The 287155-nt window shown below is 47.0% G+C and overlaps 4 protein-coding genes across 12 annotated transcripts in view; 3 read left to right on the top strand and 1 right to left on the bottom strand.

Moving 5' to 3' along the window:
* Positions 1–15105, top strand: part of WNT3 (Wnt family member 3) — a 40251-nt gene extending 25146 nt beyond the window's left edge. Inside the window, exons 2-4 of the mRNA XM_035135385.3 lie at positions 3311–3552; positions 9149–9414; positions 14618–15105. Coding sequence (XP_034991276.1) covers positions 3311–3552; positions 9149–9414; positions 14618–15097 — 988 coding nt within the window. The 3' untranslated portion in view covers positions 15098–15105. The remainder of the gene's footprint in view (positions 1–3310; positions 3553–9148; positions 9415–14617) is intronic.
* A 7829-nt stretch (positions 15106–22934) lies between these two features.
* NSF (N-ethylmaleimide sensitive factor, vesicle fusing ATPase) lies at positions 22935–125887 on the bottom strand. Of its 7 annotated transcripts, XR_009558435.2 has the most exons (22): positions 125763–125887; positions 104442–104527; positions 101131–101230; positions 97466–97505; positions 93002–93168; positions 90929–91036; positions 89205–89280; positions 79334–79489; positions 65949–66148; positions 62821–62986; positions 59530–59604; positions 58311–58498; positions 54699–54794; positions 54414–54570; positions 52996–53129; positions 51075–51141; positions 49393–49472; positions 33015–33149; positions 31329–31442; positions 26956–27011; positions 26194–26414; positions 22935–25287 (listed from the first exon to the last, which is right to left on the bottom strand). XR_009558435.2 is itself a non-coding variant. In XM_060281087.2 (21 exons), the coding sequence occupies exons 1-20, from the start codon at positions 125772–125774 to the stop codon at positions 26952–26954; spliced, it is 2217 nt and encodes a 738-aa protein (XP_060137070.1). In that variant the 5' UTR covers positions 125775–125887; the 3' UTR covers positions 22935–25287; positions 26927–26951. The 7 variants fall into 7 exon arrangements, 6 of the variants coding, with proteins under 6 accessions (XP_060137070.1, XP_060137071.1, XP_088511119.1 ...); XM_060281087.2 differs by lacking the exon at positions 26194–26414 and having other exon boundaries at positions 26927–27011; XM_060281088.2 differs by lacking the exon at positions 26194–26414 and having other exon boundaries at positions 26946–27011.
* Positions 125888–133509: 7622 nt separating this feature from the next.
* Positions 133510–154328, top strand: PSMD11 (proteasome 26S subunit, non-ATPase 11). The gene is made up of 14 exons (XM_035135717.3): positions 133510–133623; positions 137261–137362; positions 138157–138281; positions 138685–138756; positions 139725–139782; positions 143500–143694; positions 145046–145190; positions 145728–145788; positions 146210–146272; positions 147565–147690; positions 149167–149202; positions 150731–150782; positions 151930–152072; positions 152180–154328. Exons 1-13 carry the CDS (start codon positions 133533–133535, stop codon positions 152070–152072), a joined length of 1269 nt encoding a protein of 422 aa, XP_034991608.1. The 5' UTR covers positions 133510–133532; the 3' UTR covers positions 152180–154328.
* A 7069-nt stretch (positions 154329–161397) lies between these two features.
* On the top strand, positions 161398–286502 carry FMNL1 (formin like 1). Of its 3 annotated transcripts, XM_088654992.1 has the most exons (27): positions 161398–162171; positions 205640–205723; positions 218683–218766; positions 219668–219741; positions 225040–225123; positions 227778–227915; positions 231552–231680; positions 232851–232959; positions 234081–234157; positions 235347–235440; positions 247245–247319; positions 250310–250420; positions 252933–253082; positions 253777–253902; positions 256060–256294; positions 258671–258988; positions 261655–261779; positions 261876–262081; positions 263462–263696; positions 271617–271685; positions 272974–273054; positions 273899–274028; positions 274251–274414; positions 275570–275671; positions 277842–277940; positions 280730–280853; positions 283886–286499. In XM_088654992.1, the coding sequence occupies exons 1-27, from the start codon at positions 162016–162018 to the stop codon at positions 283987–283989; spliced, it is 3483 nt and encodes a 1160-aa protein (XP_088511118.1). In that variant the 5' UTR covers positions 161398–162015; the 3' UTR covers positions 283990–286499. The 3 variants fall into 3 exon arrangements, with proteins under 3 accessions (XP_088511118.1, XP_034991394.3, XP_088511117.1); XM_035135503.3 differs by lacking the exon at positions 231552–231680 and having other exon boundaries at positions 283886–286502; XM_088654991.1 differs by lacking the exons at positions 227778–227915; positions 231552–231680 and having other exon boundaries at positions 283886–286502.
* The last annotated feature ends 653 nt before the right edge of the window (positions 286503–287155 follow it).

Here is a 287155-nt window from a genome sequence, read left to right as displayed (position 1 = left end):
CGACTTATTCTAGTACATAACAGTTCATTCAGCAATGCAGGCTGGTACAGAACACACAAGTATGCAGTGATCCCTGCCCCAGTGATCTTACAGTTGGTAAGTGTGCTGGAAGAAGCAAAGATCACCCGTGTTGAAGCAATGGTTCTTCAACATCAACTTCATGTTGTTCGGATGCCTGATTATTGTCTTGCAAAGCAACTGCTCTATTCCGACTTAAAAATGGAAAGTGCAGTGCTGGTGGTCAACAAAAGAGGTTTAAAGACTCTCTCAAGGCAAATCTTAAAAAATGTACTATGAACACAGACAACTGGGAAACACTGGCCTGTGAGCGCTTCAATTGGAGGACAGCCTTTACCAAAGGTGTCATGCGCTTTGAAGACGCTCAAACTCAGGACGAAAGGGAGAAAGGTGCTAAGAGGAAGGCATGTTTGGCAAACCCTCACCATGATCAACTCCCACCCAGAAACCTATGCCCCCACTGTGGAAGGACATGTGGATTCAGAATTGGCCTCCACAGACACTTACGGATTCATTGTTAAAACTGTGTTCATGGAAGACAATCTTACTCGGCTACGAGTGATCGCCAGAGAAGACAGTATGTAGCAAGAACAGAAGGACTGCCTAATTATTATACAGTGCCATCGGCATGCATGACACTTTATGGGCTAAATGGAAGCAAGGGAGAGTCAGGTCCCCGACGACCCCAAGGGATTGTACTCTAGATCCATGGTAGGGAACCTTTCTCAACCCAAGGACCACAATGGCTTTGACTCCAAGAAGACTTGCTCCCTGCCTTGCTGGTCTTTTCCACCTGGCCTGGGAGGGTGGGACCTGGACTGACTCCAGCTACAAAAGATTAAGCTGCTTGGGCTGTGGTGTTGTTTAGTGGGTGTTGTTGGTTTTTTTTGCTGCTATTCTTAATATCGTTTTTGCTGAGATTAGAGTCTATGTACAAGGCTGGTTCTACCGATGAAGTTGCCTTTTGAAGGTTACTTGCAACTGCACTTGGACCAGATGCAGTGGCTGGATTCCCATCCTAACTAGAACTAGCCATCGTACACCTGTCCTCAAAGAATGTACTGTTACCAATGGGTTCCTGGGCATAATTCAAGAGGCTGTGGTCATAACAGTGCCTTTTAAGTCTGTGCACTGAAGAGTTTGGATTTGATATCCCGCTTTATCACTACCCGAAGGAGTCCCAAAGCGGCTAACATTCTCCTTTCCCTTCCTCCCCCACAACAAACACTCTGTGAGGTGAGTGAGGCTGAGAGACTTCAGAGAAGTGTGACTAGCCCAAGGTCACCCAGCAGCTGCATGTGGAGGAGCGGATGCAAACCCGGTTCCCCAGATTACAGGTCTACTGCTCTTAACCACTACACCACACTGGCTCTCTCACCATACTGCTTAGCTGAAGCAAAGTCTCCTTCAAAATAATAATAATAATAATAATAATAATAATAATAATAATAATAATATTTATATCCTGCCCAACTGGCTAGATTGCCCCAGCCACTCCGGGCAGCTTCCAACAAAATATTAAAAGCACAGCAAAACATCGACCGTTAAAAACTTTTATTATTATTGTGTCCTGCCCTTTATCCGTAGATCTCAGGGCAGTTCACAACTCAGGCCCAGCCTTGGACATAGACTCTAATCTCGGCATTGGACCTTCCTAGAAAATCCAAACAGGGTGCTAACACCACACGCTCCATCATCTCCACGCAATGCCTCTCCGGGGGGATAAACCTGGGCTCCCCCCAAGGTTACAGCTGCCGCTTCCTGGAAAGCAGCCGGCTTCCACCGCGGCAAAGGAAAACGGTTCTGCTGCCAAGTTAGCAAAAACGTCCATGCTGAGAACAGTCGGAAGGCATTCGGTGTAAAAGATTCTGAACGACAAGGCTTGAGCACCCTGAAAACAAGGGCTTTGATCTTTGCACCGCAGCTTAATACGGCGCTGGTAACAAGATAATGAGGTGATATAATTGCCTGTGTGCTTTCATGGCATGCAGCACTTCCCCAGTCGTAATGGGTGGTTGAGGCAGTGCGGTTCAGCAGAGCATCAGGCCTAGGTTCGAATCCTACCCAAGCCGTGAATGTGCAGGGTCAATTCAGGGACAAACTGCAGGTTCAGTCTGAGTTCTCCCAAATCTTTAAAATGGAAATATCATGACCCATTCATTCCCCGCCCCCCACTAGGTTGTCTTGGGTGTATTAAGGAATCGTTTATCCTGGGATTCAGGAGGGGATGGTGCTGTGATCGCTCTCTGTGTACCACAATTGTAAACATGGGAAAGGACTTGGGAGAGTTCTGTGCAAATTGATAAAGGGTAGAAGATAAACCATATGTTTTATGTTGGAATCATGACTTCACTATGGTGGGATGTCTCTCCCACAGCAATTCTATTTCTTCCTTTCTTCCCTCCAAGGACTTTGGACTAATCTCTTAATCTTTGTTCCCAGTTGTACAAAGTTTAAGTGCCTGTAGATGCAATTGCTCATATCCATCCCTTGCTACCCTTTCCTTCCTTCCTTCCTTCCTTCTCTCTCTCCCTCCCCCCCCTCCCTCATTGTTAATTTTAGACTGCAATATCTTTAGGGGCAGAGACAGTTCTCAGTTAGATTTAGGAACGTTGATAAAGTGCCATGCACAATGAATGACAGTAAGAAAGACCAAATGAACCAGACATATTTACCCCCGAGAAAACAAATGCTAAAGGGAGACAGGATGGGTACACAGATTGTTTTCAAACACTTGAAAGATTTTCAGAAAACAGAGTGGAGTCGGGTGGACTTTTGGTTCAGGACATTTCACATAGAGAGAAGAGTTAGCTCTCTTGGGAGCAGGTTCAATAGGCAAATGTCAAGATTGTTTTCAATACATGATATCCTGGCAGTCAAAGGGCAGCCCTTCGACTAGTTATGACTTTAAATATCCCAAGGCGACCCTGGTCTCCCAAAACCAGAAGAGGCATGAAAAGGGCAGAGGAGAGGTTGGCCTCAGGCATAGTCTCAGATTGCTTGGGGAAAACCCTGGAGAGGAGGGGGCTTAGGAAGCCGTGGGGAGGTCCCAGCAACCTCTTCTTAAGGGCAAGACCTGCCGGAGAAGAGTTGCTGTGCTAATTAGGCCTGACAGATCCTCCTGTGCAGATCCTGATTTTGCAAATGAAGAGTTAACTCTCCTTTGCAGGGTGTGACTTGCAGGGGGCTGGCTCGCTCCGGACAGTCTGCCACTTGGTGGAGGAGTAAGTTCGCGCATGCAAAGTGCCCGGTGCCCTTTCAGCAAGGGGTTGTATATGTTCTCCCTTTGCAGGTCCCTCGCGTTAGGCCAGCAATATACCTCGTTGGGCTCCCAGCCGATCCTGTGCGGTTCCATTCCTGGCTTAGTGCCCAAGCAGCTCCGGTTCTGCCGCAACTACATCGAGATCATGCCCAGCGTGGCCGAGGGCGTGAAGCTAGGAATCCAGGAATGCCAGCACCAGTTCCGGGGGCGCCGTTGGAACTGCACCACCATCGACGACAGCTTGGCCATTTTCGGGCCTGTTCTCGATAAAGGTACAGCATAATAATAATAGTAATTTATTATTTATACCCCGCCCGTCTGGCTGGGTTTCCCCAGCCACTCTGGGCGGCTTCCAACAAAACATTAAAATACAATAATCTATTAAACATTAAAAGCTTCCCTAAACAGGGCTGCCTGCTGATGTCTTCTAAAAGTCTGGTAGTTTTTTTCCTCTTTGACATCTGGTGGGAGGGCGTTCCACAGGGTGGGTGCCACTACCGAGAAGGCTCTCTGCCTGGTTTCCTGTAACTTGGCTTCTCGCAATGAGGGAACCGCCAGAAGGCCCTTGGCACTGAACCTCAGTGTCCGGGCTGAATGATGGGGGTGGAGACACTCCTTCAGGTATACTGGACTGAGGCCGTTTAGGGCTTTAAAGGTCAGCACCAACACTTTGAATTGTGCTTGGAAACGTACCGGTTAGAAGAGGGGCCAGGTTAGAGGAGGGGCAGCCATAGCTTGCCAGTTGTGGAACACATTTTATTCATTATTATGCATTGCTCCCCCTTTTTTCTCCTCTAAGGAGCTCAAGGTTCTCCCAATCCTCATTTATTCCCCACAAGAGCCCTGTGAGTTGGGTTAGGCTGAGAGGCATTGACCCAGTGAGCCGAAAGCAGAAGGCAGCTTCATAATATCATATGGAACATGCCAATAACTGGCACCCAGGTTGTGCAAAGCGTGACTTTAAAAGGTTTCAATTTTAAAAAATTACAGCTCATTTTTTTAATGGTATCAGTTTAAAGGCATTAATGTGGAGCGTTGAATTGCAAGATAATGTGTGTCTGTCACTCTCCTTAAAAAATAATAATAATACGGTACATCTGATTTCAACACCAAATTATATGTTACTAGGAATGTTTGTTTTTACAGCTGTTTATATATATTTACAGCTTTGTTGCAAACAATAGAGGGAGGCTGCATAGGTTGTCCTAATAATAATAATAATAATAATAATAATAATAATAATAATAATAATTTATTATTTATACCCTGGTCATCTGCTTGGGTTTCCCCAGCCACTCTGGGCGGCTTCCAACAGAAATATTAAAATACACTAATTCCTTAAAGATTAAAATCTTCCCTAAACAGGGCTGCCTTCAGATGTCCTCTAAAGGTCTGGTAATTATTTTTCTTTTTGACATCTGGTGGGAGGGCGTTCCACAGGGTGGGTGCCACTACCGAGAAGGCCCTCTGCCTGGTTCCCTGTAGCTTCACTTCTCGCAGCAAGGGAACCACCAGAAGGCCCTCGGCGCTGGATCTCAGTGTCCGGGCAGAACAATGGAGGTGGAGACGCTCCTTGAGGTATACTGGACCGAGTATAATCATACAGGGAGGGGGGAAAGGAAAAAAGGCATTGCTCAGTAAGTCATATCTAAGATCTCACATACAGGTGTGCTTTATATCCTCTCTGTCTAAAGGCAAGTACAGATTAACAAATTACTGAGCCTTTACACACATACAGACACCCCCAACAGCCCACAGGAGAATGATATAGGCCAGGGGTCAGCAACCTTTTTCAGCTGTGGGCCGGTCCACTGTCCCTCAGACCATGTGGTGGGCCGGATTATATTTGGGGTTTTTTTTGGGGGGGGGAGGGAATGAACGAATTCCTATGCCCCACAAATAACCCAGAGATGCATTTTAAATAAAAGCACACATTCTACTCATGTAAAAACACCAGGCAGGCCCCACAAATAACCCAGAGATGCATTTAAAATAAAAGCACACATTCTACTCAGGTAAAAACACGCTGATTCCTGGACCGCCTGTGGGCCGGATTGAGAAGGCGATTGGGCCGCATCCAGCCCATGGGCCTTAGGTTGCCTACCCCCCAATATAGGCCTTGTGGAACAAAACACACCATCCAGCAATAAGATCTCCTGTGGAAACACCAGGCCATTGCAGAGTTCTCAGCCTTCCCAGTGGATCATGCTCAAGGCCTGCTGGGATTTACATGTATCCAATTTAATAATTTGTACATTTTATTCTCCGAGGGAGGGAGACAGGTGACAACTTGCGGTTGTAAAAAAAACCACACCATTTTTTAAATGGTTATTTAATTCTCCCGGGGAGCTGTTTATTTGATTCCCGTTTTCTCTTATTGCCCCCACCCATCTCATTAAATTTCAGGCCAGCAGTTTATCGAGAGGCAACTTGGAATAATGGGCAAAGTGAAGAGAATTTCACTCCACATCTGAATAATCAAAAATCTGGGGAAGTGGTAAAATTCCCCCTACCTAGACGTGATTAATGTATCAGCCAGTGGTGATTTATTAGGCAGCCAGCCCTAACAACATGATTGATGTAACCCCACGATTGGTAAATTTGGAAAGAAGGAACCAGGGCGGATATGAATTCCATATGCATGCAAGCCCAAGCTACTTAACTTTAATAAATAAAACCAAGGTGGAGCAGACTCTGAAATCTGAGCCGAATTTAGTGCCACGCCTAAAACGGGCCGTATGAACTGTACTGTGTTTTCATGTTAAAGGAAGACCAAGGAAGTGGAAGAACAGTCCCTTTTCCTGGTCTCTGCTTCAACCCTTTTAGGCTGCGGAGGGTAGGACTGGACACATGATCAAATGCTCCCCCAGGCAGACATTTTCCTTGACATAGAAAACTAGCATTTCAGCGAAAAGGCATGGGGACAGTCCATCTCCTGAATATCTCATTGCCCAAAGCCATGGTTCCCAATGTGGGGCACACGCTCTACAGGGAGGCCAATTTGATTTTTTTTGGGGGGGGGGCAATTTGAGAATGAGTTAGACCAAGTTAATGGCCTTTTAGGCTTCCTCCACGTGAATAGGAGTTCACCTTTTGAATAATAAGATTTATATGTCGCAGGATAGAGGCATCAGGACTTTAGAGAAGCTTAGGTAGGGCATGACCAAAAAAAGTGGCCTAAAGTGAAACGTGTTGTGTTTTGTTTTGTTTTTTAACATGGAGGAGTCTGACAGCTATCACCCACAGCCTGAAGTACCACAGCCCAGACACAGGTTTTTAACCCCCCTCAAGGCCTAAAAATAAATAAATAAAGGTTTCTAAAAGGCTGAGGAGGGGTGGGGGAAATGGTTAAAGGTGGGTCTCATGGTGCAGGACAAGGTTAAAGGTGGGTTCCCCGCAGGTCTGAAAAGGCTACCTCCTCAGGGAGCCGTAGCAAATGACTCTCTGTGTAAGAGAGGCTGACTGCGTTTCCCTGGAACAAATGTGGCGAACAAAACCCGCATCTCCAGGGCCTCGGCTGAGGAAATCGGAGGCAGCGAAATGGCCCTCGCAGCATTGTGATAACCCAGCAGTGTTCCTCAGCTGTGACACAGATGACAAATTTGCATTTAAAGAGGGGGAACTGGATCTGAACGCAGGAGATTTAAAGGCAGCGGCGGGTGGTGGGGAGGGAGAGAAAATGAGCTTATATCCAGGAGAAAAGAGCTAAGCTCCCATCCCCACTGCGCACCAGGGCAGGGGGATATCGTTCCAGACCTTGAACTGTTTCACAACCCCGCGCCATTCACACGCCCTTTCGCCACCCGGAGCCCGGGAGGGGAGGCCCGCCGGCACCAGAGGTCTCAATAGAGATTTCATAGCCTGACTGGTGGGCTCGCGGGGGGGAATGGCAGCAGGGCAGGGCGGCCGCGGGCCCCGTTGCCAAGGGGTGGCCGCGGGGAATGCCAGCATGGGTACTGCCGGGCCTGGCAGAAACATTCCACATTATGTGGGTAATACAGTGTGACACTCCGCAGACAATGGCAAATTGAGTGTCCCAGCAGGTAACGGGGTCTGGATAGGAGACCGTTACAGTGGAGCTCTGTCAAGAGCCCCTAATCCACCCAGGCTCTGCCCCCCAACCCGGCCCCCTCAGCGCTTCTGGGAACTTTCCATTTTACCACTGGGAAATCTCTCTCAGGCAACCCCAACCCCCCCCCCATGCTTCATGGGGTGGGGTGGAGAGTTGGGCTTTTTTCCAGGCTGCCCTTTTCCCGAATCTTCGGTTTCGAGGTAGCAACTTTCCCCTCAGAGTTTTTATCTTCACACTCCAAATCTTAGTTTATTCTTCGAAGGCAACCTCCCTGAGGGAAGTTACTTTTTTCTAGCCGTGTTGGTCTGAGTCGAAGCAAAATAGAAAAAAATTCCTTCAGTAGCACCTTAAAGACCAACTAAGTTTTTATTTTGGTATGAGCTTTCGTGTGCATGCACACTTCTTATTGGTATCTGAAGAAGTGTGCATGCACACGAAAGCTCATGCCAAAATAAAAACTTAGTTGGTCTTTAAGGTGCTACTGAAGGAATTTTTTTTCTATTTTCCCTGAGGGCAGCTACTTTGGTTCGAGTCGGTTCCAAAACATCCAAGGCCAGAGGCACTCTTGTTTTGCAGATTTAAAATCGAAGGTGCACTCTTTTTACAGTTGAAAAGCGTTTCTTTTTGGAGTTTAAAATTATAGAGTAAAGTCATCACAAAGAAAAGAACACAGCATTAAGTTTATGGCATCATTTTACATGGTCTTAAAACGTGGGCAGTCCATATAGCTTCTCCACCGACAGGTTTGGGAGGTGGATGGAAGAACTTTTATTTTATTTTCCCCTTATGTATGAAAAAAGGGGAGGCCAGGTTTCATCAAAGATGTTCTCCTTTATAATAAACCCATTTGCAATTCTTCTAAGCCCGGTCAATCATTCTGAACTAGCTATAACCCAAATTTTGTTGAACCCAGTCTCAAGAGGCAGCTCCACCGGGGATTTCCAGTGAGACTAGGTGTGCAGCTACCAACAGAAAAGGAATTAAATCTTCATGCCGGAGTTTGTGAACGACTGTAGAAATTGGAGTTCTTGGTGAAGTGCAGAAATAAACAGTTGATTGCAAGAACTCGGGCCAGGAGGAAGATGAATTTCAAGTAAGTCTTCAAAAGGTTTTATTTATGTAATGATGAATTCAAATAGGAATCAATTCCAGTATGATAGTGAGGCAAATAAAAATTAATTCCAGTGGAAAAATCCCAGGACAAGGCCCTGTTTTGACAATTCTTCATCAGCAATGTTTTAATGGTCAGAGTGTACCAAGTATGTTTGCCTTCAAACATACCTTTATTTGCCTCACTATCATACTGGAATTGATTCCTATTTGAATTCATCATTACATAAATAAAACCTTTTGAAGACTTACTTGAAATTCATCTTCCTCCTGGCCCAAGTTCTTGCATTTTACTGTTTATTTCTGGAGTTTGTGAATGGACGACACGTTTTCCAAAGAGCCCAACCCCTACATTTCTGCCCTAGTCCCTGTTCTGAGCGTAGCTCGGCTATGGATTATTCCTCACTGTTGGACGCAAACTCTCAAAGCAGCTCTCTGTGATATTTCATACAAAATAAAAGATAGCACATAATCTCATTTTTAAATAAAAAAAATACTTAAAGGGCAGATAGCAGGAGGCAGAACTTGGAAGAAATCTAATTCTGTTAAAAGAGAACAAAGAGAGGATTTTATGATTGCGGACCTGAACTTTCAAATCCAAAAGCCATAGCTGCTTCATAGGGAAGGCAAATGATAAGTTCACAGCTTGGAAAATAACCGGGTCTTTTTCTGCCTCTTGTTCGCAGCCACGCGAGAATCTGCCTTTGTCCACGCCATCGCCTCAGCCGGCGTGGCCTTTGCCGTCACTCGCTCCTGTGCTGAAGGCACATCCACCATCTGCGGCTGTGACTCGCATCACAAGGGGCCACCAGGCGAAGGCTGGAAATGGGGAGGATGCAGCGAGGACGCCGACTTTGGCGTGCTGGTTTCGCGGGAGTTTGCCGACGCCCGAGAAAATCGCCCAGATGCCCGCTCTGCCATGAACAGGCACAATAATGAAGCTGGAAGAACAGTGAGTGTGTCCCTTCACCTCTTTGTCCTTCTCTCGAGACAGCACCGGGGAAAAGATGTTCTGCCCCGTTTCGCCTAGCTTGCTCGCTGGAAAGCATAGCTGCCAAGTCTCCCGTATTCTCCGGGAAATCCCCATTTTTCCAGCTGTTCTTAGCTGAAAAAAACTGATTTTTTTGTTTTTTCCCGGTTTATTCTGGCGCAGCAGCCATTTTGGAACTGGGCGGAGCATGCTCAGAAGCGACTTTTGATGCTGCTCTGCCCAGTTCCAAAATGGCTGCAGTGCGACTTCTGGCGCGGCGGCCATTTTGGAACTGGGCAAAGCAGCATCAAAAGTCACTTCTGAGCATGCTCCGCCCAGTTCCAAAATGGCGGCAGCGCTACTTCCGGACTGCTACGTCCGGCCCGGTCCCTTATTTCTTGGACAGCAACTTGGCAGGTATGCTGGAAAGGCCTCCGGTGTAAAAACAGAGAAATCCAAAATGTCACTAAACCCAGACCTAAGGAGGCCATCTTGTCTAACCATGTAGAAAACACAGAGCCTTCCCTGTTAGATGGCTGTCCAGCCTCAGCTTGGAAACCTCCAGCAATAGGGAGCCCACCACCCTTTATGTCATTGGCCCCATTGGCCCAAGTGGTGTCACCGCCGAGAAGTTTCTCGTAACATTCAAATCTGCTCTCCTGTAACTTCAGCCCAATGGATCTAGTCCCGCCCTCTGGGGCAGCAGGACACAAATGTTTATTCCAAGCACCCAAGCGGCCGTGTTCTGGTCCAGGACTGGAACCCATGGGGAAAGCAGCAAGGATAGGAGCACGGCTGGAGACAGGCTGCTCAAAGATGGCAGGACCACAGGCAATTCCGAGGGAGCAATTTGCTCTGACAAAGGTCAGGAGCAGAGTGAAGCCCCGTAGACATCTGGCTACCTTAAAAAAGTTATTTGAGGGAACTTCAGAACAGTCTAGTCCTCTTCCTGAAGGCAGGTCCTCCCCCTTCATTCCCTAGCCTTCCTTTCTTTAAAAATAATAATAATTTTTTACTTGGTTTTACAAATATAGAATTATAACAATACAATATACATATCCATATTTAGAGATTTCTCCGAATCTCTGGACTTCCCACCTTCCCCTCCATGGGTCCTATTGTCAACCTTTTCAACTGCATATTATTTCATAATCCATATTATCTATCCATTTTGTCTATCATATTTGCTACAAGTGTTACTGCATCCTGCTAATGTTTTCATCTGCTTACAGAGTGGTCTCTTAGTTAACTTATAATTTTTTCCCCATTCTTTATTGAAGTTTTGGTCTTCTTGGTTCCTGATCCTTCAGGTCAGTTTTGCCATTTTGGCATAATCCAACACCTTAGTTTGCCATTTCTCTCTGGTAGGGAATTTGGTCTTCGTTCCATCTCTGAGCTAGTAACATCTGTGTGGCTGTCGTCACATACATAAAAAGTATTTTCTGCTCCTTTGAAATATCAATACCTACCATCCCTAATAAAAAAGCCTCTGGGTTTATTCACAAACGTTATTTTAAACTTTTTTTTCAATTCATTATATATCATTTCCCAGAATGCTTTTATTACCTTACACGTCCACCACATATGGTAAAAGGTGCCTTCTTTTTCTTTACATTTCCAGCAGATATTTGCACTTGTTCCATAGCCTTCCTGGTGTGCTCTTGGCAGGGGCGGATGGGCGATTTGCAGTGGGATGCTTCCGGTTCTTTTGGGCTCAGGGGAAGGTTCCTGTGAGGGTCCAGGCTTTGGCCCTCCTGGTCTGGAAGGTTCTCTTAGTGTTTTTAAGTGTCAGGTGTAACTTCAGCCTGAACACAGCAGAGTTTGCGCAGGTTTTTCCGGAAGCTTCTGGCGGTAACTTAAATGACTAGACGTCTGGACGCAGAGTAAAACTATATACAGGATTTATTAAAATAAAGAAAATCCAGAGTTTCTGTGTACAGCTTTAGAACTCAAAACAAAGTAAAATAAATCCTTTCCTCTCTGTCTCTCTCTCAACCGATACAGCACCTCTCCTCCTACACTGACAACACTCACCACACCACGTACTGGGTTAGCTTTCTCTGATAACAGGTCACAGTGCTGATCCCAACCAATGAGAGCGCAGTTACTAAGGCAGAAGTAGACCTTGGCTTTCTGCCCAGTGTTAATTGCTTGCCCTGGAGTTGATTGTGTGAAGAAGCAATCTGATGGTTTCTCACGCTACTAATTTAGCAAAGCCCGAGTTCTGAGAGTTCTTGTCCAACCACCTCTGGAGCCATGGTTTCTCTATCTTCCACAGCCCACTTTGATCCCTGACCTAGTTCCTTTTCCGGTGCCCCTGTGTTACCAAGAAATAGCAACATTGGTGCATTCAGTGAAGAGGAAGAATGTCTGCTTGATGGCTTGACTAGAAGACCAGAAAGGCAAACCAGGTTTAGGGTTATTAAAATTCCAGAGACACCTGCCTAGTACCTTGACAAGAAACACCTGCCAATATTTGTGGAGGAAGTGCAATGCTGCATGTTTCTAATTCATTTTAAAAAGAAACAGCAAAGAACTAAATGCTAAAAATCATTTTCAAAATAGGACACTAAACTTCTGTCTCCCTCATCTTCATTATGTCTTGCTTCAGACAAACCAGGAGCTGAAACCATGGTTTATTCTTGGTTTACTTCTTGTGGTTTGTCTGGGGGACACAAGCCAGAGTTTAGACACAATTTGCATAGCTGCCAAGTTTTCACTTTTCTCGCGAGGAAGCCTATTCAGCATAAGGGAAAATCCCTGTAAAAAAGGGATAACTTGGCAGCTATGGACACAATGCTAAGCTAAACAATGGTTTAGCCCCAGGTAGTCTAGCGACCGTGGTACTGGGAGAGGAGTGACTACCATCTTCTCCTCAGAAAGCTGCACATCTGCTCATTCGTGCTAAACCATGGTTCGACATAGCGTAACCTATGACTGATCTTGTAGCCACCCAATAAAAATTCAGAAATATTACCCAGAACTGGGTTAAGTAAATATGACATCCAAGAGTATGGGAGGAATATACAGAAGAGATGGAGGCCTTGGTCAACAGAAAAGAGGTAAAGAAAGCCGCTGAAAGCTGTCTGCATTTACTAGCAAGTAACGTGGGTGGTGCTGTGGTCTAAACCACAGAGCCTAGGCCTTACCGACCGGAAGGTCGGCGGTTCGAATCCCCACGATGGGGTGAGCTCCTGTTGCTCAGTCCCGGCTCCTGCCAACCTAGCAGCTCGAAAGCACGTCAAAGTGCAAGTAGATAAATAGGTACTGCTGTGGCGGGAAGGAAAACGGCGTTTCCGTGTGCTGCTTTGGCTCTGCTCATGACCCGGAAGCTGTACGCTGGCTCCCTCGGCCAGTAAAGCGAGATGAGCGCCGCAACCCCAGAGTCGTCCGTGACTGGACCTAATGGTCAGGGGTCCCTTTACCTTTACCTAAATGTGTATTGGATTGTGCTGAAATGCAGATATGATTTAGCAAGACAGGAATCATATACTGTACAGTGTAACATGGTAGCTAAACGGCTGAGCTGCAAATAATTTGACCTCTGCCATTAGTTTCCTTTAGACAAACTACTCTCATCCTCAGTGCTCACCAGCAATATGGGGGATAACAAAATAAACTTGCCTTTGAAGGGCTGAACAATCTAAAATATAATTTAAAAAGCTTACTATTCTATTATAATTACCGTACCACCCAATTTCCTTATTAAATCAAGGCCTTAAGGTCTGAATGACAATTCATGGAGCAAAGTAGTGGTTGGTAGCATTTTTCCTTAATGAAGAAGTATAATGAGAGAAATTTGCATAGAAGCATTTGAGTGCAGGGTTCGCTTTCAAGAAAAAAATGATACCGCTAAAAAGGAACTGTGCAAAGATGTCTCTTTGTCCCTTTTATTTTTTCTCAATAGCTTTAGAATCTCTGTTATTGTTTAGTCGTTTAGTCGTGTCCGACTCTTCGTGACCCCATGGACCAGAGCACGCCAGGCACTCCTGTCTTCCTGGAATCTCTAACCCTGGCAAAATGTCAAAATATTAACACTGAAGAAGTTGAGGCTGAAACAACTGTACAATTAACCTGTATGCTGATCATGTGATTATATCATTGGGAAATCCCAATCAACCACCACCACCAAACACAAAACTCAAAATTTTCACTACTACATCTAGTTAGTGGAATCTTTGGTTATAAAATCGGAATTTAAAAGAAAAAGGAAAGAGAGAGAAAAAAAAGAAAATGGAAAAGGATAAAAGACTTCCCGTTCTCTCTCTGTCAGGTCAATATAGTATTCACTCAATAACATCCAGCTATTTCATTTTCTATAAGCCAATATTTTTCCAGCCTTCAAATCCATATATTACAAGTCCATTTTCAATTTCCTGCAAGAAACCCGTAAAAAGTTTCCAATTCTTAATCAATGCCAACGATTTTCTCTCTCTGATTAAACACTTTGCCATCTCAGTCCAACCATTCCATAGGAGGACTGTATCCTTCCATCCTTGTGCATGTAACAATCTCACCGCTGTAATCTTATATATACAGTGGAACCTCGGTTCTCGAACGTAATACATTCCAGAAGACGGTTTGAGTTCTGAAACGTTCGGAAACCGAGGCGCAAAGGGCTGCCTGCAAATTCAATTGAGAAAACTGGAAAACATGCTGAAAAAAAGCCATTTAACTTCCGAGGCGCGTTTGGAAACGGAAGCATTGACTTCCGGTTTTTCGGTGTTTGGGTTCCGAAACGTTCATCAAAGGAGACGTTCGAGAACTGGGGTACCACTGTACAGTGGTACCTCTAGTTGTGGACACGATCCGTTCCGGGGTGCCGTTCTCACCCCGAAAAGTCTGCAACTAGAGCGGCACTTCTGCGCAAGCGTAGAGCGCGACAGAGCACTTCTGCACATGTGCAAAGCACGCAGAACGCTTCTGTGCATGCGCAAAGTGCGCATAATGCTTTTGCGTGTGCACATGCGGTGAAACCCAGAAGTATACACTTCCGAGTTTGCCGTGTTCGCAAGCCGAAAAGATGCAACATGAACCTAATGCAACACAAGGTATGACTGTATTAGAATAATCTTGCCTGGTCCATGGCCATAGCCCCAATAGAGACTAGATGGAAGATGCCCTGTGGGTGCTTCTCTGTGCTTCTCTGGACTTGACTGGCATGTTTTGTTTCGTTTTGGGTTAGACGATCTTGGATCACATGCACCTGAAATGTAAGTGCCACGGGCTGTCGGGCAGCTGTGAGGTCAAAACATGCTGGTGGGCCCAGCCGGATTTCCGCGCCATTGGCGACTACTTGAAGGACAAATACGACAGCGCTTCGGAGATGGTGGTGGAGAAACACCGGGAATCTCGCGGGTGGGTGGAGACGCTGCGTGCAAAATACGCCCTCTTCAAGCCGCCGACGGAGCGCGACTTGGTCTACTACGAGAACTCGCCCAACTTCTGCGAGCCCAACCCCGAGACCGGCTCGTTCGGCACCCGAGACAGGATGTGCAACGTGACCTCGCACGGGATCGACGGGTGCGACTTGCTCTGCTGCGGCCGCGGCCACAACACCCGGACGGAGAAGAGGAAGGAGAAGTGCCATTGCATCTTCCACTGGTGCTGCTATGTCAGCTGCCAGGAATGCATCCGAGTTTATGATGTCCACACGTGCAAATAAAAAGGTAGGCAGTTGGAGGATGGATGGTGGCTAACAGATTGAGGTTGAATCCTGGCAAGACAGAAGTACTGTTTTTGGCGGACAGGGGGCGGGCAAGTGTGGGGGGGACTCCCTGGTCCTGAATGGGGTAGCCTGCGAGTCATTCTGGACTCACAGCTGTCCATGGAGGCGCAAGTCAATTCTGTGTCCAGGGCAGCTGTCTACCAGCTCCATCTGGTACGCAGGCTGAGACCCTACCTGCCCACGGACTGTCTCGCCAGAGTGGAGCATGCTCTAGTTTTCTCCCACTTCGACTGCTGCAATGCGCTCTATGTGGGGGTACCTTTGACCCGGAAACTACAATTAATCCAGAATGCGGCAGCTAGACTGGTGACTGGGAGTGGCCACCGAGACCTTATAACACGGGTCCTGAAAGACCTACATTGGCTCCCAGTATGTTTCCGAGCACAATTCAAAGTGTTGGTGCTGACCTTTAAAGCCCTAAATGGCCTTGGCCCAGTATACCTGAAGGAGAGTCTCCACCCCCATCGTTCAGCCTGGACACTGAGGTCCAGCTCCGAGGACCTTCTGGCGGTTCCCTCCCTGCGAGAAGTGAGGTTACAGGGAACCAGGCAGAGGGCCTTCTCAGTGGTGGCGCCCGCCCTGTGGAACGCCCTCCCACCAGATGTCAAGGAAATAAACAACTACCTGACTTTTAGAAGACATCTGGAGGCAGCCGTGTAGAGGGAAACTTTTAATGTCTGATATTTTGCTGTGTTTTTAATATTCTGTTGTAAGTCGCCCGGAGTGGCTAGGGAGGCCCAGCCAGATGGGTGGGGTATAAGTAATATGTTGTTGTTTGTTGTTGTTGTTGTTAGTGTGGGTTGTGTTGATTGCATACTGATTGCAGCACCTGGGGTTGGTAATACCCTGTCCATCTAACTGGGTTGCCTTAGCCACTCCAAGCGGCTTCCAACATAGATAAAAACATCATAAAAACATTACAATTAAAAAACTTCCCTACCCAGGGCTGCCTTCAGATGTCTTCTAAAGGTTATATTGTTACTCATCTCCTTGACCTCTGATGGAAGGGCGTTCCACAGGATGGGTGCCATCACTGAGAAGGCCCTGTGCCTGGTTCCCTGTAGCTTCACGCCTCACAGTGAGGGAACCGCCAGAAGGCCCTCAGTGCTGGACCTCAGTGTCCAGGCAGAACGATGGGGGTGGAGATGCTCCTTCAGATACACAGGGCATCCACCTGTCTGAAGCCTACTCCAGCTGAGGAATCGCACACCCACTCCCAAAGATAGTGAGCCCCACCCGGCCAGCTAGGGAGCTGGGTTGTGGATCCTTGCCTGGGCCTTCTAGAGCACCCTGCCCGCTGCTCCCACACTTCAGCGCCCGTCATGTTGGCGGAGACAGGGGGCCCTCTGGCTCTTGTGATGGGTCCTGCTGCTCTGGTTCCTGTGCACTGACCCCCACCCCCTCACCATCCTCTGTCACCCTGTGAGTACTTCCTGCACCAACCTCTCCTTCCCCATCCCCAGTGTTGTGTCCCAGTTCCAGTGACACATGTCTCCAGGACCTTCTCTTCCTTCTCCCCATTGCCCTACAAGTTCATTACAGATAGGGATGTTAAGGACAGTTTATGTCTTGGGTTACCCCGATTCGACAGCAAAATAGCTTAGGAGACCTCGACACCAATATGAACACCTTTTACGATGAGAGCAAAGATTACGTACAAGGTGCAGAGCAAGTGATAAGGGTGCAGCCTGCCCCATATTATGGCACAGGTGGCAGAACCATACCCCTCTTGCTTAGTCTGCCTCCTGTCTCCTTTAAGGAGATTCTAGGACACGGTTCGTGAACCTGTGGCCTTGTAGAGGTTGCTGAATGATAACTATCTTCCCCGAGCGTTGTCAGTGGTGCTGGGAGTCCAACATCATGTTGAACATCTATATGATGGCACATCTGGCAATAATTCTGCGTGAAACAGTGTGAATCGGTCCCCTGTGCAGACACCATAAATTTAAAGCACTCTTCTATTACTCGCAGTCAGGGCTCTCCTCCCTAAAAAAAAAAAGCTCAACAACTTTGACCAAAAGAGGTAGAACACTGCCAGGGTTTTATTCTGTGAGTAGATCGCAGTCTCTTAGGAGTTGGCCGTCCCTGCTATAAATGTATGGCATAGCTGTAACCAAGACAGTATGGAAGTCCTGATGGCCTCCCTTGTTTGTTTGTTTTAAAACAATTAAAAGCAAGCATGAGGGTCACTCGGTATGGGCTGTTCCCTAGTGTGCCGTTCCCCTGACTGAAACCTTTCCCTGAAGTTGTTTGCTCCTATGGAGCACAGGTGCTTTTTGGAAGCCGTTTTGATCAATCAATGAAGCAGTGACGCTCTTCCCAAGCTGCATAATGTTCCCAATTTGACTCCCCTCCCAACCCTATGGCGGATTTTCACTTAAAATAAAAAATCAAGGCAGGAGAGCCAGCGATGGACAAGGTGACTGCTGGTTAAGATAGAGAAATGTAATGAGAGGGAACTGTGAGACTCAGATTGAGAAACAAAGCCAAATGGCGGGAGGGAGGGAAGTCACAAGCTCGGCAGAGCGAATGGTAACGAGAAGGGTGAATAAATGTTGGAATGTAATTTGTTTTGTTTGTTTGGAAAATTTAATAAAAAATATTTTTTAAAAAAAAGACAGAGAAAAGTAAAAGAAGCCCTAATAATAATAAAACGTTGCTCTGTTTTTCTTTTCTTGCTTTGTCTTCCTGGAAAGAGGCCCTGGATAGAGCAGGATGATAAATGTGAAGAGACTGCCAGGAAACACCAGAGTTGCAGCCCTGACAGCTGAACATGGAGAAGAAAAAATAGGAGCCCTTCTCTCCCTCCTTCCTAGCCAAGGCAGGCAATGGCAGAACCACCCCGTTGGGAATCAACATAACAAGACTTTCCTGGACCTTCTGCCAATCCTGCCAGCATCTCCCTTCTTTCTTGTTAATTTCAAGCCGAAACAGTTTTGGGGTATGGGAGGGGTCTGGGGTTTTTTGTTTGCACATATCAGAATATAATATATTTTTTAAAACCCTAAGGAAAGAGCAAGGCTGTAGCGACAGAGGGGCATTGTTGCAGCTGCTCACTGTAGTTGCCGAGGTGCAGAAAAAGAACGCCAGTGCTCAAGAAAACAAAAAGCAACCCTGTGATGGCCGCCTCACGCCTCGGAGTCATCAAGTGACGACTGCAGTTGTTTTGTGAATCGCGTCACACGTGGGCTTACCTTAAGCACTTGAGCTTCCCTCCGCACTCACACACCACCTGTATGCTCGGCCTGAGTTTTGAGTCACCTACTGTGGAAGCAGCATTGATTTGGTGTTGAGGGGGGGGGAGAGTAAAGAACGTCTCATCATTCTCCTTTCAACGGGGTTTCCCCAAACCCCCTATTTAATGTGTATATACAGTTGTGTTGCTATAACCCGGGCACATTCCAAAAGAACTGGCGTGGTGGCAGGGGCCCCTTGGAAGTAGCTGCAGCCAGCCCCTGCTTCAAAATGTAAGCCTTTGTCAAAACCTTAACAGCATTTCCCAGCAGGTTGAGTTAACAGGAGGGCAACCGATGGGATCTGCAACAACAAAACATTGAGATGGATCCTTACCGCTATTGAGATGGATCCTTACCGCTCCCGTTTGAGGGTTCCAGCCAGCCAACCAGCCTCTTGCATATTATAAGCTATTAGGGGCTCACATAAGCCAACCCCCTCCCCTCTTTTTCCATTTTCGTCCACCCAACAGCTCATGGAGACCAATGGCCATTGCTTTTAAATTTACAAATGTGGATTTCTGCACTCCTAGCGAATTTCCTGTGTAAAAAGTTCTGCTCGTTTTTTGTTTGTTTGTTTCCAAACTGATAAAGGCACTTGGCTGTTTGAATCTGCTATTAGAGGAAACAGGCGGAACTTGCAACAAAACATTGCATTTCTCTGCCCCCTAAGAGAAGCGCGTCTTCCTGTTCATGGCTCCAGACAATGGAATGGGAGCCCAGTAGTGCTGTGAAGGCTCAGGGTTGGTGGGTGTGGAGTTTCAGGAGCAAGGAAGCAATAAAAAACACACCCCTGCTTACCTTTGTTATGCTACAGCATGCTAAAAGGCTGTCACCCCCAAATCTGGGTATTTTATAAGAGGGAGGTCTACAGTTCTGGAGATGGGAGAGGTACCCCCCCCCCCAACTCTTATCCTTCCCTTCCCATTTAGGATACTTACTAAAAGCTGTCAGGGGTTTGAGCAAGTCACTTCTTCTTTCTCATCCCATAATACTTTTCCTTTTGATGGGGAAGGGGGTTTGGCCAACTGTCCTTCCACGTCTCAAAATGCAGACATGATTGGAATACTCCCATCGCCTCCCAGTCTTCCAGTCTCTTTAGACTGTTTTTTCCCTCTGCAGGCTCAGCTGCCACCAATATGCCCACAGGTTCCTGCCAGGCAGGTTTTAGATTTTTTTTTTAAGAAACGCCGTTATCTTTTAATTTGCAAATGCACATATTTCTGCAGGTCGGGAGAGACCACCGTCTTATTTCAAGGCAGCTCCGTTTTGAAAGGGACTCAAGCACTGGAGTTTGCTGTTAGAGCAAGCGAGGTCTGCAACAACACGTTGCAATGTGTCCTGTCTCCCAAAAAGGAATTCAGAGTTCCAAGCAAGGCATTCCAAGGCCCTGCAACATTCATGGTCACTGAAGTTGTGGGGGTTTTTTGTGGATGGGCTGGGTTGTTGCCACACACACACACACAGACCTGCAACTTGGGGTTCCCCAAGCATGCTACCGGTAATACTTTCCTCTTGTTTCTTTTAAAATCTTGTCAATCAGGATCACTTTTATAATGTCTCTTTGTCCAAGATATGTCTCCCTTTTTTCGTGCTCCAGCAGTCTCTACTGTTTCCAAAAGACTGCAACAGCACCACCAAAACAAGCTCCCTTCGGGGCAGGGAACCCATGGCTCTGCAGATGAGGACTCCCAACTGCCATCAACTTTGACCACTAGCCATGCTGGCTGGGGCCAACGGGAGTTGGAGTCCAACAAGATCTGGAGTGCCACAGGTTTCTGCTCCCTGCCTTAGGCTTACTGGATAGCTCCAAGCAGAAGGAGATGGAAAAGAATTATTCATTCTCCACAATTTTTCCTTTTAAAAAACAAACAAACACACACACTGGAAAGATGCAAGAGATTTGTCCCACATTAATATTTTGTTTCCCCTGGTCTGAACTGACACGATTTCTTTCCTCACGGGGATTTTATCTTCTTGATCATTTCCACAGCTCTCCTTTTCATCCTTCCCAGCTTGTCAATGGCCACTTTTGAAGCCTGAGGCCCTGGGACAGGCTGATACTAGAACTTCCAGTTCTTGGAAGCAAGGGTCTTTGTTGGCAACATAAAAGACTGCATTACCCTGGTACAGTGGTAACTTAATTCGTTCCAGAGGTCTATTCTTAACCTGAAACTGTTCTTAACCTGAAGTACCACTTTAGCTAATGGGGCCTCCCGCTGCTGCCACACAATTTCTGTTCTCATCCTGAAGCAAAGTTCTTAACCCAAGGTACTATTTCTGGGTTAGCAGAGTCTGTAACCTGAAGCGTCTGTAACCTGAGGTACCATTGTACTTTGGTTCTTAAATGGCTTAGTTGTCGAACAAATCAGCTCCTGCAGCCAATCGGAAGCCGTGCCTTGGTTTTCAAATGGTTTGGGGAGTTGAACGGACTCCCGGAATGGATTAAGTTTGAGAACCAAGGTACCACTGTATTGACGTTTTGTGAGATGGGACACACTCGGTTTCTCATCTGGTATACCTCCTAAAGCCATCTCCACAATGCTGGTTGAGTAGGCCTTTACCCACAGCCAAAGTGTCTGGGCGTTTATAGCATTAGCCAGAAGCCAGCCAGTGTACATATTTAAGCCCACTGTCTACTCAGCAGCAAAATTTCCACACCAAACAGACCCCTGTGCTGCTGTAGACCTAGCATGGGAGTTCTCTCACTGCAGTTGAGAGCGGCTGGGAGTGGGCGATGGCATTGCAAACTGTGATCCGTAACTGAGGAGGAGGTCAGTATAGTTAGCTACCATTAATGCTGATCAGCGGTCAAAGGTAAGCTTCAGATCCTGGCTAGGAGGATTCCTGGCTAGCATTAATCACACTTAACTTCACGGCTGATTTTTGTGTTTAAAAAGGGAATCTGTTCCAGAGAGGCAGTGTGGTAGCTACAGGGGGGCTAGCCAGGTGGTTTTGTGTTTTTTTTGCCCCGGGTGAAGCCTCCAAAGGGGCGACATTGAGGCTCCCAGCCTGTGTGGTGAAATAAATCTTAGTTTTGTCCCTGCAGTCACTCAGCCTGCCCCCGATCTCTTATCCATTATGCTTGACTAGTAAGGGGCTGGTACAGGCATATGCATACTAATAAACTATATATTCCAGTCATCTTTGGGGGGGACATTAAGTCATCGTCGCCGTCCCCCCGCGCACCTCCCTTCAACCTGCTGTATCCAAAGTTCTTTACAAAGCCGTAGAGGGTTTCCAGCCTTTTTTGAAAGTTATATTCAGAAAATGCTCTTTTTATAATTATTTATTATACAATGTATATATATACCTTTGAGTTAACTAAGATTATATATTATATAAATATATATATTATATATATATTTGAAGAAGAAGAAATATATTTCACCTCTCTTTGGTCCTCTTTAAGTCAATAAAGTTAAAGGCACTTAAAAGCAACCTTAGAATTGTTGGAATGTTTTTTTTGTAGCGTTAGTGTGCAAGGCAGGGGGGTGAGTGGGTGGGTGGGTGTGTCGAAAAGTGTTGGGGAAAGGAGGGAATTGGCTGCCTAGGGTTAATCGAAATTTTTAAAAAATGTTATTACTCGTTCCATACGGGAAAAGAGACACGAGAAAGCTACTGTCAGAACCCATGAGGCACAACGGAGGAGGCAATTTGCACTCGATGACTTTTACAATTCGTGGGTTATTAGCTCCTCATTCTTTTTATCTCGACTTCTAAAGGCATGGAGCACTGATTCTGAAATATTTTAAAGAGAGAATTATTAATGGGAACGAGAGCAGGAGTGGGGGCAGAAGTGGATTTGATTTTTCATTAAGGCGAGGGGGATGGGAAAGCAATCTGGGACTTGTGAGTTTGAAATGGGAATCTCTGAGTCCTAACCTAAAACTTCCTGGTACTGGGTAATATGCTCAGGTGGCAGAACCCTCTTCAGCTATGGAAGGGAACTGGAGCAAGCAGTATAAGGCCTGTGTATAGTCAGGCCTTGTATAAATCCTGTAATCCTGGCCTTATGCTCATCTGGTTGACTGACCAGGATTCTCTGCATCTCTGGCATCAATGGTACCCAACCTTGAGAACATACCCTCCAAGCACTTCTTCCATATACAGTCGTACTTTGGATCTCGAACGCCTTGGTTCCCAAACAAATCGGCTCCCAAACGATTGAAACCCGGAAGTGAGTGTTCCAGTTTCCGAACGATTTTTGGAAGCCAAACGCCCATTGCGGCTTCCGATTGGCTGCAGGTTTTTGAACGAAGTCGAATGGACTTCCGGAACGGATTCCGTTCAACTTCCAAGGTGCGACTGTACACGTACGCTTCTCATACCCTCCCAACTTTTCTCCGATGAAAATAGGGACACTCTCAAGCCACATATCTGCTGAACGAAGCTCTGGCCTTTAAAGCTTCACATTGCCACAAGCTAGTTCAAAAACCTTTCTGTGGCACTGCAGCATCTTTGATTGCGCAGACATTCCAAGGAGAGCCGAACGACTCGCTCATCTGCCACGCCGTTCACAAACCACCCGAACACCTGAGTATCTGTGCCTTTTTATTGCATCAGTTCACCTGCGTTTTAAACATACAATCAATCAATATATACATATATATTTGTATTTTTCTCTCTCTCCGAATATAGCTTTGGACAAAAAAAGAAAAACCCACAATAAAAATGTTTTACATCATTTGGTTCCAAGACGTTACGTTAAATACAACATGTGTGTTTCCCTTTCACTGGAAGATGAAAGAAGGTGGAGAAAGGAGAAGGTTCTTGAGATTTGGGCCGGGGGGGTGGGGGGGTGGAGGCAAAGGTGCAGCTGGAAACAGAGCAATCGCACAGCTGAAGAGGGGATATTACAGCTCCACCAGGGATTCACATAATCCTCAACACTAATAACCGGGGGGGGGGGGGGAGAGAAGGAACTAAAAAAGGGGATAAAGCTGCTAACCCACGTTATAATAAATGCATCCATTGTGATTCAAGTACACTGCAGCAACTTCTAACACAACTGTTTTCCTTTTGCTGCACAGGGCGAAAGGGAGTCAAGTGTTGTTTTCATCTGCCTGATTGTAGCAACTTGGGAGAGGTGGGGAATAAGGACCCCGCCAATGATATATGGGGGGGGGGGGGGTTCAGCAAGACGGCAGATCGGTCCAGCCACTCACTTGTGTTGTGGATAAGGTGGAGGAAGATTATTCAGGGACATTAAACCACCTGTATTTCTACGGAGGAGTGTTAAGAGCCAATTCAGAGGAAGGGGAACCTCCGGAATTAGTTCCTTACCCTCCTGTCCCTATGGGCTTCGCGGAACTCAACACTATGTGCATGTGCACCCCTCTCGTGTAGTTTCCTGACTCCCAAACCGGCTGGGCAATTGCTGCCGATACGACGGGGAAACTTCTCGATGGGACGGGCAGGATCCAGGTGGCAAGTTCTGCAATAAAATGCAGCTGAGCGGTGGAGATAGGTGGAACAGCTCCTCCGGCTCTAATGTAAACAAGCGTGACACTGCTCGGGGCCAGATGCTTGGTGGTTTCCCAAGAGCAAATGGGACTATTGGTTCACTATTGCAGGTGCACAGCAAAGGAAGCCTCTCTGGAAGAAGCGTAACAGCTTCCCGCCTTCGTGATGCCACTACTCTGAAAAGCAAGAAGCCGACAGCAGAGACCAAGGTCTCTGACAGCCACCTGGGAAGATCGCTATGAGCTCATGTAACCGTACATGGGGGAAACTGCACACAGATCCTCCTGCAACAGATCTGCGGGACATCACAAGGGGCCAGACTCCAGCGAGGAAGGGCACTGCAACAGAAAGCTGCAGGCTGTTTTCAAACTTTTGCAGGAATACTAAGCTGTCTGCATCTATGGGTGGGACCACGCTGCCTGTTTTATAGGAAACCATTAGTGAAGGGATAGCCCATGCGGGGGGACTACAACTCCCATCAGCCCCAGCCAGCATGGTCAATGGTCGGGGATGATGGAAGCTGAAGTCCAACAGCATCAGGGTAGCCCTGTGCTGTCTACCCCAGTGCCTTAGTGCACCAAAGTCCGGCTGGGTTCTGCCACGCCCAGTGGGCAATGGCCAGTGGGAATTAGCTAGCCACAGCCACTGCCAATGTTGTCGAGCCTCTGAAGGGTGCAGCCACCACCATTGTCCCTCTTTCCTAAAATCCAAGAAGAAAACTCTCTGGACCCTGGTCTTGTGATGACTACTTCATTCACTGTTTTGCCCTGGGATGAGCCTGAAGCTCCACAGCGCGGTATCGGCCCACAAGGACCAAACCGCTTGCTTTAAGAAGGACCATACACGGGTCTGGAATGAGGAGGACTTCCCCGTGTTTGGGGCCTTAGGGGCTACTGCCCGCTTGTGCATTAACACGGACAGGTCTTCATGGGGTACGTTTATTTTCCTCCCCCTGTGCGCCAAAACCAAGTGAGCAGGTAGCATAATACGAAAGCAGTTACTCTAGATAGAGAGTTTTGATTTGCCACGAGACACCAGGAATATTGAGGACAATAGATAACAAAGGGTGGAGTGTTCGGCTGCATCCGACATGCAAAGAGGAGGGATGAGGGGAGTCTCTGAAGGAGGCCGAATGTTAGGCTCTTGTCCAGACACACCACACGGAAGAGGAGGAGGAGGAGGTGGTTCTGGTGGGGGGCTGGGCTCTTCCTTGGCTTCTTCCCCAGCCCCCAGCTTCTGCCCAAGGCTCCGGGCTTCACTCTTAGTCCAGCGGGCTACTGCAAAGAAAAAGAGGGCAACCGGTTCCACAAAGGGGCGGGCATATCTTGGGGGAGGGATGGTGAGTGGCACACACGGCTGGGCATCCAGAGATGGGAAGCGCATGCGGAGTCACAAAGATGGCCGGGCATCAGGGATTAATCCTCCAAGCTGCAAAAAGAAAGAGGGTCAACGGGCTCTCACTCTGCACTGGAGCAGGCTGAGGGGAAACAGCACAGCCCCCAAGCATATGCTGCCTTTAGCAGAATCTCACCCTGGAGAGGTACAGAATCGGGTCTGAATCTAAACCAGGGGTCCATGGAAACTCCTCCCTCTCCTGGCCCCTTATAGGAGCTCTTCCAGGCATCACCGCTTCCGCTGTGGAAGAGCTAAATCTACAGACTCTCCGGCCCAGAGGCGGGCCGTGCCCTGCGACTAGACGTGCGTGGGGACAACCGGAACAGAAATGGCCCCAGAGCCCAACGCATTCAAAAATATCCACCTGCTACCGCCATCTGGGTGTGCACGTCTTCATAGGGAGGGAACAAGCATGATTGTAAATTCCCCTCCGTCAGATCCTCCCTCCATGTGACGGAGGAAGGGGTCTAGTTTTGCTTCCTCCTTGGTGTGCTGCTTTTCTACATGCAGGGGGTCTGAACACCAACCATCCCCGCCACAAGTGCAATCTGAAACAGAGCAGAGCAAGAGGAACGGTGCTGTGTTCTGTTTTGTTTTGTAACACGCTGCTCAGCTCGCGGCATTTAATCTTGAGTTTCAGCTTGCTGGTGACCCAGATTAGTGGCCAGGGGTTCGGTTATAAGGCAGGGCATCAGCTGCTCTTAGACGCTCATGTTCAGAGTGCTTTCCCTCACAGTGATGTCAAAGCCAAGCCCAAAAACGTATGAAAACAAGGGGCTTTGTGGGGGTCAGAAAGTATGGCTATACAGAAAGGATAAATGACACGGCACTGGCTATCAGCTTCCGGGCCCAATTCAAGGTGCTGGTTTTGACCTACAAAGCCTTAAGCGGCTCAGGACTGCAATACCTCAATGACTGCCTCTCTCCATATGAACCTACCCGGACCCTGAGATCATCTTCTGAGGCCCTCCTTCGTGTGCCTCCTCCTCGAGAAGCCTGGAGGGTGGCAACATGAGAACGGGGCCTTCTATGCAGTGGCTCCCCGTTTGTGGCATGCTCTCCCCAGGCAGGTTTGCCGGGCGCTTTCAATATACACCTTCAGGTGCCAGGCGAAAACGTTCCTCTTCAACCGGGCCTTGGGCTGATTGACATCCAATGCCCTTTTAAAATGTGTTGGAGAGGAGGGGAATTACTGAGTTATTCTTGTTTTTGTTTTTTATTATGTATTGTTTGTTTTTAATACTGTGATTTTATGTTGTGACCACCCTGAGGCCTGCGGGTATAGGGCAGTATACACATTTTAATAATAATAATAATAATAATAATAATAATAATAATAATAATAATAATAAGGTTCCTATGTAAGCTTGAGCCACAAAACTCCCTCCCTTTTTACAGACCATATATATATATATATATATGAATGTAACACATTTTCACACACACTCATGTCGGTGGTGAATAAGCAAAATGTTGAAATAAGAAGACAAAGGCTGATGCAGGAATGGAGTAATTTAAACAGCCACCAAGGACGAAGATGAACCTTTTTTTTTTCCTTTTTGTAAAACCAAGGTTTACAAAAAGAACTCTTGATAAAATTCTGGTCTGGGCCAATGACACATGGCGAGTTATTAAGCATGCACGCAGATCAGGCAAGAATAAGCGGACACACCCATGTCAGATGCTCTTACTGTCACTTACGCTCCTTCTTCTCTTAGAAGTGCCAGGAATTTTCGCACACGGTACTCGGGATCCATCTTCGCAAGTTCAAAGGGAAGAGACAAAGAGAGAGACAAAATCAACCAGTGAACCGCAGCAAGCTCACCTTGTTGAAGGGACAAGGAGCAGGTGAGAGCAGTCAGGGCTAAACCAACTCAAAACTGTCTTATTATTTATTCTTAGGCTTATAACTTCCTTCTTCAATGAGCTCAAGTCTATGGTTGCGCGCGCGCACACACACACACACTTATTTCATCCTCACAACAGCCCTGTGAGGTAGGTAAGATTGGGAGGCAATGATTCAACCCAAAGGCATTCATAGCTGAGTGGTCCATTGAACTTGGGACTCCCCGGTTCTTGGTATAGAGGGTTGTGTAATCTTCGAACAGTGTGTGGCTGCGAGCAGGGCATGGCTGTGACTATTATGAAGGGACCCTGCGCTTAAGTTGTCGCAACATCATTGCATTTTTTTAAGGGTGCCGACCTCGCAAAGCTCTCGTTCCCACCACCCTGAACAAACTTTCTTTGGGGAAAGCCATGTAAAAAAAAAGGTAAAGGTAAAGGACCCCTGGACAGTTAAGTCCAGTCAAAGGCGACTATGGGGTTGCGGCACTCATCTCGCTTTCAGGCTGAGGGAGCCAGCGTTTGTCCACAGATAGCTTTCCAGGTCATGTGGCCAGCAGGACTAAACCGCTTCTGGCGCAACGGGACACCGTGATGGAAACCAGAGCGCACGGAAACGCCATTTATCTTCCCGCCCCCTATTTATCTACTTGCACTGGCGTGCTTTCGAACTGCTAGGTTGGCAGGAGCTGGGACAGAGCAACGGGAGCTCACCCCATCGCAGGGATCCTTTACATTTTACTTTACCCTGGTTCTAGCTGAATACTATAACCGTTACACCGCACTGCCTCTCTTTAAACTCCAGTTTGTATTCTGCGGTTCTTTGCACAAGCCTGGAAATTTGCACAGGGCACAATTTAGCACCCCGAGTTGCTGAAAGGCCTGAGAAGTGTGGAGGCAACGCATGGCAAAACCTTGGAAGACAGAGAAAGGAAAGGCGTGAGGTGAGATTTTTCAATTTCCCCTAAAATATGGAGTCTGCAGGGAATCCCTACTAAACCTGGGTTTTTGTCAGTGGAAAGCAAGCATCCCCTTACAAATAACGCTGAACGTTTTTGAATGAGCCTTTAACACGTCAACATTTCAAAGGGCTGCAGTCTCCTTCGGAAACCCAGTTGATCAGACCCATTTTTTTTAGGTGCCAGTAAGCGACTGGATTTTTGCACCCGTGAGGAGGAGGGAAACTTAGCATGAGGGGTCACCCACCCCCCCATTAACACCCTCAAACTAATCCAAGAGGTTCTTGCAACAGCCTATTTAAAAAGTTTTGAAATTTTTCACTTTGGAAAAATGTATAAGGAATCTAACATCTGTAGGTGATCTTAAAAAAAAAATCAAAAAGTGTTCACATTAAATTCCAATACTTATAGTTCTATAAATTTGGGGTCTAAACTTCTGTCCCATATATGAAATTCAAGACTGACTGTGTGATTATTTAGAAGCTACATTTTAATGCAAGCAAGCAACGTAAGGATGATGGTGAGCAGGCAGGATAGTAGTCACTGGCTTTTTCTGATAAACCGAATTGTAGAAGATATTATGGCCGGCATGCAAAGAGCCACAAAACCAGTTCCACTTGCCCGAGAGGACTTGGGGCTCCCATTTTTAAAAAATTGCAGTGCTCACCCCCATTACCACCAGCCCTTTAAGGCAACATGTTTTTGAAGTTGGGGAGCTTTCAAAAACAGATTGTTCCAGTCCTTGGGAGCCCTTCGGATCCTGCGATTTGAGTTTAAGGATTTTGCTACTCTCGCTTCTGAGAATACCAACCCAAAGTCTGTGGCCAAGGAGGATGAGGTGGGAGAGAAGCTGCTAAACACCCCAAAGCAGTCACTCTTTTTGGGAGATGAACTCACTCTTCACTGGTGGGGAATACCCCGAAATAGGACAATGTTGCCGCCGTCAGGCTCAGTTTATGAAGTTTCCTGGGCCGTCTGGCTGGGCAGGGGCAGAAGAAACAATGGCAAATTGGACGGACCATTGATATCACCTACTAGGTGAGTTATTTTGGCTCCTGCACCACCAGCTGTGGCGCCAAATATAATCAATCAACTTTCCTCCTTCTGGTCAGTGCAGGAAAAAAAAGCATGCTTCTTTCCCTGCCCCCTAAAGCCCCTCAAAAATATCCCAACCGCAGGGGTGCCAACTTAATTTGGTCTTGTTTCAAGTCCAGTTTTGGAAGCGGCACACTCAGGCTTCTGAACATATTCTAGGAGAAGCAGGGAAAGTGAAAGGCCACCTGCCTTCCAGGAACAAACACCTCCACCACTAGGAAATCGCAGTTGCAAGGAACGTGCGATACAATTTGACTCCGGCTCTTGCCTTCATTCAGATCCCTTCTTCTCTCATAATACCACTGTCCCACCTCTGAAGCATTGTGTCTTGGAAACGCAAGGTTTTAAACTGCAAACCCTGCCGCCCACCGCCCCGCTGCCAAAAGAGAAATATTTTTTGGGATGCACGTCCACAATTCTAATCGAACTCTAAAAAGCACCCCGAAAAGGGTGAAATTGGCCGTAACCTTGCAGATCTCTGCCCATTACATACACTTTAATAGGTGTGAGCAATAACTTACTGACTTTTTGCCTGTGGGTATGGAATTAAAGAGTCAAGGGGAAGAGAGAGGGGGGGGGAAGTAATCTAGATAAATGACTCTGTACCCTCGGGTGACATCCAGTCGGAGCAGATCCCCAGCCCTGTGCAAGTTTCAACAGAACCGCAGAGAACGAGTCACACGGGAGGGAAGGGGCGGGGGGCGGGCTTAACACATTGCCGAACTGCTTGCCTCTTGGCTTGCGCCTGGAAGCCTGTCCCAGGAAGGTGCAAGGAAGCACAACTCCCGGGAGTCTGCAAAAGACTCAGACTGGGGATGGTGCTGTAGACGGCGAAAATATAGACATAGGAAGCTACTGGTCCATCACGCCCAGGTCTGTTGGCTCCGGCGAGCTGCAGATCTGCAAGTAGAGATCTTTCCCTGCTGCCAGAGATCCCTTAGCCGGCGAAGCCAATATGTGAACCTGAAATGATGACTTTTTCGTATTGGATCAGATCGTCATTAGGTGTGTGTGACCTTTGCTGCCTATTTAAGCTGTTTCTTCAGCTTGCAAAGCACCTTGTAATATCGAAAGGCAGCACACAAATTAAAAGTGAAATGAAATTGAACGTATGCAAAAGCACAAGCTTTATCACTGAACCCCACACCCCAAGTAAGAACTGCTTGCTAGGCCAGGCCAAAGTTCAGTATTCTGAACTCCAACAGTGGCTAACTAGATGCTTTGCATGAATTTGGCGATGGTGCATAGCCTTTCCCTGTTTGCCTGCAACATCCAGAAGCACACTGCTTCTATATATGAACAATTCCATCCAGCTGTTGTTAAAGTAGCCATCGGTATACCTATCCTCTGCTGATATTTATCAGAGATGGGGAACCCGCAGCCCTACAGATGTTGCTGGAATGCGATTCCCACCACCCAAGAACACTGGTTACATCAGCTGGGGCTGATGGGAGTTGAAATCCAGCAACATTTGGAGAGTCACAGGTTCCCCATCTTACATATATATCTAGTGACAGGGAGGGAAAACAAGTTGTGTTTTATCCAAAGTAGTGCTAAGTAACTTGGTCCATCGGCGCAAGGAGTTTTGCTTGCCCCTGTAAATCTTCTCTAGGGGTTCCCCCCACCTTCCAGAGAAGATTTGAAGCGGGGGGGGGCAGGGGAGAGTCCCACTGTGCAAACACCAATCCTTGCGCCGACAGGGTGCATTAATTTGGATATCGGCCTTTTCACGCAAGTTATTATTTTGCAAAGCAGTCGTCTAGCTGTGGCTCCAGCTGCTTTTGAAATGCTACGACAAGAGAGCTAAAAACCCACTAAGGAAATCTTCCTTTTCCGACGCTACGGAAAAAAACACCAGGGAGTGGAAAATCCGGCCTGTCCTCCGTGGTCAATTTGCCCATCTAATTTGCAGCGAAGAAAAATATGCACAAACTAGATGACAAGTTCTTGGACAGGGTCTGTAGTTTTTAAACTGTTAAATGGTAGCTAGCAAGCAGTACATGATGCTTTTTTTTAATAGCTTAATCATTACTGACATTTTAATGTGCGGGTGTTTAGGTTGTCAAGAGCTTTGAGCCCTTGGGAGTTGAGAAAGGCAAAAACCAAGTGGGTGTCTTATTACCCCCATAGCTCATCCAGGTCCAGACTCTGGCTTGACCAGAGGGCAAGGCACCTTACCTGCATTGACATCTCAATCAACATCAGAAGCTTCTTGATGCCAATCCAGACTTTCCTCCCTTTGACGTTCTGGGCAATGGTGGCACGTTCCTTGTCTTTAAAGCTGCCCAGGAGCTGCGAGGGGACAGAAGAGGGAAGCCGGCTGCGTTAAGGAAAGCCCAGCGCTCAGTAAGCCCAAGCAAGTAAGACAGGTAACATTGGCAAGGTGCTACACACTGCTACAGAACTTGAAATTGATCCTCCATGCACCAAACTCTCCATTGCAGAGCCTCTTACTTCACTGAGTGCCAATTTCGTAAAGGATCTGCCTACTGATCAAGCGCACAGGTATCGGATCACACAGGCCATAAGGACAGGGAAATTGGTCCAGTACAGCATCAGGTGGGAACAGAAGAGGCCACAAGGAAGCTCCTCTCCTGCTCCTAAAGCAGAAGCTTCTTCTGTGCAATCCACATGCCAAAGGTTAACCAGCTTGCCTCTTAATATTTACAACTTCCTCACAGACCAAAGCAGCTCCCAGGAACAGAGCACAGCAAAGCAAATTCGGGGGGACGGGACTGTGTGTTGCAGGAGAATCGGGGCCACTAGCCACCCCCACAGCTACGAGTACAGGAGCTGTGCCTCTGCTCCCCACAATTTTTCTCTCCACAGATTCAGCGGGTGACCTTTGGGGGGGGGGGAAGTTTCCATACTCCCTCCCTAGGTGCTCCCATTAAATAGAACATATTTATTACTGCAGAGTGCCCATCGTGGTATGTAGTCCTTAGAAGACTATCTGGAGGGGCTCCGCATAATCCTGCAAAATGAACAGGGGTGGGTTTTTGAGGAGGAGGGTTGCTTTTTTCTAAAAACAAAACGAAATAGCAAATGATTCCAGATTCCGCAGCTAGGACCCAGAACTTGGAAGTAAACTGTAAAGGACAAGGGCTCTGTTTGCTATATAAGAGACATGCTTCTTATAAGTTTGAGTGTGTCACCCACAGTTTTTGTAACTACTTGTATTTAAAGGTCACATACATTTGAATGCTGGTTTACTAGTTAAGGACACTTTTTAGTCTGCTATCAATTAATTGATTTAAAGTCACAGTCCTAGTACTCATTGTTCTGTTCTTAACAGTTTCATTTCAGGTTATATAAACCTAAGCTTGTCTTTCACATCTCCTTATATTCATATAGCTCAGAGACTGGCATTCCTTTACAAGTAGTTGATTTATCGATTCCTTCCCTGCACCCCCCCCCCCAGGTTCCAGAGCCATGGCGTTATATAGCACAGTTCTCCAATATTTTGCAAAACCGGCTTGGACCTTTTGGGGTGGAGACGGGCTCGAGACTCATGCACAATGGTAGATCACGAAGGAAGAAACAGAAGTGAAAGTCCCGGGGCTGGGAGATTGGGCATTAACAAATCTGACCAAGTAAATGCCCTGAAAACATCTGGCAATGGTTCAGGAGATGGTTTACTCAACCAGACCATGATGGGAGATTAATGGATTGCCAATTGCCCCCTCTTCCCTTCTCCATTCCAGGATGAAATGTTCATGCCACAACTCCACAACAGGCTTTTGGGCCTACTGCAGGCAGTAGCCAGGGACTCAACTCGCCCAGGTCTTCCCATTCCTACAGCCCCAAAGAAATTGAGCTCCTCTCTCAACTCCCTTCCCCAGCCATTCCCAAGGGCCTCCTGACCTCAAGGGCTTCCATGAGATGGTCTCCTGTGGCAATATTGGGAACATGGATAGTTGTGCTGAAAGCATCCAGCATCTCCATCTCCTGCAGGACATCCTTGCGACTGGTGGTCCCAATGATCAAGAGCTTACGACCCTGCACATTTCAAAAGAGCACGAGGAGAGAGAAGGGGGAAAAAATTCATAAGAGGAAGTCATTGTTATTGTATCACCAGATAGACATTTTAGACATTTAGCATTATACATAGTTTAAAGTTTCCTGCTTTTAACTTTCCAACTGTTGCATTTTATCTTGCTAAGTAGCTTTGAGACCTTTTGGTAAACTCCAACCAACAAATGCAATTATTATTATTATTATTATTATTATTATTATTATTATTATTACGTATTATTAAATTTTGTTTTTTGTTATTAGTAATAGTAATAAAACTGTGGGAGGCAGTGGAAGACAGGAGTGCCTGGCATGCTCTGGTCCATGGGGTCACGAAGAGACGGACACGACTAAACAACAAAAATAGTAATAAATGGCCTAGACTTCCATTTCTAATAGGAGCCCACCAGAGACCTACGGAAACTTTGAAGGAGGATGGATATGAAGGCAACAACCACCCAGCCATAGTTTGTGTTTATTTACATTTATTTCCAAGTATTTTGAAACGGCTCTTCACCGAACATTTCCATACAGCCTATGTATGCTTGTAGTGCAGCTTGTATTAACCTTTAATAGTGAGAAAAGTGGCTGCACTCTGTTGCCTATGAGCTTCCCCAACAGCCACAGAAAGACAAAATATTGAGACTGGGACCTAGCACACACAAAGGGCTAAAAATGTTGAAGCTTTGCTCTAAACCAGGCATCCCCAAACTGTGGCCCTCCTGATGTTTTGGCCTACAACTCCCATGATCCCTAGCTAACAGGACCAGGGGTCGGGGAAGATGGGAATTGTAGTCCAAAACATCTGGAGGGCCGAAGTTTGGGGATGCCTGCTCTAAACTCTATCAGTTCCTGATTCTGAAACACATCTAAGTGAGGTTACAGGTAGGTAGCCGTGTTGGTCTGGATCGAAGTAAAATAAAAAAATTCCTTCAGTAGCACCTTAAAGACCAACTAAGTTTTTATTTTGGTATGAGCTTTCGTGTGCATGCACACTTCTTCAGATATTTAGTTGGTCTTTAAGGTGCTACTGAAGGAATTTTTTTATTTTACATCTAAGTGAGACATTTAGAGGACTAAGTTGGAGATCATAGGCCATAACCCAATAGAAGTCCATGCCTCTGCTTGAAAGATCTCAATGGGAACCCAGTAAGTAATAAAAGAAGTGGCACCTTCTCACAAATCAATTTCCTTCCTGTTTCTCAAGAGGAGTCCAACACCTGAGCTACTACTCTGGCAAGTTCTCCTCCCAATTATAAACTCAGAATAATGGGGAAACATCCGAACGAGAAACAGCCTTCCTGAAAAGCAGAAAGCCATAAAAGGAGATCACTGCGACGAGAGATGAAGCCCACCCGTGCAACGATGCAGCGGTGCCAGCTGGAAGGAAGGTCGCAGAGTTTAAACGTGCCCGCTGGTGAGCTGGATTATCAAACGCATGCTGAAAAATGTCGAGAGTGGGTTGTCAGGCACGCCCTTCATCCGAACGGGGAACGTGCTCAGTAAAACATTACATTATTACCGTAGAACTGCTCTGTGGTCCAACTCACACGGGATCGTAAGTCTGTCCTCTTCCCCCATGGAAAAAAATGTGTAATGAAGGAGCCAATCTAAACCCTTGGGGAGCTGGGAACCTCAGCCAGCAGCCTTTGCTGCCAAACAGTAGGTGCAATCTTTGGGAGAGAGGCGAGAGGCAGGTGGAGGGGGCTAAGCAACTTTCAGGTGCATACAAGTTTCATCAAGGCAGGGGAAATAGAGGGACGGGCAGTAGTTACACACCTTCCTTTGCCTGCCTGTTCTTTCCTGTGAATCACAGGAGCCAATTTATGGCCAAAAAAAAAAGTGTGGGGTTCTCAAACCTGTGCTTGCCTCCAGACTCCCCCCGCCCTCTATAAAATTCAACCCTAATGATCAGATTTTAGGTACGGCATAGTTGTCCTAAATCAGGGGTCAGAAAACTTTTTCAGCAGGGGGCCGGTCCACTGTCCCTCAGACATTGTGGGGGGCCGGACTATACTTTTTTTTGGGGGGGAGGGGAAATGAACAAATTCCTACACCTCACAAATAACCCAGAGATGCATTTTAAATAAAAGGGCACATTCTACTCATGTAAAAACACCAGGCAGGCCCCACAAATAACCCAGAGGTGCATTTTAAATAAAAGGGCACATTCTACTCATGTAAAAGCACACTGATTCCCGGACCGGACCGTCCGTGGGCTGGATTTAGAAGGCAATTGGGCCGGAACCGGCCCCCGGGCCTTAGTTTGCCTACCCATGTCCTAAATGCTCTGCTGAGGTTCGCTCTCCGTCCCTTCATAAGCAAGCCACAGCAGTTTATGCAGAAATTGTGACCAGGCTACAGGAGATTTGGGATAAATGCAGGAAAACGTTTTATGTGAGCATATCTCCCATTGCCCTTTACGCGTTGGGGTCTAGATTTCAACCCAAGACACTTGTTTCAAGAGTATTATTCTCAATCATCATTAGCTCAATTTTTACACAGCCCTTCACCCGGAGATCGGACGTAAAAATACAAATACAAAATCACAAAAGAACTCTGTAGAATTCAGTACCACCTTCTGTACGGACTGGATTAAAGAGGGTCAAATTAGTTGGCTCCCCCCACCCGAACCTGCTTCCCCCCCCCCAGCCCCTTTTTAAAGTATCTTCAAATTAGGGAGTTTGCTTTTCAAGTGACTGGGTAGGAAGTGGCCTGGGGCAAGCTGGAACACTTTCTAGTTTGGAATATATACCGATTTAAAAATCCAAGGCAGCATTACCCTAAATAGAACAAATGTAACTGCATGAAAAACAATAACTTTTACAGTTGCATCTACTCTGTGGGGAAACTGTGGGGAAAGTGATAGAGCTATGGGTTATACGGACTGTTCAAGCTTATGTGGAAGGAGAACAGGTGATTCTATTTATTGTTGGTGGTCTTACGAAGAGGCCAAAAAGTACTGGAAATAATTCTGAGGAGCAACGCTTAGTATTACTGTGGCAGCTAAATTACTATAGACTAAGTATTGGTGGAATAAATAAACAGAAATGATATATTAAACAGAGACCTAGGAGCGTTGAGCCAATTAACATGTCCCATCTGGGTTCATCAAAGAGCATGTAGCACAAATAGTTTGGAAACACGAGTGGAAATGCCAGGGGGGGGGAAATACCCTAGTTGAACATCTTTTTCCTTCGTTATAGCATGGTTTAGCTTCATTTTTTGCTTTTGGCATTTCCAATATCGGTTTCTAGATTTCACAGGGGTCTCAACGTGCAGTAAAATTCTGAACAGGATTACAAGTCCGTAGGGCAATGTCTATGCGCTGAATGCTGAGGCCAGCGTTTCAACCGGGAAACAGCTTCTGCAGAACTTCAGATTTCCTGGCAACAGCTTCTTTAAAAACACAGGTCTAGAAAGTGTCGCTTTTTTCAGACGCAGAAGCCCGCAAGTCTCTTGCAAAGGACTGCGGGGTAGCTTTAACTGCAAGGACCGCAGCAGAATTTAAAGTGAGCGGACCCTACAGAAAGGAAGCAGTTAAAGGCCGGACCTAACACAGTTTTTGTTTAGTTTTTCAAAGATACATGCAAATGCAGCTTTGTGGGAGCGGGGGGGGGGGAGAGACGGGGACCGGACGACACCCTTAGCATCTCCAAGGTCCTTAGATGGAGTGTCGCTGCACTAAAACGTTGGACTAACTCAAGGACGCCAATCCCCGTTTCTTCCCTCTGCCTCCCTGTGGAAATCTTGCAGGGGCAAAGCTGGGGAAGAAGTCTTAAGCAGGGAGCACCCCCCAAAAAAGAGTCCGCCGGACTTCTTATAACACTGACCAAATTGTCTGTCCAGCTTAAGTACAGCATTGGGGGTGGGGGGTGGGGAAGGGGGTGGGGAGAGATACCGGCGAGGGGCTTTCACCCTCCGAGCCCAATTGTTAGCTTTTTCAGAGGAACCAGCAGGGAACCACATGTGAAACCTCCATGGGGTTCCCGAGCCTCTCGGTTTGGCGAGGTGTTGCTTCTCCGTTCTCAGAGAAACCTTTTTCTCTCTGGCTTGGCTCCCTGCTGAGGCAACGCTTTTCAGTCCCCTCTCCACATACCCCCCCCCAACCATTCCTCCCCTCAACAATCTCTTCTCCTTGCAAAAAGCCAGGGAAAACCTGACTGAAATAAAAGAGCAGGGAGAAAGAAAGAGTTTTATTTGATTCCCTTTCATTTCATAACAGCTTTGAAACAAAAAACTTTTTTTATATAAAAACAACAACAAATAAACAAACCAAATGGGTCACGTTTTAAATTCTCCTGGAATATATAAATAGACGTGACGTTGTAACGTATGTCCGTATTATCGCCTTATATCGAAACTTTGCAGGTTAGGGGAAGCGGGACAGAATATGGGGTTGCCAGGCTGGGTACTTTGCAAGCTGCAATACAGTGGTACCTCTGGTTACGAACTTAATTCTTTCCGGAGGTCCGTTCTTAACCCGAAACCGTTCTTAACCTGAGGTACCACTTTAGCTAATGGGGCCTCCCACTGCCGCCGCCGCTGTGCGATTTCCGTTCTCATCCTGAGGTAAAGTTCTTAACCCGAGGTGCTACTTCCGGGCTAGCAGAGTCTGCAACCCAAAGTGTTTGTAACCTGAGGTGTTTGCAACTCGAGGTACCACTGTATTCCTTGCGAGTTCTGTGGGAGCAACAAAACGGTTTCTGGGAGGAAAAGAATATGATTTTAGGAAGCTGTAAAGCAGACAGTTTTACAGGAGTGCCTGGCGTGCTATGGTCCATGGGGTCACGAAGAGTCGGACACGACTAAACGACTAAACAACAACAAAGCAGACAGGCTGCATGACTGGCAGGCAATGTGGAATAAAACCCAGCCGCTGCATACAGAACCGCCTCACGTCTCTTGGTTACGTGGATCGTGGAAGCAGCCGTGCCACAAACTGGGCTTTTTAAAATTCAGCTGGTTTCAGCTGCTTATCGAACAAAAATACCGCATGAAAACCTCCACACGGGAGCTTCACCAATGACGTGTGGGGAGGTGCCTGGACAAGTGTGCCACCGTGTGGAATAATATACACTTAATTATCCGTCACACCAGTACCTCAACCCTTCCCTTCAAGGGGCTCAAAGGCCCATGGTCTCAAGAGCAGTAACCCCAGAGCTGAATGGGAAATAGCCTGGTCAAGGTCAAGCAATTAAGGCAAACATGGCCCTTCCTGCTCTGATTGGGTTCCTCTTGCACAAACACCTTTCTGCCTGAAAGATGCAAAGGAGAAGCGGCTGTCTGGTGTCTTTGGTAAGTTTACACACACACACACACACCATGCAGCCTTACGGAATCTAAATTATGTAGGTTTGCTGGCAATGCAGGAGTAATAATAATAATAATAATAATAATAATAATAATAATAATATCAGACTTTGCCCTAGAAACTTTGAGTAGCTTACAATCCATGAAGAAGGGCTGTATTTGCTGCGAGTTGTGGCAAAAAAAAATAAAGCAGAAAGGAGCCCTGGTTGCCTCCGCTAGAGAAGAAAAGAGAGGCACCCTGGTTTCTGTTTCTTGGGGACACTGAAGGCTGAGAGAAACAAGAATTTGACATTCATGCATCTACTTGATATATGCTTCAGCCCTCAGGAGACATAATGCCACCTCCATAATGCACACATATTGTAAGGATCCAATTTGTAGGAGACAGTTTCTATGCTGCCTACAGGGAATTTGCTTCCTGGCACAAACCTCCAGAAAGAAACCTCTAAGTGGAAAGAGAATACAGTCATTACGCCTATGTGAGTAGTCCCCGGCCTGCTCCTGCTCTTAGCAAAAAGATAAACATTGTAAGTTGGCACCAATCTTCTGTTTCTCGTCGCAAGTTTCAATTACAGTGGTACCTCGGTTTATGAACATAATTGGTTCCGAAAGTCTGTTCATAAACTGAAGCGTTCATAAACTGAAGCGAAGTTTCCCACTGAAAGTAATGGAAAGTGAATTAATCCGTTCCAGATGGGTCCGCGGCGTCCGTAAACCGAAAATTTGTAAACCGAGGTGTTCATAAACCGAGGTTCCACTGTATTGGAGATGCATCGCAATGCTAATTGGGGCTTCTGTGTTCTCATTTTCAGAATAAATGAGAATTAAGAGCCATGCCAAAGATGCAGCTTATGTAATTACTGCTTTAAAGGTAAAGGTAAAGGGACCCCTGACTGTTAGGGTCCCAGTCACGGACGACTCTGGGGTTACGGCGCTCATCTCGTTTTACTGGCTGAGGGAGCCGGCGTACAGCTTCCGGGTAAGCCGCTTCTGGCGAACCAGAGCAGCGCACGAAAACGCCGTTTACCTTCCCACCGGAGTGGTACCTATTTATCTATTTGCACTGCATGCTTTTGAACTGCTAGGTTGCCAGGAGCTGGGACAGAGCAACGGGAGCTCACACCGTCGCGGGGATTCGAACCGCCGACCTTCTGATTGGCAAGCCCTAGGCTCTGTGGTTTAACCCACAGCACCACCCACGTCCCCTTTTGTGCAGAATTAAGTTTACTGAAAATTGCTGCCTTCGCTAAAAAGCCCCCAAGGTTCTAGGTTTTATGGTTGTGATGATACGCTTAAAAGGAGGTGGGTTATTACGCCTGCTGAAGCCTCAGAAACCAGATAGATTTCAGTGGCTGAGATAGAGAATTCAGTGCTCTTTTACTTCCATGAGTAACAAAAGCAGAAGAAACTAAGCAGCATTCAGCCTCCTTTTCTTTTTCTGGTCCAGAGAAGAAAGGCAGAATAAATGGATGGATTACGCCGAAACGGCAAAAATGACCGTAAGAATCAGAAATCAGAAAGACCAAAATTTTAATAAGGAATGGGGGAAAGTTATAATTTACCTTAAAAACCATTGTAAACAGTTAAAATCATTAGTAGGATTGGAATGGCACTTGTAGTTCAATGGTGAATTTTGGATATAATGGCATCTCCCATTTTGGATTATTATAAAAGATGCAGGAGGAAATGACTAACAATAGGGTCCACAAAGAGGAGGAGGGGCAAGTCCAGGAGATTCTTTAGAATCTTGTTTTTATATTGTATGTTGGATATGTGATTGTAAAACTTTAATTTGAAAAACCAAATAAATAAATTAAAATTGAAGGCCATATAGCACCTGCTTAGAAAGCTCTAGATGCCACAACCTTCATGTTTGGCCATAATTGCTACACAGAGTTGGCTAAAGAGGGCATTTTGCCCACGCTCTTCAGGGATCCTATAGGACCAGCTACGGCACATTCAAAGACTTCAAGATGGCCCATTGCTGCATCCCTGCTTGGGAGATGTACCAAATCCAAGCTTATCTATACCAACCTTTCCACCCTTTAACCTAAGGGTTCCCGGACAGATCCAGAATACTGCATTCGGAAGCAGTGTCCGGACAGAAATTGCTGCTTTTTTTGGTTGTTGCGAATTTGCCAAAAAGGCCCAACTTCGCAAAAGCTTTTCTGTCCAGATTTTCACTGTTTGAAATATGGCACCCCTAATATATCCCCACACTTTCATTGTATCTTCCACTCTTTTCCATGTGTGCGTATGTGGCTCTTACACCAAACTTATGGGAGCTGCAGGAAGACGACTGAGATCCATGAGGGAAGTCCCACTTCCTGCAGAAGACCTAATAATAATAATAATAATAATAATAATAATAATAATAATAATAATATATTTATACTCTGCCCATCAGAGTAGGTTTCCCCAGCCACTCTGGATGGCTCACAACAGAATATTAAAAGCACAATAAAACATCAAACATTAAAAACTTCCCTAAACAGGGCTGCCTTCAAATGTCTCTTAAAAGTCAGATAGTTGTTTATTGCCTTGACATAACCACTTCCGTGCCTTTGCCGGAGGTGGAGTTGTGGGCAGCCCGACGAGTCCATTGCGTGGGGGCTGCAGTGTCAGCCCCCACGCAATGGAAGTACCCGCCTGCGTCACCCGCGCCCTTGTCCAATAGGGACGAGGGGGCGGGGCCGCGGGGTTTAAACCCCACTGCGCGGCCGGAGCTCGCTCTCTCCCTCTTATTTCGCCAGCGCGAGCAGAAGCATTCATTTTCGGTGGATTTGTTTTATTTTCTAGCTCAGTTTTGCCGGATTGCTTACTCCCCTTTTCTTTCTTCAATTCAGGTCTCGTCTGCGTCTGTGAAGAGGCTGCATCTGAGCCGCGGTGCTTCGCCACCCTTGTTTCAGCCGCCTATCAGCTGTTCCGGTGCCGGGCGCGAGTCGCTTCGTCGCCTGGGGGCCTTCGTCGGAGCTGCGCTGTTTCAGCCTCTCTCCGTACAGCTGCTAACCAGCTCTTCGGGTACCGGCCACAAGCCGGTTCTTCGTTCGGGTCCCACCGCCTGGCTTCCTGGTTCTGGTCCAGCAGCTCTCCTACTGCAGCTGTTACCACACCGAAGCGGCTGGTGCCGATTGGAGCGGAGGATCCCGCTTCTCCGGGTGCAGAGTTGAGGCGGCTGCCTCCTCTCCCTGCTCTCCTGCGAGGAGGACCTTCGCAAAGCCGGGCGACCGTTTCCTGCAGTTTTTCTTGCCGCGGTTTGGGTAGCAGAGTTGAGGCGGTTGCCTCCTCTCCCCTTGCCTGTCGGAGCTTTCTCTTGCAGCGGTCGCGGACTCGGTGAGTGCGTTCCATTCTCCCCCCCTTGATTCTGGGCTTTTCTCCCCCCTGTTGGTATACTCTCCAGGAAGGGATCGCGACCACGTGGGTTGGTGGCCGTAGCGGTTGGGCTCTCTCCCTCAAAGCCCGGTTTTGGCTTGCTTATAAGGAAGCCATTTTGAGTGTGGCCAGGTGGGTCGGCTGGTAGCCGCCATTTTGAGAGGGCCTCCTTGCGGTACAGTGCGGCGGCCATTTTGAGGGTGGCCGCGTGGTTCTGCCGACGGTCGCCATTTTGGGAGGGTCTCTTCTTCATGGTACAGTGATTGCTGGGCTCTGTGCAACCACCGCCATTTTGGGAAGGGCAGGGCTAGCTGTTTTTGTCCTGTGTGGCCAGCGCCATCTTGTGTGTGGCCTTTGTTCTTGCCGGTAGTAGCAGATCACTGTTACTCCCTTGTATTGGTTTTCAGGGGCGCCCTGGTTTTAACTTATCTTAATCTGACTTATCCTGGTGTTTTGAATTAATTCATTGCATATGATTAATTAGTGACATTTCCCATTGCAGTTATTAATTATAGGTAGACCTGGTTTCCTTTGCGCAGCGACTTTTAATTATTGGGCGGTCTTCTCTTTGGTATTTGGCTAGGCGATTAATTATATAGGAAAATACATTGGTATTGTGGAAATTGCTATAATTGCTGCCATCCGGAATTAATTTGGGGTTTTGATTACCATTGGTGGGCATTGGTTCCCGCCTTTTGATTTGTGGATATTTAACGCTAATAATATCGGGAATTGATTCCAGTATACAGAGTTAGCTGTTTGATTATTGTATATTTTATCAGGGCCTCTTTGGAATTCATTTGAATTAGCTAGCAAATAATTAAGAAGTTGCACTAATAATTGTTTTATGATAATAATAAAATTCATATATATAGCCAGTAAATAGATGAATAAGTAATAAGCCGGATAATAAGAGAATCCAGGCTCGTATGTAGATAAATATAGTCAATAATTGTAAATAATAAATAAATTAATAAAAATTAAATAAATAAATAAATAAATTAATTAAATAAATAAATAAAAATTAATAATAATAAAAAATAAAGTAAAACAAAATAATTAAATAAATAAATAATAAATAAATAAAAAATTAAATAAATAAATAAATAAATAATTAAATAAAAAAAATTATATATAAATAAATAAACATTTTATAGATATATATATATAAAGTATTGTAAGGGAGGAAATTATTTCATAGCGTTTGTTAAAAGTCCTTGCGACCATGGCTTCAAAAGGCAAGCAGGGCCAAGCTAAAAACCTGGCAGCTAAGGTCAATTCTAAGGCTTTCGCCCAGGCGGTTAACGCACTGCAATCTATCTGCGGCCAGCTGGGCCCCCTCTGCAGCACGCTGGTCCCACTGGCCGAAAGCCTACAGGATGAGTCCCCTCCTAATTCTCAGGATTGAGTAGCAGATACCCAGTTTGATGACCAGGATGGGCCGTCCACCTCTGCTGCCTTTTTCTCTACCTCCACCTCCGGTGGGGTTAGTGACGGGGCTCAGGGACCGCGCACCCGGTCGCAGAGAGCGCGCTCCAACACTCCCAGCCAGCAATCAGTGGCTTCAGGGTCTCAGGGGCCTGGCTCTCTTAGCGGGGCGGCCCAGTCTGTTTCAGGTCAGCAGGGGACCCAGCCCGCGGCGGCTGCGGCACAGCAGGGGGTGCAAGCGCGCGATTCGACCACGGATGACGAGGCGGCGGGGCGCGCGTCTGGCGGAGTCGCGGAGTCGCGGGACGGAGATGACCGACGCCATGGAGGAAAGGCGAAGAAAAAGTCGGAGAAACGTAAGAGGAGCAGAAGAGACGATTCGGATGACGACACAGGTACGTCCTCGGATTCGGAATGCGAAATCCCTATGGAGGATTATTGGGGTGTGGGGGAAGACCAGATGGGTTTCCCCCTCTGGGTGCATAAAAGGAGGGCCAGCTCCCATCGCAAGTCATTTAGGGGTACACTGGAGTGGCGCGACGGTGCGTTAATTCCCGACGAAAAGTACGCCACGAACTCGGACACAGATATCCTTTTGGGTTCTCATCTGTCAGACAAAAAGAGGGAAAAATTTTTAAATGGGGACTATATCGATGTGTTCACCATTCTTCCTCTGACTCAGATGATGGGGAAAGGGGAGAAGCGCCGGGATTACAGGGGTCGGCGATATAGGACGCCTCGTGCCGACCGCACTTTCGAGAATTGGCTAGAGGGCATACACATTTGGGCGGCCGTGATCTCGGCGGCTTACCCAAAGCGAGCGGTGCACCTGTTTGCATACATGGCCGACGTTAGGTTGGCTCACAAGATGGCAGGGGAGACGGCAGCTTTGAACTACGACGAAGACTTCCGCAGGAATGCTTCAAAAAACCCAAAAACGCGTTGGGACCAACGACACCAACACTACTGGAGTAACCATGTAGTGCCGTATGTGGAGAAGAAACAAACTGACCCCCCGAAAGCAGGCAGGTTTGAGCCCAAAAAAGACCCGCGGCGTAGGGTCTGTTGGGAGTTCAATAAAGGACTATGCCAGAGGCCCAACTGCAAATATACTCACGAGTGTGAGAAGTGCTTGGGTCAGCATCCGGGGGTATCCTGCTTCAAGGGGAAACAGTCCTTTCGGGGGGCCAGGGGCAATTCTCACCAGGGCCCCAGATACCCCCCCGGTGCCTCCCACGGGGCAACCTCAGGTCAGAATAGATTCTAACTGTTCTTTAGTCAAGGCCTACTCCCCAGTTAAATTAAATCCCTTAAAAAAATTGCTAGCCCTATACCCTAACAGATCTGCGGCAGTGTACCTTGAGGAGGGTTTCTTTTTAGGGTTTCGCATCCCTGTCCAGATCCCGCCTTCCACAACTGACCCACCAAATCAAAAGTCAGTTAGGGAGCGACCCGACATAGCCATCAAGAAAATAAATAAAGAACTATCGGCGGGCCGGGTCGCGGGCCCATTTTTAACTCCACCTATAGCTAACCTTCACATTTCCCCGCTGGGCATAGTTCCTAAAAAGGCCCCGGGAGAATTCAGGTTGATTCATAATCTCTCTCACCCTAGGGGTAGCTCAGTTAATGACGGTATCCCGCAAGAGCTTTGTACGGTAAAATACGCCTCCTTTGACCACGCTGTGAAGCTGGTTCGCCAGTTCGGCAAAGGGGCCATGATGGCGAAGTGCGATATCGAATCGGCCTTCCGCCTCCTTCCTGTACACCCCCACGACTACAAATGGTTGGGTTTTAGGTTCGAGGGCGCTTATTTCATCGACAAAGCTATGCCCATGGGATGTTCCGTCGCTTGTTCGGCCTTTGAAACATTTAGCACATTCCTGGACTGGGCCCTTCGTGCTAGGACTGGTCTATCGGGTGTCACACACTACCTGGATGACTTCCTTTTCGTGGGGGGAGCACACAGTACTGATTGCGCAGACCTCATGGAGGCCTTTGCTGCCCTTACAAGTGAACTGGGGGTGCCGCTAGCAGCTGAAAAAACTGAAGGACCTGTGTCTCGTTTGACGTATTTAGGCATTGAATTGGATACGGTAGCCCAAACCTCGCGTTTGCCGGCTGAAAAACTCACAGCCCTTAGGGAATTGATTAGACAGCTTATCCCCCGCAAAAAAGTCACCTTGAGGCAAATTCAATCGCTACTAGGGCACCTTAATTTCGCTTGTAGAGTAATCTCACCTGGACGCCCCTTTTGCCTGAGGGTTGCCAGGCTCACTGTAGGACTAACCCGACCGTTTCATAGGGCTCGCTTACCTAAAGGAGTGAAAGCGGACCTGGTGAACTGGCTATCCTTTTTAGAGCACTACAATGGTGTATCTTTATGGCAGGATAACATTACTCTATATTCGGACTTTCAGATTCATTCTGACGCAGCGGGCGCATTGGGTTTCGGGGTATATTTCAGAGGGAGATGGTGTGCGGAACCTTGGCCTCCCAGTTGGAAAAACACAGACATTACTCGGGATTTAACATTTCTAGAATTCTTTCCCATAGTGGTAGCAGTGCATCTTTGGTCGGACGACTTCAGGAACCGAAGAGTCTGCTTCAACACGGACAATCAAGCGGTAGTCAGTGTGCTTACCAGGCAATCGTCGCGGTCGGAGAGGGTGTCAGCCCTCCTACGTCATTTTGTGCTGCGCAGTCTCGAGTTAAATATGCACTTCTCAGCCAAATTCGTGCCGGGGCAGAATAATAATATCGCAGATGCTTTGTCTCGTTTCCAGATGGACCGCTTCCGCTCATTAGCACCAGATGCGCAGCAGTGTCCAGAGAGGTTCCCGGAACACCTATGGAACCTTGGAAACGGGAGATCCTAAAGGGAGTATTTGCTTCCGTGGCCCCCGCCACCCTCAGCTCCTATAAACGGGCTTGGGCGGACTTCCTCGCCTTCCGGCAGAAGGGCGCTGGTGTGCGCCTCGAGAGTCCACCAACCCCCGAGGAGGTTATGCAATACGTGGTATACCTCAGAGGGCTGGGTCGCGCCGCCAAGACTCTTGGCACCCACACTGCAGCTATCACCTTTTTCTCGAAATCTCTTTATCTCACCGACCCGTGCGACAACTTCCATTTGCGTAGAGCAATGGAAGGCTGGCGTAGGCTGCAGCCCCCCGTTGCCGATTCCAGGCGGCCCATCACATTTGAGATGCTTACCCAAATCCACAGGCAATTGAGAACTCTTTGTTGGTCCAAGTTTGAAGCACGACTGTTTTCCGCAGCCTTTTCGATAGCTTACTTCGGGGCCCTTAGGGTCGGGGAAGTGGTGTGTGAGGACCACCCCGATGGTGTCACCCGGGGTCTATTATTGCAGGATCTATCACTGTCCGAAACCCAAGTTATTGTGCACGTCCGCCACTCAAAGACGGACCAGAGGGGGAGAGGCGCTAGCATTCGCCTCCCGGCAACAGCCGCCTCTGGTCCTTGTCCAGTGAAGGACACTAGACGGTATCTTTATCTCCGTCCGCCGGGTCCTGGCCCGTTACTCATTCACCATGAGGGTGCTCGGCTCACTCGTCAACAGTTTACCAGGGTACTTCGCAAAGCCATTGCGGCTTGCGGGTACAACCCCACCGAATTTTCTGCCCACTCCTTTAGAATTGGCGCTGCCACTTCCGCTATGCACCTAGGCTTGTCATCGGAAAGGATCCAGGAGATAGGGAGATGGAAGTCGAATGCTTACAAAAGGTACATTCGTACGTAGGTTGACTCTGGTGACTCTGCTGGCAGTGCTGATCCGACTTTTCATCTTTATGTTTCAGGTTACCATTTCATCCGGGTTTGGATAGCGGGGCACAGCATAGTGCACTGGGCCCAGAGAAGAGCAATCGAAGTTGGTCTGGGATGCGGGCTCGGCCTCCCAGAAAATGTGGAGGTTTCCTGGATATCCAGAAGGGGTATGCGCTGGATCGAGTTGCTGCCGATCATCCAGGCTCGGGCTGCTTCACTTGGTCCCCCAGATGTCCTGATTGTGCAACTCGGTGAAAACGACCTGGCTTATCGCAACGCGGTCGATTTGAGGAAACATATATTCAAAGATTTTGACGTTATGAGGGAGAGCTTCCCGCGGATGACGTTACTGTGGTCCTCTTTGCTGGAAAGGCGCTGTTGGCGTGATGGCCGGTGCCCCAAAGCCTTGAACAAATCCAGGAGGCTTTTGAACTCAGTCGTGGCCCGCAGAGTGTTATCCTTGAATGGCCGGGTTATACAGCATCCCACCTTAAAACGAAGTGAAGCAGCCCTTTATCGCGATGATGGCGTTCACCTTTCTCCGATCGGGAATGACGCCTGGCTACTGAACGTTATTGCTGCCATTCGAGATGTCCTGGATATTGTAGATCTTAATTAGGCGAATAAGAGAGTAGGGTCACACTTCCCTGATAATAACTGGATTCATCCCCTATAACGAATCAATCGAGTGCTAAACTGTTAACTAGGGTTGTGCTGAAATCAATATCTAGGTGGTCATAACATGTGAGCGGATTGGCGGCGAGCCTGGGGGGGCTCGAGTGGCGGTTAGGCGTTGGAAATTTGCATAACAATAAGATGGAGGAGGGGCAGATTGCGTCATCACCTGCCCAAATTTGGAGAAGTAATTCCGTTAAAGGATTCCGGGGGCGAGGCTTGGTCCAGAGCCTGGAGTCGCCAGGGCCGTAAGGCACGCCCCGTACGGTGGCCACAGAAGGAGTTCCGGTTGATCGGCATCGCCGGGTTCCTTACTGGTGGTTAACTTCTCACGGACTTCAACACACGGGTTGGAGTCGGATTTAGTCTGATAGGTTCCAACGCCTAAGCCAATTCCGCTCAACATGCATATTTAATAAAGTTGTGGCCTGAACCACCCAATTAACCTTTAAATTCTGTGTCACGTGTCATTATTACACTGATCGGAGGGCATTGCTACACAAAACCACTTCCGTGCCTTTGCCGGAGGTGGAGTTGTGGGCAGCCCGACGAGTCCATTGCGTGGGGGCTGCAGTGTCAGCCCCCACGCAATGGAAGTACCCGCCTGCGTCACCCGCGCCCTTGTCCAATAGGGACGAGGGGGCGGGGCCGCGGGGTTTAAACCCCACTGCGCGGCCGGAGCTCGCTCTCTCCCTCTTATTTCGCCAGCGCGAGCAGAAGCACCCGCCCACCCGCCCCTTAAAAAGAGAATAGGGGGCGCTGCTACGGACCTAGTCGGTTGCCTGGTTAGTCAGTGGACCGGGTAGGACTTTTCCCATACTGGGCTAGCCATGATGGGTTTTTCGCCTACCTCGTAGCATGTCGTCACAACTTAGTTTAGGCGGTTAGGCGTTGGAAATTTGCATAACAATAAGATGGAGGAGGGGCAGATTGCGTCATCACCTGCCCAAATTTGGAGAAGTAATTCCGTTAAAGGATTCCGGGGGCGAGGCTTGGTCCAGAGCCTGGAGTCGCCAGGGCCGTAAGGCACGCCCCGTACGGTGGCCACAGAAGGAGTTCCGGTTGATCGGCATCGCCGGGTTCCTTACTGGTGGTTAACTTCTCACGGACTTCAACACACGGGTTGGAGTCGGATTTAGTCTGATAGGTTCCAACGCCTAAGCCAATTCCGCTCAACATGCATATTTAATAAAGTTGTGGCCTGAACCACCCAATTAACCTTTAAATTCTGTGTCACGTGTCATTATTACACTGATCGGAGGGCATTGCTACACAACTGATGGGAGGGTGTTCCACAGGGCGGGCGCCACCACCAAGAAGGCCCTCTGCCTGCTTCCCAGTAACCTCATTTCTCGCAGGGAGGGAACCGCCAGAAGGCCCTCAGAGCTGGACCTCAGTGTCCGGGCTAAACAATGGGGTGGAGATGCTCTTTCAGGTATACTGGGCCAAGGCTGTTTAAGGCTTTAGAGTCAGAAAGACTTGCCCTACCAGCCGGCAAGGTTTCCCTCATACGGCATGGCCCTCCTGTGCAACACCCGGGCCACCTCGACAGAACGTATCAAAACGGATAAGTATTTGTGAATGGGCCCTGCTCAGCTTTCCCATTGAATGAGTTTGCAAACATTCCGCTCTGCTGGGGGAAAGGGAGACTTACATGAGGGGGCGCTTTCTTCAGCAACACCAGAAGAGCCTGCAACACCAGGTTGGAGAACCGTGGGCCGATCGGGACGTAATCTGAAAGAGGAAAGGTGGCAAGGTGACTCGCTGAGCTCCAGCCAAGTTCAATTGCGGCTCTATTTCAAATGTTGGTGTCTGGGTCGGTGCTGCTAAGCGCCTTGCACTCTTTTCAGGTCTGGGTGGGGCCTGCAGGGACGTAAGGCAGGCGTTCAGCTTGTATGCTGTCCCCCAGCTCTGGGTAGGGGCGGTGGAGACAGCAGCAGGGCTGAAAAAATTCCAGTCCTCCTGATGTTGTTGGACATAAGGAGGGCCACAGTTTTCTTTCTGCACGTGCTGTAGAGGGAAGAGAGGGGCAGGTGGGTCGCATCAACCTGGGAAGGCAGCCCAACGAGGAGAAGGAGAACTCTGATCCTAAACCTCTGCTGCCTTCTGTCTTTGGTAGGGCTAAGAAAAGGCTAAGGAATAAACCAGTGCTGCCCAAACTTGGGTCTCCAGCTGTTTTCACACTACAATTCCCATCATCCCTGACCACTGGTCCTTCTAGCTAGGGATGATGGGAGTTGTAGTCCAAAAAAAACAACAGCTGGAGACCCAAGTTTGGGAAACACTGGAGTAAAGGTAAAGGGTAAAGGGACCCCTGACCATTAGGTCCAGTTGTGACCGACTCTGGGGTTGCGTGCTCATCTCGCATTATTGGCCGAGGAAGCCGACGTATAGCTTCCAGGTCATGTGGCCAGCATGAAAAAGCCGCTTCTGGCAAACCAGAGCAGCACATGGAAACGCCGTTTACCTTCCCGCTGTAGCGGTTCCTATTTATCTACTTGCATTTTGACGTGCTTTCGAACTGCTAGGTGGGCAGGAGCTGGGACCAAGCAATGGGAGCTCACCCCGTCACAGGGATTCGAACCGCCGACCTTCTGATCAGCAAGCCCTAGGCTCAGTGGTTTAACCACAGCGCCACCTGGGTCCCAAAGGTAAAGGGACCCCTGACCATTAGGTCCAGTCGTGACCGACTCTGGGGTTTGGGAAGTTTGGGAAACACTGGAGTAAACCCTATACAAATCCAGAGTGGGGGCCCTAAGATGGTTGGGTGGTGCCTTCCAGCAACTCCTGCAGCCAAGCTGGTGCCAAGCTGCTTTCCTTAGGACCACATCGGCGAGGCCGAGAGGGGGCATCTTGTCCTCTGGGCAGCCTGGGATCTCCATACAAACTGCCCAGGCTTAACACCATCACATGGGTGGTGTTAAGGCAACGGTTATTTGACTTTGCCCGTGGAGGCGCACTCCATCGTTTCTCGAGACGGACTGATGCCAACGGCAAAACTCTCCATTAGTGCCAACCAGCATGGCTGCCGGTCACAAACGATGGGAGTGCAGAACTATAGGGAGGGCTACTGGTTCTCTAGCCCTGCTCTAAAGGTTTCTATGTCAGATTTGCCCAAGCAAATAAGAGACTGGCTCTTGTCTATGCACAGAGGGCCTTCAACGTTCTTCCCTGGTCTTTGCTTCAACCTGCCCTCGACAGCCACCTACTTGAGTAACACGCTGCCACCTCTGTTGGGTTCAGGTGCTCCAGTAACAAAAACACTGGGATGGGGGAAAAGGCTACAGAAGGGAAACACCTCACGCAAGACCCCCCAGAGTCATCTCCATCTCTCACCTAGGAGTCTTTCAATGTCATCCACCACCACGCAGCTGAGCTGAGACTTGTAAGCATCCTCAAAGATCTGTTTTTCGGAAAGCAAAAAGTTAAAATTTATACCTCTTAGCTACTAAAGGGGGGGGGACAACGACCCATGAGGGGTAGAAATTAAATCCTTAGTTACGAACACATGATTTATTTATTTGCTTTGAAGGAGCAGACAAAAGCCAAATCCACAGTTGGCGTCCATACAAAACGCAGCCGTATTCTAAGGCTGTGAAAAAAAATTCTTAGAATGCGAGACAAATTCCAGGAGCAACAACTTGGCAATGGTTGCCGTCCCTGAACAGGCACAGTCAAGCCTGAAGAACAGGTGTTTTGAAGTCTTTTTTTCTAAAAACACGGAGATTAATGAAGAAATATCATGCACATTATATATTGCCAGCAATTTTGCTCTCCTCCTCTGGAGAGGTTGTTAGATATTTGGAATTCTTGAAAGGAAATGCCCCCATTTTGGGGGGGAAAACCAAGCTGCCTCTCTACTTGTCCGTATTCAGTTCTTTCGAACTACCTCCCTCCCTCTCCCCCCCCCCCCCAGTGCAGATCCTGGTGAAAAGCAATTAAAAAGCAGCAATTTCCCCACATTTGGAAGGCCATAAAATTAACTGTGGCTCAGATGTCCCTGGGGAATATGCGCTTTCTAGGGATGGAATAATATTTAGGATTCTAAAGTCAATCTTTTCTTTGCCCTATGTATTCATCCCATTAGGGGACTTCTGCTTCATCTTACTCTCTTTCTGTGAGGGTTCCACGTGGCTGCCTTTTATTTCCTTCTTAAGCCAGGAAAATGGAAGGTAGCTTCCTTTTGATTTACTGCATTTTTTTAATTCTTTGTGCGTTCCATTCAACTGAGCATGATCTTGCTCAATATCTATTCCTGATAAAGCCACTTCCGCCTTAGGAGGAGGTGGGGTTGCAGGCACTCACGACCCCTTCACGTGCGCAGGGGTGTGGTCGGCCCTGCGCAATTGGGGGGGGGGATTCCCGGCTGCGTCACTGCCCAGGCAACCAAGCCGATTGGCTCTGGGGGTGTGGCCTGCTTGATTTAAGCAGGACGCGTCGGGGAATCTCACCCCTTTCCGCGCTTCCAGCTGCTCTGGTTTTCCCACCCTCCCGCCCTTTAGGCTATCTCATCTCTTGACCTTGCTATGGACTCCGGTTTGTCACCGTTGAGGGGCCTGGTAGGACTTTCCCCACTTGGCAAATTGGCTCCGTCACTTGGCTTTCGCCTACCTTGTAGTAAATCGTCACAACTTTGTAAGGTTTGGTGGTTAGGCATTGGAATATTGCTGGAGAAGAGAGATGGGGAGGCAGGGCCATCATCTCCCCCACACATTGAAGGGTATTCCGTTAAGGAATTCCGGGGGCGTGGCCCTGTCTGAAGCCTGGGGAGGCTAGGGCCAAAGGGACGACCCCTATCAGTGGCCCCAGAGCCCCAGAGCTCCTAGTTGATGTGCATCAGCAGGACTCCCCCTACTGGTGGTTAACCCTTCACGGACTCCGCACAGATGGGCAGGACTCAGATATAGTTGGTTCGGTCCAATGCCTAAGCCAAAACCGCTCACAATCTGTAACCAATAAAGTTGTGGCCTTTTTTAACCCATTAACCTAAAATACTGATGTCAAGTGTCTTTATTCAACCTCAGGCCTTTTTTAACCCATTAACCTAAAATACTGATGTCAAGTGTCTTTATTCAACCTCGGGGGCAGGGGGGCGGGGGCGGGGGCGGGACCTTGCCACACAACTTTCTATAGTTTGCGGCATCATTTTATAAATTTGAAAGTAGCACATAACATAGACGGAGTAGTAGGGAAACAGACACAATGCCTGTGACATCAAACAAAAAAATGTGGCGTGGAAGGGATTCGCAAAATATACCTTCTTCATCGCGTGGCATTTGGCAGTTTCTGAAAAGCCGATCATCTTATCTGGAGAGCAGATCTTGATAAATGGGAAGTTAGATTCTTCTGAAATCTTTGCAGCCAAGGCCGTCTTTCCGCTGTGTGGGGGACCTGCAAGGATCACAGGACAGGCAGAACTGAGTAAGAGGTCACAGCAAATTCAACAAGGCTCAAGGAAAATTAAAAGTTGCGTGTCCAGGCTGAAACCATCCAATTTCACTTGGGAAAGATGCCCATTCGTTTCCATGGTTTGTTTGTTTTTTACTGTTTTGTCATGGATCTAGAATATTGCATAGCCTGACCTGCAACTCAAATTATTCTGATCAGGTGCCCATTGAGCAGTGTTGCAGTTTTGAATGTGCAGTTCTGAGTGTCCTTGAAGATGGGTACTCACAGCAGAGCAAGGATTCTGCTCTGTGTGCCTCACATCCCATTGGCCAAAGAAACATGGCAATGGTGGTCTGAACTAAGCATGGTTTGCACTAACCATCGTTAAGCAACCAATCTATAGTTTGTGCTCTCAAATGCACAAAAGGCAAATCACGGTTCAGAGCTACACCCGGATTCATGAATTCAAGGTTGTAGGAGTCTGTGGCAGTAGAGCAATGGCTTTATTTGGAGCCATACATCCCACTAAACCATGGTTAGTCCGAATCATGGTTTGCAAAGTCATTTCAAACCATGGTTTCCAATTTTGGTTTGCTGGCTGATTACATAACACATCCTGTTAACTGAAATCACGTCAATCAGCTTCCTTAACATGGTCTGACGTGATGTCTGACTTGAGCCATGGCGAGTTATCAGTGAGGGAATCAGTGACAGAACAGTGCTCACTGATTCCCTGAAAACATGAGTCTTCTTTTCCCAGCAGGGCACCAAACATACTTTTGCTTGATCTCTGACAATTCCAGTACTTTTCCCTTCCAAATTACATGAGTTCTCAAGTGCTAGAAAGTACTTAAGTCAAGCAATGTTGCTGTAATGGCTGTAGGAGTGGACGGCATGTAGCCCATAATGAGCCTCGTCAGACCATTTGGATGACCCACCTTTCACAGGCATGATGAAGCTTCAAGCTGCCCAACACCCTGTGAAACTTTAAGTCAGAACTGGAAGCAAAGAGGACTCAGGAGGAGGGCGGCTTTTCCTTTGCGGGCAAAATACAGCACTTTTTGAATCTGACAACTTTTCCTCTTTCCTTGCATGGCTTAGTTTGGCTTGCAAAGGAACAACTGGGAGCACACTTCAACTGTATTCCCAATTCGTCCTCTGCAGCTAGCCAGGCCTGCAAAGAGAGAATCTTGCCCTGGCTTGAATGTTCAGTTACCTGGCATCATATGACATCAGGTTCTCCAGTCCTAATCTGGCTGAGAAGATAATGTGGAGAGGGAAACCTACCTTCCAAAAGGACGCTGACCAACGGGGTACGGTCACTGTTTTTGGCCTGTTGAACAAGAAGCTCCCCGTCCTCCAGCACCCGAGTGACGGGGTCACCCCATTTCATGATGCCGTTCATGATGTAGCTTGCATAATCCTCCTGATTGGTCCCAAACGCCTGCAGGTTGAAGAAAAAGGAGATGGTGCAAAATCAGGAAGTCATTGCCGGCTCATTCCAACCTGCCTCTGGTCTTCCACCGAGGGGAGCAACACGAGTGTCTGTGGGATTAAAAGGGGCTCGCTCACCGGCTTGATGTCATTCTCCAGAGAAGTCATGAAGTCTACCCTTGTCACCTGCAGGCACTCTGCGTTCTCCATGTCAACTTCCACTTTGGTGGTGGCCTGATCACAAGAGGAGATGGCATGTTAGTGAGACAGCCAGCCGGAATCAGAAGCATTTTTATTAGGGATCATAGGTACCAAGATCCCAAAGGACCAGAAAAGACTATTGATGATGATGATAATAATAATAATAATAATAATAATAATAATAATAATAATAATAATAATTTATTATTTATACCCCGCCCATCTGGCCGGGTCTCCCCAGCCACTCTGGGCGGCTTCCAACAGAAGAATAAAACACAATAATCTACTAAACATTAAAAGCCTCCCTGAACCTTCAGGGTTCAGATGTCTCTTAAAAGTCTGGTAGTTGTTTTCCTTTTTGACATCTGTTGGGAGGGCGTTCCACAAGGCAGGCGCCACCACCGAGAAGGCCCTCTGCCTAGTTCCCTGCAACTTGGCTTCTCGCAACGAGGGAACCGCCAGAAGGCCCTCGGTGCTGGACCTCAGTGTCCGGGCAGAATGATGGAGGTGGAGACGCTCCTTCAGGTATACTGGACCGAGGCCATTTGGGGCTTTAAAGGTCAGCACCAACACTTTGATGTATGCGACAACAGCCGCACGGATGTTACTAGCCCAGAAATGGAAGGAAGAAAGAATTCTGACCAGGAAGAATGGCAAACCAATTTGATGGACTATGCTGAAATGGCAAAATTAACTGGAAAGCTCAGGAACCAAGAGGACAAGAACTTCAAAAAAGAATGGGGAAATTTTATAATTTACTTAGGAGATCATTGTAAGCAGATGGAAACATGAGCAGGATTTTAAACTCACCTGTAAGGTAACAAAGGCTATGGATAACTCGGATGGATAAAATATGTGGATAATGGATTGATACGCAGGTGTAAATGCTGACATTAGGACCCATGGAGGGGATGGGGGGGGGGAGTCCGGAGATTCAGGGGAATTTCTTTAGATGGAGCTATGGATCAAACCTATCCATTCTTAAGGAAATCAGCCCTGAGTGCTCACTAGAAGGACAGATCGTGAAGCTGAGGCTCCAATACTTTGGCCACCTCATGAGAAGAGAAGAATCATTGGAAAAGACCCTGATGTTGGGAAAGATGGAGGGCACTAGGAGAAGGGGATGACAGAGGATGAGATGGTTGGATAGTGTTCTTGAAGCTACGAACATGAGTTTGACCAAACTGAGGGAGGCAGTGCAAGACAGGAGTGCCTGGCGTGCTATGGTCCATGGGGTCACGAAGAGGCGGACACGACTAAACGACTAAACAACATAATGGTATTTGTTACAAATTTTCATTTGTAAAACCGAATAAGAAATATTTCCAAAAAGAGAGAGAGAGTGAGAGCGCCAGCTGGAGGCATGTGTTCACAAAGAAAGCTGCTGAGGTCAAGAGGCGAGACTCTTTCGAAGCCCTGCAAAACTCTAAAGAGCCTCAGCTTCCGTTGAAACGGAAGGGGGAAATTTGAGGATAAAAAGAAGCTCGGAAGCAGAATTGCATGGGTCTTTCCCCTTTTCTTCCCATCTCTCTTTGCATCCTACCCGGTCATATTTTGCTGATCCCCTCTAATGATGAGAACCTGCCAAGATGGCTGCTTTGAATCCTCAAACTGAGCTCCATGGCCTTCCAGTGTGGTGTAGTGGTTAAGAGCGGTGGACTCCTAATCTGGGGAACCAGGTTCGCGTCTCCGCTCCTCCTCCACATGCAGCTGCTGGGTGACCTTGGGCTAGTCACACTTCTCTGAAGTCTCTCAGCCCCACCCACCTCACAGAGTGTTTGTTGTGGGGGAGGAAGGGAAAGGAGAATGTTAGCCGCTTTGAGACTCCTTCAGGTAGTGATAAAGCGGGATATCAGAGGGTAACTAGCTTGGTAATGCAAACCCGAAGGGCTTTTTTGTGTGTGGGGTGTGTGAGAGAGAGATGTCAGTGGAGCCAAGGGTCTGGACCCCATCGCCACCAAATCTTTAGGGTGCCTTTTCAAGCCAGCAACTGGCCACAGCACTCTTCCCCCCTCCTGAAATCACTGCACAGCATTAAAACGTGTACGCCAATGCCTGCCTGTTCCAGGTTGCATTCCTGGCCCTACACCTGTGGCAAGCTAACAAAAAAAATTAAGCATTTCAACACCCTTCAATAGCAAACCCTGATTTTGCATGTTCCAGCTAATCTCTAACCTTCTCTCTCTGACATTTCGCAGCCTGCATCACTCATTTCCTATTAAAGGCACAGTGACCTTTACAACTTTTTTTTTTAAGGGGACAAGGGGAAGAGACAAACACCAACTACATCCCATCTTGAAACCTCAGCTCCGGGAGCTGAACAGCAACACATGTGCTTAACTTTTCTGCACAACTGTGCAGAGAAAGAGGCCTCTGTGCAGATCTATAGGTTCAGTACACGCAAGAAGCAACGAGTCTTCTGTTGAAAGCTTAGTTGTGTCTCACGTAATCTTAGTCCCTCCTTAGAGCTGCAGAGAAAAAGTGTGTGGCAATGTCTTATGAAAGTTCAGACACCAACAGTGGGATGGGGAAGGGCTCCCAGGACAGTCATACTTTGGTTGATGAGCAGAATGCGTTCCTGGAGTCCATTCGACTCCCTGGAACCATTCGAAAACCAAGGCGCGCTGGACGTTCGGCTTCCGAAAATCGTTCGAAAACCGAAACATTCGGCAACTAAGCCATTTGTCAACCAAGGTACAACTGTATTCAGTAACTGGAGAGGTGCAAACCAACCCCCCCACCTCCTAATCCTTCCCCTTTATTACTTTCTCGTTCCTTTTTTACTTTAATCTTTTTGTTCCTTTTCCTTTTTTTTGCTTTGCTCTTGCTTTGTTTTGCTTTTGTTGTCCCCTAAAAAGGTAAAAGGTAAAGGACCCCTGAATGTTAAGTCCAGTTGCAGATGACTCTGGGGTTGCAGCGCTCATCTCACTTTACAGGCCGAGGGAGCCGGCATTTGTCCGCAGTTTTTCCGGGTCATGTGGCCAGCATGACTAAGCCGCTTCTGGCACAACGGAACACCGAAACCAGAGCAGCGCATGGAAACACTGTTAACCTTCCTGCCAGAGCGGTACCTATTTATCTACTTGCACTTTTTTGTGTGCTTTTGAACTGCTAGGTTGGCAGGAGCTGGGACAGAGCAACGGGAGCTCACCCCATCATGGGGATTTGAACCGCCGACCTTCTGATCGGCAAGCCCAAGGCTCAGTGGTTTAGAGCACACACCACACGCATCCCTACTTGTTGCCCCGTACTCTGGGTTAATGAGGAGACTGTGCACAGTTGAAGGCGACAGCTGGCTGGTGAAGGACCCTGTGTGAGAGGCTGGGAAGGGAAGATCTCCCATGGTGGGAGGCTGGGAGTAGAAAGGGAAGCTCTGGGTTGAGATCCGAGGAGGTCCACCTCTTTCTTTAACCAAGGCAGGGGAGATGTTCAGAAGCATTACTGAATGGAGGAGGAGGAGGAGGAGGAGGAGGAGGAGGCGGCAACACAAGATCCATCTTGGATTTATAGCCAATGCCATCTGAAAGGCTGGGGTGGGAAGAAGCAAACCTTGATGTGTCTGTTCATAGCAGTGGATTGTGCTGCGCGGACCAGACCCTCAAGCTCAGCGCCACTGAAGTTCTTGGTTTCCACAGCCAGCTCCGAAATGTCAACATCTGGAGCCAACAGATCGTGGGTCCGCATCCTTGAGGTGTGGATGTTAAGAATCTGCAGCCGGCCCTTTTCATCCGGCAAACCTAAAAGAGATCATCAACACTGTGAATTATTTGCGTTGGAAAACAATGCTCTGTTTCACGGCTGCAATACTGTACTAGGTGCTGCAGCGCAAGAAGCCATCCTTTCAAATACTAGGTGCTGCAACGCAATAAGCACTCTAGCTTCATCTAGAATGAAAAGGGTCGCTCAGAGGGCACTGATGGGACATCAAATTGGTGGATCTCAGACATATGCACATGAGCCTTGGCAATTCTCAAGCTTGTGTGCTCACTCTCCTTGTATTTTGTGAACCACTATTTTTTTACTACCTAGACCAGGCACCCCCAAACTGCGGCCCTCCAGATGTTTTGGCTTACAACTCCCATGATCCCTAGCTAACAGGACCAGTGGTCGGGGGAGATGGGAATTGTAGTCCAAAACATCTGGAGGGTCGAAGTTCGGGGATGCCTGCCTGTAAGGTCACCTTCTGAGGCCCTTCTGTAGGTGACCCAATAAATGAATTAAGGAAGACAGCTACTAAAGAGAGGGCCTTTTCAGTGGTGGGACCTATGCATTTCAGCATCAGATGAATATATTTTTATTCACCAAGGCCATTTGGGGTGGAAATGGGTTTTTTAAATAGTTTTTTAATATCATATGCACTGCTGTTTCCTCTGTCATTTTATCTTGTGATGTTTAACTCTGTTCTAGATGTTCGTTTTATATTATGCATTTTTAATATTGTAAACCCCCCACTGAACATCAGGAAGTATAGAGATGAAGTAAATAAATGAACTAACCCCAGTTCCCCATGACACCCAGGCTTGGAGAAACTGTGGCTTACTTAAACTATGGTTAACGAGAACAAGCCAGGGTTTAAAATCACAGAAGCTTACAGCCTCCTCCTCCGGCATGCAGAAAGCAGCTGGGAAGGTCAGCAAAACAAAACAAAAAATGGCGAGAATGATAACTTCTATGTACTCATTTGCAAGTCTGCTCAAATCGAACAAGTTTTTGGTTCTTTTTCTGGTTCATCAGCCTGTGGCCATGAGCATTCCCTCGACTTACTTACCAATCTCCATTTTCACCTCCAGTCGCCCAGGTCGCAGGAGAGCCTCATCTATCAGGTCCGGCCTGTTGGTCATTCCTATGTATCAGACAGAAGCCGTTAGTAAAAGCATCAAGAGCAGCTTCAATAGCTTGAGCCCAAGGACCACTGTCACCCCTTAGCCCCTCTTTGTAGAGTCCCCGTTTCCCCAAGGACAAATGGCGATGTGCAATGGTTCCTTCGAGAGGATGAGGCAAGAGCCATTTCAAACATTACAGCTGAGGATGCTTTGCTCACACATTGGAGGTGTTTGTGGGGGTGGGGGTGTCTATCTATTGATCAGAATGTGTGTGAGCCAGCAAGCTCACGGGGCTAAATTGCAGCACATCCAGCAATACAGTCGTACCTCGGCTCCTGAACGCCTTGGAAGCCGAACGTTCCAGCTCCCAAACGATCGAAAAACGGAAGTGAGTGTTCCGGTTTACGAACGTTCTTTTGGAAGCCAAACATCTGATGGGGCTTCAGCGACTTCCGATTGGCTGCAGGGGCTTCCTGCAGCCAATCGGAAGCCATGCTTTGGTTTTCGAATGTTTCGGAAGTTGGACGGACTTCCGGAACGGATTCCGTTTGACTTCCAAGGCACAGTGGAACCTCGGTTTTCTAACATAATCTGTTCCAGAAGGCCGTTTGAATTCCGAAACATTCGGAAACCGAGTATCAAAGGGACACCAGCAAGTTCAATGGGGGAAATTGAGAAATGCGCCTCAGAAGCCATTTGACTTCCGAGGCATGTTCGAAAATGGAAGCATTCACTTCCGGGCTTTTGGCATTCAGCTTCTGAAACGTTCGGCAGCTGAGACGTCCAAAAACTGAGGTTTGACTGTACCTAAGATTCCAAAAGATGCTCTGGAGATGTTTAAGCAGCAGAGCACTGCCAGCTGCCAGCTGATGTTTGACTGCTTACACAAATAACACCCCCCCCCCACACACACATGGTAACATGCAGATCACTCCTTGGACAGCCTTTTAGGATTAAGAAGTAAAGGCTTCTCTTTGCTTCTTTGAACAGACAAGGCAAGGGAAACTACTGCAGCTGCTTCACCCCTTACATTTTTAGTGCATCTAAGACTTAGCCCATTATTTACCGTTTTGTCCATTCTATGACTCTCCCAGAGCAAAGTGTCTCTCCCACCATGTGTCTCAATGCACGGGGAGATCAATGCATTATATATGGCAGGCTTCCTCAAACTCGGCCCTCCAGATGTTTTGAGGCTACAATTCCCATCATTCCTGACCACTGGTCCTGCTAGCTAGGAATCATGGGAGTTGTAGGCCAAAAACATCTGGAGGGCCGAGGTTGAGGAAGCCTGATATACGCCATATGCACTCAGCGGCAAGCCTGTCTATATTTTCTTCATTTATTTCTAAGCTCTTATGCTTCCTTTGCTATTAAGACCGTGAGGTCCTTGTGTGTTTGGAAGTACTGCAACAACCTATTTTTAGCCCACAGGAAGGAACAAGGTATAAATATTAAGAAATAAAGGTGAGTCATCCTACTGGGAAGTTTAGGTAGTATTCAAATTTACCCTTCCCTTTCCCCACCCTTCCCCAACCACTACTTGGTTTGCTTCCTCCTCTGCTGAAATTTACAATCAGAGCACAGCCCTGCCTTGTTCATGTTACTCTCCTGTTTCTTGCAAAAGGGTTTTTATTTCAGTGTTTTATTTTTTATCCTACACAATGCCAAGAGATTTTATTTTACGAGGTGTCTCGTAAAACAGAAATACAAACCAAGGTGCCAGGTACAATTATGGTGCTATAAGGATAATAATAATAATAATAATAATAATAATAATAATAATAATAATAATAATAATAATAAATAATGTTATAATAAGAAATAAGAATAAGCATTCTTTTCTCGCAAACCAGGCATTAATCAAGTAGTCTTCAAACTGAACCATCTAGTATTTGTACAAGTCCTTCCCTACAGTTCAGCAAAGGGGCAGGGCAGAGCAGAAATGCAGGAAAGTCGGGCCAGAGTGAGCTAAGACAGTCTTAGAATATTATGCGGAGAGATGCTTTCAAGAGCAAACACGAACCAGGAGTGGGCAAGATATTTGGCATTGAGGAACTCTAATATTATGAGCCATGGGGTTGCAGCTACCTTGTTTAATACCATGAGCTTAGTTTCAGGTACAGACTACATTGTTTTCAGGAACATTTTATGGATGGGGGTGGTCTCATGTTTCAATGATAGTTCTGCCATTGAAAAATCGCAATAATCAGAAAGGTGGGGGGGGGGGACATAATTGGGCATTTAAACACAGCACATCTTTTTTTGATAATGTACAGTCGTACCTCAGAAGTCAAACAGAATCTGTTCTGGAAGTCCGCATGACTTCCAAAACGTTCGGAAACCAAGGTGCGGCTTCCGATTGGCTGCAGGAAGCTCCTGCAGCCAATCAGAAGTTGTGGAACCAGCACCAGATGTTTGGGATCCAAAGAACGTTTGCAAACCGGAACACTCACTTCCAGGTTTGCGGTGTTTTGGGAGCCAAAACGTTCAACTCACAAGGCGTTCACAAACCAAGGTACGGCTGTATTTTGAAAGGAACAGGCCTTTTCAGAGACAGCATCCTCTTTTGTGGATCTCCCCTTCCAGAGAAGCCACCAGGAAACCTCTTGATGCTTTTCTGATGGCTCCCTAAAACATTTATTACAGAAGGTAGATCAAGATTTTAGCTGAAATCTATTTTAATCTCACTGTGTCTTTTGGACCGGTTTTATCGCTTTTATTGGCTTCTAAGCGCTTTACAACTATAAAATCAACTATAAAATAAAAACGCACAACAAACCAATTGCAACAGAAGAACAAAACATTCACAATTACAATGCACAATAAAACCATAAATGGCTTTACATTGATTTTACTGTCAGTTATATAATTTAAAAGCTTCCAATGCCTCCTTAAGTGTCAAAAGGGTGAGTTTAAAAACTGGCCAGCATTTTCCTCGTCTACCGCAAGAACTGCAAAAACCTAGGGATTGGAATAATCCATTTAGGAATGAAATCATTCTTAAAACTGGAAGTAAATATCAGTCAGTCTCTATCCACCCAAAGCAAAGCTTGGCCATAATCCAATTTAACTGCTTGCCCGAGGCCACCTTCTTGTGTATTTCAGGTACCCTAAAATCCGAAGATTAAGACATTCAAACAGCAAATGGTGCCCAACACAAACCTTGCAGAGTCTACGCCCGACAGGAAACTACAGCAGAGTCCCCCACCCCAAAACAGAACAAATAGCTTTCATACCAATGACCAAGATGTTGTTTAGCTGCTCGACCCCATCGATTTTTGACAGCAGCTGGTTCACAACCGTGTCGTGGACGCCGGTGCTGCCCGCCATGCTCCCGCGTTGCTTGCATATGGCATCGATTTCATCAAAGATGATGATGTGGACGCCGCTGTTTGCGCCAAGCTAGCGAAGAAGAAAAACAGAACCGTGCCAGAGATCAGTGACCCCCAAAAGGGCTGCTCCTTCTTTTTCCTATCTATTTACAGGATGAGCTTCGGGGGGTGGGGGAAACTAACTTCTACATAATAGGCCCCTATCCAGGAATGCAAGAGCTTGTGCAAGCTAAGCACAACACATACTGGAACACCACAGCGTTATAAAGTTTATTGACTTTTACATTTTGTCAGGGGCTGGACTGAGAAGGAGTGGTGCCCCCCCCCCCCGTTCTCCTGAACCTTCCCGAGAACAGGAGGACAGTATAGATTTAGAACAGTGGTTTGCAGAAGGACGTAGTTCAGAGGCTGCAGAGGGGAGAAGCTGAGAAATGTTGGGAGAGGAACAGCGAAAGGAAGAAGCACTGGGGGAGAGACAGCTGACAGTGTCTTTGGAAAGCATTCCTCAGCCCCCTTCTCCTAGGACTAGGCGTGCCTTGAGAGTAGAAGAACAGAAAACTCAGAGGCAGAAAGCTCAGATCAGCCAGCGCAGGGATGACGTAGAATGGGGGGGGGGCGACTTTACTAAGAGCAATGCCATTATTTAATAGAGACTGTATTCCTTCCTCTCTATCTGTGAATACAGAATAAATTATGCGGTAAGAAGTCTTCTTCTTTATCTGCTTTTTGGCTGCCACTGGGGGAGGGAATGGATTCCTTGAGCCCTGACACATTTACACCCTGCATTTCTTCGGTCACCAAACACAAACGGGATATGTGTTTGTGATTCCCAGGTGTGTTCTATCACCCAGCAAAGCACTGACCAGATCAAGACCTGCTTGCCTTCAACTAGAAGGTGGCCTCAGTTGCTTTCAGACCATACGCTGGACCACCTCTGCCTCCCAATGAGGCCCCTGAGATAGCATCTTTTGACAGTATGCTACATCCTAGCTAAAGTCGTCTCCAGGGAGCCTATACACAACGGATTTCAAGAATTATCAGGGCCAATTTAATGTAATGTATGAGTTGAGAGCATGGGGGGGGCGGACACTTGTTCAAGTTTCAGCTCAACTTACCATGTGGCCATAGGAAAATCACCCTATGCAACCATAACATGGGGGTGATGCTATCCTGCCTTGTACAGTTGTTGAAAGGACGGCTGTGGTTATGTGCAGCATTTATGATGAGTTTATTCCTAGCATACGAGGAATGAACACCAGCAACTGGGAAACACTGGTGTGCGAACGCTCCAATTGAAGATCAGCCTTTACCAAAGGTGTCATGGGCTTTGAAGACGCTCGAACTCAGGATGAAAGGGAGAAATGTGCTAAGAGGAAGGCACACTTGGCAAACCCTCACCGTGATCAACTCCCGCCCGGAAACCTATGTCCCCACTGTGGAAGGACGTGTGGATCCAGAATTGGCCTCCACAGTCCCTTACGGACTCACTGTTAAGACCGTGTTCATGGAAGACAATCTTACTCGGCTACAAGTGATCGCCAAAGAAGAAGAAGAAGACCCCTAGCAAGAGTTTCAGAGCAGTTCTAGTTACTGCAGGCAAATGCGTAAGGATATACAGTGGTACCTTGAGTTACAAATGCCTCAGGTTACAAATGCTTCAGGTTACAAACCCCACTAACCTGGAAGAGAACTTTGCCCCAGGATGAGAACGGAAATTGTGTGCTGGCGGCGCAGCAGCAGCAAGAGGCCCCATTAGTGAAAGCACACCTCTGGTTAAGAACAGTTTCAGGTTAAGAACAGACCTCCGGAACGAATCAAGCTCGTAACTAGAGGTACCACTGTACTAGATAAAAAAAGGACAGAAGATCTTGCGAGCGGAGTTTACCATATGTACATATGGAGCTTGCTGTTATATTCCATGTACAAACCCCATCCTAAAGATTTAGGGTAGGTGAGCAACGTGTTGAATCACAGGACACCCAATTACACCGATCAAATTCCATTTTGTTCCCTAGTGAGCTACTCTTTTCTTTAGAAACATTTTAAAACGTTGAGGAGCATTCAGAAACTGCACCCGTACGGCCGCATAAAGTAGTACGAATCCACTTTGCTTCAAGATCCTTCAGCCCAGGCAGGTCCGCACAGCTTCAGTGGATTTACAGGGGAAGGGAATGCCAGAACTCAGGACAGCCACTGAGAATAGCTGTTTCCTGCATCACCTTTTGTGCACATACTCGGTGGAACTGACAGCAGCTGTAGTCCAAAACATCTGGAAGGCCCTTGGTTGGTGGAAGCTGTTCTACACGTTTGCCTAGGAGCCGTGGATCGGATACCAGAATGTGCAAAGAGCAAAGCCCTTGAACAGCCCCAGGCACCCTTTGATGCTTTGAAGCTATACAGAAATCTATTGCAGAAGCTTAATGGCCGTGCCTCTTGGGTTACCACCACCCAAAGCATCTTTGGGTGTCATGAACCAGTGCAGCTGCTGCTAGACCCTGGAGAGATAGCTGTCAGCAGAAACCTTCTTTTCCTCCCATGACATCTATTACAGTCATACCTTGGATCCAGAACGCCTTGGCTCCCAAACAAGTCAGCTCCCGAACGATCGAAACCCGGAAGTGAGTGTTCCGGTTTTTGCACTATTTTTGGAAGCCGAACGTCCGGCGCAGCTTCTGCGCCTTCCGGTTGCCTGCAGGAGAGCTTTGGTTTCCGAACGTTTTGGAAGTCAGACGGACTTCGGAAACGGATTCCGTTCGACTTCCAAGGTATGACTGTATTATAATGCAAGTCATATTCACATTGGTGAGTTTCCCCCATTCCTTCTCAATTCCACACCCACTGCTTGTAGGGGCAAGAAAACTGGCAATGCAGTGATGTCACCCCACACGTTTTGCAACAGGAAAACAGGAAAGAGGGGAAACAAAAGATGTGACAGCCATGTCTGCTCCATCATGTCTGATTCCAGCAGGAATCTTCATCCAACTGCATCTTATTCTTTCATTTTTTTTGTTTTTTTTCAAAAGGCAACTTACCCTCTTCTGTTCTTCTTCTGCATCTGCGAAGAGCTTGCGAATGTTGGCCTCTGACTCTCCAACGTATTTGTTGAGGATTTCCGGCCCGTTCACTATTTTCGGCTCTCTGGCATTCAGCATCTTCCCAATCTGCCTGGCCATAAGGGTCTTGCCGCAGCCCGGGGGACCAAACAACAGGATGCCTTTGACGTGCTTGCAGCCTGGAAGGAAAGAAAAAAAGGGGGCAGCTCGTCATGAAGTCAAAACAAAGGTTATTTCCTGGTTGGAGGTAACCAAAAGAAAATGCCACGTTCTACAAGGGGCCGCTGAGGAAGACCATTCGAAAAGGGTGATCGACAGAAAATACAGCAGCTGAGTTGGCAACTGGTACCCATATCAGATCTTGATAGTATTTCATAGAATCATAGAGTTGGAAGAGACCACAAGGGCCATCCAGTCCAACCCCCTGCCAAGCAGAAAACACCATCAAAGCATCCTTGACATATGTCTGTCAAGCCTCTGCTTAAAGACCTCCAAAGAAGGAGACTCCACCACACTCCTTGGCAGCAAATTCCACTGTCGAACAGCTCTTACTGTCAGGAACTATTTACAGAACTATATTAGCTACCTGGGGCAGATGAGGCTCATTCAGCTGAGAATGTAGCTCATCTAAGAGAAGGAAAACTCTGATCCTAAACCTCCACTGCCTTGCAGGACATCTTTGGGAGAAGACAAGGCTCAGGAGTAAACTCTACACAAATCCGGAGTAGAGCCCATAAAATGGTTGGGTGGCACCTTGTACGCCTCCTTCCAGCAACTCCTGCAGCCAAGCTGGTGCCAAATGTATTGCTCTGCTTTCCTTTGGACCACATCAGTGAGGCTGAGAGGGAGGGTCTTGTTGTCTGGGCAGCCCAGGAACTCCATACACCTTGCCCAGGCTTGCGCCCTGGAGAGGTCACTTCGGTGCTGATAACACAACAGTTTGACTTCACCCCCAGAGGCACACTCCATGGTTTCTTGAGACAGACGGGTGCCAGCAACAACTATGCTGGCTACCAATTAAAGGCACACGAGCTGTTCGACAGTGGATCAGTCTCTCTCAGGCTCTCCTTCCTTGGAGGTTTTAAAGCAGAGGTTGGATGGCCATCTGTCATGGATGCTTTTGTTGAGATTCCTGCATTGCAGGGGGATGCTCTAGATCAGGTATAGGCAAACTTGGCCCTCCAGATGTTTTGGGACTACAATTCTCACGATCCCTAGCTAACAGGACCAGTGGTCAGGAAGGATGGGAATTGTAGTCCCAAAACATCTGGAGGGCCGAGTTTGCCTATGCCTGCACTAAATGAACCTCGGGGTCCCTTCCAACTGTACGATTTTGCAACCCTTCTTTGCAAGCTCCTTTAGGCGGTTGGAGAATGGATGGTGGCTAACAGATTGAGGTTGAATCCTGACAAGACAGAAGTACTGTTTTGGGGGGACAGAAGGCAGGCAGGTGTGGAGGACTCCCTGGTCCTGAATGGGGTAACTGTGCCCCTGAAGGACCAGGTGAGCAGCCTGGGAGTCATTTTGGACTCACAGGTGTCCATGGAGGCACAGGTCAATTTATCAGCACCATCTGGTACACAGGCTGAGACCCTACCTGCCCGTGGACTGTCTCGCCAGAGTGGTGCATGCTCTGGTTATCTCTCGCTTGGACTACTGCAATGCCATCTATGTGGGGCTCCCTGTGAAGGTGACCCGGAAACTACAACTAATCCAGAATGCAGCAGCTAGACTGGTGCCCGGAGCGGCCGCAGAGACCACATAACACCGGTCTTGAAAGACCTACATTGGCTCCCAGTACATTTCTGAGCACAATTCAAAGTGTTGGTGCTGACCTTTAAAGCCCTAAACAGCCTCGGTCCAGTATACCTGAAGGAGCGTCTCCACCCCCATCATTCTGCCCGGACACTGAGGTCCAGCACCGAGGGCCTTCTGGCAGTTCCCTCACTGCGAGAAGCCAAGTTACAGGGAACCAGGCAGAGGGCCTTCTCGGTAGTGGCGCCCACCCTGTGGAACGCCCTCCCACCGGATGTCAAAGAGAACAACAGCTACCAGACTTTTAGAAGACATCTGAAGGCAGCCCTGTTTAGGGAAGCTTTTAATGTTTGATGGATTACTGTATTTTAATATTTTGTTGGAAGCCGCCCAGAGTTGCTGGGGAAGCCCAGCCAGATGGGCGGGGTATAAATAAAAATTATTATTATTATTATTATTATTATTATTATTATTATTATTATTACTGGGGATTGAATCTGAGATCAAGACATATGCTCTACTGCTGAATCATGAGAAATACACTGAAGCCAACATGAAATAGCAGCAGCTGATTATTCCCTGCCGATCTCTGGGATTGCTATCCACTTGATATTGAGTGGTATCTGGAATGGTACCTCACGGCGCTACAGCTCCCAGGAGCAGAACCAAGGCAAACTTGTTCCCTGGTTTGGAAAGGCCGGTGTGTAGCTCTGAAATGGGCTGAGTCACAGTAGCAAATGTGATAATACTGTTGACATTTGTGAGTTGTTGTTGTGTTTTACAAAAGAAAAAGAAAAAACGATTCTCCTTTCCTATTGCCTTGATGGAGAGTTGGATAACGAAAATAAATTATTAGTCAGCTCTCAGGCATTCGAGAGAGACAACCAGAAAAGCAAATATACACACAGTGTATAAATGGGGGAAGGAAAGGAAAATATCACTGGAGGTGAAAGACTAATTTTACACATGAACCAGCAAGGTGGTGATAAATTAAAAGTGATCCTTGTCAAATTAGTGTCAGGGTAGAGCCGGTTAATTCAGCATACTGGGGGAACACGATCTCTTGTGTAGCCAAAAAAACAGTGAGGCGGGATTTGAATGATGAGTGATGCCAGCAAAGGGGAATCCCAGCTTGCCGAGACGAGAGAGGCTACGGAAAGGCTACGAGCAAGTTGGGGCAGATTTCGCACAAGCAGGCTTAGGGAATTTCTGTTGTCAGGCAAGCCAGATGGATGTAATCCCTTGCTGCTGTATGCTAGACCCCTTGAAACAGGAGGCCACACGGTTCGGTGAAGCACCCAAAGGCTTCACTTATTTGAGACCCGCCATTATCAGACAACTGGCCAATAACAAGAATTATTGTGAACTGATCTGCATACATAGTCACACACTCTTCATTGCTGGACCAAAAGGTTATGCTTAAAAACCTGCTCCTTGCCCACCACAAGACTACGCTCTTAGCATCAGAGAGGGGATGTGCTCCCACCTGTACCTCTCAGAAAACAGTCGTTCACTCCAGCAATAGCTTCACCGCTAAAGGACTCTACTCCAGAGCTGTCCATGTTGCCAACTCAATAGGGAGTGAACAGAATCGTCAGTGCAGACAATACAAAACGGTGGCCGTTGAGCGCTAAATTATTGGTGGAGTAAGCGACGGCTCCTTGGGCACACAGGGATGACGCGTCAGCAAGTGAAAATTCTAGTAGATCACAAGGAAGTCTACTTCAAAGACTGGTCCACATATGAGAGGAGCAAGTCACAGCAAGAGGGAGAGACTCCCTTGGCTTCTTCAGCAGCCTGCCTCAACTCATTTCTCTGATTCTGGACTGCTCTCTGTCTCAGCCTCTTCCTGCTCACTAAACCCTTGCTGCATCTTCAGCTTCCAACACCTTCGTTTCCCATTCTTCTCCCTCTGACCACTCATCGCCATCCCACCACCAGTCCCCTGGCTCTGAGCCTTCTTCCCCTGGGGGTTCCCTTGGGGGTTTCCAATCTGCTGCCTGCCCCCACTCCTCTGCACCCAGCCAGTCCATAACAGCAACACCAGGTTTCCACAAAGCACCTTGTTCAGTCACCAAGGCTCCGTCCTGTTTCCAGCAATGGCAGCTATGTACCTTTGGGACACCCACAGACTGGGCAGGAAGGCAACAAACCTCCCCACAGCTTACAGTACTGAGAGGTATACTGCCATAGCTCAGTGGCAGAGCATCTACTTCAATCCCTGGCGTCTCCAGGTAGGGCTGAGAGGCGCTCCAGTCTGGAAATCTGCCATCAGTCTATGTGGACAACACTGAGCTTGATGGACCTAAGGGGTCGGACTCTGTGTAATGTGGGTGGGCGCTGTGAAACCACTGAGCCTCTTGGACTTGCCAATCAGAAGGTCGGTGGTTCGAATTGCCGCGGCGGAGTGAGCTCCCATTGCTCTGTCCCAGTTCCTGCCAATCTAGCACTTCAAAAGCACACCAGTGCAAGTAGATAAATAGGTACCGCTCCGGTGGGAAGGTAAATGGCGTTTCCATGTGCTCTGGTTTGTCACAGTGTCCGGTTGCACCAGAAGCAGTTTAGTCATGCTGGCCACATGACCCGGAAAGCTGTCTGTGGACAAACACCGGCGCCCTCAGCCTGAAAGCGAGATGAGCGCCGCAACCCCAGGGTCACCTTTGACTGGACTTAACCGTCCAGGGGTCCTTTACTTTTGACCTATACCGCCCTACATCTGCAGGTCTCTGGGTGGTTCCAACATGAAATCACAATATAAAAACACAAAATGCACAATAAAAACAAAAACAACCCAATCATCTCCTCTCTCCAGCTAAGTCCTAGCATTACGAGGACAAAAGCCATGATCACAACTCAAAAGTGGCCCGGTGAAACTGATTTGCCACCTTCTGTTTAGCTGGAGATGCCATCCGTTAAACCTGGGACCTTTGAGAGAGACTAAGCATGTGCTCTGCCAGTGGTCTTGCTTTCCCCACCCCCTCACCTCTTCTCCACCTGGAAAGCATCCCTCTAAAAATCGCGCCCACCTGGCCAACATGGGAGGCACTGAGAACACGGAGACAGGCTTCCATTCAAAATAGGAAAGTGATGACAAACTTGGAAAATGTCACGACTCGAGACTGCGGCGTGGGCTCGTCCTGCAGCGAGGCAACACTTGGCTTCGTAGCTTATCTCCGCTCCGGGAGAAAGGCAGGCAGTGTACCCAAATGTCAGCGCGGATAACAAAGAACCTTACAAAACTCACCCTCTTCCTCTGGCTGGGCATTTCTAAATGCCTCCGTCTAGCGCGAGGACCATTCCCCACCGAAGGTCACTCGCGTTAACAGGGCACCAGGGTTATCGAGCGGCTTTTAATTACTTGCTCACCCGCTCACAACAGGAAATAAATAAACCAAACAACGAAAAAAGAGCAACAGATAAATCAGGGGACAAAGACAACGTTGTCATCACCATAGCGGGCTCCCCACAAACAAAGGAATTCTCAGCAGGTTGACATATGGTGCAAATTAGACGGAGACAACCGTACTCTCATTGTATCTTGGGAAACTGGTCTGCAAAGGTCAACTTCAGGTGCCATTCATGGGATTAGCTGCTCCCAACCTACCCACCGACTATTCCAGTCTTTTCATACCACTCAGGTGCATGCATAAGTGACATTTGTAGGCTGGGAATGTTGCTCAGTGGGAACAGAACAGACATTATTTGATAATTTCGTCAACCTACAGGTGTACCCACAAACAGTAGGCACTAAAATGGGTTGGGGGGAGAGCTGGGAGATGCTACCATTTAGACAGCGTCATTATTGTACATAGCATTGTACAGAGTTTCATGAGGTTGGGGCCTCCGGCCTTTTCATTTTATAATCTATAATTTCAACAGTGCAGAAGAAAACAGGTGGAGGGGCAGAGACGGTCGAAGATGGTAAGGGCTGAATATGAGCAAATGCAAACTTCAGCCTGGTTGTAGTTGGGGGATTAAAATTAAGGGGTTAAGCCAAAAGGGAACTCATCATTTGGTTTATCTGGGCATGCCATTTGTAGGCTGCCCCATAGGAGAAAGTTCTCTGGGTGGTGCGCACAGGAAAATAAGTCAACACAAATGAAATAATAAAAGGCAACAAAACACACCCATTTAATACACCAGAGCAAAACAAATCAATTAAAAGCAGGGGCCAGGTGAACTGAACGGCTAAAGCAATATGATGAACAGCAGTACAATCTGTTGGGGCGGAAAGAAGGTCTTTGCCTGGCATCCAAGAGAAGTATGTATCAGACGGGCATTCCACAAACTGGGAGCCACCACTAAAAAGACTCCATCACTCACAGCCCCCTATCGTATCTCACTTGTCTCAAGATACATGCAGGGAGAGGTAAACTTCCAAGTACCAAACTAAAAAGGGATTTAAATATCAAACCCAGCACCCTTTGACCTGGGCCAAGCAATGGAGCCAGCGCAGATGGCAAAGTCCTGCCAGGGCATTCCATAACACCATCCCAGTTAGCCCTCTTGCATTCACGGTCTGTGCCCTGTTCTGATTTTCAAATTAGACATCATTGGCGTCCGACGGCAGGGGTCAAGAAGCGGAACTTCACACCACACCACACCACAGTGCTGTGATATCATGCATACGTTTTACGCAGGAAGACAGTAACTGAATGAGCGGCGGCTGTTTCTGGTGGTTGTCATGCACTTAGCGTAACGTCTATTGACCTCTAGTGTTACGTTTTATCCTAAGACCACCTGCAGGAAAAGTTGACAAAGAAGGAAGATGAATTGGAACCAACGGACCTCTAGGATTTATGTGAACTGCAGAACAATTATCTCCTTCTGATGGAATGTGGGGGAGATCAGATTAAAGCAGGAATTCTTAACACACATACAGAAAAGCCCTGGGCTACGAAGTAAAAATTGCACACATTTTTAAAAACACACACACACAGAGAGAGAAACTTTGAGCCCAAAAGTGGGACTCAAGGCTTGCTCGCTTAAAAAATAATAATAATAATAACTATGTTTCATCATGTAATTTTAGGCTTTTAGCAAAATTGCAGCCGCAGAGGAGACATGCCAGCAGCCTCATCCACTAAGAGCTTGAAAATGAGAAGGCGGCCGAACAGCTGCTTGAAGATTATAGGAAAGGCCACCAGCACGGGAATGGGTTGCAGCTCGCCGAGGCTTAAGTTTCAGCCATCAATTGCAGGCAGCATTTTAGGCATCAGGACTGGCCCTCATCGTTGGCCAGCTGTCAGCCAATGTGGTAAAGGTAAAGGGACCCCTGACCATTAGGTCCAGTCATGACCGACTCTGGTGTTGCGCGCTCATCTCGCATTATTGGCCGAGGGAGCCAGCGTACAGCTTCCAGGTCATGTGGACAGCATGACAAAGCCGCTTCTGGCAAACCAGAGCAGCACATGGAAACGCCGTTTACCTTCCCGCTATAGCGATTCCTATTTATCTACTTGCATTTTGATGTGCTTTCGAACTGCTAGGTTGGCAGGAGCTGGGACCGAGCAACGGGAGCTCACCCCATCACAGGGATTCGAACCGCTGACCTTCTGATCAGCAAGCCCTAGGCTCAGTGGTTTAACCACAGCGCCACCTGGGTCCCTCCAGCCAATGTGGTACTTATGGTCAAATAGAGAGCCATAAATTCAGTCCCTCTCTCTTTCTCCATCTCCTCTGGAACAAGAGCGCTGAGACACACTGGCTGAACGTAACACAAACCAATTGGCTAACCATGGTTAGGCAACCCATGGAAAGGCCCTGAACATTTGAATCCTGCTCCTTTGTACAAAAACATGCTGCTCCCCGCTTCCCATTGGGGAGCTAGGAGCCGGTTTACATATAATGCTAAGCCAGAGAAGAGTTCACTGCTGCCCCTTCTCCACTTCTGCAGCCTCTAACCAATGTTTGCAGTTTACAGCTTGTGGATTGCCGGGAGGGTGTGAACCACAAGCCCTGGTTTGGACAACACACGAAGCCAAACCATAATTTAGCTTCCAGCGGCATAGCCAGAGGATCGCGGGAGGAGCACAGCAGCTATGATCTCTTCTCCAGGAGCGATCACGTTTGAAATAAGCCACGGTTTAGCTTAGCATTACAGACAAGGGCCAGAAGCTTGGTTTTAAAGTAAACGGTGAGGTGCCAAAGGATTGATTTGATAACAGAATTTAGCTTCCGGTCTAGTATTTTGCTATGCAAGAGCAACTACGCTGGAAGACAAAATCTCTGCAGGAACCAGTTCAAAGGGCTGTCTTACATTTGGCTTAGGATAGGTCGTGGAGCACTAGCGATTCTGTCACTGTAACCAGCCACTATAATAAATGAGGACAAACAGGAATGTCCCAGACCTTAGCTGGTAACCCATACTTGAAATGGAAGGAAGCAGAATGGGACAAGTCACCGTAGGCAAAGCACAAAAACACCCAGCCCAAAATTGTTTTAGGCTGCTACCCAATTCAATCTGAATGCTCCCTTTCCCCCTCATAATTGGGGGGGCAAACATGGCTGAGGAGGAGAACCCCTCCATTGTCCCAGAGGATGGAAACTTTGCTACGTTAATTACCACTAGGATGGTCAGGGATCCATCCTCCTTCCTTCATTTTTAGGTACCCCATATAGAAGCCAGCAAGTCATGGATGCTGGAATCTGCCTCTCTGGGCTCTCTCTCAAGTCCAATCTGGAAAGCAGCAGAAGGTTTCTGGTTCCTTTAATAATCAACATATGAATTATGGCAAGATCTTCTATTGACTAAAACCTACTGTGTCATCAATGTCCATGAAACTTTATTCCGTGATGGATTTATTCGCATTATTGCCACAAGAAATAAGCACGGCTACCCATTCTCTTCCAGAATTTGGGGATGGGGCTCAAGACAACTCAGTTACTTCCGAGTTTTGCTCTGTACTCTTGTACGACACCTGGTCATTTTATTGGGAGCTGTGTGACCCACCAGGGGCCAGATCTGCCTGCCTCCACCTCCGCCAGCCTTAAAGGTAAAGGTAAAGGGACCCCTGACCAATAGGTCCAGTCGTGACCGACTCTGGGGTTGCGCGCTCATCTCGCATTATTGGCCGAGGGAGCCGGCGTATAGCTTCCAGGTCATGACAAAGCTGCTTCTGGAGAACCAGAGCAGCACATGGAAACGCTGTTTACCTTCCCACTGTAGCGGTTCCTATTTATCTACTTGCACTTTGACGTGCTTTCGAACTGCTAGGTTGGCAGGAGCTGGGACCGAGCAACGGGAGCTCACCCCGTCACAGGGATTCAAACCGCCGACCTTCTGATCAGCAAGCCCTAGGCTCAGTGGTTTAACCACAGCGCCACCTGGGTCCCAGCCAGCCTTAATGGCACCCAAAAACCCACCACCTCACAGATGCGGCAAGCCGAAGCTGATTTATAAAACTCCTTCTCTCCTCCCCCCTTTCATAAGAGCTAGTGGAAACCATGCTGAAGCAAACAGCAATGCAAGATCGGTCGATCTGGCCAAGCTGCACCTGGCATGTTTATTGCTGCTCACTTGTGAGGCACAAGAGCAAGGAAAGGCAAGAGAGAGAGAAAACACAAAAGGGGTTCTTGGGGGGGCGGGAGAGATCTGCGACTGCTACTTTGTGCAGGGCTGAGGAATGGCTTTCTTCTCCTTTCCCTCCCTCTCATGAATTATTACGGCGGACCTGAGCAGATGTCAACCTGGCATCTGAGCCCTGAAATATAGTTGGAAGAGCAAGTCATAACTAATGCGCGGGGGGGGGGGGAGGATGAGTGTCAGGAAGCGGCACTTTTCTTCAAATTTCAGATAAGCTCCTTTCGCCTAAGGGAGGCCTGTCGAAGAAGAGAAAGGGAACTGGGATGGAAGGCTTAAAGCTCCTCTTGCTAGCCAGCAAGCATCCAATTTGAAGTGGGCCGTAGCATGTTGGGGAAGAAGCGTTCAGCAGAGGCAAGGTTCGATCCCCATCAATGTCATTGTCTTGGGTTTGCAGGAAGGATCCTCCTGTTCAGGTAGGGTAACCAAGATGTTGCTAGACTACAACTCCCATCATCCCTGACTAGGGTGTGTACACTCAGAGGCTGGACCTCCAAACCGTCCTAAATATCTTCGCAGAAGCTGACAAAAAGCTTGGCCTGTCGCTCGACATCCAAAAAACCAAAGTGCTGCACCGACAAGCACAAAAACAACCCCTCTGCAGCGCCACAAATCCAAGTCAATGGTGCAGCGTTGGAAAGTGCCGATCACTTCTTCTACCCGGGCAGTTATCTTTCCACAAAGGCTGACATTGATGCCAAAATCCAGCATCGCCCGAGCTCTGCAAGTGCAGCTTTCTCCCGATTGACGTTCAGAGTGTTTATGGATTGGGACATTCACAGGGAAACCAAAATGCTTGTTTAGAAAGCTATTGTACTACCAAGCTTACTGTATGCTTCTGAAACATGGACCACTTATAAACGCCATCTCCAACTGCTCAAAAGATTCCATTAATGGTGTGTCCGAAAATTTTTACATCACGGAAGACAGGCAAACTAATGCCAGGATACTGGAAGAAGCAAAGATCAGCAGCGTCAAAGCAATGATTCTTCAACATCAACTTCGTTGGACTGGTCATGTTGTGCGGATGCCCGATTATCGTCTTCCAAAGCAACTACTACTCTATTCCAAATTTTAAAATGGGAAGCGTAATGCTGCTGGTCAACAAAAGAGGTTTAAAGACTCTCTCAATCTTAAAAAAAAAAAGTAGTATAAACACCAACAACTGGGAAACACTGGCCTGGGAGCGCTCCAGTTGGAGAACAGCTTTTAGCGAGGGTGTCAAGGGCTTTGAAGATACTCAAACTCAAGACAAAAAGGAGAAACGTGCTAAGAGGAAGGCACACACTCACCGGATTCAACTCCTGCCCGGAAACCTATATGTTCCCACTGTGGAAAGTGTGGATCCAGAATTGGCCTCCACAGTCACTTATGGACTCAGTGTTAAAACCGTGTTTATGGAAGACAATCTTACACAGCTACAAGTGAGAAGAAGAAGAAGAGGAAGAAGAAGAGGAAGAAGAAGAGGAAGAAGGAGAAGGAGAAGGAGAAGGAGAAGGAGAAGGAGAAGGAGAAGGAGAAGGAGAAGGAGAAGAAGAAGAAGAAGAAGAAGAAGAAGAAGAAGAAGAAGAAGAAGAAGAAGAAGAAGAAGAAGAAGAAGAAAGGGATCCCAGCAAAATCCAGAGAGCGCCGTGTTAGATACCCCCCTCTACTAGAGAGTTGGACTCATACCCTGATGCAAGTGAGAACGTGCTTGTACTAAATGAGATAAAGCAATTACTATATGAAGAAAGAGAGAGAGAAGAGGGCTGCTAGCTGCATCTCTGCCATGAGCCACTGCTCAGAGCTTCATTTCATCCTTTCAGGCCTTCCTCGTTGTCTTCTTCCACACTCTAACACAGAGCTTTCCAAACTGTGCGTCGCGACATGTTACTGTGTCGACTGCAGTGTGTAGGTGGCACTGTGGTCTAAACCACTGAGCCTCTTGGGCTTGCCGATCAGAAGGTCGGCGGTTCGAATCCCCAGGACAGGGTGAGCTCCCGTTGCTCTGTCAGCATAGCAGTTTGAGAGCAAAAGCACACCAGTGCAAGTAGATAAATAGGTACCGCTGCGGCAGGAAGGCAAACGGCATTTCCGTGCGCTCAGGCTTCCATCACGGTGTCCCATTGCGCCAAAAACTGTTTAGTCATGCTGGCCACATGACCTAGAAAGCTGTCTGTGGACAAACGCCGGCTCCCTCGGCCTGAAAGCGAGATGAGCGCCGCAACCCCATTGTCCTCTTTGACTGGACTTAACCATCCAGAGGTCCTTTACGTTGTAGGTGTTTCGCACCAACGCTCCTACTGGGGCTGGAAAGGGGCTAGTTTAACCTCTGGTTTGCTAGTAAAACTGAATTACTGCATCCTGAAATGATGCCTGTCTAAAAAGTGTGTCACCAACATGAAGAGTCTGGAAAGCTCTACTCTAGAATCGTAGAATCATAGAGTTGGAAGAGACCACAAGGGCCATCCAGTCCAACCCCCTGCCAAGCAGGAAACACCATCAAAGCATTCCTGACAGATGGCTGTCAAGCCTCTGCTTAAAGACCTCCGAAGAAGGAGCCTCTACCACACTCCTTGGCAGCAAATTCCACTGTCGAACAGCTCTTACTGTCAGGAAGTTCTTCCTAATGTTTAGGTGGAATTTTCTTTCTTGTAGCTTGAATCCATTGCTCCGTGTCTGCTTCTCTGGAGCAGCAGAAAACAACCTTTCACCCTCTTCTATATGACATCCTTTTATATATTTGAACATGGCTATCATATCACCCCTTAACCTTCTCTTCTCCAGGCTAAACATACCCAGCTCCCTAAGCCGTTCCTCATAAGGCATTGTTTCCAGGCCTTTGACTATTTTGGTTGCCCTCCTCTTGTTCCAGCTTGTCAGTATCCTTCTTGAACTACTTGTCAGTATCCTTCTTGAACGGTAGTACTCTAACCTCACAAGGTTGAGGTTAAGAGCGAAGGGTGCCTCCAGTTACGTGCCTCAGGTTACAAACCCAATCTCACTTACCTGGGAGTAAGACCCACTGAGTTAAATGGGACTCCTGAGTAGATACAGTTAGTGCTGCAGGCTCAGACGTTTGGATGAATTCTGAGTTACGGGAACTGGCCAGCCAAGAAGCTGCACTGAGCAGAGTGGGTTACAGCTCCCCATCTTGTGGCTTTGGTTGTTCAGAGGGGGATCCCATCAATTTAACCCTAGCAATTCAAGATGTTTTCAGCGGCTGCCGTAACCAACGGGAGGAGCCTTTCAGTTCCATTTTGGTGCCAAACCAGGTGAAATCCCTAGGGCTCGCCTGCAAGAGTTGCACAGAAGGAACCTGAAGCACAGTGGGAACCCGGCAGGCCATAACTGGCTGCTCAGCTCTGGCGTATAATTTGATTTTGCCTGGAACCAAGCACTGCTCCAATCTCCACTTCCATCTTTATACTCCATGAAATCAAACCCTGAAAAAATGACTGCCCTGTTTTGTTTAGCTTACCACTGCCTAAGGGAGAGGGGCAAAATGCTGTAATATTAGATAGTTCTCATGGCTTGCATGTCTGAGTTTTCCTGTCACTTCTCTCCTATCTTAGTCAGCTCCTATTTCGATACCTGCCCACCCCCTTTGTACATCACCATCCGTGGGAAGCGGGCGGCGCTGTGGTCTAAACCATGGAGCCTCTTGGGCTTGCCGATCAGAAGGCTGGCAGTTCGAATCCCTGCCACGGAGCTCCCGTTGCTCTGTCCCAGCTCCTGCCGATCTAGCAGTTCGAAAGCACACCAGTGCAAGTAGATAAATAGGTATTTCTGTGCGCTCTAGTTTCCATCACAGTGTCTCATTGCGCCAGAAGCGGTTTAGTCATGCTGGCCACAGGGCCCAGAAAGTTGTCTGTGGACAAAGGCTGGCTCCCTCAGCCTGAAAGTGAGATGAGCGCTGCCGCCTTTGACTGGACTTAACCATCTCGGGGTCCTTTACCTTACCTTTTACCTTTACATCGTCATCCTTTGTGAGACCCCCCTTGTTCACCATTGTGGGATTTCGTTCACCCTTAGCTTTGGTACTCACCCATCTGCTCCACAATCTCAGGTGGGAACACTCGGGAGGCAAAGGCCCGCCGGAAGATGTCAGAGAACTCCTTATCAAGACCCCCAATGCCCATCTTCTCAAAGTTCCAGTCAGGGTTGATGATCGACTGGCGATTTTCCCTGGTTTTGGATTTGCCTGTAGGAAGGGAGAAAGGGGTCAGCTAAGGACGACAAACTAAATCAGCACATGGAAATGTTGCAGAGTTCTGTTTCCTCGGTGCAAGATGCTAAAGCAAACTTCGAACACAGTGCAGAGTGAGTGAGAGAGAGAGAGTAGAGGTTAAGAACAACAGCCACAAATTCAGGGCTGGATTAAGACCTTTAGAGCACTTAAAAGATTTTGGTGCCCCCATATATATCTAATTCAAAATATAAATGATAGTAACCCATAAAGGAAATTTCTATTTTTTGAAATGAAACAAAGCCTACTTTCACTTTATTTACCGTATATTTGATAAAAAAATTCTCCTACTTTTTTTCTAATTGCAAAGTCTTTGCTCAGATTGTCAAAACTAATCTTACATAACACATCTGCTTCCATACTTAGTAGAGATAAGGCCTCGAGCCTGCCTTGTTGAATAGTTGTTCTGTTGGGATTTTTAATATACTGTCGTACCTTGGAAGTTGAACAGAATCCGTTCCGGAAGTCCATTCAACTTCCAAAACGTTCAAGAACTAAGCTGTTCAAAAACCAAGGTACGACTGTACTTCAGCTGAGAAAATGAACGTTTAGATGAACTATTTGTGACCATTAATGTAAAAAACCTGGCAATGGGAAATTTCTGTGGTGCCCCTCTTCCCCTGATGCCCTAAGCACCTGCTTATTTTGCTTAATGGTTAATCTAGCGTTGCACAAATTACCTGTTCACATCTCAGTTCAGCCTTGGATCTGCTGAAAGGACCCAGGAAGGCAACCATATGTCAGCTTCAGCCCCATAGTACCAATCTAACGTGGGGATTATAACCCCGATGTACTTTCAGAGTTGTAAAGTTTACAAAGATGTGTGCTAAATGCATTCCATATTTAGAAGGAGGGGGGAGAACTGCATAGGAAAGGATCGATCCTGATGCCTGGCAATTAATTTAAGCAATTCATCAAATACTTGCTAACTTGAGGGTGTGGAAAGGAGCGTTCTCTTCCATGGAAGAAAAAAACCCACCAAGCACCAGGAGCCCAATACACTCCTGTCGTTTTAAATATACTTTTAACTGCAGCACAGGGAGGCCACAGATGATGTAGAACACGTAGCAGTTGTTCCTGGTCTAGATTTCACGTTGAGAGTACTGTAAGTAGAAATCAATACCGCAGTAGTCCTGACATCAAAGGGGAAAGTGGGTTTTTGTTTTATTTACTTCTTTGGGAAAGGTAGCTAGCAAGTCCTATACACATCTACTCAGAAGCAAGCCCCATTGCATTCAATTGAGCTTACTCGAAGGTAGGTGAATACAGGAATGCAGCCTAAATGACTCAAGAGACTTTAAAAATTACAGTATGTTTGGTCTTTTAATTCTAATTCTTATAACGGTGGCATATTACTATTATATTTTAGAATTGACTTTCAACCGAATGCATAACGTTTCACATTTGTGTAACACTTAAAAACCCTAAAAACAATAGAGTCATACTTTGGTTGTCAAACGCCCTGGAACTCGGAACGTTTTGGCTCCCCAACACCACAAACCCAGAAGTGATTGTTCCGGTTTGCAAACATTCTTTTGGAAGTCGAACGTCCAATGGGGCTTCTGATTGGCTGCAGGAGCTTCCTGCAGCCAATCAGAAGCTGCGATTTGGTTTTCAAATGTTTTGAAAGTCAAACGGACTTCCGGAACGGATTCCGTTTGACTTCCAAGGTACGGCTATACTATTTTCTTCTGAAGAAAGCAAACCAGTTACTATCTTTTAAAAACACAGTACTCTGGTACCACCATTCCATTCTCTGGTCAGAGAAGAAAATTACCCAGTATGGAAAAGCATCAGAAAAAAACTGGGGAGAAACAGGATCTTTTGGATAGGTTGGCTAAAAATAATAATTAGGGTGTAAAATTACTCTCCGGCCTTAAAGTTGCTTTTAACGTCTGTGTTATTGTTTCCCAATTTACAGCCCCAACAAAAGCACAGCAAGTCCCCTTTCTGTATTTTATCTTGCACTGCACATGCAGAGAGGTGATGCCTCCTGGTTAGCTGAGCTGGTGTAACAGCAAAGAATGGTCTGCAAACCGCAGTCCAGCTTCTGTGAAGGAAGGGAAAGTTGTCTGCTCGGCTGGGATTTAATTACAACCGTGCACACACAAGGGCTTAGCTGAGAACTAAGGAAGAGGCACTGGGAGGTAGGGAAGCTAGAGGACAGGGAGACAAGATGCAAGAAGGCTGAGGAAAGTTACGGAGCAGCCAGAGAAAGGTGGAGAAGAGGTTGGCGGAGAGAATGCTCAAAGAAAAGGGCAGAGAAAGGCACAGAGCTGAGGCAAGGAAGGGCAAATGGGAGAGGTGGCTCCAACGAAACTCTGCGGCGCTTGAGGTCAGGAAGGCCTATATGATACGGGGTCAAGAGTGTTAGGAAGGCGGCCGTGAGACAGGGGCCTTATAAAGTGGAGCAAAGTAGGTCAAGGCCTGAACAGAGGAGAACCTCAGGAAATCAAGGACCCAGGAGACGTGGAAATAAAAAGAGGTGCTAAGGCGGTGGGGGGGGGATAGGTTTGGGGCAGAGCTGCACAGGGCCTAGACTCTAGAAACATGTGGGGCTGTATAAACTGGCAGGAAGGAAGGAGGCGAGGGAAGGAGGGCCAAGGAGCCATGCAACCAAGTGGGCTTAGGAACGCTTGGCTTGCAGCAGGAATGGGGATCATGCGATTCTCCTCCACATGTTGTTGGACTACAATTCCCATCAGCCTCTGGAGGGCTACAGGCTTCACATACAGAGTGGTTTAGAGCCTAGACTTGGATAAGTGAATTCTGCCTGCTGTGGTTCCGACTGCTATATGGGTGTAGCTTTGTGATATATACACACTAAGGAGGGGTGGCAGACCCAAAAGAAAGAGGCACACATCAAGTTTCATGTATTGATTTAAAGAGCTCAGCCAGTCTTCATCTGCAGGCTTTTGCTGTTTTCATTTACCGTATATTCCGGCGTATAAGACGACCGGGCATATAAAATAACCCCCAACTTTTTCAGTTAAAATATAGAGTTTGGGATATACTCGCCGTATAAGAAATACAACCTGGCATATAAGACGACCCCCGACTTTTGAGAAGATTTTCCTGGGTTAAAAAGTAGTCTTATATGCAGGAATATACAGTATTTTGTTTCCTGCAGGATGGCTGTAATCATAGGACCTCTCCCCAGAGTTAGCTAGCCTCTTAAGACTGCTTAATTTTACTTTTTACTTTTCTGATTCTCTGCTGCCACATGCTGGTTGTGGGCAGTATTTAAAAAAAATTAAGCAACATGTCTGGGGCCATTCATTCGCTCAGAAAAACTTTCTTCGCTTGATTGCAGAGTCTGATTTTACAATACAGTGGTACCTTGATCTAAGTACACAATTGGTTCCGGAGGTCTGTACTTAACCTGAAGCGTACTTAGCCTGAAGCGAACTTTCCCCTTGAAAGTAATGGAAAGTGGATTAATCCGTTCCAGACGGTCCGCGGAGTACTTAAACTGAAGCGTGCTTAACCTGAAGCGAACTTTCCCATTGAAAGTAATGGAAAGTGGATTAATCCGTTCCAGACAGGTCTGTGGAGCACTCAACCTGAAGCGTACTTAACCCGAAGTATGAGTGTAATTGGTTCCGGAAGTCTGTACTTAACCTGAAGCGTACTTAACCTGAAGCGAACTTTCCCCTTGAAAGTAATGGAAGGTGGATTAATCCGTACCAGACGGTCCGCGGAGTACTTAAACTGAAGCGTACTTATCCTGAAGCAAACTTTCCCCTTGAAAGTAATGGAAAGTGCATTAATCCGTTCCAGACGGGTCCGCGGAGTACTTAAACTGAAAGTACTCAAACCGAAGCGTACTTAAACCAAAGTATGACTGTACTGCCTTGTTAAAGAGTGCGGTTTTAAATGTGCGTAAATGATGTTATCAATAGAACAAGCCGCTTAAAGCAGAGCAAGGCAAGGCAGATCCTGCTGGAATTAGCACACTGCTGATTTTTAAAAAGCAAAGGTTTCGACTCAAGTAGTCACCAGCAACTTGAGCAAACTCACTGCTAAATCTATGAGTGCTAAATACATGAGGGCCACATGCATCTATCAGGGTACACAACGCACAGCCCACTTTACCGATAATATCCAAGTTGAAACTAGATTGTGGGTTGATTGGTGCTGATGAAAAACAAAAATCAGCAGAATCCCCCTTCCAACACAAGGCGGCTAATTTCATTGCAAAGCCTGCAGTACTACCACACCCGGGTAAAGAACCCTGCAACTGTGAAGTCTAAATGCCACATAGGCAGGGTTTTCCCAGGTCCAAACCAAAAAGGAAGAGCTGAAGAGTAAGTGAAAGGGATCGTTGTCATTTTCCCAACCGGTTAGCATAGAGCATGGGTAGGCAAACTAAGGCCCAGGGGCTGGATGCAGCCCAATCGCGTGTTTTTACATGAGTAGAATGTGTCCTTTTATTTAAAATGCATCTCTGGCTTATTTGTGGGGCATAGGAATTCATTCATTTCCCCAAAAAAATATAGTCCGGCCCCCCACAAGGTCTGAGGGACAGTGGACCGGCCCCCTGCTGAAAAGATTTGCTGACTCCTGGGCAGAGAATAGTCCTGATTTCTCAACAGGTCCCAAAAGTTCATACATTGCAAAGGCACCACAGAGGGGCCCTGCTTATCCAAAAGCTGGTTTTTACAGGGCACTTTTTCCCAGTCAGTGGAGATGAGTAAGGAACAGCAGGGATTTGTGAATTGCCATGATATTTCTGGCACTTAACGCCTGCAGAGATCCATTGCAGCCAACACCTGCGGCAATCTCAGAAGTCAAAAATGCAGCTGAGTAAGATTTCCGGTGGTTGGGGTGGGGCTCCAGTTCTCTACAGAGACCCTTGCTTCTCCTTGCTACATCAGAATAGATGATGCAAAAAGTAACAGAAACGGCTCAATTTGAAGAAATGTACATTCGTACCTTGGATCCCGGACGCCTTGCAAGTCGAACGTTTCGGCTCCTGAACGCCGCAAACCCGGAAGTGGCTACTCCAGTTTGCAAAGGTTCTTTGGAACCCGAACGTCCGACGCGGCTTCCGATTGGCTGCAGGAGCTCCCTGCAGCCAATCGGAAGCCGTGCCTTGGTTTCCGAACGTTTTGGGAGTGGAACGGACTTCCGGAACGGATTCCGTTCGACTTCCGAGGTACAACTGTATACATGCTAACAGATTTCAACTTCTCCGGACGCAAAATTGGGACTGCCTGGTCACCGAACCTTTAACTTTTTAAAAAAAGTACAGCCTTGTCTATCAACTCTCCTTTTGATACCCCCCACAAGTAAACGCTACATTAGATTTGATCAGTTCCCCACCCAACTTACCTACCCCCCCCCCAATACAGGTATTTCTCTTCTTTCTTGCATTATTTTTGCTCCCTGCAGCTCCTCCTACCCTCTCCTGTTCCAGCCATGCAAGCAGCTAAAAGGGGACACATGCAGAGCAGTTTTCCTCCCGGCTTGACCCACTCACCCAGCCAGCTCCTCTGCACCTTCCTGAGCACAGAGGACAAAGGAACGAGAGCCAGAGAGCAAGTGGCATTCAAGGGAACCAGAATGCAAGTTTCTGCTGGATGCTTTGGCTAACCCCACTTCCCCACGGCCTGCCCTGTCTCCTCCTGCAGCGAGAAGAGACATGAAGCGGAGCCACGTGGAATATCCATCCTTCTAGAGGGACTCGGCAGGTTTAGGCTTCGTCCCACCTGAACACTCCAAGGGGGCCTTGTCTTCGCTGCCGGAAAAGCCCTAGTTCTTCTCCTTTGGGATGAGACTTGGCTTCTTCCATTCCTTATCTTCTCCCTGGGGACACGCCTCGCTTGCTTATACAGTCGTACCTTGGTTCTTGAACGGAATCCGTTCTGGAAGCCCATTCGACTTCCAAAACGTTCAGAAACCAAGGCGCGGCTTCTGATTGGCTGCAGGGAACTCTTGCAGCCAATCGGAAGCCACATCGGACGTTTAGCTTCCAAAAATAGTTCACAAACTGGAACACTCACTTCTGGGTTTGCGACGTTTGGAAGCCAAAATGTTCAAGAACGAAGCTGCTCAAAAACCAAGGTACGACTATACTCCGCTTTGATTTGGGCATACAGTGGTAACTTGGTACTCGAACAGCCTGGTTCCCAAACAAATTGGCTCCAGTACACAGCAAACCCAGAAGTGTTTTGGCTTGCAAACGTTTTTGGGAAGCCGAATGTTCGACGTTCCGCTTGAGTGCGAGAAACTCCTGCAGCCAATCAAAAGCCGTGCCTTGGTTTTCGAACAGTTTTGGAAGTCGAACGGACTCCTGGAATGGATTAAGTTCGAGAACCAAGGTACCACTGTATCTGCAACTAACCCCTTTTTCGGTTTGCTCCCTCAGCCTAAAAAAGCCCCTGTGAATTTGGAAGTTTTACAGTGGCTTCTTTTTCCCCACAGAAGTTTTTCTCCCACAAACTTCCCCCACAAGACTTGCTCCAATCCCAGCTAGGAGAAAAGCAGCTACGGGGAGGTGGAAAGTTTCAGCAAACCTTCCCATGCCAACACCTCACCCACTTAAATCTGCTACTTGGCGGCAGCCCATAACTGAAGGCAAAATTCTGCTGCTATTCTGTGAATGCCTATTCTGCTACCTTGATGAATGCCCTGCCTGTGGGCCCCCATCCTGCCCCACTTTTATCAGCTTCATGCAACACCTGTTGCCTACACGGTGTGAAAGGAAAGGAGCACTGAGAGGGTAACGCCAGGCAACTACTAAGGGGAGAGATATCATGGAACTAAGAGCCAGGGCTGCTTGGTAGGCTTAGCAAGAACACAAAGCTAAATATTATTTGAATATGGTTAGAGAAGGACGCAGGGGCAACATGGCATGCCCTCATTAAGTGCTTCCTGAATTTGGCAAATGCAAGTAGAGCCTGAAGGAAGATTTGTAGGGAGGAGTAATTGTAATATAAAGGAGGAAGGAAGTTGTTGTTTAGATAGATGGACAGACAGACGTAGATGCAAGCTATTATACAGTATTTTGTTCAAGGGTACAGTATCACCTGCAGTCTGGAAATTCTTGAAGTTAATTCATGACTCCAGAGCTGAATGTTTGCGCAGTCTCGTGTTGATTTTTCAACTGTGCTGGCTACCTATATATCTGAACCAGGGGTCAGCAAACTTTTTCAGCAGGGGGCCAGTCCACTGTCCCTCAGACCATGTGGGGGGCCGGACTATATTTTAAAAATATATATGAACGAATTCCTATGCCCCACAAATAACCCAGAGATGCATTTTAAATAAAAGGACACATTCTACTCATGTAAAAACATGCTGATTCCCGGACCATCCGTGAGCCGGATTGAGAAGGCGATTGGGCCGCATCCGGCCCCCGGGCCTTAGTTTGGGGACCCCTGAATTCTGAACGAATAAAACTTGAGGCCCCTAACACAAAACCACAACTGGCGAAGTTGGCTGGTGAGAGTGCTCAAATCGCAACTGAGCTCATGCAGCGATAGGGGGCACTGTCTCCTTTCTTAAAAATGAAAGGCTGAGGAGAATGCAGTTTGAATCCACAAGATTTAAAAAGGATTTTAACTAGAAGTCTCTGTCTAGGACCTTGGAGAGCTACCGCCATTAATCTGAACAGACCAGACTTTGGTTCTCAAACTTTTTTTCCTCAGTGCCACACTTTCAGAATATGTGTGTGTGTGTGTGTGTGTAAGAAATACATTGGAAATACATTGGAGAACAAAAACAAGCTAAGAAGTTCTATTTGTAGCGTAGGACACTATCTTATAATATCCAAAAAGTATAAAACAATGCAACTACGTAAGAACATGCATCATTCCCACACACTTGACACTCTTGCTTTCATGTTGAAAAGGTATCTAACCATTTTCTGCAATAAAAATAAATAAATTTTGATACTATACTAGACTGAAATGTTCAAATGTTTCCTTGATTTATGAAAGAGTGGAAATGGTTTATTGAATATTTGTACAGATAAATTGTAAACAGATTAAAAACACTGGCAGGATTAATGCAATAACCTGCAGTTTTATAAGAGTATATGATTAAAGTAGGAGAATAAATGAGCAAATTAAGTTAATCTGGATATGCAGAAGATATTAAAAATAAATTCAAGCAACCGCAGAAAGTGGGGAAAGGAAGTTTTGAATTGTTAAAATGATTGTAAAGTTAGTGAAATGTGTAAACTTGAAAAGCATTAAAAATTTTTATAAAAATATGCTGAGGGGGTGGTGGTGGAGATTATCCTTAAACCTTCCTGCCAATCTTGCTACCCTCTTTTGTCACACCAGTGTGGCATGCCATACCCTTTGAGAGCAACTGAATGGCAGCTTCCTATGTCTCCCTGGGAGCTGCTGCAACCTTGTCCTCTGCTCTCTCCTACCCCAGCCCCCAGCAGAAGACCCCAGCAGCCCGCCACTGCCAGCAAGACAAGGAAAAGAACCCTGCTCCTTTGCCTTCTCCAGCTCTGGCTCCAGGATGCAACCTTGGGTGTCATCTGGTCCTTGCATGTCAACAGCACCGGCCTTTGCTACTGAAATCCCATTCTGCTACCTGCAGAATGGCTGGCCATTGGAATTTCCTCTGCAGCACAGCTAGTAAAGTTGTGGTTTTTTTAAAAAAAAAATATCCCTGCCACTCCCTTTTATGATATGTGCCTTGATCTCCTCCTGTTCACTCTTGCTATCTTTCCACTTGAAAAAAGAAAAGAAAGGAAGCTAAAACCGAAACAGAATCAGCACAGCTAGTCAAGAGACAACCTACGTCTGTGTGTGTGTGTGTGGTTTTTTAGGACCTGGAATAGTAATAGTGGTACCTTAGTTCTCAAATGCCTTGGTCTTCAAATGCCAAAAACCCAGAAGTAAATGTTCTGGTTTTTGAACATTTTTCGGAAGCCCAACATCCGATGAGGCTGTTGACTATTGTTTCAGGGGCACATGCACCAATCAGAAGCTACACCTTTGTTTCCGAACATTTCGGAAGTCAAACGGACTTCTGGAACGGATTAAGTTTGGCACTTTTGTTTTTGCTATTTATTTTTGTTTTTGAGGCTTTTTCGGTTTTGTTTTTGTGACTGTGTGGAACCCAGTTCAGCTACTGATTGATTGATTGATTGATTGATTGACTGTGGAAATGGAAAAAAGCCCTGCATCCAAACAATGACTATCATCACTGCAGGTAAGAAAAAATAATAATTTTCCTTTTTATCATCTACAATACTGCCTTATTTATTTTATAGTGCAGTACATTGATAACTGCTTTCATTTTATGGATCAATGGTCTCATTAGATAGTAAAATTCATGTTAAATTGCTGTTTTGAGGGGTTGTTTTTTTAAAGCCTGGAACGGATTAATCTGTTTTGCATTACTTTCTATGGGAAAGCGCGCCTTGGTTGGCTTTGGAACGCTTTGGTTTTGGAACAGGCTTCTGGGACGGATTAAGTTTGAGAACCAAGGTACCACTGTATAAACTAGCTAAAAATTCAAAGGGGGGAGAAGATGCAACTCGAACAAAGAGCCCAGGTCTGTGTTTGACAGTCATGTAGATAAGGACGCAAGGGCAGACAGGCTAGTAAATACTGCTGTGGACTAGTAATTTTCATGGACTTGCTGATAAGGCAGACAGCAGACTTCTTGGAGTGCACAACTGTTTCCCGAGGGCCACACTTACCAATGAGAGTGAGGGAGGAGTTCTCAGCCTTTTCAAACGCAACCTGGCTGTTGCCAACAACAAGACCAACTTCGATCTGAATGAAAGAAAACCGCAATTATTAAAGGTATAATAATAAAAATAATAAAGGTATTATTAAAAAGGTCCACCAGAGGTTGTATTTTCTGCGTCAACTAAGGAAATTTAAATTGCCCCAGAAAGTGTTGATCCAATTTTACAGAAGCATCGTTGAAACTGTTCTCTGTAATTCTATTACTGCTTGGTATGGTACAGCCTCCAAGACAGACAAGAAAAGGCTCCAACGAGCTGTAATAATTGCAGAAAGGGTCATTGGAGTCAATCTATGCTACCAGAGTTAAGAAGAGAGCAGAGAGAATTGCTAAAGATCCTTTACATCCCTGCCATCATCTGCTAGATTTACACTCCCATCTGGACGTCGCTACAGGTCTTCATCTACAAAATCGGCCAGGCACAGGAACAGGTTTTTCCCTTGTGCCATTAAATTGTTAAATTTGGAGATGTGTAGCTGAAGGGGAAGTCAATTATGGGTGGCTTATTTGTATTGTGAGTGGAATAGTGTGTGTATATGTTTACATTGCAATGTAGCCGAAACAAATTCCAAGTATGTTGGAAAATGTACTTGGCCAATATAAATTATTATTATTTAAAAATTTTAAAGCCTTCTAGAATAGTAGCAGACGCTTGTGCTCAGCGTTCCCCAGAGAGCCTCAGAAAGGAAAGAGAGGGCCATTTTTATATTAAGACAAGCTCCACAGCAGCAGAAACCAGCAGGCGGCAAGATATGAAGTCATCCCAGTGCAGCTGGTGCTCAGCCTCAACAAGATTCATAGCGGCATATGGTCAAAGAAGACCTATACGTGACGATCCGCCCCCGTCTCAAGCTGTGAAAACAGGGGAAAGGACCTGGACTTCAGGGCTCCGGAAAGGAAATCAACTGCCAGAACAGAAGGCAGGTGAAGAAAGAGCTACAACGCTGTTTCGCTCAAATCAGTAGGGTGCTGGCACGATATAAAAAAATGGGCACAATGCAAACAAAGATGTAAAACAGATTTACCTCTTTATGAAATAACACAGATCTCCAGGGCAGGGAGAGTGGAATTGGCACGGACCCTGGTTAATTAAAAGCTTATTCAAACCAGCATGTTCCCCGTTTTGGCAGAAGGATATTCCTGACACATTTGGTAGGATTTCAGATTAATTCCTAGAAGCTTCTGGCGAGTCATACCTCATTTTTTAAACTCTAGGTATAGCAGTCTTCCATTATCTTCTTCCCCCCACCCCAATGTCCTCTCTCCTCCACTTTTTTTAAAGGATTGATTTGGTTGTTAAATAGGATTATCTTGGCAGGGGTGAGATTACGGAATCGTTCTAGCTGACTTCCCAGGGTTGGGACTTTGCTTGTATATTTTGCAGAATGAAAAGGAGATATTAATCAGATGCTTGTTCCCCACTAATTAAGATGGGAAATGCATGTGTGAATAAGCCAATGCAGATCAGCATTTCTGTATCACTGTACCCAAGTTGAATCTCCTTGCTAGGATATGGCCAGGGATACAGTCGGTCCAGCACCAAGTGACAAGGTGCTCACAGAAAGTCCACGATCAGGGCATTGCCTCAGGATTAGTGGACTCTATTCACATATTCAGTTTCCAATCATTGCCATTTACATCAAGGTACCTCAGAAAGGGAGATCCAGCTCTTACCTTCTGTTTTTTCCCTGTGGCAGGCTCTCCTTTAAGGATGCTGGGATCCATGCCTTCAATGTCCTTGACCAAGAGGCCAAAAAGCTTGTCGTTAAAGCTGAACACAAGCTGTGCAAACAAAGTGAAGGAAAATAAGGTTATTGAAACACTTGCCTGCATTTTCGTGGCTAGAGCGGCAGCAAACACACAAACAAATAAAGTTTCAGTTCAATATGTATTTGGGTCTCTCTTTCCTAAGCCATCTCACCGGTCCAACAGCAGAGCGAGGAGAGGTAATGCCTCCATGCAGGCCAGCCCTTTCAAGGACTTCAGTTTTCACAAAGGGTGGACCCAGAAGCTCAAAAGGCGTCAGTCGCATCTCTAGCCTTTGCTGGAGCAAGCGGCTCACTTGGAGCTCTCCGTGGTTCTGAAACTCCGGGCTCTGTTTGCCCCATGGGCTCTTTCACTAGACCAGGCATAAGCAACCTTGGCTCTCCAGATGTTTTGGAACTACAACTCCCATGATCCCTGAGCACTGCCCCTGTTAGCTAGGGATCATGGGAGTTGTAGTTCCAAAACATCTGGAGAGCCAAGGTTGCCTATGCCTGCACTAGACCAAGACAGACCAAGGCACTTTTCCTCTCACAAGTCTGACCAAGTCCAACTATGAATATTGACCAGCACTTCTTTAAGATATTTCTCTTTGGGTGGGCTTTTACCTTTTTCTCACATTACTGTTACAGTCGTACCTTGGTTTTTGAACAGCTTAGTTCTCAAACATTTTGGCTCAGAAGTGGCTGTTCTGCTTCACAAACTATTTTTGGAAGCCAAACATCTGACGGGGGAGCTTCCTGCCACCAATCAGAAGCCACGCTTTGGTTTTTGAATGTTTTGGAAGTTGAATGGACTTCCAGAATGGATTCCGTTCGACTTCCAAGGTACGACTGTATTTGTCCCATATGGATGGAATGAGGTGGGGCAGAAACTGATTTTGTCAGTTTGGCAACTGGTAGATGCTGCCCACATTTTTTGACGATTCTGATCCTTTGTACTCTAAAAATGTCTCTCTCTGTGTGGGAACGGGAGTAATAAATTTATTTGAGGAGATGCAGCCATACTTCTTTCAATCTGTAACTTTGCCCAGGTACAAAAATGCATTTTCTTGGGTAGTAAATCTAGTGCTTTGGCTTCTTAGAAAACAAGCAGAAGATTTTGAACCAAATCTTGAGGACTTTGTGCTTCAGATTTAAAAGAATCATGCTCTTATAGTGTGTAAAAGGGAACAAAATGAATGAGCATGTCAATAGACTATCCAAAAGGCTGTGATAAGACTCCAAGATCCTTGGGTCTTTTGTCAAGCCTGGCTTTGGCCTCCTTCACACATATTCTCCTCCTATATACTAATAGAAAACTCATTATCCAAATACGGATTTTTCTGCAGTCTAAATGGCACCAACCACAAACAAGAGGCACCAGACCCATGGAAGCCCGAAAAGCTTTCGTAACATTTTTGGTTTAAAAAAAACCCAAGAGGGAGAAATCCTCCCCAAACAGCCCACTGAGAACACGCTCAAAGACCAACGTAGGGCTTTTTTGGGTCGGGGTGGAGCGCCAAAAAAACCATATGAAAAAGCATATGCTCTCTCCAGCCTCAAGGGTACTAGTGCAGAACCTAAGGATTCTTCTTTTTTTAATGCAACTCAGAATTTCAGCTTTCATGCTTCTCTTTTTTAACCCTTCGTGGTTGCAAAAACTCTGCCTGAATATACAAGCTCCTTATCCTGAGTCAAGAACTCCTTGAGTGGTCTTCTAAAAAAGAGCCTTGCCTAACGCTGGTCATTAAAAAAAACCCATTCTTTTAGAATAAATCCTCAAAAGTGTCCAGTCTGCAAAAAATGTACTGGCCATCCACCTACAAACAACTCTTTTTATCATTTGCTATCTAAAAGAAAGAGCGTGCAATTTTTATTTCTTTGCGAAGATTCGCTTTCTAGTGAATTGCAGTTGGCGACTTGCAAGATTGGTGTAAGCGAGTCCTCAGAAGGGAGAAATGGTTTCAATGGCCAGTGAGAATCGCATACAAAGACCACAAACCTGCTGCCCCACTGAGAACGCCTGGTTGTTGAACTGCTGAATGAACTCGGCTGCCATTTTGTCAGAATCATACGGGTTGGAGTCGACGCTCTTCTTCTGCAGGAAGTCTATCTCAATAGTCATCGTGCCGACGCACTGCTTGGCCTTATCAAAGTTATACACTGAAACTGTAGGGGAGGCAGGGAAAGCACATACTTCAGCGGAGTGCTGAAGGATCTCAGGTCAGGTCATTCGCCGACATCCCCTTAAGAGCCACGTCCCCAAAGAACATAAAAAGGATCGTCAACAAATGCTTACATCAACAAACACTTAACCAAGGAAATGGAAATGATGAATAATTCTTTGGAGGGCAGTGCCATTTAAATGTGATTATCAACTATTTTATGACCTTGGACTGTAAAGTACGGTGAGGACTTCTTGGAAGGCATAAAAATGAACCAAGAGTATCTTGACTGACTCTTAGTGCCATACCTGCCAAGTTGCTGTCAGAGAAATAAGGGACCGGGCCGGAAATAGCAGACCGGAAGTAGCGCTGCCGCCATTTTGGAACTGGGCGGAGCATGCTCAGAAGTGACTTTTGATGCTGCTTTGCCCAGTTCCAAAATGGCCACCACGCCAGAAGTCGCACTGCAGCCATTTTGGAACTGGGCAGAGCAGCATCAAAAGTTGCTTCTGAGCATGCTCCGCCCAGTTCCAAAATGGCCGTCGCGCCAGAATAAACCGTCGGGGGGAACAAAAAAACCCGTTTTTTCAGCTAGGAACAGCTGGAAAAACGGGGATTTCCTGGGGAAAACAGGAGACTTGGCAGCTATGCTTAGTGCAGAGCCAGGTCATCGAGCCTGAGCTTCCACAACCGTCACCCACCATAAACCACCATTGGCAGAATTGGCAGCAACAGCAGCACATATGTTCAATGCTTACAACAATATTTTATTCTCTTGTTAATTGTGCTGTTTTAAATGTGCATTTTATACCTGACTTCCTTCAGTAATGTTTTATTTTGAAATCTTGAAGATAATATTTTACTTTCCTGTTAATTATGTTGCTTTGAATAAATACTTTATACAGTCGTACCTCAGAAGTCGAAAGCCTTGCGACTCAAAACGTTTTGGCTCCCGAATACTGCAAACCTGGAAGTGGCTGTTCCAGTTTGCGAATGTTCTTTGGAAGCCGAATGTCCGATGCAGGTTCCGCGGGTTCCAATTGGCTGCAGGCAGCTTCTGCAGCCAATCAGAAGCCACGCCATGGTCTACAAACATTTTGGAAGTCGAATGAACTTCTGGAACGGATTCTGTTTGACTTCCGGGGTACAACTGTATTTGATTTGATTTGGTACGGTAATGTTTTATTCTGGATTGTTTTATTTGATGTTCCAATGTGTTGTAAAGTGCTTTGAGATTTTTTCTTAAAAATATAAAGCGGTATAGAAATGAAAATAATAATAATAATAATAATAATAATAATAATAATAATAATAATAATAAGGAGCAGGAGGAGGAGGAGGAGGAAACTCTCCTTGATCTTCTGGGTGTTCCTTGAGCCAAGCAGAAACTCTGGTGCCTCCATTAGTGAAGGAACAAGGAGCAAAATTTATGAAGTAAGCAGAAATCAAAGCATAATGAGCAACAGGGTTTTTTTTTTCCCCCAAAAGCGCCAAAGCCATTAACTTTGAATTAGATTTTATGGTTGCTGACTATTAAGAGAGTGAAAACCATGAAATCAATATATCCAGCCGTTTCAGAGACGAAATTAACTAGTCTCATGGTCAATCTATTTTGGATTTTGTTTTTAAGCCCGTCTAATTTTTGCAATTTCCCCCATAATATTGTGACAAAAAAATAAAGCAGAAAGGAGCCCTGGTTGCCTCCGCTAGAGAAGAAACGAGAGGCACCCTGGTTTCTGTTTCTTGGGGACACTGAAGGGTGAGAAACAAGAATTTGACATTCCTGCATCTACTTGATATATGCTTCAGCCCTCAGGAGCATAATGCCACCTCCATAATGCGCACATGTTGTAAGCATCCAATTTGTAGGAGACATTTCCATGCTGCCTACAGGGAATTTGCTTCCTGGCACAAACCTCCAGAAGGAAACCTCTAAGTGGAAAGAGAATACAGTCATTACGCCTATATGAGTAGTTCCCCGGCCTTCTCCTGCTCTTAGCAAAAAGATAAACATTGTAAGTTGGCACCAATCTTCCGTTTCTCGTCGCAACTTCCAATTATTGGAGATGCATCGCAATGTCAATTGGGGCTTCCGTGTTCTTATTTTCAGAGTGAATGAGAATTAAGAGCCATGCCAAAGATGCAGCTTATGTCATTACTGCTTTAAAGGTAAAGGTAAAGGGACCCCTGACCGTTATGTCCAGTTGCAGACGACTCTGAGGTTGCGGTGCTCTCATCTCGCTTTCCTGGCCGAGGAAGCCGTCGTACAGCTTCCGGGTCATGTGGCCAGCATGACAAAGCCGCTTCTGGCGAACCGGAGCAGTGCACGGAAACGCCGTTTACCTTCCTGCTGTAGCTGTACCTATTTATCTACTTTGACGTGCTTTCGAACTGCTAGGTTGGCAGGAGCTGGGACCGAGCAACGGGAGCTCACCCCGTCACGGGGATTCGAACCGCCAACCTTCCGATTGGCAAGCCCAAGGCTCAGTAGTTTAACCCACAGTGCCACTAGGTTTCCATTAACTTGCTTTTTCCAGCACCTTGGACAGTACATGGCAATATCCCTATTAACAGCGCTCCTTTTAGGACAGGGATCAGCAAACTTTTTCAGCAAGGGGCCGGTCCACTTTTCCTATGCCCTACAAATAACCCAGAGATGTATTTTAAATAAAAGGACATATTCTGCTCATGTAAAAACAAGCTGATTCCCGGACTGTCTGCGGCCCAGATTTAGAACCTGATTGGGCCGCATCCGAATAAGCACAAAGCTGGGGCACATTTCAGCGTGTGGGAAGATAATAAATTCAACTATTTCACTGCATGGGCAAGTTAAACGGCTTCCCAGCACCAGAACTAAGTACCTACAGAGTGAATAAGGTGTATACATTGCTCTGAGCAGATGTTCTGGTGCTTATTCCTATCCAAGAACACTTTGCATGCATATCTGCACAGTCCTTTACTGATATATTTTTTATAACGTCATCCTCTTAGTCCTCTTATTTGCTCCTTTGAAGTTATCTTTTTTACACTGACAACATTCAGTTATATTTTTCAATTTCTGATCTCTCTACGTCTTTTCCTTTTCTTCTGGGTTGATAGCTCAACCTCAAGGTAATACTGAATTTCCCTTCCTTTTACCACCCCATTGCTGGTTCACCTGTTGTGCTTCACCACCATCTCCTCATAATTCAGGTGTTCCGATTTTTCTCTTTCTTTTGCTTCGAATATTTCTTCTGTTGGTAAAGTTTGTAGCTACCTGCTGCTTAATCTAAGATTTGGACTTCTCTTTCAAATTCGCTTGGCTCGGTGTTCAGTTTGTCCCTAGTTTCTCTCTCATTTGGATTATTTTAATTCCTTACTAGTTGGTTTAATCTTGGTCTCATCTTCAACCTTTTATTTCAGTTCTTAGTTGCTCTGCTCAACTTATTTGTCCTGTTCATATGATCATATTATTCCATTATGTATTCATCTTTGTTAATTGTCCTGTCCTTTCCACATTTGGTGCTTTTCAGTGCAATCTTACGTACCTTTACTCAGAAATCCTATTTAATTCAATGGGGCTCGCACCCATTTAAATGGATACACAATTGCCATTCGTGTCAATAACTTTTAAATGTACTGATTCATTGGTTTGTTTCATTCTGCCTTGTTTTCATTGTTCATTTCAAAACCACAGATTCTGTTTTGACAGCATTGCATCCTTTTCCCCCTGCCTGTACAGTATTTGAAATGCACCACTGCGGGAGATTTAATCTGTTTTTTCTATTAAAAAAACCCCAAACCCTAAAGACTTATTTGTTTCACTCAGCACATACTAGAATCAGGTGGCCATCATTTATTTATTTTATTTAGCCTTTGATTTAGCTGTTATCAGGTATCCCAGTTTAACAGCAACAAGGCTATAAGCCACTTCCATAAACAAAACATAGAAATGATTTGAGCAAGAAAAGTTAGTTGCTTTTGACTCAATGCAATCTACTGATACAAATACCTAACTTAGAAAAACAAAGCTATACAGTATAATTAGATGCACAGATGCACCCCAGAAGTACATAAAGCAGGCATTCCCCAAACTTCGGCCCTCCAGATGTTGTGGACTACAATTCCCATCTTCCCCAACCACTGGTCCTGTTAGCCAGGGATCATGGGAGTTGTAGGCCAAAACATCTGGAGGGCCACAGTTTGGGGATGCCTGACATAAAGCATCCCCATTTAACCGGGCATTTGTTCCAACTGAGCTCTCTTTTACGCCAGGCCAGTCCAGAAACCAAACCATGAACAAACTTACAGGAAACACTTACCATCAATGTCTTGCCCGATAGAAAGTCCAGCCCATTTTCTCTGAAAGAGAACAAAAAGATAGATGACAGATGATAGATAGATGATAGATGATAGATAGATAGATAGAAAGATAGATAGATAGATAGATAGATAGATAGATAGATAGATAGATAGATAGATAGATGATAGATAGATATAGATCAGGCATCCCCAAACTGCGGCCCTCCAGATGTTTTGGCCTACAACTCCCATGATCCCTAGCTAAGAGGACCAATAGTCAGGGATGATGGGAATTGTAGTCTAAAACATCTGGAGGGCCGAAGTTTGGGGATGCCTGATATAGATGATAGATATAGATATAGACAGACAGACAGATAGATAGATGATGAAGAAGAAGAAGATAGATAGATAGATAGATAGATAGATAGATAGATAGATAGATATAAGAGCTAGAGAAAAAAATCTCTTCGTCACAACTAAGAACAAAATTTCAAAGGGGGGGGAAAGGTTATGCAATTTTTCACAAGCATCCTACAAGTCATATCCTCAATAAAAGTTCATGACACTCACATGACTATAGACTATATGAGAGTCCGGACAGCATAGTGGCTAAAAGTTTGGGCTAATGTCGAGAAGTCGCAGTCTCAGCTCTTTACTTTGCCATCTCGCAAATGCCCCACCCTATATGCAACAGGGGGGGGGTGACACCACTGGCCTACCATACAAGGTTGTTTTCTGGACAAACATAAAGATAATGTGATGTGTTTTGAATACACTAAAGTGCCGTATAAAAGCTAGGTATTATATGCCTTTCAGAGTGTTCTTGCCTCTAGCTAGCCTGCTGAGGAAGAGAGCAATACCAAACAAGCAAGCAGGTCTCAAGTGATTTCGTAGCCACATTTGTTCAACGAGGTTTGCGAATCCATAGAACAGATTATGCTACTCCTTTGTTGCACTGACCACTGAACCCCTATCATATTCTGTTTATTGTTGTTTAGTCATGTCCGACTCTTCGTGACCCCATGGACCAGAGCACGCCAGGCACTCCTGTCTTCCACTTCCTCCTGCAGTTTGGTCAGACTCATGTTAGTGGCTTCGAAAACACTGTCCAACCATCTCGTCCTCTGTCGTCCCCTTCTCCTTGTGCCCTCCATCTTTCCCAACATCAGGGTCTTTTCCAGGGAGTCTTCTCTTCATTCTGTTTAAAGTACTGCTAATTAACTTTAAAGTGAACTCTGTCCTTATCTTTCAACTTGTTCTCGAACTCTGCATTCCTGCTTTCTGAACCACAAATTTCCAGTTCTGTTTCTGAACGGTGTGCATTTTTGCCAGCGGCTCCCTACATTTGAAATGCGGAGGTCCAATCTGTTCAATGCCACCCACTTTAAGAAGGCGTCTCAAAACTTACTTGTTTCAGTTAGCACTTGCCAACGCAATATATATTTTTAGCTTCCTCTCCTGGTTTTTTCTTCCTCTCTGTTGATTGCTTTGATTACCAGCATAAGCTTGTGTACAGGACCTCACTTTTAATTTTTTTTGCAAAATGCCTAGCTGTATTAGAAACTTAGTAGTTTTATTCAGGTTGCTATTTGGCCTGACCCATCTAAGCCTTTTGATTAGGAACATGATCTCCTCTGCAGAGCTATCATCTTTATCTTCCCCACGCCGCAAGGCAGGGGAACAGAGGTTTTCCATAACACCTTCAGATGAGTCAGGTAAAAGGTAAAGGGACCCCTGACCATTAGGTCCAGTCGTGACCGACTCTGGGGTTGCGCGCTCATCTCGCATTATTGGCCGAGGGAGCCGGCGTATAGCTTCCAGGTCATGTGGCCAGCATGACAAAGCCGCTTCTGGCAAACCAGAGCAGCACATGGAAACGCCGTTTTACCTTCCCGCTGTAGCGGTTCCTATTTATCTACTTGCATTTTGATGTGCTTTCGAACTGCTAGGTTGGCAGGAGCTGGGACCGAAGCAACGGGAGCTCACCCCGTCACAGGGATTCGAACCGCCGACCTTCTGATCAGCAAGCCCTAGGCTCAGTGGTTTAGCCCACAGCGCCACCTGGGTCCCTACCAGATGAGTCAGAGACAGAAACAAAGATTTGCAGCCTGGTCTCCCAAGCAAGCACCATTATATAGTTGTTGAATTAAAAAAGAAAAGAAAAGAAAAAAACAGAGAGAAAATCCTCTTTTGCAATTCACAGCCCTGTAGGCTATTCCCCCTTTGCTGTTTTGTTGAAAGAGGAGAGGGAAAATATCATCTAGCAGTTCACTCCCCAAACTAGGCTGCGCTTGATTCACAGGTTTCATTCAAAGTGTTTGCTGACACTGCAGGAGGTTCAGGGAAGCCAAGGAGATTAATCACACATTGCAAAGTGTTGCTGCTAATTATCCAGTGATGCTGGTGCTACCTTTGACAGATTTCTTCTGTGTGGAGATCTGCAAGTACCAGGTCAGTGGGAGATTATTTAGCAGCAGCACTGCTTTCCCAGTGAAGCTATAACCCACATTGCTTGTGCTTAAGAGGGCTGAAGCCATGGCAGGGGATCTAAGCAGCAGGCTAAAATAATACAGTAATAATAATAATAATAATAATAATAATAATAATAATAATAATTTATTTATACCCTGCCACTCTGAGCGGCTCCCAACAGAACACTAAAAACACAATAAAAGATCAAACATTAAAAACTTCCCTTAAACAAGACTGCTTTCATATGTCTCTAAAAGTCAGATACTTTAGTTGTTTATTTGAGAGCCAGTGTGGTGTAGTGGTTAAGACTCCTAATCTGGGGAACCGGGTTTGTGTCTCCGCTCCTCCACATGCGGCTGCTGGGTGACCTTGGGCTAGTCACACTTCTCTGAAGTCTCTCAGCCCCACTCATCTCACACAGTGTTTGTTGTGGGAGAGGAAGGGAAAGGAGAATGTTAGCCGCTTTGAGACTCCTTCGGGTAGTGATAAAGCGGGATATCAAATCCAAACTCTTCTTCTTCTTCTTCTTCTTCTTCTTCTTCTTCTTCTTCTTCTTCTTCTTCTTCTTCTTCTTCTTCTTCTTCTTCCTTAACATCTGATGGGATGGCGTTCCACTACTGAGAAGGCCCTCTGCCTGGTTCCCTGTAACCCCACATCTCACAGGGAGGGAACTGCCAGAAGGCCCTCGGAGCTGGACTTCAATGTCTGGGCTGAACGATGGGGGTGGAGACGCTCCTTCAGGTATACCGGGCTGAGGCCTTTTAAGGCTTTAAAGGTCAGCACCAACACTTTGAATTGTGCTCAGAAGCATACTGGGAGCCAATGTAGGTCTTTCAGGGCTGGTGTTATATGGTCTCAGAGCAGCTGACTGATAGGATACAATCACATGACAGCAACCATCCTTTCTGAGGAATGAGATAAGAGATACTTCACAGCTCTCTACTCTCAAGCAATCTTGCTTTCCGCATAACTTTCCTGTAAATTAAATGGCCTTGCCACATCAGACCAAAAGGTGCTTCCAAATCCAACACTCCCGACTCCCCAACAGTGACTTGACCAGTTGTCCCTGAGAAGCCAACTTTAATATGTAGGCTTTGCATTTTTGTGGGGGTTTTTTAAAACAAAACCAAAACAACAACAAACAGCCATAGCTTTTAGTATGAAGTTCCATTTCACTCTTGGCCAATCAAGCAATAAACAGTCAAAAACATACCTGAGGTAAACTGAAGGCGATGGTGCCTGGGACAACAGAGGAATAAGTTCTTAGCGTAAAAATGTATTTGTGGTTCGGGGAGGTCCTCACAAGTACATGCCTGCAAGGGGGGAGAGAAATGGACATGGATTGCTACCACCCAATGCAGAAAGTTCCAGCCTCAATCTTTGGCATCTCCCAGGTAAGGCTGGGAGAGAACTCTGCCTGAAACCCTGATAGCTCAGATTTATTTTAAGTTGAGAAAGTCGATAGAGGATGAATTTCTACATATAGGAGATTTAAGGGTATTTATTAGTTGAAATATGGGGAAGCAGCACTGTAATATAGCATCCGATGAACCTGAGAGAGAGATGAGTGGAAGTCAAATAGGAGGGGAGGAGATAAAGGGAAATAATTAAAGGAGGTTATAGGAGGAGTGTACTTGGAATATTATGACTATAATAATCTTGGGTTTGAATGACTGAAGAATTTTTGTTCGTATTTTCTTCTTCATTTTTTCTTCTTTTTGAGTTGGATTTAAGTTGAATGTATGAATTTAATTTTCAATTTATATTTTTACTGTTAGTATTGTTAATTTCAGATCTTTTGTTTCATATGATTTTGTATGTTTTCATTATTATTTCAAGTGTGTGTATGAGTTTATGTGTGTGTTCATTTTAATTTGAATCTCAATAAAGTTTATTTTTAAAATTAAAAAAGAAAAGAAAAGAAACCCTGATAAGTCAATCAATGTAGACAACATCGAGCTGGATGGACCGACGGCCTGATTCAGTATAAAGCCGTTTCCCTTGGCCCAAAAGACCCTCAGAGAACATGTTCTTCAAGTCACACTTATATAGCTCTTCCCGTGCAGATTCTGACTGTCAAGAAGAGGAAACGGTGTCAGTTGTGGCTGCCTTGCCCTTGATAAAAGAGCAATCCTTCGTGGGAAGGGCTCTTCCCATCAGATCTACCGGTAGCAGCAGAACGAGTGATGGTGTCCAGCCCAGGAGGACAGGCCAGCTTCCTGCTACACAGTTCTTCCCTCAAGGACATGCACATTCAGGAAAGAATAAGGGAATTTTTCCATATAGCTTATAATGCTGGGATCCAAACCATCTGCACGGTGACTCTATTAAAATCCATGTGAAAAGTTAGCCGTCACTAACTTAAGCCCCATTGTATTTCAATGGGAACAAAATGCAACAAACAGGGGGCTCGTGCACAGTTCTCTCGTGATTTCTTTTCACGGGTCTGAGAGGGTTTCTTTCTTTTTTTTTCTTGTCCCGCCGCTTTTCCCCGGGAAAACCCGCTTGTTACTGCTGAATCAGGACAGACATCTATCTGCAGAAAACCTGATCAATATATTTTCCTCGATTCATTAGTAAACAGCGGGTTTTCCTGGGGAAAGCGGTGGGACAAGAAAATGTTAAAAATTCTCGGACCCATGACTGGAAATCACAGGACATGTGGAATTGTGGCTGAGCCCATAATCTTGTTTCCAATCCACACAGGTTTCAGCTTTAGGGCGCACCTGAGCAGGCAGGGCAAATATCCGTTTTCAGGGATTTTACCAGCGTTGGTCTGCAGTATAAATGAAATGTGAATGTCATCCTTCACGGTTGCAGAGAAAAATTGGGAACCCAGAGGAAGCCGCAGACGGACATACACACGTCTCCACTGACTCATAAGGAAGAGTGACATAAATAGTGTTCTCTCACTAATGTACAGAGAAAGCAGAGTTGCCCATCCCTTACACCGGTTACCATGGGAGCGTCCTCGTCTTTTCCGCCACCACGCTCCCTCCACACGGGCCTTTCTAATCCCAAATGTGACAGGTGCTGAAGAAAAAACCATCCATGCAGTCGCTACAAATGAAACTGTGATGGAAAACGATATGCATTTCTCAGCACTGATGAACATACATGGTTGCACAATCGTCAATGTTATGAGGTCCCTGCGGATACCTCACTGTCGCCACAGAAGAAGGAGCTGGGTGCTGAGCGCCCACAGTGGGGCGAGGGAGGACAGCTGCCCCCCCTCCCCGGGGGGTGAAACGTAACTCCCAGATTCCCAGCTTTCATTTTAAAAAACCAAAGGCATCTCTAGCTGTTGTAGAACCCGAGGTACAAGAGAAAACGTGCAGACACAATTCTTCTCATTTCTTGGGTGAGAAATTAGCCAGCTCTCACCTTCCATGTTTCACTTCCCACACACACACGGGGGGGGGGGGTACTGCTGGTGCCCATCACCCTCCTCCTTGTTAGACAGAAAAGGACAGAGGCCTGGTAGGGGGCGAGACTCACGAAACTTGCAGAGTTGTGTCCAAGCACCCTCTGCGCCTCCAAGCCACATTCTCACATCAAACAGGCAGCTGTAACAGGGTTAGAGGCACTGTATGTCTCTCAGGGAATGTTTTTTGGTGTGGCACTGCCTTCCGCAAAGCAGAATCGTTCCTAACAAAAGGCGCCACCTCAAATCTCCACTAGAAGAGATTGGAGTCATTTAGATGGGAGACTTTAGACCAGGGGTCCCCAAACTAAGGCCCGGGGGCCAGATGCGGCCCAACCGCCTTCTCAATCCGGCCCATGGACGGTCCGGCAATCAGCATGTTTTTACATGAGTAGAATGTGTTCTTTCATTTAAAATGCCTCTCTGGGTTATTTGTGGGGCCTGCCTGGTGTTTTTACATGAGTAGAATGTGTCCTTTTATTTAAAATGCATCTCTGGGTTATTTGTGGGGCATAGGAATTCGTCCATTTTTTTTAAAAAAAATATAGTCCGGCCCCCCACAAGGTCTGAGGGCCAATGGACCGGCCCTCTGCAGAAAAAGTTTGCTGACCCCTGCTTTAGACTAATGAAGCTGCAAATGCCTAATTGTTCACTTTCAGGAAACAAACACATAATTGCACCTGAAAGCTTTTTAATACGCCCTCTGGCTGGCAGGTTATGAGTGTTCCACTTTTATGAGGCTCAGGCTGCAGTTGTCATTAGTTTATTGCTTGGAGCAGGTAATTGTTTTAGATTTATGTCATTATTTCATAAAGTGCCTTCTATTCTAGTAAGAGAAGCAATCTAAAACAACAACATTTGAAGGACCTTTTTTTTGGCAACATTCCACCTTCAGGGGATCGGAACTTGGGAGCAATATATTGCCCTACCTGCCCAGACAATGTCCTGCAATTCTCTGGGGATGAGCTACCAAAGGCTCTAGGAAACAGCAGGTTCCTCTAGGAAACAGCAGGTTCCTGTAAATTATTTCCCCCAGTCACTGCAAGAAAAGGCAAATTCTCCATTCGTGTGTGATGATGATAATAACCACCAAAACTTACAAGCCAGGCTGAAAGTCCTTCTCGTTGACCACCGCACAGTTGCTTAAGGAGAGTTCATCCGTGGGACATCTCGCAGCTTGCATAACCTGTGATAGAATCAAAGAAGATGCAAGGAAAGGTCAGAGCAGCAAGAAATCACAGGACATGTACACAAGACAGCTTTGCTCTCGAAGGTCCACATTTTAATTAGGAAGAGGGAGTGGGAAAGGCAAATCAGCTGCTTACCACTTGCTTGGCATTCAGAATACTAGTACACTGGTACCTTAGTTCTCAAACTTAATCCGTTCCAGGAGTCTGTTCGACACCCGAAACCATTTGAAAACCAAGGCGTTCGGCTTCCAAAAAATGTACGTAAACCAGAACGCTTACTTCCAGATTTGCGGCATTTGGCAGCCAAGCCGTCCGAGTACCAAGGTACCACTGTACTCCTCCGCAGAACAAACATGTTAGTTGTGCATGTGGGAACCTGGTTCGGAGAACACTCATGACGCGGAGGAGGGAGGAAACCAATCAGACGGAGGAAGCAAAGCTGTGTAATAATAAATAATAATAATTTTATTATTTATACCCCGCCCATCTGGCTGGGTTGTGTCGCTTTGGAAAGACTCTCTCACGACTGCATGGCTTCACAAAATAAGGGTCCTTGTACACTGCCAGCACATCAAGGAAGAAAAGGAAAAAAGCCCAACCTTTCCTTTGACATTATTATTATTATGTATGATTATGATTATTAATATACCACCCTTCATCAAAAGATCACAAGACAAGATAAAAGCAGAAATAAATAGTTAAAACAGAAACAATGGAACAAAACAACCCCTCCTCTCACAAACACGTTTTACAGGCTGCAGAATATTAACCAGCCAAAGGCCTCGTTGAAGAGTATATTGCCCAACCTGCCCAGATAACGTCCTGTAGAGAGGTTTTACTTAAGACATTTGTATCACGTCTTTCTTTCTTTCTTTTTTTAAAAAAAGAATCTTGTGGCAAAAAGAATAAGCTACAAAATACAATAAACAGACCTCGTTAACAATTAGAGAGTTAATTTGACGGAGAGTTGAGTTTTATTCAGTGCTGGTTATTTGCCCCGTGTTACGATTTTACCATTTTATTATCTTTTAATTATTTTATCACACACTGCCATGATATTCCTCTTGCCACTTGGGGATTTATGTATGCTCTTAGGTAGAAAACAAACAATTAAAAATCAACCAAAACTATCACAGATACAAGAGGCAAGATCTAAAGCCCATTGGCATAAGGCATTTTATTTATTTATTTGATAACTGAAGATAATGGTTTATGGACATAGCTGCCAAATCTCCCGTATTCCCCGGGAAATCCCCGTTTTTCCAGTTGTTCCTAGCTGAAAAACGATTTTTTTGTTTTTTCCCGGTTTATTTTGGCGCGGCGGCCATTTTGGAACTGGGCGGAGCATGCTCAGAAGCGACTTTTGATGCTGCTCTGCCCAGTTCCAAAATGGCTGCAGTGCGACTTCTGGCGCGACGGCCATTTTGGAACTGGGCAAAGCAGCATCAAAAGTCACTTCTGAGCATGCTCCGCCCAGTTCCAAAATGGCTGCAGCGCTACTTCCGGCCTGCTACTTCCGCCCGGTCCCTTATTTCTCCGACAGCAACTTGGCAGGTATGTTTATGGAACGTAGCTTTATTAGGTGTTTTACTGGAGTGGATGAAGTGAATACAGTCATACCTCAGTTTAAGTACGCTTCGGTTTGAGTACTATCAGTTTAAGTACTCTGCGGACCCGTCTGGAATGGATTAATCTACTTTCCATTACTTTCAATGGGAAAGTTTGCTTCAGGTTAAGTACGCTTCAGGTTAAGTACAGACTTCCGGAACCGATTGTGTACTTAAACCGAGGTACCACTGTAATGTTTATATATTTAGTGGGCAAATGAAGAGCCGTAAGTTCCTTAGCTTGTTATTTAAAGTGGAACAAGTCAAGAAAAGGTACCCCCATACTTTTTTCTGAAGCTTTGTATCAGATCTCCAGACCATGATAATTTTGAGACAAGGGTCCCCTTGAGTCCCCCAAGACACACATCCCACAAGCAGCGCTCAAAATTCATCAGGCACCAGGCACATTTTGCACTTGGCCATCGGCTACATGCGACCAAGTGAAGATGCCCAGGCCCCACTAAGTTGGCCTCCGATGTCTCTACCATCTGGGGATGCCTGGATCTTGACTGTTTTCACACACTAGCAACACATCCTGTGGAATCCTATCGTTATATTTTATCTGCACAATCAGGATGAATTTCAGGAACCAACCAGTCGTATTGAAAAATAAGACTTTTGAGCCATCTGATCCAAAAATGTCGACTAAGCATTCTGTTTTGACAACTGTAACTCTGGTTTAAAGAGACATTTGGTACCTACCGGTAGCTTATATATCAGAGTTTCTAACACTGCCCACAAGTCGGGCGTTTGGGACCTGACAAATTATCACAGGTTATCCACATGCATGGTATGGTGCCTTATGTAGCTGCGCAAGCAAAAATAGGCAATTTGGCGCTTCGCAAGCAGATTACAATCTAAAAATGGCTCTGAGCTGCAAGTCGGGAGCGCCTCACGTCCTGACATATATTGTACATGCAAACCCGTGGCATTAATTTCCACAACACAGAGGACAAGATTAACTTGGGCACTGAACTGCCGCAAGACAAGAGAGCAAGTGTGCACAGCAGAAATGATCTATGAATCATCTGCAGCCTGACAGGGAGCAAAACGGGTCAACCCAAAGCAATATGAAAATCCGTGCTGTGACTGGGGACACGGGGTGCCTCAAGCTCTCTTCCAAAAAGAGGCCAAGAACAGAGTGCCCTCAAAAGTGCAATAGGGAACATGAATAAGGGAACATTCAATGCTAATGGCTCGTCCTGTTAGATCCATCAGGTTCTTCAAAGAAGTACGGTATCTCCAGATGCAGTCAGGAAGCAGAGTGTGAATCTGCCTTCTCCAAAACAATACAACGCAGAAGGCTGCTGAGTGACGCAGTTTAGCTTAGTTTATTATTTATTTCCTTCAGATTAGAACTCCGTTACATAAAATATACGGTGGGCTAACCAGGCATTTGTTTTTACACGCTTTCATCCTGTGGTTTTATTGGCTTCAGGTTGTATTTATGTTTTTAATGATACTGTTATCATTTTTTAAAAGGTATTGTATACGGCTTAGAGATTTTAAAATATTACACGAGATTATAAATGCTTTTCAATCAGGGGTTATTCAACGTCTCCACCCTCCCCACAGGCCACTTGAAAATGGGTGAGGGGTCTCGGTGGACCACATCGTGATTTTTCAGCCTGTTTTAGCAATGGTGACGCACGGTGCTAGGTGCTGCACGCTTCTTTTGTTCTGCCTTTAATGGATTCTTCTATTTCTTACATATTGTATCTGATTGTGTTACAATTTAAAAGCAGCCCTAAAACTAAAAATCACTATGAATATTCCAGGTGGTGGAATATTCAACCAGAAATCCACAGACCTGCCGCAGGCCACCTGAATGAGGTTTGAAGACCACTGGTGGTCTACAGACCACAGTTTGAGAACCCCAATTTTGAATACTGTAAAGAGAAGTGTGAACCTTACCTCCAATGCAGACTGCAGACCATACGTACACGATCACACCTTTGTATGCCACATTCGTCTACTGCCTTCCTCCCCCCCCCCCCCCGACTTTTCCCATGCTAGCATCACCCCTCCTGGGAACTGGAGAGATGTCAGTCTGAGAAGCAGCTGTAATATGGGACTCCTCTGTCTCTCTCACACACTTACACAAGCTTAGAATCACAGAATGGTAGAGCTGGAAGGGACCCCAAGGGTCATCTAGTTTCCTTTCTAGGCAGGAATCTCAGCTCAAGCATCCATAACAGATGGCCATCCAACCTCTGCTTAAAAACCTCCAAGGAAGGAGAGTCCACAACCTTCCGAGGGAGACGGTTCCACTGTCAAACAGCACTGTCTGTCAGAAAGCTCTTCCTGGTGTTTAGTCTGAATGCCCTTCCCCTTAGCTTAAAGCCGTTGGTCCAAGTCCTTCCTTCCAGAGCAGGGGAAAACAAGCTTGCTCCATCTTCCATGTGACAGCCCTTAATATATTTGAAGATGGCTATCGTATCTCCTCTCAGTCTCCTCATTTCCAGGATAAACATACCCAGCTCCTTCAACCGTTCCTCCTAAGGCTTAGCTTTTAGACCCTTGATCATTCTAGCTGACCTCCTCTGCCATCGTTTCAGCTTGTCAACAACCTGCTCAAGTTGTGGCACCCGGAATGGGACACAGTATTCCAGGTGTGGTCTGACCAAGGCATAAAGTGTTGGTGCTGACCTTTAAAGCCCTAAACGGCCTCGGTCCAATATACCTGAAGGAGCGTCTCCACCCCCATTGTTCAGCCCGGACACTGAGATCCAGCGCCGAGGGCCTTCTGGAGGTTCCCTCACTGCAAGAAGCAAAGCTACAGGAAAACAGGGCCTTCTTGGTGGTGGCGCCTGCCCTGTGGAACGCCCTCCCATCGGAGGTCAAGGAGGTCAAGGAGATAAAGAACTACCTGACCTTTTTTAAACACCTAAAGGCAGCCCTGTTTAGGGAAGTTTTTAATCTGTGATATTTTAATGTATTTTGCTATTTGTTGGATGCCGCCCAGAGTGGTGGGGGAAACCCAGCCAGATGGGCGGGGTATAAATAATAAATAAATAAATAAATAATAGAGTGGTGCTATTGCTATCCTTGATCTGGACACTACACTACAGTATACTTCTGTTGATGCAGCCTAGAATAGCATTTGCCTTTTTTTGCTGCTGCATTACACTGCTGACTCATGTTAAGCTTGTGGTCCACCTTATCAGCCTTTAGCCAGAAAATTTGCAAAAGAAAGGAAGGAAGAAGGAAGCTGATAGTCTGAGTAATCTGGTAGATGTCCTAGCTCTCATGCCACCAATCACAGCACTACTACAGCTGTACAATAAAAAAAACAATGAACCTCGCTTCTTGGCCAGGTACATGTTATACGTATAAAGTGCAGATCTAGCAATTGCCACATGAGACGCAGAGCTTCTGAAAAATCAAGCACAGGATCTGCAGATGCAGCCCCAAATTATGGATGCTTTGTTTATGTTTAAATAACTGCCTTAGGTGCTGAATGGAAAAAGCACCAGGCAGAGGGGCTCTGGGCTCCTTTGATGTTGAGGCCTGCTCAGATTCTGCCCTGGCATTTTGCACCTGAGCAGATAGATGCATTGTTTTCTCAACCTGTAAACATGGAAAGAAAAGCCTACAAAGCCATCTTAGATTGCAATGCTTCTCGGGGGGGGGGGGGCAGGGAGGACTTGGGAGGGTTGCCCTGAAAAGTCTGGAAGTGAAGGTAGAGAATTTGGGCTTATCAGCACAACTGTCTCCAAAGCCAGAGTCTGTGCCTAAATATATGCCAACCCTGGGGAAGAAAGGGGAATAAATTATCAGCATCCCATTATTTAAATCTGCCGAGAGCCTTCAAATGTCACCCAGGCTGCCACAGTTAGAAAGTGGTGGGGCACAAAATCTCCTGGAGATTTAAATGCTATTTTGTAACCTGCTCTGCAGGGATTAGAGAGTTAAGCTTTTTCCTATGTCACATGAAGAGCATCTTTCTTTCTATCTATCTCTCTCACACACTAATGCAAAACAGTATCTCCTAAGTGATGGAGAACTGCCTTTTTATTTTTATTTTGACGGGGGAGTGTCAAAGGAACCACTGCATCATCAGACCATGTTCAGAGATTGATTTTATTCACTGTCTCTTTCAAGGGATCTGGAATCAGCCTAATTCTCTTGTGCATACTGATTTTTCTGCCTTTGGATACATTGTGGCAATTACTCTTAAAATGGACCAGTTAAAACTAAGCAAAGCGTGTTTCATTTTAGCGTATCAAGCTCTGTTACAAATGATACACTCTGGTCTGGAATCTGAAACCCCGAAATGCAGGTGTGTAGAAAGACTAAGGGCTGCGTCCAATGCTGCGCAGGCCGAATTCTGCTCATGCAATGGGACTTCCCTTTCCTCCCCGTCCCCCGTCCCCCCAATCTGCTCCAAAGGGTCACCCAATTTTGAGTGATTTTTGAGGTTATTTGGGGGAGGGGCTCCAGGAGAGGGGGAAGTTTTGTTGTGCAAGCGGATATCTGCTGCACAAACAAAACAACAGCACTGGACGCAACCCCAGACCTCACAAACACCTAGGGCAGGCATCCCCAAACTGCAGCCCTCCAGATGTTTTGGCCTACAACTCCCATGATCCCTAGCTAACAGGACCAGTGGTCGGGGAAGATGGGAACTGTAGTCCAAAACATCTGGAGGGCCAAAGTTTGGGGGTGCCTGACCTAGGCAAATATTAGTACCTGGCTTGCTTCTAAAATGGGAGTCATTTGATCTTCTCTCTAGAGCAGGGGTTCCCAAACTAAGGCCCGGGGGCCGGATGCGGCCCAATCGCCTTCTAAATCCGGCCTGCGGACGGTCCGGGAATCAACATGTTTTTACATGAGTAGAATGTGTCCTTTTATTTAAAATACATCTCTGGGTTATTAGTGGGGCATAGGAATTCGTTCATTTTTTTTTCAAAATATAGTCCGGCCCCCCACAAGGTCTGAAGGACAGTGGACCGGCCCCCTGCTGAAAAAGTTTGCTGACCCCTGCTCTAGAGGTATATATGCAGAGGTAGGAAGGAATTTTTAGACCACAATTGCTGGGGTTCTTGGGAAGAATGCTAGATAGCAAGTGTCTTTAGCTAATGCTGCAAGGACACATTTTAGACTTGATTTGAGTCTGCACAGGCTAAGGAGTTCCTAACTGCTAAAAGCTCCTGAGCTCCTGGACATTTAACCAGTGTTCAAAATCAGCCAGGCGCCAGGCATGTTTTGCAACTGGTGCGGGTCCAATCGCACCCACATGGAGATCTCTGAGTGCCTGGCTGGTGACTGGGGAAAGCAAAATGTCACTTAGAGGAGGATCTGAAATATTTTCCTGGAAGCTTGAATCAGTTTTATTCTGGGTTCTTTTATTTGATGTTTTAACGTGCTTCGAGATTTGTTCTTTAAAATATAAAGCGGTGTAGAAATGAAATTATTATTATTAATTACAATCAGGGGGAGGATATGGCACCTAGACATTCCATTGTGATGATCGCAGGCCAGGTTTAAGGTGTCATTTGGATTAGATCAGGGGTAGGCAACCTAAGGCCCGTGGGCTGGATTGAGAAGGCGATTGGGCCACATCCAGTCCAGGAATCAGCCTGTTTTTACATGAGTAGAATGTGTCCTTTTATTTAAAACTAGTGGATTTTAGCCCGTTTAAAAACGGGCGCTAGAGGAAGCGGCCTGCCGGGACTGGCTTGGCGGTGGCGGGTCTTCCCGCCACCACCAAGCCAGTTCGCAGCGGGGGCTTTTCGCCGTTTGCCTTCCCCTGGGGGAGGCAAACGGCGAAAAACCCCGCCGCGCCGCAATTCGGCTCCGGGACTGGCTTGGCGGTGGCGGGTCTTCCCGCCACCGCCAAGCCAGTCCGCAGCGGGGGCTTTTCGCCGTTTGCCTTCCCCTGGGGGAGGCAAACGGCGAAAAACCTCGCCGCGCCGCAATTCGGCTCCGGGACTGGCTTGGCGGTGGCGGGTCTTCCCGCCACCGCCAAGCCAGTCCGCAGTGGGGGTTTTTCGCCGTTTGCCTTCCCCTGGGGGAGGCAAACGGCGAAAAACCCCGCCGCGCCGCAAATCGGCTCCGGGACTGGCTTGGCGGTGGCGGGTCTTCCCGCCACCGCCAAGCCAGTCCGCAGCGGGGGGTTTTCGCCGTTTGCCTTCCCCTGGGGGAGGCAAACAGCGAAAAACCCCGCCGCGCCGCAATTCGGCTCCGGGACTGGCTTGGCGGTGGCGGGATGTTCCCGCCACCGCCAAGCCAGTCCGCAGCGGGGGCTTTTCGCCGTTTGCCTTCCCCTGGGGGAGGCAAACGGCGAAAAACCCCGCCGCGCCGCAATTCGGCTCCGGGACTGGCTTGGCGGTGGCGGGTCTTCCCGCCACCGCCAAGCCAGTCCGCAGCGGGGGCTTTTCGCCGTTTGCCTTCCCTCGAGGGGGAGGCAAACGGCGAAAAACCCCGCCGCGCCGCAATTCGGCTCCGGGACTGGCTTGGCGGCGGCGGGAAAAAGGGGAGGAATTCCTCCCCTTCTTCCCGCCGCTGCCAAGCCAAAGCGGGCCTCCCTCCGCGCCCGCTGCCGCTTCGGCTTCCTCGGGTTCCCCGAGGAAGCGCCGTCCCATGCCGGAGGTGTGCGGCAAGGCTGCCGGGGGGGGGAGCGCTTCTCTCCCCCGCCGCCTCACCGCGCACCTCCAGCATGAGACTGGGCTTCGGAGCGGCGGTTGGCGGAGCGGCAGTTGGCTGTTCCCTGTGTCCCGAGAGCACGGGTCCAATCCCTGTGTCCCTGGTTGTCCCTCCGTCCAATCCCTGTGTCTCTGGGGGACATGCGCAGTACCCCAGGGACACACGGGACATCTGGACGCAGGGACAACATGGACATTATTATATAGGATGCATCTCTGGGTTATTTGTGGGGCCTGCCTGGTGTTTTTACATGAGCTGAATGTGTGCCTTCATTTAAAATGCATCTCTGGGTTATTTCAAAATATAGTCCAGCCCACCACATGGCCTGAGGGACGGTGGAGTGGCCCATGGCTGGAAAAGGTTGCTGATCCCTGGATTAGGTTATATATCTCGGTTTCTAACACACTTTGGGAGACCACAGGGAACCTAGTAAAAAATAAAGCAGGCTATGCCGGACTGAAATCATCTACGCCTGATGAACAGAGTTGAAATTCACAACCACAAAAATGACGAACGGTTTTCTCATCCTAAAGCCCCAGATACAGTGGTACCTCTGGTTAAGAACTTAATTCGGTTTGGGACGAACCAGAGCAGGGCACAGAAACACCGTTTACCTTCCCACCGGAGCGGTCCCTATTTATCTACTTGCACTTTTTGATGTGCTTTCGAACTGCTAGGTGGGCAGGAGCTGGGACCAAGCAACGGGAGCTCACCCCGTTGCAGGGATTCGAACCGCCGACCTTCTGATCAGCAAGCCCTAGACTCTGTGGTTTAACCCACAGCGCCACCTGGGTCCCACAGTTGGAGAGATTAGCACAATTCATAAAATGCACATGAAAAGTGCTACATACCGTATTTTTTCCATGTATTAAACAAGGTTTTTTGACTCAAAAATTGTGTCAAAAAACTGGGGTCCTCCAATACATATAGTGGCATTGGGGGGGGGGGAGAAGTGGCGAGCCCGCCAGCCAGCCAGTTGGTGGGAGCGCAACTTCCCCCGATGCCACTGCGCACGGGAAACGATATAGGGAGTGTTTCCTGCCCGCAGATACGTGGGGGGAGAAGCTCAACAACTTTGGGCAATCTCCCAGGGGGTGTCCTTATACATTGGGGCGTCTTATAGACGGGAAAATACGGTAAATGACTCTAAGTTGTTAAGTTTGAATTGTAAAAGGGGAGTGAACCATATTTCCATATATTCCAACTCCGTCCTTAACCAAGCATTTCCACCCCCTCCACTAGCAAAAGCTAGAAATTGTCCATTCCTCATAGCCCTGGAACACAGGCAAAAGAGAAAAGCCAATCAGCAAGAAAATTGTTGACTGAAGAACGGGTTGTGAATTTTCCCGTTCTTAAGAGAGTACCAATAGAAGGATAGAAAGTTTTTGGGGGGTTTTCTGAGGCCATGCGCCAGAGGTTCTCCACCCCTGTAGGAGAAATTTGGGTTTGACAGGAAGATAGCAGGTTTTGAGGGACAAAAATACTACCGTATACAGCTGTTGTTCCATTTCCTCGGTAGAATGACATTCAAAAGGTGTCCAAAAGAGAGAAAAATCAGTCATTCCCCTATCCAAAAATCCTAGTTAATAGTCTTTTCCCCGCAGAAAACAGAGTGCCTGTTGCCTTTGCTCTTGTCTCATTTCCTCAAGATCACCAGTGTTGAAGCAATGATTCTTCAACATCAAACTCGTTGGCCTGGTCATGTTGTGCGGATGCCTGATGATCATCTTCCAAAGCAACTACTCTATTCCAAACTTAAAAATGGAAAGTGCAATGCTGGTAGTCAACAAGAGGGTTAAAGACTGTCTCAAGGCAAATCTTTAAAAATGTACCGTACTATAAACACTGGGAAACACTGGCCTGGGAGCGCTTCAGTTGGAGAACAGCCTTTACCAGGCATCCCCAAACTTCGGCCCTCCAGATGTTTTGGACTACAATTCCCATCTTCCCTGACCACTGGTCCTGTTAGCTAGGGATCATGGGAGTTGTAGGCCAAAACATCTGGAAGGCCGTAGTTTGGGGATGCCTGGCCTTCACCAAAGGTGTCATGGGCTTTGAAGACACTCGATCTCAGGACGCAAGGGAGAAATGTGCTAAGAGGAAATAAGTTTGAGAACCGCTGTCCTAATTGTGGAATGCTCTCCCCCAGGAAGGGCTACTTGATATCTACATAGATATATTGTTTTGTTTTTAAAAAATCTTTTTTTAAAAAAAAATTCCCAGCCTTTTTATTGCTGTGATATTCCTGAGCAATTCCTGTTTCTTGATCCTGCCTCTTTTAATCTACAGTGTGTTTAACATTTTTAAAAGGTTTTCAAACAACTTGGAACCCAAACACTACAAACCCGGAAGTTAGAGTTCTGGTTTGTGAACTTTTTCTGGAAGCTGAACGTGCTCCATTTTGAGTGCCACCCTTCCCTTTTGAGTGTTACACTGAGGTCTGCCTGTTATTGCTATTTATTTTGCGTTTTTGTTTTTGTGGCTTTTTTGTTTTGTTTTTGTGACTCTGTGGAACCCAGTTCAGCTACTGATTGATTCATTGATTGAGTGACTGCAGTACATTGTTTATTGCTTTCATTTTATGGATCCATGGTCTCGTTAGTAAAGTTTATGTTAAATTGTTGTTTTAGGGGTTGTATTTAAAAGTCTGGAACGGATTAATCCATTTTGCATTCCTTTCTATGGGAAAGCTCGCCTTGGTTTTGGAACGCTTTGGTTTTAGAACAGACTTCCAGAACGGATTAAGTTTGAGAAGCAAGGCACCACTGTACTGTAGTTTTGTAAGCTATCCCAGGAATCTATTCAAATGGAAGAACATACAGGTGAAACTCAGGAAATTAGAATATTGTCGAAAAGTGCATTTATTTCAGTAAGCCAACTTAAAAGGTGAAACCAATATATGAGATAGATGCATGACATGCAAAGCAAGATATGTCAAGCCTTTATTTGTTGTAATTGTAATTATTTGTCGTTAGGCAGGTCATTTATAAATGGAATGTGATTAATGAAATGTAACGGCGATGTTTATTTTTGTATTATTGTAACTATTTGTTTTATTACTGTGGAATTTCCAAAAGAAAGCATTTGTAAAAATTAAAATTAAAATAATAAATAATAAGTTGCATTACTGAAAAAAAGCACTTTTCGACGATATTCTAATTTTCCGAGTTTCACCTGTACATTCCTGTTAAATTAAGTATTTGGGTTTTTTCAGCCTCACGTTGCATAATAAAGCAAGTTGCACAGATAAAGCAAGTGGAGGCAGAAAAAAGAGATTACGAGTACAATTGCGCTGGCAGAAGCAGTTTATCCAGAAAGATTAAAAACCGTAGGACTGGATGAGAAGAATAAACCCAGTATCCTGGATACAGATCATCCGTGCAGGTATGCCTAATCAGAAAAAGGCTATATTTGCATTCTGTTGATTAAAGAGTTCTGTGCCGCTTGAAATCTTGCATACTTAAATACCTTTCCAGTAAGAAAGTTAACTCTACCTGCTCGGCTTCTTGTTCTCTGAAACAAGTGTTGCACCTGTCACCCTCACAGGCAAATTCCTGCAGGAAACAGGTATAGATTCTGGCAACCTCAGAATTGCTTCATAAAGCAGAATTGACCTCTCAAGCATTTTTTTTTCTGGTCTAGGCTCTGTCTTTCCCCACTGCCAATTCTCCTTAGCCATCTTCACAGTGGGTATATGGTAGTGAACAAATGTAGAGAGGGCAAATCCTCAAGCCAGCAGCTGGAAGGAACTGTGGCAGAGTTAAAGCATACCTGGGGTTTTTGAATGTTCAGAAAGGTTCAGTGCTCGTTTCTATGAGAATAGACGAGAGGGTGTTCTCGTAGGAGGAACGAGTAAGCGAAATAAGTCTAACTGATCAACTTGTGGCAGGATTGCACCGCTGCAGCCTGCTGATGGAATTACCTTTCAAACGATGAAATAATTTTCCCTGCTCCAAAAATAAATAAATCCCTACATAGAGAAAACAGGCTGGGAGACAGGTTAGAACGCTTTCCCTTGACAACCTGGTTTTCTACACAGCAGGAACTATTTTTGTATGAAGGAGCATTCCATCACGCAAAACACCGTATGTACCGGAGTTTGAAGTGGGGCGTATCAGTTTAGTTTGAAGCCCAGTCTCGGCACTGAGCCTGCCTTGGTCACCCAGGCTGGGGACATTTCTTGGGAGAGAGATGAGGGAGCGTGGCCCTGTTCATTCTCCTCGACCTCTCCAAGACTTCTGATACCATTGGCGATAGCATCCTTCTGACATGGCTCCAGGGGCTGGGGACTGAGAGCACTGTGACGCAATAGCGCCACTCCTGCCTTCAAGGCCAGCGAGTAGTTATGGGTTGGCTACTGTTTGATGCAGGTGGCACTGAGGTCTCAACCACTGAGCCTCTTGGGCTTGCCGATCAGAAGGTCGGTGGTTCGAATCCCTTTGATGGAGTGAGCTCCCGTTGCTCTGTCCCAGCTCCTGCCAACCTAGCAGTTCGAAAGCACACCAGTGCAAGTAGATAAATAGGTACCGCTACAGCGGAAAGGTAAACGGCGTTTCCTGTGTGCTCTGGTTTCCGTCACGGTGCCCCGTTGCGCCAGGAGCGGTTTAGTCCTGCTGGCCACATGACCCAGAAAGCTGTCTGTGGACAAACGCCAGCTCCCTCGGCCTGAGGCAAGATGAGTACGCAACCCCATAGTCACCTTTGGCTGGACTTAACCGTCCAGGGGTCCTTTACCTTTTCACCATGTGAGTTGCCTGCTGGCATCCTACAGAGTTCCATCTTGTTACCCAAATAGGGCTCTTGGCTTGTGTTATTTTAACGTCAGCCCTCCTATTCCACCTGGCAAGGAACTTTGAAAGCAGAAGGATTTTCAAGCAGATTGCAATATGGTATGCAAAGAGTTTTGCAGCGATGGCGAACTGTCAGGAGTATGGGCAGGAGTCAGGCTCTGAGGCCTGTAGTGCCTTGCACGACTGGGGCCTGCCTCAGCTTGTGCTGGGGAAGCAAGGCGTGGCCACACAGGTGAAGACCTCAGCTTGTGCTGGAGAGGCAAGGAGTAGTCTCTCAGGTGAGGCCACTTGAGATCTCACTGCACCTGATGGCAGGAGCTGGGAGGGATAAAAGCCCAGCATTTCCCTTCAGCTTTTTGCCACAGCAACGCTATCCCTGCCTGGTTGCATCTGGCCTCCTGCTCCTTGGACCCTTGCCTTGCTGCCGCCTTGCTTCTTGTTCCTGGATCCTCCGCCTTGCTCCTTGCTCCTTGGACACTTGCTTCGCCTTCGCCTTGCTCTTGCCCCGTGGACCTTCGCCTTGCTTCTTGTTCCTGGACCCTTCGCCTTGCTCCTTGCTCCTTGGACCCTTGCTTCGCCTTCGCCTTGCTTCGTGCCCCGTGGACCTTCGCCTCTGCCTTGCTCCTCGACCCTGCTTCTTCACCACCATCTTGCCTCTGGTCCTGACGCCCGCCGACCGAACCGTGACACGAACCCCTTGCCCTCTAGCCTAGGTTTGGGAGAATTATCTGGGGGTTTTCTCCCCAAGGAATGAACATACAAGCTATTTCTATTACAGTCATACCTTGGTTTAAGTACGCCTCGGTTTGAGTATTTTCAGTTTAAGTACTCCGCGGACCTGTCTGGAACGGATTAATCCACTTTCCATTACTTTCAATGGGAAAGTTTGCTTCAGGTTAAGTATGCTTCAGGTTAAGTATGGACTTCCGGAACCAATTACACTCATACTTCGGGTTAAGTACGCTTCAGGTTGAGTACTTCGTGGACCCGTCTGGAACAGATTAATCCACTTTCCATTACTTTCAATGGGAAACTTCGCTTCAGGTTAAGTACGCCTCAGGTTAAGTACAGACTTCCGGAACCAATTGTGTTTGTAAATCGAGGTACCACCGTACTGGAAATCTATTCTTTTCTGCATCCTGGGGGAAAGGGAGAACTTGAAGCATTTCCTAAAGACAACAGCTCTTCATGTGACCATACGGAGAAGCTTCAAGCACTGTTATTCTACAAAAGAAAACCTTCTGCAAGAGTTGTGTAATCTGTGTGTCAAATGTTACAGTTAGAGACCAGTACAACCTTCACTCTCCTCACAGTCCAAGCCTCCTCTCCATATTTACTCAGAAATGGGGAGAAAACACCTTGCTGATGTTAACGGTTCTTACTTCCAAAACAATTCTGCTTCGGACAATTTATTAATGAAACCACGTTTGTGCCTCAGAGGGAGATGAAAACAAGGGAAACCATTTGTGCAGGGACAAGAGAGACTTCCTAAGGCCCAGAAAACCAACACATTTGGCAAAGATGGTGCATTTTGCAGCTTACATTGCATTTTCCAGTAGCTGGTCTGAAGGTTGCTGACTCCCATTGTCGGGGAGGGACCTCTGCATTAGAGGACCTGCTATGACCACCCGGCTACACAATTTGAGGATACCCTGTCACCCTGGGAAAAAAGCAGTGGCATTGCCACTCCTAAAGAAAATGACCCTAGACAACTTTGGGCTGGAAGAGCTACTGACCAGCTGCAAATATCCCCTTTCCTAGGGATGTCATGGAGAAGACGGTCATGGCAGGAAATCTTGGATGACCACAGATTTTCAATTTGGGTTCAGGCCCAGCCATGGAACCAACCTTGACTGAGAGCGGTATATTGGGAGTGGAACCTTGCCCCTGCTTCTCCACCACTCTATAGCAGGGATGTCCAACAGGTCGATCGCGATCTACTGGTAGATCCCCGGGAGGTTTTGGTAGATTGCGGTCGATCGCTGGGTCCCTTTCCTTAGCGTTGGTAAAATATAATCTGGCCCCGGCCCCGGCCCCGGCCCCCTCACCCTGCCCTCCATTGTTGCACGATTTGCAGAATGGAAGATGGAGTTTACTCAGTGAGGCTTTCCCCCCCCCCCCCAGCAATCTGTTGGTGAGTGGCTGTTCCCCCTTTTCCCTTGAGCTTAGGCTTGAATTCTGAAAAATCGGGGCTCTCCTCCTCCCTAAAAAAAGCTCACCAACTTTAATAAATAATACTTTAATAAATAATAATAATAATTTTTTATTTATACCCCACCCTCTCTGGCCAGAACCGGGCTCAGGGCAGCTAACACCAATAAAATTACAATAAAACGCGGTGCATACCAGGAGAGGCAGTCCCGTAAGTACGAGGGTCCTAAGCCTGAACACCAGAAAAGGGGGTAGATCACTGCCAGTTTTTAATTCTGTGAGTAGATCGCAGTCTCTTGCGAGTTGGCCACCCCTGCTCTATAGCTTTCAAAGTGCTGACTTTCATCTACAAAGCCTTAATGACTCAGGACCGCAGTACCTCAAGAACCACCTTTTCCCATATGAACCAACCTGGACCCTGAGATCATCATCTAAGCCCCTTCTTCATGTGGCTCCTCCATAAGAAGCCCAGAGGGTGGGTACACAAGAACTGGCCTTTTCTGGGATGGCTCCCCACCGGTGGAATGCTCTCCCCAGGGAGGCTCGCCTGGCGCCTTCATTACATATCTTTAGACAGCAGGCAAAAACATTTCACTATAACCAGGCCTTTGGCTGATTCAGCACTCTATGGCCTTTTAAATGTGTTTGTGGGAGAGGGGTTATTAGTTTGGTTTTTGTTTTCAGATTGGTTTTTTATGATGTATTTTGTGTTCTCATTCTACATTTTTATGTTATGAGCTGCCCTGTGATCTTTGGATGAAGGGTGGTATACAAATGTAAATACTAATACTAATAACGATAACAATAATAAATCCAGTCTATAAACAGCCACTCAGCTGTGGCGAGTAAATTTCCCCCCATGAATGTGGCCTAAAATGACAAAAGCTGCAATCTTATGCACATTTAAGTTGGGAGTAAACATGTTGTTGTTGTTTAGTCGTTTAGTCGTGTTCGACTCTTCGTGACCCCATGGACCATAGCACGCCAGGCATTCCAGTCTTCCACTGCCTCCCGCAGTTTGGTCAAACTCATGTTCATAGCTTCGAGAACACTGTCCAACTATCTCGTCCTCTGTCGTCCCCTTCTCCTTGTGCCCTCAATCTTTCCCAACATCAGGGTATTTTCCAGGGAGTCTTCTCTTCTCATGAGGTGGCCAAAGTATTGGAGCCTCAGCTTCAGGATCTGTCCTTCCAGTGAGCACTCAGGGCTGATTTCCTTAAGAATGGATAGGTTTGATCTTCTTGCAGTCCATGGGACTCTCAAGAGTCTCCTCCAGCACCATAATTCAAAAGCATCAATTCTTCAGCGATCAGCCTTCTTTATGGTCCAGCTCTCACTTCCATACATCATTACTGGAAAAACCATAGCTTTAACTATACGGACCTTTGTAGGCAAGGTGATGTCTCAAGGTGAGTAAACATGCACAGTATCAAATGGCATCACAGGTAACAAACAAATCACATAGTAACAAACAAATCATATCTGATTTGGGTTTCAGTGATCTCCTAAGAAGAGTGAACAAAACTCTCCAACACGTTAAATAGGAAATGTGTTTGATTGTTTTTAGCTCAAGCTTTGAGTGGGGAATTTGATAATTGTGAATTGTGATCTGCAACTACTGGACTGCCTTTCACACTTCCCAAATACTATGAGGCTCAAAATATGTTTAGAAATGTGTAGTTTTAGAGAACACACATTTTATGATACTTATTTAAGTTAATATCACTACACGCACATTTTTGTGAGGACTAAAAGTTGCACATAAAGGTAGAAATGGGGTGGAAATGAGCCACGAATGAACATATGCAAAAAATGAGATGAGCTAGTTCTGGGGGCCACCGAGAAAAGTTACTCCACGGAAAACATGTGAATAGCATCATTCTAGGCTGACATTTTTCATCACTAGGATGTTGATGCCAGTAATCTGGTGATTTAAATTGCCCTGGCAATTTCAGCTAAACAGGATCCCCTCCTTGCTGTAGATTGTTGTATAAGAGGATGTTGTATAAGGATGTCATATAGAGGAGGGAGAAAGGTTGTTTTCTGCTGCTCCAGAGAAGCGGACACGGAGCAACGGATTCAAACTACAAGAAAGAAAATTCCACCTAAACATTAGGAAGAACTTCCTGACAGTAAGAGCTGTTTGACAGTGGAATTTGCTGCCAAGGAGTGTGGTGGAGTCTCCTTCTTTGGAGGTCTTTAAGCAGAGGCTTGACAGCCATCTGTCAGGAATGCTTTGATGGTGTTTCCTGCTTGGCAGGGGGTTGGACTGGATGGCCCTTGTGGTCTCTTCCAACTCTATGATTCTATGATTCTATGATTCTAGGAGAGCTATCAGCTAAGAACATGCACCTTCTACATGAGATATCATTTCTGCCACACACAAGGCCAAATATCCACTGAGGGCAACAGATGCTTCTGAGAGCTCATTCACCCAAGGTGTGTGCCTGGGGTCCTAGAGAAATTCCACAGGGTGATTCACATGTTTATGGTGGAGCAAGATCAACAGAGAACTCTGTGTCGACTTAGGGAACTCAGAATCGCAGACCTGCCTGGCCACATATGACAAGCAGAACCTCTCAGTTCAACTGTGAGAACCCACTGGCCCAGAGACGGAGGCAAAATGATACTCTATGTAAAAGGGTATTTGTGCATTTCATTGGTTACTGACCATGTCTGTGCCTGAGATGCATGTCAGCGATCACCTATGAGTGAGTGAGCGATAGATAAATTATGCCTTTCTTCCTTGCACACATGAAGATTTGTATGAAGGGAAAGAAGCAACTTTTAGTATCTGCTGAAATGTGAAGATGGGCAATGCAGAGGGTGATTTATCATTGCAGGAAAGATGGCCTGTTTGTATCTGACAAGACGTTTACACCACTCATCCGGGCCTGCAAATATGAGAGAGTGACTGCCCAGCTTCTGTTCCACTCACGGAGACTAATCTTCCTCATCTTCTAAATCCCCAACATGGTGTTGCTCTTGGCCTCACCTCTCCCCAATCTTAGTGTGGGATCCCCCAAGCATTGGCCTGGTCACAGTACAGGGATGGTGTCATGTGTGCAATCTCCATTGCTCAGTCTTGTATACTGAGAGGCCCAGGGGGTGGGAACACAAGAACGGGCCTTCTCTGCAGTGGCTCCCCATCTGTGGAATGCTCTCCCCAGGGATGTTCGCCTGGTGCCTTCATTATACACCTTTAAAGGTAAAGGTAAAGGGACCCCTGACCATTAGGTCCAGTCGTGACCGACTCTGGGGTTGCGCGCTCATCTCGCATTATTGGCCGAGGGAGCCGGCGTATAGCTTCCAGGTCATGTGGCCAGCATGACAAAGCCGCTTCTGGCAAACCAGAGCAGCACATGGAAACGCTGTTTACCTTCCCGCTGTAGCGGTTCCTATTTATCTACTTGCATTTTGACGTGCTTTCGAACTGCTAGGTTGGCAGGAGCTGGGACCAAGCAACGGGAGCTCACCCCGTCACAGGGATTCAAACCGCCGACCTTCTGATCTGCAAGCCCTAGGCTCAGTGGTTTAACCCACAGAGCCACCTGGGTCCCCATTATACACCTTTAGGCGCCAGGCAAAAACATTCCTGTATAAACAGGCCTTTGGTTGATTTGACATCCTACACCCTTTTAAAATTTGTGGGGGGGGGGTTTGGGGGGGGTTATTGGATTGTTGTTTTTATTTTGATTATATATTTTGTGGTTTTAGATTTTGCTTTTGTTCTGTGAAATTCAACAAATATAATAATAATAATAATAATAATAATAATAATAATACAGCAGGTAGAAAGGACATACAATGGTACCTCTGGTTGCAGACACGATCCGTTCCGGAGTGCTGTCCGCACCCCGAAAAATCTGCAACCAGAACGGCGCTTCTGCGCATGCACCGAAACCCAGAAGTAAACACTTCTGGGTTTGCCGCGTTAGCAAGATGAAAATACGCAACCTGAAGCGGACGCAACATGAGGTTAGACTGTAGAGAGCCTGTGTTATTGTCGCCACAGAGTGTGCATTCAGCATCTCCAATAATTAAACAGAATCAACAGAACTAATGGGAAGGGGTTACTTAGGAAATCTTTTCCAGTATGTACCAGTTTACCGGTATATGACAAAGGGCCAGTTAAATCCTTGGTTCACTTTCTGTTGTGCCATGCCTGTGCCATGCCTGCTTCTTTGAACCAGAAAACAATAAGCATGGATGGACTTTTAAATACTTCTGCATTTCGCCTACAATTTTTTTTATAGTTATCAATCAGAGTTATCACGAGCATTTTGAGACTTGACCGTTGTCACTTCCTCCTTACTCTTATGAGAAGTGTTCCAATGGAGGGAGCTCGCTGCCATTTATTTTAATGCTCATTTCTGCATTTTAAGCCAAATCCTACAGGCATGCGCTTCTGTTCTCACAACTCAAGAAATGGGTTTTTCATTGAACCATTACCACAAGCCAGTGGAATAACCAAACCTGCTACAATTCTGGATGGTGTCTTTTTTGCGGAAAACCACTATTATGCTTCCAAAATCCCCCCCCCCACCTGTTGTGTTACATCCTGGTTTCTTCCCCTATATATCATCCCTCCCGAAGCTTCCTTAATCTGCCACAATCTGCAGGGAGGGAGAACATTTTAAATGACCCTGAATCAACACTCCTCCTCCTCCTCCTATATACTAAAGGGATATTCTTTGTGGCATAAAGCCAATAATCCTTTTTGGTGTTGGGGAGCATCTGCGTATGTAACAGAAGGTAAACAAACCTGAGAAAGGTACATCCATTAGCCTTTCCCCAACTGCTCCATTGCTAACCTGCCTGCACTGCACCGGTCATTCTAGGGGACGCAAAGTACTAGGCACATGTTGGGTCACTGGGAAAATAAAGGAACAGCAATCTGACATCATTGTAACCAGCAGCATCGCCACAAGCTCGGTTCATATGCAACCCGAAGACAGAGTCTTCTGCTCGCCATCCAAGTGTGCATTGCAGTAAAGGTGCTCACCGCATAAACAGCTTCATCCTCCCACCTTTTCACCCACCAGACACTCTTGTTCCAAAGGGAGGAAAAGCAAGGCAGTAACATCTTATTAACTCCAGGTCACCCAGAAGTATTTATGACACAGCAAACAATTTCGGCATTAACCCTTCAGGCTGCCCTTGTTCCTGCAATGTCCTATTTAAGAGGAACAGACCAGGGTGGGGGTGGGATGTGGGGAGAGAAGGGCAGGCACATTTTTTGCCAAGCCGTCTTCGAGGAAAGCCATTTTACATTAAGAATGCAAAAAAAAAAAATGAGCTGCTCTCCCCAGTGTCTCAACTACAATGCTCAGATGACTAAGAGACACAGCGCGATATAGCACAGCCCATGAAGGAAATGCGTTCGAGAGCGGTGTGGTGCTTTTATTCTATTCCAGCACGCTGAACAGACCCATTTATCTTTCAGCAAGCGGACCCACCAAGAATAAACGGAAGGCAGAAAGAGGTCGTCTGTGCGCCCCTTCACAACAACCTGCCAAGGTGGGCTAGCCTAAGGGGGATCCCTCAAGGATCTGTGGCTCAGGAAGAGGATAAGTGCGCGCACACTGTGCATATGAAGAGCACACCCCAAAATAATCCTGGGAACTGTAGCACCCAGCACCCTTAACAGGCTATACTTCCCCAGTTTAAGAATCCTGAGAACTGTAGTTCCCAGCACCCTTAACAAGTGATAATCCCCAGGTTTGAGAATCCTCAGAACAGTAGCTCCCAGCACCCTTAACAGGCTATAATCCCCAGGTCTAAGAATCCCGGGAACTTTAGTTCCCAGCACCCTTAACAGGCTATAGCTCCCAGGGGGTGTTTTTTAAGGGGTGGGGTGTGGGATGAGCTGAAAATGTATGGCATATACGCAGCAGTGTCATAGGGAACAGGGAAACCTCCCTAACTGGGCTGGGTGGAAGGGCGGTGGGCTGCTAAAAGAATGAATGGGAGGCAGAAGCTGACACGTCACTATCTCTCCCCCCCCCCGCGCCGTCATTCAGCAATCCACTCACCCGAGCCGCCATCTTGTTCCGCCGGCGACGAAGCAGCGACTGACAGATGCGAGATGCGGAGCGCGGAAAGCCGCCGGCTGGGAGGAGGCGGAGCCACGCAGAGCGCGTGGGGCGGGGCCTGTCCTCGCCCCTCCCACTTCCGGAGCCTTTTATAACCGCCTCGTTCTCGCGTCCGCCGACCCCGCCTCAAGAGTTAAGGGAGGCGCGAGAGGCACCCGCCCGCATACACGCAAGGGAGTCCAATGCGGCGCCGGCTGTGGTTGAGCCCAAAGGGAAGGAGAGATGCGCGCAATCACGTACTGTACAAAGAAGCAAGGAAGAGGAGGACGAAAGGGCATTTCCCTGTTTAATTTTAATAGTTGATTGGTATTTAAGGCGACAAAAGTGTGCTAAGGGGGGTTCACTCGAATTGCAGGGATAAAACCCCAAGCAAAATGTAAACATCATCATCATCATTCATTATCATTATTATTATTTAATGAATTTATATACCGCCCTATATCCGGAAGTCTCAGGGCGGTTCACATAAAAGATCACAACATATATAACATCATGTCAACGTGCGGTCAAAATCGCAATGAGTTGGATAGGCAAACCCTAAAACTGAGATGATTCCTCTTAAGTCTAAAATATTGGGGAGGTGACACCAAAAGGCTAGGAGGAAAATGAATGCAAGCAAATAAAGGGACAGAGGTATCACGTTACAGAGGTTATTAATATTATTTTCAAAGGAAACCAGTCCCATTCGGTTCAATGGGACTTACTTCCAGCCAGGTAAGGGTCGGGTGTGCAGTATACAATTGCAAGCTTACTCGTGGACCTTAAGAGACGCATCTCTCTTTCTCTGCATTACTGCCCCGCACGTGGAGGCATTCCAATAAGAACCAGAAGTGAGGGTTGAGTACTTAAGCCATCCTCTCCCCCCCCCCCATCTCTATTGCCTTCAATCACGTCCGCAGAGAGGCAGAGATATTAAAAAGTTGAAGACGGCTATCTCATTTTCTCTACACGCTGCATCCCGGTTTAGATTGGATAAGTCATTTTTAAATGTCTGCTGGCAGACCTTTGAATAGCTAAGGCATAGATAGCTGTGATTGTGCAAAGTAATAATTTAATTTTTTTACAAAAGGGAACTCGAAGCGACTTGCAAAAAAAATAGCACATACGTCACAACAAACATAAAATTAAAACGGAGTAAAAGCTCAAAGATAAGTTTTGTTTTGCTCGGAAAAGTGAACGTTTATTCCGTTTTTCAACATTTTAAAAAATAACCTTACCATAGCATATTCCAATACAAATGCAGTCCATTATCCCCATATTAAAGGACAGAAGAGGGTGATACAATAATCCCACAGTTTCCTCTAAATATTGCAAGGTGGGCATCAAGCCGAAGTTCATTGCGTAGTTTACATAGCTGCCAAGTTTTCCCTTTTCTTGCGAGGAAGCCTATTCAGCATAATGGAAAATCCCTTAAAAAAGGGGATAACTTGGCAGCTATGGTAGTTTACAACAACCCTGATATGTAGTCCAGTTGCTGAACCTCTTACAGGTTGGGGCTGAAGTTCAGATACACTATCCCTGCCATATCAGTCTGCAGAAAGTAGTGTACTGTACAACTGTTATGTAAAATAAAAAAATTCCTTCAGTAGCACCTTAAAGACCAACTAAGGAATTTTTTTATTTTGCTTCGACTCAGACCAACACGGCTACCTAACTGTTATGTATTAAGTTAACTGCAGTACTCCTTCTGGCCACCGGGGCTGCAGTTCTTACCCTGCCCACTGTGGCTGCAGTTCTCACTCAGGTCCACAACATGCAAATGAAGGATTGAGAGTGCTGTTCACGGATTGGGTAGCTAGGGGAAGTTTGTTACTACAGTATTGCAAGTTACTGAGTACTATATAAACCAGTTGGCTAAACTACTGTTCAGTCTGGACTCAGAGCTAGAATAAAGAGCTGGTTGTTTTGAGAGCTGTGTCTTCATCCTCCTTACCCACTATTCTACAACAACCACCCTGCAATATAGGGCCACTGTTTTTATACTAACAGTATATTGCAGGAGGGGCCTGATGAAGAGATGGATTTATGACAGCCCTAGCCTGCAATGCAGTCTACTGTTACCGTTGCAAATCAGAGATTGGGCTTAGATTTAAATTTCAAGCCAAAAAAACTCAATACAAAACAAACCCTTAGGTTGCACACGGTCAATCTGCTTAGATTGCCTATGGAGAACACCCCCAGAAACAAATCCAATGCTCAGTTGCATGCTGACGCCTCATCCTCGGTGGATTTGTATGCAGGCGGCATGTGCTTTTCAATGTTCAAAATCTCAATAACAAAATCACACTATATGATAACTATATAATGTTAGTTAGATGAGAGATTCTTGTCTCTACTGCTATATTTTCTCCTCTTTTTTGGGGGGGGGGAGGACATCTGTTGCCCAAGAGCAACAGAAGGATGTTCAAAAGGCAAAGCTAACAGCCGTTGGACTCCCACTCCCATAAACCCTAGTCTGTGTGATGGATGATCAGGGATGATGGGATCTGTAGTTCTGTTCCACCAAAAATGCAAAGTATGTAGCTCACCACATTTTTTGTGTCTTTGCGCACAGAGCAGCTGACACAGTCAGGCTTCATCTTTGTTGTTAGCACCAGAGTTTCCTTGCTCAGTTGTCACTGCTAGCTCTTCCTCCTCTCCTATTTCCATTCAAGCCCTGTTGTTCTGAATGACATCGTACTCTAGTATCACTGCCTGGTCCACAAAGATAAGAAAATAATTACACAGAGAGAGGCATCTGGCTTTGTGTGTGTGTGAGTGATTTCCATGTTCAGATAGGAGAAGCCATTTTTAAATGTCCCCCGGGGAGGTAGGGAGAGTTGCCAATATACATCAATAAAACAATCCAGCATTTTATTTTCCTTTTTTGGCAAGTTGGTAACTGGTTTAATAGATCCACAGCAAAGCGGCACATTAGATTCCTTACATACATATATTTATTGACTAAATATATTCATTAAATACACATATTTAATGGTATAATTAAAAATAAAAAATATCCTAAGGACATTGCAGATCTACCCAATTCCTCATTTGTAAGACGGCAGCTCTCATCATCTTTGACCACTGGCCATGACGGCTGGGACAGATGGAAGCAGTCCAACAGCACTTGGAGGGCAAGCAATTCCTCCACTCCTGCTAGAGGATTATGTTCAAAGTCTGGAGGCCCCTTTGGGTTAGTGGGGAGCTGATCAGATATAGGCAGGGCTGACCCAAGAGATTTTGGCACCCGATGCAAACCACAAAATGGTGTCCCCCTCCCCACCAGGGAAGGAGAGGTGAGATCCACATCAGGAACAGGGGGGGGGAAGGGAATAAATTTCTACCTCGAAGAATTTCCAACTATAGAAGAATGGCAGATGAAGATGATGGACTTTATGGAACTTGCTGAACTGACGGGGAGACTCCGAGATCAGACGGAGGAGATGGTGGAAGAAGACTGGAAGAAGTTTAAAGTTTATTTAGGGAAACATTATGGTGTATAAAAATTTGTGGTTACATTTTTTTTTACTGAATGAAAGTAAGGGATGAAAGTAGATGTTAGAAAGAAAGTATAGATGAATTTAATATACAGTAGTTGATTTGATGTAAGGATATGGGATAACTTTGGAAAATGTTTAAAAGAATGATTAGGAAACTGCTAAAGAAGATTCGAAAAGGAAATCAGTTAGGAAGTCCCAGAAACAATGGTTTGGAAGTTAGAAGAAAGTTAAAATGATTATAGGTACTGTATTGGTATTGTGTGTATTTTTTGTGTGTGGTATGTTTTATTTTTTATTTTTATGTATATTTTTATAGTGTTTTATGTGTCTTTTTGTTCTTTTTTCTCTCTCTGAATGTATAAAATCAATAAAAATTATTATTAAAAAATATATTCTGCCTCGAAATCAGCTGTCCCTATGGATCCTGCCTTGCCTCTTGAATGTAGGTCACCAGCACCAGCTGCAGAGGTGCAGCATTCGGACCCCATGTTATGGACTGGCTGGAGGCACCAGTTGGGGATTCCCCCGAGGGAAGAAGGCTCAGAGCCTCGGGATTGGTGATAAGCGGCCAGGAGGAGAAGATTGGGAGGAGGAGGTGTCTGAAGCTGAAGGAGTAACAGGGTTTAGTGAGCAGGAAGAGTCTGTGGCAGAGAGCAGTCCAGAATCAGAGGCAGAAGCTGGAGCAGCAGTGGACAGAGGCCAAGAGACAAAGATGAGTTGGTCTGGTGAACAAATCAGGGGGTCTCCCCGTCCTGCTGCAACAAGCTCCTCTCCCCCCACCCACTGGTCTTCCAGTACCAGAAGAGGTATGAAGTGAGAGGAGCAAAAGCAGGCGCAGCCCCTCAAAGTGTTCCTAGTCCCACTGGGCTAGTCACTGTCTACCTCACAAGATGGTTGTGAAAATAAAATGGCAGGAGGAAAACCACGTACACTGCCTTCAACTACCACCATAGAGGTAATAAAATAAAATAAATGATTGTTATAAAATACACTGCAGAGGTACTATGGAAACGACAAAATATCTATCCTTCACAAACTGTTCTGTTGACCAAGGAGCTTTGATCAAGGTCTGTGCAGTCATTATCTTAGTTTATTATCACGCCTGATTTGTAGAAGGGCCCCACCTGCACTATTAATTTAAAGCAGTATTGCACAACTTTAAACAGCCACGGCTTCCCTCAAAACATCATGGGAACTGCAGTTTGTTAAGGATGCTGAAGGGGTGCCAGGAAACCTTTTTTTGCCCCCCCCCGAACTACATTTCCCAGAGTTATCTAGAGAAAGGCATTGGTTGTTAATAAACCGCTGTGAAAATTGTTAGCTTTGCGTGGGGAATAGGGGGTCTCCTCCTAACAACTACATCAGGCATCCCCAAACTTTGGCTCTCCAGATGTTTTGGACTACAATTCCTATCATCCCTGACCACTGGTCCTGTTAGCTAGGGATCATGGGAGTTGTAGGCCAAAACATCTGGAGGGCCGCAGTTTGGGGATGCCTGAACTACATCCTTAACAAACCACAGCTCCCAAAATCATTTCGAGGAAGTCACGACTGTTTAAAGTGGTGTAATAATGCTTTTAAATGTACGGCACAGATGGAGCCTAGAAATGAAAAAAAACCTAAGTCTCTTCCCTCAGACTCGCAATTTCAAAATTATTATAGCAGTCTGTTTTCCAGCCATAAGCACACAGCTGCTCCTGGAAGTCTGCAAAGGAGGGTGTGAAGGTCAAGTCTTGGGTAGATTGATGACACCAATAATTCTGTGTTCTGCTCCTGTGCTTTATAGTAAAGAGTCGGTTTACTGCAGTCTGCGATGGTCATACTGCAGTATTTGGGATGTTGCTACGAGGCAGCTTGAAAGGGAACTGCTGCGTTGTACAGGGGGAAAAAACATATAGTTTGTGCACTGAATAATATGTGTTTGAGTGTTTTAAGGAGCCTATTTGCACAGATCTCTCTTTTAGAGAACAGCTGTGTTTCCCAAGGTCATATGTTATTAAAAAATAAAAAAATACTGAGAAAGCGGAGCAGTTTTGCGATGTCCTTTAAAGAATGTTCTAGATAATATTAGGCTTTACAGTGGAAGAAAGGGGGAGCATCACCATGGAAACCAGAATTCTAACAGAAGCTGGGAATTCTGCAGTCTCCCCCTGTTGGTGTGTCATTTTAAATACAGTAATTGGACTCCCAAGTGCCATCAGCCCCAGCCAGCATGGCCAATGGGTGGGAATGAAAGGAAGGATATAGCAGGTTGTATAGCAGTATTGTATTCCACACCTGCTGTATGGTGTGGAATACAATACTGTCACTGATAAGTAGTGTGTAACCTAGGAAGCGCTTGGTTCATGGCTCACTGAATAAAGCAGCCTAATCTAACCTGGTGCCCTTTAGATGTTATTGACTACAACTCCCATCATCCCTGACCATTGGTCCTGTTAGCTAGGGATGGTGGGTGATATAATGATGATGATGATGATGATGGTGATAATGATGATGTTGTTGTTGTTGTTATTTATACCCTGCCCATCTGGCTGCCTTCCCCAGCCACTCTGGGCGGCTTACAGCACATTTTAAAAAATGCAAAACATTAGACATGAAAAACTTCCCTAAACAGGGCTGCCTTCAGATGCCTTCTTAAAGTCAGGTAGTTGTTTATTTCATTGACATCTGATGGGAGGGCGTTTCACAGGGCAGGCGCCACCACCGAGAAGGCCCTTTGCCTGGTTGCCAGTAACGTCACTTCTTGCAGCGAGGGAACCACCAGAAGGCCCTCGGAGCTGGACTTCAGTGTCCGGGCTGAACGATGGGGGTGGAGACGCTCCTTCAGTCAAAAACACCTACCTGGAGGACATCAGATTAGGGATGATGTTTGAAACTCATTTAGTTGGCTTTAATTCTTAACCTGCGGGTTAATAATATTGACCTACTTACCACCACGCTGCTGTAATTACTGAGATAATGCATGGGAAGCATTTATTATATCTACTGTACATTCTGTCATATAAGACGACTGGGCGTATAAGACGACCCCCAACTTTTCCAGTTAAAATATAGAGTTTGGGATATACTCGCTGTATGAGAAATACGACCCGGCGTATAAGACAACCCCTGACTTTTGAAAAGATTTTCCTGGGCTAAAAAGTAGTCTTATACGCAGGAATATACTGTACTTACTTCTGTGGGCTGAAGCTTGGATTTATTTTTACGCCACTAAAAAGGGAATCACAGAATCATAGGACTGTAGAGCTGGAAGGGGTCACATGGGTCATCTAGCCTAACTCCTGGGAATTCAGGAATCTTTTGCCCAATGTGAGCCCGTGAACCTGAGATTAAGAGTCTTGTGCTCTATCAACTGAGTTATCCAACCACTTTCAGTGGAAAAAAATTAGAAGCGGAGCGGTCTGTAGGCTGTGGCATGTCTCACTCCACAGCTGTGAGCCCACCAACTTTTAAAGCAGGGATGTTTCCATTGAAATGGACATGATTCCAATTTCATTGCTGAAAAGAGAGCGGCTGGGGCTCAGATTATATACCAGGCACCCCCAAACTGCGGCTCCCAAACTCCCATGATCCCTAGCTAACAGGACCAGTGATCAGGGATGATGGGGATTGTAGTCCAAAACATATGGAGGGCCGAAGTTTGGGGATGCCTGTTATATACAGTAATCTTGTGATATAGGTGAGCTGCGGGGAGGAAGCTGCACTTTGTGCATGCTCAGAGACATTTTTTGCATTTGCATTTACATTTCTCAGCAGGGCTTTACAACAACAACAACAACAACAACAACAACAACAACAACAACAACAACAACAACAACAACACAGTCGGGAAAATAAGATTCCTTACAAATGTTGTACTACAACTCCCATCATTCCTAGTGAGCAGGACGAGCGGTCAGGGATGATGGGAGGTGTAGTCCAACAACGGCTAAATCCATTTGGATGAGTTAGCGGAAGGCGCAGCAACCTGCCCCAATCTGCCGAGGACGGTCTCCTACCTAGCAACCCCGCAGTATTGAGTACTACATTTCCCAGCAAGCATCGCTCCGCCGCGTACGCAGCGACCATAGAGCTAAGAAGAAGAAAAAAGAAAGCACTTTCGTATCTCTATGGTTTCGCGCCACGGAAAAGACCAAGAGAAGGAAGCGGAGGAAGTGGCTTCCGGCGGAAGTGAGGCCCTGTGGTTCCGGCCGGCGTGAGTGAGCGAGTTTGGGCTTTTTTTTTCAAGATGGCGGCTGCGGCGGGCTTGGAGTTCCAGCGCGCCCAGTCCTTGCTGAGCACCGACCGGGAGGCCTCCATTGGCATCCTGCACTCCATAGGTGAGGAGCCGGAGGGAAGGGAGTGTCGTCCGTCCTCCACCGGCTGCTGGTGGCTCCGGCGGGCGCAGGAGGCCGGCGGCAGCGGCAGCTCGCGGCCGGAGCCGCTGCTGACTCACCGTGAGCGGCTCTGAAGGGGGAGAAGGCAGCCGGTGCGAGGAGGGGAGTTGGGGAGCGGGGATGTTTTGGGGGGACGGCGGCGCGGGGAGGGAGGCTTGGTTTTGTGGAAATGGGGGAGTCCGGGCCGCCTCGGAAATCGGCCGATGGGTCGGCATCGGAAGGGCCTAGGCAAGCGGAGTGGGGAGGGCTCTATTGACAGGCTTTCCCTTCCCCAGACCCTCTCCCACCCCCAGCTTATTCTTTGTCGTGGGAGGCAAGAACGCCGGACTCCGGTTTCCTGAGCTGCCATGTCTCCCTAATCATTCCTAGCTGCTCGTCAGGTGCATCCCAAATCTCAGCCTAGGGACAAAGCAGCCATCAAACCCTCAACCCCCCCCCCCCCGAAATCTGATTTCAATCAGAAAGGTAGGAATAAGTTGTTGGGAGGAGAGGTGTGTGTGTGGGAGAAGACTGGCACAGACTTCTGAAAGTGGTTTGTCTCGGTGATTGCTGTCAATGAGGAACAACAAGATAGAAGTTGGAGAGGGTGCCCAATTTGATGGCATGAGATTCATGGTTGTGGTAAAGGTAGGAGAGGGAGGAGGTCTGAGAGCTGGCCCAACAATAAGCTTCCTAGTGCTTTTACATGGATCCCGTTTCCCATGCTTTTAGGAGAAACTGGATGTGCAGATGCTAACAAGGGAGTGCTTTGTGAAGCTGGTTCTGGGAGATCACAGTTCTTTTCCTCGTAGTCCGGCTAGCCCCCCCCCCCCCCCCGCTCAGTCAGACAATCTCCCTGGCAGATACTATTACAGTCATACCTCGGTTTAAGTATGCCTCGGTTTGAGTACTTTCAGTTTAAGTACTCCGCAGACCGTCTGGAACAGATTAATCCACTTTCCATTACTTTCAATGGGAAAGTTCACTTCAGGTTAAGTACGCTTCAGGTTATGTACGGACTTCCAGAACCAATTACACTCATACCTCGGGTTAAGTACGCTTCAGGTTGAGTACTCCGTGGACCCATATGGAACGGATTAATCCACTTTCCATTACTTTCAATGGGAAAGTTCACTTCAGGTTAAGTACGCTTCAGTTTAAGTACTCTGTGGACCATCTGGAACGGATTAATCCACTTTCCATTACTTTCAATGGGAAAGTATGCTTCAGGTTAAGTACAGACTTCCGGAACCAATTGTGTACTTAAACCGAGGTACCACTGTATATATATTTTAAAGAGGTGAGTTTTGAGAAAGACGTGATGGAGGTTTGTTGTGGAGTAAGAGGTAGATAACTGGGAGTGATGAATCTGAAGAGGGGTTAGTGGTGAAGAGATTGCATGGGAAAGCAGCATGGATTGTGTAGGGAGACTGTTGGCAAAACACCTTAGGGTCGTGCCTATACTCTTTCTTCTTGTGAGGTGGTTAATGCTTGATATTTGCTATGAAAGATGGCATTTTGTGTACCCCCCCTTTACATATCTGCTTTACTAGGGGAAGGAGGACAGTTTATGTGCAAGTCTTCTTTTACCCAGTAACTCCATTTGAAGGGTGGGAGTGAGGTACAGGGACACAAAATCCAATGGTTTCTGGATAGCTTTAAAACGGTATTGCTAAAAATTGTGATTGGTAAGTCATAGTAGCTACTATCCATAATGACTACAGTATATGTAATTTTTCTAGGTTCAGAGGCATTGTGCCACTGAATACCAAATGCTGAGATCAACAACAGGAGAGTGTTATTGCCATCCGGCCTGCTTGTGGGCTTTTCAGAGTCATATGGGTAGCCACTGAGAGAAACAGAATGCTAGGTTACGTGGACAATGTTCATATCTAGGAAGGATTTTCTTATGATGGTCTACAATTTGGACTTTGTTCAAATAAGTATTATGGCTTGGGATTTCTAGAGGCATAAATAGGAAGGTGGGTTTTGAGATCAGGAAGTAGTACAGTCATATCTCGGTTTAAGTACGCCTCGGTTTGAGTGTTTTCAGTTTAAGTACTCTGCGGACCCGTCTGGAACGGATTAATCCACTTTCCATTACTTTCAATGGGAAAGTTCGCTTCAGGTTGAGTACTCCGCGGAGCCGTCTGGAACGGAATAATCCACTTTCCATTACTTTCAATGGGAAAGTTCGCTTCAGGTTAAGTACGCTTCAGGTTAAGTACAGACTTTCAGAACCAATTGTGTTTGTAAACCGAGGTACCACTGTAATCCATTTTAGCTACTGTCAGAACAACTGAAGCTGCTCTAATATAGGTTTGCAGTTTGCATGTGTTGATAGCAGCTGAGAGTTGATCATCTTCCTTTAGTGCACTTTATACAAAGAGTGGAGTAGGGAATCAAGGTGAAACAGAAAGAAGACCAGCTGCAATACACCCTTTGAAACAAAGGCTCCACTATAAAAGGTTTAGGAAATGGAGTGCCCTTAGAATTTTGGTTTTGTGTCGGTTAACATGAGGGTCTCTCTGTTTCGGCCTGCCCCTTGCAAACTCTCCTGTCCTCCTTCCCACATTTTAAAATATATTCTTTCCCTTTCTTAGTTCAAGACTTGAGCTACATTTCTGTAGATCATATTAAATGAAAAAAGCCACCAGACACCACTTCTCTTCCTTCCCCAGACAAAAGTAGCCTGAGAACACCACCTGCTTAGAGGAGCTTTACTTGTCTTAAGATTGACAGTAGGAGCAGAACGTGTGTACAGCAAAGGAAAACTTGATATTGTCCCATGCAAATGCACAAAATTATCTAGTCCTGTAGGTTTTGGTGGAATTCACTCTTGCTGATGGGAACCGTTTGACATAAACAACATTTCTGACTCAGTGAAATGATTCTTGTTAACCTCCCATATGTTAACTGTCAAATAAAACTGTTCCTCATGGATTGGGAACAATTAAACTATGAGAGATGTCTCTTTATTCTAGAGTTTTGGCAAGGAGAAAAGTATTGATATGGCTACTAATGGGGAGTAGGGAGTAGTTCCATTATAATAGTGTGAAGTAGTCCTTCGGTATTGCTGAAGCCTATATTTTATGTTTAAAAGGCGGTTTGTAGCTTTTCATTCCTTAGTTAATATTTTAGATATTGACAGCTGTATGCCGCAGGAAATGGTACTTTGCTGGTTTCTCTGAATACCACTTTTTTGTGCATGTTCTTTCATGCAACTGCACTAAAACTAGTAATATAACCACTCTTCTTGGTGTGAAGAGGCTTGTTTACAGTATCTGGTGACATGCTAGAGAGCGATGAAGATGCTTTTTCACAGCTGTAGCTGTGTCCACATTGCTGCTGTGATTACATTATGCCAAATATGCTGGATGACACAAAACACTGTATAAGGTATTATTTTTCCTGAGCTGCCTTGTGTTACTGAATTTCTCTACTCTGTGTCACAAACTCCTAATCATAATCTGAGAGGCAGATGCTATGGGATCACAAGAAGCTAGCTGGTTACAGAATGATTGAGCCAAATTATGCATGAACAGTCCTTGATTAGGTGCAGAGGCTTGTCTTAACTTCCGAAAACCTTTTGTTTTTCCAGTGAAGCGTGATGTCCAGGAGAACGATGAAGAGGCCGTACAAGTCAAAGAGCAGAGCATCCTGGAACTGGGGAGTCTCTTGGCCAAGACGGGGCAGGCGGAAGGTAAATTCCGCTTTTAAAACAGCTTAATAACACCTAACCTTGTTCTAGTCTTTTTTTAATACTGTGTTTTAATGGTGTAACATGCACCCTTAGGGTGAAAGGTGGTGAATAACGAATAAGAAAAAGAATAAAAATATATAATGTCACCGTAGAAAAGTTTACTGCTCTCTGAACAGTTACTGCTCTAATGTCACATTTGTGGGATCTGGAAAAGTATCTCGGCAAGAGAAGAATGCTAATTTTGGATGTGGTCACTATAGACCAGGCATCCCCAAACTTCGGCCCTCCAGATGTTTTGGACTACAATTCCCATCTTCCCCGACCACTGTTAGCTAAGGATCATGGGAGTTGTAAGCCAAAACATCTGGAGGGCCGCAGTTTGGGGGTGCCTGCTATAGACCAAACTAGACATGTAGTCACAAGACTGGCCACTGTGTGCTTGTTTTTCTTTACTAAAAAGCAGCTGCTGGGGGTGGGGACAGGACATATGGGGCAAGCATTTAAGCTCCCCGCCCCCATGGTTGTTATTTAATAAAGGAAACATACCCACACAAACGCTTATCATGCAGTTAGCACCATAGAGAAGATGGAAAACTGACCTGAAAAAATGCTACAAGGGAGCATACAGGTAACACCCCCCCCAAAAAAAAATACTAAAGAATTGGAGCCAGTATGTGTGAATGTTCCTCTTCTGTCTGAAAAAATTGGCAGGAATGAGCCGTTAAGCTTCTGTTTTGTGTTCTCGTACAGCTTCAGTAGCTGAACTGGGCTTCACAACTTTGTTTTTAATGCAGAACTTGGAGGACTTCTGAAGTATGTGCGCCCTTTCTTAAACTCCATCAGCAAGGCGAAGGCAGCCCGCCTGGTTCGGTCTCTGCTAGATCTTTTCCTAGACATGGAAGCAGCAACAGGACAAGAGGTGAGAATCAAAATTCAAGCAAAACTGTAAACGTGGTGTTTGCAGTTGCTTTTCAGATGTTCTGTTATAGCTGATCCTATTCAGAGGAAGGCACGCAAAACTTCATACAAAAGACGACAATAATAATAATAATAATAATAATAATAATAATAATTAAATAAGAAAGTGGAAATAGTACAGAAGATAACAGAAAATATGCTTAAAATCAATACCAAAGGCATATCTAAGGCAGACAACTATGCATTGATCTGGAAAACAAAAATACCTTCCATTTCTAGAAAGTATAGAGCACCTTGCAATAATACAACCTCAAATGATATAAATGCATGGGGCAGCTGTGGTCTAGCTATCCTTGGCCAGAAAAAAAGCAATTTGAATGTGGTTTCTTTCTTTTTCTTTTAAGGTTGACCTGTGTCTTGAATGCATTGAATGGGCCAAATCCGAGAAGAGGACATTCCTGCGCCAAGCTCTGGAGGTAAGGTATGCTGCATATCCGTGTGACTTGGTACAGCTAAGTTGTGCACGTTGGTCTCTCGTTTATTCCCCGGATTTGGAAATCTGCCATCCTATCTGCCGGGGCACAGAACCCAGACAACTTACCTATTCATGTTCCGCTGCATTGCTTCTTTGGGTTATTACTGACGTGTTACCAGGTTTTTCAAGTGGTGGTTTTGGGTGTGATAGTTCGGTGCCAGCTTTATGCAGACTTGCATATCTGGGAGTTTTCCTCCCCTGTCTGTGATGCAAACAGTTGACATGTGTTCCCTCTTAACACCCTCGGTTGTGTTTGCTATACGACTGGTAAAAAGACAGGTATTTTCCCAGCCTTTCAACGCCGTCTGCATTTATTGATGTTGTTTTGTGGGTCTTGGGCAGGCATCCCCAAACTGCGGCCCTCCAGATGTTTTGGCCTACAACTCCCATGATCCCTAGCTAACAGGACCAGTTGGGGAAGATGGGAATTGTAGTCCAAAACATCTGGAGGGCGGAAGTTTGGGGGTGCCTGGTCTTGGGGATGAAAGATGATCTGGATTACCTGATTCTGAGAAGTTTGTATTTCTGCTTCTCAGTCTTTCTGCTCTGTGTGGCTTGGAAATCAGCTGCAGTTATATCCTTTGTTCTTTGGCTCGTGTTTCTCCCCTGTTGTGCCTCTTGCTATGTTGGGAGCAGCTCCCCCTTCAAACTTATTACTGCACTGCCATGCATTCTGTGGTGTCTTGACTTCCATGCTTCAGACATGCTGCTTCCCGAGTCAGGAGTGAGCAGTCTGCGGCACTCCAGCTCCCATCATCACTAAACACTGGTCAATACTGGCTGGGGCTGATGGGAGTTAAATTTCAACAAATTCTGGAGGGCGGAAAGTTCTTCATACCTGTCCGAAATGAGTATTTCACATTCATAGAGTTAATTTTCATTGAAATGCATCATTTATCTCTCTTCTAGGCAAGGCTGGTTTCTTTGTACTTTGATACTAAACGGTATCAAGAAGCATTGCAGTTAGGTAAGTAGATTACCAGCTGGGCACCGCTTTCCCCCTATTTTGATTTCATACTGGCTAGAAGGAATAGAGCTGCTTGTGTCTTACTCTAAACCTGCTTCATAGACGCGTGTTCATCGCTTTAGCATCATGTATTGACCAGGATGCTTGAGGGAATTCAGTCTTTGAGTTCCAATAAGAACTGTCTTGAACCACATATTTTAATATAAAGTTTTAAATATAAATACGTACTTAAAGATAAACATTTCCGTAGCTTAAAAAAATACATAGATAAATGCAGAAACAAATAAATACATGGGGCATATAGCACAGCGGGCAAAACCAAAGAACACATGAGCCCTCCTGGATCAGGACAAAGGCCAATATTTCTCACCCTAAACGTTATGTGTTCAGTTCACAGTATTGGCTGTTGGATAAATGGCGATACTTTATTTGGCAACTCCTCAAACTGCCTCCCCTAGGTTCAGGCAGAAACGAGATCAACTTTCACATCAAGCTTCGATTCACCTGATTCCTGTTAAAAATAAAAATTATGAAGGTGCTCCATTTTCATTTGACATACCCTTGGCCTTGCGTACTTTCCTAGAGGCAGCGTTCGAAACTCGTAACGCAAACAGTCACGTTTTGCCAGAGGGAAGTCTCATTGCAATGAGCGTGTCTGCCTGACCGGAATCCAAAGAGTTAGGCCCCCTCACCACGATCCGATCCTTTTGTTCTGCTTCGCCAGCATCAGCAGCTCCTGCATTAGAGTTAATGTCCAACCCCAGGGCCCTCTCATCTCACAAGGCAGTAGAACAGCTATTCTCCCTCCTTCCCTCCCTTTCTCTCCATTCTCTCTGTGGGCTGGCGCTGAAGGTACATGTCAGGGATTGTTCTAGCAGTGAGCATTCCCTGACAATCGCAGAAGAGAGGCACCCTGGCTCAGGCAGCATCCTAGAGCCCTTACTGCAACCTCAGACAGGACATCAGGGGGAGGGATCAGGGGAAGTGTCCAGCGGGGAGATGCCTCGCCCTTTTAAGTTCATGCCTGACTTAAGACATTCCAAGGTGCGCAGGTGCAAAGGGAGGAGGGCAGGAATCCCACGCTTACGATGCTGGGGGAGGTGCAGACGCCAGGCATTGGGAGAATCTTCGTCAGACTGATAGGACATGTATTCTTGATACTGAATCACATTGTAAATATCAGGCAAAATAAAACCCTTAAAGACAGAATGGCTGTGGTACTAGTTTCTCAGAAGTAGCCAAGCAAGGACCGTGACAGTACAGTGGTACCTCTACTTACGAATAACTCTACTTACGAATGTTTCTACTTACGAATGGAGCTCCGTCCGCCATCTTGGATGCGGTTTAGATAGATAGAACTTTTTCTACTTACAAATTTTTAGATAGGGTTGCTTCAACTTACGAATTTTTTCACCCAATGCATTCCTATGGGATTCGACTTACAAATTTTTTCGACTTACGAATGTACGTTCGGAACGCATTAAATTCGTAAGTAGAGGTACCACTGTACAGGACTAGTAAAGCCACCAGCGGGACTCCAAAGTAAACTTAAGAGCAGTTTCCTGATTCATTTGAATACAACGGAGAGAGAACAGAGGGGTGGCGGAGGAAAGGTGAGCCCCCTGAAGGCGAGAGTTCCCCGGTTAGTACAGAGAGGGAAAAGTGCCTGTATATTTGTTCGGGTTTTCTCTCTCACTGTTGTTGCTTGAAGGGGGGGGTCATGAAATGGTCTGCTTTGGGGTTGGATTGGGGGCAGCACCCCTCTACCAGATAGACATTTTCTCTTGATCACAGCCCAATCCAGCACATTCCACTTGCTGGCGTTCCCCCTTTCCCCTCCTCCCGGTTCTCTGCAGAGTTCATAGCTCTGTCTCTTGTGTTTGTGTTCCTGGCTCTGTGTGTGTGTGTTGCCAGACAGGTACCGTGTTTCTCATATTATAAGACACGTCTTATATTTATTTTTTCCTCAAAAAAATACACTATGGCTTATTTTCAAGGGATGTCTTATTTTTTTCCTCCTCCTCCTCCTCCTGCCGCGGCCGGCATTGCTGCTGTGCCTATGTCTTATTTTCGGGGTATGGCTTATATTCCTTGAATGCTTTAAAATCCTGTCATGGCTTATTTTATGGGTATGTCTTAAAATATGAGAAACAGGGTATCTGTAAATATTAATTATTCAAATAACATGGTTTTGGCAACTATTGCAAGAGCTGAGCCTCATTTGTGTTTGCGGTGTCCAATTCAAAACTGCTATTAAAAATGAGATATCTCACTCACTGGTGTGAATTGCATATTACTTCATGCTTTTTTGGGGGGGAAGTGCTGCTGCATTGGGGGGGGATAGTGACTAGCCATTCTGTTTTAGTGCCTGTAACCCAGGTTCCAGGAGCAATTTTGCTCCTAGCTTTTATAACTCAGTTTCTAACGCTGCCAGGAGGTAAGACTTCAGTGGCCTGGCTGACTTGTTGCCCTCCAGAAGTTGTTGGACTCACAGCTCCCATCAGCCCTAGCCAGCATGGCTAGAAATCAGGAATTATGGGAGTTGTAGTCCAGTAACGTCTGAAGACCACAGGTTCCCCATCCATGCTTTAGATTCAGTTTTAAAACCAAGTGAGGTTCTACCTCTTCTCTCAGTGTCATAGTGACCCTGAGTCATTAGGATTAACTGACCGAGATCTGCACTGAATTCTCCACATGCCCAGAGTTGCGTCACTTAACTGTCTTATTAATGGTGATAGGCACATATAGTGGCTTAATACGGTGGCTGATTTTCCATGACCTTGTTAGGCAGGAAGGGCAGTGTCGTCTCACCTTAGTTGTAAAAAAAACATAGGATTCATTTTCATGCTTAATATGTTAGCTTTGTATGTACCTAACTCTTATCTCGGTCTCCTAATAGTGTTGCGTTACTTAATCCTATGAGACAGAACGCCCAGTTTGCTTCATAGTGGGACTTGGGATAGAACCTGCCTTCTCCCATCAAAACTGGACACTATGGGTGGTATTTTACTCACAGTAGACCCACTGAAACGAGTCAAGTCCATTAATTTCAGTGGGCCTACTCTTGAGTAAAACATAGTTGAATACCACCCTGGCTTTCCACAGACCAGTCTCAATTCAACTAACCCGGTGTGCTAGCAGAAGCTAACGGGGCTTTTGTTCCTCCAGATCAGCTCTGGAGCATCCAGAACCACACGTGTATTTTGTCTGGCAAACAGAAAATCTTGCATTGATCAGGAGATCGATTTTTTAAAAAATTTTTAAAAGAAACTTTATTTCCTTTTTTTAAAAAGCATATACAGAAAAGAAAAAAAGACACAAACATAACCGACACAACTTAACAGATTTCAACGTAACCAAATATCAAACATAGATACATTCAAATAACAAAAATAAGGAAAAAAGACAAACAAATGTGAAATAAACTTGAATCCAAATCATATATACTTTTTTTAAAAAACATAACTTTAAACCATATCTATAATAATAAATAATAATAATCAAAAATAACGATATAACAGAATCGTCCTAAAGTTAAATGTTACTAAAAAAAAAACTTCACCCTACCCGAGAACACAGTGTTGAATTCCTTCCCTTGATACCACAAGTTCTGTTGAGTAGCAAAGATAAATTTTAAGTATTTGAGAGTTCAGGGGGGGGGGGGCTCCAGAAAGCGATTCTCGGAGACATCGGGCTCCACTGTATGACTTTTGCCAGGCTCACAGCTTTTGCGGGAGTTGAAAAAGATGGACGACAAGGCCCTCCTAGTGGAAGTGCAGCTGTTGGAGAGCAAGACCTACCATGCCTTGAGCAACCTGCCAAAAGCAAGAGCAGCATTAACCTCTGCCCGAACCACAGCCAATGCAATCTATTGCCCCCCCAAGCTTCAGGCGGCGCTGGACATGCAGTCAGGTAAGTAGTGCAGGCAGCAGTTGTGTCATACATGCTTGCTGTGTTTGGGATTGTCATCCTTTGCCTCGGGCAATAAACACTAGCCGTGGTGCGTTGGGCGAAAATGAGATGCTGCCGCTGTGCTTGTTTGATCATGAGTTTGCGGTCTCTCATAGGACAGGCCGCGGAAGGAAAGAAGAAGATGAATGCGATTAAAGAGATCCCACACCGGAACAATCCACCCAGGGAGCTTTAGAGAATCCTCCCCCTAGGAGGTTTTTTAAAAGAAGCTTGGTTAGGTGTTGCAGCCACAAGTTCTTAGGCCATGTGGCTGAGCTAGGTAGTCTGCAGGATCTCTTTCAACTCTCGCTCTAGAGATTCCGTAGTGAAACCCAAAATACAGGTGTGGGGAAATCTAGCAAAACAAAAACAGATGAGCTCTTGTCTCAATTTCTGTCTTAACTGATGCATATCATGCAAGATGAAGGCAAAACTGGCCAGAGCTTGGTATATTTTGGAAAAGCCCCTCGGTTCTCCTTTTGTCAGAATTAAGCTGAAGTAATTAAATGCAGAAAGGGACCCACGTGGCGCTGTGGGTTAAACCACAGAGTCTAGGGTTTGCTGATCAGAAGGTTGGCGGTTCGAATCCCTGCAACGGGGTGAGCTCCCGTTGCTCGGTCCCAGTTCCTGCCCACCTAGCAGTTCGAAAGCACATCATAGTGCAAGTAGATAAATAGGGACCGCTCCGGCGGGAAGGTAAACGGCGTTTCCGTGTGCTGCTCTGGTTCGCCAGAAGCAGCTTTGTCATGCTGGCCACATGACCCAGAAGCTGTCGGCGGACAAACGCCGGTTCCCTCGGCCTATAGAGCGAGATGAGTGCCGCAACCCCAGAGTCGGACACGACTGGACCTGATGGTCAGGGGCCCCTTTACCTTTACCTAATTAAATGCAGAAGCAATCAGAGCTATTAGGACACACACACCCTTACAAATGTAGCTTCTTTTGATGTACATTCTTAAATGGTCTCTTTTCCCCAGTGCCTGTGTTAGTCCTTTAATTTTTCGTGGCTGTGCCTCTCCCCCTTACCTTTGGGCAACCACTAAAACCAGTTCAGTTGCAACCCTTGAAATTATGCATAGGGAAACTGATGCCGATTAGCTCGCATTAGTGTAGAATTTGAAGATTGGGTGAACTGATGCAGCCCTCTTGATACCATTGATTTTCTTTTGTCAGAAAGAGAGGGGCAGGGGAGAAATGACCCTTCGAGACAGCCTCTCCCTATAAGGACCGATAAGTAGGACTTTGCAGCCATCCTTCCCGGCAAAACAGGATCCTCTAACCTGGTCCTTGTGTTTACCTTCCCTTCTAACAGGCATCATTCATGCAGCAGAAGAAAAGGACTGGAAGACGGCATATTCCTATTTTTACGAGGCATTTGAGGGTTACGATTCCATCGACAGCCCCAAAGCTATCACGGCGTTGAAATACATGCTGCTGTGCAAGATCATGCTGAATTTGTATGTGGCTAATTATATCGTAAAAGGGAATGCAGTAGCCCCTTGTGTCATCCCCCTTTTTGAGCAGTCACTTGGGTCGAGACACATCCCCCGGTATTAGATGAAGCACTGGGATCCTTAACTGCCATAATTCATGAGTGTCAAAGCTTTCTGAGAGGAGACAAGAATGCAGGGGGCAGTGGAAAGAAAGAAGGATTAAGGGTCATAGGAAGGGGTAGAGATAAGCAGCATACTTGTCATTGCCTCTCTCTGCTATAAGTCTCGCTCAGGCCTCTTTGGTACATGGAAATGGCACTGCCACGAGAAGGCAGCCTGGATTTCTTAAACCCTCTGTCTTTATGGAGGCCAGGCAGCGCTTCCCTTCATTTGAAAGGAAGAAGATCCTTGGGAGGGTGAAAAATTCTCCTAGATTCTGAGTTCCCAGTTTTTCTAACTGAATGGATCTATAAGTGGCTTGCTTATTTATAATGAGCTCTGCTAACATCCAGGGACATGATGAATCAACATCTCTCTTGTTTTATATTCTGTCCTTTTCAGGCCTGAAGATGTACAGGCCTTGGTGAGCGGGAAGCTTGCACTGCGGTATGCAGGCAGACAGGTACAGAAATGCCAATCTACCTTTTTTTGTCCCCAAGTCTCTTGATCCCATCTCCCGCTGTTAATGTTTCAGAGAATTGGGCTGCCTTGCAGATGGGTCTCTGAAGTAGGGAGTGTTTGGGAGACTTGAGGTGCTCCACAATTGCATCTTGAGGGTCTCTGCTCTCCAAGCTGGGCTTCTTCTGTCTCGATCGCTTGTTCTGTAGAGCTGCATAGTCTGCTTCTTTCTGTGATACAGCAGCCGTTTTGCTGTGGGTGAGGATGGAATTAGAACAGATACCTAGCGTTCTTCTTGATGTCATTTCCTGAGTTCCCCCCCTGGCTCTGGGAAGTATTTTTCTCAAGGGTGAGTGCCGCAAACGCAACATGCCGTTCACGTGGCCCCGAAAATGCTAACGTTGGCTCTTCTCTCTCCCTCGCAGACAGAAGCTCTGAAATGTGTGGCACAGGCTAGTAAGAATAGATCACTGGATGACTTCAAAAAGGTGAGTAGGCATGACGGGGAATGGGCTAACTATTCTTCAACTAGATGGTTGATTAATAGGCTTAAAAACTGAACTTTCACATGGAGAGGCAGTAGATCTCTGCATACTTGGGGAGAATGAGGGGAAGGGCATTTTCACTTGGCCTTGCTTGTGAGATTCCTGGGAACATCTGACTGACCACGGTTGGACAAAGAGAGGCTGTGGCCTCATCCAGTCATTTTCACTCAGCTGTTCCACTGAGTTCAGTTAGTGCCTGCTCTCAGGAAAGTGGATGTAGAGTTTCAACCTTTTCTGCTTTGTTTCTTGGTTCTTGAAAGTAGGAAGAGTGGAAATATCCAGAGTAGTGGTGTTTGTGATGGATTGGATCTTAACATGAGTGGAATTTAGGTTGTTTTATTATTATTATTATTATTATTATTATTATTATTATTATCATTAAACTAAATTTGTATACAGTGGTACCTCGGTTTTCAAACGTAATGCAGAGGGCAGTCTGCAAACTTCATTGATAAAGACTCAGGAGAAGCCGTTTGACTTCCCAGGTGTGCTTGAAAACGGAAGCATTTACATCCGAGTTTTCGGCGTTCGAAAACCGAAACGTTTGGCAACATCCGAAAACTGAGGTACCACTGTACCACCCTATACCTGTAGATCTCAGGGCGGTTCACAATAGAAAATCACAATATAAAAAACAGAAAATACATAATAAAAGCAACCCAATAATTCTTCCTTCCACAACACACTTTAAAAGGGTAGCAGATGTAAATCAGCGAAAGGCCTAATTAAATGGGAACATTTCCGCTTGGTGAAAACAGTTCTTTTGTGTTAAGAGTTCCAGATACTTGCTTGGCAACTGCTCCCTGACGTTTCCAGTAACTGGGCTAAGGATGGGTAAAAACATGGGGGGGGGGGGATGAAGAGCAAGCCATGTGCTTATTTTGTTTTGTTTTTAGTCCAAGTTAGATGTGAAGAAACTTGCACAGAGTTTAAATGGTATTCCCAAAGGTCAAGGACTGGAGTTTCAGGCCTCTGCATAGCTTCCGCTCTCACCTAAGATTCGTAGACATTTTTTAAAAAGCACATTTCCAAAGCACCTGCAAATTTGCACAATTCTTCTTTTCTTGGAACAGGTGTCTTGATTCTGTTAAATGCAGCATAAACACAACCCTGTTTAATAATATTAGACACAAATAGTCTCAGAATGATTCCAAGGAGCCTTCACTCCCTTGGCTTAAGAATGGTTGCAGCCTGGTCCTCTGCGCTCATTGCTGACTTAGTCCAATCTTTCACAGGCTCTGAAAGATTATAAAGTGGAACTCAGGGATGACCCCATCATCAACACACATTTGGGCAAACTCTATGATAACTTATTGGAACAAAACCTGATCCGGGTCATTGAGCCTTTCTCCAGAGTTCAGGTAAGAAGCACTAGAAGAGCTTCCTTTCTCATCTTTTTGGCCTCCATGAGGTTGGCGGCCATCTACTTGGATTTCCCAGTTAAATTTTCAAAGCAACCACGACCGTGTCCAGCGCCAAAACTATTGGCAGTTACAGCAGGCTGTTTTTAAAACACTGTGTGCAGATCTTTCCCTTGCATTTCTCGAGAGTGTGGTAGAACATTCCCTTACACTATTGGTTAGGCTCTGGAGTAGTATAACTGGAATTGCAGGGCAGAAAAAGAGAGGTGGGAGAGCTCTACGTGGGGAACAGTGGTTTGAGACATCAGGTGAGTCGTTGAATGATAATTCCAGGGGTCCTGGGTTACTTCTGCTGCTTCCAAATTCTGTAGCAACATATGTTATTAAAGGTTATGGTTGAAATTGGCAGATCCCTACATTTTAAGAATTGACTAAGCCTGTTTGTATGACTTGTGTAAGATGGTTTGCTGATAAACAGGTTGGGTAATTTGAGGGCCGTAGAGTGGGTTGGAGACCTTGACTGACATTTTTTCATGTTAAGAACTAAAGTTTTTATTTTTTTAAAAAAAGCACTTACTGTGGATGACTGCTGGGCTTGTACTGGACTTTAGGTTATATCTAGTATTGCATTTTGGAGAAAGTAATGCAGATTTAATCAAATCTGCATCAGTAGGAGTATAGCATCTAGATCAAGGGAAGTAATAGTACCACTGTATTCTGCTCTGGTCAGACCTCACCTGGAGTACTGTGTCCAGTTCTGGGCACCACAGTTCAAGAAGGATACTGACAAGCTGGACGTGTCCAGAGGAGGGCAACCAAAATGGTCAAAGTCCTGGAAACGATGCCTTACGAGGAACGGCTTAGGGAGCTGGGCATGTTTAGCCTGGAGAAGAGAAGGTTAAGGGGTGATATGATAGCCATGTTCAGATATATTAAAGGATGCCATATAGAGGAGGGAGAAAGGTTGTTTTCTGCTGCTCCAGAGAAGCGGACATGGAGCAATGGATTCAAACTACAAGAAAGAAAATTCCACCTAAACATTAGGAAGAACTTCCTGACAGTAAGAGCTGTTTGACAGTGGAATTTGCTGCCAAGGAGTGTGGTGGAGTCTCCTTCTTTGGAGGTCTTTAAGGGGAGGCTTGACAGCCATCTGTCAGGAATGCTTTGATGGTGTTTCCTGCTTGGCAGGGGGTTGGACTGGATGGCCCTTGTGGTCTCTTCCAACTCATATGATTCTATGATTCTAAGAGGTTACTGGAAGTAAATGGGTAATGCGAGTGACTTGAACTGTGTGTTAAGTTAAAATGAGTGGAATTGGCTGCTGGCATGAGACTGTCCTAAAAGGTGTCAGAATCTACACAGCTGCTGCATGCTGACTGCCTCTTCAGCTAAGTGTAGCAAATGAAAACCCGTGTATAACACGTGCATTTGCTCCTTTCCAATCATGTTGGCACTCGTTCTCAATTTCTTTTGCAGATTGAACACATATCTAGCCTTATCAAGCTGTCAAAGGTAAGAGCATGGGTGCAGCAGACGACGTAAGCTTGCATGTACATGAACAGCTCTGAATGTTCCTGTTGATAGTTAGGAGCTGCTAAAAAGGAGGTGGCAGAGCAGGCATTAAACTGCATTTAAAGTTTTGTTAAACTTCCGTAATCGGTTGTTTGTGAATGCGACAAAAACTGACACTTGTAATGATGCTATGATCTCCACGCATAATTTCATAGGGAGGAAATAATCCCAAGAGCCTTAAATTTAACAAATCAGATTTAATTATTCAGTCAGTGCTGGGAATGAGGCATTTATAAGAAAGTCCTGTCACCTGAGGGTGTCATAAGTTCAACCTATTCTATATAATGTGACGTTCAAGTTGCCAGATTATAATAGATTCATGGCATAATAAGCAACGTAATAAAATGGTCATTATTTAACACTTGATAAATTGTCAAACCGCCTGGAAGCCAATGGGCCTCCCTAACCAGTATTTTCAGCTAAAGTGTACAAATACAGTACAAAATCTTAAGGGAAAGTAGAATCAAAATTGAATTGATGGAGAAATAATTACACAAAGGAAAAATAAGCATCTGTTATCGTATATATGAAGAGAATAAAGAAACAGAAGTGGGGAGAAAGATTAGAAATATGACAGGCAAAATGTGAAAATAAATATTTATGACAAATACCGCTTTTATTACCGTGTGTGTGTGTTACGCAGCTGGTATTTAACCATGCTTAACAAAGATAGACCCATAAATTAGTGGAACATGAAGAAAATGGGAGAAAGTCACAGATCATATTGGTGCTTTATGGGCATGCAAAAAGATTTGAGTGTTTTTGGAGGGAGATAGTGTATGCAAGAAATAATTGGATACCCCATAACAAGGAACCATTGAATAATAATTTTGGCACATCTTGAAGAACATGTGAGGTCAGAACATCATAATTTTAGTCAAAAAAATTAAAACTGTTGCCAAACAGTCATAGTGCTAACAGAATGAGAATGGTTTAATAAAATTTGATACCTTGCCACAATGACTGCATTAATTGAAATGGTACATTTAGGGGAAGGAATACAAACAATTTGATAATCTCCCCCCCCCCCCACTTTCCCTTTATAAAACACATGGAACAAGAACATAAACGTGAATTGTTTAAAACCTTTTTTATTTCTGTTCTAATCAGTAGTTTATATATAAAGCCTTAAGCCTTAGAAAATATATTTATACATAAACTAACAGTTTTACTGTATGGTTTAGATGCGTGTCATAAATGTCGTGTATATTAGAATGAAATATGTAATGTCTTTTGCGTCCGTTGTTCAATTCAGTGCTAAGAGTGTGTGAGAGACATGGGAGTTTTTTGTGTGGAGAAAAGAGCAGCAACTCTTGCTGTTATTAGAGCATATGTGAGGCACTGAAGCAACCTCTAGGTGGTTTATCTCAAGATTACCATCCCAGAAACCACAAAACTTCAGGCTGGCAAAACCAGCTGGACCATCATTGGCTCTTAAGAAGCTGATCGTCCCCTGGTTCTATTTCAGGCCGATGTGGAAAGGAAACTCTCTCAGATGATCCTGGACAAGAAATTTCACGGTAAATCCCCTCCCCTTTGCCAAATGTGGAAGAGTTAGGCCCACCACAGTCTTGGGTTACTTGTCCTGCCTTGCTTCCCCACCCCCAAGAACATGATGCGTACGAACAAGAGCTTAGATGTGCCAGAGGACACAAATTGGGCTGGGTGTGTTATATTAGACCTGAGGAGCTTCACACCCTTGGGGTTTTTTTAATTATCCATATCTTAAAAACATCTGCTGGTTGAGACTGGCACCTTCCATATCTTGCTTACCGTACTTTTCTGTGTATAAGACGAGGGTTGTTTTTTTAAAAAAACTGTAAAAGGTAAAGGGACCCCTGACCATTAGGTCCAGTTGTGACCGACTCTGGGGTTGCACGCTCATCTCGCATTATTGGCCGCTTCCGTATAGCTTCCAGGTCATGTGGCCAGCATGACTAAGCCGCTTCCGGCAAACCAGAGCAGCACACGGAAACGCCGTTTACCTTCCCGCTGTAGCGGTTCCTATTTATCTACTTGCATTTTGACATGCTTTCGAACTGCTAGGTTGGCAGGAGCTGGGACCGAGCAACGGGAGCTCACCCTGTCACAGGGATTCGAACCACCAACCTTTTGATCGGCAAGCCCTAGGCTCTGTGGTTTAACCCACAGCGCCACCTGGGTTCCCCTTTTAATGTAAAAAATGGGGGGTTTCGTCTTACACATGGATAGTGCAGAGGGGGAATGGACAATTGGTTGCAGCTGTGAGCAGGAGCTTTTATGCGGCAATTTGGTGAATGATTGGTGGCTTTGGCATGGGCTGCTTCGGATTGGCTGCTGCTGTGGCAATTGTGCATGCGATTGCTTGCTGGAGGGGGCAGACGGTTTTGATTGTCGGCGTATTTTAGTCGTGTGAGTGATTTTTAGCATTCCGTCCCACCCCCCAAAAAAGCTCAAGAACTCTGGGCAATCCTCCCCCAAAAAGCTCAAGAACTCTTTGCCATCTTCCCCCCATTTTCTTAAATTGGAGTCCCCCAAAATAGGGGTAGTCTTATACACAGGGGGGTTGTTATACATGAAAAAATAAGGCATTTGTACTGTTTTCTTGGGGAAACAGTCACTCGAGGGGTAGATCAGTTTGTGCCCCGTTACTCAGAGGCCTAACAGGGACTTTTCTCTTTTGCCCAGGGATTCTCGACCAAGGCGAAGGCGTCCTGATTATTTTTGATGAACCGCCTGTAGACAAAACGTACGAAGCTGCTCTGGAGACCATTCAGAATATGAGTAAAGTAGTGGATTCGTTATACAACAAAGCCAAAAAGCTAACATAGGTGAGGGGCTCTTTACAGTGTGAGCTGTGACAGATTTTGCATCCCTCCGAGAGGGTCGTTTAGTTGAATGACGTGGCTCCATCTATCTTTCTTTCTTTTTCTTGCAGAGTTGGGAACTGTTGGCTGTTGCTTTGGAGAGTTGGTGCGTGAAACCTTTTGGGGGGGTGGGACAAAAGGCTAGAAGACTGGTGGGGTGTTTTTTGTTCCCCACCCCCCTTTTGCTCTTACTTCTCACTCGGAAAGTTTTAAGACTTCCTCATCTGATCCATCTTGTCTATACAATTGTGTGTTCCAGTTTCCATGTAACCTTTTACCTGCTGAACTTTGTACTGGGATGGGGAAATAATAATGTTTAAAATAATAAAAAAAGGAGAGTTTCTTGGGGGTGGGGGGGAAGGGAGCAGCGGCAGTATCCTAAATAAAAGGAGAGAGGCTTATGCTACCTTAAAAAAAACAAAAAAGAATTGCTTCCCATTTTCTTGAGGGCGGCAGAAGGGTGGGCCAAAGGCAGCTCCATACATCCACAAAATTCCTACACAGAAGGCGTTTTCCATGTATACTGTAGCATAACATGATTATACACACCTGTACATGCCCAGGGAAGCCGTGGCTGATTGCGGCTTCTCAGCGTGAGCATGCACAGCAAAAAAGAAAAAGCTGTCTGTGAGTTTGTTTGTTTTCCCCACAAACTCTCTCCGTAGTCTTGCATTCCATGTAGGAATTTTGTCATCTGTGAAGTGGCCAGTTAGAAAGCGGGAGTTATCTTCAACCTTGTGTCCAGAATACAGAGATTTCAAGGCAGCCAAAGCGAGACCGGTTTGCTAATCCACAACAACAACCGCAACTGCTGAAACGTCAGTGAAAAGAATTTTAGGCCTCCAGCCACCTAATAAACTCCCTCTTGAATTCTGAGGCCTTAACAGTTAGGAGCCCGCTTGAATACGTTTTTCCACGGTCATAAAAAGAGCAAGAGATGGCCCAAGTCACTTTTGAACGGTGGCTCCGAAGGTTTCCTGGTTCTGTACTGCATGCCGTTTGTCCTTTATTATTGGGTTTTTTTTAAAAAAAAAAAGGCTAGAAATGTACTTGCCTTTTAACTTCACAAGAAGATATGCTGTTGGAAAGAACTGAACTTCTGTACGATATTAACATTTTTTTAAAAGGAAAAAAAACTGCAGATGGGTCTTATTTTCAGCTGGCCGTCTTTAGGCCACCCAGAGGCTTTAAAAACTTGTTTCCCACCCCTTGAACATACAAAATGAGACGGAAGAACCGTTCTAGGCAGAGGTCAGGGCGGCGCATGACACCAGCCGTGGGGATGCCATCGAAAGCGGCATATTACCATAGCAGCGTTCCCACATCCATATATTGAGATCTAGATCTAGAAGGATTTGCCGCAAGACTCAGTGTGGTTACTTTGGGTTTCCCCACCACTGCACTCAGTGGTGTGGACTGCGGAAGGGGAGATTGCCATGCGGTGAGCACTCTTAAAACTAGATCAGCAATTGTGGTGGTCCCAGGGCCAAAAGCTAGCCTCCTGAAGCTTGCCAGCCTGGAAGAGGGTGTGTGTAGAGGAAGCAGTGTCTTTGGCAGTCCACTGTGGGGAATGATGAAAGGAAAGAGATCCCGGCTTGCCACTCTTTATCACCATGTCAAAGTGATCTTCCAGGAAAGCTAGTTACTGACCCTAGACCAGGTGGGAGAACTTGCCTCTCCAGCATCACTTAACTGGCATTTTCGCCGCAGGTCTAAACCGTGCAGTGCCAATGCCACAATGGGAACATGAGGGTGGTGGTCTTGTGTGGAAGAGGCAAGGGGGCTATTAACCCTGGCATTATGTCATTGAACGATGAAGTATATTTAAGGTGTTAACCAGCATCTGAGTAGTGCAACCTTCTGCATCGCCATTTCCTTTCTGTGCTTTCTCACACTTCCCCCCCCCCTTTTGCAAAACGATACTCTCATGCCACAAAATATTTTTTGCATTCGCATGAAATCTCTCTCAACTGGCTGAATCTTCCTCCCCCTCTCCCCCAATGTTCTCCCCCCCCTTTTTTTTGTCCTTCCTGCACTCTATAATCTTCCTCTCCGTCTCAGCCAGTCCAGATGTTTTGGGGAAGTGGTTTTTTTTGGGGGGGGTCTTGGGGAGGGTTTTGGCACCATGAATTCAAATGTACAAATGGTTCACGCTAACACACACCAGGTATATCTGATGTTCAGATGGCATACAAATAAAAAAAAAACCTTTTTCAAAAAGACTCGTCTCTTGTCTTCAGCTGCAGAGGCGCAACATAAGCCCAACTTCAACAGCATGGTGCGACTTGGTTGGCTATCCCTTGTAGCTGGTCTTACTTACACAGCAGGAAGTCTTCCTTACACTTCCTTACAACAGTATTCCTTAGTGACTGCCTCCTTGCAGTCAGCCGTCATCTCTGTCCAGCTGCTATTGAGTCTCACCCCGTGTTCAGACAATGGCCCATAGGGAACTGTTTAGTGGCCTGTGAACAGCAGAGCAGTCTTCTGCAGACACATTTTTTTTATCCAGCTCTGCAGTTGGAGCAGCATTAATGGGCAACAGTGCTGGTATAACAGCTGAGAACATGGTAGGAAGACTCCACTCTGAACCTCATCTGTGCCATAAGCCTTGCACCCCATCAGAATAATAGGGTGGGTATCTTCATAAGGGTTGGAAAGATGATTGACAGCGCGTGTGAAACGCTTTATATGCTCAAAACGATACCGTACTGAGTGTTTAAAGTGTACACTCCTCTGAAGTCCCAGCTTTCCCTGCTGCCGTTCTTTAAAACACCGATAACAAATCTGTTTTCAAATATGAATGAAGAAATGAAGAACATATGGCAGGTTAAACTGTACTGCAGTTGCCGCTGCAATTTCCGACACATTTTGATACAGGACAAAATGTCAGCAGGCTTACCTACCAAGCATCATTCTGTCTTGTTACAATGGTTGTAAGGAAATTCTTTACCACCTCGTCCAGTTTGCCATTGATTTGATCGTGAACACGTGTGGACATGCAGGAGCCGAGTTGGTAGCCACTAGCGCTTTTTCCTCTGCTGTTAAGAGAGTTCTTGGCTATTGGGAGCGAGCCACCGCCATCCCTTCTGGGTTCCAAACGTCGTGCAACCCCACACCCCTCTTCCTAACTACTTCTTGCTGCAATTTCTGCACATCACGATTAAGTAGCCATTTGTTTCTCAGCAGCCAGCACTTGGCAGGGGATTCAAAGATGGTTGCAAAAGTCCATTAAGTTTGTGCCTTGTTTGCGTTTTTGCTTCTATTGCAAATGCAGGAACTAATGGCAAGAATGAAGTGTGCATTAGAAGCAAAACCGGGGGGGGGGGGGGCAGGACTGGTTTCAAGCGTTAGTTCCCTACTGTAACTCCTATCCAACAGTCTCATGTGCCCTGGTTTTGATCATCACCTTGTCATGGTGAGTGGCCTTGCACGTTCCTATGACCCTTTTGAGCGAAGCCGTCGGGAATCTCATATTCCCAGCAGGGTCACCCAAAGCGGTAAGGTCAAAGGGAGGGAGCTAGACAAGGAATGATCCAATAAGTCCTCAACGGCAGAACAGTCGGATCTGTTCTGTGGTATGTTACAACGGCGGATGAAGGCTGCAGCAGAGAATCTACCGGTTCGTTGTGACTACTCATGCCATCGGAACAGAGCCCTACTGCGAAGACTGTGTGTTGGTCAGCGTGCACTGATCTACGCACACAAAAGAAATTCACCCACAGGTGTCTTCCAAACCCACTGTGGAAGGACGTGTGGTTCCAGAATTGGCCTCCATAGTCGCTTACGGACTCATTGTTAAAACCGTGTTTATGGAAGACACGCTTACTTGGCTACAAGTGATCGCAGAAGAAGACGAAGAAGAAGCTTTTGATTCCATGTGATCTTTGGACTCCCCTGCCCGGCTGCTACTGCGTCCGCCCCCCCCCCCCCGGCTCCCCAATTTGCAACTTCAGTTGTGGCAGGGACCTGTATTCCGGATTGTATATTCTGCGAGTGCGCAGGAAAAGTACCAAGTGTGGCAATGTGTAGAGGCAAGACTCTATTTACGCAGGGGTTATGATGCGGGGATTGCACATCAAGCCAAAATTGTGTATTGTCAAAACACATTGACCGCAATGGTGGGTGGGATTGCCAAATTTTCTCCCCCTGGGTGCCTGCCCTCTTTCTGCTCCCTTTTTTAAAAATAAAAAAAATTACCAAGTACATAAAGCTAAGTGTACACAAGTTAAATGCACACAAGTTGCAAAGTTGCCTGTAATTTATCTTCCTGAAAATCCCTACCGTTTTTTTCCGACGTATAAGACGACTGGGCGTATAAGACGACCCCCAACTTTTCCAGTTAAAATGTAGAGTTCGGGATATACCCACCCGTATAAGAAATACGACCCGGCGTATAAGACGACCCCCGACCTCCTGGGTTAAAAAGTAGTCTTATACGCAGGAATATTGAGAGCGGTGCAAGCCATGCTATGGGTGCTAAAGATCGGAGAGCTCCTTAGTTTACGGAGGCTCTGGGAGCACTGAAATAGCAAAAGGACTAGAGAAAAACTGGAAACGAATATGATTAAGTGTAGCTTAGGGCCCATTTTGTGCCTGCTCTGCGGTGGCGACAGAGGGAATGAAAGCTTGCCTTTCCAGCAACCTTAATTCTGCTTGGTGCCATCCTATGGAGCTTTCCCGTGTTGTGAAGGATCTGTTCCAGCTTGGCCCTTGGCAATGGAGTCTTTGGAAGTCCGCTGCGACCAATTTGCATATAATCACTCTGACTTGGACTCTGGGTTGAGAGCCAGTGTGGTGTAGTGGTTAAGAGCTGTAGACTCGTAATCTGGGGAACCCCACTCACCTCACAGAGTGTTGTGGGGGAGGAAGGGAAAGGAGAATGTTAGCCGCTTTGAGACTCCTTTGGGTAGTGATAAAGCGGGATATCAAATCCAAACTCCTCCTCCTCCTCCTCCTCCTCCTTCTTCTTCTTATTCTGGGTTATTCGGTGGCAGTCACGGAAGACAATATGGAGTCTTCTAATTGGATTTTATGGGATATTTTTCAGCTTTGTGGCGTGGACTGAATTCTTGGAGAAGTGCAAAGGCGTAACTTTCTATTTGTCCCTTGCCTGTCTTGATTTGTGAAATTGGCTCGGTTGGGCTTAAAAGTTAGTGAAGTGGGGAGTGCTTTTGCTACGGAGGGTACTGTTCCTACACCTTATCATTGGGGTGGGTTGTAGAATAACTGGATCCCTCCGATTTGAACAGCTGTCACCCAGCGGCATGTGTCAAATATTTTCTTTTTGGGCAAGGGAAGTGAGCAGGTGGCAGTGAAGATTCTGGATAGAAAACCTTTAGATCCATTCCAGTCTGGGTTCAGGAAACTTTCTTGGTTGCCCTAGATGTCTTGTACCAGGAGACAGTGTCAGAAGGAGCAGTCCTGTTGATTCTACTGGACTTCTCAGCCGTATTTAAGAGAACCGACTCCTCCTGGGGTGCCTGGCAGAATAGGTATGGGGGCGCTGAGTTGGCACTGCTCATTCCCAGGAGGTAAGACCGAAAAGGTGGTAAACACTGCTCTCTCTCATTTATATTTGATCCTTGGACAACAGTGGAAAAAACCCTGATCTGCTTTGTGTGTGTGTGTACACACATACACACACCCCTCACCCCCACCATGTCCCAAGGAAAAATTGTGGTGTTCTCACTCTGCAGCTTTACTTGTACTGTACAAGACAAAAGAGTAGAACTGTTTTGTAACAAGGGTTTGGCCCGGGAAGCCACAGTTGTGAGAGTTAAAGCCATTCTCCTCTTAACAGTTGTAGAAATCCCATCAGGTACAGAATTGCATGTTGCATGGCGAGGGGCGAAAAGCATCTTCAGTAGTTGGACATTACCTGGTGTTTTGTTGTTCCACAGACATACAAAGGAATGAATGTATTTACACTAAAAAATGAAAATAAACATGTATTGGTAGCCTGAAATTTTATATCAAATATTGGATTCTGCTACCTGTACAGATTATGCCAATGCACATGTTGTTTTGTTGTTGTCGTTTAGTCGTGTCCGACTCTTCGTGACCCCATGGACCAGAGCACGCCAGGCACCCCTGTCTTCCACTGCCTCCCGCAGTTTGGTCAGACTCATGTTGGTGGCTTCGAGAACACGGTCCAACCGAGGCACCCCCCAAACTTTGGCCCTCCAGATGTTTTGGACTACAATTCCCATCATCCCTGACCATTGGTCCTGTTAGCTAGGGATCATGGGAGTTGTAGGCCAAAACATCTGGAGGGCCGCAGTTTGGGGATGCCTGGTCCAACCATCTCGTCCTCTGTCGTCCCTTTCTCAATGCACATAGTTCCCATAATTTGCCATTTATTTTTGCCACAATTCTAGTCCCCGCTCCCCTTTTCTCCTGATCAAAGAGCTTCATATAATATTGAAGCCTTACTCTTCTACCTTCCTAACATCAGAAAGTTTTCAGAAGGCATTAAGCTGCTTCCACTTTGGCTCTGTTTCTTAATCACCCCCCAAGGGAAGCAACAAACAATGTGTGCTGCTGTAAGTTCCTTTGTGAGCTAGAGCGATGATATCCCAAGCATTGTCAATCATCGCAGCCGTAAAGGCTAGATATTTATTAAGTGGGAGCTGCAGTGAAATATTGCCCTGCATTTCTGTACTGTACTCTTCTTAAGGGGATCTAGTTAACCTTGAAAAGGAGTCATGGGGTGCTGTTCAGGCTTCACTGGGAAAGGGAAATATATTTGTTCACCCATTCCCCATTATCCATGCCCCTTCAATACATTTGGCACCAGCTTGGCTGCAGGAGTTGCTGGAATAAGGCATACAAGGTGCCATCCAACCGTCTTAGGGACTCCAGTCCGGATTTGTGGGGGGTTTACCCCTCAGCCTTTTCTTCTGAGGATATCCCACAAGGCAGCGGAGGTTTAGGATCAGGGTCTTCCTTCTCCTAGATGGGCTACCTTCCTGGGTCGATGAGCCCCATCTGCCCCTCACTGCATGTGCAGAAACCACCTTCTTGACCGTTGGACCCACAACTGGTCCATTCAATCTGCAGCAGCCTGTCTTTGCATGCAGGGCAAGTATCTTAACTCACGGAGGGTTTTGAGACCCATTGGCTACCCTCACCTGGTTTAGCCGTCCTGCTGAAGCTCTTTTTCTGGGGTGTGGCTGCTGTCACATGCTGACAGGTGAGAACTGAGTGTAGGGTGGGGACCAAAGGTGGACAAACCACCCCAAAAGAAGCACGGCGTGTCCCCCACCAGAAGTGCTACTCCTCCCCTTATACCCCAGGACTCATCAAAACAGGATCTATCAAAGTAAAATAAACAGGGTTTATTTAATCGTGGCTGGGGAATTTGCGGTTCCCCATGTGGATTCCTGCTCCCATCAGTACCAGAGGCATGGCCAATGTTGATGGGAGTTGTAGACCGAAAACAACTAGAGGACCATGCCTCTACTTTAATCTGGCCAGCAAGACTCTGAGCGACCAAACAACCCCTCTCCCCTTGGGGCTTTTGTTCTCTGGCAAACAAGCATTAGTGCAGGGGTTCCCACACTGAGGTCTCCAGCTGTTTTTAGACTACAACTCCCATCATCCCTAGCTAGCAGGACCCAGTGGTCAGGGATGATGGGAACTGTAGTCCAAAAACAGCGGGCGACCCAAGTTTGGGAGACCCTGCATTAGCATAACAAAGGCAAGCTTCCGTACTTGGAAACTCGTAAGGCAGAGTTGGAAGGTACCCCCCAAGGGTCATCTAGTCCAGCCCCCTGCAATGCAGGAATCTCAACTAGACCATCCATGACAGATGGCCATCCAACCTTTGCTGAAAAACCTCCAAGGAAGGAGAGTCCACAGCCTCCCGAGGGAGACCGATCCTTTGTCAAACAGAAAGTTTTTTCCTGATGCTTAGTCGAAATCTCTTAAGAAGAAGACTCCTGTATGACTCAGAAGCTTGTTTCCAGTCTGGTAAAAAGAGAGAGCGATCCCTCCCAGCAGCCACGAGAGGGAGCTCAGCTCGCCTGGTGGACTTCAGCAGATGCGTCGGCTGCTCCCGATGCAAATCGGTTTGGCAACACCTCTTAACATTGGCTTCTTCTCCCTCTTCCTGGGAATCAGTCTCCGTTTTCGATTCCATGCCTCTCGCGAGTTCAGGATGGGTGAGGAGGAGCCGGTGAAACGATCACCTCGAGGGAGCCGTCGTGGTGCATTACTGTATCTGGATCCTGCAGGAGTGGGGTGACGATTTGGGGCGGGAAGGGGGGTGTCGCAGGACCAAGCACGCCACCCAGCAAGCAACCGCGCATCCTCCAAATGTCGGTGCGGCTCTCCACTCCATTCATTGAGAGGTTTTTGGGGACATGCTGCGGCCCTCTCTTTCCCTAAAACCCACGTGATTCCCCACACGCACGCACCCACCTCCACCCACCCGGAAAGAGAACAATTATACCGTAGCTGAAAATTGCATTGCTGCGCCTTCCCCGATCCTGGCAGAACCCGATTCCGGATCCCTCCCTGTGTGCCAAACTGTAACATCTAAGCGCTCCTCCTGAGCAACCTAGAAAAATCACATCTAGACTCCTAGAATCGCAGAGCTGGAAGGGATCCCCGAGGGTCATCTAGTCCAACCCCATGCAATGCAGGAATCTCAGCCCCAGCATCCATGACAGATGACCACCCATAGATCTAGAAACCGAGCCCCCTTTTCCCGATTAAGTAGCCATGGCAGCACGAAACCGAAAGCCAGGGGCTTTGAGACCCAGAAAGCGCTCCGCCGGCCTCGCGCTCCCAATCCTAACCCGCCGCCGTTGCTACTCCTCATTTCTCCAGCTAGCAGGTGACTCTGCTATTTCCTTCGCCTTCCGCGTCGCCCTCGCCTCTCTCCCTCAGGCCATGGCTATTGCAATTGGGCATGGGCGAGCCGCTGCGTTTTCCTCTCCTCCTCCTCCTCCCGCCGCCGCCTCCTCTTTCCCCCCAGCTTTGGCGATCTACCCATCTTCGCTGCCTTTGCAAAAGCCGTGCGGTTCTCCTCCTCCTCCTCCTCCTGCAGCTGCTGCTGCCGCCGCCGCCTTTTGCTGCTGCTCCTCGCCAAATTGAGAGAGAGAGAGCTTGCATGCTGGCAGGAGAGCAAAGAGAGATTTCACCTTCTGGGTTGCAAAATCCCCCCTCCAAAAAACCAACAACACACACAGCCCAGCGCTGCAGCAAAAGTTCCGCCTCGACCTGTGTCCGCGTTCTTGCATTAAAGGCACCTGCAGCTCGATTTCCTGTGCAGAGAGAGCAACCGCCGCTGCTCTCGGTGCTTCCTCTTTTTCTTTTCTTTCTTTTTTGGGTGGAGGAGAGGGGCAAGTTTAGCAGCAGCAGCAGCGGCGCCGGCGCCGGACTTCTCTGAAGAGCACGCGTGGCCGTTCAGCTGGCAATCGGCGAAAAGATGGGGATGCCCTTTTAGGAAACAGGGCTTGCTGCAAATCCACTAGAGGCGAGCTGGGTACCAGCTTGCCTGCCTGCCCATCATGGTGGTGGCACCGGCCCCAGAGGACAGGCGTTGAGAAGTCACCTTGTGCTCGGCGACCCCTCCATCACTTCCAGCTGCTTCCTGGAATTAGGCCGCAGCAGGAGCAAATAAGAAAAGGGGGAATAAGAAGAAGCATGGACAACTGACTGTGTTGACCTGATGCATGGGAGGAATCTCACAATTCACACGTGCTGGGAGTTCCTGGAGCAAGTCCTCTTCCACCCCTTTGCCTTCCTCCAATTTGTGGAAGTTGCTGGGGTATTTATTTTTTATTCCTACTGACTTTTTTCTCCTCTTCCCCAGGGGAGAAAAAAAAATATCCTGGATATTTTAATTTTGTAGCGCTTTAGATTTTTTGGGTGTGTGTGTGTGAGTGAGTACAGTCTGAGGATGGGCAATGCAGCTAGCAGCATGGAGATGTCTCCGGCGAAGGAGATGAAAAGCCAACCTACAGCCTCGTCACCTCTGCCCCCCAAGCAGCCGGCGCCCCCCAAACAACCTATGCCCAGCTCTGGGGAACTGGAAGAACGATTCAGCCATGTACTGGTAAGTCTCTGTATGGCCTTCCTCCTCCTCCTCCTCTTCTCCTCCCCATAGACCCATCATGCCTTAATATCACCCTAGAGACGTCAACCGGTTAGGGGGTTCACTTAACACACCCCAACATGGAAAACTCATTTAGCAAGGGGTGCAGTCGTACTTGCAATCTGTGTGGTTAAAGATAGATCCGAAGATAAATTTCCCCTCTCTCTTCAATGCCTTTTGCTGTGAAATGGGAAGGTTTTCCTTCTTCCTTTTCTGTTTTAAAGGGCTGATATTACTTGGTAAGGAGCCCATAATTCCTGCTCCACCCTTATTATTATTACAGTATTGGTTATCTCCTTTTGCTGAACAGTTTGGCGTGCTACTGTTTCTCTGAAGCAACCTCAGCCTGCAAATTGGAAGTATACAAAAGCAATGGTAGAAGGGTCAAAATGAGCACAGCTGGAAATGATTTTAAGTAGATTCACACCTGCCTTGATGGCAGGGATGAATCTCACCCAAGTTAGAGGTATGTGAGGGTGGAGACGGCGGCTCCTCCGGATTCATTCATCTGCAGGTGTCCTTATGTAGCCCCTCCCAGTCTCCCCAGGGAGGTCAAGTAGTGGTCTTTCCCAGTAACCCCCAAGGGTAGCCTGCAGTCTACAACAGACACCCCAGAGAAAAAAAACTAGGTTCTGCAAACAGCTGGTGCTAAACTGATGTGATGTAGCCAGAACTAGCCTCAGATGTTTCCCCAAGCCAGTTCCCTCCTCCTCCTGGAAAGCCACTGATTGTTGCAATGCCGTTAGGGCCTTGCTCCGAGTTGGCTGTTAGCAGATTTTTGGCTCACCATGGGATATTCTCGGACACCCCTTCCGATGGGACGGAACCACGGCTGCCTCCACAGTTTCAGCAGCCGTAGCTGCATCCGTAGCTGCAGTTAAGAAACTGGTTTGCATTTTGTGCCATCCTTCCACAAGCTGTGCAGCTGTAGGGAGAACGGAGAGTGTGAGATATGTAGCTCTTAGCTTTGAGGACATGTTTTTTGGAGTTACGCCTCTAGTTGGCCTCCTGCTTTCGCATGCAGTGGTCCGAATTGTGAAGGCTGACTGCTTTGGGGAGAAGTGGAGCTCGTGTGCCCAGGGGAATCTCTCCTTGAGGGAAGAGGTAGCTGGGTTGTGTGTTAATTTGGGGGTTTCACCCAACCCTGAGTTGAGAAGCATGTGCTCATCATGGTTGCTTAAAGTTGATGAGTTCCATCTCACCATTGCCTTGACTGGCCTCTTCTTAAAGAGCTGTTACTGTTGCCAGAGGGTCGGCATAGCTGCCAAGTTTTCCCTTTTCTCGCAAGGAAGCCTATTCAGCATAAGGGAAAATCCCTTTAAAAAGGGATAACTTGGCAGCTATGAGGGTCGGTCTTCTCTCTCTTGTGCACAGGAGCAGGAGACTCATAATCTTAGGGTTGTGGGTTCAAGCCCCAAGCTGGGCAAAAGATTCCTACGTTGCATGGGGTTGGTCTAGATGACCCTCGGGGTCCCTCCGACTCTACAATTCTGCGATTCCGTTCTATGGCTTATAACACTTTAAGCACATTGGCGGCTGTTACTGTGAAACTGAGGACAGTGCTGAAAGCTGTTGATTAGCCAAGGGTGTGATCTTGTGTGTGTGTGTGTGTGTGTGTGTGTGTGTGTGTGTGTGTGTGTGTGTATTTGAGAACAAGCAGATTACTGTATATAAAATGTCTTAATAATTTGCACTTTGTAGATACATATTAAATGGTACGGAGGCACTTTGGAAAGGTCTTGGGCAGTCAATGGCCCCCAGAACCTGCCTTTGCAGACAAAGGAGGGGTGTGAGGAGCACAGGGGGGCAATAGGGTTGTTTCCAAGCCAGGCACACGCTAGAGAATAAGCATCTATTATTCAACTGCAAGAGGAAGGTCTTTGAGCTGCAGAGGAAACCCACCAACAATTTATATCTTCAGTAACTCTCTCGCTCCATCTTAGGACCTCTAAGGACACAGTTTTGTAACCAAAGATGTACTCAATGTTAGGCAGGCACTAAGAAGATCTAGATAACAAGTAGCACAAAAACAGGAGGGTGGTGGTTTTGAATTGAATCATTCTCTCTCTCTTTAGGTTTAGGGACAGGAATCAGCAGTGGGTGTCCCTTGAAGCAAATCTAGCTCCCCTATACAGTGGTACCTTGGTTGTCAAATTGAATCCGTTCCGGGCGTCCGTTTGACTCCTGGAGCCGTTTGAAAACCAAAGCGTGGCTTCCGATTGGCTGCAGGAGCTTCCTGCAGCCAATCAGAAGCTGCGGAAGCCGTGTCGGATGTTCGGCTTCCGGAGAATGTTCGCAAGCGAACACTCCCGGGTTTGCGGCGTTCGGGAGCCGATTTGTTTGGGAGCTAAGCCATTCGGTAACCAAGGTACCGCTGTATTGACTTTAAGCTGCCAGTTCACCAGCAAGGGAATCGATCGTATGAGAACTGACCAAAGGACTTGCCAGCATCCTGCTTTTGGGGAAAATGTGTGTAGAATGGCTTGCCCACCCCCAATCCCCTCCTTAAGGCAGCTGTTCGACAGTGCCAAGGAGTGTGGTGGAGTCTCCTTCTTTGGAGGTCTTTAAGCAGAGGCTTGACAGCCATATGTCAGGAATGCTTTGATGGTGTTTCCTGCTTGGCAGGGGGTTGGACTGGATGGCCCTTGTGGTCTCTTCCAACTCTAGGATTCTCACAAAACTATGAGCTGAAGAAAGAGTTTGCAAGCGCTGGAGTTTGTAGGAAGAATTCGGCAGCATTGGTGGCGCCTTGCCGACAAAAGCTAGGTGGCATCTCAAGAGCCTGTGGTCCAGAGCATTTGTTTCCAGTGCTAACGTTCAGCCCGGATCATGTGAAGTGATAAGTAATAGCCTCTTCCACCTGGCATCACCCTGACCACTCCCCAAACATATGGAATTATAGGAGGAAGAGCTTCCAGATCAAAAAGTTGTGACGTCCAGGTGGTCTTCTTCAGCTCAGAGACCCATCAGAACTGCTACAGAATGGACTGCTCGTAAGGCTGCAGTCCTAACCCCATTCACCTGGCAGCAAGCCCCATTGAATTGGATAGGACTTGCTTCCGAGTAGACATGGGTAGGATTGTGCTGTAAGCAAGGAAGTCATTAAGTTCCTCCATGGGTCCTGGTTTCCCATCCGTTTCAGCAGCATCTTGGTGCCCAGTAGGTACTGTAATGTGTCAACTCAAGCTGTGTTTGGAAAGAGGTCATCTGAGCTATTTTGGCTAAACAGTGGCCGGTCTTGCGTTTAATTTATCCAGTTATTTCATTTCCCTAAAAACTGTCTGGGTGATAGGACTGCCTTGCACGGTTGTCCGTTGAACAACTGAGATAATTTATGGGGTGCACTTTCAGCATCTGAGGGACAAAAGTCTGCATAAGCATTGTTATTGAAATAAGCACAAAGTGGGGTTCGTTTTCTGTCCCTCCTACCCTCACATTCGCTTGACATCTCTCATGCCAGGGATGGAAAACATGTGGCCAACCAGATGTTGTTGCACTCTTAACTCCCATGAGTCCTACGTGTGAGCAGGGATTCTGTAGCAGAAGAGGCTGAGAATGAACTGCTTCCCCGGCCTTCTGTGCTGTTTGTCTCCTTTCTGAAAGCCCTGTCTTCCGGTATCAGAGTTTGTGTGAGACAGAAATGAGTCAAACCAATAGATTTTGGCGCTTGAGGCAGGAAATCCCAAGAGATTCCTCCCAGTAGACTGTGTAAGCTAATCATCAATTTACTGCCATTTAATGGTACCTTCCCCACCACCACCCCAAAAAACCCATCAACCCAACTAAGGATGAAATGTGGTGTTTGGTTGGTGTGGCCACACACCCAATTTTATATTGAGCGTGCTACGGCCACGAAGTTTGGCCAAGTGAAAATGTGGGCTTGGGTCCATGAAGGGTTCCTCGCCATTGATGATTGGGGTGGACCAGAGATAGCCAAGGTTTTTAAGAGTTCCGTTTGTTTGCTATCCTAGGTGCATTAAAATGCTTCCCCCTCCTGTTCCCCACATCTTACTGCAGGCATCCCAAAATTCAGCCCTCCAGATGTTTTGGCACTACAATTTCCATCATCCCTGACCCTGACCACTGGCCCTGTTAGCTAGGGATGATGGGAATTGTAGTCCCAAAACAGCTGGAGGGCCGAATTTTGGGGTGCCTGTCTTGCTGTGTAGCAGAATAGGAATTCCCTTCTGTAATTTTCATGACTGTCTCTTCCTCCCCTTTGCTAGGCACAGGAGGCTGGTGGGGGCTCAGAATGCCCTTGCCCCATAGAATACACAGGATGCCCCTGGCATGTGAGCTACATGGAAATGATTTGCATTTTAAAATATACACCAGGAAGCTTGGTTTGGTCAAAATCAAGTATACACTTTTAGAGTTAACGCTAAATATTAATAATTAATAATTAATAATTAATAATTAATAATTAATAATTATTATTATATTAATAGCCCACCCATCTGGCTGGGTTTCCCCAGCCACTCTGGGAAGCTCCCAGCAGAATATTAAAAACACGATAAAACTTCAAACATTAAAAACTTCCCCAAACCAGGGCTGCCTTCAGATGTCTTCTAAAAGTCAGATAAAATAAAAAAATTCCTTCAGTAGCACCTTAAAGACCAACTAAGTTTTTATTTTGGTATGAGCTTTCGTGTGCATTTCCTTGACATCTGATGAGAGGGTGTTCCACAGGGTGCATTTCCTTGACATCTGATGAGAGGGTGTTCGTGGTATGAGCTTTCGTGTTCATTTCCTTGACATCTGATGAGAGGGTGTTCCACAGGGTGGGCGCCACTACCGAGAAGGCCCTCTGCTTGGTTCCCCGTAACCTCACTTCTCACAGTGAGGGAACCGCCAGAAGGCCCTTGGAGCTGGACCTCAGTGTCCGGGCTGAACGATGGGTGTGGAGACGCTCCTTCAGGTATATTGGGCAGAGACCGTTTAAATACATTGCTTCTGGTAAATGAGCCACCGTAGCTGTTAGAAGGCCATGAAAAATTGTGCCCTTGGCTTTTTATACTTGCGGTATCTACCCATGTACTATCTGAAGCCAAAGGGGCACATGGGTTGCCGGATGTGAAATATATTTGCATTATTCTCAGCTCTCCTATCCCACTATTCGTCTTGGGTGTGGGGACTTGTTGACTTTGAGTTGAGACTCGGCGGCTGAGACCGCTATTATTGTCCCTTATCCTCAGGTGTAGAGGAAGATCTTAAATCAATACATAAGATAGATAGGTCTTCAGCATTCTCCAAGATGTAACTGCTGCAATTGGTTAGCTGCTGGTGCCTCCTTGGGGTTTTTTATATAAAACAACAACAACCCAAAGGCTTTGTTTTTTAAAGCCCTAAACGGCCTCGGTCTAGTATACCTGAAGGAGTGTCTCCACCTCCATCGCTCTGCCCAGACACTGAGGTCCAGTGCCAAGGGCCTTCTGGAGGTTCCCTCGTTGCGAGAAGCCAAGTTATAGGGAACCAGGCAGAGGGCCTTCTCGGTAGTGGCACCCGCCCTGTGGAACGCCCTCCCACCAGATGTCAAAAAGAAAAACAACTACCAGACTTTTAGAGGACATCTGAAGGCAGCCCTGTTTAGAGAAGCTTTAAATCTTTAAGAAATTAGTGTATTTTAATATTTCTGTTGGAAACCGCCCAGAGTGGCTGGGGAAACCCAGCCAGATGGGCGGGGTATAAATAAATAATAAAAATTATTATTATTATTATTATTATTATTATTATTATTATTATTATTATTTGTTGGATCACATGGCTGCTGAGCACGTTCCACACAACCCAATACTTGTCTGCAATACAAGTCCTTTTGGGAGAGAAATGCAAAGATATGAATCCCACCTAATTTTTTTTTCTTCTTCTTTTTTGGCACATGCCTGAGACGAAAAAGCCCTTTTCTCTCCCTGCCTTGGCTGGCTCCAATGGCTGGGAATCCCAGTCTTGAAGGTCTTGTTTGGAGTTGCCAGCTTCCTTGCTGATTGGAGCCCCACCGTTGCTGCCAAAAGCTCGTCCCATCTATGCAGGAGAGAAGTGAGCTAGCCAAATTTAGGCTTTTTTTGTTTTGTGCGCCCGTTCATTCTTGGTAAGGCAAGCCACTGCTCTTTGTGGCTGCCAGTCGCCCTACGATTGTGAATCACATTACAGTGGTACCTCAGTTTTGGAACATCTCCATTTGATGAATAGAGTAAGCCTGGATGTAAATGCTTCGGTTTTTGAACACGCCTCGGAAGTCGAACATGCTACGCAGCTTCCACTGAGTGCAAGATCCTGAGGCCTAGCTGCCAGCTGTTGAGTTTTCGGTTTCCTATATGCAACAGTGGCAGCAAAGGTTCGAATCCCCGCGACGGGGTGAGTAGCCAAAAATTGGAAAGGAGACTCTATCCCGACCAAAGTGGACTGGCAGACAAAATTATTAGAATTTTCAGAATTAGCAAAGGTAACAGGAAGAATTAGGGATAATACAGACCAAACGTTTATTAGAGAGTGGGACATCTACAGAAAATATCCTAAAGAGCATTGTAAAAATTTGAATTCTCTGGCAGGCTTAGAAGGACCCCTGCAGAAACCTAGAAAATCTTATAAAATTAATGATTTGGGATAAGATAGGAGTGATGATGAAAAGTGTGTTGCATAAAAATAACCCAGTACCCTTGAGGAGGTGAATGGAAGTCATAATAGAAGTTGTGCTGTAAGAAATCTATTTACTTTTTGTAATTTATATGATCTTTTGGTTTCTCTTTTGTTGAATAATAAAGGAATTTTAAAAAGAAAGAAAAGAGTTTTCGGTTTTAGAATGTTTCAGAACTCGAAGGGTCTTCCGGAATGGATTACGTTCGAAAACCGAGGTCCCACTGTGCTTATATTCTGCTTTGTAGCCACGCAAGGCTCCCTCGCCAAAGCTGCTTATGAAATATTTGTATGGTGCAATTTCGCCTAGGTGTGCTATCGGGAACAGATGTTGCAAATGGGTACCTCACGTGGCCCTCAGGCGGCAGAACCTGCCTTCATCTTTGGGACTCTTAATTTCAGGTTCATGTGTTCGAGCCCCACGTTGGGTAAAAAGATTCCTGCATTGCAGGGGGTTGGACTAGATGACCGTTCGTTGTCACTTCCAACTCTACAATTCTGTGATTCTCTGGTGATGCCCTACTAAGTAGCGCAGCCCACTGAGAATCTCTGAGGCAAGCGAATGGGACTAAGCAGCTGAAACTCACTCAGTGCATGGTGAAGTCGAGTCTTCCTCGCTGATCAGATTTTTCTCCTGGTGGTTTCCTGTCCTGCTGTCGCTGCTTCCAGGTGTTTCTTGTATATATAATTTTTATTAAATTTTCTGTTTTACGATTTCAAATACTCATTTTATATCCTTAAGATATCAATGACTTCCCAGTGTGGTGTAGTGGTTAAGAGCGGTAGACTCGTAATCTGGGGAACCGGGTTCGTGTCTCCACTCCTCCACCTGCAGCTGCTGGGTGACCTTGGGCTAGTCACACTTCTCTGAAGTCTCTCAGCCCCACTCACCTCACAGAGTGTTTGTTGTGGGGGAGGAAGGGAAAGGAGAATGTTAGCCGCTTTGAGACTCCTTAGGGTAGTGATAAAGCGGGATATCAAATCCAAACTCCTCTTCTTCTTCTTCTTCTTCTTCTTCTTCTTCTTCTTCTTCTTCTTCTTCTTCTTCTTCTTCTTCCTTCTTTTCTTTCCATGGTTCATTTCACATAGGTCCCTGCATATTTTACGAAAACTATACAATTCAGTATTCCATTATTGGATCCACCAAAACTTACTTGCACTGTTGAATTTATCTTAAGGCTGCTAGCATTTTCAGCTGTACACAGTTATTTCCCATATACAGTGGTGCCTTGGTTCTCAAACGCCTTGGTACTCGAACAACTTGGAACCCGAACGCTGCAAACCTGGAAGTAGGTGTTCCGGTTTGCGAACTTTTTTCGGAAGCCGAACGTGCTCCGTTTTGAGTGTTATGCCGAGGTCTGTCTGTTTTTGCTATTCATTTTGCGTTTTTGTTTTTGTGGCTCTTTTTTGTTTTGTTTTTGTGACTGTGTGGAACCCAGTTCAGCTACTGATTGTTTGACTGTGTGACTGTGCATGCACACGAAAGCTCATACCAATGACAGACGTAGTTGGTCTCTAAGGTGCCACTGGAAGGATTTTTTATTGTACATTGTTTATTGCTTTCATTTAATGGATCAATGGCCTCATTAGATAGTAAAATCCATGTTAAATAGATGTTTTAGGGGTTGTCTTTAAAAGTCTGGAACGGATTAATCCATTTTGCATTACTGTCTATGGGAAAGTGTGCCTTGGTTTTGGAACGCTTTGGTTTTGGAACGGGCTTCCAGAACAAATTACGTTTGAGGACCAAGGTACCACTGTATTTAATTAACGTTTTCCAGCCTTCTCTAAACGTATGCTCTTCTTGTTCTCTTAAGTCTACAAGCTGCACATATTCTGTCAACTTAAGTTGCCATTTTTCTTTGGTTGGGACCTTGCTCATTTTCCATTTTGGGGCTAACAAAACACGGGCCGCAGTAGTGGCATACATAAATAACTTTTTTGGACACCTGGGGATTTCAGTCTGAATTATCCCCAACAGAAAGGACTCGGGTTTTGGGGAAAGTACTTTAAAACATTTTTAAAAATTCATTATGGATCATTTCCCCAGGGCCGTCTTAAGCAGTGTTTCTCAACCAGTGTGCCTCCAGATGTTTTGGGACTACAACTCCCATCATCCCTAGCTAGCAAGACCAGTGGTCAGGAATGATGGGAGTTGTAGTCCCAAAACATCTGGAGGCACACTGGTTGAGAAACACTGGTCTTAAGCATATCTGGTGCCCTGGCGCCCCCCCTCCCCGTTTCCCAGCACGGCTGTTTGGCAGGTGCAGCTGCGCAGTGCCCCCCGCCGGCCCAGCGCCCTGGCTCCCTGCGCCACCCAGCTTTGCCGTAGGGCCGGCCCTGCATTTCCCAATACCCTTTTATCCTTTTACAAGTCCAGCTTTGCTACCGAGTGTTTCTTGGCTGGGGTTGGGGGCACCTATAGCTCTCTAGATGTTGTTAGACCACATGTTCCACCTCCACTGTCGGAGGCAGTGATGCTTCTGAATACCACGTCTGTTGTGCTCACGTCCTGCTCACTACCTTCCCACGGGTGTCTGGTCAGTCGCTATGAGAACCGGATGCTAGACTAGATGGGCCAGTGGCCTGATGCAACAAGGTCGTCTTCTGCTCTTAATTTCCACAATCCCTGACCGTTTGGCTGGGCCTGCTAGGAGTCTAGCAACACTTGCAGGGACACAGGTTCCCCACCTCTGGGCTGCGGCGATGAGCACTCATGGTCCTACAAGAGCTGACCTTCTAAGAGTGAACTTAATTCCTTAATTTGGCTTTCTGGGGAGTCTACCAATGATAACTATGCTGTGTTTTTACTCATCACGGTTTGTGAAAAGCTTTAGGAAAGTCTGGAGCAGCTCCAAATATTTCAGGGGGGGGGAAGCAAATTTTGAAGCATGGTAATAAACAGTGCGATTTCTTACAAAACACATGTGGATTAAGTGTATTTTAATCCAGCTCCAAGGGCCTTCTGGCGGGTTGCTTCACTGTGAGAAGTGAAGCTACAGGGAACCAGGCAGAGGGCCTTATCGGTGGTGGCACCAGCTCTGTGGAACATCCATCAGATGTCAAGAAGATGAGTAACTTTTTAACCTTTTAAAGACATCTGAAGGCAGCCCTGTATAGGGAAGCCTTTTAACGTGTACTGTTTTAATATGTTTTTATGTATGTTGGAAGCTTCCCAGAGTGGCTAGGGCAAAAAATAAAGTTGTTGTTGTTGTTGTTGTTGTTGTTGTTAACACTACTACTACCCCTCTGCTTATGCTAGTTGTAAGAGAGGGGCAAATGAATGGCAGGACACAAGAGCCCCCCCCCCCCCAGAGCAGGGTTATCTACATTTTCCTCTGCTCTTTCCAGGCACGGTCCACGAAACACAGCTCGGTTTCCAATCACCTTTTCTTTTGCCCCGGAGCTTTTCCTGCAAAAAAACTCCCCAACTGTTCAAAGCTCAATTGGCGCAAACGTCAATTCACAGAAATCGCAGAGTAACATTTGATCTGATTTAAAGTGCGGGTTCTCATGGGGAAAGCTAGGGCCAATGCTCAGACACACAGCGTTTCAGCTCTGTGTGGGTAAGTCTAGTATTCCCACACATGGATTTGTATCTTGTAGGGCTCTTTCTCCTAGTTGTCCAGTGGGACCCAACGCAAGGTTTGCTGAAACGGAGCCATCTCTGGTCGCATAGCTTCCAGCCATCTTTATCTTTCTTGTGCTGCAACTTAAAAGTTTCCCTCCTTCTTGGAGAGAAATGAAACTGTGACTCAGTCAAGGGCAAAGCCAACACGAGCCTGGGATTGCGGTAGCCGTAGCCTGCCCATCCCAAAATAGCTTCATATTATTCTTGCTGAGCTTGCACCAGATTATTGCGCGGCCTCTCTCCATTCAGAAAAGAGGAGGGGAAGGGTGTGGGTGGAAATGCAGTGCCACCCGCAAGGTACTAAAAGTGGGGAGGCTCAGAGCCTCGGCGGTCGTAGATCTCAAAAGTCTTTAACGGTGCAATCCTGCGCATGTTTCATTGGAGACAAGTCCCGCTCTGTTGGGTGGTAATTGCTCCCAGGTAAGGGTGGCAGCCCAAACCCTTTATGAAAAGACACTTGTATGCCACTTAATTCTTTTGAAAAATCTCAATGTGGTGTACACAACATTAAAATCATACAAAACACATACATTGATAAGATTTATGTAGCCCCCTTTGGTGGAGATTGGGGGGCAGTTTACAGAAGCAAGGTGAACCGAAAAGATAATAAATCTCATAGAATTGGAAGGGACCCTGAGGACAATTTGTTCCACCCCCTGCAGTGCATGTTAAAATGAGGTGAGGAAATATATGCCAAAATAAAATTAAAAGCCTAGGAGGTTGCTTTTTATAAAAAAAAAGTCTTTGGCACCAAAAGGATAACAATGTAGGCACTAGGCAGGCTTTCTTGGGGACGGTATCTCAGAGGCAGGGTGCCTCACCTGAAAAGTTGTGTGTTTGTGTGTGTCTGTGTCAAACAGTAAGACAGTGGTGAGGAACCCGTTTTGGTCCAGCAAGCCACATCCTTATCTAAAAAGGTAAAGGACCCTGAATGGTGAAGTCCAGTCAAAGGCGACTATGGGGTTGCAGTACTCATCTCGCTTTCAGGCCAAGGGAGCCGGCGTTTGTCCACAGACAGCTTTCCGGGTCATGTGGCCAGCATGACTAAACCGCTTCTGGCACAACGGGACACTGTGACGGAAACCAGGACGCATGGAAAGGCAGTTTACCTTCCTGCCACACCGCTACCTATTTATCTACTTGCACTGGCGTGCTTTCGAACTGCTAGGTTGGCAGGAGCTGGGACAGAGCAATGGGAACTCATTCTGTCATGGGGATTTGAACCGCCGACCTTCTGACCAGCAAGCCCAAGAGGCTCAGTGGTTTAAACCACAGCGCCACCCGCGTCTCGGTTGACAGCCTGGCAGATGTATTTTGAACTAAACACAGTATTTGAGCAGTCTACAACGGCAGCCTCACATGCAACACACTACACCTTGGGTTACAGACGCTTCAGGTTACAGACTCCGCTAACCTAGAAATAGTACCTCGGGTTAAGAACTTTGCTTCAGGATGAGAACAGAAATCGCGCAGCGGTGGTGTGGCAGCAGTGGGAGGCCCCATTAGGTAAAATGGTATCTCAGGTTAAGAACAGTTTCAAGTTACCCCCAGAATGAATTAAGTTCTTAACCCGAGGTACCACTGTACAGCAGTCAATCCTAAAGGTTACTGGATCCTTCATAACAGTGGTCAGGCTGTCTCTCTCCAGGAGAGGCTGCAGCTGGTACCAGGGGCGGAGGAAGGGGAGTGCGGTGGGGGCGAGGTGCCCCGGGTGTCACCACTGAGAGGGATGACAAAATGCCAGGCAGCACTCACCGCGGAGCCTGCAGCACGCCCGAGCCACGCGTCTCTCCTGGGAGTGACACGGTGGCTTGGGTGCCTGCAAGCTCTGTGCTGCCCCCAGGGCCGGCGCCTCCATTTAGGTAAACTAGGCCTTGGCCTAGGGCGCCGAAAGGGAGGGGGCGCTGTGGAGCCTGCCCGTCGGCCACCCGTGCTGCCGCCCGCGCCGGGAGCAACGAGCGAGCGGTGGCGGTGGCAGCGTCCGTACCTGAAGCCTTAAGCTATGGGCGCTGTTGCTGCCGCCACCGCCGCTCGCTCGCTGCCGCGGCCGCTGAAGAACTCACAGCGTCCCCTCCATAGGCGGGAGGCGTGCGAGCCGAAATGAGAGCTCAGCGCCCTCCCGCCTATGGAGGGGACGCAGCGGCGGCAGCGGCGTTGTGCATGACGCATGTGCCGGGGGGAGGCGCCAGAAGGTGATTTAGCCTAGGGCGCAAAAAGCCCTAGCACCGTGCCTGGCTGCCCCAAACGATCCGCCCGCCGCCTCCCCCTCAGCTGTAGGTCGGCTGGGTGGGAGGAGGCAGGCAGACTCCTTGGAGGCCCCACGGAGCGTCCTGCCCCAGTTCACCCTGCCCCTGCGGGCGGCTGGGCCCGTCCCTGGGCACAGGGCATGCGTGCCGGCCCAGGGGCCCGTTCGGCTTACTCCACCGCTGGCTGGTACGCTGGTCTAAAAAAGTCACTTCTTGGCACAGTAGCTACCAGTGACAAACTTGGATCTCGGAGTGCAAACTTGGATCTTGAGTACAACCCCTCCCAGGACAAGCTGAACATCTTTCAGCCGATGTTTAACCGTAGGGCAGGGAGAGAGATTTCCGCTCACCTCCCCGGCCAAGATTACAGAGTTAGTAGAGAATGAAACCTAGCCTCGTGTCCCAAAGGAAGAAACTCTTGCGCTGCCCATCTCTCTTACATAATCCAAACTCCAGTGGGTCAGAAGCACAAGAGCACTGGGGGGGGGGAATGCCTGCAAAGAACAAACACCCGTGTGACAGAGCGAAGTCACACATGCTTAGGGAAGGTGGAAAAAAGCCAGACTTGCCAACTGATCAAATACTTTTCAGGTATCAATTGTCTGCCTTTGAGCCAATTTAGTAACTGATTAAATTTAGATACATATCCATGCGATCAGAAATGAGCGACCGATGCTCTCTCCCCCCCCCCGCCCCCGTTTTGGGGAAAATGTGAAATAAGTTGCAATTTAATGAACAATCTCTACCTGCTGACCCTCTCTAATGCAGAGTTTCCCAAACTTGGGTCTCCAGCTGTTTTTGGACTACAACTCCCATCATCCCTGACTACTGGTCCTGCTAGCTAAGGATGATGGGAGTTGTAGTCCAAAAACAGCTGGCGACTCCACAGTTTGGGAAACGCTGCTCTGGTGCCATTTTCAAAAGTTTAGTTGCTTGTGTTAACCTGCGCACATGACACAGTACACAGATGAGCCTGCACAGGAAATGAGCTCGTGCAAGTAGCTTCCGCCTTTCGATAGCTCGGCTCGGCTCTTGCAAAAGCTTGCCCTATTTGCCAAGAATAGCCTTGTGTAAGGAAACGTGGGGGAAGAAATAAGCACTTGAAACTGATCGCTGCCAAAGCAAACTTCAGCTTGCTAGAGATTATCCAAATAGTTGTAGCGAGGTAAAAATCGCCCTTTATGGACGATAAAGTCTTCCTTCTCAGCATTGTAATTTTAGCCGGCAGGTGTCCTTATATAAATGAAATGTTTGTTTCAGCTGCTGTCTGTGTCTGGAGCTGTTTGTTCTGGTTTGGCCTAATGCTGGTTTGCAGCAGTGCTCACTCAATGGCTGCTCTGCGCATGCATGTGCACATGCGCACTGCTTGATTTTTACTTGAGGTGTGTTGGCTCCTAATTCCAGGCTACATGTGTGAAAGGGCTCCCTGGAATAGGATTGTGTTGGAGGTCATCTCTAAGGAAGGGTCCTAATTCCCCAGTAGAAGTAGGTTGAAAATGGGATCTTCTCTAAGAAGTCACGCCGACCCCGCAATAAAGATGGGACTAGTTCAATACTTCCAAACCAACATCTAGCCACTGAATCACTGAATCATTTACCAACACTTGGAATCATAGAATCATAGAGTTGGAAGAGACCACAAGGGCCATCCAGGCCAAGCAGGAAACACCATCAAAGCATTCTTGACATATGCCTGTCAAGCCTCTGCTTAAAGACCTCCAAAGAAGGAGACTCCACCACACTCCTTGGCAGCAAATTCCACTGTCAAACAGCTCTTACTGTCAGGAAGTTCTTCCTAATGTTTAGGTGGAATCTTCTTTCTTGTAGTTTGAATCCATTGCTCTGTGTCCGCTTCTCTGGAGCAGCAGAAAACAACTTTTCTCCCTCCTCTATATGACATCCTTTTATATATTTGAACATGGCTATCATATCACCCCTTAACCTTCTCTTCTCCAGGCTAAACATACCCAGCTCCCTAAGCCGTTCTTCAAAAGGCATCATTTTCAGGCCTTTGACCATTTTGGTTGCCCTCTTCTAGATACGTTCCAGCTTGGCAGTATCCTCCTTGAACTGTGGTGCCCAGAACTGGACACAGTACTCCAGGTGAGGTCTGACCAGAGTAGAATACAGTGGTACTATTACTTCCCTTGATCTAGATGCTATACTCCTATTGATGCAGCCCAGAATTGCATTGGCTTTTTTTAGCTGCTGCATCACACTGTTTACTCATGTCAAGTTTGTGGTCTACCAAGACTCCTAGATCCTTTTCACATGTACTGCTCTCAAGCCAGGTGTCTCCCATTCTGTATTTGTGCCTTTCTTCTTTTTTTCTTCTTTTTTTGCCCAAGTGTAGTACTTTACATTTCTCCTTGTTAAAATTCATCTTGTTTGCTTTGGCCCAGTTGTCTAATCTGTTAAGGTCATTTTGAAGTGTGATCCTGTCCTCTGGGGTATTAGCCACCCCTCCCAATTTGGTGTCATCTGCAAACTTGCTCAGGATGCCCTCAAGCCCATCATCCAAGTCATTGATAAAGATGTTGAATAAGACTGGGCCCAAGACAGAACCCAGTGGCATCCCACTTGTAGGCATTTGTTCCAGGATTGTTGAATTCCAGATCCATCCTAGCAAGCCTTCTGTAGTCATCATCATGGTGATTTATTATTATTAATAATAATAATAATTTATATACATGGGTGAGAGAAACAATCCCGTGGACTTTGCAACCCTGCCTGTTCATCCTGTTACACAAACACCACTATTGTGTATAGGATGACTATCCAGCCCCAATAATGATTTCCCCAATGCTGGAATTAGAAAGCAAAATACGGTGTCTGTCTGTTAATACTATGGGAGGCAGAAAATGTAAAGCCTTACCTAACTTCGGCTGTAGAACTCTTGCCTGTTCTAACTGTTCCCCAAAACTGCTTTTCTCTATGTACCCTCTTATGGAACACATTGGCTCCTATTATACTTATGCTGCTTCATATATATATATATGCCTAGCTACTTTACTATTCTTGGAGTCCGGAAATAAAAAATTGATGTGCTGAATGTTCTCCTCTTAAAACAATATGGGCTTGCATACTGAGGGCTGCGTATTTTGGAGTGACAATGGCCTTCTGGCAACCTAACAGCTAGAATTTTCCTGTGCCTCTGGGAAAATGTACTATAGAAATGTTAAAGTACAGTCATACCTCGGTTTAAGTACGCCTCTGTTTGAGTACTTTCAGTTTAAGTACTCCGCAGACCCGTCTGGAACGGATTAATCCACTTTCCATTACTTTCAATGGGAAAGTTCGCTTCAGGTTGAGTACGCTTCAGGTTAAGTACAGACTTCCGGAACCAATTGTGTACTTAAACCGAGGCATCACTCTATTGGTTTGAAACCATTTTAACTCTTCTGTCCTGGAGAGTTTACCAGGGATGCTTTTAAAATGACCCGTTAAACCAAATGTGGGGAACCTCAGGCCTGGGGTGTGGGTGTGTGAATGTAGCCCTCCGCTAAACCTCAAGAGTGGTATCGTGCCACTTTAAACAGTTGTGGCTTCCCCCCCCAAAATAGTTTGCTAGCGGTGCTGAGAATTGTTAGGAGGCTCCTGTTTCCCTCACAGAGCTACGGTTCCCAGTGTTCCCCAGGAAGAAGAATTGGCTGTTGAACCACTCTGGGAATTGTAGCTCCACGAGGGGAATAGGCGTCTCCGAACAACTACCGGCACCATTAGACAAACTACGCTTCCCAGAATTCCTTGAGGGAAGCCAATGACGGTTTATGGTGGAATGATACTGCTTGAAACATGTAGTGCAGGTGGGACCTCCCTGTCTGGCTCTCTGGACTGTCTCCGTGCCACATACCTGCTTAAAATCTTCCTCAGGTTTGTTTTCTGGCTTGAAAGCGTCAAGCCAGAATAATGCTTCAGATAATGTTTCTTGCTTTCCTGGATAGACGATAGAATTGGGGGGGGGGGGGGACGAATCTACTGCACAGAGGTAATCTACTGTTACCGTGCTCACCCCAATTCCTGCCGAGTTGTGCACAGGATTCCTGGGATCTTGGCGCTCGACCAGGGTCCGTGCTCCTTTGGAGAATTGAGGACGCGGCGGAGACCGTCGTAGCCTTAAGAAACATGATTTATTCACGTATTAACATCTGAGTTTGGATGGAGTCCTGATCTTACAGCACGGCTATCTCAAGAGGGGCTTCTTTCCTGCATCAGTGCATTTCTGGGGTCCAAGGCATCTCTCCCAGCCAGCCAGCCTGCTCTCTGTCTTTGTCCCCGTCCCCCCCATCCTCTTCCCAGCACACCCTCTTTTCCTGTCACCTCACACCCAGTTACCCTGGCCACCTTCCACATCTCCGGTCTCTGGCCACACTTAAATGGCCTTGGTCCAGTATACTTGAAGGAGCGTCTCCATCCCCATCGTTCAGCCCGGACACTGAGGTCCAGCTCCGAGGGCCTTCTGGCAGTTCCCTCCCTGCGAGAAGCCAAGTTACAGGGAACCAGGCAGAGGGCCTTCTCGGTAGTGGCGCCTGCCCTGTGGAACACCCTCCCACCAGATGTCAAAGAGAAAAACAACTACCAGACTTTTAGAAGACACCTGAAGGCAGCCCTGTTTAGGGAAGCTTTTAATGTTTAATAGATTTATTTTAATATTCTGTTGGAAGCCGCCCAGAGTGGCTGGGGAAACCCAGCCAGATGGGCGGGGTATAAATAATAAATTATTGTTATTGTTATTATTAGGCAGGGGTAAGGACAGCTCTCTTGCCTTACCAGTTTCCCTCAATGGCCCATATGGGTTTTTAATGACCATAGCTAGGCCAGGTCATTTTGCATAGGCTTTGCTGAGGAATTCCTCCACAGCTAGTATATTCCCTTCGCATCCCAAATAATCAGAATCCTACCATTTATTTTATTATTATTATTAGTTATTGAATTTATATACTGCCCTGTACCTGGAGGTCTCAGGGCTGTTTGCAGAACAAAATCAAAATATATCACAACATACAGTGTTCTTGAGCATCTCCGAAGCCAAACATTTCGGTTTTCAAATGCCGAAAACCGGGAAGTAATTGCTTCTGTTTTCAAATGCGCCTCAGAAGTCGAACGGCTTCCGCTGTGTGTTTTTCAGTTTTTCCAATTGAACTTGCAGCCAGCCCTTTGCACCTCGGTTTTCAAACGTTTCGGAAGTCGAACGGTCTTCCGAAACGGATTACGTGTGGGAACCGAGGTACCACTGTACAGTATATTCTTTCTTTCTTTCTTTCTTTCTTTCTTTCTTTCTTTCTTTCTTTCTTTCTTTCTTTCTTGGGTTTAGGTTGCTCCCCCCACAAAAAAACCCTATAAGTATAGAGATAAATAGCTATCTATCACTCCACGCGCTTTCACCACTGGCCCCTGGAAAGTTGTCCAGAAGGGAATGCGGCCCTCAGCATGAAAAGGCTTCCCTACCCCACATTAAGCCTTGCTTCCTCAGAAGGTTGAGTATAAGGAGGCCAGAATAGTTAGGCTTGCTTAAAGTTTGTTGCATAGATAATGTTTTGCGTCCCTGGAGGGGTAAGGTTAGAAGCGAGCATGGCCACTTATTTTTTAAAAGCAACGAAACTGCAACTCCCTCTTTCAAAACGTTGCTCGCTTCCTGTTGATGTCTCCTGGCGGTGCAGCCGCTTGATGTGTACACACCCAAGCCTGTTCTCTTATTTCGCTTCTGGGCGGTTTGGAAAGGAAGCGACTTCTCTTTTTTGTTGGGTAGGGAGGTGCCAGCGAGGCCCCTCTCTTTGTGGGACGAGTTTCCTTCCTAACCGATCTGTTTAGCGAAGCTCTTGCATTGCACATGGCAGCATGAATAATCTCTGTAAAGTTGAGAGCTGCCGCTTCGTGGGCCTGAAGGCTCGCGACCTGCACTGGGCATGGGCAGAGATGCCAAGTCTTTGGCTATGCCAACAGCCCTGACCACTGTACCGTGCTGCTCCCCCTCAACTCCCTCTTCTTTCCCTTCCATTTCAAACAGAGTTCCTGAATAATAATAATAATAATCTATCCTATATAATAATATGCAAGTGTCTCTGCGTCCAGTCCCTGTGTCCCTGTGTCTGCGCTACTGTGCATGTGCCCCACGGACACAGGGATTGGACGCAGAGACTTGACACACACACACACACACACACACACGCTCTCCCCACCCCTCTGCCTACCGTTTCCCTTGCAGTCCTCAGAAGAATCGCGGGCTTCTCCTGGGCGCCCGCTGGCCAGCTGGGCTCTAGCGCCCGTTTAGTAAACGGGCTGAATGACACTAGTATATATATATATATATATATATATATATATATATATATATATATATATATATATATGGTGACGGTTCATGTGTGTTATTCCCCACTTTTCTCCCACAAGCACTTACCCGATCGTCCTGAAATTTGGCCATAACCTCAGAGTCACATGTGAGCAGGTAATCATGCACTTACCCTAACCAGCTGACACACCCAAGACAGGTATAAACCTGAATTTGTGGTCAAAAAAATTGCGCCCTCCAGTGGACATTCAACAAACAACGGACAAACATACTCCCACAACCCCTCACGCCCCGGAGACCACGCCTCCAACAGAGACCACCCAAGGAACCTCACCTCTCTTCAACCCGCCCCTCCCACCCCTAAATACCAGGATCATCCAGTGAACCACACCTTCCTTGGGTGGGGGTGACCGGGAAGAGGGAGTTGGGGGATTCACAGGGATAAGCCGATGGGGGAGGGGGACAAACAGAATAGATCATGGATCGGGACAGGGTGGGGGCAATCACAGGTATTAGCCACAGCAATGCGTGGCAGAGCCAGCTAGCAAACAAACAAACAAATTCTTATTTATACCCCGCCCATCTGGCTGAGCTTCCCCAGCCACTCTGGGCGGCTTCCAACAAAATATTAAAATACAGTAATCCATCAAACATTAAAAAAACTTCCCTAAACAGGGAACATTCTTTCACATGTGCTGGACATGTAACAGGGTAAAAGAGTATTAGGAAATGATCTATAATGAATTGAGAAAAATGTTTAAAAATACTTTTTTCCCCCTCCAAAAAAAACCAGAGTCCTTTCTGTTGAGGATAATTCAGACTGAAATCCCTGGGTCAGAGCCGTAGCTAGGTGACCCTGGCAAAACCGTCCAGATTGCACCCCCGTCACAGAAAAAAATAGGGTCCCCGCACATTATATAAATACCCTCTATTTAAAACCTTTTCTTATGAGGCAGTAATCAATATTTTTATTTATGAATATATTTTAGCTGATTTTGCCCCCCCCCACCTGTGCCACTGGCGGGAGCCTTCCTCACCACCCCCTAGCTACGGCCCTGCTGGGTGTAAAAAAACGTTATTCATGTATGCTACTAGTGTGGCCCGTGTTTCGTTAGCCCCCAAATGGAAAACGAGCAAGGTCCCAACCAAAGAAGAATGGCAACTTAAGTTGACAGAATATGCGCAGCTTGCAGACTTAACATATAGAATAAGAGAACATACATTTAGAGAAGGTTGGAAAACATTTATTGAATATATGGGAGATAATTGTGTACAGCTGAAAACACTGGCAGCATTAAGATAAATTCTACAGTGTAAATAAGTTTTGATGGATGCAATAATGGAATACTGAATGGTATAGTTTTTGTAAAATATGCAGGGATTTATGATATGTAAAATGAACCATGGAAAAAGAAGAAGGGAAGTCATTGATATCTTAAGGATGTAAAAAATGAGTATTTGAAATTGTAAAGCATAAAATTTAATAAAAATTATAAACAAAACAACAACCCAGCCCTAACCACTGCACCATGCTGCTCCACCTCGACACCCCTTCTTCTTTCCTTTCCATTTAGAACAGAGTCTCCAGTTGCAGCTTTACTAATCGGCCTTCTGCCGTTCTTCCAGGCTGGTTGCATGCGCAGAATAGGCCCAGAACCCAAACCGGGCTGAGATGAGTTTTGGCATATATCAGATAGTGTTCGATGAGAGGGGCGGATGGGGCTTTTCAACCTGGGAAGGTGAACTGAAAGAAGCTGTGTACATTTCTTCATTTCCCTTGGAGCACAAGGCAGGGAAGCAACGGAGAAGAGCGTTTCGGGAGCAACAGCTTGGCAGACTTCCAGCCTGGATCAAATTCTTGAAGATGCTCGGCCTTCCGCAAGTGTTTAAAGTACGTTTCCAGCATCGAGTCCCGAGAGTGTCGCTTGCCATATTCCCTGTTTTCTGGTAGCCGGGATATATCCAATCCCACGTTTTTGCCTTTGAGGGTTGTCTTTGTGTTTTTGTGGGTTTTTTGTTTTTTTTAAGAAAAACTTTGTTAGCCTGATCTGGTAAATCTGCCGTCTGCCTTCGGGATTTAGCATCCTCCCCTGGGTCTCTAGAAGCAGATGTGTTTTATCTCTCGTTGGTATCCATGCGTGTGTACAGACATGTGTACAGGCACCATGTGGCGCGCGGCCTCTGGCGAGGCTTATTTTGATAACATATTGTTGGACAATTACGCCGCCCCCCCCCCCGGACAAGTAAACCTTTCATCTAAAGAGCAAACGTGCTTGGTTTTTAAATGGGGTTTGGGGACAAACTTGTGATGCGCTGGAACGCAACATCAGTTTAGGAAGGGTTGGAGCAGGCTGAGGCAATGGGATAGAACAGGGGTCAGCAAACTTTTTCATCCGGGGTCTGGTCCACTCTCCCTCAGACCTTGTGGGGGGCCGGACTATATTTTGAGGAGGGGGGATGAATAAATTCCTATGCCCCACAAATAACCCAGAGATGCATTTTAAATAAAAGGACACATTCTAGTCATGTAAAAACACCAGGCAGGCCCCACAAACAACCCAGAGATGCCTTTTAAATAAAAGGACACATTCTAGTTATGTAAAAACACCAGGCAGGCCCCACAAATAACCCAGAGATGCATTTTAAATAAAAGGACACATTCTAGTCATGTAAAAACACCAGGCAGACCTCACAAATGACCCAGAGATGCCTTTTAAATAAAAGGACACATTCTAGTCATGTAAAAACACCAGGCAGGCCCCACAAACGACCCAGAGATGCCTTTTAAATAAAAGGACACATTCTAGTTATGTAAAAACACCAGGCAGGCCCCACAAATAACCCAGAGATGCATTTTAAATAAAAGGACACATTCTAGTCATGTAAAAACACCAGGCAGGCCCCACAAATAACCCAGAGGTGCCTTTTAAATAAAAGGGCACATTCTAGTCATGTAAAAACACCAGGCTGGCCACAAATAACCCAGAGATGCCTTTTAAATAAAAGGACACATTCTACTCATGTAAAAACACGCTGATTCCCACACCATCCACAGGCTGGATTGAGAAGGTGATTAGGCAGGATCCGGCCGCTGGGCCTTAGTTTACCTACCCATGGGATAGAATCGTAGAATTTAAGAGTTGGAAGGGACCACGAGGGTCATCTAGTCCAGCTCCCTGTGATGCAGGAATCTTTTGCCTGATGTGGAAATCATGGCAACACAAATGGCTGTCGTGTTCTCGTGATAGAAAATGGGATATCCCGGTCCGGGACGCTTGTTGGGTATGCAATTCCCCCGCCCAGTCCTGTCCTGTATTTTGCCAGACCAAAGGTGGAACCTTAACCCGATCTCGCCAACTGGTGTTAAGAAACTCTCTAGCTGGTGTGTCTGGTCTCCTGCAGTTTCCCCATTTGGCCGGAGTTTGCTTAACTACAGCCTGATAACCTTTCAAATTGCTGGCTTGTCCTGACAGGGTGTCCATTCTTCTCTGGCCATTTGCTAGGGTGCCTCTGCAGTGCAGATGCACAGGGATGAGTTGTCTTCCAAGCTGCTCCCGTGTAGTCCACACCTTTTGGTCCCCTTTGTAGGAATGTTCAGGGAGGCAGGAGAGGATATATTGTTTATCCTTCCTAACTTGCCCTAGCAAGTTCCTTTACTTAGCAGAGTTTTACATTCCCCTTTTTAATGCACAGCAGATAGCTGGTTGCAGGCTTGTGTAAGCCTCTTACTATTAGATTCCTGGTAAGTCCCCTTATATCCCTCTTAAAAGAATGGACACGCCACAATCTTGTGTAAAGTATATAAAAGACGTTTACTCACACCATCAGTTCACAGTTGGATCCCTGAAGGCAGACTTAGTTACAGATACAGTCATACCTCGGTTTAAGTATGCCTTGGTTTGAGTATTTTCAGTTTAAGTACTCCGCGGACCTGTCTGGAACGGATTATTCCACTTTCCATTACTTTCAATGGGAAAGTTCGCTTCAGGTTAAGTACGCTTCAGTTTAAGTACTCCACGGACCGTCTGGAACGGGTTAATCCACTTTCCATTACTTTCAATGGGAAAGTTCGCTTCAGGTTAAGTACGCTTCAGTTTAAGTACTCCACGGACCGTCTAGAATGGATTAATCCACTTTCCATTACTTTCAATGGGAAAGTTCACTTCAGGTTAAGTACGGACTTCTGGAACCAACTACACTCATACCTTGGGTTAAGTACGCTTCAGGTTGAGTACTCCGCGGACCCATCTGTAAAAGATTAATCCACTTTCCATTACTTTCAATGGGAAAGTTCGCTTCAGGTTAAGTACACTTCAGGTTAAGTACAGACTTCCGGAACCAATTGTGTTTGTAAGCCGAGGCACCACTGTGGAACTATCCCATATGGGGCTAATCCCAGGGTCCTCCTTTGGCTGAAAGCCACCAGAGCATCTCTAGCTAAAAATAGCTGCTCCAACGACGGAGGAAGTCAAAAAGAGAGAGATGGCTGCGTGCCTTGCCCTTTTGTTACCTGGACAGGTAAGGTCACGCCCACCTCTAGTCACGTGCAAAGGAAGTATGTCCCAGCCAGGAGGAAACAGGAAGTTTTCGACTGGCTGAACCAAACACTCCTCTGCATGTCTACTCTAGGAAAACAAGGAATGTTGTACTTGACTGCTACCTGTGTGTCACATCGCACACCCTTTGGGGTGAGAACGTCTGCAGAGCCTGAACAATGCTCCTCCCGATGGAGTGGACGGTTGCAGGGAACCTTGTGCAGAAGACAGCCATTCCCTCTTCCAACGAGGCGGACCAGCTTCAGAGCTTGCATAGTATGTGCTGTTGACGTTGCCTCCTGACACCTGTCGGTTCCCCACTTTTTGTTCTGTAATGGCTCAGCTGCCTTGGTCCGTTTTTTACTCTTTAGCTTCCTGTTTCATTTATCCTCTCAGGCTGTTATGATACCTAAAAAACTCCGTCAAAGGCTTTGATCTCTTAAGATGCAAGGATTCCTTCCTTACTTTTCTTCCTCCTGATATATTGCGTTTCTGACTCATCCGAATAAATGCCTATTTTACCTTTTGATGTGTGTGCTTTTTTATTAAAAACAACAACATTGACAGCTCAGTAGAACGTGTTGCATGGAATACTATTCCACTCTTGCACGTTTTGAGGAGGAAAACCAAAAGCTTGAATGCTGGAGGTCTTTGCACGAGGTTTTGCATCAGTGTGTACTGCTTTGAGGGTGGTTGGTTTTTGCAGTGTGTAAATTTTAATAAATAAATAAAAACCCTGTTAACCTCCCTAATAACAATTCTTATTAGTTTTCAGTTACAATCCAATAATAGTTACAGGTAGGTAGCCGTGTTGGTCTGAGTTGAAACAAAATTAAAAAATTCCTTCAGTAGCACCTTAAAGACCAACTAAGTTTTTATTTTGGTATGAGCTTTCGTGTGCATGCACACTTCTTCAGATACACTAGAAACAGAAGTAACCAGACCCTTATGTATATTCAGAGGGGGGGGTGATGGGAATGGGTGATGGGCTGATAGGAGTGGTAAACCTGTTGATGACTAGTTACAGGTAGGTAGCCGTGTTGGTCTGAGTCGACGCAAAATAAAAAATTTTTCCTTCAGTAGCACCTTAAAGACCAACTAAGTTTATATTTTGGTATGAGCTTTCGTGTGCATGGGCTGAGGTGCCAAAGAAAGCTTGATCATGTTTACCACTCCTATCAGCCCATCACCCATTCCCATCACACACCCCCTGAATATACATAAGGGTCTGGTTACTTCTGTTTCAATTGTATCTGAAGAAGTGTGCGTGCACACGAAAGCTCATACCAAAATAAAAACTCAATTGGTCTTTAAGGTGCTACTGAAGGAATTTTTTAATTTTAACCCAATAATAGACTCATTATAACAATACCAATTGATAATACAATTATTAATACCCGTCGTTCAAATACCAAATTACAGTGGTACCTCTGGTTGCGAATGGGATTCGTTCCGGAGGCCCGTTCGCAACATGAAAAGGCCGCATCCGGAAGCACCGCATCTGCGCACACGTGTGACGCAATTCGGCGCTTCTGCGCATGCGCAAAGTGCGATTCCAGGCCCTTAATTTTTGTTTGCTGATTTCTGTGGGGATGTGGAGCTGAACTGAGCAAAGCAGAAAGCCTCAATACTGAAAAGAAGGATGGAAGGTGATATCGTTCTTACATGACCATTCTTAGACGAGAGCCCTCTACCCCACATCCTTGGGAGAAAGACCCACTCAGGTGAACTTTCTTCTCCTCCTCCTCCTCCTCCTCCTCCTCCTCCTCCTCCTCCTCCTCCTCCTCCTCCTCCTCCTCCTTCTTCTTCTTCTTCTTCTTCTTCTTCTTCTTCTTCTTCTGTGGTACCTTGGTAGTCGAACGGCTTGGCTCCCGAACAAATCGGCTCCCAAACACAGCAAACCCGGAAGTAAGTGTTCCAGTTGGCGAACGTTTTTTGGAAGCCGAACATCCGGTGCGGCTTCCGATTGAGTGCTGGAAGCTCCTGCAGCCAATCGGAAGCTGTGCCTTGGTTTCCGAACCGTTTCAAGAGTAGAACAGACTCCTGGAATGGATTAAATTTGAGAACCAAGGTACCACTGTGAAAACAAAAACAACCCAATAACCCCAACCCAATAACCTCAATAAGAACCCAATAGGTACAGGATTGTGATCTTAAGAAAGATGCCATAAGGGGGATATTTTAAAGATGTTCCCCCAATGGATTTTTTTTCCTGAAAAGTATGCAAAATATCTGCAGTGTATACGATTATGTGATGCAAGGTCTGATTGTAAGAATGAATCAAAAGTGCACGGAGTACTCTGCGTAGTTGTGAATTATTAATTAGTGGTCAGATTCGCACCCGCCGTTTGAGAAACGTATGGAGAAGCATCGGTGGGAAACTGGGTTTTAAATCAATGAATCAAATGGGCACTTTTTCTGCCTTTTGATTTGCAGTAATGAGTTACATCCATCTGCCCTGCCACAGTCGCCAACCGGGTGTCTACAGGAAGCCCTTAAGCCGCACATGAGAGCAATAGACCTCTCCTACCATTGGTTCATAGGGACCCAGGTGGCGCTGTGGTTAAACCACTGAGCCTAGGGCTTGCTGATCAGAAGGTTGGCGGTTCGAATCCCTGTGGCAGGGTGAGCTCCCGTTGCTCGGTCCCAGCTCCTGCCAACCTAGCAGTTCAAAAGCACGTCAAAATGCAAGTAGATAAATAGGAACCGCTACAACGGGAAGGTAAATGCGTTTCCATGTGCTGCTCTAGTTTGCCAGAAGCGGCTTTGTCATGCTGGCCACCTGACCTGGAAGCTATACGCCGGCTCCCTCGGCCAATAATGCGAGATGAGCGCGCAACCCCAGAGTCGGTCACGACTGGACCTAATGGTCAGGGGTCCCTTTACCTTTACCTTACCATTGGTTCACAGCAGCTGATGTTCAGAGGTGCCCTGCATCTGATCCTGATAACCTCACCCTCCATTAATTTGTCTGCCCCCTTTTGGAAGCTGGTGGCTATCTCTGCATCTTGTGAGATGCTTCGATACAGAAGCTCTTTGTGAGGACGCTGTTCTGGATGGAGGCAAGGGTTGTTTTTTGGTTGTTGAGGGAATCAAAATGTCCTTGGAATCAAAATGCCAGCCTGTATTTCCCCCCACATTTAATCCAGACTTACCCTTTTCACAGAAAATCTGACAAGTTAAAAATTAAAAACCGAAACACCCTGTTGCCAGTGTTTCAGCTGCGATTATCTGAACATCCCATTTGTAATAGTAAGCCTCTGTCTGGAAACCTCCTCCTCCTCCTCCGGCGATCACTCGCGATCACTCGTAGCCGAGTAAGATTGTCTTCCATGAACATGGTTTTAACAATGAGTCCATAAGTGTCCATGGAGGCCACAGTTCTGGATCCACACATCCTTCCACAGTGGGGACATAGGTTTCCGAGTGGGAGCTGATCACGGTGAGGGTTTGCCAAACGTGCCTTCCTCTTAGCGCGTTTCTCCCTTTTGTCCTGAGTTCGAGCGTCTCCCATGACACTTTTGGTAAAGGCTGATCTCCAATTGGAGCGCTTGCAGGCCAGTGTTTCCCAGTTGTCGGTGTTTATGCTACATTTTTTAAGATTTGCCTTGAGAGAGTTTTTGAACCTCTTTTGTTGACCACCAGCACAACGCTTTCCATTTTTAAGTTCGGAATAGAGCAGTTGCTTTGGAAGACGATCATCAGGCATCTGCACAACATGACCAGTCCAATGGAGTTGATGTTGAAGTATCATTGTTCAACATTGCTGATCTTTGCTTCTTCCAGTACACTGGCATTAGTTCACCTGTCTTCCCAAGTGATGCGTAAAAATTTTCAGAGACACCATTGATGGAATCTTTCGAGGAGTTGGAGATGGTGTTTATAAGTGGCCCATGTTTCACAAGCATATAGTAAGGTTGGTAGTAGAATAGCCGCTGAACAACCCATTTTTAATATTAAACCTCTGTCTGGAAGGCTCCATAGTAGCAAACACCATAGTTTTAACTATGGGCTGTGAGAAGTAACACTACCTACCTTCTGTGGATCCCAAGTCACCTGTTGCTCAACTTCCTTGGGTCGCCCCATGTTTTAGCATTACTTACAAGGAGGCACGAAATCTTCTCTATCCGTGAAACAGTCTTATCTGTCTGATGTTTTAGTGTATTTTTAATCTTTTGTTGTAAGCTGCCCAGAGTATATTATTATTATTATTATTATTATTATTATTATTATTATTATATAATAATTTATTATTTATACCCCACCCATCTGGCTGGGCTTCCCCTGCCACTCTGGGCGGCTTCCAACAAACATTAAAATACATCAAATATCACAGATTTAAAAACTTCCCTAAACAGGGCTGCCTTTAGGTATTTTCTAAATGTCAGGTAGTTGTTTATCTCTCTGACCTCTGATGGGAGGGTGCCACTACTGAGAAGGCCCTCTGTCTGGTTCCCTGTAGCTTTGCTTCTCGCAGTGAGGGAACCGCCAGAAGGCCCTCAGCACTGGACCTCAGTTTCCGGGCAGAACGATGGGGGTGGAGACGCTCTTTCAGGTATACTGGACCGAGGCCGTTTAGGGCTTTAAAGGTCAGCACCAACACTATGAATTGTGCTCGGAAACGTTTATAATTATTATTATTATTATATTATTATTATTATTATTATTATTATTATTATTATTATTACTGTATTATTATTGGCTCTCGGTGGCACAGCAGCAGAAGTTGGGGTTTAATGCAGCAGCCATGATTTTACCTCTGGGCCCCAGGACACTTGCTCTTTGCATCGTTTGACCATTAAGTATATCCTTTCCAGAGAGTTTCGGTTCCTTGTTTTAAGTTCCACTGATAAATATACTCTCTAGGAAATGTTGTTACTGCAGGTTGGGCAAGGTGACTCCTGACTTCTGTGATAATGGCGAGATTCCCTAAATATCCATTGCAGAGATGCCGTGCTGCTTGTGATTTCTTGCAATAGCAGGATAAGGGTGTATCAGCAGAGGGAAAAGGACTTTGCTGCTGCAGCGAGCAGAAGGAGATGAAAGCCAGGAGGTGGAAAGATAATGTTTTCTATGGCTGGTTAACTTGAGGCTGGTGATGCCGCTGCAGCGTCTAGATTGCTGACGCCATCGGTAATTTGGGTTGGCTGAAATCTGGGATGGTAGCCAAGAAAATGTCACTTGCAGTTCATCTGAGATCCTGCAGGACTCTGGACACAGGGGCAAAATCTGCAGGAGGAATTGTGATTCCTTTCTGTTACAGCTCATCAGCCCTGAGCAGTGGGGTCCCTCCGAGAATTGGTAGGCCAGCACTAATGTTGGAGGCAAGGGATGTGTTAAGAATTAAAAATAAAAACCCCTGAGGAATTGTGCTAGTGAAGCTCTTTTTATCATCCCTTTTCTCACACATTTTGCTGGAGCAGGAAACTCTGGGAGAGAGATTTTCCAAAACTGGTTTGAAGTCCATTTATCATGATATCGGTTTCATAATCTTTCACCTGGCAATATATCGCGAATCATGATGTGTGTAAGGGTTGGGGCGATGTATCGTCCAAAACTGGTTTCACGTCCATATCACGATACTGGTTTCAGAATTTTTTGACCTGGCGATATACCACAAATCATGACGTGTGTGTGTTGTGTTGTGCAAAAATCACAATGTGGGAAGAACCATGAAGCTAGCCTGTACCTCTGCATAGGTCCATCCTTATTTTAGACATTATGATCTAACAGCAGGGTGGATAAAAATCAATGATTAAAAAAAATCGGATTTTTAAATCGGAATTTTTTTTATTTAAATTGGATTTTTAAAATACATGTAAAATGTTTTTGGAGGAAAAAATCTTTCTAAAGATAGTTACATCATAGTCCAAAGGCTATTCATCAGGAAATAAGGATTTTTAAAAGTTTTTCATGTGTGCTAAAACTCAGCCTAAGTTAGTTTTGTAACTTGTTTAACCACATCAGTTAACAAACATGGATACTATATGATATAATGTCATTGCTTTAGTTAAATAAATTGTTTAAATTGTTATTAAGGAAATGCTTATTTTTCTCCTTCCAATAAAGTACAGCAGAAAAGTTCTCCAAATACATATTAACAGTTACCTTATTTAAACCTCACAATAATTTCCTAATTGTCTGCCTATGTATTTCTAATAGTATAACCAAATCAGTAATTTATGATATAACTGTAAAAACTACTCTGAAAATCTATTATTCCAAAAACCAAACCTTCATCTGGTTGCAAACATTAAGATTATACAGCAAGAACGAGTCTTTCTGTAAAAAAACGATTTAAACCAAGTCTTACCTACTAGTGATTTAAATCAAATCCACCCACAACAGTGGATGTTCAGCTGGTGATACATCAGGATGTTGAAAACCAGGTATCGCCCAGCCTTAGAGGGGTGGCGCTCTTTCCAGGCTTTGTTTCATGAGGAAGTCCAGGTGGAGATTGGTGAGGATCTGGTTCCCCAGGAGGTACTGTACTACAAAATAGCCAATTCCAGGAGGTGTCCGTTGTGTTTCCTTTCTTGGGACCAGTATTGGTGCCAGGCCTGAAATTAGACTGTTCCTCCGCTGATCAGCCAGGCGCCCTCATGTGCTCCCATCAGATTCTGCTATATTTTGTATCCCTCCAGGGATTCTGTCAGGTATTTTCTGGTTCAAGAGTCCACTTCCCCTGTGTGGTGTACCTTTGAACTGCGGGCTGTGGCTTCCTGTTCCAGCAAGGTCTTCTTTGAGTTCTTGTGGTCTTCCTGAGCTCCAGCTTATATTTGTGGTTGCACTTTGATCCTGACTTCTGGCTTGCCCTCGAGCCCACCTCCTGGTTTGCCCAGTGGGTCTGACGGACTCCCATGGGCCCCGCTCAGACTGCCGCCTTGTGGCCCAGCCTTGGCAAAGAACTGGCAGCCCTATTGAGAGTAGCTGGGCCCCAGCCCTGGACCCCTGGATGGTTAAGTCCAGTCAAAGGCGACTATGGGGTTGTGGCACTCATCTCGCTTTCAGGCCGAGCGTTTGTCCACAGACAGCTTTCCGGGTCATGTGGCCAGCAGGACTAAACCGCTTCTGGCACAATAGCACACCGTGATGTAAACCAGAGCACATGGAAAAGCTGTTTACCTTCCCGTCACAGCAGTACCTATTTATCTACTCGTACTGGTGTGCTTTCGAACTGCAAGGTTGGCAGGAGCTGGGACAGAGCAACGGAAGCTCGCCTCATCGCAGGGATTCAAACCACCGACTTCCTGATCGGCAAGCCCAAGAGGCTCAGTGGTTTAGACCACAGCACCACCCAGCTCCGGACCCTGACGTTCCCAGTTGAAGTCCCAAAGCCCACGACACACACATAATTGGGTTTCTCTAGGGCAGCCTTCTCCAGCCTTCCAGATGTTTTGGACTACAACTCCCATCATCACTGACCATTGCTGTGCTGACTGTGGCTGATGGGATTTGTAGTGCAACAACACCTGGGCAGCAGCACCAGGTTGAGGAAGGCTGGTCTTGGGGGCTGTGTGAACTCCCCAACTAGAACAGGCTCATTTATCCCAAAATGGAAGAGATCTTGCCAGGGCTTTCGGACTCCCGCTGTCATCTAGCTTCAACCTCCTGATTCATTTCACCTTGAGCATGTAAACAAACAAGAGATTGAAGCAGGGGAATATCTGAAGGGTTTGCTAATCCAGTGCTGTCTCAGCAAGCCCCGGCAAGGGGCTTTTGAAATGTTTCTTTATTTTAAGAAACCAGAGATCTCCCCACTCCTGTGATTTTTTAAGTGTGGTTTCAAGAGGAGGTAAACAAGTCCGACAGTAGGGAACTGAAGGTCGACAGGGAGAGGCTCAGTCCATTAAACTCATTGTAAAAACACTTAACAGAAGACTTCCAAGTTGGCGAGTGACTTAAATAAGTACCTTTCTGGGGAGAAGGCAATAGGGGTACTAAAGTGGTTCTTAATGGAGGTGGAGAGCAGCCCAGGGACATTTCAAACGGTAATGTGCAAGGTGTTTTAAATGCAAACCATCGGGGTCAAAATAAAATAAAAAAGGTACTTCTGTTCCCTTGGCTGCATCAGTTTATTGCAAACCAGCTTTTCAAAACCTGTCAGATCGTCTTCGTCTTGCAACACGCAACCCCCATAACTTTTCTGCATGAAATTTGGGATTAGGGTGGCTCTGCCGAGAGGGGTTTGTTAACCAAGGCTATTCCATCTAGAAAATCTGTAAAATGGGGGTATTGGTGGCAGAATCCAGCTTCCTATGAATATCGGCTGCTGCTGCTGATTTTTGAAAAGTGCAAGTTACTAGTCCTGAAAGATATATTTAAAAGAGTAGAAGGCGATGAAATCTCCTTAGCCGAAAGAGTTTGAATTTCTAGTGCCTGGGGGAAGGGAAAGGACTTTTGGGCTAGCTTTATACCTACTTTGAATCTAAATTGGCCTTGACAGGCCATTCTCTCTCAGGCTCTCCATCTGCAATATAGGGTATAATTATATTTACAAGGTTGTTGTGGTAAGGCCTGTGACTAGATAATGCATGTGAAATGCTTTTTGAACACTTGAAAGTGCTATGCAGAGCAGATGCAAGCAGTTTTTATTGCCTTGCTGTTCTACCACGCCCAAAGCTCTACCCAAGTTCCTCCTGTTTGCTGTGGAGCTCAGCATGCTATTCTCTTCCCTCCGCCCCCATTTATATTTGATTAAGTTTCAACATTTTAATCATATTGTGCTTCACCAGCTGCACTGGCTCCCGGTGGAGTACAGGATCAGATTTAAGGTGCTGGTTTTGACCTTAAAATCCCTATGCGGCTTAGGACCCTCGTACCTACGCGACCGCCTCTCCTGGTATGCCCCGCGGAGGACCTTAAGGTCCACAAATAACAACATTTTGCAGATCCCGAGCCACAAGGTGGTTAGATTGGCCTCAACTAGGGCCAGGGCCTTTTGGGTACTGGCCCCAACTTGGTGGAACACTCTCTCACAGGAGACCAGGGCCCTGTGGGATTTGTCACCTTTCCGCAGGGCCTGCAAGACGGAGCTGTTCCGCCTGGCCTTTGGCCTGGACTCAGTCTGACCCCTATGTTCTCCTCCCTTACGGTTTTGATTTGCGCCATTTTAAAATGAGGCTGCATTTTAAAATTTCAAATCTAAATTGTATTTTAACCTGTATTTTAACTAGTTGTTTTGTTGTGGTTCTGTTGGTGTCAGCTGACCTGAGCCCGGTTTTGACTGGGGAGGGCGGGGTATAAATAAAAATTTTTTATTATTATTATTATTATTATTATTATTATTATTATTATTATACAGTCAGAACACAATTTTGTCCTTTCTCCTGTCGACTTCCCACCCTCTTTTGCCATGGAGTTGTTGTTCCTCACCTTCTGCTGCACCCTATCTTGGCATGATATTCCCTTTGCAAGAAGTCCATTAGCCACAACTCAGGCTGAGCCACACAGAGGAGAATGAAGCCCCAAGGCTGTCTGCAAAACGTTTTCTTTGCAAGAGAGAGAAAGTAAAGAACGAGTGCGAGCCCTCCAAAAGCACCCGGAGAGCTGCCCCTGACAAAGGCCCCCAGTTAGCAGCTGCCCCTCACATACCAAGTATGGGGGGGGGCAAACTGTATTAAAGTTGTTGGGTGTATGGAAATTTTGACAGCCCACCTGTCAAACATGTAGCATCATAATGAAGACAAGTGTTGGATGGTTGGGTTGCCCAGCCCGGCTCTCCTGTCAGAGTTGGCCTGCAGGGGTGAGGACAGACAGACACAGGTGGCGCTGTGGTCTAAACCACTGAGCCTCTTGGGCTTGCCGACCAGAAGGTCGGCGGTTCGAATCCCTGTGACAGGGTGAGCTCCCGTTGCTCTGTCCCAGCTCCTGCCAAGATAGCAGTTTGAAAGCACGCCACTGCAAGTAGATAGATACTGGTGCGGAGGGAAGGTAAATGGCGTTTCCGTGCGCTCTGGTTTCCATCACTGTGTCCCGTTGCGTTTTAGTCCTGCTGGCCACATGTCCCAGAAAGCTGTCTGTGGACAAAGGCCGGCTCCTTCGGCCTGAAAGCGAGATGACTGCTGCAACCCCATGGTCGCCTTTGACTGGACTTCACCGTCCAGGGGTCCTTTACCTTTTTAGATAAGGATGTGGCTCGCAGGGCCAAAACGGGTTCCTCCCCACTGTCTTACTGTTTGATACCTGCCGAATGCTCTGCTCTTCCCTTTGTGTCCCACATTTCCAACCAGCATAATTTTTTTTGCTAGCTGCTTCCAAAGACTTTGTGGAGGTGGCCAGCGGCTGACCGTGGGGATTTTGGCATCCTTGGACTCTCATAGGTTCAAGAAGCCTGAAAGAGCAGAAGCTACACATGTCCTCCTTCTGCTAACTTTCTACTTGCTGTTACGTAAAACATACATAAGGGTTGACTTCAAACAGCTCTACCTTTCTTTTAAATCAGAACCAGTGAAGGCGGTGAAGGTCCTGTGTGAGTGCCTGGAGGCAGTTGGAGGATGGATGGCGGCTAATGGATTGAAGTTGAATCCTGACAAGACAGAAGTACTGTTTTTGGGGGACAGGAGGCGGGCAGGTATGGAGGACTCCCTGGTCCTGAATGGGGTAACTGTGCCCCTGAAGGACCAGGTGTGCAGCCTGGGAGTCATTCTGGACTCACAGCTGTCCATGGAGGCGCAGGTTAATTCTGTGTCCAGAGCGGCTGTCTACCAGCTCCATCCATCCTACCCGCGGACTGTCTCGCCAGAGTGGTGCATGCTCTAGTTATCTCCCACTTGGACTACTGCAATGCGCTCTACGTGGGGCTACCTTTGAAGGTGACCCGGAAACTGCAATTAATCCAGAATGCGGCAGCTAGACTGGTGACTGGGAGTAGCCACCGGGACCACATAACACTGGTCCTGAGAGATCTACACTGGCTCCCAGTACGTTTCCGAGCACAATTCAAAGTGTTGGTGTTGACCTTTAAAGCCCTAAACAGCCTCGGTCCTGTATACCTGAAGGAGCGTCTCCACCCCCACCTTTCAGCCCGGACACTGAGATCCAGCACCAAGGGCCTTCTGGCGGTTCCCTCATTGCGAGAAGTGAGGTTACAGGGAACCAGACAGAGGGCCTTCTCGGTAGTGGCACCCGCCCTGTAGAACGCCCTCTCAGCAGATGTCAAGGCAATAAGTAAGTATTCTACTTTCAGAAGACAGCTGAAGGCGGCCCTGTTTAGGGAAGTTTTTAATGTTTGATGCTGTATTGTTTTTAATATTCGGTTGGAAGCCGCCCAGAGTGGCTGGGGAAACCCAGCCAGATGGCCGGGGTATAAATGATTATTATTATTATTATTATTATTAAGTCCGCGTGGTCCATCCTGCACAAGGTAAAGTGCCTGGTCTTGCTGTTCCAAGGAAGTGTGATGGTGTTAGTATGTAATATTGTTATATTTATAGTACTGAAAATGGTCTCTCGAGACAGACGGATGCCAGCAGCAAACTGAAATGTGGAGTCCCCCCCCCCAATGTTGTTTTATTTGCCATTAGGTTGCTGTTTATTATGTTGCAATGAAGTTGTCCATGCAATGGTTGATTGTGAGAGGTGCTCCTTTTTCCTCTGTTGCAAGCTGATTTGAGCTTGGTTCTTTTCATGGAAAGGTGGCGTAGGAATAAAATGACGGCGATAGACTAAAAGTGCGCTGCGGTAACATTTGGCCGATATGCGACACCATCTCCAAACCATTAGTTATGAAAGGACATGAGTGGATTGAGCTTGCTAAACACGACAACGGCTGACCAAATCTTACCCGAGAGAACGGAGTATTTCAAGTGCAACAGGAATTGTGGGGTTGCCATTCGAGGCGGTAGCGGTGCCACCTCTTATCTTAAGAAGCAGTGGGAAGTGGAGAGGACTGCTATAAAATCCTGAGATCTGGAACACAGGCTTCCAGAACTGGAGAGAAGAAACTAGATTGCCGCCTCCTCACATATAAACACACTAAATTTGGATCTATTGGAGACTGGGGGGCTCTTTTCCTTTTGACAGAATTTCTGTGGCTGAAGACCACTTGGTTCTCACCTAGGTGCCTCATCTCCAGGATGGCTCTTCCAGGCAGCGTGGCAACAACATACAAAGAGAACCCTTAACTAACGCTAAGGGATAGAGGGTGGTCCATTGGGGCAAGTGGGGCACTGCCCCACTGATTTCCGCATGCCTTCAGCCAACTTCTGCCTATCTGCCTTCTGATTTATAGCCAATCCACCTGTATGTGGGCTTCACCTCTTGTTGGCTCTGACTCTGTCTACAGTTTGGCCTCTTTGCCTTCCAGCCTATCTGATCTCAACCAGACGCTGGTGGTGCTGTGGTCTAAACCACTGAGCCTCTTGGGCTTGCCAATTAGAAGGTTGGCGATTCAAATCCGTGTGATGGAGTGAGCTCCCATTGCTCTGTCCCAGCTTGCCAACCTAGCAGTTCGAAAGCATGCCTGTGCAAGCAGATAAATAGGTACTGCTGCAGCGGGAAGGTAAACGGCATTTCCGTGTGCTCTGGTTTCCGTCACGGTGTCCCATTGGGCCAGAAGCGATTCAGTCATGTTGGTCACATGACCCGAAAAGCTGTCTGTGGCCTGAAAACGAGATGAGCGCCGCAACCCCAGAGTTGCCTTTGACTGGACTTAACCTTCCAGGGGTCCTTTTACCTTATCTGGTGTCAAGGGGGACTAGCTGCAAAGGGACTAAAGATGCACCAGAGAGGTGTGCAATGTTTTATTCTAAAGGTCTACACCAGGCATCCCCAAACTTTGGCCCTCCAGATGTTTTGGACTACAATTCCCATCTTCCCCGACCACTGGTCCTGTTAGCTAGGGATCAAGGGAGTTGTAGGCCAAAACATCTGGAGGGCCGCAGTTTGGGGGTGCCTGGTCTACACTAGTGTTTCCCAAATGTAGGTAGGCGGCTGTTTTTGAACTACAATTCCCATCATCCCTGACTTAGCTAGGGATGATGGGAGTTGTAGTCCAAAAACCCAAGTTTGGGAAACACTGGTTGGCATCAAAGAGCCCCCTGATTTGGGGGGGCGGGAGGTGGCAATAAATCGCGGGTAGTTTTTTTTAAAAGCGCAGTAGATGTGAGCTGTGCGCATGCAACATTCCTCAGGAGGTAAGATGAAGAAGTACTACAAACCGATGAAAGCCTGTGTAGCGTTGATGGAGAACTATTGTTAAAGACAATGAAGAAAGGGAAACCCCTAAAGGGTAATAACACCTCGGTAAGAGATGGCTTCTGGACAGAATTTATTCAGAACACACTTCATTTGCTGCTGGTGGATTTGTTTAATAAGGTTTCCCTCCCCCCCGGGGGGGGGGCATGATTTCACTTTCCTGGAAGGAGGCAAATATCAGGGCAGTGATATTCTTGCGGAACCGTATAACATTTATTCCTTTTAAAAAAGAAAACAGGCTGCAAAGAATTTTTCGCTGTCCTCGTTAGTTGTCTAAATAAGTTAAGGCACACCGCTAAGTCTCCCCAAAGTGTTTTTTTTGTTTGGTCTCACAGTGGCCTTTTGTGGAAAACCTCCGAAGGATGCTGAGTGGAATCCGTGATTGTAGACAAAGGCAGGTGTTCCCTTATTAACACTGCTGTCACTTGGTGCCGCAGCCGCTTTTGATCACCTGGAGACAACCATATTCTGAGCAATAATGAATTTGGGCATAGTTGCCCTCCAGCCGATTTATGGTGCCGCTTCCGCCGACATCAAAACTAACAACTTAAGATGCGATTGCTTTTGCATAAGCCAAGGGATGAGGCGGGGGCTGTGTCCCGTCTCTCTCTCTCCTCCCACCCCCCCGCTAGCTGTTTTATTGATTGAGCCATTTGTGGGGTCCAAGTGGACTCAGAAGAGCAGAAAGCCCCACCTCTTTGTGAATGGCGCCGTCCAGTACTGTGCTTCTGTCTGTTGTTCAGGAAATAGCTAGAGAATACGGTGCAGTCTCTCTGGGTTCAGAACCAATTACAGCAAATCTTTGATGGTATCTCTTTTCCATAGCTCAGTGCTAGAGGTGCTCTCAGACCTCACTGAGAATAATTGTGACTCATTGCTTAATCCTCAAAATGGGGTGCTCTGAACACTCCAAAGATTTGAGTCCAAATGATCCGCTTCTTTCACGACTTTTCTATGATGAGCATCAGGGGTCTTCCTGTTGCAACCAGCTAGATAGACAACCTTGTGAAGCTGGTAATAACACGAGCAGCTCTTCTGGTTGCAAGGCAACCTTGAACGCCAGCAGTCCCTTTCAATATGGCAGCTCTTCCGGTTGCCATGGTAACAGGTAGCTACGCAAGATGAGAATCCTGTGTAGGCTCTCAAAATCTCAAGGCCCCAACAAGCCAAGGCCACTTTTAAATGCCAAAGGTTAGAAAGACTTGTGCAAAAGGCTCCACTGCAATAAAAGAGATGTCGTAGGGTCTGCCCGGCACATTTTAAATTCTTCCTTCAGTTTGGTTGCTTCTGTTATCCACGTGTGCTTAACTGCAGTTAATAGCTGCCATATCCATTTCCTTATTATGGCTACTGAGGTTTGGGATGAGAACCTTGCAGAACCACCTTAAACATTTACTCAAAAGTAATTACCCACCTTTGAGTTCAATACGGCTTACTCTGTAGTAAGCCTGTTAAGGATTGCAACCATCTCATTTGTCAACGACCGAAGATCTGGCTGATCCAAACATATTTATTTTTGTAATTTAGTAACATCTTTTAATCAGACCTACAAAAAAATTTAAAGATGACAAGTAAAAAATATACACTCAAAAACAGAATCTGTTAATGCCTATAAATAACAAATATAGATGCAACAACAATAACATCAGGTATAAAAACAATTGATTAAAATACAACTTAAAAACAGGATTAAAATACAACTTAAAACGCAGCCTCATTTCAGTGGAACCCCAGATCAAAAACTGTTTGGGGGGTTGTTGTTGTTGTTTAGTCATTTAGTTGTGTCCGACTCTTCGTGACCCCATGGACCATAGCACGCCAGGCACTCCTGTCTTCCACTGCCTCCTGCAGTTTGGTCAGACTCATGTTGGTAGCTTCAAGAACACTGTCCAACCATCTTGTCCTCTGTCGTTCCCTTCTCCTTGCACCCTCCATCTTTCCCAACATCAGGGTCTTTTCCAGGGAGTCTTCTCTTCTCATGAGGTGGCCAAAGTATTGGAGCCTCAGCTTCAGGATCTGTCCTTCCAGTGAGCACTCAGGGCTGATTTCCTTAAGAATGGATAGGTTTGATCTTCTTGCAGTCCATGGGACTCTCAAGAGTCTCCTCCAGCACCATAATTCAAAAGCATCAATTCTTCGGCGATCAGCCTTCTTTATGGTCCAGCTCTCACTTCCATTAAATCTTCACCAAGGCCAGCTATCCAGACTGGTCCTACGCGGGCCAGAAAAAAAAGCCAGGGAAGTCCCCAAATAGGGGTTCCATCACAGAAGGAAAAGGAAAGAGGGGGAGGGCATCAGGCTGATTCCAAGCCAAAGGCCAGGTGGAACAACTCTGCCTTACAGAGTTACAGAAAGAAATCAGATCCCGCAGGGCCCTGGTCTCATGAGACAGAGCATTCCACCAGGCCGGAGCCAGTGTTGAAAAGGCCCTGGCTCTGGTTGAGGCTAATCTGACTTCCTTAGGGCCCGGGACCTCTAGAGCAGGCATCCCCAAACTGCGGCCCTCCAGATGTTTTGGCCTACAATTCCCATGATCCCTAGCTAACAGGACCAGTGGTTGGGGAAGATGGGAATTGTAGTCCAAAACATCTGGAGGGCCGCAGTTTGGGGATGCCTGCTCTAGAGTGTTGCTATTTATGGACTTTAAGGTCCTCCTCAGGGCATACCAGGAGAGGCGGTCCTGTAGGTACGAGGGTCCTATCTAATGATACATTAGATGTTAAGAAATATTGATATTTAGCATCAGCTGAATCCAGGTACTGTATTAATGCTGAATTGATTAAAACTTCAGTAGTGAAAAAAGTGTCATCTTCTACAATCATATTCTGTATTTCAGCATAGGAAACAAGAGGTTGCATTCAGCTACTTTTTACTCAGGAATAGGCCCATTGAAATTAAAGGACATAAATTAGTTATACTGTAGTCATTAATTTCAGCACAGCTACTTTGAGTAGCAGTTGGCTGAGTACAACCCAGAATGCTGGACAAGAGGAACCTGCCTGATCCATCAAAATAATTGTGTTCATATCCTTTAATAATGTCAGATTTCACTTGGAAATGCTGCTAGCATGTGTTACCTGCCATACTCTCAATATTTACATCATTTAAAAGCTAAAACTGGGATTTATCTTGCTTAGCTTGCCGGGGAAAAGAGCAAATATCTCTAGGGATATTATTGTGAGGCCTTAGGCATGAACCACCAAGCAACTCGGCTTTATCTTAATTCGTGAGCTTCTGAGAACTTGCAAAAGAGCAAAACAAAAAAACGACAACCCTCTGCTTTCTGTTCTTTTAGCCTAGGTTTTGCAGGAAGAATACAGATGTCGTATCATGCAAAGCCGTTTTGCTTTGCTCTCGATGAATATACCGTACTTTTCCTTGAAGTTGGTGCTGTTCAGGCAGTCCTAGGGAATAAAAAATAGGCCAGAGTAAAAATGGGAGATCTCAGCGGATGCCTCCCCTTTCAGAGCAAGTCTGTGTCGCGTGATGAAGGCGAAGGTTCGGCCCCTGCCCATGGTGGATGCCGTCACTGGCTGCTGAGTGATCGGAAAATGTTTCCCCAGCTTGTTGTTTCCTCTTTTTTTTGGAGGGGGAGGAAAGAGAACTGGCACATTACAAGTCTCCAGCGCTGTAAGTGAGCCTGTGTACAGCCTTGCCGAGAGATGAGTTCTCTAACCACTAACCTTTCTGTGGGAGAAGTAGGAAGGCGTTGGGTTGAGCAACAGCAGTTGCCACTTCCATCACAGGGGCATGCAATTTCCTGGTGCAACTGACATACATACTGATTTCATCCAAACAGGTCGGCCACTTGGCCCCGAGGAGCCTGGGAGTTCCCTTTTGTTCCAGTATGTTGTGGCGAAAGGGAAACATAGCAAACCCACAAGTATTCGTGTTGTTAGGGAACCCCGGCTTTTTGTATCACCCACATCAGGCATTTCGGTCAGCATAGAGTTTTGTACAATGACGTTGATCTGCCGGGTCATCCCAAGGGAGGGATTTGCTTGTTTTTAGTAAGGTTGCAATATTGCATCCTGGGTATTTGTCCCCCCCCCCCCTGTACAGGTTATTACAATAACCCTGCCAATGTTCTTATCTGTTTACAATTTGTAAATATTCAATAAACCATCTCCATTCTTTTATTTAAAAGTTTGTTATCGTGATTTCTTATATTTCCAGTAAGTTTTGCCATTTCTGCGTATTCCACAAGTTTTTGTATCCATTCTTCTTTTGTCGGGACTTCTTCTTTCCATTTTTGGGCAAATTACATTCTGGCCGCTGTAGTTGCATACATGAATAAATTTCTGTACGGTTTGGGTAGCTCTGCCCCTATAATTCCCGAAAGGAAAGCTTCTGTGTTTGTTTTGTTTCTGTGTTTGTTTGTTTGTTTGTTTTTACAAACATTATTTTAACATCTTTTTCCATTCTTTATCTATCATTTCCCAGTAAGCTTTAACTTTACTGCAAGACCACCACTTTTGATAGAAAGTACCTTCTTTCTCATTGCATTCCCAACACTTATTTGATTTCGATTTATACATTTTTGCCAATTTACTTGGTGTTGGATACCATTGACATAACATTTTCATATATAGTTGTACCTTGGTTCGCAAACGCCTTGCGAGTCAAATGTTTTGGCTCCCAAACGCCGCAAACCCAGAAGTGAGTGTCCAGGTTTGCAAAAGTTCTTTGGAACCCGAGCATCCTTCTGCAGCTTCCAATTGGCTCCAGGAGCTTCCTGCAGCCAATTGGAAAGCTGCGCCTTGGTTTCCAAATGTTTTGGAAGTCGAACGGACTTTCGGAACGGATTCCGTTCGACTTCCGAGGTACCACTGTAGTTTTCTCTTAAACCATAGCATGTTGTGAATTTTATATCCGTATTCCACAATCGTTCCCGTGCTTCCATATCTATATTATAAAGGTAAAGGTAAAGGGACCCCTGACCATTAGGTCCAGTCGTGACCGACTCTGGGGTTGCGCGCTCATCTCGCATTATTGGCCGAGGGAGCCGGCGTACAGCTTCCAAGCCATGTGGCCAGCATGACAAAGCCGCTTCTGGCAAACCAGAGCAGCACACGGAAACGCCGTTTACCTTCCCGCTGTAGCGGTTCCTATTTATCTACCGGTACTTGCATTTTGATGTGCTTTCGAACTGCTAGGTTGGCAGGAGCTGGGACCAAGCAATGGGAGCTCACCCCGTCACAGGGATTCAAACCGCCGACCTTCTGATCAGCAAGCCCTAGGCTCAGTGGTTTAACCACAGCGCCACCTGGGTCCCTGAATCTATATTATAGCCAATGTCTATTGTCACTGAGGATTTTACTTGCTCATCATTTGTCTCCCATTCCAATAATACCTTATACATATTAGACAGCACTTTTACATTACCTTATGACACGTCTCTCTCCAGTTGTGATGCTTGATCCCCCTGTATCTTTTAATCTGGAGGACCAAGAGCTCATGCCATCTTCTCCCCATTTCCCTCCTCACGTGTCATACTTTCCTCCGCGCCTGCATTCAGCGATGGCATCCTTTGCCTGCTACAAAGATGTGTCATGCAGTGGAGAATGGCTGTTGTAGTAGGAGAAGCTATAGGTTATTTGCTTTTGAGTTAGTGGTGGATTTTAAACATACAAGGGAAATCTCTGGGCTGCAGCCTAGTAACATTAGCATTGATGGGTCTGATGGTTGATAAATGTAGGGTTTAGAAAAAAAAGTTGTTCATGTTAGTTGCAAATTGGGGCAGGAGAGAGAGGTGAAGCAGTTTACAATCTCTGACAAATTTCTGTTATATAAATACCTTAAGATGCTACGAGGCCACCCTTTGGGGATGCAATAGCTTCCCATTTATCGTCTTGTTGTCTTTTTCTCTTTTGACTTGTAGGTACGGTAACATGTTGATTTTTCCTATTCATGCAGAATAGGAAAATATTTTATTGCCCATGTTCTTTATAGATAGATATAGATATAGATATTTTATTGGAAGAATTTCATTTATATAATGAAAAAGTGGTGAAAAGAAAAATGTGAATGAAAATAAATGAAAAAGGCTGACTTACATTTGCATACATTAGTATACAAATGTGTATAGTCTTATTATTCTAACACAAATTTCTTTATCAATAACCAATCAATAATCAATAAAGTCACTCCAACTATCATTATATTGATCCAAAGAAAGTATGCGTCTATAAGCAGTCTGTTCAGATGTTGCTAATATTGTGTTGTCAAGCTATTGATTCAGGGGAATCATTTTTCTATTCTTCCAGTTCATCAGTCTCGGTCTCTTAGCCACCATTAAGGCATGTGGAATCCATTTTTCTTGCAGTTCTGTCACTTTCCATACAATAGGTATATAGTTCAAAATAATGTTCACCTTTGAAAATCTTAAATTGTTCTGTTAGCATCTTACTTATATAGTCCTGCTCTCTTTCCCAAAACTTAGTAAGTATAGGACATTATGAAAGCATGTGCTTCAAAGAAGCATTATCCATATTACGTATCCAGGGTTCTTTGTGACAATCCCATATTTTAAACTAAAATGAGTTTGTTTGCTTTTTGTTTTGTTTAAAAGGGATGAGTCCTGGGAAAAATCAGTGTAGAAAAAGGAATTGGTGAGGGGAGTCTAAATTCTTGGGAATAGATGCATGAGCAAACAGTATCCTTCTTTGAGAAAAACAGTGATATTGAAGCGATCTCCATTGCTTTAGAAAGAGGGGAGAAAAGTTAAATAAGTGCCTTGCCTTGCTTCCATCATCAGCTCTGTTATGAATGAATTCTCCCTATTCAGTTGCTTTGCAGCTTTTATTAAACCTTCAGAGTGGTTGCAAAGGTGCATCTTATATACTAACTGCATCTGTAATATAGTCATTTTTCTTATTTCCTTCTTGTCCTTTAGAATTCCATGAACTTGCCGCCAGACAAAATGAAGCTACTGAGCCAGTATGACAATGAAAAGAAATGGGAGTTGATCTGTGACCAGGTAAGAGACCAGAGTGGCCTTTCCTTTTTTTTTCATTTCTTTCTTAAGTAATTCTACATGTTGCATTGTGAATCGGCCTTAAACGGCCATAGCTCTCAGAGTTGAAGAATAGGAAACGGCACATATCACCATGGTTCAGTTTGCCCCTACTCTGTGGTTTCCATGACCGCCTTAAAATTCTGGGTAAAGTGGACATGTGAGAAAGTAAAAGGATTTTGGGAAATGATATATAATGAGTTGAAAAAGATGTTTAAGTACACTTTTCCCAAAAAAACCTGAAGCTTTTTTACTGGGACTAATGGGAGAGGAAATAGCAAAGGGGGACAAGAGACTATTTATGTATGCTACAACCGCGGCAAGGACATTACTAGCCCAAAAATGGAAATTACATGAGATACCAACAATTGAGGAGTGGCGAGCGAAAATGTTTGACTATGCAGAATTGGCAAAATTGACCTGTGGGTTCCGAATCCAAGGAGAGACAAAGTTCCAAGGGGAACGGAGTAAATTTATTGACTATATAGAGAAGAAGTGTAGAAGTTTAAAGACACTTGCAGGACTGAAATAAATCCTACGAATTTAATTTATATATGTTTGTATAAAACAACTGTGAGACAAGAGGCAACAAGAAAGCCGAATGAAGGGAGGGAGGGAAGTCACGGCTCGGCAGAGCGAAATTGAAATGAGAGGGGAATATAAGATGGAATGTTAAAAAAAATTCTTTTTATTTTTTGCTTATTTGGAAAATTTGATAAAAATTATTTATATAAAAAAAATTCTGGCAAAAGATTTTGAGCTCATAATAATTCTATGGGGACTTGGGGGATCATTGAAGGATTTCATAAAAACTTGCAGGATTTGCCAGCACCACTGCCATGCATGCAGACGCCACTTCTTTCCAGTTTCCCATACAGTGGTGCCTCGGTTCTCAAACTTAATCCGTTCTGGGGGTCCGTTCCAAAACCAAAGCGTTCCAAAACAAAGGCACGCTTTCCCATAGAATGTAATGCAAAACGGATTAATCCGTTTGGAGGTCTTTAAGCAGAGGCTTGACAGCCATATGCCAGGAATGCTTTGATGGTGTTTCCTGCTTGGCAGGGGGTTGGACTGGATGGCCCTTGTGGTCTCTTCCAACTCTATGATTCTTCTATGATTCTATGATTCTATCTAACGAGACCATGGATCCATAAAATGAAAGCAATAAACAATGTACTGCAGTCACACAACCAATCAATCAGTAGCTGAACTGGGTTCCACACAGACACAAAAACAAAAACAAAAGAGCTGCAAATAAATAGCAAAACTAGACAGTCCTCAGCATAACACTCAAAACGGAAGTGTGGCACTGAAATCAGAAGTGTAACACTCCAAACAGAGCATGTTTGGCTTCCGAAAAAGGTTCGCAAACTGGAATACTTACTTCTGGGTTTGCAGTGTTTGGGATCCAAGTTGTTCGAGTACCAAGGCGCTTGAAAACCAAGGTACCACCCTATTAGTTGTTTTGTGTTTTTTTTAATTAGCGCCAAATTAGTCCAGCACTTTCATTCCAGATATGCAAGATTCTTGTCAGGACCAAGTTCAGGGAAAGCTCTTTCTGTCTCTGTCTGTCAGAAGCTGGCTGCAAGCGGCTCTAACTGGCATGAGGGAGAGTCAAAGTTGAGCATTAAATCAGCATTTGATTTGGAGGCAAATACGCCTGTCATTTGCAGTACAAAGGCAAGAAGAACCAGACTCGCTGCATTGTGGGTAAGGGGGGGGGGCTAGCCAATTCTTGCATTTAGTACGTTGGTACACACCTAGTTTGAGAGAGATTCTATAATTAAAAACAAAACAAAAACTTTTCACTGAGGTAAGTCAAACAAAGCTAAACGGCAAAAATAGCAGAAGTACAATTACAAAGCAATAAGCAACGCAGTATATCTGGCAGAGATTTAAATTTGGTGAGTAGAGTCAGGGCCGTCTCAAGCACGTCGGGCGCCATGGTGCGGAGATCGCTCCGACGCCCCGGCGCCCCACGCCACCCGGACTACCCCTAGAGCCGGCCCTGAGTAGTGTTACGTTGGTACCTCGGTTTTCAAATGTCTCAGACATCGAACATTTCAGTTTTCGAACGCCCAAAACCCGGTCGTAAATGCTTCCATTTCCGAACGTGCCTCAGAAGTCGAACGGCTTCTGCTGAGTTTTTTCTTCCTCAGTTTTCTCTATTGAATTTGCAGGCGGCCCCTTAGCGCCTCGGTTTTCGAACGTTTCGGAAGTCAAACGGTCTTCTGGAACGGATTACGTTCGAAAACCAAGTTACCACTCTACTTAAACTCATTAGGAAAGCCAAAATTCACATTATGACCTGGAGAAGGGAGTATTGTGTGTATGCATTTGTTGTATATACGATAATACTCCACCAAACAGCAGATAATTTTGGGGGGGTCTCCTGAGCCTTTTGGCGACATGTAATTTATGGGTTATTTTTTTCAGCTGGTGCTAAACTCTACATATTTTTATACCAGAGCGAAAGTGACAAGTCCCATAAGGTTATAGGGAGAGGGGACGTGTTTTGAGGGGGAGGCAGTTCTCCACGAAGCGCACACACATTTATTATCTTCTTTGGTCAAATGGGGTTTGTAGGTTTTAGGAACCATACAAATACCTGCCAGAGCTGTTTGGCCACAGACAGAAGTGGGGTGTCTGCACCACAAGTAGTGATTCCTTCTGTCAATCTGCCTTTGTCTCTCTGGAGCAGGGGTAGGCAACCTAAGGCCCAGGGGCCGGATGCGGCCCAATTGCTTTCTCAATCCAGCCCGTGGACGGTCCGGGAATCAGCGTGTTTTTACATGAGTCGAATGTGTCCTTTTATTTAAAATGCGTCTCTGGGTTATTTGTGGGGCATAGGAATTCATTCTCTCCCCCCCCCCAAAAAATAGTCCGGCCCTCCACAAGGTCTGAGGGACGGTGGACCGGCCCATGGCTGAAAAAGGTTGCTGAACCCTGCTCTGGAGAGATGCCCCCCCCAAAAAAAATCTATCTCCAGCCTGAGAGTTTTCCTCTCCTTTTTCTAAGGAATTTGCTGCCAAGAAGTATGGTGGAGTCTCCTTCTTTGGAGGTCTTTAAGCGGAGGCTTGACAGGCATATGTCAGGAATGCTTTGATGGTGTTTCCTGCTTGGCAGGGGGTTGGACTGGATGGCCCTTGTGGTCTCTTCCCTCTCTTTGGTTGTAAGGGCTCATAGACCCGGAGAGTCATCTAGTCCTGCCATTCAGGAATCCTGCCCACAGTCTGTACATGTACCAAAGACTTATGTATGGATCTAAATTAATGAATAAAATCTTTTAATTATTAATTTAGACCCATGCATAGTCTTTGGTACATGTACAGAGTTAAATCATGAGGTGTTAATTTACACTTCTTCTATGTACATACCCTTTTCTTATAATTTTAAACTAAACAAGAACAAAACAGTTTGGCAGGGTCACTTTTCAACAGGAGCTGCTGGCAGCGAGAGAGAAAATATGGCACCCGTTCATGCTGTGAAGCTATATATTTCTCGGTTAATAAAGGAACAGGCTTGTGAATGATGCCGAGAAGACGGGGGGGAAGGGGAGAGGAGTGACTCATTTGAGATGTGCAGATGTCTGTGTGGGATTCAGCGAAGACAGCTCTGCCACAGGGGATGTGGCATCTGAAATAGAAACTCCTGGCAATCTCAAGGTGTTTGCTGAGCGAGTGGGCAGCGGGGAAGGAGAAGGCAGCCCTAACCTCAACTCGCTGCTCGGCTGCTCGAGCGAAAACGGGTCACAAGGCCTTGTGTCACCCTTGGGTCTGGCCATTCTGCGTTGTGATTCGCAGCATGTGCCGTCGAGTGACGGGCGAGGAGGGAGAGAGAGTTGGTCTCTCCGGAATCATGTAGGATGTGGCAGGGAGTGTGGGGAAATGACCAGTTTCCTCCTTGCGGCTGTTTGATTTGCTAAGAAAGACGTGCGCAATTGTATGTGTGAATGCGGCTGTGGAGAAACGAGGGGGAGGGAGCGCGAGAGGCCGGTGGTAGGAAATGGGGAGTGCCTGAGGAAGGCAGAAAACAGAGAAGCGGCCCTACCATGTGGCAAGGTTAGCTTAAGCTGCCTCAGGTGCTATAAAAGTCAATGCGGAGGAATTATTATTATTATTATTATTAAGCACACAGATCAGATCCACAGGCACAAACTACTATAAAAGTCAATATGGAGGGAAGCACACAGATCAGATCCACAGGCACAGACTACTATAAAAGTCAATACGGAGGGCAGCACACAGATCAGATCCACAGGCACAAGCTACTATAAAAGTCAATACGGAGGGAAGCACACAGATCAGATCCACAGGCACAAGCTACTATAAAAGTCAATACGGAGGGCAGCACACAGATCAGATCCACAGGCACAAGCTACTATAAAAGTCAATACGGAGGGAAGCACACAGATCAGATCCACAGGCACAAGCTACTATAAAAGTCAATACGGAGGGAAGCACACAGATCAGATCCACAGGCACAAGCTACTATAAAGGTCAATACGGAGGGAAGCACACAGATCAGATCCACAGGCACAAGCTACTATAAAAGTCAATACGGAGGGAAGCACACAGATCAGATCCACAGGCACAAGCTACTATAAAAGTCAATACGGAGGGAAGCACACAGATCAGATCCACAGGCACAAGCTACTATAAAAGTCAATACGGAGGGAAGCACACAGATCAGATCCACAGGCACAACCTAGTATAAAAGTCAATACAGAGGGAAGCACACAGATCAGATCCACAGGCACAACTCTAGTATAAAAGTCAATACAGAGGGAAGCACACAGATCAGATCCACAGGCACAAGCTACTATAAAAGTCAATACAGAGGGAAGCACACATACCAGATCCACAGGCACAACCTGCTAGGATGTTCTGCTGCACAAGCCCCATTGAAATGGCACAGGAGCACTATTATGTGACTTAAACCCTTCACGGCCTCAGAGTTTCAAAGCTGTCAGAGAAGAACGTGGCATCCATCTTTAATCAGTTTAATCCAACTGCCGTTCTACGTTCAGCTAATATTTCCAGGGGCAAGCAAGCTCCAGCCTGCTTAAAATGGCTGCTGTCGCCTTATTAGCTACATATGTGGAATAGCTCTCCTCCACCTGTCTTTCTGCCCCAAAATCTGTTTGAAATTTCACAAGCCAGAATATACAAAACAAATTTATACAGAGTGTCACAGTGGCCGGAGTGGGCTACTTCAGAGTAACGACGCTACGCAGCTCTGCATTTTATTCTTTTATTGGTGCTGCGTATTTACAGTGCTGAAGTCATTGCTATTTACACAGAGTGAGGTGGTCAGTCGGTTCCAGAACCTCCGAATGGCTTTTGGCGCGTCTTTCTCCAACACAAAAGCTTTGGCAGACCCATCCTCTTTCCCCTCCTCTTTCTGCGTAATTCCGGAGTTGGGGGGATGGGTCTCCCCCCCCCTTATTCGCCCCTTCCTGTCCCACCTGGGACCCTGGCTCCTCTACCTTGCCTGAGCCTCGGACACGACTTCCTGCTTCCCCATTGGAATCGGAACTCTCTCTGCTTTCCCCTGTGCTCGGGGATGGGCTTGAACTCAGGAGGGGAGGGACTTCGCGATATCCCCTGTCCCTCACATCCACCCCCCTCCCAAGCTCTCCTTCACCCCTCCCCAGGTCCCCCCCAGGTGTCGGTGACGACTGGAAGCCTAAGAACTCAGTGCTTTCCGAGCCCGTTGGTGTGAACACCTCCCCCCAGTCCTGCGAGCCCCCCCCTTCCGCCTGGGAGGACGGGAATCCCAAAAAGTCCGTGGCGTCAGAGCTGGTGGGGGTAAAAATGTTCTGCCAATCTGCTCCTTCCTCTGACTGGGTGGATCTCGGTGACACCCATACCTCATCCTCTGGTTCCTCAAACTCCGCTTCCCAGCGCCATGGTGAACTGCTCTCCCGTGCTTCCTCCCCCTCCCCCTCCCTTTCCATGTGCCAGGGCTTGGGTCTATGGGGAAAGAGGGCGTGAAATTCTTCTACCAGGAATTCCTCCTGTATCTGAGTGGCTGGGACCCATTCATTCTGGGACGGTGGAGCATCCTCCCATGCCATGAGGTACTCCAGGCCCCCCACCCCCCTCCTTGAGTCCAGGATGGCCGTGGCCTCATTGAGTTGCTCCCTGCCTTCTCTCTCCCCCCCCTCCCTCAGGGGTTTGTTCGCTGCCTCGGAGCCTGCTGCTTTCCCTGTACGGCGACAGCAGCGATCTATGAAACACTGGGTGCACCCTCATGTCCTCTGGCAGTGCCAGCCTGTATGCCACCGGGTTGACCTGGTGCGTGACCGTGAAGGGGCCCAACCTTCTGGGCGCCAGCTTTTTGCACCTCCCTCTGATGGGAAGGCCCTCCGAGGACAACCAAACTTTGTCCCCCACCCTAATGACCTCCCCCGGTCGCCTGTGGCGATCTGCCCCCTTCTTGTACGCTTCCTTGGCTCTCTCCAAGTGTTCTCTAAGCTGCTGGTGCACCGTCTCCAGTTCCTCTGCCCAATCCTCAGCCTGTGGGCCCTCCTCCTCCTCCTCCCCCTCCCTCTCTGGGAAAGATCTGAGGTCGCGCCCGTAATTGGCCTTAAAGGGCGACACCCCTGTGGAGACGTGCACCACATTGTTGTAGGCAAATTCTGCCAGTGGCAGGCGATCCACCCAGTCCGTTTGCCGCTGGCTGACGTAGCATCTCAGGTACTGCTGCAGAATGGCGTTGACCCTCTCCGCCTGTCCATTGGTCTGCGGGTGTCTAGCCGTCGACAAGCTGACCTCCACCTGCAGGAGGTTCATGAGCCGCCGCCAGAACCTGGAAACAAATTGGCGGCCACGATCCGAAATAACCCTTAAAGGTAATCCATGCAGTCTGAATACGTGATCCACAAACAGTTTGGCTGTCTCCTCTGCAGAGACCGCCCTGGCACACGGTATAAAGTGGCACATTTTGGACATGAGGTCCACCACCACCAACACTGCGGTCTTGCCCCTGGAAGAAGGCAGATCTGTGATGAAGTCCATGGACACCACTTCCCACGGCCTGTGTGGCGTGGCTAAGGGCTCCAGCAATCCCGGTGGCGCTGCTCTGACCACCTTTGCCCGCTGGCAGGTGTCACAGCCCCGTACATAGTCTCTAACATCTTCCCGCACCCCTGGCCACCAGAAGTGTCTCATGACTAGGTGAGTGGTTTTGTCCCTCCCAAAATGACCCGCCGTTGGGTTGTCGTGCATCTGCTTGAGGACCGTACGTCTAAGCTGGGTGGTGGGCAGGTACAGTGCACCCTTGTAGAAAAGCAGCCCCCTGCGTTCTGCAAAGTCTTTTGCCTGCTCCCCCCCCTCTCAGTTCTCTGAAGATGCGGTTGGCAAATTCATCCGCTGCCGTCAGTGCTGTGAGTTCCGCCTCGCTCACCACTGCTGCTCCGCAGGACCATGCTGACGGGGGGAAAATGTGTCTGGGTGCCGGTGGCGCCTCCTCCTCCATGTACTCTGGCTTGCGGGAGAGGGCATCCGCCCTGACATTCTGCTCTCCCGGGATGTAGTGTATGGAGAAGTTGAAGTTCGAGAAGAACTCTGCCCACCGTATCTGCCGCTGGTTGAGCACCCTGGCAGTTCTCCAGAACTCCAGGTTCTTGTGGTCTGTGCACACCTGGATGGGGTGCTTGGTGCCCACCAGGAAGTGTCTCCAGTGCTGGAACGCAGCGTGGATCGCAAGAAGTTCCCGATCAAACACCGTGTAGTTTCTCTCTGGCTGGGTCAACTTCCTGGAGAAGAAGGCACAGGGTCTCCACTCTCTGTTGGCGTCCAGTTGCAACAAAATGGCGCCCACAGCTTTATCAGAAGCATCTGTCTCCACGCGTAGGGGCGCGTCCTGAACCACGTGGAACAGGTTCTGGTCTGAGGCGAACACCCTCTTGAGGCTTTCGAACGCTGCATGCGCCTCTGGTGTCCACCTGAACTTCTGCTTGCCTCTCAGGCAGTCAGTGATGGGAGCCGTAACGCGAGAGAAGTTCTTGATGAACTTCCTGTAGAAGTTGGCGAAGCCTAGTAGGCGTTGGGCATCTTTGCGCGTCCTGGGGCTGTGCCAGTCCAGGATGGCCTGCACCTTGTCCTTGTCCATCGCCAGCCCCTTGTCTGACAGCTTGTAGCCCAGGAAGTCCACCTCCTTGGTGTGAAACTTGCACTTCTCCAGCTTCACATACAGGTGGTTCTCCTTCAGGCGCTGCAACACCTCCCTGACATCTTTCACATGCTGCACTGGGTCATCGGAATAGATAAGGATGTCATCTAGGAAGACCAAGCATTTCCTGAAGAGGAGGGACCCCAGGACGTGGTGCATGAAGGCCTGGAAGCATGCTGAGCCCCCTTGCAACCCGAAGGGCATCACCAGATATTCAAAAGAGCCCAGAGGCGTGAACATCGTGGTTTTCCATTCATCGCCCTCCCGGATCCTGATCAAGTTGTACGCCCCTCTTAGGTCTAGCTTGGTGAAAATCTTGCCCCTGCGTGCCGCTGTCAACAGATCGTCCACTCTGGGCATGGGGAAAGCCACTGGCTCTGTCACTGAATTCAGCCGTCTAAAATCCACCACAAGACGGCGCTGTTGCGTGTCTTTCTTGTCCACCCAGAAGACTGGGCTGCCCCCTGCTGCCTTGCTTTCTCTGATGAACCCCCGCTTGAGGTTCTTGTCGATGAAAGCGCGCAGATCCTCCAGTTCCTGGTCTGACATGGCGTACAGCTTGGCTGGGGGTATAGTTGCCCCTGGCACCAGGTTGATCTGGCAGTCAAAAGGCCTGTGTGGGGGTAGGTGGTCGGACTCCGCTTCGCTGAAGACCTCCTGCAGGTCCCAGTACGGCTTGGGTATCGCCTCACCCCCTTTGACGTGCATGGTGGCCACCGTGGCTATCGGAGGCCCCTCCCCTGGTTGGTGCTGCATGCAATGTTCCAGGCAAAAGTCCGATCCAAAAGTGATGCATCTCTGGTGCCAACTGATGGAGGGGTCGTGGCGCGCCAGCCAGCTCATGCCCAAGACGATGGGGGGGGGGGTCTGAGATGGTGGTGACGTTGAATGCCAGTGTCTCTGAGTGCCTTCCCACCGTCATTTTCATGGGGGGGGTTGATGAGTGATGGCCCCTCCCAGCAGCTCTCTGCCGTCAATGGTCGCCACGTGCAGAGGAAAATCCAGCTGCAGAAGCTGGATCTGGTGCTCTTCTGCAAAGTTTCTCGAGAAGAAGTTCGCTGACGCCCCACTGTCAATTAGGGCGAGGACCGTCAGGGGATAGCCATTTGGGAGCGTGAGCGTCACTTCTAGAACCACTCCTGCTCTGGGAGGGGTGGGCTGGCTCTGCTCCTCTCTGTGCGGGTGGGTGGGCTGGGGCTGTTGTCTGCTGACTGTGCCTGGCTGCTGCCCCTTGTCTCCTGCAGCCAGGCTTTCCCGTTTCCCTGCTGTGGTGCTGCGTCAGTGGGGGAGGGCACAACCGTTCCCGCCTTTCCTTGCCACTCCCTGCGATGTGGGCAGTCTCTGACGAGATGCTGGGGGGAGTTGCAGAGAAAGCAATTCCCACCCCTTCCCTCCTTGCGTCTTGGCGCCGCTGGGGTTTGAAAAGCCCGCGCGCGCGCGCTATCAATCTGCATGGGTTCCTGGTCCTGGCTGGCCCCAGGCGTGGCTTGAAAGGGTTGTTGGGGGAGTGGCTTCTCCTGCGACCGTGGGAACCAAGCCCGCTTTGCGCGCGTTGCTTGCTTGTCGCTCCACCGGGATTCCTGTCTCACCCCCACCGCCAGAGCCGCTTTGCTCAGCTGATCCATATTACTGGGCTTTGGACCTCTCGAGAGCTCATCCTTCACCTCCTCATGCAACCCCAAGTAGAACGCCGCTTGCATTGGGGGTGACTCCAGTTCCCACCCCAATCTGTGCACCAGCATGGTGAATTTCGCCCAATACGCGCGAACTGTCATATTTCCTTGGCGTAAATTATGAAGTTCCTCCTTAGTCTGGTCCATATGACTATCGGACGAATACATCGTTTTCAAACCTTCTAGAAATAGTTTGACATTCTTCATGCAAGGATTCTTTGTTGCGATTAACGGTCTTAGCCACTCCCTGGCTGCCCCGGTAAGGTGCTCCACAATAAACGCTACCCTGTGCTCATCATCAGGGAACTCATCGTGGTGCAGCTCAAGAGCATACACAATCTCAGTCTCAAAGCCCTGATATTCCCTCGGGTCTCCGTTGAACTTGCTTACTAGGGTCCCGGCTCTCCTTCCTGGCAGCACTTGGACTTGGGGTGCCCCTCCCGCCTTGTTTTTCTCTGCATCCAGCTTGTTTTGGAGGTCTACCGCCACCGCCCTTAATTCCTGCTCTCTTTCCTGTAGCGCTCTCACCTGTTCCGCAAGTTGTAGCCGGTCGTCCTGGACCTTCTTAGTCTCTTCTTTAGCTGCCTTCAATTCCCCCTGCGCCTGCAGCGACAGCTGCTGCAGTTCTTGCTGGGCTTGCTCCGCGATCTGCCGCCATCTCTCCGCCTCTGAGACGCTCATCCCGGCAACTCCAAAGTAGCCCAAAAAGTGATTCGGAGGTTGCTGTCACAGTGGCCGGAGTGGGCTACTTCAGAGTAACGACGCTACGCAGCTCTGCATTTTATTCTTTTATTGGTGCTGCGTATTTACAGTGCTGAAGTCATTGCTATTTACACAGAGTGAGGTGGTCAGTCGGTTCCAGAACCTCCGAATGGCTTTTGGCGCGTCTTTCTCCAACACAAAAGCTTTGGCAGACCCATCCTCTTTCCCCTCCTCTTTCTACGTAATTCCGGAGTTGGGGGGATGGGTCTCCCCCCCTTATTCGCCCCTTCCTGTCCCACCTGGGACCCTGGCTCCTCTACCTTGCCTGAGCCTCGGACACGACTTCCTGCTTCCCCATTGGAATCGGAACTCTCTCTGCTTTCCCCTGTGCTCGGGGATGGGCTTGAACTCAGGAGGGGAGGGACTTCGCGATATCCCCTGTCCCTCACACAGAGCTTCATGGATGATTTGGTTTGGGGATATATATATATATATATATAGAGAGAGAGAGAGAGAGAGAGAGAGAGAGAGAGAGAGAGAGAGAGAGAGAGAGAGTTCATTAAAAAAAATATGCTTCTGGCAACTGGTCCTAAAATAATAATACTAAAACAATTACCGATACTAAAATGGTAATTACTAAAATAATATTTGTTATATTAACAAAAATAGCAACAACTGTCCAGGTTGGCAGCTTTCTGGTTAACTGGCAGATTTATCCGAGAGCGATTTGTGTGGAATAGCCCTCAGAATTTGTGTCTAAGAGACTACGTTACTCTGTTGTAATAGAAACATGGAATGACGGGTATTTTAGTTTTAATTTTTAAAAATAAATAAATTATGTATTCACGTTAAAATATTTACATACCGCCCACATTCCAGGGCAGTTTACCAAATATATTAAACCCACATATATTAAAAGCAATGATGATTACAGTAGAAAATTAACAGAACATTTCACGAAAAGCTAGGGATTGAAATCGGCTAATGTTGTAACAAGAAAAACGAGTCTTGAGCAGAGGTCAAAACACAATTAAGCTTGGTGCCTTAAAGTTTGTGCTTCAAGTTGTGGGTGGGGGCATTTGAAGGAATCTCTTGGACATGATGGGTGGCCTCTCCAAATTTTATTTTTAATCCCCCCCCCCACGGGGATTGTTTCAGAATAAAGGCTCTGCATGAGAACCTAAGTTGGTATACTTCCCGCATAGAGTTGACAGTATGGCTCATCCGTACTTCCACTTGCCCTGCTGCTCCCACCCCTTGCCCCGTGAAAACCTGCTCTTTAGTGCTGAATCGGAACAAACAGCAATCGAGTTTTAAGTGAGTGGATGTCCGTTCGTTCCGATTTAGCGCCAGGGAAGGAGTTTTCCAGAGCAAAGCACTAGGGCAATGGCAAGTGGACTTGTGCTTTCTAGGCGTGAGACATGTGGAAGTGGGGACGAGCCCTAAGTCTCTCATGTTTATGGGACTTAGAGTGGGGTTAAAAAGTTTAGCCCTGTTCTAAAACTTAGAAAAACAAAACAAAACACAGCATTGCTTAACTCAGTGCTTTAGGGAATAAACAAGGTGAGGAGATCAGCTGATAGTCACAGTACATACACAGTCCTTCTGGTGCAACACACTGTGTCACAAGGATGGTGGTGCAACACAATTGTCGCAGGAGGAAGAGCTGCTTGCGGCTTTCCGCACAGAACTGGAAGCTTTTACCAGGGCGTGGGGAGATTGTGTGTGTAGAGTTGTACGTCTTTTCGCAGGGACATGGGTGGCGCTGTGGTTTAAACCACTGAGTCTCTTGGGCTTGCCGATCAGAAGGTCGGCAGTTCGAATCCCTGCAATGGGACGAGCTCCCATTGCTCTGTCCCATCTCCTGCCAACCTAGCAGTTCGAAAGCACACCAGTGCAAGTAGATAAATAGCTACCGCTGTGGCGGGAAGGTAAACACTGTTTCCATGTGCTCTGGTTTCCGTCAGTGTTTTGTTGCGCCAGAAGCAGTTTAGTCCTGCTGGCCACATGACCTGGAAAGCTGTCTGTGGACAAACGCCGGCTCCCTCGGCCTGAAAGCGAGATGAGCATTGCAATCCCATACTCGCCTTTGGCTGGACTTAACTGTCCAGGGGTCCTTGACCTTTTACCTATGTTTGCGTAGCAACTGCAATATGTTGATGTTTGGGCCCAGCTGCTCCTGCAGTATCTCTGCAGGGAGACACATCGTGTTGGGTGTTGTCTACTCCGCTGGCCCAAATATCTGCCATGTGAATTTGTCCCTCGTTTGTGTTCTCATAGTATGTTTGTGCTTTTAGAGGCAGCTCTAAAATGCCCACCTGCAATTCGATAAAGCCTGCCTTGTTCTTCTTTTTGTGCCTCTTTCCGCAGGAAAGGTTTCAGGTCAAGAACCCACCTTCGGCCTACATCCAGAAACTGAAGAGCTATCTGGATACGGGTGCATTCAGCGGAAAGGTGACTTCAAACTGGATGATGCAACCGTAATCGTATTCTATGCTGTCCCCTGATTTCCTTTGCAGCTTGTCCTCCTTCCCAGAGCTATAATTTCCGGAGCTCCTTGGGAAGAGGATTTGGTTGTTAAAGCACTCCCAAGAATTGTAGCTCTGGGAGAAGGGAATAAGGGTCGCTTGAACACCCTTAACAAACTGCAAGCTCGTGGGACTCTTTGAAGAGGGAGTCATGGCTGTTTCAAAGTGGTACGACGCCGCTTTAAAGGTGGACGGGACTTGGGAGAAGAGCGAGATGGACCAGCGGACGGGAGCATCTGTGAGCTTGGAGGCCGAACCATGGAGCAGGGCAGATAGACTTCTGCAGCCAGGCCTCTGAGCATCTCTGTGCTGCCTCCTGCCTCCCAGACTCTTGAGTGGCGGCTGGATGCAGAGAGCAGTGGGGAAGGGAAGGAATTTAGCGGCAAATCCATGGCAGCAGGAGAGAAAAAGGAGGGCAAGAGATAGGGAAAAGCAGAGCATGGGAGATGGGGATAGATGGATCTCAGTATTAATGGGTGGTGTGCGAGAAAGGGGAATGGATGGATGGAGCTGTGGGACGTATCCACCACACTACTGCCATGCAGCTTCTGAAGAAATGCAGTCCTTGATGGCAGGAGGAGGAGATGTGTCATCCCTCCTTTATTATGAGGAAATCCGACTGCTTCAATGCACACCTGCCTTTCAGAATTTCTCATGCTGCACATGTGCATTTCTCACTTAAGCTTGGGTATTTTTGAAACCTGTTTATTTATTTTTTAAAAGGCAATTTATGAATCGTCTGCACGATGCAAGTAAAAACGTTGATAATCAGCGTTGCTGGTACGGTTGCCCGCTAACCTGTTTTTCATTCTGCTTTGTTCGCCCAGTTTAAGAGACGGGCCCAAGAGTCCACCCAGATTCTTCGGGAGCTGGAGATATCTTTGAGGACCAACTACATAGGGTTAGTACCGACGACCAACACTTTTTTGTTCGTGCAGACCCGAGCTGCGCGCAATCGCGTCATTTATTTGTTTTGTTGCTTTTAAAACGTGTGCCCTGCTTTTTTACCATCGAGGTCTCAAAGTGGCTTACCATGATTTAAAAAATAAAATAAAAATGCAGTACACACCAAAATAAAACATCAGATAAACCTATTAAATTTAAAAGCTTAGAAATTTCAAATCGGGAACGTAAACCAAAGAAGCATTTGTGATGCCTCCTAAAATAAAACAGTTTTAACCAAGTGTCTGGAACTCAGCAAGGATGCTGCCTGTCTGGCTTCTAGTGGGAAAGAGTTCCGCAGAGTTGGGCCCACAACACGGAATCCACGAGTTTTTGTTGATCAGATTGAGATGTGCAGGGTAAGGCATTCTGGACCTGTGTTATTCAAGGTGTATGTATAACTCTGTATGTGTTTCGAAGCAAGAATTTTGTAGTGTTGATTTTCTGTGCCAAAGCGGAGGTGCATTTGGGCCAGGATTGAAAGCATTTCTGATGAACGGAGGGGCAGCTTCCCTATTCTTCCCTTCTGACTGCATGCATTGCCTCGCAGTGTGTCGGATGCTGCTGCAGATAAATCCCCTACTCGGCAGGTGCTGCTTTGTTCAAGAGGTCGGAGGGACAGCTGGAATGTCCCAGGGCCTCCTGGGAGCCCCCACATTTGGAACGTGCCTTTCCTTTATATCATTATTCTTGATTCAATCCAGCTTCTAGCCTGCCTTCCATAATAGCTCGATAAAGGCAAAGCTCAATGCAACACAAAGGTTGGTTGGTTGGTTGGTTCAAGCCAACTCAGGGACGGCTGTGGGCAGGATTCCTGAATGGCAGGACTAGATGACTCTCAGGGTCTATGAGCCCTTCCAACCAAAGAGAGGGAAGAATTACCAGGTCAGGTTTAAGGTTTTTGTACCAGCGTACAACACCCTGATACCTTAGCCTGCAGACCCCAAACTGATCATATTGACGGGCACTATTGGTCTCCTGTGGACAAGACGCATGACTCTATGTCAACAAAAACTCATGGATTCAATGTTGTGGGCCAAACTCTTTCCCACTAGAAGCAGATAGGCAGCATCCCCACTCTCAAAGCCCATTCCCCATCCCTCTGAAAGAATTCTGGGCACTGTAGTTTTTTAAGCCCCTTCATGGCGAAGGGGCTTGAATAACTCCAAGAAGCTATGAGCTATGCCATGCAGGGCCACCCAAGACGGACAGGTCATAGCCGAGAGTTTAGACTAAATGTGATCCACCTGGAGAAGGAATTGGCAAACCAGTATTTTGCCAAGAAAACTCCATGGAGATTAAAAAAAGGAGAAGCTTTGAGAAGAAAGTGAGCGTTTCCAAGGCATGCTCTGGTTCATGGGGTCATGGAGAGTCGAACACGCCTTAGACGACTAAACAAACAACAAGTTTTTAAAGGGTGGCTAGGAATTGTAACACTGCAAGGGGTAAACTGCAATGCCCAGAATTCTTTGAGGGCAAAAAAGTGCTCGGAATGTGCTATAAAGGTATCGTGCGTACGCAGCCGCCGGTCCCCTTGAGCAGCTCGAAAATCGGAAGCACATTAAGCGCTTGTTAATGAGATGTTAAATGTTTAGTCGTTCATGTGAACATAAATGTCGGAGCGGCTTAGGTTGGTTTACAGCCCTGCCTCGTTTGTCGGTAACTGAGCTGTGCGACCCCTCTCCCCCAGTCCCCCGGACTACTCAAACAACCTGGTGGGTAGCGGCTAAGGTCTAAGGCCCTCTGCAGAGAAGGTGACCCCAGCATGTCGGAGGCAGCAGCCGACACCATTAACGACAGTGATGTATGCCAGCTAATTAACAGCTTAGACGGGGAAGCATTTATCTCTCTGGATTGATTGCCTGCCAAGCAGTCAGAAAATAAAAGGGAACAGTGGGAGCCAGCGTGCACAAGTCATGTCAGCGTTTTGTGACAAAATGTACTATTGGGCCTGATGGAGTACAAAGGAGCAAATTGTATATCAAGAAGGAGCTCCAGTAGGTGCATTGCAGCCCTGTGAAAAGGCTGTCAGGCCATTTCCACATCTGATGGTTGCATTCATTCATTCATTTATTTATTTTTGCATTTGCTGCATGTCAGTAATATTCAGGCACTACCTACATTGGCCAGAATGTATGTCATGATTTTAAAATAACTCCTTTGTTTTCTGTCCCACATTGAGACCATTTACAAATGACAAATACTAGCCTCTTGTTGGGTATTCCCAGCAGCCCGTGTGAAAATTCCTAACCCTGGAAGATCTGTGTTGAAATTCCTTCTCCAGCCACTGACTTACGATAGATTACAGCAGGCACCCCCCCAAACTGCAGCCCTCCAGATGTTTTGGCCTACAACTCCCATGATCCCTAGCTAACAGGACCAGTGGTCGGGGATGATGGGAATTGTAGTCCGAAACATCTGGAGGGCCGAAGTTTGGGGATGCCTGGATTACAGCCACTGTGTTGCTGTTGTTTTTAACCTGGGGGATACTTGCTGATGAAGCCATTGTCAACGTATACATTGGTACCTTGGAAGTCGAACAGAATCCATTCCAGAAGTCAGTCCGACTTCCAAAACGTTCAGAAACCAAGCCGCAGCTTCCGATTGGCTGCAGGAAGCTCCTGCAGCCAATTGGAAGCTGCCTCGGACGTTTGGGTTCCAAAGAATGTTCACAAACCGGAACACTCACTTCTGGGTTTGCGGCGTTTGGGAGCCAAAACATTTGACTTGCAAGGCATTCAGGATCCAAAGTATGACTGGAATTTGAAACTCATACGGGTGGATTTGTTTTTAAGTAATCATTTGAACACCTCCAGGTGGAAATGTTATATGTTGAATGCAGCTTTTTCTAGCTGCATATGCTAAGAGGGTTGCGCTTTTTCTGTGGGGATCTGTTTAATTTTCACTTTTGCACGGAGGTGCTTTTGAAATCCCTTAATAGAACTTATCCCCAAATCTCCAAACGTTATGTTTGTAACCACTCTCAATGTGCTCCTGTGTGGCAAAATGTCCTGGGGAGAAAATGAATTTTCAGCCACTTTCCCGGGTGCTTGTAAAAATACCAGATCTCTCCATGAAAACGCCAGCGAAAGGTTTTCATGGTGATGTGAAAAAAGGGTCATACCAAAGATAATTCCACAGCCAGTGGCGGCATGGAGGAAAAAGTTTGCATGTGTATGCTAATTGCAATCCATTTTGCCCCAGCAACAGAACATTTGGTTTTCTGGTAGAAGAAAGTGCCTTGTTCACCAGACCAGTTTTTAGCACTTGTTTGCTGTGTAAGTGGAGCCTGCACTTTAGCTAATAGGTGAAATCACACAGATGGGCTTTATTTGTGATTGGGAGTATAAATAAGCATTTGCATGGAAGGAAATTGGCCATGAATATCACTGAGCACATGTGAGGCTTCGGGGACTGGGCTTCCTTCCCCACTTCGGCCATAGATAAGCAGGACAAAGTGAGAAGTGTCTCTTACCATTTAAAGAGTCTTTAATGATCACAGCGAAAGAACAAAGCAGCCATTCTTGGAATGACGGTGTTCCCAATTAAGGTTTCCACCTTGCAACCTGATTTCACAACCACTGTGCTTTTTGTGTAGCCACCTTATCTGCTCTACATCACCTTGGACTGATAGGCTGGACACTTTCCGGAGAGAGAGAGTCTGTTAGCTCTCTCTTCTGGTTCTTCTTCACTTTGCTCTCCCCACCCCACCCCATTCGTCCCAAATTTTGTCTTCAGAACTATGCCCCTCTGCAAACCACTGTTCCAAATCTCTACTGTTCCTGGGCAGCTTCAGGGTCCTGGTCGGAGCTGTACTCCTCAGACTGGTCTCTGACAGCACAGCAGGGGAGGGGGCAGTACAAAGTAAAAAAGCATACCAGTCAGCATGGTCTCTCTCTCTCTCTCTCTCTCTCTCTCTCTCTCTCTCTCTCTCTCTCTCTCACACACACACACACACACACACACACACACACACACAAAATTTTATTTGTATGCCACCTTTTCATAGTTCAAACCATGCTCAAAGCAGCTTCCAACATGAAAAACATTCACAATTACAACATTTTTTTAATGTGTTGTAAACCGCCCAGAGTGGCTGGGGAAACCCAGCCAGATGGGCAGGTATAAATAATAAAAATTCTCACCATTATCATTAGCATTATCAATGTGATAAAAAGTAGCCATAAATTGGAGTTGGGGTGTTGTTACTGTTGTTGATGCTGGTTTTGCGTACCTTTATTTTAGATAATTGCGATTTATGTGGAAATTGTTTACTTTGGTTTCATATTTTGGTGTTTTGCTCAAGCCTACTTTTGTTAAGTTACAGTTATGTATGTTTTTTCCATGTTGTAAGCCACCTTGAGCATACTTTGAAGTCTGGAAAGCTGGCATACAAATAAAATAAAATTATGCATGTATGTATAAACAATAAATAGAGGCATTTCTTACCCACCACAGGCAGATAGCTAAGGCTATCTATCTATCTAAGGCTATCTTAAAAGCACACCCTGCTTTTAAAGCACATTTGAAGTGTGTTCTTTCCCTCAGAGAATGCTGGGCACTCCTCGCAGAGTTACCATTCCCACCAACCCTTAACAAATTGCAATGCCCAGAATTCTCTGGTGTGATATAGCCCCTACAGAGCACAAAATGAAGGTGAGAATGTTTGGGTGCTCTACTGGCTCACAGATCCCTGAAAGGGAGAGAGATTCAAGTGTCTAGTTTAACGTTCTCCGTGACCTGCTAGTTAACCCATGTAAAAAAAGGGAGATTTTGTTATGAGGGAGCCGACAGACATGTGAAAACCTAGGTTCTAAAGTGATATGGTCTCAGAATGACTGTAGAGTATGTTTCCCCCCCCCCCCGAATGTCTGAATTGACTCTCAGTCTTAGTTCCCATCTGGAAAATGGGACGATAATACAAACCCTATCCGGTGTCTACTCAAAAGAAAGCCTCCCTTAATTGCAGCCGATTTGAAGGATTGCAGGAATCAGTGCGAGAAGGAGCCTGGAGCACTTGAGTTCACCGAAACGGGCTGTAAAAGGATTAATAATATATTAATCGGCAGTTGTTGTTTTTAAAAGACAGAGGCGTCTATCTCTGTCTAGAAAGAAGCAGGATGAAAATACCAGGAAGGGGATTCTGGAGAAAGATGAGGCAGATCTCAAATGTTGGGGAAAGGGCAGTAGGATACTCTTTCCAAAAATTACTTTTTTCCCAAAAATTCTGCTTATTCTTCCTCTCCCCCTCCCCTAGCTGGGTCCAGGAATTCCTGAACGAAGAAAACAAAGGACTTGATGTGCTGGTGGACTACCTCGCCTTTGCCCAGTGCTCTGTCTCGTAAGTTGCTGCCACTGCTTGGTAGGAAAGTGATGGTTAAGTCAGGACTAGTGGGGCCTGCAACAAAATATTGCAGCGTGGATTACTCCCACAATTCCATTGTCCCAGAAAACCCGACTCGCTCTGCCTCCACAAATCAACCCACTACTTTTCTGTGGCTGTTGAGCATGCTCAAACCCCACTGGGATGTTTAGGAGCGTTCTCCTGCCACCCACCCACCCCCTATTTATTTTTCTCCATGTTTCTGCAAATGCCATATTTCCCTCAAGCCTGTTGATTCTTCCCTCTTGTCCATGGGCGGCGCTGTTTTGACTATATCGGTGGTGCCATTCGCAACCTGATCATCGGGAATTGAGGGTTGGAGCTGCTATCCCAGGCGAAGCTTCTAGCCTTGTTTTTGTGAGCCCCAGTCCAGCAGAGAACACCCGTCACCTATCCAATAGGGCATGTGTAGACTGGGATGGGAATATTGCAAACTGATATGAAACTTCCCTCAGTTACCAAAGTGGTTTGCTACATAGCTTAGCAAGACAGGCGTGCTTTTTGGAAAAAGTCTTAAACTCCGCTAGGGCCTCGCAGAACTAAATTTCACAATTCTTTGGCTACAAACTTTACTTTATATATGGAGTTGGGTGCTAAGCTGTCCTCTTAAAGGGAAAGGGGCTCTGCTCTGTGAAATCTAACCCATGTTTTCTTCCTTATTCTCTCCTTTTCCCGTGTCTTTGAAATAACCCCTGAGTTTTTGGTCAGAGCACCAATTGTGCTTCACTCATTGATAACTTTATTGAGGAATCATTCCTGAATTGGAAGAGATTTCACTTAACCCAGTCAATAATTCCTTCACGCTCTCCTTGAGCGGAATGAGGGACTAACAAACAGGCCTCAGTCTAACAAGAACTCCCTACGTAGCATTCTGCTAAAATTAAGCATTTATACCTGTTTGTTTTGCATAATCAACTCTGCTTCTGCTAGCCACCAGGAACAGCAAGCAAACGCCACCTGCACATTTTCCAAGTTTTCTCTGTAATTGTGACTAGCAAAGCTTCCCATTTTAGGAGCGGCCAAAGTCCGTGAAGGCAGTTGAATAGAAATCCTGTACTCTATGGGGAAGGGCCATAGGCTCTGTGGTGGAGCATCTTTCTTGCAGGCAGGTTCGATTCCCGGCCTCTCCGGGTAAGGCTGGGAGATAATAGGGCCCGAAGCCCCAGAGGGCAACTGACAGGCAGTTTGGACGGTACTTAGCTAAATGTGCCAGTGATTCTGACTCCGCACAAGGCAGCTTCCAGTGTTGCTAACTACAGTGGTACCTTGGCTCTCAAACCTAATCCATTCCGGATGTCTGTTCCAAAACCAAGACGCGCTTTCCCATAGAAAGTAATGCAAAATGTATTAATCTGTTCCAGACTTTTAAAAACAACCCCTAAACCAGCAATTTAACATGAATTTTACTATCTAACGAGACAATGGATCCATAAAATGAAAGCAATAATCAATGTACTATAAAATAAAGTAAGACAGTATTGTAGATGATAAAAATTAAAATTAATTTTTTTCTCTTATCTGCACTGATGATAGTCTTTGTTTAGTTGGGGGCAGGGGGCTTTTACCCATTTCTGCAGCCACACAATCAATCAATCAATCAGTAGCTGAACTGGGTCACAAAAACAGTCGCAAAAACAAAACAAAAAAAGAGCTACAAAAACGCAAAATAAATAGCAAAAACAAAAGCGCCAAACTTTGACTTCCAAAATGTTCGGAAACCAAGGCGCAGCTTCTGATTGGTGCAGGCACCCCGGAAACAATAGCCGACAGCCGCATCGGACGTTCGGCTTCTGAAAAACGTTTGAGAACCGGAAGATTCCAGGTTTTTGGCATTTGAGAACCAAGGTACGACTGTACTGTCATAATGGAACTCTATCAGCACCATGGAGAGCAACTTCACTTCTGCTCTGTCGGATAGGAAGATAAGAGTTTGAACGCCAATTCATGAAACCTGCAGGAAAAGGGAGAGGGGGAAGTGTGGAAATTAAATGCTTAAAACCCAGTGCTTCTCAAACGTGGGTCTCCGGCTGTTGTTAGACCTTAGCTGCCAAGTATCCCGTTTTTCGCGGGAAACCCCCGGATTTTAATCCGTTTCCCGCTGTTCTCCCGAATGGAGAAAAATCCCGGAAATCCTCCGGATTTCCTACCTGCCAGGGAGCCTCCATTTTGGGTTCTGCTCTGCCCATGTGTGGGCACTGGAAATAGGGCAGAGCGGCACAGGAAGTCGCTTCTACGCATGCCCGGCGGCCATCTTGGTAGTAGCCGCATGGCGGCGGCCACCACCAAGATGGCCACCGGACATGCGTAGAAGCGACTTCCGGTGCTGCTCTGCCCTATTTCCGGTGCCCACACATGGGCGGAGCGGCCCCGGAAGTTGCAACTCCCATCATCCCTGACCACTGGTCCTGCTAGCTAGGGAGGATGGGAGTTGTAGTCCAACAACAGCTGGAGACCCGAGTTCGAGAAACATTAGATAGTTATTGACCTATATAAGGATAGTTATTGACCTATATAAGCCCTGCTTTGATGCCTCGGTTCCAGTGTCGCCAGCTTGGCAAGCCTCCTTCCGCCCACCTGCTGACGCACGCCCATTTTTATATGTGTGGCTCCAGGTATGATATGGACAGCACTGACAATGGGAGCCCTGGGTCCGACAAGGGAAAGGCCCTGGACAGATCTATGGAGGACCTCAGCAGAAGCAGCAACTCCCCTACGCAGGGCTCCTCCAAAACGAGGCACCTGACTGTCAGGTAACAGAACGAACACTGGCAAGCGCTTCTTGAACTGCTTCCCCCGTATCTTGGGACACAGGTTGTGGCGCCAGGAGAAGAGGCATTTTCGCATTTATTCTCTTGCCCACCTCACTTAAAGCTACGCTTAAGTGAAACGTCTCAAAAGGGAAATCTCACGAACGCAGCAAACGCCAAGTTGGAAACCCGAGTTGGGTTTCGCCAGTGTGAAGCTTCTTTTTTGGAGAGCGTTGTCTGCAAAATGAAAAGTTGAAAGGGGGGGAAGCTGTTCTCGTTGCAGCGGCAGATCGGCTGCTCTGCGTTTATTTTCTTCAGTTGATCGTGGGACCCGAGGTAGTATACCTGCAGTCCCCAGGTGACCTCCCATCCAAGCACTAACCAGACCTAGAGCTGCTTAGCTCCAGCAAGGCTGTAGTCCCAGGGGTCTTCAGGCTATAATATGGACTTGGGCAAAACAGGGCAAAAAGCAAGGACTGAGTTTTGAAGAAGGGCTACCTCAGGCAAGCCTGACCGCTAAGGTCTTTCCTAGGCAAGGGCACTTCCATATTCTCAGTCAGGTGTTCAGCTGATGTGTGGAAATCTCCATCTAAAAATATCGGCGGTATTTAGCATCCAAATCACTTCGACTGGGGTGGGGGGAACAGAAGTTTCCTTCGGGTAAATAAGGAAATAGCTAGGGAGAAAAAGAAGAAGAAAAGCTTGCAACTGGTGCTTTAGTTATGCTATGTTTCCTGTCTCCAGCATAGTTTGGGCTAGTTTAGCAGTTCTTATACAGAGACCCTGGAGCATGAGATTGCAAGTTTCCACAATGTTGAATAGCCATGTGCTCCCCGCACGCCACACGGTATGTTCATGCACATATATTACCAGCCAGGGGCTGAGTTTTAATTTAGTGTCATAAACTGACGAATCTGGGGGCCTGCAAATGCGTGCACACACACACACACAAACACCCTCTCTATGAGCCCAGAATATTGGCCCTCAATCCTACAAAGTTTCCACAACCATCAGGCAAGTTAACCCACCCCTCAGTTTCTAAGCTCTCCCAGTCTATTACGACCTTAGAAGCAAACTACCCTGTAGTGATTTTGATGAGTGGCCTTGGGTGGTTTTTGTGGCCTAACAAACGGCAGGTTCTGGTTTCCTTTCCCTGCTCTTGCATTTTCCTGTCTCTGCCTTTCCTCTTTTCCTCTTTCCCCTCGTTCTAACCCCGTGCTTCTTTTGCACGCTCCCCTTGGGACGACGGCTCACGGTAGGTACCCAGCCTAGGGATCCTCGGGGGCAGGGAGGCGGGGAGAGGGGCTCGCTCAGCTTTGCTTGTAGTCTGAGCTTGTAAGATTGAAAAGATGGACGCCGAGAAATGCAGTGGCCCAATGAACCATATGTCGGGAAGGAAGACCTGCTCTGCCTCTTGCCGCCATCTTGGTGTTTTTTTTAAAGAATTAATGAAAAAAGAGGCAAATAATAAATTGAGGCATCAGTTACTATCTCTGTGCTAGCGGTTGTATTTCTTAGGTGTGCACTGAGGGTGCCTGAGTTGGTAAAAGAAGAGGCCGTTTTGTTCTACTTCCACTAAAGAGATTAAAACAAAATGGATGCTCTTTTTCTCTGGGGCCGGAAGGGGATGAGGCCTTAGGTTTCAGAGCTCCGTTTGCTAACTGCAGCAACGAAATGCAAATAGGCTTGAGGGAAAGTCAGCCCTTCTGAGTAACAGGAGTCTGTTTCTGTGGTTTAAGGGCCTTAATGTGAAGCAGCTTAGTTTGGGCGGCCCTCAGAACAGCTAGAAATGACTGGCCTAAGGGGGTTGCCGCTGCCCTACAAGGAAAGATTTTTCCATCCTTGGGCCTGTTTGTTGCCTGACAACCTGCAGAGGAAAGAGTTCCTGCCCCGCAGGAAGTGGAGGCTGGGCGGCTTTGAAAGAGGGTAAGACAAATTCATGGAGAACATTGGTGGCTTCTAGCCACAATGGATGTGCTCTGTCGCCACAGTCGGAGGAAGTGGGCTCCCGAATACCACTTTCTGGAAACAGCGGAAGAAGAGAGTGCTCTTGTGCTCAGGTTCTGATTGCGAGCTTCCGATAAGCATCTGATTAGCCTCCGTGTGAAGAAGATGCTGAGCCAGATGGGCCATTGGCCTGATCCAGCAGGCTCTTCTTAAGTTCTTATGGCCATTTATCGGGAAAGCGCTGGCTATAGATTTCCTACATTGGCAGCCTATTGAGTTAGAAGGCCCCTGAGGTCAGATTCTCTGGCCATAATCCACGCCATACATTTAAAGCCCCATTAGACCACTTTAACAATTTCACAGAATACTGGGAGACCCCCTGTTCCCCTTGCAAAACTACATTCCCCAGAGTTCCCTGGGCAGATTGATTGTTGAACCGCTGACTATGAATTGTAGTTCTGTGGCGGGCAATAGAGAGGCATTCTAACACCTCTCAGCAGCATCCTTAGCCAACTACATTTCCCAGGATTCTTTGGGGGAAGCAATGAAGGTTAAAGTGGTACAGCGGAACCCTGGTTGTCGAACGCCTCTGTTGTCGTACGTTTCGGCTATTGAACGCCGATCCTGGAACTAACTGCTCCGCTTTCTGGAAGCTGAATATACTACACAGTTTCTGTTTTGAGTTTCCCGACTGTATTGAGGCTTCTGCTTTCCGTTTTCGGTTTTTGAACGTTTCGGAAGTCGAACGGTCTTGCAGAACGGATTGCATTCAAAAGCCGAGATTCCACTGTAGAGGGTTATTCATAATGAAGTATACAGTTTCAACGCACTATAAAAAGAAGACGAATGTAATACATCTTATGTTTCCTGTAACAGAATTGTAGGGGAATGTTTTTTTTAGAAGCAGTTACAGATGTTCTGTGTGTGCACCCTTTGTCACACACACATCAAACTGGTAATCCATTTCTGCCCAAACGCGACTCATCCTACACCTTGATTTTCCTGGGCTCCATTGAATGGCGGTGCAAACACTACCAACGACTTCTTTCGATACACACGGTCGTTCAGGACTTCTAAGTTTGCACAAACAGCCCGTAGCTTCAATTTTTTAATGCTTGGAGGTTTCCCCCCTGAATCGTGATTGAAATCGCCATTGCACGACAGTTACAGATTCCGTTTTGCTCAGTTCAAGAACACAAGACGCCTTCTCCATTGCAGACGCAGCCATTTTGCCTGACCGCGTCACTTCCCTCAGTAGCAGAACACAAACTTTATGAGTACATCTACCTCAAGGTCTGCAGTTGTGGTCCGTGTCGTCGCCTGTTACTGTCTTACCGCACCTGGAAACTACACTTCATTATGAATCACCCTGTATAATAGTGTTTTAAATGCCTAGTGCGGACAGGGCCTCCAATCCTAGGAAACTTAATTTTAGGAACACAACATAAGGAACAATATTCTGTCAGGAAGGTGGGCAGCGACGAGCCACGATCACTTGCTAGGTTTGCTGAAACAGTTTCAGGGTTGTTGTTTTTTTCAGCCACAGCGAAGTCTTCCCCTGTGGTTCCATGAGGGCCACTTTCCCCACTGAGGTTTGGGGGAGGCAATGGGGGGTGGGGGGGGAAGCGTCCACCTGAAGCGTCCTATTTTTCCCTCCTGTCCTGCAGGATTGCAATCTTCCACCTCCTTCAGGTGTTGCCATTTGAACCAGCAGATCCAAACATTCTTTCAGCAAGTCCACCCAAGCAGCCCCTCCTCCAGCGCCCCCGGGAGCGAGCAGGACTCTAAGCCCAGGCCTCCTCTCAACTCCTACTCACCGCGGTGAGCCTCTCCCCAAACCTAACCAGAAACGTCCCCTGCGAATGCGGCCGGAGGGCATAGGCTCGTCTAGGCCAAGGGCATGTTCTCCCCCTCCTCAGCTTGTGTCTTCATTTTGGCAGGCGGTCTCGGATACCGAACTTTAGGAGCCCTCGAAGCAGGGAGGCCATTTTTGTAAACTCCCAATTTTTTAAAAAAAATTAAAAAAAGCTCTGTAAATGGAATGCATTTTGTAAACCCCGGACACCTGCAGAGAGTTGCATGCTTTTATTTTTGTCGGTTGCATAACCACGTTCCGGCACTTTTTTGCTTTGCTGCTGTTGTTGTTGTTGTTGTTGCTGCTGTTGCTTTTGGCTCTAGTTTTCATTGTTGTGTGCAGGGAATTGGAGCAGTTGTACAGAAACAGTGGGAAGGGGACATGGAACGGAGATAGGGGAGGGACCAGGTCAGGATGAAGTGTCTCTGAAACCCCCTTGAGACATCGCCACCTCCAGCTTTTTAAAGGTTTAATGTGTGTGTTTCGGCTTTATTTTCCACACTGAGGTCTAGAAACTTTGAGACTGAGAAACTCAGATCTTCAGGATCTGAAGAGCAACTGCTACCATGTTCGGCACAAAGATCCTTATCTCCATTATTATTTTATTACCTGCCCTTCACCCTGAGTTCCCGGGGTGGGCAATGGCAATTTATAACGCATCGTTAAAAAATAACATAAAACAACTTGAAATAACAAAAATAGGATGGCCCCCCAAAGTTGCCACTTTCCATATTCCGCTGCACCCATAACCATGTTAATAGCTTATCATGGAATGTTATATTTTAAGCATAATTTGGAGCTCACCTTCCCATGGCCTGCTGAGATCCTTGTGGCCTTTTCACTAAAGACAGTGGTGTCCTGAAAACCAGACTGGAGAGAGTTTGTTTTTCATTGGGCATCTTTGGTTCAGCATTTGAACTCGTGACCCGAGACCCAAAGGGTTCTCGTACTGCAATCCTGCTGCCCAGCCTAATCCTCTCCCCTGCCCTACCCCCCAATTTCCTGCTCCCCAATTTCTTGCTCCTGTGCTTCTCTTTATGCTGTTGGACTTGACTGTCGGGTGATATCTGATGTCCTTTCTCATTCAGCTATTTCCTTCCCCCTTTCCTCCCTCCTTCCATTTTTCCCTACCTCAGACTCAATCTGGCACACAGCAGGAAGGCGCTGAGGAACTCGCGCATCGTCAGCCAAAGGGATGATGTCCATGTGTGCATCATGTGTCTCCGTGCCATCATGAATTACCAGGTGACCATGGGCGATGGGACAAAAACCTTTGGACCCGAGATGAAACATATACATCTGGAGCCATGCTCCCTGCAACTTTCTGCCCCAAAGTCCCAAAGTATGGTGTCCAGCCTATTATGGTGTCCATATTATTATAATAATAATAATAATTTATTATTTATGCCCTGCCCATCTGGCTAGGTTTCCCCAGCCACTCTGGGCGGCTCCCAACAGAATATTAAAAACACAATAAAACATCAAACATTAAAAACTTCTCTAAACAGGGCTGCTTTCAGATGTCTTCTAAAAGTCAGGTAGTTGTTTATTTCTTTGACATCTGGCGGGAGGGCGTTCCACAGGGCAGGTGCCACCACCAAGAAGACCCTCTGCCTGGTTCCCTGTAACCATAGCTGCCAAGTACCCCGTTTTCCCCGGGAAACCCCCGTTTTTTCTTACCTTTTCCCGGCGGTCCCCCATATCACTACATCTCCCGTTTTTCTCCGTTATTTTCTCCTGCTGGCGGCCTTTTTCCCCCTTCTGATTTGCCCATCTATGGGCACCGAAAATGGCCAGCGCCGGCTTCAAAAGTCACGTCAACGCATGTCCGGAAGTGTGTAGGCGCGACTTCCGGTGTTGGCGGCGGCCATTTTTAGTCACGTCTACGCACTTCCGGACATGCGTAGACGTGACTTTCGAAGCCGGCGGCGGCCATTTTCGGTGCCCATAGATGAGCAAAGCAACACCGGAAGTTGCGTCTACGCAACTTCCAGTGTCACGCGGCTGCCGGTCCCGGATTCTGCAGTCCGGGACTTGGCAGGTATGCCTGTAACCTCACTTCTCGCAGGGAGGGAACCGCCAGAAGGCCCTTGGAGCTGGACCTCAGTTTCCGGGGCTGAACAATGGGGGTGGAGATGCTCCTTCAGGTCCATACTCAAAACATTTGGCAGTGGGGGAAGTGGGGGGGGGAGGAAGTCACAAGCATGGCCAATGTTCATATGACAAGGCTCCTGCTTGAGAAGAAATCCAGTCCTTGACTCTCCGCAGAATGAGAGGAACCCTCTTCTCCCTCCCTTCACTCACCAGTCCCCAATTTCCTCTAGCTCAACTCGGATTGCTAACACCCTCTCTCACCTTTCCCTTAGTCCGGGTTCAGCCTCGTGATGAACCACCCAGCCTGTGTCAACGAAATCACACTGAGCCTCAACAACAAGAACCCCAGGTAAGGACTCGGAACTCTTTTTCCGGACGTGTGTTTCTTCATTTCTGAAAAGAGAGATGCGTGGAGCCCAGGCCTGTCTTAAGGGTCGGAACCTTCCAAAGTGGAATGCCCTGTTTTCTAAATCCTAGGTACGAGGTAGGATGTTTCATAGTGAGGGAACTGGACTCTCTTTGCAATTGCTTCGCATGTTAACAGTGCACTGTTACTACTGATCTGAATCATAGAACAATAGGATCCAGAATCAGCAGTCTGATTGGTCCGCAGGAGCCACCCAATCCAACTCCAGGTGGAAGTGAATCCGCAACCTGATTGGCCTGCAGGAGCAGCCAATCAGGCAGCTGGCAGAAGTGAATCCGCTCCCTTTATGTTTGGATGCATTTAAAAGGACCCACACACAGAAAGATGGAAGGCATGCTATGGGGAGTTGAGAAAGGGTGTGAACAGCATAATTTTTTCCCAATCAAGAAGAGGATTTTTTTTAAAAAAAACTGTAATACCCTAGTATATGGCACTCGACAGTATATGCCTGACTTCAGAAAGTGTGGCCAAATACTCTTCGTTTTTATTAGCACTTAGAGTTCCCAGGCTTTGCTTAATGGGGGAGATGCAGTTTGCCATATCTGGCTTGTCCCTTATCCCCGCTTTTCCCACCAAAGGGACCCTGAAAGGCTCAAGAAATGCCCACAAAACGTGGCATCAGTTCTCTTCTCCTACTGTCCACCCCCCACACTCCCAGCTGTGGTTGCGGCCTGTGGCCTTCCTCGTTCCTTTTTCTATTGACTCTCCTCCCTAGTCAGCTGTTTCTCCTAACCCCCTTGCCGTTCATCATCTGTTTTTCTTTATATAGCCCACAAACATGCCACCTAACGCATCACTTCCCTCATACAGTTGACAGAGGGAGGGAAAGGTAGCATAGTCCGAACCCTTGTGTAGCAGGCCCACCAATTTGCCGCAGAAGATGTCCCCACCAAGCAAGTTAATCCAGGAGGCTCAAGCTAGTCAGCCGTGCTTCGTGTTTCTGGAAATGACAACCCTTGAACCCATCACCTTCACCATCCCCACAAGACCTGTCTGCCCCGAACTTGGGAGTTTCTCTTGAGCCGTTTGAATCCATCACACCCTTCAGCCCCTTTTCAGGAACGACGGCCTACTTGGGAGTCCTTTCACCTCACTGCTTTCCTCCTCGCAGGACTAAAGCCCTCGTCCTGGAGCTGTTGGCGGCTGTCTGCTTGGTCCGAGGGGGACACGACATCATCCTGGCTGCGTTTGACAATTTCAAAGAGGTTTGTAAGCTCCATAACCCTTTCAATGGTGCCTGGTTTCTGGCGTGCAACAAGATTGCAAGTCAATCAAATACAGTGGTACATTGGTTCTCCAACACCTTGGTACTCAAACAACTTGGAACCCAAACACTGCAAACCCGGAAGTAAGTGTTCCGGTTTGCAAACTTTTTTCGAAAGCCAACGTGCTCCGTTTTGAGTGTTATGCTTCTGATTTGAGTGCCCCGCTTCCGTTTTGAGTGTTACACTGAGGTCTGTCTGTATTTGCTATTTGCGTGGCGAAACCCCGACCTTCCCCCGAATGAATAAGACACAGAACACAGTGTTTAAGGTTAATGGGCATAAAAAGGCCACAACTTTATTGATTACGGATTGTAGAGAGGTATTGGCATTAGCGGCTGGGGGCAGGAACAAAGAGACCGAGCCCCGGCCGCGCGCTTCCATTTAAGGACGCAAGCCACGCCCCCGGCACGTCCGGATTGGACGCACCGGGTGTGACGCATCCGGGGCTCAGCCTATGGCTGGAGGGATGGCAGCCATCCCTCCGGCACATGAAAGGGTCGTGGCTGCCCGCAACCTCCCTCTCCGGCGATGCCGGAAGGGCCTTTATTTTGCGTTTTTGTTTTTGCGGCTCTTTTTTGTTTTGTTTTTGTGACTGTGAGGAACCCAGTTCAGCTACTGATTGATTGATTGATGGATTGATTGTGTGACTGCAGTTGTTTATTGCTTTCATTTTATGGATCCATGGTCTCGTTAGGTAGTAAAATTCATGTTAAATTGCTGTTTTAGAGGTTGTTTTTAAAAGTCTGGAACGGATTAATCCGTTTTGCATAACTTTCAATGGGAAAGAGCGCCTTGGTTTTGGAATGCTTCGGTTTTGGAACAGGCTTCCGGAACGGATTAAGTTTGAGAACCAAGATACTACTGTAGTGAAAGAGTCCTATGAGCACAGCCCAAAGAAGACCCATCCACTGGGTTTCTGCACGGTTCAGTGCTCAGGCTTTTGCCTCGTTCCAGTCGCCCTTTCCCACGGGGTCGATATTCCTACATTGAGTTTGCATTCTGTGTGATTCAATCATTCCGTCGTTCCCAATGCATAGAGGCAGCCTGGCCTCAGAGGATGAAGACCCAAAACAGTGATTTGTGCAAGAACAGCAGGGCTGGAGCCTTACCTTCCAAGTCCTGGACTGCAGAATCCGGGACCGGCAGCCGTGTGACACCGGAAGTTGCGTCGACGTAACTTCCGGTGTCGCTTTGCCCTTCTATGGGCACCAAAAATGGCCGCCGCCGGCTTCGAAAGTCGCTTGTACGCATGTCAGGAAGTGCGTCGACGCAACTTCCGGTGTCGCCCCACCCATCTATGGGCACCAAAAATGGCCGACGACGACACTGGAAGTCGCGTCTATGCACTTCTGGACATGCGTAGATGCGACTTTTGAAGCCGGCGGAGGCCATTTTTGGTGCCCATAGAAGGGCAAATCGGAAAAAAAAAATGGCCGCCGGCAGGAGAAAATAACGGAGAAAAACGGGAGACGAAGTGATATGGGGGACCACCGGGAAAAGGTAAGTAAAATCGGGGTTTTCCCGGAGAAAACGGGGTACTTGGCAGCTATGGCTGGAGCTCCTCTAAATGTTGTGGGCAGTTCTTGCTTTTGTTTCTGTAAAGGTAGACCCTTTCAGGCGGAAGTGTAAGTTGTGTTTTCATATTTTGTTCAGGAATAAAGCATGACACCCTCAGAAGTCAGAAGCTTGGGGAACATGTACGGAAAGATGCGGGGCAAACACTGTGTTGTGGGGGGGGGGGGGGGCTTATCACAGATGGAAACTGGCTACCCCTGCCTGATTTTATTCTAGATCCCTTTGCTGCTACTGCCTGCAATTTATAGAATCATAGAGTTGGAAGAGACCACAAGGGCCATCCAGTCCAACCCCCTGCCAAGAAAAGAAACACCATCAAAGCATTCTTGACATATGGCCTACCCCAGCCTTCTTTTCTTTGGCGATCACTCGTAGCCGAGTAAGATTGTCTTCCATGAACATGATTTTAACAGTCACACGTAAGTGACTGTGGAGGCCAATTCTGGATCCACACGTCCTTCCACAGTGGGGACATAGGTTTCCGGGCGGGAGTTGATCAAGGTGAGGGTTTGCCAAACATGCCTTCCTCTTAGCACGTTTCTCCCTTTCGTCCTGAGTTTGAGCATCTTCAAAGCCTTTGGTAAAGGCTGGTCTCCAATTCGAGCGCTTGCAGGCCGGTGTTTCCCAGTTGTCGGTGTTTATACTACTTTTTTTGATTGAGAGAGTCTTTGAACTGCTTTCCATTTTTAAGTTCGGAATAGAGTAGTTGCTTTGGAAGACGATAATCAGGCATCCGCACAACATTACATGACCAGCCTTACATGACCTTCCTTGAATGCTAAGCACTTGCTTTGTTATAAAGCTGAAATGGTCACATTTTCCATATTTTTCCATAAGTAAGCAGTGTGGCTTTGAAAGAGAGAGTGTGTGTTTTCAATTCTCTCACAGTGTTGTAGTCTGTTCTGTACATGCACAGTAAGAATGAAAGTGCCTACTGCTTAGGGTCAAGCTAAATGTGATGTTAAATGTGTGCAGCTTTTTAAAATGCCAACTGCATCAGCTGGGGAGGAGTGATTAATGGCAGCAGAGGAGGTACGGAGAGGGTTTTAACCCATTCTTCTTGCTGTGCCAAAGCTTTTTGAAGGTGGTATTTACTTTGAGAGGGAATCCCTTCTTGGTGCCATTGGAGGAATCATAGAATTATAGGGTTGGAAGGGACCACGAGGGTCATCTAGTCCAACCCCCTGCAGTACAGGAAACTTTTCTGCCCAATGTGGGCCTCGAACCCACAACCCAGAGGTTTGAGAGTCTTATGCTCTAACAACTGAACTAATGCAAATTCCACCTTAAGAAAAGGGATTTTCTTCCTCAGAGATAGGGTTGGATCCCCTCTCCTCCATATTTGCTTTGATCCCACTAATAATCAGCAAAACCACCCCCCCCCCAATGCAATTTCCATTAAAAACAGCAACATCCTGCACTTTAAATGCAAATACGGCGTTTCCTGTAATTTGGCTCTTAGTAAAGTCTTTGTAAGTTTATTTTTTTTACTATTACAGTGGTACCTCGCTAGACGAGTGCCCTGTTAGACGAATTTTTTGCTAGACGAATGGGAGGTTGCCTCGCAAGACAAATTCGTTTTGTGAAAAATTCGTCTAGCGAATCGCGGTTTCCCATAGGAATGCATTGAAATTCAATTAATGCGTTCCTATGGGCAAAAAAATAAATAAAATAAAATTCAATGCATTCCTATGGGATTCGCAAGATGAATTCTTCGCAAAACGAATTGACTCACAGAACGAATTAAATTCGTCTTGCGAGGCACCACTGTATAATTTTTATTAAATTTCTGTTTTACATTTTAGAATATTCCCTTAAAACAACCTTAACATCTCAATGTCTTCCCTTCCTCTCTTACCATGGGTCATTTTGCACAGCAAAAATCCCTGCATATTTTATATCAACTAAACCATTCAGTATTCTATTGCAACTCAAAACTTATTTACACCGTTGAATTTATCTTAATGCTGCCCATTAAGCCTTTTGTAAGTTTAGATGAGCTAAGTTAATAAGTAGGGAATAGAAGGGAATCTAGCCTCTTTGGCGTTCATGCTGTTGCTGTAAACTGACCCTGGGAGAGCTGACAAAAGGGTCTGCTTAGGTTACATGGGATATAATTTGCCCATGGAGCAGATTGGCTTGTGCCAAAGCTTTTGGAAGGGAGGAAATGGAATCCTAGGTGCCAAACAGACAGGTGCAAGCCTGATCTGTCACTCTAGCACGGTTGGACAAATTGGGCCTGTATCGGTGGTGGTGGTGGGAAACCTGGGCACAGATTCTCTTTCTGCTTGAATATGTGGGATTATCCTCCAACCCCTCCCTCCTCCGTTCCTCTCCTCTCCTGTATGGTTTAATTGTCTGTAGTTTTTTCCAGAAATGACTTACGCATCATTACTTCTGCAGTTTTAACTCTCATCGTTTAGCATTTGGCAAGTCACTTCCGCCACTGAGTTTTCTCTCCTGTGAGGTAGCGATTCCTTGGGGGTGGGTGGGTGTAGATGTCTTAAGTTTTCCTTGCGGCAAAAACCTGAATGATGGCTACCAAAATTTATTATTACGGGGAAAGCCTTTGTGAGGTAGGTGGGCGGCTCTTTCCCCTGTTTTACAGACTGGAAACGGAGGCTTTGCAATAGCACAGTGGCCAGGGTTGCGTGCATCATCTGTGACAGAAAATACAAAATTAAATTAAATTAAAGACCCCACAACCGCCCCCCTCAAGAAGGAATAAAAACACTAGGACACAGGGTATAAGGTTAATGTTTTTGGGCAAATTTACAACTTTATTGGTTACAGAATGTGAGTGGTATTGGCTTAGACATTGAGTTGTTGTTGTTTAGTCGTTTAGTCGTGTCCGACTCTTCGTGACCCCATGGACCAGAGCACGCCAGGCACTCCTGTCTTGCACTGCCTCCCGCAGTTTGGTCTAACTCATGTTCATAGCTTCGAGAACACTGTCCAAACATCTCGTCCTCTGTCGTCCCCTTCTCCTAGTGCCCTCCATCTTTCCCAACATCAGGGTCTTTTTCTGAGGTGGCCAAAGTATTGGAGCCTCAGCTTCACGATCTGTCCTTCCAGCGAGCACTCAGGGCTGATTTTCTTCAGAATGGATAGGTCTGATCTTCTTGCAGTCCATGGGACTCTCAAAAGTCTCCTCCAGCACCATAATTCAAAAGCATCAGCCTTCTTTATGGTCCAGCTCTCACTTCCATACATCACTACTGGGAAAACCATAGCTTTAACTATACGGACCTTTGTCGGCAAGGTGATGTCTCTGCTTTTTAAGATGCTGTCTAGGTTTGTCATTGCTTTTCTCCGAAGAAGCAGGCGTCTTTTAATTTCGTGACTGCTGTCACCATCTGCAGTGATCAAGGAGCCCAAGAAGGTAAAATCTCTCACTGCCTCCATTTCTTCCCCTTCTATTTGCCAGGAGGTGATGGGACCAGTGGCCATGATATTGGTTTTTTTGATGTTGAGCTTCAGACCCTATTTTGCGCTCTCCTCTTTCACCCTCATTAAAAGGTTCTTTAATTCCTTCTCACTTTCTGCCATCAAGGTTGTGTCATCTGCATACCTGAGGTTGGTGATATTTCTTCCGGGAAGACATTGAGTAGACCAGGCTATATCTGACTCCTGCCCGTTGTGCAGGTAGTTTGGTAGGGTAAACCACCAGTAGGGGGAGCCCCGTCAATGCAAACCAACTCAAGCTCACCCCTGGGTTCCCGGAAGGGTCATGGCATGGCCCTAGCCCCGCCCCGGGCTTCGGACAAGATCCACACCCCCGGATTCCTTTAACGGAATACACCTACGCATGGAGGGGCAGGCGATGGCCAGGCCTCCCCTCCCCCATCAGAAGGTCACCCAATGCCTAACCGCAAAACCTTACAAAGTTGTGACAATCGCTATGTGGTACGCGAAATCCAAATGGCCTGAGCCAATTTGCCAAGTGGAAAAATTCCTACCACGCCCCTCAACGGTGACCAACCGAGGTCCATAGCAAGGCCAATAAAGACTAAACCTGCAAATAGGGAGGGGCGGGGGGAGATTAAGAGGGAGCCTCTCGGCTCGCGCGGCAGCTTAAATAGGGCCCGGCCACACACACCCCAGCCACCCTATTGACTGGCCGATGGTGACATGGCCGGGATCCCCCCGGGCAGCGCGGAACAACGTCCACGCCCCCTGGAGGGGAGGGAGCGGTCACGTGATCCACCGCAACTCCTCCCCGCCGGCCGCCGGAGCAGATTTACCCACTGGATAGCACTCTTTATGGTTTGCCTGCCCCATATCAAATAGCTCAGAAGAAAGGAGGGACACTGTTGCTTGTATATGCAATTCTTTCTCCTTTGGCGATCACTCGTAGCCGAGGAAGATTGTCTTCCGTGAACACGGTTTTAACAGTGAGTCTGTAAGTGACTGTGGAAGCCAGTTCTGGATCCACACGTCCTTCCACAGTTGGGGACATAGGTTTCCAGGTGGGAGTTGATCACGGAGAAGGTTTGCCAAGCCTGCCTTCCTCTTAGCATGTTTCTCCCTTTCGTCCTGAGTTTGAGCATCTTCAAAGCCCATGAAACCGTTGGTAAAGGCTGATCTCCAATTGGAGCGCTGGCGGGCCATTGTTTCCCAATTGTCAATGTTTGTACTACATTTTTTAAAGATTTGCCTTTAAACCTCTTTTGTTGACCACCAGCATGACGCTTTCCATTTTTAAGTTCGGAATAGAGTAGTTGCTTTGGAAGACGATCATCAGGCATCCGAACAACATGACCAGTCCAACGAAGTTGGTGTTGAAGAATCATGGCTTTGACAACTGGCGATCTTTGCTTCTTCCAGTACACTGGCATTAGTTCTCCTGTCTTCCCAAGTGATGTGTAATTTTTTTTCCAGAGATGCAGATGTCTCCGAAATATGCAATTACGCCTGCCCTAAACTTACTGTACTCCTAAAAGGGAAATTACCCCAGCCTTTCATTGTCCTGCAGCTGTCCATTATTGGAGGGTGTATGAGTGAAATCTTCGCTACAGCTGAAGATGATTCCCCCAATATTGCATGGTTAGAAATTGGAGATTGTTTACTCTGGGCTTTTATATCCCAGCACTGATTATACCAAGGGTAGAGAAACTCTGCCTGTGGTGAAGTGGTTAGGCTCCAACTTGCATATTAAAGACCAACATTGGCCATGCTTGATGGGTGCTGATGAGATAATGAGAGTTGGAGTTCAACCAGGTCTGGAGGGTCCCTAACCCACCTGCCCTGCCCTAATCTACAGACAGGCAAATTTTGGTGCCCCTCTCTCTCGCCCACACACCTTGCCCTCGCTGTCTTGAGTCCTTCACAGGTCATTGTGTCTCTCCAATTCCTCCAGGGTAGAAGGAGGGACCTTGCCCAGAACTCCTCTAATCTCTTTTTTAACAACCTCTGAGCTGCTTGAGCATGTAAATATAAGTAAGGGCAGAGTTGGTCTTGCAGGACAGTTTGTTCAAATGTGAAGGAATAGCCTGGCACAATCTCAGAAAAAAAGTGATTGCCTCCACCACCATCTTTGTACTTGCTCTCAAGGCATATCTATGCAGTGCACTGACAATGGATGTTTGTAAACGCGTGTCTGTCAATTTATGTGAATTCAGAGGACTCTTGAGTCTGTGTGCGTTATTTGCAAGGAAGGATCAACATGTTAAACCCCCCTCTGTGCCATTTTTCTCTGCAGATAGGCTTCATGTTTTAATTATAATAATAATAAATAATAATAATAAATAATAAATTATTTATTGAATTTATATACCACCCTATACCCGGGGGCCTCAGGGCGGTTCACAGAGTAAAATCAAGATAAAAACCACAAATAAAAATAAAAAAACAACCCAATAGCCCCACTTCACCAAAAAAACACAACACATTTTAAAAGGGCACAGGATGTAATGACCGCTCCCCACAGACCTTTTGCCTGGTCACGCACAGCCCCCCTCCCTGACCCCATGCGGTTCCCAGCAGTACAGCCTAGATTCACACACACACACACACACACACACACACCCTGGCTGGACACCTGGAGGGAGCCGCCTACCTCTGCCAGTTACCCAATCCCAGCTGGGGAGGCCTTGCCAGGAGAGAGTTGGCCAGGTAAGGGGAGGGATCGCCCAGCCCACACAATAGTGGGCTGGGAGTTCTCAGTCGGCTTCCCACCCTGCCCTCAGTTAAGCCTTCTTTTGCAGGTGAACCTCTTCTTCACAGGTACACGGGCGCTTATGGTTGCTGCTGGAAGGCCAGAAAGGAATTTTCCTGCATTGGCAGGTTTTGCCTTCCCCGTAGCAAAACGACACAACTTTGGCGGTTTCAGGCCTTGGGCAGAATCCTTTAGTCTATTTTCCCTAAATGGGGTGTGTGTGTGTGTGTGTGTGTGAAGTGGTGACCCACACTTTCCCCAGAACCCCGGCCGGGGACTGGGAGGGATAAATGCCCAATGCCTAAGCCAAGGTCTCCCTACATCTGAAGTTTTCATAAAGTTGTGGCCCAAATTTTAATCCCATAGCACAGGCACGTCCAACAGGTAGATCGTGATCTACCAGTAGATCACTGGACGTCTGTGGTAGATCACTGGTAGATCACTGGCTCCCTCCAAAGAAGCTCAACAACTTTGGCTCCCCTAAAAATGCTCAACATTTTAGCCCTTCACCCCCCAAAACAGGGCTTTCTTCCCACCACAGAAAAGCTCAACAACTCTGACCAGAACCCCCCCCCCCAAAATGGGCCTTCCTCCTTCCTAAAAAATCTCAGCAACTTTGACCGGAACCCCTAAAAAACAGGGCTTTCCTCCTCCCTAAACAACTTTGACCTGAGCACCCCAAAAGGGGGTAGATCACTGCCAGTTTTTAACTCTGTGAGTAGATCGCAGTCTCTTCGGAGTTGGCCAACCCTGCTAACACATTGTCTTGAGTCATTATTCCACGTGCGTGTCGCTCAGGGTCAGGGGGGGGGTGTCTCCGCCTGTCTGCGCAAATCAGATCAACCATGCCAGAATATCAAATACCTTCTCTGCTGATCCCTCACATCTGCTTTCCCCTAAAATAGCCTCTCCCAACCTTGGGTTTTCAGGTGCTGGATGCTGGACTACAACCCCCATCACCCCTAGTTCGCGTGGCCAATGGTCAGAGATGGCGGGAGTTCTATAGTCCAACAATATCTGGGGACTTGAGGCCGGGAAAGGCAGCCCTAGAGATGTGGGAATCTCTGAAATGGTGCATGTTCAGTATGCTCCTGGTTGCTCACCCGGGAAGTGTCAGACTTTAAGGCCGGGCAACCCATTGCGGGAAAACCTTTGCTCAGGGCAATTGGCCTCCGAAGACGTCCGTGTACAACATGAAACCTCCTGGAATTCTGGGCAATCTGCCTGGCCCTAAAAGCCTTTGTCCCAGTTCTTCAGAGAAAAGACGTATTAGTCAGCAGACTATATCAGTGCCAAGACCTACACAAACAGGCAACGGGCACTTAAATCCTATCAGTTTTTCAAGGAAAAAAACCTTGTGTGTTCTAATGGACAGTGTCCCAACTCACTTTTCCGGCAGCCTAACATTTGAGAGGAAATCTCAGAATACAGGTGGGTTGTCTTGGCCATCCACCAGTGGACCAGCAAAACATCTGAAGGTTTTTATTGATTTTTATTTTACAAGATGACATCAGGGTTTTTGCCACTGGCACAGTGAGGTATCTCTTTGTGGCAAGCGACCTGTCAAACAAGGTTGCAGCCTTACTGCATACCCTAAAAGCATCTCAAATGGCCTCTTTTGTCTTCCTCTTATCTCCAGATCAGTTAGGAAAATCAGGGAAGAGGGACATAATTTTCATCACTCCCAGATAGCCTAAGTGTCCCTGGTTCCCTAACTTCCTACTTTTAAGGCTTCCGGCAATTTCAGACTTGCTCCTCGGGTCGTCTTCTACATACCTGAAGCTCCAGTTGTGCCATCTGATCGCTTGGTGCTCTGAAGTCAAAACCCTTCTAGACTTTGGTTGCCACTTCATCAAAGTTTGACATAGCTGGAATATCTTGATAAGCTATCTGAAATTAATCTATTGGTCTAATTAAATTTCTAAGACCCATAACAAGAACAATAATTTATTTATTTATACCCCACCCATCTGGCGGCTCCCAACAGAATATTAAAAACACAACACCAAACATTAAAAACTTCCCCAAACCAGGGTTGCTTTCAGATGTCTTCTAAAAGTCAGATACCAGTAGTTGTTTATTTCCTTGACATCTGGTGGGAGGGCGTTCCACAGGGCGGGTGCCACTACCGAGAAGGCCCTCTGCCTGGTTCCCTGTAACTTCACTTCTCACAGGGAGGGAACCGCCAGAAGGCCCTCGGAGCTGGACCTCAGTGTCCGGGCTGAATTATGGGGGTGGAGACGCTCCTTCAGGTATACTGGGCCAAGGCCGTTTAGGGCTTTCAAGCTCAGCAACAACACTTTGAATTGTGCTCAGAAGCATACTGGGAGCCAATGTAGGTCTTTCAGGACTGGTGTTATATGGTCTCGGCGGCCGCTCCCAGTCACCAGTCTAGCTGCTGCATTCTGGATTAGTTGCAGTTTCCGGGTCACCTTCAAAGGTAGCCCCAAGTAGAGCGCATTGCAGTAGTCCAAGCGAGAGATAACTAGAGCATGCAGCACTCTGGCGGGCAGATCTATGCCTAGTCCATGCAAGTAACTCACAGCATTCAGGCTTGTAAACAGCGAAAAGAATAGAAACAAGTCCCAAGTAGCCTGATTAAATTCAACAAACAGCAAAAGCCACTCCCGGGCAGAGATCAGCTGCATTGCCCAAAGCCCATTTCTTTTGTAAAGTTTTAAAGACGCATGTAAATGTTGACATTGCTTTGGGACAGCCGGGCAGCCGCCGTGTATGCAGCTTGTGCTTGTAGCAAACTCTAGTAACGCTGCAATTTTATCTTGGGGGAAGGTTCAGAGTCACAGGTGGGAAGCGAGGGAAACGGAGTCAACAGCCTCCGGGAGAAACCCTCTCCACTTTCCGCCAGCCCCACTGCCCTCCTCTACAATATATCAAATATCCATCCCTATGCAGGGACCACTGGCTGCATCAGCTGTAACTGGAGGAGTGATAACATCTTGGGCCAAGGGGGGAGCTTTGTATATATAAGCAAGGCTGTATATACTTGGTCCCTTACATGAATGTGTGTATCTGCCAAACAAAACCAAGACCGCCCCCCCTCCCCCTCCCCAATGTAATCCAGCCGCCCTAGGTAACCACATTTGGTTGCGTTCGCCCCTTCCCTCTACCTGACGTTTCCCTCCGTTCAGAATGCCGATTGCAAGCTCCTTTTTTCTGCTTCTATAGTTCTTGTAAGGTTGCAGGAAATGTCATCAACAATCACGCTTTTTTTTTTAATGCTTGATTCCCCCCCCCGCCTGTTTCACTTTCTTTCTCTTTAAAAAAATATATTTTATTTTCATTTTTTAAGCAACATTTTTATACAGTCACGTCATTTTCAAATTCTGCGCTCCTGGGATTACTCAGATCCCTCGGACTTCCACCCCGATTTCCAAAATTCCCCCTATTTCTTTGAATCTAACTACTGTGGTATCTCGGTTTAAGTACACAATTGGTTCCGGAAGTCTGTACTTAACCTGAAGCGTACCTAACCTGAAGCGAACTTTCCCATTGAAAGTAATGGAAAGTGGATTAACCCGTTCCAGACGGGTCTGCTGAGTACTCAACCTGAAGTGTACTTAACCCAAAGTATGGGTGTAATTGGTTCTGGAAGTCCGTAGTGGAGAGCCAGTGTGGTGTAGTGGTTAAGAGCGGTAGACTCCTAATCTGGGGAACTGGGTTCGCGTCTCCGCTCCTCCACATGCAGCTGCTGGGTGACCTTGGGCTAGTCACACTTCTCTGAAGTCTCTCAGCCCCACTCACCTCACAGAGTGTTTGTTGCGGGGGAGGAAGGGAAAGGAGAATGTTAGCCGCTTTAGACTCCTTCGGGTAGTGATAAAGCGGGATATCAAATCCAAACTCTTCTTCTTCTTCCGTACTTAACCTGAAGACTTTAAATTGTAAAGCAGAAAATTTAATAAAAATTATATATATTTTAAAAAAGAAACTTTGTAGTGTCAAGTAAACCTTGGGCGCCAAACCAACCTGACTGCTTTCCTTTCCTTTCCTACAGGTCTGTGGTGAGAAGAACCGCTTTGAGAAGCTGATGGAATATTTCCGAAACGAAGACTGCAACATTGATTTCATGGTAATGCAAAGGCTGGGAGCAAAGTTTAGCTTCTTGCCTACCAAGGGCTCTCCCTCCCTCCTCAAACATACCATCACAAATAGATAGTGTTCACATACACACAAGCACACACACACACACACACACACACACACACACACACACAGCCTTGCTGCCTTTTGCCTGATTTGCACACATCACTGAAATGTGGATTAAAAACAAAACATTGGCTTATCTTTTTTTTAGTTTACAGTCGTACCTCGGGTTACGAACTCGATCCGTTCCGGGTCGCAGTTCGTAACCCGAAAAGGTCGCAAACTGAGCGCCATTTTTGCGCATGCGCAAAGCGCGTTTTTCGTGCTTTGCGCATGCGCAAAGCGTGCGTGCCGCTTCTGCACATGCGTGGAACGCGCGCGCGACGAAAACACTTCCGGGTTTGCGGAGTTCATAACCCGAACTGTTCGCAACCTGAGCGGTTCGTAACCCGAGGTACGACTGTACTTTGGTTTGCCCACTCTTGGTCTGTTTGGAGGAAACAAGCCACGATCCCAGATTTGAATGCCGCAACAGTGCAGACGATGATAATGCAGTCAAGTATCAGGAACAGAAATGTCCCTAGGGTGACAAGATTAATCAGGCAGCATCTCCTGTCCTCAACCTTGCTGCTTCCTTGTTGCCGTCTTTTGAGCTGAAGGGAACGCGGCTGAGCAGCTGGAACAGCCAAACAAACAGGCCAGACCCTTCCTTTTGCATTGTCCCTTGGGCCAGCTGCACGTCATTGGCTATCATTGGTGGAGACAGGGAAACAAGGAAATTGGGACGTTGGGACATTGATAAGTTCTTGAGATAAAACAGAGCAGGGTGTGGATAGGGTTGTGTCCAATAAAGTGCTACTTAAGAGTAGACCCACTGAAGTTAATGCACCGAGGTTAGTCCTGTCCGTTAATTTCAATGGCTCTATTCTGAGTAGGACTACATTGGATCCAACCCACAGCTACTGTTTGTGGTCATATCTCAGACATCACCCCTGTTTTGTTGTGAGATGGCAAATATGATAATAATAATAATAATAATAATAATGGTAAGGACCCCTGACAGTTATGTCCAGTTGTGAACAACTCTGGGGTTGCAGCCTCATCTCGCGTTACTGGCCGAGGGAGCCGGCATCTTCCGGTACATGTGGCCAGCAGTGCATGGAAATGCCATTTACCTTCCCGCCAGAGCGGTACCTATTTATCTACTTGCACTTTGATGTGCTTTCGAACTGCTAGGTTGGCAGGAGCTGGGACCAGGCAATGGGAGCTCACCCCGTCGTGGGGATTCAAACCGCCGACCTACTGATTGGCAAGCCCTAGGCTCAGTGGTTTAGACCACAACACCACCACACCCCCAATAGTAGTAGTAGTAATAATAATAATAATAATAATAATAATAATAATTATTATTATTATTATTATTATTATTATTATTATTATTATTACCCCGCTCATCTGGCTGGGTTTCCCCAGCCACTCTGGGCTGCTCCTAACATAATGTTAAAAACATGATAAAACATCAAACATTAAAAACTTCCCTAAACAGGGCTGCCTTCAGATGTCTTCTAAAAGTCAGATAGTTGTTTATTTCCTTGACATCTGGTGGGTGGGTGGGCGCCACCACCGAGAAGGCCCTCTGCCTGGTTCCCTGCAACCTCACTTCTCGCAGGGAGGGAACCGCCAGAAGACCCTCGGAGTTGGTCTTCAGTGTCCGGGATGAACAACAGGGGTGGAGATGCTCCTTCAGGTCTACTGGGCCGAGGATATTTAGGGCTTTCAAGCTCAGCACCAACACTTTGAATTGTGCCTGGAAACGTATTGGGAGCCAATGTAGGTCTTTTGGGACAGCTACCCTTTTAAGGCTGTACTTTTGAGATGGTTTGGTTTATTGTTCAAGCTGAGAGCCAAGGATGGTGGTGCCAAACCTGCTTGAGCATCACTGTATCAGAACTGAATATATAAAAAATGAAATGCAACCGTAGAAAGTTGAAATTATAGACTAATCAACAGAATCATATCAATATAACAAGGAGCTATGAAGAAATTCCATATAATTATAAAAGCAGGTGTTAATATACTAATATGCTCTCTATTAAAAAAATAATATCCCCAAAAGGCTAAGAGTGCATAATGCAGGGGTACCTTGGAAGTCAAACGGAATCCATTCCGGAAGTCCATTCGACTTTCAAAATGTTTGGAAACCAAAGCATGGCTTCTGATTGGCTGCAGGAAGATCCTGCAGCCAATCCGAAGCTGCATTAGACATTCGGGTCCAAAGAACGTTCGCAAACCGGAGCACTCACTTCTGGGTTTGCGGCCTTCAGGAGTCAAAATGTTCAACTCACAAGGCATTTGGGAACCAAGCTATGACTGTAACTATGTGAAATATACTTGGAGTCAAGAGTGAATTTCATGCTCTTTATTCAGCTCGTAGTCATCAAGGAGGAGAAGAGAAGAATGCCCTTTCCCCAAAACCATCTGCTTATATACATTATTTACACAATGGGCTTTGCGTGATTGGCTACTTCAGGGCTACACCTGTGGGCCAATCAGTTTGTGGATTGACTTCTGCCAGTCGCCTGATTGGCTGCTCCTGCAGGCAGATCAGGTTGCGGATTCACTTCTGCCAGCTGCCTGATTGGCTGCTCCTGCAGGCCAATCAGGTTGCGGATTCACTTCCACCTGGAGTTGGATTGGGTGACTCTTGCGGACCAATCAGACTGCTGATTCTGGATCCTATTGTTCTATGATTCAGCTCAGTACATAACACTATGGTTAAAGCCAATATGTATAAACACACATAGAAATGAATGGAAATGTGACAATGAAACCCTGTTAAAGTGTATCTGTGCCAGACTAGTCCTATCCATGAGAAGCTAGCCTGAAGAAAAATGTAAAAAGAGGTACCCAGTTCCCAAGGGTAATGTGCTTTTCCCTTCTCTTTTCTCCTACTCCTTTCCTCCCCCCAAAATCTAGGTTGCTTGCATGCAGTTCATCAATATTGTGGTTCACTCTGTGGAGAACATGAATTTCCGGGTCTTCTTGCAATATGAGTTCACACAGTTGGGACTGGATGAATACCTAGAGGTAAGAGGAGTGTAACAAAAACCTAATTGTGGGTGGGTTGATGGTGGTTATTTTAATGCATTTTTCATTTGCAGCCTTCTTAGTGATTCTGAGATGCCCTTCCATCTCTGCGATGTGGGTTTTCTGAATCACAAAAGTTTCTGGGGAAATATATACAGTGGTACCTCGGTTTTCAAACGTAATCTGTTCCGGAAGACTGTTCGATTTCCAAAAGGTTAAAAAACGGAAGCATTTCCTTATGAAAAACTCAATACGGAAGCCACATAGCATGTTCGGCTTCTGAAAAGCATTCGAAAACTGAAGCATTTGCTTCCGGGTTTTTGGCGTTCGAAAACCCAAACGTTCGACTTCTGAGACATTCAAAAACCGAGGTACCACTGTACTCTCCTAAATATTTGAGATTCAATTTAACATGTTTGTTTGATTTGCTATATACAGTCAAACCTCGGTTGTCGAACATAATCCGTTCCGGAAGCCCGTTTGGCTTCCAAAATGTTTGACAACCATGGCGCGGCTTCTGATTGGTTCCAGGTGCTTCCTGCATTCAAGCGGAAGCTGTGTCGGGCATTCGGCTTCCGAAAAACATTCGGAAACCAGAGCATTTCCTTCTGGATTTTCGACGATTAATAATAATAATCATGTCATGCTAATATTAATTTTACACGCTGTGTTAATATTAATTTTACATGCTGTGTTAATATCCCAAAAAGTTTTCTAAGAAACGAAAACAGACAGCCTGAGAAGGGAATGGCTTCACTTCAGATTAGACCAGGCTCAATTCAGCCTGAAGTCCATTCACCATCATTCAACAAGTTTGAATTAGTACCCACTGGCCAATATCCTTGCTGGTGCCTAATCACAGCAGCGAGAAAGTCAAACAGCTCCCTTTTCTGGCAAGATGTCCTTTTAGCACAGAGAATTAAGATGACCGGGTCTGGCTCTCAAACTTTGGCAACCCTACCTCACTTTAAGCATTGATTGCCATTTTTATTTCGGATTGAACTGGCGTTGGATTTGTGCCATTTGCTCAATTTGACCTATATAATCCCCACCCACCCTCCCGGTATATTAATGCTATGAAAGAACACCTTTCTAAAAATGGGGAGAAATGTGTGCCACACACTTTTATGAGACGTATGAACAGGGCTTGGAATTTTTGTTACCTACCTTTTAACAGGGTCTACGGCAGGCATCCCCAAACTTTGGCCCTCCAGATGTTTTGGACTACAATTCCCATCATCCCTGACCACTGGTCCTCTTAGTTAGGGATCATGGGAGTTGTAGGCCAAAACATCTGGAGGGCCGCAGTTTGGGGATGCCTGGTCTACGGCAATGCTATTTCATAGGAGATTTTGTGAGAATTGGAAGCTGCCTTGAAGTGTCGTTGATTTAGGGTAGAAGTGGATGAAATAGAAAACAACATTTGTAGGAAGAGTTAGCCTCCCAAATAATTTAGCCCCAACTTGTGCCAAACCTACAGGTTCCAACTTAAAGAAGAATGGCAACTTAAGTTGACAGAATACGTGCCGCATGCAGACTTAGCATATAGAATAAGAGAACAATAAGAACATACGTTTAGAGAAGATTGGGAAATGTTTATTGAATACATGGGAAATAATTGTGTACAGCTGAAAACGCCGGCAGCATAAAGATAAATTCAACAGTGTAAACAAGTTTTGATGGATGCAATAAGGGAATATTGAATGGTTATAGTTCTTGTAAAAGATGCAGGGAGTTATGATATGTAAAATGAACCATGGAAAGAGAAGAAGGGAAGTCATTGATATCTTAAAGATGTAAAATGAGTATTTGAAATTGTAAAACAGGAAATGTAATAAAAGATTATATACAGCCGTACCCTGGATCCCGAACAGCTTGGTACTCAGACGTTTTTGGCTCCAGAACGCTGCAAACCTGGAAGTGATTGTTCCAGTTTGCGAATGTTCTTTGGAACCCAAACGTCCGACGGGGCTTCTGTGGGTTCCGATTGGCTGCAGGAGCTTCCTGCAGCCAATCGGAAGCCGCGCTTTGGTTTCCGAATGTTTGGAAGTTGAACAGACTTCCGGAACAGATTCCAAGGTACAACTGTATACAGTGGTACCTCGACTTATGAAGGCGATCCATCCCGCGGTGCTCTTTGTAAGTCGAAACCTTCAGATGTCGAAGCGTCCATTTTGCGCATGTGCGAAGCGCGATTTTGCGCTTTGCGTATGCGCGGACCGCACACGCCGCTTCTGCGCAGGCACAGAACACACGCGCGGCGAAAATACTTCCAGGTTTGCTGACTTCGGAAGTCGAAACCTTCGGAAGTCGAGGCACTCGTAAGTCGAGGTACCACTGTATATTTAAAAAAGGTTTGGCTGCACCATTCAGACACACCAATTCTGGCCTTGCCTGTTTCCACCCTCCCCTTGTGGCGATGCTTGAAACAGGCTACCTCCTTCCTGCTGCCTTGCACAGCTAAGCCCAGCCGTAGCTTTAAACGCCACATTTTCCTCTTTCGCCTCAACAGAAGCTGCGCTATTCGGAGAGTGACAAGCTGCAGGTGCAAATCCAAGCTTACCTGGACAATATATTTGATGTGGGCGCCCTGCTGGAGGACACCGAAACCAAAAATGCTGTCCTGGAGCACGTGGAGGACTTGCAGGAGGAAGTCGGACAGGTGGGGGGGGGGAGCTGGCTAAGTTCTCTGGGGATGATGTACCTAAGCTGAACTGGGGGGCAGTGGCTTGGCAAATGAAAAAGACCCCCCCCCCCACTCACTAGGTCACACAAAAATGGGGAAAGCTCTCAAGGTTACCTGGGTCCCATCCCTGCGATCTATATGCACGAAAGGGATGCAGGTGGTGCTGTGGCCTAAACCACGGAGCCTCTTGGGCTTGCCGATCAGAAGGTCGGCGGTTTGAATCCCCGCGACAGCGTGAGCTCCTGTTGCTCTGTCCCAGCTCCTGCCAACCTAGCAGTTCAAAAGCACACCCGTGCGAAGTAGATAAATAGGTACCCCTGCAGCAGGAAGGTGAACAGCGTTTCCGTGCGCTCTGGTTTCCGTCACGGTGTCCCGTTGCGCCAGAAGCGGTTTAGTCCTGCTGGCCACACGACCTGGAAAGCTGTCTGTGGACAAACGCCAGCACCCTTGGCCCTGAAACGGAGATGATCATCACAACCCCCTAGTCGCCTTTGACTGGATTTAACCGTCCTTTTACAACTGCCAACCTTTTGTTTGAATGGGGGGAGAGCGGCTGTTGGCTGTTGGACCCCCTTCCGCAGCATGTTGCTCGCTGCTAGCTCCTTCTTTTCCCTGTCGCATCTCTGGGCCTCCTGCAATTCACTTGCCCATGCATTGTTTCTGTTTGCAGCTTGCAGAGAAACTCCAGGATGCCGAGAACGAATCCATGGCCAAAGTTGCAGAGCTGGAGAAGCAGCTGTGCCAGTCGCGCCGCGAGGTGGAGGCCCTGAGAGCACAGACTGCAGGCAATGAGCAGGTACAGGCAGCAAACAGCAGGAGCCATGGATTGGTGGAGCCGGTTCCCAAAAAGAAACCCTCGGGGCGCCTTGCCAGTTTGAACCAAAGCTTGATCTAGTAGTATTAGTAGTAGTAATACCAATAATAATCATATCAATATAACAAGGAGCTATGAATAATAATAATAATAATAATAATAATAGAATTTATATACCACCCTATACCCTGAGATCTCAGGTCAGTTCACAGAATAAAATCAAGAAATAAAACCACAAAATACATAATAAAAAGAAAAACAACAACCCAACAGCCCCACCACCACCACACAAAAAGAACACATTTTAAAAGAGCGTAGGATGTCAATCAGATCAACCAAAGGCCTGGTTAAAAAGGAACATTTTTGCCTGGCGCCTAAAGGTGTATAATGAAGGCGCCAGGCGAACTTCCCTGGGGAGAGCATTCCACAGACGGGGAGCCACTGCAGAGAAGGCCCCGTTCTCGTGTTGCCACCCTCCGGACCTCTCGAGGAGGAGGCACACGAAGGAGGGCCTCAGAAGATGATCTCAGGGTCTGGGTAGGTTCATATGGAAAAAGGCGGTCCTGTGTACAGTACTGTATCTTGTTTTGAATAGTGGACAGCTGAAAATGCTGCCAGTCAGTGAGCCAGTGGTCTGACTCAGTGGAAGGTAGGTTCCTATGTTCCTAATTGAAATTAGCTCTTAGGTGAGAAGCAGGCAGCATGAGTACAGGTGAGGAACCTTTTTTTTCTGTTGAGGGCAGCACTCTCTTGGGCGTGAGGTAATTTTGATGGAGCTGCCATTTGCTGTTTGGTGAAACCACTCTCTTTTCTCTTTTCTTTCCAGCAACCTCCTCTTCTTTCTCTCTCTCTTTTTTTGTGATGGGGGGGGGGTTCCTCTTGCTTTTTTTATTTGGGGCTGGAGAGGGAGGTGTGCCAGAGAGGTGTGCTTTCTCAATAAGCTTTTTAAAAGCTTACTGGGGAATGATATATAATGAATTGAAAAAATAATGTTTAAAAACAAACAAACCCAGAAACTTTCCTTTTGGGAATTATAGGGAAAGAACATCCCAGACTGTATAGAAATTTATTCATGTATGTGACTGCAGCAGCGAGAATGTTACTTTCCCACAAACAGAAAGAAGAAGAAGTCCCAGCGAAAGAAGAATGGATACAAAAACTTATGGGATATGCAGAAATGGCGGAACTTACCAGAAAAAATAAGAAAAGAATGGAAATGTTTTATGGCATGCATCCCCAAACTGCGGTCCTCAAGATATTTTGGCCTACAACTCCCATGATCCCTAGCTAACAGGACCAGCGGTCAGGGATGATGGGAATTGTAGTCCAAAACATCTGGAGGGCCGAAGTTTGGGGGTGCCTGGTTTATGGGATATTTACAAACAATCTATGAACAGATAAGAACATTGGCAGGATTATTGTAATAACCTGCAGCTTTACAATAATAATAATATAATAATAATTAATTATTTATACCCCGCCCATCTGGCTGGGTTTCCCCAGCCACTCTGGGCAGCTTCCAACAGAAAAATAAAATAACCGATTAAACATTGAAAGCATCCCTAAACAGCGCTGCCTTCAGATGTTTTCTAAAAATTTGGTAGCTGTTTTTCTCTTTGACATCTGGTGGGAGGGCGTTCCACAGGGCAGGCGCCACTACCGAGAAGGCCCTCTGCCTGGTTCCCTGCAACTTGGCTTCTCGCAATGAGGGAACCGCCAGAAGGCCCTCGGAGCTGGACCTCAGTGTCCGGGCAGAACGATGGGGGTGGAGATGCTCCTTCAGGTATACTGGACCGAGGCCATTTAGGGCTTTAAAGGTCAGCAGCAACACTTTGAATTGTGCTCGGAAACGTACTGGGAGCCAATGTAGATCTTTCAAGATCTAATGCGTGAAGAGATGAATAAATGATAAATTTAAGATAATTTGGAATGTGCAGAAAATATCAAAAATAAATTTAAGGAACCGCAGAAAGAGGAGGAAGGAAGTCGAGTTTTGAAATGTTAAAATGATTGTAAACTTTTTGAAATGTATAAAACTTAAAATCATAAATAATTTTTTTTTAAAAAAGAGAGGGGGGGGTGCTTTCTAAGTTTTCTGCCCAGACCTCATGATTTTCAAAATTGTCTTTCTCGGAACAGGATCGGACGGACAGTCCAAGGAGTCCCTCTTTGCTACAAATGCCACAGCCTCGGGGGTCTCTGCAGTACCCTGCCTTGGAGCGCAAACTAGAGGAACTTGAAGACAAGGGGCTAATCCGGATTCTGCGGGGACCTGATGGAGATGTCATCGTTGGCATTGAGGTCATCCCGGTCATTGTGGAAGCCTCAGGAGCCTCTTCGGTTACCATTGTTGCACCTTCGTCAACCAGCACAGGTATGTAGAGCAAACAATATGCCCATTTTGTGGCAGAAACAAAAGTTGCTGCCTGATTCCTCTTTTGCTGGGCTCTACCACATTGAATATGGGATGCGGGTGGCGCTGTGGGTTAAACCACAGAGCCTAGGGCTTGCTGATCAGAAGGTCGGCGGTTCAAATCCCCACGACGGGGTGAGCTCCTGTTGCTCGGTCCCTGCTCCTGTCAACCTAGCAGTTCGAAAGCACACCAGTGCAAGTAGATAAATAGGTACCGCTACAGCAGGAAGGTAAACTGCGTTTCCGTGCACTGCTCCGGTTCGCCAGAAGCGGCTTAGTCATGCTGGCCACATGACCTGAAAGCTGTACGCCGCCGGCTCCCTCGGCCAGTAACGCGAGATGAGCGCCGCAACCCCAGAGTCGTTCGCGACTGGACTTAACTGCCAGGGGTCCTTTACCTTTTCCACATTGAATAACACTTGGGGAAACAATGTTTTAATGCTTCCCTATATGCAGTGCCGGATTTACATATAAGCTAAACAAGCTATAGCTTAGGGCCCCACTCTCTTGGAGGCCCCCCAAAAATTTAAAGGGGAAAAAACTCGATGTAGATTTCCAAAATATAAGATGAAAAACAAATAAAATAAAACCTACATAAAGCAACAGTGTTTTGTGTTGTGTAGGCTCCTATGATTGTAGGTAATGCTAGCCTGCTCCCTAAAATATCACTGGTTTGCTCATTTCTTTATATAGGGTGCCTACATTCTGCACGTGCAAATGGCTTTAGATACCTATTAGGTCCATCAATTGCCATAATGCATATATTCTACACAAAAAAACAGCGGCAATTTGTTGTTGACAAAGGACAGCTGGACATATAAAGGGCCCCATTACCTTCAGTAGCTTAGGGCCACATGAAACCTAAATCCGGCCCTGCCTATATGAAAACAATTATCTGTACTTAAGCAGCATATTGGAGAGAAGACCGAGCGAGAAACCTTTTCTCTCGAATGCCAATTTTGTGCATAACCAATAGATTTCTTTTTTATTTTATTTTACGGTGAAGCGTTCAGATAACGCAGTCATCCTCCACCTGCAGTCTAAAAGCCGTCTCTGCCACCATCGGCGGTGCCACATGAGTACCTTGATGATTTTCCTCTGCTCTTCAGGCCATTCTCTGGAAATTTCCACCTGGAAAATGCATTCCTTTTAAAGCAAAGAGTGCTGCTGAATTTTGACATTCTAAAACACGCCCTGCCTGTGCTGCAGTTCATCTCCCCTTTTTCGCTGAGAAGCTGGAACAAGGAGGAAGGGGAGGCACTAGCCGAATCTACGGAAGTTGTTTTTTAAAAATTGTTGCATTGCCAGTCATTTTTAATTATGGTTCTGTGTTGCTTTCAACATTTTTATTTATTGTTGCTGTAAACTGCCCTGATGTTTTGCAAAAGGGAGGTATTTCAGTACTATTATAAATAAATAAAGGGGGCACGGGGGCGCGTTTACCTCCTCTTGAAACTACACTTAAAAATCACGGGAGTGGAGAGATCTCTGGTTTCTTAAAATAAAGAAACATTGCAAAACGAAAGGGGCTTGCTCACACAGCACTGGTTTAGCAAACCCTTCAGATGTTCGCCTGCTTCAATCTCTTATTTGTTTACATGCTCAAGGTGGAAATGAATCAGAAGGTTGAAGCTAGTTGACAGCGAGAGTCCAAAAGCCCTGGCAAGATCTCTTCCATCTTGGGATAAATGAGCCTGTTCTAGTTGGGGAGTTCACACAGCCTTTCTCAACCTGGTGCCGCCCAGATGTTCTTGCACTACAAATCCCATCAGCCACAGCACGGCACTGCAATGGTCAGGGGTGATGGGAGTTGTAGTCTAAAACAACTGGAAGGTTGGAGAAGGCTGCCCAAGAGAAACCCAATTATGTGTGTGTCATGGGCTTTGGGACTTCAACTGGGAACGTCAGGGTCCGGAGCTGGGTGGCGCTGTGGTCTAAACCACTGAGCCTCTTGGGCTTGCCGGTCAGAAAGTCGGCGGTTCGAATCCCTGCAACGGGGCAAGCTCCCATTGCTCTGTCCCAGCTCCTGCCAACCTAGCAGTTTGAAAGCACGCCAGTGCAAGTAGATAAATAGGTATCGCTCCGGCGGGAAGGTAAACAGCATTTCTGTGGGCTCTGGTTTCCATCACGGTGTCCCATTGCGTCAGGAGCGGTTTAGTCCTGCTGGCCACATGACCTGGAAAGCTGTCTGCGGACAAATGTTGGATCGCTCGGCCTGAAAGCAAAATGAGCGCCACAACCCCATGGTCACCTTTGGCTGGACTTAACCATCCAGGGGTCCTTTACCTTTTTACCTTTAGCTTAAATAAATAAAGATGTGCTTCTTTTCCTTTCCAGATTTTCCTTCACCATCTACATCTCCTATTCCTCCTCCTGCTCCCGAAATCCCTCCAGCCCCACCCCTGCCTTTCACCAAGGACAGCAGCTCCCTGGTTCCTTCATCCTCTCAAGAGGAAGCTCCTCCTCTTCCCCCTCCAGCTCCGCCCCTTCCGGGGATCAGTGTTCCTCCCCCTGCCCCGCCCCTTCCTGTGGCAGGAACTACAGCTCCACCACCACCTCCACCCCTCCTGCCAGCGGACGGTCCGGTTCCTCCTCCTCCTCCCCCTCCGCCGATGGCTGATGGTGCAAATTTCCCAGGAGTCACAGTAACGCCAGGTGAGCTCAGATGGTAGTGCATGAGACTCTTAATCTCCGGGTCATGGGTTCAAGCCCCATTGCTGGGTGTTGTGCTAGATGTCCGTCGTGGTTCCTTCCAACTCTATGAATTTATTGTGAGCCAGAATCAGAAGAATCTTTATTTGTATCAGCCACAAGCCATCGTAATAAAACAAAATGTACTGAAGGTAGAGGTATAAACTTAACTAGAGAAGAGACTTTGGGGGGACTTATGTCTATACTCTAGACTTTGGGGGGACTTATGTCTATACTGGTTGGACAGTGTTCTCGAAACTACGAACATGAGTTTGACCAAACTGCGGGAGGCAGTGCAAGACAGGAGTGCCTGGCGTGCTATGGTCCATGGGGTCACGAAGAGTCGGACACGACTAAACGACTAAACAACAACAATGTCTATACTCAAATAATAGATCTTATTCTAACTGCCCCCACTAAAAATCTTGTCGTTTTTGCTGTCACTTGATCATCTTGATCATAGCAGGACTGGTTGAGCGATCCGGCGTGGGCAATAATAGAGGGGCAATAACCTCACTCCTCAAATTTTTATCAAGAGTGCAAGCACATGAGCCACTGACTCAATACTGCCATCTTCATAGTGACATAACCATTTTTCCACTGGATTTTTTTGAAATCGACCCTCAAGTACAGCCGAAGGCATTTTATTATATCGTTCTGCCTGGACACTGAGGTCCAACACGGAGGGCCTTCTGGCGGTTCCCTCATTGCGAGAAGCCAAGTTGCAGGGAACTAGGCAGAGGGCCTTCTCGGTAGTGGCGCCCGCCCTGTGGAACGCCCTCCCATCAGATGTCAAAGAGAAAAACAACTACCAGACTTTTAGAAGACATCTGAAGGCAGCCCTGTTTAGGGAGGCTTTTAATGTTTAATAGATCACTGTGTTTTATTTTTCTGTTGGAAGCTGCCCAGAGTGGCTGGGGAAACCCAGCCAGATGGGCGGGGTATAAATAATAAAGTATTATTATTATTATTATTATTATTATTATTATTATTATTAATAATTATATTCAATCTTGCGGGAGTGAAAGCACATCTTGCATTTGTGAGCTAGTCTTAAGAGGGTATTTCTAAGTGCCTAAATTACACACACATATATGCACATTTTTGCGATACGTTAAATCACTTTGCGTAATTTCCAGTTTATTACTTAATGCAGAACATATCCTTCAGTTGAATCGTATACGTTTTGAACCATTAATCGATCCATTCAGTCAGCGTGTGGATATGCTAATAATTTATTTGTGGTTTTTTTTAATAGTTCCTGATGAACTGGGGAGGGACATGAACAGAGTTGGTAGATGTAATGGCTTAAGTGAGCGTTTAACTGTGTCTGTGTGTGGGGGGGTGCCCTCTGTTCCTGTCACATTTTTGTTCCCTGATGAGCCCCCTTCTGAGTTGCTTCCTCAGAAAACGGCACAGTCTCTCCACCCTTACAAATAAAGGTTGAGATTCTCATTACTTTCCTCACCAAATTTTAATACCTGAGGAACACTCAGGTCTGGGATCTGGAAAAACCTTGGGTACCTGTAGCCTCTTCAAGAACATGCACTGTGAGTAGAGGCAGTTAGCTGTTCTGTATTCTCAATTCCCTCGGAACTGCATACATAGAATCATAGAACTGTAGAATTGGAAGGGATCCTGGGGGTCATCTAGTCCAACCCCCTTCAATGGAGGGTAGAGGGGTTGTTACCCCATTTTATCCTGACAACAGTTCTGTGCAGTAGGTATCTTTCGAGAGACTCTTGACTTTCTGCAGCCACTCAAGAAGTTGCATTGTCTTCAGAGCCCAAGTCTTGACATCAGCTCAGCCATTCTAGTGGGTCCTGTGGGAATGTTGAGGAAAGTAGGAGAGGATATATTGATTAAATATTATCCCTCCTCACTCACGCTAGTGAGCAAGCAGCAGAGCACATTCCCTTGCACATTGTGGCAAGCAAGTTGATGGATTCATTAGAATCATTTAAGTTAAGCAATCAAGTCTGGCTTGTCTAGCCTGGATTGTTCCTGGTAAGTTTCCCCTTTTATTTAAAACAATAATAACATGACAGTCTTGTTTAAAAGTAAGAGTAAAGTTCACAGCAGTATTCTGAAGGCAGGCTTTATCTTGTGGTTACAGTTACATTTGTAGAGACAATAAGTCTGAGCTAGGCCTCAGACATTCTGCCTTGTGGCTTCCATCCTCTGTAAGGATGAGCCATGTGCTGCTGGCTAGGAGCCAGAAGACAGAAAGATAGCTGCATGGCTAGCCCTTTTATAGGGCCTGCTAGGGTCACGCCCATCTACCTGGTCACACACAGGGGGAGGATGCTCCAGAACAGGTGTGACAGGAAGTCCTCCCTGGCTGGGGCAACATTCCCCCGTGTGTCCACTCTAGGAAGCAGGAACTGTTGTATTTGACTGCTTCGGTGACGATACATCCCACAGGTCCAGAGGCTGAAGGGGTTCAAGGGTTGAAATTTGTGTCTGTGGTTGCTAGGCAACCGCAGGATATAGGCGGACCACACCTGGGATGTCTTCTTCTCTCTGTGTACAATCTGTCAGAAGGCCCCCCAGGCGCCAAAAGTAAGGCTCTGGAAAGGACGAGATCTCTGATTTGGTAGGCTCTGACAGGCTCTGTTGTCCTTTGAAAGCTGTCAAGATCAAGAAGCCAATACAAACGAAATTCCGGATGCCCATCTTCAACTGGGTGGCTCTGAAGCCCAACCAGATCAATGGCACGGTCTTCAATGAACTCAACGACGAGAAGGTCCTTCAGGTACGTCCAGGCTAAGTTCACTCCTCCCTGCTTCCTGCTCATCCCCATCCCCCAACCCACGCTGTGCTCTCAATTTCTGACTTCCTCTCGGCGCAGGAGCTTGACATGAACGACTTTGAGGAGCAGTTCAAAACCAGAGCTCAAGGCCAGGCCCGTGAGCTCCCTGCCCTGAAGGCAAAGGCTTCCCAGAAGAAAGCCCCCAGCAAGGTGATGCTGATTGAATGTAACCGGGCCAAGAACCTGGCCATCACGCTTCGCAAGGCGGGCCTCAGCATCGACGGCATCTGCAAGGCCATCCAGGTGTGAGTAGCCTACACGCAAGGGATGGGTTTCCCACCTCTCCAATTCCTTTCCCCAGCAGAGTGGGCAGAGGAGGTGAGACTACATGGAGAGAGGATCGAGGCTGTTCCTGATTTAGACCCGGGTCAGTAAGCAGGAACCCGTCTCACTGATAAGGCATGCTTTTGCAGTCCCTAGTCTAGATGAAGCTGCAAGGCAACAATGCGTTCTATATACAGTGGTACCTCTACTTACAAATGTTTCTACTTACGAATGGAGCTCCGTCCGCCATCTTGGATGCGGTTTAGATAGGATTTTTTCTACTTACGAATTTTTAGATAGGGTTGCTTCTACTTACGAATGTTTTCTCCCAATGCATTCCTATGGGATTCGACTTACAATTTTTTTCGACTTACAAATGTGTGTTCGGAATGCATTAAATTCATAAGTAGAGGTACCACTGTACCTTCTTAAGACCACAGCAGAGTGGCAGACCGTCTGCGGCACATGCAGAAGGTCCCAGGTTCAAATCCCTGGCATCTCTGCGTAGGGCTAGGGAAGACTGTCTGTCTAAAAAAAAACCTCGAGAGCTGCTGCTGGTCAAGGTAGACCAGTGTTTCCCAAACTTGGGTCTTCAGCTGTTGCTGGACTACAACTCCCATCATCCCTAGCTAGCAGGACCAATGGTCAGGGATGATGGGAATTGTAGTCAAAAACAGTTTGATGTAGACAGATGTGAGCTACATGGATCCCGTGGTCCGACTCTGTATAAGGCAGCTTCCTGTGTAGTATTTGCACAAGTGCCACAGAGCTGTTCAATAGCAGGGGGAAAGGCAAGCATCAAAGTTTTGGGAAAGAGAATCCAAACGCCCCGCAATAGTGTGAACCTGGCGCGACCTAGAAGGGTTTATAGATGAGTCCCAGGCAATTAGTTGCCCAGAATGAGAAGCAATTGGGACCAATTTTCTGTTCCTGCCATCATGATAAAGCGGCTCATTTGAGTTCTGTCAATCGCCTTTGCGGTACTGCTTGAATATTAAAAGCTGCCGTTGGTTTGCTCTTTGAGGAATGGAGAACTGGGGAGCTGGTCCGACTTCATTACCTACAATCAGAGTAGAAACACTCCTCCCTTTGCCCCATGTTCTTAAGAAGGCACCGTGGTGGTCAGGGCCAGCACACCCATGGGGCAAGGTGAGGCAACTGCCTCAGGCGGCAGGATCCACGGGGGCAGCAGATCTTTATTCCCTCCTTGTTTGTGATGTAGATCTTCACTCGCCCTTTCTTCCCTGGCGGAGAGGGGAGGTGCCCTTTTGTGGTTTGCCTCCCGTACCGATGTGTCTTGAGCCTGCCCAGGTGGTCTTCTGTTGTTACAGAATCCGAGCCTTTGCTTTGCTCCCATTCAGTTACGACCTGCAGTCCCTAAGCCTTGACTTCATGGAGTTGTTGATGCGCTTCATCCCCACGGAATACGAGCTGACGGTGATTCGCAGGTACGAGAAGGAGCAACGGCCGCTGGACGAGCTTTCAGATGAGGACCAGTTCATGATTAAATTCAGCAGGATCCCTCGCCTGGCGGAACGCATGCACATCATGACCTTCCTGGGCAACTTCGGAGACACCGTCCAGCTCCTTCTACCCGTAAGGGAGTGGAATAGGCAGCCAGGGGGGCAACTAGAGTGGGGGCCAACAGTAGGGGCACCTTTGCAGGTGGATTCCGGACAGGTGTGCAGAAAGGACATAAAAGATGGTGCAACCAATTGCTGCTTGCATTTTTGCAACGCCTTTCTTTTTGGTATGGTATAGCAAGCCTGGTTTCAAGATAAAAATACAGTTCTTGGGTTGCTTGGCTGCTTAGCTGGGGCAGAAAGCCTGTGTCAGGCTTTGGGGGATCGGCTTCCTTCCCCGTGGCCATAAATAAGCAGATCAAACGAAAGGGAATTCTTACCAGATAGTTTCTTTAGTATGGACAGCGAAGGACAAAAGAAAGCATCTAAACAGAATGGCGGTGCTCCCAATTAAGGTCACACACCCCTTCCATCCCTATTAATCTATGTCGCTCCTACTTCTTGTAATCTGAGCTTGTACCCTCTGTGCTTTCTGTTCTGCCACTTTCTGAGCCCTCCCTGACTTTGGAGAAGGAGGGTGAATGCTGTCCAGAAACTGTGAATCTGTTAACCCTCTCTCTCCCAGTGTTTCTTCTCCTTGCTGTTCCCCACCCAGTATTTCCCAGCTTCTGCCTTCTGAACCATGCCCCTCTGCAAACCACTGTTCCAAATCTATAGTACTGTCTTCCTGCTCCTGGGAAGATTCAGGATCAGGAAGAGGGGGTGTGTCACAGTGGCCGGAGTGGGCTACTTCAGAGTAACGACGCTACGCAGCTCTGCATTTTATTCTTTTATTGGTGCTGCGTATTTACAGTGCTGAAGTCATTGCTATTTACACGGAGTGATGTGGTCAGTCGGTTCCAGAACCTCCGAATGGCTTTTGGCGCGTCTTTCTCCAACACAAAAGCTTTGGCAGACCCATCCTCTTTCCCCTCCTCTTTCTGCGTAATTCCGGAGTTGGGGGGATGGGTCTCCCCCCCTTATTCGCCCCTTCCTGTCCCACCTGGGACCCTGGCTCCTCTACCTTGCCTGAGCCTCGGACACGACTTCCTGCTTCCCCATTGGAATCGGAACTCTCTCTGCTTTCCCCTGTGCTCGGGGATGGGCTTGAACTCAGGAGGGGAGGGACTTCGCGATATCCCCTGTCCCTCACATCCACCCCCCTCCCAAGCTCTCCTTCACCCCTCCCCAGGTCCCCCCCAGGTGTCGGTGACGACTGGAAGCCTAAGAACTCAGTGCTTTCCGAGCCCGTTGGTGTGAACACCTCCCCCCAGTCCTGCGAGCCCCCCCCTTCCGCCTGGGAGGACGGGAATCCCAAAAAGTCCGTGGCGTCAGAGCTGGTAGGGGTAAAAATGTTCTGCCAATCTGCTCCTTCCTCTGACTGGGTGGATCTCGGTGACACCCATACCTCATCCTCTGGTTCCTCAAACTCCGCTTCCCAGCGCCATGGTGAACTGCTCTCCCGTGCTTCCTCCCCCTCCCCCTCCCTTTCCATGTGCCAGGGCTTGGGTCTATGGGGAAAGAGGGCGTGAAATTCTTCTACCAGGAATTCCTCCTGTATCTGAGTGGCTGGGACCCATTCATTCTGGGACGGTGGAGCATCCTCCCATGCCATGAGGTACTCCAGGCCTCCCACCCCCCTCCTTGAGTCCAGGATGGCCGTGGCCTCATTGAGTTGCTCCCTGCCTTCTCTCTCCCCCCCTCCCTCAGGGGTTTGTTCGCTGCCTCGGAGCCTGCTGCTTTCCCTGTACGGCGACAGCAGCGATCTATGAAACACTGGGTGCACCCTCATGTCCTCTGGCAGTGCCAGCCTGTATGCCACCGGGTTGACCTGTTGCGTGACCGTGAAGGGGCCCAACCTTCTGGGCGCCAGCTTTTTGCACCTCCCTCTGATGGGAAGGCCCTCCGAGGACAACCAAACTTTGTCCCCCACCCTAATGACCTCCCCCGGTCGCCTGTGGCGATCTGCCCCCTTCTTGTACGCTTCCTTGGCTCTCTCCAAGTGTTCTCTAAGCTGCTGGTGCACCGTCTCCAGTTCCTCTGCCCAATCCTCAGCCTGTGGGCCCTCCTCCTCCTCCTCCCCCTCCCTCTCTGGGAAAGATCTGAGGTCGCGCCCGTAATTGGCCTTAAAGGGCGACACCCCTGTGGAGACGTGCACCGCATTGTTGTAGGCAAATTCTGCCAGTGGCAGGCGATCCACCCAGTCCGTTTGCCGCTGGCTGACGTAGCATCTCAGGTACTGCTGCAGAATGGCGTTGACCCTCTCCGCCTGTCCATTGGTCTGCGGGTGTCTAGCCGTCGACAAGCTGACCTCCACCTGCAGGAGGTTCATGAGCCGCCGCCAGAACCTGGAAACAAATTGGCGGCCACGATCCGAAATAACCCTTAAAGGTAATCCATGCAGTCTGAATACGTGATCCACAAACAGTTTGGCTGTCTCCTCTGCAGAGACCGCCCTGGCACACAGTATAAAGTGGCACATTTTGGACATGAGGTCCACCACCACCAACACTGCGGTCTTGCCCCTGGAAGAAGGCAGATCTGTGATGAAGTCCATGGACACCACTTCCCACGGCCTGTGTGGCGTGGCTAAGGGCTCCAGCAATCCCGGTGGCGCTGCTCTGACCACCTTTGCCCGCTGGCAGGTGTCACAGCCCCGTACATAGTCTCTAACATCTTCCCGCACCCCTGGCCACCAGAAGTGTCTCATGACTAGGTGAGCGGTTTTGTCCCTCCCAAAATGACCCGCCGTTGGGTTGTCGTGCATCTGCTTGAGGACCGTACGTCTAAGCTGGGTGGTGGGCAGGTACAGTGCACCCTTGTAGAAAAGCAGCCCCCTGCGTTCTGCAAAGTCTTTTGCCTGCTCCCCCCCCTCTCAGTTCTCTGAAGATGCGGTTGGCAAATTCATCCGCTGCCGTCAGTGCTGTGAGTTCCGCCTCGCTCACCACTGCTGCTCCGCAGGACCATGCTGACGGGGGGAAAATGTGTCTGGGTGCCGGTGGCGCCTCCTCCTCCATGTACTCTGGCTTGCGGGAGAGGGCATCCGCCCTGACATTCTGCTCCCCCGGGATGTAGTGTATGGAGAAGTTGAAGTTCGAGAAGAACTCTGCCCACCGTATCTGCCGCTGGTTGAGCACCCTGGCAGTTCTCCAGAACTCCAGGTTCTTGTGGTCTGTGCACACCTGGATGGGGTGCTTGGCGCCCACCAGGAAGTGTCTCCAGTGCTGGAACGCAGCGTGGATCGCAAGAAGTTCCCGATCAAACACCGTGTAGTTTCGCTCTGGCTGGGTCAACTTCCTGGAGAAGAAGGCACAGGGTCTCCACTCTCTGTTGGCGTCCAGTTGCAACAAAATGGCGCCCACAGCTTTATCAGAAGCATCTGTCTCCACGCGTAGGGGCGCGTCCTGAACCACGTGGAACAGGTTCTGGTCTGAGGCGAACACCCTCTTGAGGCTTTCGAACGCTGCTTGCGCCTCTGGTGTCCACCTGAACTTCTGCTTGCCTCTCAGGCAGTCAGTGATGGGAGCCGTAACGCGAGAGAAGTTCTTGATGAACTTCCTGTAGAAGGTGGCGAAGCCTAGTAGGCGTTGGGCATCTTTGCGCGTCCTGGGGCTGTGCCAGTCCAGGATGGCCTGCACCTTGTCCTTGTCCATCGCCAGCCCTTTGTCTGACAGCTTGTAGCCCAGGAAGTCCACCTCCTTGGTGTGAAACTTGCACTTCTCCAGCTTCACATACAGGTGGTTCTCCTTCAGGCGCTGCAACACCTCCCTGACATCTTTCACATGCTGCACTGGGTCATCGGAATAGATAAGGATGTCATCCAGGAAGACCAAGCATTTCCTGAAGAGGAGGGACCCCAGGACGTGGTGCATGAAGGCCTGGAAGCATGCTGAGCCCCCTTGCAACCCGAAGGGCATCACCAGATATTCAAAAGAGCCCAGAGGCGTGAACATCGTGGTTTTCCATTCATCGCCCTCCCGGATCCTGATCAAGTTGTACGCCCCTCTTAGGTCTAGCTTGGTGAAAATCTTGCCCCTGCGTGCCGCTGTCAACAGATCGTCCACTCTGGGCATGGGGAAAGCCACTGGCTCTGTCACTGAATTCAGCCGTCTAAAATCCACCACAAGACGGCGCTGTTGCGTGTCTTTCTTGTCCACCCAGAAGACTGGGCTGCCCCCTGCTGCCTTGCTTTCTCTGATGAACCCCCGCTTGAGGTTCTTGTCGATGAAAGCGCGCAGATCCTCCAGTTCCTGGTCTGACATGGCGTACAGCTTGGCTGGGGGTATAGTTGCCCCTGGCACCAGGTTGATCTGGCAGTCAAAAGGCCTGTGTGGGGGTAGGTGGTCGGACTCCGCTTCGCTGAAGACCTCCTGCAGGTCCCAGTACGGCTTGGGTATCGCCTCACCCCCTTTGACGTGCATGGTGGCCACCGTGGCTATCGGAGGCCCCTCCCCTGGTTGGTGCTGCATGCAATGTTCCAGGCAAAAGTCCGATCCAAAAGTGATGCATCTCTGGTGCCAACTGATGGAGGGGTCGTGGCGCGCCAGCCAGCTCATGCCCAAGACGATGGGGGGGTCTGAGATGGTGGTGACGTTGAATGCCAGTGTCTCTGAGTGCCTTCCCACCGTCATTTTCATGGGGGGGGGTTTGATGAGTGATGGCCCCTCCCAGCAGCTCTCTGCCGTCAATGGTCGCCACGTGCAGAGGAAAATCCAGCTGCAGAAGCTGGATCTGGTGCTCTTCTGCAAAGTTTCTCGAGAAGAAGTTAGCTGACGCCCCACTGTCAATTAGGGCGAGGACCGTCAGGGGATAGCCATTTGGGAGCGTGAGCGTCACTTCTAGAACCACTCCTGCTCTGGGAGGGGTGGGCTGGCTCTGCTCCTCTCTGTGCGGGTGGGTGGGCTGGGGCTGTTGTCTGCTGACTGTGCCTGGCTGCTGCCCCTTGTCTCCTGCAGCCAGGCTTTCCCGTTTCCCTGCTGTGGTGCTGCGTCAGTGGGGGAGGGCACAACCGTTCCCGCCTTTCCTTGCCACTCCCTGCGATGTGGGCAGTCTCTGACGAGATGCTGGGGGGAGTTGCAGAGAAAGCAATTCCCACCCCTTCCCTCCTTGCGTCTTGGCGCCGCTGGGGTTTGAAAAGCCCGCGCGCGCGCGCTATCAATCTGCATGGGTTCCTGGTCCTGGCTGGCCCCAGGCGTGGCTTGAAAGGGTTGTTGGGGGAGTGGCTTCTCCTGCGACCGTGGGAACCAAGCCCGCTTTGCGCGCGTTGCTTGCTTGTCGCTCCACCGGGATTCCTGTCTCACCCCCACCGCCAGAGCCGCTTTGCTCAGCTGATCCATATTACTGGGCTTTGGACCTCTCGAGAGCTCATCCTTCACCTCCTCATGCAACCCCAAGTAGAACGCCGCTTGCATTGGGGGTGACTCCAGTTCCCACCCCAATCTGTGCACCAGCATGGTGAATTTCGCCCAATACGCGCGAACTGTCATATTTCCTTGGCGTAAATTATGAAGTTCCTCCTTAGTCTGGTCCATATGACTATCGGAGGAATACATCGTTTTCAAACCTTCTAGAAATAGTTTGACATTCTTCATGCAAGGATTCTTTGTTGCGATTAACGGTCTTAGCCACTCCCTGGCTGCCCCGGTAAGGTGCTCCACAATAAACGCTACCCTGTGCTCATCATCAGGGAACTCATCGTGGTGCAGCTCAAGAGCATACACAATCTCAGTCTCAAAGCCCTGATATTCCCTCGGGTCTCCGTTGAACTTGCTTACTAGGGTCCCGGCTCTCCTTCCTGGCAGCACTTGGACTTGGGGTGCCCCTCCCGCCTTGTTTTTCTCTGCATCCAGCTTGTTTTGGAGGTCTACCGCCACCGCCCTTAATTCCTGCTCTCTTTCCTGTAGCGCTCTCACCTGTTCCGCAAGTTGTAGCCGGTCGTCCTGGACCTTCTTAGTCTCTTCTTTAGCTGCCTTCAATTCCCCCTGCGCCTGCAGCGACAGCTGCTGCAGTTCTTGCTGGGCTTGCTCCGCGATCTGCCGCCATCTCTCCGCCTCTGACACGCTCATCCCGGCAACTCCAAAGTAGCCCAAAAAAGGATTCGGAGGTTGCTGTCACAGTGGCCGGAGTGGGCTACTTCAGAGTAACGACGCTACGCAGCTCTGCATTTTATTCTTTTATTGGTGCTGCGTATTTACAGTGCTGAAGTCATTGCTATTTACACGGAGTGATGTGGTCAGTCGGTTCCAGAACCTCCGAATGGCTTTTGGCGCGTCTTTCTCCAACACAAAAGCTTTGGCAGACCCATCCTCTTTCCCCTCCTCTTTCTGCGTAATTCCGGAGTTGGGGGGATGGGTCTCCCCCCCTTATTCGCCCCTTCCTGTCCCACCTGGGACCCTGGCTCCTCTACCTTGCCTGAGCCTCGGACACGACTTCCTGCTTCCCCATTGGAATCGGAACTCTCTCTGCTTTCCCCTGTGCTCGGGGATGGGCTTGAACTCAGGAGGGGAGGGACTTCGCGATATCCCCTGTCCCTCACAGGGTGGCTCCCATTCTTCCTCAGTGCAGCCCTCCTCTGCACGGTCCCTGAAAGCTGCTTAGTTGGGACAGAAGCCTGGCAACGGGGCTCTCGTTTCTGCTTCTCGTGGACTGCGGGCACAGCAAAGCACTCTGAGCTTGTAACTTGTAACTAGCCTTTATTGTAAAACTGTACGAAGTCATCCAAATACACTGACAATCCGAACACATACAATATATAAAAGGCTAGATAACCACCATTGAATCAATCAGGCAACTTTACATTTAGCTTTAAAAATCTCGGTTAAGTACCCCGAAACAATCTCGGTAGTCTCAGGAGTATTGTCCTTTTTAGCTATTCAACACTGCTGGGAGATGGAGGAGAAATTCGGAGGGGTGGGACACCAGAAAGCAGCAACCCAGCAGGATACAACAATCTAGAGAATGTCTTGAATTTGAGCAGCAATGCCTTTTAAAGCCTGCAGCAGCTCTGAAGCCGTTCCTGATGCCTGTTAGTGGAAGAGGCTGTGCGTGTTGAATTGGAAGCCTGCCCCACTTACAGAAAAGGCTAGTTTCGACACTGCCAGGCACCTGCCTTCCATCCAACCTGGGCTGTGCCAGTTCTCTGTGTGGAATTCTGCCTCCATTACCACACAGGGAGGGATCTGGCTGAGGAATTCTAGGAGTCTTTCAAACAAAGGGCAGGGCGATGGGCAAAGGCGCCGACTGTCTTTGCCAGGGCCGGCCTTTATGATGAAGCAAAAGGTAGCAGATGCCAAGGTGGGGGTGGGCAGAGCTGCCCTGTACCCCTTAGACTAGCCTGCTTCCCTCAATTGCAGTGGAAGATGCTTCATTCGGTACGATTCAACTGCCAGTCTGATTGGCTTCTTTCTTTACCTTGCGGGAAGGTGCTGTCTTCAGGCAGCAAAATGTATTGAGCCGGCCCTTATCTTTGCCAAGGCCCAGCTCAAGACCCTTTGTGAAATCAGTCGTGGGATATAACAGGATTGTTATTACCTAGGCCTTAGCAGAGTGATGACAACCATCACATCACTCAGCGATTTGAAGCCGCCAACCCCCCCCCCCCCGGCCCGCTCTGTCTTGTGTTCATAATATAAATGATTTCTTTTGAGGATATAAAACAGGAAACACTTGTGTAAGGAGGGTGGAAATTAAACTTAAGACATCTCCTTAAGATTTGAGTATCAGCACACCAATGCGCCTTTTCATTTACCCCTTACTCCCAAAATCTTAATGTTTCACTCGGTAGTATTGAATAAATCTGAATTTTCAGAAGTTTGGCATCTTCAGGGCTTGGAATGAAAAGTTCACTTTCCGCATTTTGAGTTAGCTCCACTAAAGTGGATATAGAGCTGGTGCAGGGGAAGGTGTCAGACCAAGCAGGGGAGCTGATTATGCCGTCGTTCTTTCCCGTCCACAGCAACTCAATTCCATCATCGCTGCTTCGATGTCGCTCAAGGCTTCTACCAAACTGCGCCAGATTTTGGAGGTGAGGTTCCTTAAAAATAAGGGTGGGTTGGCTCAGTCACAAAGAAGGAAGCCCACAAGTCAAACCCAAAGCATTAAATTGGTGACATCCTAAAATTCTGAGAGCTGAGACACGTCTCCACCCTCCGATTGCAAGTATGGACACAAGTTAATCTTAGAGGGCTGGCTTTTAGATTGAGGTGCCCTCACAGGAGCTCATCCAATGTGTTTCTGTCTGAGTTGCTGCAATGAGAGCGCTCTGTTAATTTTGGAAGCAGGTAAGCAGGTAAGCTCCTGCCAACCTAGCAGTTCGAAAGCATGTCAAAGTGCAATTAGATAAATAGGTACCGCTACAGCGGGAAGGTAAACGGCGTTTCCGTGCGCTGCTCTGGTTTGCCAGAAGCGGCTTTCTCATGTTGGCCACATGACCTGGAAGCTGTATGCCGGCTCCCTTGGCCAATAACACGAGATGAATGCCACAACCCCAGAGTCGGTCACGACTGGACCTAATGGTCAGGGGTCCCTTTTACCTTTACCAGTACAGAGCAGAATTGTGTCCGGAAACAGAGCAGCAACCAGTGTGGCTGTTTAAGAACTGATAATATAAGTTCAGTGTAACTAGTCAGTTAGTAGCCTAACTGGTGGATTCTGTACAAACTGGAGTTTCGGGGGGGGGAACCCTGAATGGCAGTCCTACATACAGTGTACTGTAATCAGGTTCCCTAGAGCAGGCATCCCCAAACTTCAGCCCTCCAGATGTTTTGGACTACAATTCCCATCATCCCTGGCCACTGGTCCTGTTAGCTAGGGATCATGGGAGTTGTAGGCCAAAACATCTGGAGGGCCGCAGTTTGGGGAGGCCTGCCCTAGAATTTACCCACACATCTTTTGCATTTACTTGTGTGATCCTGTCACCACTTAGACATACAACTGTGATAGGATCACCACTTAGAGCAGGCATCCCCAAGCTTCGGCCCTCTAGATGTTTTGGACTACAATTCCCATCATCCCTGACCACTGGTCCTGTTAGCTAGGGATCATGGGAGTTGTAGGCCAAAACATCTGGAGGGCCGCAGTTTGGGGATGCCTGACTTAGAGAGTGTAGTAAACCAGAGTCGGTCACGACTGGACCTAATGGTCAGGGGTCCCCTTTACCTTTTAAGCCCAGTACAGTGACTCATGCAGATACTCAACAGGCAGCCTCCTCTCACGGTGGGCAGTTCTGTTTGCATGGAAATGGGATTTGTAGATGCAAACAAGTGTTCCCAGCCGTGCACGACTGGCTTGGATTGATTGGTTGTCTCTCATAGATTGTCCTGGCGTTTGGGAACTACCTGAATAGCAGCAAGCGGGGAGCGGCCTATGGGTTCCGCTTGCAGAGCCTTGACGCGGTAAGTGACGTGGGTTGGGGAAAGCGTGGAAGACTTGGCACCCTCTTCGGGGAGCACGTCATGGCCAGGCACTAAACAGCAGGGGGTCAGCTTCAGGGTTCGCACTGGCCTTGTGCGAGATTGTGGTGGACCTCTGTGTTTGCCAGAACACCCCAGAAAACCACCGTGGGGGTGGAATCGGGATTCAGTGGCAAATCATTCTCAAACTATGGATCGGTGTTAGCTACAAGTTGGGTGCAAGCAAGACTGATCCGGAATGCGGCAGCCAGGCTGGTGACTGGGAGTGGCCCCCGAGACCATATAACACCGGTCCTGAAAGACCTACATTGGCTCCCAGTACGTTTCCGAGCACAATTCCAAGTGTTGGTGCTGACCTTCAAAGCCCTAAACAGCCTCTGCCCATACCTGCTAAGTTCCTGTCAGAGAAATAAGGGACCGGACCGGAAGTAGCAGACCGGAAGTAGCGCTGCCGCCATTTTGGAACTGGGCGGAGCATGCTCAGAAGCGACTTTTGATGCTGCTTTGCCCAGTTCCAAAATGGCCGCCGTGCCAGAATAAACTGGGGGGAAACAAAAAAATCCGTTTTTTCAGCTGGGAACAGCTGGAAAAATGGGGGTTTCCCAGGGAATACGGGAGACTTGGCAGCTATGCCTCTGCCCGGTATACTTGAAGGCAGCCAAAGTGGTTTCAGAACGTTTTGGAAGTCGAACGGACTTCCGGAACGGATTCCGTTCGGCTTCCAAGGTACGACTGTACTAGCAAGAGAAATACTAGGTGATTTTTGCAAGATAGTGGGGATTGGCTCCCTCACCCAACCCCCATTCTGACCCGTTTCTCTCTGTAGCTCCTGGATATGAAATCCACAGACCGGAAGCAGACGCTGCTTCATTACATCGTGCGGGTGATCCAGGAGAAATACTCTGACCTTACAAACTTCGCTAGTGACCTGCACTTCCTGGAAAAAGCGGCAGCAGGTGCTGAGCCAGAGGGTTCTGGGCAAGGGGAGAACTTTACAGCAAAGGATAGGGTGCAGCTCCTCCCCCTTGGCCATGGGAAAGTGCCAGAGGGGATCATAATACCCTTAAAATATATATATTCTGAAGTTCCCCCCTAGGTAGATGTGTTAATTGGAGCCACGGCAGCTCGATTGGGCCTGCTTCGCCGCCTCACGCTTCTTTCTCTGTTGGCTCTCTCAGTATCCCTGGACAGTGTGCTCCAAGATCTGCGGGGCCTACAGAGGGGCATGGAGCTCACGCGCAAAGAGTTCATGCGCCAGGATGACAGCACTGTGCTCAAGGACTTCCTCAAGGCGAACACAGAGGTGATGGAGAAGCTCCAGGCCGATGGCAAAACTGCACAGGTGAGGAGGAGGAGGAGGAAGAGGAGGCGGTGCTTAGTTCAGAAGGGGTTGTCGTGGCAACTCGAATCAGAGGGGGAGATTTGAGCCTTAAAAAAGAGAGAGAGCTTGCCAGCAGCTCTTGGGGACCACTCAGTTTTCAGGCAGCGGTATAGGGGTGAGAAGCATTTTTAATGTGTGACCCACAAATGCGTCCTCAGACTGCAATGATGTCTCTCAATAGCTATCGGCTGGTGGTGTCGCATACAGATTCCAGAGAGAGGCAACACATTTGTAGCATCTCTTTCTGCCTCTCCATCTCTCTGTCTCACACACATACACGGGGGGGGGGGGGGGGGGGCTGATTTAAACTGGTTAGGACCACCGGTTTGTCATCTCTGGGTTTTTAAAAAGATGGATAGAACTGAGCAGTAATGGGTGTGGATGTTCACTGTGCTTATTTTACATACCTTTAAGCTCTCGTTGAATTGTCCGAGATTACATTTTATATATATATATATATATCGCGTAGGCATTTCACTCCACCTTTTCCCCATTTCCTCTCCACGCCCTGTGTGTGGATGCATCAAACTCCTTGAAAGCTTATTCCAGGAGTGGCCACCTCCCAAGAGACTCTGATCTACTCACAGAGTTAAAAACTGGGCGTTCAGGTCAAAGCTGTTGGTTTTTTTTAAGGAAGGGAAGCCCTGTTTGGGGGGGTTTAGGTCAAACTTGTTGAGCTTCTTTTAGGAGGGAGGGAGGCCCATTTTTGTTTAGGGCTTCAGGTCATAGTTCAGCTTTTTTTAGGGAGGAGGAAAATTTTGGGTGAGCTTTTTTTAGGGGTGCCAGTGATCTAGCAGTGATCTACCACAGACATCCAGTGATCTACTGGTAGATCACAATCTACCTGTTGGACGTGCCTGGCTTATTCCATTCTGTTGTTTTTAAGGTGCCGCAAGGCTCTTTTCCCATTTTTGACAATAAAAATGAAGCCTACACATCTTGGTGTCAAAGCTGGCATCATCCGTGGGTTCCCAAAGAGAAGAGGCTCGTTGCACGGGGCAACCGATAAATATAAGAAACAAATTTGAGGGAATGTAGCATTGCTGACACAGCCGCCCCCCCCCCCCCCGAGATTGAGGGTTGTGACTGTGGGTTTTTTTCTTTCATTCTCTGCAGGACGCCTATGAGTCAACAGTGGAGTATTTCGGGGAGAACCCCAAGACTACCCCTCCGACAATGTTCTTCCCTACGTTTGTGCGCTTCGTCAAGGCATACAAGGTAAGACTCATGCCTTTAGTTTGGGTGCAGCCTCTTTATTGACTGTGAGCCACACTCCTTGAGTCCCATATTTATTTGCATCGGGAAGATTCTAAATACCAACTTTTGTAAAGATTGCCGACATAATGCAGATGGGGGACTTGGAATTCTTAAAACATGCTATGTAAATGCTAAGTGTTGAGGATTATTGTAGTACAGTGGTACCTCGGGTTAAGAACTTAATTCATTCTGGACATCTGTTCTTAACCTGAAAGTGTTCTTAATGCGAGGTACCACTTTAGCTAACGGGGCCTCCCGCTGCTGCTGGGCAATTTCTGTTCTCATCCTGAAGCAAAGTTCTTAACCCAAGGTACTATTTCTGGGTTAGCGGAGTCTGTAACCTGAAGCGTCTGTAACCCGAGGTACCACTGTAGTTACAGGGTCAATAAAATGTGTTGCAGTGGTAGGCTACACACACTAGGCCACTAGTTTATGTCTTCCAAATAGTTTAGTTTACTGAAATAGTTTAGTTTAGAGAAGTTTTTAATGTTTGGTGTTTTATCGTGTTTTTAATATTCTGTTGGGAGCTGCCCAGAGTGGCTACAGAAACCCCGCCAGATGGGCAGGGTATAAATAAAAAATTATTATTATCATTATGAATTACTGGATTGACCTAAAGCAGTCGTTCTCAAGCTTACCTCTCTGGGCCACTCTTTCAAAATAAAAAATTGCTCGCACACCGATTTTTTTATTGATAAGGAAAAAAAGAGAAACAACAAGCCCTAGCAGTGCTTGACGTAGAACACAACTACTTTATAATTGTAGGTAGGGACGCGGGTGGCGCTGTGGATTAAGCCACAGAGCCTAGGGCTTGCCAATCAGAAGGTTGGCGGTTCGAATCAGTGCAAGTAGATAAATAGGTACCACTACAGCGTGAAGGTAAACGGTGTTTCCGTGCGCTGCTCTGGTTCACCAGAAGCGGCTTTGTCATGCTGGCCACATGACCTGGACACTGTACGCCGGCTCCCTTGGCCAATAACGCGAGATGAGCGCAGCAACCCCAGAGTCGGTCACGACTGGACCTTTAGAATCATAGTAGAGTTGGAAGGGGCACCAGGGGTCATCTAGTCCAACCCCCTGCAATGCAGGAATATTTGGCCCAGTGTGGGGTGAAATATGATCATGGGACATCCAGAAGGTATAGAACAATGCAGCTACATAAGAGCATGAATCATTCCCAAAAATATAATTATAAGTGAGCCTCTTGCATATGTACCTTAAGAATGCGTACAAACTCAATGAGAGATGTGAGCTTGAAGATAACTATCCGTATTCTGCAATTAAAAAAGAAATTATATTGATACTAGACTAGACTAGGCTGAAATGTTAAAATGTTTGATTGTCCTTGAATCTCAAACCACACCAGGGTGGCACGCATACCCTTTGAGAACCACTGAGCTAGAGAAAGGAGAACTCCCTAGTTTTTATATCCTAGATATATATTTCCTAGATAGCATTTGATACGAATAACTTTAATAGAAAGAGTGACTAGCTCTTGTAGATGTTGCTACAAGGAGGCAAGGATAGGTAAGGCTCCCCTTGGGGGGAAATTCCCCACCCCACCCCCCGCCTACGAATGAGACCCATTGGTGGCACCAGTGGGCAGTTGTAGGGCTGGGGTGACAACGGCTGAATTAGCAAAAAGGTTTTCTACATCCCACATCTTTATTACAGGTCATGTAATAAAGGACAAAGTTGGACTGTTTCAGATTGTGGAAGCAAAACGGGACCACCCAAAATAAGGTGGCGGTTCGTGCATAGGTGAAGGTCTCTCTGAAGTATGCAGAAAGATATCATTAGTTTGTAAACTAAGAAAGAAAGAAAGAAATATTTTTGGAAAACTCAAGGATCATGGAGCTTCCAGCAACCACAGAATGTTGAGTAGCTCTGCTGGGGAAAAGTGAAGCGGTTTAGCCAGCCTGAGACCAGACCCTAACAGCTTTTTGTATCCTGGCAATGAGAGCTGGGGGAATGTGTGTGATGAGTTTTTAAACTCTGTCCCCTGGAAAGGTGGGCTTGCGAATCTGATAACTCCGTGATGCGACGTGTTTGGGAGCCCTGTCACCATCTAGGGATGTACCTGCGATTGCTTAGCGAAGCTTATTTCTCTCTCTCCCTGCCCCGAAACTAGAAAGCGGAAGAAGATATCCAGTTGTGGAAGAAGCAGGAAGCAGCAGCCAAAGTGGAGGAGGTGAACTCCCCCAGCCAGGAGGAAAAGGCAGCTCAAAAGGTAGGTGTTAACACAGGACACCTTTCCAAAACCATGTCCCCCTTCCCCCTGCTTTTTCTCAAAATGAAAAGAGTCCTGGAATTCCCACCAGACTGTGTTCAGCAATTGGATCTTGTGTTGGGGACCAAATCTAAACTCTGCCCAAAACACTTTCTGCTCGCAGGATCCATATAACTTACTCTGTTGTCGATTGTCAGAAACAGCTAGAGGAGGAGAGGTGGAGGGAATATATTTTTTTAAAAGAGGCATTGACTTTGCTAGTCGGAGCGCTGGGCAGCAGCAGCAAACGTACAAATGTACAGTGGTGCCTCGCTAGACGAAATTAATTCGTTCCACGGGTCTTTTCTTATAGCGAAAAATTCGTCTAGCGAATCCCATAGGAATGCATTGAATTAAAAAATTTTGAAAATTTTTTTTTTTGCCCATAGGAACACATTAATTGAATTTCAATGCATTCCTATGGGAAACCGCGATTCGCTAGACGAATTTTTCGTAAAACGCATTCGTCTAGCGAGGCAACCTCCGCTCGAAAAATCCTTTCGTTAAGCGGAAATTTTGTTAAGCAGGGCATTCGTTAAGTGAGGCACCACTGTATCTGGTTCCCATTTGGCTCCCAAGCTTCTTGGAAGCTGTTCTAAAGAGCATCTTTGCAACCACAGGTGTGTATTGCACGGAAAACATCTAGCTTGTGTGTCGAAAACATGGTAGCTGGGGCGACTGGTGCCCATTTGCAGGAGTAAGTCCACCCGTAGGTGGCTCCAGAGCCAAATCATTCTAGGTCTGTCCTCATCCTCCATGCCGAGATCCACAAGGGCAGCATGGATATAGAGAAGCTGGTAGACCGTGCTACTCCCTGGACTGATCGTAAAGGTAAAGGACTCTTGGAAGGTTAAGTCCAGTCAAAGGCGACTCTGGGGTTGCGGTGCTCATCTCGCTTTCAGGCCAAGGGAGCTGGTGTTTGTCCGTGGGCCGCTTTCTGGGTCATGTGGCCAGCATCACTAAACTGCTTCTGGCGCAACGGGACACTGTGACGGAAACCAGAGCGCACAGAAATGCCGTTTACTTTCCCGCCGCAGGGGTACCTATTTATCTACTTGCACTGGTGTGCTTTTGAACTGCTAGGCTGGCAGGAGCTGGGACAGAGCAATGGGAGTTCATCCCATCGTGGGGATTTGAACCGCCGACCTTCTGATTGGCAAGCACAAGAGAAGAGGCTCCGTGGTTTAGACCCCAGCGCCACCCGCTCCCCCGAACGTAAGAAGGCAGGCAGGCAAACGGGGTCTGTCTTAGGGCAGCCGTGAGGTCAGAGGGGCAATACCCCTTTCAGTCCAATGGAGCAGCTTCCATTGCGTAAACCTGAGAGTAGTGTATGGAGAGACCCACTGGCAATCTGTTTTAGAGTGGAGTTATTATTGTTATTTATTGAATTTATACACCGCTCTATACCTGGAGGTCTCAGGGCAGTTCACAGAATAAAATCAAGATATAAAACCACAAAATACATAATAAAAAATAAAAACAACCCAATAGCCCCACCACCACAAAACAACAACAGCACACATTTTAAAAGGGCATAGGATGTCCATCAGACCAACCAAAGGCCTGGTTAAAAAGGAACATTTTTGCCTGGCACCTAAAGGTGTATACTGAAAGTGGCAGGTGAACTTCCCTGGGGTGAGCATTCAACAAACGGGGAGCCACTGCAGAGAAGGCCCCGTTCTCGTGTTGCCACCCTCCGGACCTCTCGAGGATGCGGCTCTCGAAGGAGGGCCTCAGAAGATGATCTCAGGGTCCGGGTAGGTTCATATGGAAAGAAGCGGTCCTTGAGGTATTGCGGTCCTGAGCCGTTTCAGGCTTTGTAGGCCAAAACCAACATTTTGAATTGGGACCAGACTTGGAATGTGGGGCCCTTCTCCCCTTCCTCAAAGTGCCCCTTCGGGGGGGGGGGGGAAACTAGTAAGAAATTTATGTCCCATCAGATGTCAAGGCAATAAACAACTATCTGACTTTTGGAAGACATCTGAAGGCAACCCTGTATGGGGAAATTGTTAATGTTTTATGTTTTACAATTTTTTATGTGCTGTAAGCCACCCAGAGTGGCTGGGCAAACCCAGCCAGATGGGCGGGGTATAAATATTAAAATTGTTGTTGTTGTTATCATTACTATTATCATTATTATTAACTTTACCTCTTAACGAAGGGTTTGATTTTTTGGGGGGCTCATATTTGTTGGGTTTTTTTTTACTTTTTTTTACCGTTTAACAATTATTTGCAGACTTGTGGCTTTTTTGTTCTCAAATTCTGTGCTACGCTAGTTTGCCATGTAGCACTCACTGTGAAACATTACAGTAAGAGGGCTGGGGGGGGGACTTCATGGATGCAATGTTTCCTACAGTTCGCGATAGTATTTCTCAGCGATTTAAACGTGACCAAGCCTTCTGTACTTTGTCACAAAAAAGCAGGTTTTCCAGGTGACTTATTTTGGCAAGTGTCAAAATAAGAATTGATGGTGTATTGCTGTCGAGAGTCACTTTGAATTGAAATATATATTGCAGCAAAAATAAAAATAAAAAAATCTGCTTCCCTAAGCCCCTGGGAACAGACTGGGTAAAAAACAATTTACAAAATCGAACAATGGGTGGTATTCGGCAGCGACAAGCAGCAAACTGGTTCTCCCCTATATCTAGTACCTTGGACAGCTGCCTGACGGGTAGGCCGGTCCTGCGAGGAGAAATATTGTCTCTCTTGGTAAGTGTGTAACCACAGCAACCGCTTCTCTCTCTTGGCAGTCTCCCACACACAAGGCCAAGCGGCAGCAGATGGACCTCATTTCTGAGCTGAAGAAGAAGCAGCTGGTGAAGGAGCCCCTCATTTATGAAGAGAAAGATGGAGCCATTGAGGATATTATTACAGGTGAGGAGGAAGGAGGCAGTTTGTTTTACCAGAGGGCTTTGAAGTCTCGGCAGGTCCTCCGTGGAGGGCCGGGCAAAGGGGGAGCTGCGTGGAATCGTAGCGCCCGAGGGAAGCAACTTCCCGGTAACTTCTGAGCTGTGCAATTTGGGCCCAGCTTTGCCACCTCTGCAGCCACCTGGCATGGGGTGGCTCAGTTGGTAAAGTGTGGAACTCTTAACCACAGGGTCATGGGTTAAGAGCCCCACGTTGGCCAAACAGATTCCTGCATTAGAGGGGGTTGTACTAGATTGACCCGTGGCCCCTTCCGACTCTACAATTCTATATCCGGGGAAGGATAAGAGGCAATCACAGGCTTTAAGGGACCGCTGACCATTAGGTCCAGCCGTGACCGACTGTGGGGTTGCGGCGCTCATCTCGCATTATTGGCCGAGGGAGCAGGCGTATAGCTTCCAGGTCATGTGGCCAGCATGACAAAGCCGCTTCTGGCGAACCAGAGCAGCACACGGAAACGCCGTTTACCTTCCCACTGTAGTGGTACCTATTTATCTACTTGCACTTTGACATGCTTTCGAACTGCTAGGTTGGCAGGAGCTGGGACCGAGCAACAGGAGCTCACCCCGTAGCAAGGATTTGAACCACCGACCTTCTGATCAGCAAGCCCTAGGCTCTGTGTTTAACCCACAGCGCCACCTGGGTCTATATCCGGGGAAGGATAAGAGGCAATCACAGGCTTTACTGAGCCCTTATTTGTTTGAGACTACACCATGCCTTCCCCCCCTTTTTTTTTAGCAAATATTTGCCTGTGTACAGTTCTAACGGGCCTGCGTGCTTGGGCTAACACATTTAATTTCCATCGTTGCAAATCTGGGCTCTCGGAGCAGTCGGCCATTAGTGGGCATCCTTAATTTTTCTTCTCCCCAACCACCCTGGTTGTTTCTTTTATTACATTTGTATCCCACCTTTTCTCCAGGTTGCTCAAGGCGGTGGGGTACACAGTTCTTTGCTCTCCCATTCCCATCTAATTCCCACAGCAAAACCCTGTGAAGTCGGTTAAGCTGAGAGACAAGCGACTTCTGAGGCCTTCCCCATCCTGCCAATGCCCAGACACACCACACAAACACACAACACTAGGTGGAGCTGTAAGAGAGGTTTTCTGCTGCTGCTGCTGCTGCTGCTGCTGCTGCTGCTTTTTGCCTGTTGCATGGAGTCCCATTCCCCTGTTGTTATACCCTCCTTAGGCCTTTCTACTCCTTTTGCAAACCAGCTTGCCTGCTTTTACTAATCGCTGCAGGGCCCGGCGCTCTTTCTAAGCGCACTCATGTCTTTATTTTTCCTGCCCAAAGATTCTCAAAGGGTGCATCTACACCACAGACTTAAACTGGGAGAACAGAACTACAAGGGTGGAGAGGTTTTGTAGACAGGGCAGAGGGGTAGAGCAGGCTGTCAAACCTCCAACAGGGATTTGCTAGTGCTGTCAACGAGCTTCAGTTTCCAGGATTATTTCGAGAGAAGCCGTGACAGATACCAAGTGCTGCGGAATGCAGAGATGCCATTTAGAGGCTTGGCGCCTCTTTGTAGAGACTACCTTGCTTGCTTGCTGTGGGACTTTTACTTGCCTGCTTTACTTGCCCTTTGTTTCTCTTCTGCTTCTTAATCTTCTTGCCTTTCCACCCGGTACTATTCTTTACTTAGCCCTGAAGACCGTTCCTTTCACTGCTCGGACGGGCAAGCGCTCTTCTCGCCTCTTCTGCGACGCCAGTTTCAATGAAGAGAGCCCACTGTAGCTTGTGGCTCTAGGTAACGTGCTGCATCAATGGCAGAATTGTGGATTGATGTCAAGCATCCCCAAACTTTGGCCCTCCAGATGTTTTGGACTACAATTCCCATCTTCTCCGACCACTGGTCCTGTTAGCTAGGGATCATGGGAGTTGTAGGCCAAAACATCTGGAGGGCCGCAGTTTGGGGGTGCCTGATTTATGTAGTCGAGGAGTGGGGAGCCCGGCTGGTAAAAGTGGCGTCCCGAAAGAACTTCCGGTGCTGGGATGAGCCCTGCAATAGCTGAAGCGTCTAGCCAGGAATTTGAGTGAATATGTGAGGGAGTTTGAACTGTGTGACTGTGTGTGTGTGTGTGTGTGTGCATACAATCAGTGTTAGGGCTGGGTGATATATGGTTTTCAACAATGTGATATATAACCAACTAAACATTGCAATACGCCGATAGATCACGGTGTCTGAAATAAGGATGAAGCGATGTAGAGGCAATGGCCAGCTTCAGGGTTTTTCCTGCACCGTGATTTTTGCTGGCACCTGCCCTTGCGATTCGCTTGAGGCAGGGGATCGCTGAGCCGGCAGAGTTAACAGGAGCTACAGGAATCGAGAGAAGCATTGGCTGGCTTAATGTTTTTCCCCACATCGCGATTGTTGCATAGCACCCACCCACCCACTATGATTGACAATGTATTGCTAGGTCAAAAATTCTGAAATGAAATTATCACAATGTGGACTTCAGGCTTCTCAGGGCAGTAAACCTTTAAGGTCTGAAAGTGAGGTGTGTCTCCAATTTTAAGTAAGTAAAAAAAAAACCCAGAAGGTCACACAGCATACAGCGGGGTGTTTCTTTTCTTTCCCTAGTTTTTGAATGAAAAGCAGCCTTGAAGGTTGCCATCAGCAACAGAGGAATGGGTGCCATGAATGTGCCAAATGCTCAATTTTTTTTGGGGGGGGGGGTCATTCCTGGATCTTTTTTCCTAGTTGGTGGGAAAAGCAGTTGTTGGGGGGTGGGGAAGGAAGCAATTTTGAGAAGACAAACGAGAGGATGGGAAAAGAGTTAAGCAAGTTCGCTCTGCTCCTCTCAGTGGTAGCCTCCGAGGTTGTATTTCAATATAAACTAGTCCGGGGGGGACGGACACACTGCTGCACATTCTGCATTGCAGAAGTTTTAGGGAGAAACCAGCGCAAATCCAAAAGCCAAGCATGTCTGAACACATGGACCTGAAACAATTAACTAGGCGTTTTGTCTTTTCTCATGGCAGGCCTGCGCAACCAGCCGTACCGGCGGGGGGACACCGGTCGGCACAGCGCCAGGAAACGGGCCATGGGGCAGACGCTGCAGGTGACTGCCGACATCTCGCTGTGACAGCCCCGAATGAGAACAGCAAGCTAGCCAAGCCTTGGTTTGGGGGCGCGAGGCAAGGACTGGGGGGTTCCTGGCCGACGGGCTTGGACCAAAAGCTCCTCACACCAAGGAAGGACATAAACTCAGGGCAGGACGATCCCTTCCCTCCTCCTCCTCCGCTTTTAAAGCCATTTGTGGGCTTATGCGCACAACCACCCTGCCAATTCTCCTGCCCACGGGGATCAACGCTGCTTCATTTTGAACTTCGTTTTCTCTGCCAACTAGGACAGCAGGTGGTTCTGGAAGGCAAGTCCAGCCATAGCAACACCAAGCCAAGAACTAGCACCTTCCACAGCCTGGAATGTTTATGACTGCAGACTCCCTCTGGAGGGAGGAAGCGGAGCCGACGGTCTCGATTCCTCCCCCCTGCTTGCCCTGATCCCTTCCCCCCCCGCCTCATTCAGCTGGGCCATTTCAGTCTGCTTTAATCCTCCACTTTCTCCTCTGGCCTGGAGAAGACAGCCAGTGTTTGCAGGCCAGTTTTCTCCCATATGACATGAACTCGCTCGTTTGATCCGAGCGAGTAGTCGTACACTTGTAGGAAGGTTACTTGCCCCAGGAATATGTAACCTCAGGATCATTTAAGCCATTAAAGTGGTGAAACGAGGGGGGTCCACCAGGACTTTGCAGGGGGGGGGGCTGCAAGCACCCTGCACAAAACAGCTCCTTGGACAGGTGCCACCACCACCTTGGCCCTGTAGGACACAAACTGCAGGCAGCACTTCAGGTTTATTCTGTAGAGAGGGCTAACAGCCTGTGTAATTTTCTACCTTTGCGACGTTTTGGCTGGCACAGGCCTGGCTGAGGATGCCTGGGAGTGCAGTCTTAAGCCTCTACCAAGGCTGTAGTGGTTATGGATGACCCAGGAGTCTCTGCTGTCCTCCATATTTCCACGTAGTCCAAGTCCGCCCCGCATCATGAGGGCGACGAGACGACAGTTTGATCAGTGCACGTAAGCAACCAGAGTTGTCCTTCCTTCCGCCAAGGCTCCCCACCACCACCCGAAGTCACTGCCCTCGTGCACATCTTCAGATGGAAAGTGGCCAGCCGCCAAGGAGGAAAGAAGACTGGGCTCTAAGCAGGAGACGTAAATCTTCCCAAGTATAATGTTTGGTTAAAGTTATGGATATGATTTCGGCTCCTTATTCTAGCACAACAGCCATCCCTAGGAAGCAGTTGCGGCCCGTGGAACAGCCCTCTCAGGATTTAAGTACTAAGCACAGGCGGCACTTTGGTATTTTTTAAAACCAACATGCTCTGATGCAGAGAAGCTTAGAGGCTTCGTGACAATCAAAACCGGGGAGCGAAGTTGCTTTTCTTTTTTTTGCCACATGGTGTCGCCATTTCTGTGGGGTTTCCCACCGGTGCTTTCTCTCCAACCTGTGCCCTGGGTTCTAGTCTCTCCCTGCCCCCCCCACCCCACCCCCCAAACGAAAAGTAGAGGTAATTAGGTCAATCAGATTATACCAGCTATAATTTCCAAGAGCACAATGGGGTGGTTCCTCACTGCCCCCCCGCCCCCCCAGGGAATCCAAGCAGCAAATGAATTTGCAGATGGGGTAAGATTTCTGAAGGTCAGGTTGTCTGAAGGACTCTGCATCATGGAGCCACTTTGCTTACAAAGGTAGACCAAAGGGGTAAGCAAGAGGATCCTTACAGACCCAGGATGTGACGTCTTTCGACAGCTCTGTTCTCTGTGGGTTCCCAGTGGACAATGGCACTTGCAAGTTGAGCATCTGCTCTCCCCCTTTTGTTCTTTACAGCTCATGCCCTTTTTCTTATCTGGGGGCGGAGAGGGGAGATTGTGAAAACTCGAAAAGACACATATAGCCCATCCCATCCACCCCAGCACAAATCCAGGCCCCCTGGGATGGATTCTGCCTACAGAGGACGTTGGTAGGCAAAGAGCTGCATTCCTACCCTGTTCACCCCAGCATGCAAGCTTTGCAGCAATAAATGCACACCGCAGCGGGTGTTGACCTGCATACCTAACAGCCCTCCTGTTCTGTCTCAGCTGGAAAGGAACCATTTCTTAAAAAGTCATGCAAAGGTCAACACCCTACTTTTCATCTTCTCATCCGGCTTTAGCCTTCGAGCTGCACACCCGCTTAGAAACTCCAGGTTTAGACTTAGGCTAACATTTGCTTTCTCCTGTAACCTTAAAAGCAGCTTAAAGGGGGGGGGAGACCAATCACAGCATTTAAACTCAGAACAGAAACCTTGGAAACTGTTTCATCACACACTTTTGGGGGGCGGGCGGGGGAGAAGCGGGAGAAGGGGACATTAGGAAAAGAATTGAATGTGCAACCTATTGTTTTTAGAAATGCCTTGAATCATGGAGGGGAAGACCACAACACCCCTCTGTATGATTGCTATTTGTATACATTATTTTTATATATGGTTATGTGAATTGCATTTAATCCAAAGCGAGTTAACCATGAGAGCAAATAATAAATGTATTCTAAAGATGTGAATGGTGCCTGTGTTCAAAGAGAGTGCCAACAGCCTGCTGGAGGGCAAAGAACCTCCAATTTTTACCCCCCCCCCAAAGGCTGCCTCTGCTGCAAAGTCCGCTAAGAAATCAATTTCCCCACAGCAGTGGAATGCCCTTGCTTGCACCCCTTGTGATTGCGGATTCTCAGTGCAGTTGTACCTTGGAAGTCGAACGGAAATCGTTCCAGAAGTCTGTTTGACTTCCAAAATGTTCAGAAACCAAAGCGCAGCTTCTGATTGGCTGCAGCAAGCTCCTGCAGCCATTCAGAAGCCCCATCGGACATTTGGGTTCCAAAGAATGTTTGCAAACCGGAACACTCACTTCCCAGTTTGCGGCATTTGGGAACCAAAATGTTTGGTTTGCAAGGTGTGTTCGGGATCCAAGATATGACTGTATCTCCATCCAAAATTCAGGGCAGGGAGCAGTGCAGGGGTGCCTAGATATACACAGTTGGCTGAGGCTACCCACATTACAATCTTTTCTACCCACAGTATTTCAAATGTGAAATCTCTTCATGCACCTTTTTTGCCACATTGCAACACAACACAAAGAGTTAGTTATACATATTAGGTGCTAGAGAATGAACAATAGGGGGTGTCTCTATCGTGCCCTGTTTTGTAGTCTTTCTAATGG

This window comes from Zootoca vivipara, chromosome 12, assembly GCF_965207765.1.
Source record: "Zootoca vivipara chromosome 12, rZooViv2.hap1.1, whole genome shotgun sequence".
Taxonomy (NCBI): Eukaryota; Metazoa; Chordata; class Lepidosauria; order Squamata; family Lacertidae; genus Zootoca; species Zootoca vivipara.
The sequence above is the reverse complement of the archived record's forward strand: the minus strand, read 5'-3'. Positions and strand labels throughout refer to the sequence as shown.

What these genes read in the sequence shown, in the direction of transcription:
- FMNL1 (XM_088654992.1), top strand. Translation starts at nt 162,016, where the DNA reads ATGGGCAATGCAGCTAGCAGCATGGAGATGTCTCCGGCGAAGGAGATG. An exon ending in TTGAGGACCAACTACATAGG is followed by an intron (nt 219,742 to 225,039) that starts GTTAGTACCGAC and finishes CCCCTCCCCTAG; the next exon opens with CTGGGTCCAGGAATTCCTGA. An exon ending in AGGAAAAGGCAGCTCAAAAG is followed by an intron (nt 277,941 to 280,729) that starts GTAGGTGTTAAC and finishes CTCTCTTGGCAG; the next exon opens with TCTCCCACACACAAGGCCAA.
- NSF (XM_060281085.2), bottom strand. An exon ending in GGAGGTGAAAATGGAGATTG is followed by an intron (nt 58,499 to 59,529) that starts GTAAGTAAGTCG and finishes GATCTCTTTTAG; the next exon opens with GTTTGCCGGATGAAAAGGGC. An exon ending in ATCTCATGGAAGCCCTTGAG is followed by an intron (nt 31,443 to 33,014) that starts GTCAGGAGGCCC and finishes GTCCCCTCGCAG; the next exon opens with CTCCTGGGCAGCTTTAAAGA.
- PSMD11 (XM_035135717.3), top strand. Translation starts at nt 133,533, where the DNA reads ATGGCGGCTGCGGCGGGCTTGGAGTTCCAGCGCGCCCAGTCCTTGCTG. An exon ending in CACTGGATGACTTCAAAAAG is followed by an intron (nt 146,273 to 147,564) that starts GTGAGTAGGCAT and finishes AATCTTTCACAG; the next exon opens with GCTCTGAAAGATTATAAAGT. An exon ending in AGCCTTTCTCCAGAGTTCAG is followed by an intron (nt 147,691 to 149,166) that starts GTAAGAAGCACT and finishes TTTCTTTTGCAG; the next exon opens with ATTGAACACATATCTAGCCT.